At 40.3% G+C, this 204858-nt stretch overlaps 10 protein-coding genes across 19 annotated transcripts; 6 read left to right on the forward strand and 4 right to left on the reverse strand.

The window, feature by feature from the left end:
- Positions 1 to 23202: 23202 nt before the first annotated feature.
- nptx2b (neuronal pentraxin IIb) lies at positions 23203 to 33869 on the forward strand. Its single transcript, XM_064322901.1, has 5 exons — positions 23203 to 24170; positions 27206 to 27425; positions 27802 to 28046; positions 29444 to 29623; positions 30057 to 33869. The coding sequence occupies exons 1-5, from the start codon at positions 23727 to 23729 to the stop codon at positions 30282 to 30284; spliced, it is 1317 nt and encodes a 438-aa protein (XP_064178971.1). The 5' UTR covers positions 23203 to 23726; the 3' UTR covers positions 30285 to 33869.
- Positions 33870 to 54384: 20515 nt separating this feature from the next.
- On the reverse strand, positions 54385 to 60968 carry tmem130 (transmembrane protein 130). The gene is made up of 8 exons (XM_064322902.1): positions 60894 to 60968; positions 60544 to 60629; positions 60282 to 60453; positions 58617 to 58759; positions 57654 to 57738; positions 57115 to 57317; positions 56096 to 56211; positions 54385 to 55571 (listed from the first exon to the last, which is right to left on the reverse strand). The coding sequence occupies exons 1-8, from the start codon at positions 60905 to 60907 to the stop codon at positions 55401 to 55403; spliced, it is 990 nt and encodes a 329-aa protein (XP_064178972.1). The 5' UTR covers positions 60908 to 60968; the 3' UTR covers positions 54385 to 55400.
- Positions 60969 to 63467: 2499 nt separating this feature from the next.
- baiap2l1a (BAR/IMD domain containing adaptor protein 2 like 1a) lies at positions 63468 to 97876 on the forward strand. Of its 3 annotated transcripts, none has more exons than XM_064322905.1 (14): positions 63468 to 63788; positions 69623 to 69698; positions 70753 to 70839; positions 80728 to 80789; positions 84416 to 84487; positions 84946 to 85080; positions 87707 to 87859; positions 88208 to 88363; positions 88590 to 88707; positions 88918 to 89125; positions 92384 to 92443; positions 93045 to 93189; positions 96142 to 96185; positions 96290 to 97876. In XM_064322905.1, exons 1-14 carry the CDS (start codon positions 63738 to 63740, stop codon positions 96360 to 96362), a joined length of 1440 nt encoding a protein of 479 aa, XP_064178975.1. In that variant the 5' UTR covers positions 63468 to 63737; the 3' UTR covers positions 96363 to 97876. The 3 variants fall into 3 exon arrangements, with proteins under 3 accessions (XP_064178975.1, XP_064178973.1, XP_064178974.1); XM_064322903.1 differs by having other exon boundaries at positions 63470 to 63788; positions 88587 to 88707; XM_064322904.1 differs by having other exon boundaries at positions 63472 to 63788; positions 88587 to 88707; positions 96145 to 96185.
- A 168-nt stretch (positions 97877 to 98044) lies between these two features.
- Positions 98045 to 105148, reverse strand: LOC135248364 (membrane protein BRI3-like). Its single transcript, XM_064322906.1, has 3 exons — positions 104428 to 105148; positions 102806 to 102920; positions 98045 to 99449 (listed from the first exon to the last, which is right to left on the reverse strand). The coding sequence occupies exons 1-3, from the start codon at positions 104591 to 104593 to the stop codon at positions 99317 to 99319; spliced, it is 414 nt and encodes a 137-aa protein (XP_064178976.1). The 5' UTR covers positions 104594 to 105148; the 3' UTR covers positions 98045 to 99316.
- A 6644-nt stretch (positions 105149 to 111792) lies between these two features.
- Positions 111793 to 130474, forward strand: tecpr1a (tectonin beta-propeller repeat containing 1a). 5 transcript variants are annotated; one of them, XM_064322909.1, is made up of 26 exons: positions 111793 to 111943; positions 113766 to 113998; positions 114498 to 114680; positions 115008 to 115130; positions 115444 to 115566; positions 116933 to 117107; positions 117687 to 117787; positions 118066 to 118167; positions 120587 to 120735; positions 121406 to 121944; positions 122390 to 122535; positions 122682 to 122837; positions 123189 to 123338; positions 123849 to 124006; positions 124200 to 124327; positions 124424 to 124526; positions 124625 to 124721; positions 124977 to 125056; positions 125243 to 125299; positions 125411 to 125585; positions 126068 to 126203; positions 126795 to 126887; positions 127326 to 127432; positions 127793 to 127912; positions 128111 to 128312; positions 128433 to 130474. In XM_064322909.1, the coding sequence occupies exons 2-25, from the start codon at positions 113774 to 113776 to the stop codon at positions 128264 to 128266; spliced, it is 3582 nt and encodes a 1193-aa protein (XP_064178979.1). In that variant the 5' UTR covers positions 111793 to 111943; positions 113766 to 113773; the 3' UTR covers positions 128267 to 128312; positions 128433 to 130474. The 5 variants fall into 5 exon arrangements, with proteins under 5 accessions (XP_064178979.1, XP_064178980.1, XP_064178977.1 ...); XM_064322910.1 differs by adding an exon at positions 115685 to 115718 and having other exon boundaries at positions 115444 to 115532; positions 128111 to 130474; XM_064322907.1 differs by having other exon boundaries at positions 128111 to 130474.
- Positions 130475 to 131403: 929 nt separating this feature from the next.
- On the reverse strand, positions 131404 to 134591 carry bhlha15 (basic helix-loop-helix family, member a15). 2 transcript variants are annotated; one of them, XM_064322914.1, is made up of 2 exons: positions 133963 to 134591; positions 131404 to 133069 (listed from the first exon to the last, which is right to left on the reverse strand). In XM_064322914.1, the coding sequence occupies exon 2, from the start codon at positions 132956 to 132958 to the stop codon at positions 132413 to 132415; it is 546 nt and encodes a 181-aa protein (XP_064178984.1). In that variant the 5' UTR covers positions 132959 to 133069; positions 133963 to 134591; the 3' UTR covers positions 131404 to 132412. The 2 variants fall into 2 exon arrangements, with proteins under 2 accessions (XP_064178984.1, XP_064178983.1); XM_064322913.1 differs by having other exon boundaries at positions 131404 to 132988; positions 133963 to 134587.
- A 1472-nt stretch (positions 134592 to 136063) lies between these two features.
- Positions 136064 to 181240, reverse strand: LOC135248367 (serine/threonine-protein kinase LMTK2-like). 2 transcript variants are annotated; one of them, XM_064322915.1, is made up of 14 exons: positions 180580 to 181240; positions 168596 to 168714; positions 167895 to 168045; positions 165148 to 165224; positions 164026 to 164144; positions 163416 to 163503; positions 155791 to 155915; positions 150694 to 150778; positions 149868 to 149989; positions 148863 to 149012; positions 144637 to 147745; positions 144080 to 144212; positions 143680 to 143931; positions 136064 to 139111 (listed from the first exon to the last, which is right to left on the reverse strand). In XM_064322915.1, the coding sequence occupies exons 1-14, from the start codon at positions 180671 to 180673 to the stop codon at positions 139083 to 139085; spliced, it is 4653 nt and encodes a 1550-aa protein (XP_064178985.1). In that variant the 5' UTR covers positions 180674 to 181240; the 3' UTR covers positions 136064 to 139082. The 2 variants fall into 2 exon arrangements, with proteins under 2 accessions (XP_064178985.1, XP_064178986.1); XM_064322916.1 differs by having other exon boundaries at positions 136064 to 139107; positions 143676 to 143931.
- A 1316-nt stretch (positions 181241 to 182556) lies between these two features.
- Positions 182557 to 184753, forward strand: LOC135248368 (parvalbumin, thymic-like). The gene is made up of 4 exons (XM_064322917.1): positions 182557 to 182693; positions 183416 to 183548; positions 184119 to 184228; positions 184436 to 184753. The coding sequence occupies exons 1-4, from the start codon at positions 182633 to 182635 to the stop codon at positions 184462 to 184464; spliced, it is 333 nt and encodes a 110-aa protein (XP_064178987.1). The 5' UTR covers positions 182557 to 182632; the 3' UTR covers positions 184465 to 184753.
- A 3771-nt stretch (positions 184754 to 188524) lies between these two features.
- Positions 188525 to 190772, forward strand: LOC135248369 (parvalbumin alpha-like). Its single transcript, XM_064322919.1, has 5 exons — positions 188525 to 188682; positions 189347 to 189413; positions 189828 to 189960; positions 190202 to 190311; positions 190481 to 190772. The coding sequence occupies exons 2-5, from the start codon at positions 189353 to 189355 to the stop codon at positions 190504 to 190506; spliced, it is 330 nt and encodes a 109-aa protein (XP_064178989.1). The 5' UTR covers positions 188525 to 188682; positions 189347 to 189352; the 3' UTR covers positions 190507 to 190772.
- A 6248-nt stretch (positions 190773 to 197020) lies between these two features.
- pvalb9 (parvalbumin 9) lies at positions 197021 to 200094 on the forward strand. 2 transcript variants are annotated; one of them, XM_064322920.1, is made up of 5 exons: positions 197021 to 197266; positions 197801 to 197868; positions 198539 to 198671; positions 199205 to 199314; positions 199901 to 200094. In XM_064322920.1, exons 2-5 carry the CDS (start codon positions 197808 to 197810, stop codon positions 199924 to 199926), a joined length of 330 nt encoding a protein of 109 aa, XP_064178990.1. In that variant the 5' UTR covers positions 197021 to 197266; positions 197801 to 197807; the 3' UTR covers positions 199927 to 200094. The 2 variants fall into 2 exon arrangements, with proteins under 2 accessions (XP_064178990.1, XP_064178991.1); XM_064322921.1 differs by lacking the exon at positions 197021 to 197266 and adding an exon at positions 197519 to 197651.
- Positions 200095 to 204858: the final 4764 nt, after the last annotated feature.

Below are 204858 nucleotides of genomic sequence, written 5' to 3' on the forward strand. Positions count from 1 at the left end.
TCTTCCTCTGTTCATGATTCTAAATTAAGAAATTTAAATTAATATTATAGTATCAGATATTTTAAAGATTCAACAACAATAAACTCTAGAAGAATCACATACAATGTATGTTTACTTAATACAATTGTGCATTTTATTTAATTTTTTAAAAGTGCATGATTGCCACAGCCCAGTTGAAGAATATGAATTTGATAATGGTGAAATGGTTCACTTGAACTTCTGCACTATAAATTCAGACAAATATAACAAAATAGCGTAGTCTGCTTTTTGTCCAAGAATCTGCTGTTATGCAGTATCATTTGTAATGTTAGAATTCAAATGCTTGGATCGATCCAAGGAGCAGTAAAAAAAAATTCACCCTTGTATTTTATTTTTAAAAATACAAACTCACACACATTAAAAACATGCAAATGCTGTATATAGGCCTACATCTATAGTATGTATCATTAAACATCTTGATGTGACCAAAAATAGTGGGACCAAATGTAGCCATATTGCATTTAGTGTGGAGTTACTGAGGAGGCCACATTTATCTGTCCTTGCATGATTTTAGTCAAAGGTTATACTGATGCAGAGAGGACTGGATATTGTGTCCAGGTTGTATTATCTTATTCAGAAGTTTAATTAATTTAAATACATCAAAGGCTGAGCTATAAATATATATCTACATTGTGTGAATAGCAATTTATATATTTTGACATATCAGATAAATGAAAATTATACATAGTCTAGCTGTAAGTTCAAGCCTGCAAGCATCACAAAACCCAAAGAGCCTTAGCCAATGTCTTCAATATTGAGTGTGTGAACACTTAAAATGCAAACTAAATGCAAACAGGAGAACTTTAATCTTACATTAATTGAATGTAAAATGGGGTATTACCTTCCACTGGGATGATGGGACTTAAGGAATTAAGACAGCGATTTAAAATACTGCGTAACCAGGGCAAGTACTTTCACAAAGGAAAAATACATATCCATAATCTTGTGCAGGAACTTCGCAACAACAAGAAAAGCCAAAGTAGGAAAATAATACCATCAACACATTGCTTTATGCTTATTCATGATTTATTTATTTTAATACACTGCTTGTGGATTAGGCGTAAAAATTTTTTTGGGAATATTACAGCTGTGCTCTGGTTTTTCGTTATTCTTATTATTATTATTATTATTATTATTATTTCTTTTTAATTTAGCGAGGACAAGATCAAAGAAACTGCAATCATGGTGGAAAATCAGGCTGGCCAATCAAGTAAAAATGTTATATTTATGCAAATATTTTTTAAAGTCAAAACCCTGAATTTAATTTTACTTGGTAATTTAGCTTATTTTTGCTTTTGCGTTAAAAAATAATAGAGAATAAAACTGTTAGACTGGAACAACATGACTAGATTTAAAAAAATATATAGAGCCATCAAATAATTCTGAAAATACCATGGATGGTTAGAGCAATTTAGATCCAACTACAGGGAATAGGTCAAGAAAGGGATTATGTGGGAACATACAGCAATATTGAAATATTTTACACTTAATACAATTTTAAAAACCACACAGTTTGAAAGTCCATTCCAGTGTTGATATGTATGCACAGAAAGAACATGAAAAGTTCAATCAGCTTACTGTCTACATACATAAGCTTTGTAGTGAGTATATAACTGATAAAACTGATAGATATTGACATGCTACAAGCAGCCAACTCTCCTAATGCCACTGCATACTGAAAAAACATCACAATAATTTGTAATAATTATTTTCTGTACCATTAGATGGTGGTCAATAAGCAAATTTCCTGTGTGTATGCTGTATACTGAAACTATCTCTCATTACCTGTTACCCGCTACTGGTAATCTGCAAACTAATTCTCCTGTAAATCCTGTATGCATGTTTGAAATTATTTGTCATACCATTAGATGGCAGTCTGTGAACAAAGTGTCCCAAAGGAACCGCATTCAGAGCAAACCTTTTGCAATAATTTCTTGTACCACTAGATGGGAGTCTGTGCAAAGTATATCTTTTCAGGCAAGCGCTGCTTGCAAGGTAAAGGTAGATGGCGAGTTAGGCTTAGGCTACTGTAAGAAAATAAAAAATAGTTAATTTTCTGTGAATTATATTGAATGTGATGTTGAATTGTGCATTTGCTTGCAATACTGCATAAAATACTGCATGTTTATTAGCTCTAAATCAGTTTTCAGTGTACACAGTTTCTATGTGTTTTCATGTCATGCTGTCCTTACGACAAACTTGTGAAAACTTGCGCCCTGACAATAATCCCTATAACTCTCCTGTTTCAGCTTCAAATAAACCAATTTTTTATCACAGTGGAATTAATGTAACTCTCTGGTTTCACCTATGTTTAAGTTTAAATTGTCATAAACCTTGGCTCTGGTAACCTTGAGCGCAGTGGGCCCAATAGCAGGGCTTTGGCCTGAAGAGCTGAAAACAGTTTGAGGAGTCTGAATGCTACTGTACCAGGAGTTTTTGATATTGTTTAAGTTTTAGTGTATATTCTATTAGCCCAAACCGTTTTTATTTGTGGGGAATGATATTTTAGGAACTAACAGATGTTTTGTAGGACCTGCAGGCTGTTTAATGGCTGTGTTGGGGCATTTGTGAATTTGTAGTGTTTACAGCAAAAATACACTTCAAGTAACTCCAAAGTAGCTTGTACAAAGACGTTATGTTACCAGAGGCTTTACATTTGAATACAATATTGCTTTGCATGTTAAATTTTATTTTGCATTTATACCCAATTATAAATATAAATATGTTTGATTTCATACTGTTACTTTACATGTGTGCAGTGGTCTCTGGTGTCCATAGAAAATAGTACCAACCGAAAATTGAGATTAAATTTAATTATTTGAAAAATAATCAGGTTATATACCTCTGGAGGCACAATGTCACTGTACAGGCTGCCATGGAGCTACTCATAATGATCACTTTACTATGCATGGACATGTTTCTAAGAGTTCATAGAGGACATCATTGAACTCAGAAAATGAAAGAGAATACTTACTATGAAAGCGGATGGGGTTTTGTTCAGTGCTGTAGACTATCCAACAAAGCTCTTTCTTCAGAAACATGACTATTTTTTAAAGAAATCCTATCTCTGGGTCTGTGATTCTGAAAGCACTGGGTTTCTGATTACTGAAACCCTGAAATGGCCCTGGGGCCTGGGCTTGTAATCTCCAATTTACCCACCCCTGTTCGGGAATGACAGCAGAATCCCAGCAAATCACTTAAGCAACAGGCTTGGCCACACTGTTTTGTTTCAATCTACTTTCTACTTTGCGTTTGCCCATTCTCAGATGTAATTTGCAAAAATGTGTGAAATGCCTGTTTACAGAAAACCTGTTAGCTCCTTAGTGATATGCAAAATGTATTTTTTCATCCTATAGGGGGTTCAAGTATGAGTGCTGCAGTGATATGTATTTTTTTTCAACTTCTCATGAAGTAAACACACAAGATAACAGTAGTAATGGATGAAATTTGAAAATTGTGGGCAGTCCCAGCGCAGTTTCATGGTATGTATTGGATGGATTATATGATAATTGATGAAAATTGGGATTTTAATCACATTTTATAGCAGCTGCCTCCTTAACTTTCCCCAGTTTTATTAAATTTTACTATTTGTGTCTAGCTGTGCCACTGCATATCTGGACCTGGGATATATCCGTTCTTCTCCAGTGTAACACCCCTTGAGCTTGTGATTAATTTCCTCTCTTCAGTTACTCTGGGTTGATTTTCTGTACCGCTATATACACAAATGCTAAGGGGCTCTTTATTAGAACACTGAAAATTGTTTTACCATGGATGCACATGCAGTTTGAAGCTGTTTAGCTGATAGTTTAATTAAAATAGTCAGATATTACAAATTATTGGGCAGATTAAATAATTAGGTGCAGTAGTTGACCCCAAACAGATGAGATCTCATTGTGCAACCCTGATCTAATACCACAGTAAACTGAAGAAACCATGACTTAAACCCACCCTATCCATGGAAGGATGGAGCCAGGTATGTTCTCCCACAGCAGACTGGTACAATGCTGTAGGTCCCAGCCAGTGCTCACAGCAAGCTTCTTACATCCAAACAGTCACATGGGAGCTCACCGCATGCTCAGTTTTTGATTGATGATCAAATGCTTGGGTTGGACTTTTTGAAAATATTAAGATTTGAAAAAAAAAATTTTGACAAAGAAAAATAATGATGTTCAAATGCACTCCTGCTGCCTGCATGAGTCATAGAACGCTTTGCTCACAGGAAATACATTTATTGGAATAACCTTAGCCATATTTGATTTCCAATCATCTATTTTTAAAAAAATACTAATTTAAAGATCTGATATAGATTTGTCAGTCGAAAAGACCTCACCATCAACAGGCAAATATTTCAAGTGCAAATATTCCTTCATTCATAGTTGTCACATTTCAATTGTGGTCCAAATGGTGCAAGCATGGTTGGGAATATATGCAAATTTGATCAGAATAAATTAAAATGATGGACACCAAAAGCAATTTAATATACCTCATTTTTAATTACAAGATAAGATTGAGAATTCTAGAAATTTTTGAAGTCTAACTGAAGCACTGTTTTTACTTGGAAGATTCACAACATGTTTTTAAACCATGAGGTTTTTGAAATATGTCTTGCTTGCAACAATTGTGACACCAATTATATTGGAACCTGTTGGAATTTTTTATTAGTATAAATAGAACTGTGCAATTACAAAAATGTTCTTGTCATGCAAGGCCATGAGAAACATGACATGCATGTGTGCAGACCGTGCATTCAGCTCTGTGCAATCTGGTAATGTGGCAGGATAGCCTGAATGGAGGGCAGAGTACAAGAGAAGGCAAATACAAGGAGTCCAAAATTATGAGGACACAAAATGACATACAAAATGAGGAATTTCTATATCTTTCCTTCCCCTCATAATGAAGTGTTATCCTGATGTCTTAAGGTTTTTTACTATACCCTTTATGAATGGAAATGGGGGTGTGATTTTCAATTCCATTTAAGGGTTCTTTCTAAAATGCAATCATTTCTTAATTCCACAGTCAATCTAATAGTGAATGCTTCTCTAAGATGTAGCCTACTATAAGAGGTCATTTTATCAGTGGTAGTATTGAGGTTATCGCTGAGAAGACGATGTTATACAGAAGCTTATCACTTCTGATTAAAACAGTAAATGTCATAGGCATGAGCAGGTAAAGAAAATGAAATATGGGATTTGGATTTGATGTGTACACCTCTATCTAATCTTCTGTTAATGGCTGGATTCATTTATTTTTACAGTATGATGTAATATACCAGCCATTATGAGGTTAACGGACTAAAAATAGAATATGTTGCAGGTGCTGGATTATAAAACATTGCAAAATGTTGAAGTAAAATCAAAAGAATTTTACATGAAAATGAAAAATTGGGTGCAATACCAGGATATTGTATGACATTGTAAAATATTGCTTAATCTGGTGTTCAAGTCTGTTTCAGGGGCATTTTCTTCACTTAATCCCTAACACCAGCTACCAACAATCTGTGGCGATTTCCTGATTTTAATTCTGAAAATGGACACTATAATCATAGGGTAACTTGTTCACAAAGCTTAACGTTAATTAACATTTTTTGAAGAAATGTAATCTGGAAATCTTTACTTACTTAATCTGTGATTTCTAACATATTGGTCTATACATTACATTACAGGCATTTAGCAGACGCTCTTATCCAGAGCGACTTACACAACTTTTACATAGCATTTTTACATTGTATCCATTTTATACAGCTGGATATATACTGAAGCAATTTCGGTTAAGTACCTTGCTCAAGGGTACAACGGCAGTGTCCTACCCGGGAATCGAACCTGTGACCTTTCGGTTACAAGCCCAGTTCCTTACCCACTGTGCTACCCTCCGTCTCCATCTACACTCTGTGCTATACTCTAGTGCAAACCTTTGAACAAGAAAGTAAGGTTCTTGAGAAAAAGTATTTGCCAATTTCCTGCAATTCTGAGGTACGAACAGTTCAGGCTTTCTAAATGAACTGAGCTTAAATAAATGTTAAATGTCCTTATACTGTAGTTGATTGATGATTACACTAGAGATCCTTTTTATGTTTCCACATGAGCAGCTTCATAAAGGCAAATCAGTCCTTTCCAACCAGCATTACCGACTAAAAGCAGCCAGATAAAACACGTCGTCCTTAGACGGGCATTGTATTCTCTCTGTTCCCTACAGCTCTCAGCTGCACATAATCACTATCTGCAAAAAGAACAGGAAAAAAAGATGAAAGTAGTGTTCAGAGTAATTTCAGGGCATGACTTGACCACAATTTATGATGAAATGTGTACAATTTCTTACGTGCAAGGAATAAGGGATTTTTCAGCATAAGGGACAGGGAATGAGTTCAGAATTCTTACAGTGTGCAGGACTCAGGGAATTATTTCAACGTGTTTGTCATTTGCTTCTCTTTAGTCAAATTCATCAATAACACGCATATGATGTGTTCATATGCGGAGCACTATTCAAATATCTCGACAGAATCCAGGGACCATTGCTGTTGTAACGTTGAGAAATATACTTGACAGTAAATACAGCTGTACTTTCAGCAGCCTTCCCATCCTATTCTCTTACCTGATGCCTGAGGCTAAGCAGGGCTCACCAGGGTTTGGTGATTCCTGGGAACACAAGCTTCTCTAGGAAGTGGTTTTCGTGGCCAGTAGGGGGCAGTATTTTCTCTGGACCAGACGGGAAAATGCACCAGTGCAATGGCTTACTGTTTTTGGCTGGACCGCAACAGCAGGGCCAGCCCTACAAATGCGAATGTCTGTGACTGACTGACTGACTGACTGACTAAATGACTGACTAACTGACTGAGTGAGTTGTAAAGTTACACCGCCTAGGTCTGTGACGTCGGCCGGTTCGGTCCAGCCATATACTAGGTTTTGACCTGGTCTTGTTTTTTTTCCATATGAAAGTAAAATGAGGTCCTGACTCATTGTTTTTATTAAGGGTCCTATGTCATTTATGGAAAACAGTAGGGAGTTGCCCAGTGTCCTGGTATAGAGGCAGTGTTTAATGGTTGATTTTGAAACTTGGTGATCTCAACATGCTGCTAATCTCAGCTGTTCTCGAACTGTGATTTTTAGGTTCTTTGTCTCCCTCAATATTTTCCTCACTGTGTGCGGACAACATATACTTGCATCCTCTCCCTTGCAGGTTTGTAACTGTTCCAAACTGTCAGATTATTGCCCTAATATTGCTTTAACCACTAACATATTTTTGTACAAAGCATTACTTGATTTGTGTTTGTCCTCCGTTTCTTGTTTTGACAGTTCAGTGGCTTTACCCATGGATTTTTCATGCGTGTCACCTCATTTTTATATCCTAATGGAACAGGAAGTTAAGGATGGGGACAACACAGTTCCTTAAGGCTGGGATTCACTTAAAAAAGAGAATCTGGTTTCAAATTAAATTCTGATTGCCTTTTTTCAAACGATACAAAAAATCAATATTAAAAAATCAACAATTTTGAGACATATGTTTCTATAAAAAATGTTTTTCAATAAAGCAATTTAAAAATGATATTCAAATAAAAGTGTCTTCCATATGTTTAAGCATAAAATATAACGAATTATCATGTTGCTTATTTTATACAACCTTTTCCTTGTTTTTCTCAAGGTTCCCAATAATTTTGGACCTAACTGTATCTCCACTTCGTCTATTCAGTAACTGAAGGAATGATTTTATATTAGTAATGTTATTTCTGAATTATTATTCACTGAAAAGTAAAAACTTTGTGTATGTTGTGACATGTAAATGTTTATGAATGTGATTTTTTATAAAATAAATGTAAATATGACTTAAGGCTCTAATTATAGAACTATGTGTGTTTATGTGTGAATGTAATACCAGCTAATGACAAAATATTTTTTTAAATATTGTCATAATGTTGTGTTTAGATATACACATGGTGTTTTAAACAACATAAAAATATATTAATGGCATTAATTCATTATGCTTTTACCGCACAACCTATAAACCTTCTTTTTCAAACAAGCCAAAGGAAGCACAAGGCCACCAGGAAAAAAATTAAGTTCTCAGAGCTTTTAAAGAGACGCATAATGCAACAAATCTTGAAGTCAAGCTTACTGCCAAGCATGGATTTTAAAGCATGGTATTAGGCTTACTGCAATTGCTGACCTAGTTAGAAATACTTGGCAGGAAGCCGTTTGGTAAAAAGAGAGGAAACAGACAATATGAGAAGACAGGCACTACCATCTATGACGGAACTCTTTATAAATAAATAATGCAGGGCATATGCCAGCTCTCGCTCAAAGGGTGAAAAGGCTTTGTGTGAGGGGTGTGAGGAGGGATTCATTCTGCACTCACACAGGTGTGGGACGGCTTTTAGCTCTTCATTGTAGTGGAGGAGCATTGGCAAGGCAGCCGGCTACGTGCAAGTACATTAATCATTATGAGAGGGTTTTGGGGAGAGCACTGCAATAGGTCCCTTTTTTTTAGAGACACAGTAGCAGTAGTAACGCAGCTGTAGTCCACAGCCTGGGTCACAACACCCTTCACGTTGATCACCATTTTCACCTTTTTCACAATAAGCATATATAGGCAATATAGTCTTCTATTATTGTACTTTACTTATGCACAGGTTACTGATGTACCCTGTGGCTGTGATCAAATCCATACAGTGCCAATCCTGACTACAGTTGAGAGTTTTAATGTTTAAATTTTAAATTTGTACATCAGCCACACAAAAAAAATTAATAATGGAATTTAGCAATATAGTTATCAAAAAACAGCATCATCATGACATAATCAAATAGCAAAAATAGAACACTGCAAAACAATGATGAATGTAAAGAATTACAAATTTTAAAACACATCAAGATTTCTTTCAATTTCAATTCATTCAATGACAAATTTAAACCTAGACAACACCAGTCTAAGAAATCATGTTAAAAAGTATGTTTTGAGTTCTGATTTAAAAAATCAAGTCAAAGGCATAGATTAGCATGTTGCTACAAATTATTGGGATTCTGCACAAGAATAATTTGTCACCTCTTTTTAGACATCCTAGGGACTACATCCTAAGAATGTCCTTCTTTCCATTGGCTGTACATTACAAAAATCATTGGACACAATTTTTGACAGCCTAAATCTGAATTAAATATGCTTCTCACAAATCACAGTATTTGGGAAAGTAAGTCAGCGAAAAGGTAATAGGGTTATATGAAAATGCACGGCTAGCTGCATTCCCCTTTTTTATTGAATTATTTTCAATGCAGAGTCTCATGACAAGTCGAGATGGTTATTCAGGGTGCTATTGGAAGAAAACCAGGCATAACTTTAGGAGAGAAAACACAGAAGCTTGAGCACATTTATATGCAATGTTACTCTTACATAGAAAAGGAAAATCACTATATGGCAAATTAATTAAATGTTGTATCTCTGTATTTTGCTCTTGGGGTGCCTTCCCAGCATGCTACTAGCTAAGCTACATAATAATGTGTTTTTCAAATGAAACATACAAATTTTACTCTGTTACTTATGACAGCCTGATGTGGAGTCATAGAGAGAACTATACAAAATAATGCTTAAAAAAACAGTAGTAATAGTTGCTCTGAGTTTCATGAACTTATGCCCGTTTTGCATATCCTATTGAACCGATGGCTCACTATGAATCAGTGATGGCTGGTCTGTTTTTGAGGGCCAAACTTTAATAGACACAATGGATGGCCTCATATCACGTTTCCAGAAGATGAATACATTAAGAAGAGAGTGCCCTTTCCAGGCAGTCTGAATCCAGTTGATAAGAATTGGTTACTCTGCACTACCAGAGTCCTTCAGGGACATAAAGTTTGCTTCGTGTTCGTGTTCCGCACGACAATGGAACAGGAAATTGGTTTTCCCCCTTTCCACCAAAATAAAAAACATGTTTCATTAGAAAACCCCATACATTTAAGAAGTGATATTGCCGAAGTGCTTTGCAGCATGACATATCTGTATTTGCACCATGCTTTCAGATTTTCAGGGTTATTTTTTATCTGAAGGATATGGGTGTAGCAGAGTGCACTCAAGGGCCACGGCGTACATCTACATCTGTCCACATGAGAGACACTCCACCTCGGCAGCAGGAAAAGGTTGCATTAGCATTTCAATCCCCAGATATGTGGCATATAACGTTTTAAAACCAGTTTCCCAAACACAAAACCACTCCACTGAGGTGGCTTCTGGCCACAGTCTGAAGTAGGGGCCCTGACAACAAAGACTAATCAGACTGAGTACGCTGAGCAGCTGGGGTGAAAGAGGCAAGAGCAATGAAAGGACGGAGAGAGGACCCCAGGTTCATTACCGTTAGTTCCAAAGCTTGCCACCTACAAGGCCCTCAACAATCTAGCTCCCCCCTACCTCGCCTACCTCCTCCACCATCATGTCCCTTCCTGATCCCTCAGGTCCAGTGATGCCAACCTCCTGCAAACCCCCAGAACCAAGCGCCGAACCTGGGGTGATAGGGCCTTTTCAGTTGCTGTCCCCTCCCTGTGGAACAGACTTCCTAACCAAATCAAAGATGCCCCCACCCTCCCATCCTTCAAAACAGCCCTCAAAACCCATCTCTTCAGACTTGCTTTCCCCAGCTAACCACCCACCCCCCTGTGTTATTTTTACTGTTTTTATTTTTAAAAACTTTTTCATACAATTTCTTTTATCTTTCAATATAATAAAGTTTTTTTAAATTTCTCTTTCTTTTTTTTCTTCCCCATGTAAAGCGACTTTGAGTACTTAGAAAAGCGCTATATAAATCGGAGGTATTATTAAATGGACTGCATTTATATAGCGCTTTTATCCAAAGCGCTTTACAATTGATGCCTCTCATTCGCCAGAGCAGTTAGAGGTTAGGGGTTAGGTGTCTTGCTCAAGGACACTTCGACATGCCCAGGGCGGGGTTTGAACCGGCAACCCCCCGACTGCCAGACAATCGGTCTTACCTCCTGAGCTATATCGCCCCTGATAATATCGCCCCTGATAATAATTATTATTATTATCATTATTATTATTATTATTATTATTATTATTATTAATAATGCAGGTGACATTGCATTGTCGTTATATAGCATGTTCGATTTTATTTTGATACTATGTGGTTTGACTGAAGTTGATTCTATCAGAACTCAGATACAAATCTACTGTAAAAGGGCTACATGTATGTGAAACAAAGAAACAGAGAGGCATATGTGTGGCAAACCGGTCCAGAGTAAGACTCAGAGAACTCCTGGCAAGAGGAAAGTAAATTTGATCAAACTCTCATTACACAGGAAGACATAAACTACCATAAAATCAATCCTCCTAAAAAGGTTGTATTTCATAAGACTCGAAACACCATGGTGTATGTTATAAGGCAGTCAAGCAGAAAGCGCGCTTAGACAAAAGATCACAACTCCTTTTTATGCATTAAGCAACTGGGTCATATCACATAGAGGGAGGATAGAGATGTCTCAGGGTGACAGATTATTGAGACACTTCTAAAACTTCTAAAACTAACCACAGGTCTACTACAATAAATATATAATGTATGTATAACTAAAGAGTATAACATAGAGTATTTCAGCTCAATCACAGTGTAATTGTTAATCAAGTAATCACTTAGGTGACTAAGAAATATAATTAATGATGAACTAATCAGCAATTAACACTATTTCTGATTTCTTCTATTATTTTCCACTTCACCATATGCAGATTTAATGAAGACAGTTGTGAACTCTACGAAGAACAGTCCTAGTCATTTTGTTAAGTACACTCCAAACAATGTGTCACCTTCACATTTAACACTGACTCTCTCTCTCTACTTTAAGAAAGCAATGGATGGTTATGTACTTTGATCACGTCTAGTGATCCAAGTATATCTGCATAGTGTAGCACAGAGACTAAGATGTGGTTCTGTACTTGCAGTTAATTCAGTGAGAAAATGAAGAAGCAGTCTCTGCTGACAAGAATATCACGAATCATTTCACATTTTCCTTTCCCTTTGAAATGCAGGGAAATCATATTTAAACATCAAACCTGATTGTGTGCTTCTCCATCATCAGGTCTTTCTTTCTCATTATGATGTGTCTTATTCCCAGAGCTCAGAACCAAAAAATAGTAACATGTAGCCTATAACTAGCTAATGAGGAGTCAGAGGGATACTTTTTTTAATGGCTGTAGATATAGTTCAATTTTTTGGTAGAAATGAGACTATAAAAAGATAGACCATAGCATTATTATTCAGTGCTCACAATAAAAATCAATCCCACAGGATATATAATGTTCTATACTTAATGTGACATATAATAATTTGAAATATATAATGAATGAATATAATGATAGCCAAAGCCTGTCTCTATGAAGTAACATATTCAGCAATGGATTTTGTCTAATCCACCTTGTCGCCTTGTTTTTCCACAGAAGGTCTACTTGAAAATGTGATTATGAGAAGTCTTCCCTTCCAAGTATCCTAAGCAGGCTGAACACATTTATAAACTCCACTTCCACTGAAGCCCGTTGCAAAGTGCAATCAGTGTCTGTTTCTCTGGCTGGCACCATGACGTAGAATGAAAAAAAACACAATTACCAGATCTTAGAATGACAACCAAATGCATATGGACAGAGTTCCCTTAAACTTTACTGACTGTATAATAAAATAAAATATGCCAGCATTTGACATTAGTGTCCGTCCTTGTATTTTATAAAAACACACCAAAACATCACATATGTATCCGCTCTGTAACTAGTTATTTTGCCTGAGTCCGAGGGGAGATTTGAACCCAGGCTACAGCCAGACATGTTTCCAGTTACACAGTCAAAGTGAAACTGCCCCGGGCTGTGGGCAATGTTGTTACTTTGAATTTGAGGTTTGTGTCACCAGAGAGTATTGCCACAGTAACCTGCTACAAGGCCTTCGCTTTACCACACCTCACTGTTCTTCACTCGCAAACTAGCCGACCTACACCCACCATCAGTAAGGGCCATCAGTTTAGAAATGAGAGTATACATTTATCTTCACAGCAAAAGAAAATCATGTTCTCTAAGTAAGAACAACTATAGATTTTTCTTGAGCCTTTGGCAATACCACACTCTTCACAATGCAAGTATGTTTGCCTAAGTTAGACAGACAGTCTGGAAATGCATTGACAGAATGGCCTAATTTGATGTTTTATCCTTTAAAAAATTTGAGATGTTTACATTCAAAAAATTTTTTGTCAGAGAAAACTAAGATTTATCCTGACATAAATGGATATATCATCTGGCCTCAATTCAGGTTTATCTTTATCTGGCAAGCACAGTAGTACGTAAGGTATAAGAGAGTGCATGACACATGACATGCTTTTAATATAACACCACTGCTCTTAGGATATATTTATGGGTAATATTCTTACCTCTCATTGTTAAACGCTACCCATTTACAAAGGAGACTATATTTACTGAAACGAGTCCAGACTCAAAGTTAAAAGAAGTGCACAACTCGCTTTGAGAGAACATCTAAACAAAGACCTGTGCCACTGCCTAGATTAGAATATTCTATCAAATGTGCTGGTCCTGACTTTTTTTTAAAATCTCAATCAAACAACATTTTAAAAGTTATCCTGTTCAGGAAACATTATCTAAATGGACATGTGCTGTTTGTGAATAGCTTGTCTCTAACATACAAATGGCTGTAACCATATATCTGAGGCCACCCTCATATTGGGGTTCTGCAGGAGGAGATTGCACGAAATGGTCTTGTAACTGTATTCGGCAGTTTATAAACTGGACCTTTTTTGCTTCTTGTGAGAAACCCTTAAGAGGCCAATTTAACTGGATTAATGAATTTCTATTTTTGTCTAATTCTCACCGAACAGCTCTACATGTGAATCTGTGTTCCCTCGCACATCATTGTAAAAACCTTTCAGCTTTATAGAACACATTGAGGAAAGCAGAAAGCAGGGACAGGAATGAGTTTAATTTATTAACATATTCTTTGACAAGGGCAATCTCCAATTTTCATTATGGGTGTTAGTGTATCCTGTGTATTGCATATATGTACGGTTACTGCAGATGTGAATTTTTATCGACCGTCCTTAGGAAGGTCTGATCAATACTTCTAGAAATGTAGCCTGTTGTTCTCAGAGAGAACATGTTTTTACCACATTATTTCTCTGGCTGAGGCTGTTTTAATACTCCCATCATAATGGCGTTTCTATGGGGTGAGCGAGGGCTTATCCCAATATCACAAATGGACTTTTGTTCTGGCTCCAGTCGATGTACATCTTTGGCTGGCGAGCACAAAGCCGAACGTGGTCCCTACGAGAGTGTATGACACATGTAGTGCTTTTAGATAGCGTCACAGCTCTCAGGATGTTCCCCAGAAAGGAAATGGGTCTTGTTCTCATTGTAACTCAATGGCAGTCTCATTAGCTGATTTTTTGAAGGCCCGAGTGGATTATTCAATAGCTTTCAATTTTTGTAAAAATGCTTTTCCTTCATACCTTATGCAAGTTTCCTTTTTGTGCAATATTTTCTATAGTGGTGACTCCTCCAAAATATCATGTTTTAAGAGTAGCGTGGTATTACTTTGCCCTTCTTTGATCATGTTTATAATGCAAACCACATGTAATACATTAGATATTAACATATAGCTTTATTTAATACAAGTCTGCTTAAATTAAGGACATGATATTTAATTCATATTGTCAGCAGTTTACAGTAAACTCTTATGGAAAAGTAATATATTAAAATATACGGCGGGAAATTCTAAATCCATTTTAATATATTGTGTAATACATGCATGAGATACAAAATTAACAACATGTATTTAAATATATTTTTAAATGTATACATTTTTAGATGTATTATAAGTAAGCACATATATGTAATGTCATGACTATGCAAATGTCTATTTTAAGTCAATTTTAAGGTACACTGACTGTGTACCAGAGCAAATTCTGTCCCATTCTTGCATTTTTGCTATAATTAAATGAAATAATTATTGAATCAGTCATTGAATCATAAATGTATTCAGTCAGACAATAATCCTTAGCAACGGGATTGCCACAGAGCACAGTGAAAAGCGCAATGCTAAACTTTCTGTTATGAATTTAAGGTAATTGCAGTCACACCAGTTTGCAAAGCCAAGAGCAAAAAACTTGTTTGGTAAATATACAGCTTGCATTATGCATGATTGTCTGTACCAGTAGCCTTCCCTTTCCACTTCAGTTTTCAGCCAGACTTTCCAAAACAGAGCCATAATGCATGCAAGCATATTCCATTCAAAAATTATTTCAACATTTGATTTAGGAACAGAATTCAAGAAGCCCATTAGCAAATCAATACAGAAGACATTAGTACCAAATATCAGGGCTTCAACAGATAAACACTAATTGATTTTATTCCAAAGGGAATAATATGGAATTCCCAGATTTCGATGACTAAATCTTATAACTGCTCCTCCTTTTCTTTTTCTCATATTGCAAAGAGAATATATTTCACATTTTGGTAAATGCAATAAACATAATCTTTACCAAGCTATTCACCAATGGAATCTATTGTTTTTGTAGCTCAGTCAATCCCATCAAATTTGTCCTCAAATTTTACTGAAGGAAACAATGATCAAGCTCAAAGGGAATGACAACACAACTTCTAAGCCCCATAGTTGATGAGAAGGAAAAATGTTCTGCTATCACAACCCTTCCATAGAAATTGACACCTTCTTTTTCCTTTCCTAAAGCCTTCACTGGGGTTTTTCTTGGTATTAGGTATTGGGAAAAACCTTGGTACCGGTCTTTTCTTTGGTGGGCCTCCAGACTGCTGTTGTACCTAGCCTAAAGCCTACAGACCTATTGGATGCAGAGATGCTTTAATTCACTGCTTGCCATTATACCTGTGGTCTGTTAGGAAACTTTTTTTTCCTGGTGTTGCCATTGGTGACAAGCTGACTAACTGAGTTCCTCTTCCATCCATGTCTCTGAGCTCTCCTTATTATATTAATAACACTCTGTCGCTCTGTCACTGCTATGTCAAGTACATGACGAAAACCCAGAGGAGCATTAGACAGCAGCTGCATGGGCATTCAGCCATGAGCCAGTCTATCCAGACTTGGGAGGACCAGTTGCAGCCTTGCAAGCTTAACATGACATTGTGACACCTCATTACAAATTTGTGGAGATGTTGGTGGTGTTCTGTCTTATATCCCAGGTAAGGGTCAAGATGATCACACACTCCTTATGTGTAATTTTCTCTTCATCATGGCTCTTCGCTGTTATCACAAAAAGTGGCTGAGAAATTGAATTCTATTTATTACCTCAATAGCCTCTTTGTCTTGGAGGCTGAGCACCAGCAGGTACTTTGGCTACATCTCCATGCATGATGTCACAAGGGTTATGTAGGGTGGCTGAGCCATCCAAAGCAATGCAACATTATCGCAACACGAAGGCAAATTAGAAAACGCATTAACAAATAATAAAATACAAATACAAATATGATAACACAACCACAAAAAACAAACACAAATACAAAACCATAAAACAATACATCTCTGAAGCACAATGACGAGAAAAGAACACTTTTCAATGCAACTACAAATTATGAAGCCCCTACAAATAGAAAACACAACATTATGGAGGAGTGTTGCATTTCAGAAAAACAACAACACAAGAGTTAACTTATGACCAAAATACACTTGGCGCTGGACCATGTACCAGACCAACTGGTCAAATCAGAGTAGATCTACAGACCAGAAGGTACAATTCATCCAGAGGTAATCGTTACAGAAGTAACATTGCTGTTAATCAAACTTACTTGGGAAATTTTTATGAATAAAAGAACTCACCTAGTTAAATCCAGTTCAGGATACTCTCTACTTTCTATCCAATTTTGGCTGGTGGACATCCTGTATTTTGCTCGTAAGCGAACCATCGTTCTTTTTGTGATGTTGTTGTGGTTTTCGATTTACAGTTGTTCCATAATTTGCAGTTGTATTGCAGTTCGTTGTTGTGTTTTTTTTCTTGTCATTGTGCTTCAGATTTATTTTCTTGTTTTGCACTTTTGTATTTGTGTTTGTTTTTTTAGTTTTTGTTGTTGTGTTCTCATATTTGTATTTGTGTTTTGTTATTTGTTAATGTGTTTTCTGATATGTATTTGTGTTGTGATAATGTTGCATTGCTTTGGATGTCTGGGCCACCATGGTTATGTTATGGGTGAGCTATGTTGACTGTATGTATGTTGAGGTGATAGTATCTCAAGGGAATCTCTCTCCAAAGCATGTTGTGCTCCTCCAGTGCTGTCTGAGTGGTGGTGTACAAATACTGATTAGCTGACACTTCATGGATTGTACCTGTCTGAACATATGGTTTCAACACAGCTCCAGATGGGCTCCTCCACCAGAACACACACACACATGCAAACACATGCACAGACACACACAAACCCACCCACCCACACACACACACACACACACACACCAGGAAAAGGTTCAATTCAAAGGAATGATTTGTATTCCAAATGGGCTCATTGTTCTGTGCTGAAGAAAGAAAAACAAAACATGGCAAGGTCAAATCAGATGAAACTAAATGTGGAAAGGTTTATATTCATTAAGCATAAGGCTTTATTATTGTACACTTCATTTTTATTTCTAAATTGATTTTTTTTATACTGATATTCAAATTGTCAGAATATCCTCCTAAGACCCAGCAATTCATTTTGTCCCCAATAGAGGACATGAGTTCCATCCATTAATTTTATAAACCGCTTATTTCTTGTCAGGGTCGTGGGGGGATAGGGAGCTGCAGCCAATCCCAGCATGCAGGGGGAAGGGGTAGCAATAGACCCTAGATAGTTTGCCAATCTAGGGCCCACACACCATTCACTCACAGATTCATACTGTACCTACGAGGAATTTAGAGTCTCCAGTTAGCCTACCACAGGGATGTTCAGACTTATCCAAAAGGGGCAGGGGAGGGTGCCGACATTTGTTCAGGCCAAACACTAAGACGCCTGGTTCTGCTTATCAAGGACTTGATTGAAGACTGTGATTAGTTAATTAGTTATTTCAGGAGTCATAGTGTTGTGAAATGTTTTCCATATGCAGTATCAAGTACTATGACCAATTTTAAAGAATATTATGGCGTAAAATAAGATTCACAAAATGATTAAAAGCATTAGAAGCACTCAAGGAAAGAGAAGAGTTTTGTTATTTAAAAAAATATGTTAGAGAAGTCTGAGTAAAATTATTCACAAACTGCATATGAGTAATGAATTCACTCCCGCACTTTTCTGGCATTTATAGGGAATGTATGCTTGGTTTTCGTGTCAGTATCTATGACTGTGACATGCAGGTTTCTCCCTAAAGAATAGCACAAAGGCTTCATGTCATCATGTCATGTATTTATGGCTATTCAACAATATGAAAAGGAATCCATTCTTCATTGTCCAGTACACAGCGGAAGCAGTCACTGTCTCATTTCACAGTACAAATCCTAGCAACGCATTTTACTACTAAGACACATGAAGTTACATTCAAACATACAATTGTCATGCTTTGTCACTAACATTCGGGATAATAATGAATGTACCTTACACCAGCATTCAGTGTGGCTAAAGCATATGTCATTTTTGTCTAACAAAAATCTTGTGATTTGATTCTGCAGCAGGAAAACTGTTAGTATCTGGTAAATCACTGAAGTGGCTCTGTACGCAACTCAACATGATCCTGAAGAATCCAGACTACTAACTCAAGCATTGTCTTTCCAGCAAACACAAAATGTTCTCATAATGTTGCTGCCATGTAGTGTCAATGTTATATCAGTGACAAACCATTCCATTAACATTGTGAGAACAGTTTGTGTTTGCTGGGTTATAGCACTGGGGTGCAAATGTATATCACCAGTCATGAGAGTCTATTGGCCAGATAGTTCCATCAGGCTAGTGATGCTGCCCCACGAGGGAGCCACAGTGAGTGGCTAGGATAGTAGTGTCCCCACAGGGGAAAGATTCTGGAGACCATGCAATGGCAGTGAGCAGTAAGCTGAAAGCAAGTGATTCTGTGGAAAAAGCTCGCTGTGTGGATCTGTGATGACATTTAGATCTGTGAGTGAGAAATTCCCCAGAGATTGTTTGAGCCGAGACTGTACTGTTGAACAGCAGTCTCAAGAGACTGAAACCTGGCCAATAGCAAAATGCCATTATTATCCAGCTTTATTCACATCTTGTCTTTATGTTTCACTAGTTGTTTTAATTATGTATTAGTATTTTAAAATGACATGCTTTTTGGAGGTGGGTTGGACGGGGCGTTGCCTGTCCAATTTTAAATTACTTTAGCTGTTCCTGCTGGAAATACTATTCTGCCATGCAATTTCAGCATCCCAGAGATAATTTGGGCAAATTGTCCTTGATGATCTTTGTCTCAAACATTATGGAGTACCTATCCTTACTATTGTATATTCTGTTAATAGTACTACCTCTCAAAGATAGGCTAGAATTCAAATTTGTTATTTTGGATTTGAGATCAGAAGATTAATATGGGACAAAAGTACAGACAATCAGCTTTTATTTAGTGGTATTTTCCTGCGTATATGTTTTACCATTTTACAGAAATACCTGCTTTTGAGTTGAGTCTCCCATTTTCAGCCACGCAGGAGTTAAAGGATGACTGACAGTAGTTATCTGTTGCTCTGGTGTTTGTTTGCATTGATTGTTTGCAAATAAAAGAGCAGTGACTAGTCTGGGTTCCAGCCTTTGTTTTCATTTGTGGAGGTTGCATTTGAAGTCAGAGGCATACACTGTCATGAAGACACAAGGACTAACAATGACTGGAACACAATTCATCTGTAAGCTGACAGGACAGAAGAATTCATTAAGACAGATAGGACATTGACCGGGTATATCAAGGACAGCTGTTTGGAAAGTCTTGAAAAAGAAAACCACTGGTGGACTCAGAAATAAACACTGTAAGCATCAGCCAGGGAAGGAACTGTTTTGTTTGAATGGCTCTCTGTCCATGACTTCTGTATAAAATAATGGTAGACTTTTGCTTTTTCATTATTTTAAAAAGTACATGATCAATTTTTTGTCACTGAAAGCTTTTGTTTCATGACTGTCAAATCGAATAGCTGTTGAGATCAAATAAATGGTTTGCAGTGACATAGCAGCAATGAAAATAGACCAGTGTGATTCAGCATCACATGAGCTGGTAGCAGCCTCGTTAATGGATTTGTACACTCCAGCAAGAAGCAACAGGCCCATGTAAGCATGCAGGTATGTTTCATCTAGCTCCATTCCACTATTGCAAAACACCCATTGTCTTTCCACATTTGTCATCTCAAGCACAATTTTCTCATTAGGCTGAGTGAAAAGCTGAAAAGCATACATTATGTCTTGGACATGAAACACTGGATGTCTGGTGGGGCCTGGGGTCATTCTCATTATGTTCTCAGTTTTTACTCTGCCTTGCCTCTAAGGGGTGGAGGACCAGGATATAGTGTTGTTTTCTGACATGAAGATGTCTGGCTTTGTGCTTCTGTCCACACCAGAGCTCTCTTCATCATGGTCAGGGTCATACTCAACATCATCCTCCATCTCATACACTGCCGCCTCAGTTTCAGACTGCTATCTCTCCTCCAGACTCCAAGTAGAATCTTGCTTGGGTCAAAACTGATCAACAGAACTACCCATAACTCTTTAATGCTGCATGGCATACTGTCAACAACCAATATTCGTTGCTGGGTCAAATGTGAAGCATAACACCACAGATGTAACAAAATTTTATATATCCAGTAAAATAAAATAAAAACTGTATGCTATTTCTGATATATCTCAACTTGAAAACGGGTCAGAAGCGACCCTAACACAATAGGGAGGTTAAGTCGAAAACACGGAACCCAAGGATGAGCTCCCTGTCAGAAACTCAGCTCTGCTCTCTATTCCCAGGCGGCGAGTGTCCTTTCCGCGGGCCGGACCTTTGGCTGCGCGATGGCAGCGCGCACCGCGCCCCCTGCAGCGTCTGTCAGGGTAACAGAGCGCCCATTCCTCCGGCGTTGACCCCGTTAGCCCCGCGCCACGCCGGGCAGATGGAGCTGTCCTCCTCTCGCAGGTCTCCCAGGGCAACAGCAGCCGCCACGGCTCCACTCGTTCAGAGCTGGACGTGCGGTCGCCGGAGGAGAGACATGGTTTTCCTGTGCTCGGGCATGGCGTACAGCTCTCAGAACAGCAGAGCCAGCTGAGCTGGGCTCCTTCTCCCAACGCAGACCTTGACAGGCTTCAGCACGTCTGTGAAAGCAAATTGAAATATTACAGCCTTGTTGTAAAAAATGTTTTTGTTTTTTTTAAACTCTGGCAGCATGACTGTTTCACTGATTATCAATTGAATAAGACCACAAATTTAATTAATCAATCAATTAGACTGTTTAGTACAGGAATTTTCAGAGTGGCTATTGGGACATTGACTTCACAGTGTGTACCAGTGACAGATATAAACAAGCAGTTGTAATTTAATTAAAATACTACTATTGATTTGTGGTCTACGAATGCCTTCCCAGGGACATTTTTATGATCGCAGGGCATGCCGTGGTGCCTGTGAAGCTATGTCCATTTCTGTGCCCACATCCCAAAATAAAATATTTTAACAATCATTTGCTCTTGTTAGACCTCCATTTATGTGTCTACCAAATAAACATGATTACTATATCAGTTGTTTACATCTTTGCACAGCAACTGCTTGTCAACTTGATGTATTCTTTGACTAAATGTCATTCGCCTGTGCCACAATGCAGGCATTAAACAGGCAGTATTTGGCATCTTTAAGGATTTCATGGTATGCTTTCAAACATATCCAAAAAGAAGGCAGTCACATTGTTGGAATCTACATCAAAGTCCAACAGACATGTATTGGTGCATCTGCAACTGAACAGCAACAAGGTAGACCAGTAGTCAGTGAGGACTATTTTCAGATCTGATGTCATTGATTTCCTTTCAAAAACAATTATAATATGCAAAACATAATTATCATCTGTGAATGCATCTGTGACCACAGACATGCTGTCAGCTGTCATTGCCCCATCACTGCTTACATGCTTTCTGAGAAATGTACATTATTTGTGGTTAAATTTTTTCTAGTGGACTGTTTGCACTAAATGTATTGGTTAAATTGTGGATGACATCTCTCCACCACTCACAGCTCTTTTGTGGTCCACTGTCCAATTATTCACATTTGTTGCTCTGCAGCAACAAGTGTTTTTGAATCAACTTCAAACTGTGCAGAATATATTGAATATAATATATTGATTGTTAAATCCAGCGGCACACAAACTCTCAAAGCCTTGTTTTACATTCCATTCATGTTCACTTTCACCTCTCTTTAACTCTCTAAGGAATAATAATTGCTTTTACAACAACAACAAAAAAACACAATTAACCACTAATTGCATTATTATTTGGGTGATTGTGCTAATACAGTGTCTATGGGAACTCCATGATGATATTGATAGTCAGGCAAGTTAAAATTTCTATGGGTAATATGATTTAGAAAAAATAGTGACTCTAGCCATCAGGCAAGCAAAGACCATAGAGTGCTATGATATTTGATTGTATTTTAAATGCAATAACCTTTACCTTTTGAACATTAAGCTGAAAGACAATGACATCCTTTATTATTAATATCCTACTACAATTATATCCTTTATTATTTTTGTTCTTGATATGCGTTCATATTTTATGTCATGATGTCAATATAAGTTGGTTATGTACCAATAGACACTGATATAATGAATATGAAATGAATTTCTTTAAAGAACAAAGACATAAGGTCGATATAAATTACAACATTTTAATTTTTTAAACGGTGCATTTGGAGTTATGTTATTCGAATCCGTTGAAAAGGGAGAACATATAACAGCCAGCCAGGGAAACTATTTATTTATTTAGCCTTAATAAGGGCACAAGTACAAACACAAAGAATAAAGGTATAGCTGATTATCGTAATTCATCACGGCACCTGCAAGTAAAGGGAACTTAACTGAGCTCGAGCAAAAATGTACCCATCTTTTCAGTTACTCGCTCCAGATAAATGGGCTATTTCTAAAGCGATTGTGCCTGAGCGATACAGGGAACTTGTGACGTGCTAGGAGCCACAGCCAATCAAATCGCATGCGCATGAATTCATTGTCGCTTTCTTTTCAGAACCACAAAGTAAGTAACATATTGGAACGGTAGCTGCAACTGGGTATACTACCACTTTACCACGTCTCACTTCAGCCTGGGCCATTAAATTATTATGAAACTCTTTTCTTGCAATTTCGAAATATTTTATTTGAGGAAGAACTTTTTATTATGTGAAGCAAAACCCCGGAGACATTCTTTTTCAACATGAATGCGCGCTCGTCATTAGCCGGCTTAAAATATTTAGCTTAATGGTCTACTTACCACTTTGTGTAATTCTTTGTAAAGGCCGACTTCTTTTCGTTTTATCATCATATCATATATATCAAAGTCATTTTGATGCGTTTTTGTGTATAGACTGGAGTCCATGGCAAACTAGCAACATATTTTTTTTTTGTTTGTTTTCATTTAAAGACTAAATATCCTTCAAACATTTCTGAATTTGAGTTTTACGACATTACGACGGAATCTAAGACTGAATCCCATTTGTATTCGTGAGCCTTAAATCTTTTTTCTATACCCTGTTTAGTGTATTATTTCTCATTGGATTCAGGATGTTCGCCTTCTTAGCAGCTCTGTTATGCTTTTACGCGTTGGGTAATGGAAGGATTGTGCACGGTCAGGGTGCCAAAGAGACCCGCTATATTTGTACCGCAATACCTGCAGGTAGCAACCCAAGTTGTCCACTACCCCCAATGCCCATGCAGACCACGGGCGCGGAGGAAGAAGAATTAAAGAACACAGTCTTGCAACTGCGCGAGACAATCCTACAACAAAAGGAGACTATTGTTAATCACCTCGGTACAATAAAGGAGCTGACTTCCAAACTCTCGCGCTGCGAGTCTGACATGCTACCGGACGGGAAATATAGAGGTCAAGGATCCTGGAGAAAAGACAATAAGAACACTATGGGGGATCTCCCTCGAGACCCTAGTGATTCGATTGATCACCTTGGAAAGACCATGCAAAGTCTCAAAGATCGGCTGGAAAACTTGGAGGTAAGATACCAAAGGGCAATATTTTAAAAGAGGCTATGCATCTTGCTTGACCATAGCCATATGATTTTGCATGCAGTAGCCTATGGGTACACTCTGAAATTATATGTACCTCCATAACTACTGTACTTTCAGAGTGCATTAAGAACAAATAAAGAACAAAGTGTACTCCGAAAGTACAATAGTGCTGTATTTGAGTCCTAATAAGTACCTTCAACAAGCAAACAATGTACAAATGAATTATGTATGCTGGCTAGGGGTACAATTATATGCGCTTATAGGATAGCACACCAGAGACAAGCGTTTGCCTTAATAGGCACTTTGTGCATACCTTTTTCTGAGAGTGTGGGTAGAGAGCCAGTGGGAAATCACCAACCTTGGAGTCAGTGTGCGTAATTTACAAATAAAATTTGCATGACAATACAATTTTAATTATCTTCATGGTAATAACTATATATCTAACCTACGGCAAAAATAGAGTACATGTCGGATTGTTGCATTAATTATTGTAACAGACATTACGTTGGTAGAAACCATATCAGATCTTGTCAAGAATCTGCATGGAAATATGTATTTGTGCGATTCTATGCATTTAGTCAAATTAATATCATTCCACCCTTCATAGACCTGTTGGTTTTTCTTTTTTATTAGTATTGCTTAGGCTATATATAGATTTATATCCTGGGGTCTCTGATGTATTAACTAGGAGCTGATGAACGTGGTCTCTTAATGGCGAAAAAGAGGACTGTGGTCAAATAGTGGGCCGTATTTATTATATTTCCAGTACACGATTTGTTCAACGCAGCTGTAAAGTCAATTTTTACTCTGAGGAATTTTTGTGTTGTTAAGCACGTGCGTACTACCACATCAAGGCGTTCTGCCCAATACCTGTTCCTCGTGAGCTGTAAATATGTGAATCAAAGATAGCCATTTTATTTATTTATTTAGTTGTTCATTTATTTATTTGTGTATTATAGTAGTGTGCGTTAATGTCAGCCTCCTGTAACTCATAACACAGAATTCAGAATGTTGTGGTGTGCGTGTGTGCGTGTGTGCGAGCGCGCGCGCGTGTGTCTATTTTTGTATTCATTTTGAGGTGTCTAGGATTTAGCGGATTACCCCTATAAATAGGACACCTACGTATTTCCCTCACCCCAAATGGACTGGCGTATTATACCGTAAGATGTACATCGAATAAAGAGAGAGAGAGAGTCCAGAAACAAATAAGTCAAAATATGTAGCTGCACAATGTTTGTAGTATGCTTAATTAATATCTGTACATGAAAGAACGTTACATTTCAATACAATTAATTATCTCTTCAAAATGCCAGTGTTTTGCCTTTTTAACTTGAGGCTGTAGGCTACGTTCTTAGTAGTCATTGGTTGTATTGTGCCTTATGGTATGTAATGCTTAGAATACAACGCAAGATGTTTCATACTATTTAGATTATAAACAGGCCTATTTGATCAGTACAAATAATCAGTGTTTTAGGCATGTCATCAGTTGGCATTTTGTCATATCTCATCTACGAATGTCCACAAAAGGCCAGCATAATCCTTCTTACACATACATATGAGTTTATTTAATTGTAAAGTTTTCAGATGTATTTAAAATCTGACTGTAATTACTTTTATCTTGATAACATTTCCAGTTCTTATATATGTTGTGCATCACTAAGGAATATATTTTTTCTCTCTCTAGAAAACTATGTGTTACAAGCTCTTTGAACCTTTATACAAACTCTGTTTTATAGTATCCACAATTTCCAGTTATCTGCTGCAGTTTTCCAATTCTTTTGTCTTGTTAGCTGGCCAGCCTTGATAAAATCTGGTTTTCTCATGCATTGTAGGTGTAGATGCAGTGTAAATCCAGGTTATCTAACCCAGGAGATCTAATATCAGACAGCACTCTCAGAGAAGCTGAGTCAAATAAAAAAATTCAAATGTAGCTAATCCTTACAAACAATAAGATAACTGATGCTTGGTACCTGTCCTAGGGCACACTCTGCTCATCCCATCTACTGTATCTCTACAGCCAGAAACATATGAGTCAGAAATATATTTTCTGGACATTTGATTATTCAAAATCACGCAGCTCAACTTACTTCTAAAGTTCAATATTGCATATACAGAACAGCCGGGCATGACAATGAACTTTGCCCAATTCGGGTTTCACCACTAGTTTTTGTCATGAACTTTCTGTTAAAATATGAATTATGCATAAATTTTAGATGGCATTGTTAAAGGTGTATTTGTATGATACTACCACAGTCCTCTATGTGATGCCCTGTGGTGCCACCTTGATCAAGAGAGGCGTCTCAGTGGATGAGTAATGTCCGGTTTAATAGGGATTTGTGGGGACTTTGCTGATGTACTGCAGGTAAGACAGGGTTAGAGTGCCTCAAGTTCATAATGCTTCTTAGATGCTTTACAGAACATCTAGATCCATAGGATTGAGAGTGAATCACAAGAACCATGCCTCTTATAGGCTTATTTTAAAAGGAATGTATTCAGTACTAAAAAAATTTAAAAAACACCTAAAAGAAAGCAGGATTTTTCTACTCCTTTGGTTCAGTTGATGTGAGCGTTCATGAAAAACCTTATTATGTACTGTTGAATCAAACTAAACTAGTAATCTGTCATTCTATTGGACCTTATAGTTGTTTCATTTTTATTCATTAAAATATTCCCATTCTTATGTATGTTTAATCCTTGATGGGAGTACAGAAGCTTTTTCAAGTTGTTTTTATGAGCATTGAAATGCTGCAGTTAAGTTGAAAGCCTTTATGAGATTTTAGCTTCAATTAGACTGGTGCTGAAATTAATATATTTAGCTGCACTGGAGTAATGATGGCAATTCACTGTAATCCAGTCAGGTTTGAGCTTTGCATTTGGTTACAACATCTGTCTCTAGAATTTTGTATACTCAGACAGCGCTATGGTACATCCTGAACCGTAATGCACAAGGATCAAAGTCATATGTCATGTTTTTATTTCTTTTTGGTGAATGTAATAACCCTTTATTGGTTTTTCCATAGCAACAGCACATGAGAGCCAATATGTCCGGCGCGTCGTTTCCCAACGAGCTTCGCGACTTGCTCCAGCGTAGGCTGGGAGATTTAGAGACTCAGCTTCTGAGTAAAGTGGCTGAGCTGGAGGAGGAGAAGTCCCAGCTGTACAATGAGACGGCTGCCCACCGCCATCGCACTGAGAGCACCCTCAACTCCCTCCTGGAGAGAATCAGCGAGCTGGAGAAAGGTTTGCTCCTCTGGCCTTCCACACATATGCTGCAGTAACTGCACATAATGAATAAGAACTTACTCAACATCTGCATTCAACATCACTGATTTTCCTATGTACATAATCTTTTGTCTTTTTTGGGGGACTATAGGGACTATGGGGACCATATGCACTCTGTAAGAATTGATTTAGCATTAAACATCATCCTGCATGTGCTTTTTTAAGTTAACATTTTGAATTAGTCTCATGTTTGTTGAATGGAACTGAGTGGAGGGAGACTTAAGCTTTAGCTGCGAGGTTGACAGGTTTGGCTTCTTTGTCCTTTGGGTTCTGGTACTGTGATTTTCACAGGTTTTTTGTCATTTGTCGTTTGTTTTTTTATGGTTGACTGCAGGTAACAGTGGATTCAAATCCCCTGAGGATTTCAAAGTTTCCCTCCCTCTGCGCACAAACTACCTGTATGGGCGCATTAAAAAGAGTCTGCCAGAGATGTACGCCTTCACCGTCTGCATGTGGCTCAAGTCCAGTGCCAGCCCTGGTATAGGCGCTCCATTTTCCTATGGTGTTCCAGGACAAGCTAATGAAATTGTACTGATCGAATGGGGAAACAATCCCATAGAGCTCCTGGTCAATGATAAGGTGGGTGATGTTTCAATGATACTGATCTGGACAGTCCCTTCCGTTAACTCTCTGCTTTTGTTTCACATGTTGGTACTTCTGATAGTCTTTGCACGTGACGCTAGTTTATAAATGCTAGGTTCTTGAGTGAGTTTACATCGGTCAGTTTTCCCTGACATACTAGGTAACCCCAAACTTTCAATGACAATGGCACACTTGCTTGTGTGGGCCTGTGTTGTACGGTGGCAAATTTGAGTTGCAACTCTGATGGGGTGAAAAAGAAAAGTTGGGATTTGTTCAAAAAAGTACTTTCTGTCTCTCACAGAATGTTTTCCCGTCCTGTTTAAAGGGTGTATCGAGTCTTTTGTGCTTACAGTAAATGGCAGGGTTATTTATACATTTTGAGAAAGGATTGCAGTCCACTGCAGTGCCTTTGTGAATAGAAACAGGTAGGGGAAAGGTAGATGGTTTATTATTTTATCGATTCTCTGCCAGAACAAAAAAAAGAGACAATTCTGACAACTATCTGCCAACCTTGCATCTCTGTGGTGCTTTGCTTCAGAGCTAGTTTTTATTTTCAATGCTAGTAAAATAAATGCCATCAGCTTCCTGGCTTGCCGTCTCATGAAAGAAGTGACAACATGATATGTTTACTATACAAATATCAGTTAAATGTTGCTAATGTAGTTTCTGTGTGTGTGTGTGTGTGTGTGCGCGTGTGCGTGTGTGTGTATGTGTGCGTGTGTGTGTGTGTGGTCATAGTTTCTAAATTTGTGCAGAATGTTAGCTGTGTGTGAGTATATCTTTCAAGATAAGTGCACAGGACCATAATAGGTTAATCTTTTAAATACACATAAAGTACACAAGCACATTTAGAATTATTTATGTTCATAGTTTGTACATAAAAATGTGCAGCGTTAATTCAGCTGTAACAGAGTTCATATAAGTTATATGATGTACTCAGAGTACAATGTGCTTTATCAAAGTTAAATTAAATCTGTATGAAAAACAATAGCAGGCAATTTCCATACTGATGTATGTTCTTTTTTCAGACACTAACTTTATTCTTCCTAGATGAATACATTATGTTCACCAAGATCATAACAAATGATTAGCATTGTTGTCAAAGTCCATATTGTAATAATTGCTAATATTCTGTAGCAAACTAGGCAGAATCGAAAAGGAATAATGCCTGTCGAAGTGTGTACATGATTCTATCAGACGACCTTAAAATGACAACTGGTGTAGATATAAGCTGTTAAAATGATTCATGGGTTGTGATGGTGCTGGTATTCACTAGAGGAATTTTTGCTTTATTAAAAATGTTATGCTGTATTCCATCATCTATTATTTTTCTGGAGGGCTTCCCTGATGTCATCCCACCTCAGTGTGCCTCCTGTCTGCTCCCATCTGTGCAGGTGGCACAGCTGCCCCTGTCAGTCAGCGATGGCCGATGGCACCACATCTGCATCACCTGGACAACCAGAGATGGACTCTGGGAGGCCTATCAGGATGGAGAGAAGCTGGGATCAGGAGACAATCTGGCCCCATGGCATCCCATTAAGCCTGGAGGGGTCATCATTCTGGGTCAGGAACAGGTGCGTGCATGCGGACCCTCGCCCTTTCCTGCTGTGCTTAGTGTCCCTGAGCTACAGAAAGGGTGTGTGTATGTGTGTATGTGTGCATGTGTGTGTGCAGCTCCATTGTCACACTATTCCTGTGCTGTCTTTGAAATTCATAACAGTGCAATGGAGAACTTGTGTGACATAGCATAACTAGTTGCTCCACAGTCACATTTTTGTTTAATCTGAGGCTGAAAACAAGCAGAATGTCATCAGTTACTGGTAAAGGCAGATGGGTCTCTTTGTCTTCTGGAATTGGTGGGGCAAAGTCATAATCTGCATTTAACTTTGGATCATATTACGTCATATTCGTCATATTACGAGTAATGCGAAAAAATGGAAGGAACAAAGCATAATGGCAATAATTGACCAAAGACTTAATATTGCCTGTCGTTTTTGGCCCTGACAGGACACTGTAGGTGGGCGGTTTGATGCTACGCAGGCCTTTGTGGGAGAGCTAAGCCAGTTCAACTTGTGGGATCGTGTGTTACGGCCCGTGGATATAATGAACATGGCTAACTGTTCTTCTTACATGCCGGGCAACGTCATACCTTGGATCGACACCAACGTGGAAGTCTTCGGTGGAGCTACCAAGTGGGCACTGGAGATATGTGAAGATAGGTTTTTTGACTCCTAAGGGGTGCTCTGTTTTTGGATCGAACCTCTGCCAGGCATCCCCCAATGCACACTGCATTCCCTTCGCTGCTTCAGAGAGGCTGTGCTCAAGATGGCCCATCTGGAGTTTTGGGTGAGTGTCTGGGGGGAGCTGGTAAGGTGAAGGGTGTTCACTGTGCATTTATATACATGCATACATTATGTCAGTCATTGTTTTCCTGTGTTTTGGGACTTCATTGCTTTATGCTCACAGGTGCATTCATGGGAAGAAGTATGGTAAATTTGTATTTTAAAAAATACATTTGAATTGTATATTTATTTAAATGTTAAACATTATAATTTCTTATTGTTTCCTTCCCCATGAAAAGGAACATATCTGAGTGGCTCAGCATAAACTTGTAATTTCAAAAAATATATTTGTATCATAGAAGTGAAGTACTGCATTATAGTCCATTATTATCCCCATCTAACTTTATACTTTATTCAATGGACAATAATAGCAAAAAAATCGGAAACATTCGTGAACAGAAGCACCTCTTGTATCTGTAAAATACAAGGTGCCTTACAATTGAAAGAAACCAGAAAGAAAGGGAGCATAATTCAGCTATAATACTGCACCAGCAGTATCGGCATGTTTACAGGTGCGCGTACACACACACACACACACACACATATCCACTCAGAGGATTTGACTCGTAAAACGTGTTTGCGTGTCTCGTGGGTCAAAAGCATAGAGATTAGTGTACAGAACACTCTCATTCTTGCCAATCTACCCTAATACCTCTCCAGAGCTGCCGTCCAGAGCAGATTTGTGACTTGGGCCCGCTTAGGTGAAGAGTAAAGTCACGGTGGACCAACTGGAACTCACAGCCATGCTTTCTAACATTCCAGAAGTGCACTGTTTTAATGGGCTGTGCTGTGAATAATAAACAACCTAAGGCCGCATTCATTAGTAATATGTGGAGTGTCAGACAAAATGTCATTACATGTAATATTAATGTAATCTGCTCAACTGAAATTGTTTAAATCCAATCTGTCATGCTGCATTGGCATGTTTGAATTATTACCACACGCCATGATGTCTGACGTTTTTTTACACCTTTCCTTCACGTCTATTCCAGCTTGATTGATTTATTTAGCTGTTGCTCCTTAGAGTTCATATATCAGCATTTTTTTCTATTTTCAAATATATTTTTAGGAGCAGAAAGGAGGGACATTTCATGAAGTTTTCCTGAAATTCATGAGATGTCTTTATCCCATTTATTTACACCTATTGTTTTGTGAAATGGCTCAATGCTTCATTCTTTATGAAATATTATCAAATTACACGATTACATATTGATTAATGTGTCTTTAGTCATCAATGACAGAAAATATTCCTTTATCTCAGACTGACTAGTGGCATCGTATGTAGGAACTCATTCTACCATGATCAGTGTGGGAATTCCCTTTATGGGTAGGACTGCCTACAGTATTTGGTGGGCATTTATGATGTGCAATCATATAAAGTTTTTTATGACCTGACATTTGAATTTTGATGGGGAATGTAATCAGAAGTGTTGAAGGAGTGTCAGCTGGTGAAATCCTTCATGAATTATTATCAGGACATTGTGGAAATATTCTACAAGTATATACTACTCTATATGGAAGCTTAGGCCCAAAGCTAAGTCTGTGACTCACCAAGACAGTAGCTGCTTGAAATATTGAAACATTGCACCATAAAACACCACAACATACAGAAAAGTAAAATATTTAAATATATGGCAGGAAATTCTATATCTATCTAAATTTATTTTTAAATATATTTAGAAAATGCACATATGTCTCTCAACATTATATTTAAATATATGTAAACACATTTTGCATAAATATGCAAAAACTGCCAAATTTGAATATTTAAATATATTTTCACAATATATCTGAAATATACCTTAATATATGATGTAAAATACATGTGTAATAAATACATTTCAAATATAAGTATATATACTAAAATACATAGTTCCCATATATTTCCACGTATCTTTTTTCTGTGTGGCAGTGAAGTCATTTCTTCATAATATATTTTTTCTGAAATCTATTTTTGCATTTAAAAACATTATGACATGAAATGCAGCATTGCAGACTCATTTAACATGTCACCTACCACGTGCATCTGATCTAAAATGCCTGCAAAATTAACCCATAAGAGAATATCATGACATAATTGCAAAATAAACATAAGTTTTGCTTTGGTGAATCACAGTTTTTTTATGATGCCTAAATTCTGGGTATGTATCTGCCCTCCTTAAATTTAGAGAATACATATCTGTTCTAGTTTCGGTGTATTTACAAGGACTACAATCATGCACTATCCAGTCAGTTAGTTGGAGAGGTATTTCTTTAATGCCAGCACTGAAGATGAAGGTGAAGGTAACATAATTGACAGATCACCTCACACATGAATGAAAGATCATACATTGGGACAAGTAGTCATTTAAATGTACACTTTTCCACTGAATGCACCCCTTGAGTTGCAATTGCAAAGAATCAAAATATGTCTGCTTTAGAAATAGCTAGACTGGCGTTTTGTTAATAAATGGACTCCTGAATTGAAATGTCATGAGTTCAGCATAAAGTGCCATTTAAAAAAAAAGATTGACCATGTCCACATGTCGCAACTAATTCCCCTTAACCAAATATTAAATAAATCCATGAGTGTGAATTGGGCAGTCAGAAAAAGCTCACCTCAACTATTGAAGCCTCACGGTATTCTTTCAATGGGTGTTTCACAACAAGATTTTTAAAAACATTTCATGATCAATTCACATAATTGCATTTTTAGCAGAGTAATTGTACCTTTGCCTTGCTTATCAAAGGTAGCAGAATCGAATGTGGATTTCACACCATTAGTCTTCAGGCCTAGTGCTCTGCATGCTAGCTTATCCCATTATATTTATATTAACTATGAGCATCGTTTTGTAAAGTTATACAGAACATGTTTTCATACCTTTTTTTTTTTTGCTTGACACCGTGACCAAAGCTTCATATATTATCAGTCAGAAACCTTACAAGCAGAAAATAATTAACATCCAATCTGTCACCAAAATGTTTGGAAAGCAGTTAGGCAGATATACACCTTTCTGGGGAGGTGGAACCATCTGTTCAAAAAACTATATTGTCATTATAGCACAAATGATATTATATGTATAAAATATTACCAGAAGAAAAATTCCTTTTATATCTGTTTGACTACAGTATGTCTATGATGTTTTTTCTACATTTTGTATGTGTATTATTTTTTCAGAACATAACTGAAAATAATTTAACTTGTGTTCAGTTGCATTGTAACTATTCAAAGATTTTATTTATAACATGAATGGCCTTCTATGGAGCACTAAGTGCCAAATGTCCTCTCAAGGTTGATGACAATTGTTGTAAACATAAAAAAGAAAGGGCAAGTACAAATCATCCTGCTTTCACTTAGGTTATTTGTTTCTCTCCATTCATTGTGCACGTTAATGGCTCATAATCTGTATTGTAACACTCTTTTGCACCCAGTGAATTGACCCAAAACAGACCTGCTATGTTTCTGCATCCATCAATAAAAGCAAGAACTAAAAATGTCTTTCCAGTTTCCCATTTAATGCTGAAATGTGAATATTACAAAAGTATTACAAAACATGATGCTGTTGTCACATGGCTGAGTTTCTGCAGACATGGTAAAGCACATGAAATAGCATGTTCTCAAGAAGAAAATATCTAAACAGGACTACTGACAAGCCAAGATGAGAGCAACATCAACATATGGAAGTGGCCAAGTGGATGACTAGCCTGTGTAAAATTTTCATTAGAGGGTGCACCTGAAAATAAATAACAAACAAAAAGAAACAGGCACAGAGCAGTTGATGGAGATATGAACGGGGCCTTTGAAGCCTATCTGGGGAACAACCAAAACTTGACAACCGAAGCTACAGCGCAGACAAAGGGAAGCAGCTGTGTGGAATTCTCTGCTAAAGGCATTTGCAAAAAGTGATGTTTTTACTGTTACAAAAACAGTTGGCAGAAGACACTATATGCACATGGGAGGAAAATTTTTAAATTTAGTGAAGACCAGCCACAGAATAAGAAAAAAAATACCCTGAGAATAGGCAGTTTTACACAGAAAGCTCAACAAAGTGACAGGGTACTAATAATTGGTTGTTTGAGAATTCAACATAATATTTTACAAAAAAGGAACACTTGAGATAAAGTAAATAATGTATTAATTAGAAGCACCCAACCAGGTAACAGGGAACATGGAAAATATATCTTATAATATTGTCCTTAGCCAATCTGAATTCCAGCTCTCACTGTCATTTCCTAGACATGGTGAAAAATAATTCTTACCAAGTACTAGGGCATGTTCAGAATAAGACTGCCTAGGGAACAAAGTAGAATTGGCAGGCATAACACCTCTGACTAGTAAAGCCCTTTAGTGCAGACTAGAAAGGTTTAATAAACAGGTGGCCTCCACAGAATTAACCATGCTTAAGGGATGAGTGCAGCTCAATGTTATGATGAGGTTTGCAGGCTGGAGTTCAGTTCAGTACCATTCAGCACAACAAGAACACATCCCTCTGTCAGGAAAATAGGATCAGCATAATCATCAGGAAGGGACAAAAACCCACCCACGCTTCCCTCCTGCTGACTGAATCACATGTAAGAATAACGAGTCACACAGTGGATTAAGACGTAATGACTCATCAGTGTGCTCAACAGTTTTAGTTTTATGTACTTGACTTGGTCTACATCTGATCTGTATACTTAATTTATGAGAGTGCTGGTATGAGGATGGCAGATATAAATCATTTTACTTATATAAATGTAGAAGTAGAACTTTCTTAATCTTCTCAGTAGTAAAAAACTGTGTGCTAGCAGTGGACATGTGCTTAATTTGGTACAATATTCCCAGGATATGATAGTATAAATGTATTGCTTGCGCGCAATAGAATATTTTTGAATAATTTTTGAAAAATCTGATCTCAAAAACAAATTAGGTTAAAAAAAGACAAAAAAAAGTAAAAGTAAATTTATTTCTTAAATTGAACCCTTAGGTTAATATAGGCAGTTATCACTTTTGTGGGATGAGTCGACTATGCAGAGAAGTCAAATTAAACTAAAATTGGTTCACTAGATTATTTTATAACACAGCCCTTGTATATTTACTATATAAGTTATAGGAAGTTATAGGAAGTCTTAGAGAGATCCAGTATTACAAAGTATGAGAGCTGCAGTCACAGTCACATACGCCAGGAAACTACTATGAACAATATAATTAAATTACAGTGTTGGATAGCAAATATTTGAGCAATACTTTTGGTTCTTTGATTTTTAATGTGTGAGGGATGGTCATCAATGATAGATCTGGTTTGTTCAGAGGTAAGGATGAACTATAGAATGACCTAAATGATGAGGAACATGGTCCAGTACTAAGGATATAATTTGACACATGTAATTAGGGCACATTTGGGGAGAAAACAGGTAAGAAAATATATATATATAGATATGAAAACTGCATTTCTGTATAACATTCAAAGCTGTGTTAACATTTGGAACAGCTGAGATTGGTATTTTCCTCTGTAGATTTTGATAGTCCATGCTTATGAGTGTGTGCCTGGGTTTTGGGGAATCGTATTATTCAGAATACTTATTTAATGTGTTTCACTAATGTGGTTAATTGATACTTTTGATATATTGGAAATGAGAGACCATGTGTCAGAGTTCTCCACAAAGGAAGAGAATTTCAATTGATCACGTTTTCCAAAATCAGGAGTGAATGGATCCCTTCTTGCCAGCAATCAAATGAGAAATTAAAAATTGGATAAAGTGGATTATAAACAGCTTTAAAATGCAGGCCATAGTCAGAGTAGTTTTTTGTATTGCTTAAAACTACCATTGTTAAAAATGACTGCTAATATAATTACAAGCTCTCATTGGGTGACACCAGATTAGAGAATAACAGTAGGATTAGACCAATTGATCTATATTTAAGAAAAATTCACACAGTTAATATAATATTGGCTCGTCCTGATTTTGTCATGATATGTACTGAACGGGAATTTTTATGCCTATAGTGTTGTTTTTATTTATTAATAAAACCCATAAATTGACGATCTTGGCTAATTGTGAGTCTTTGTGTGAAGGATGCACTGGGGCATGTGCATATTGATATGAAATGCATTTTTAACCATGATTGTGGGGAACGCATGCCCTGTGTTTAGCTCTGGAAAGCAGTGTATATCCACATGCAAACCTTTAATTAAAGTCAAGCACTTCTACTGAGGCTGTACTTTGGTGGTAAGACTGCCATTGTTTGCAGAAAGGGTTCAATTAGCCCGTCACTGCATCCATTATTCTTCCTGACAATGTAACTGTATTTTGGAAAACATTACCGAATTTAAATAATAGTATTATATATCTTTGTGGCTGGTGATGGATTTGTTTTACATTCTAAACACCCCTAGGATATGCTAATCAAGTGCTAAAGGACATGATATTCATACCGATCCCTAGACTCCCTTAGGCAAGTAGGAGTGGTCTGTGATATGATTTAATGGATAAAAGACAGAAACATAAGGGTTTGAAAACACGGTCATCTGCTACCTCGTTATTATTTCTGCTCACTCATCTGCATGTCCACAGTTATTGGCAATGATTATGCGCATGAGAAAGACCACCGCATTAGTTTAGGATATTCTAAACCAAGCTTTACAAATGCAATTCTGACAGATATGTACTCACTGTTGATCATTTAATGTAGATTCTCATTGATGTAGTTTAAAAGGTGTCCAAAGTACAGTAGCTGACAAGTTGTCAATCAAGTCTTGTACTTGCTGTCTCTCTCGGGCTTATACTTTTCCCCTCTAGGGAATTACTGCACCCTGGTGTCTGATCTTTGCTCTTGTCTTTGCAATGCAAGTCCATCTGGATAAGAGTGCCGACTCTATTCCAAAAAAGCAGAAGTACACATCGGAACAAATTTCACTCCTTCCTGATACACGGAAGGCAAGAAATGAGAATCAATAGCATGACATTTTCATAGCACTTCAAACTCTCCCGTACAAGGAGAGGAAGGATTATTTCAGATATTCTATTTCAAAAGATTTCTGTATAAGTGCACCTCCATGAAGTTTAATTGGTAACTGTGCCACTGTTACGATCAATAATAAATCAAAAACATTACTATTTAGAATTACGTGGTAAACACACACAAGGGTATTACTACAGTAAATCTGTCACTTTTTGCACCCTTAAAAGCTCATTGCTGATTTTTATTTCAGAGAACCCTTGCAAATGTGGCTGTTTTTTTTTCATTTTCTGATGCTTTTTATATCGCTGCAGACATATCTCATCATAACTTTGTGCACTTTTGCATTACCATGTTGTTTTGAAGTTTTGCTGTTGCTAAATTGAGTGGAATTATATGTACTCTGAAACTATATTACTGACCAGTTATGTGTTTTTAGGAACAGTTCGTTATATGAAGCAGCCACCTCTCAAGCTCCCAGAAGCTTGTTCTCAAAGCTGTACTATAAAAACTATTTCAGAAACAAAGAAGAATTGTCCGGCCCTCTTGTTGTCAGCGCACCCCCTGGCTATTTACAGCTCCTCTGTGCCTGTGGTGATTGAATCCACACCTCTGTTCTGAGTCAGCTTAATCATGTACTAACTGTTCATCATTTCTTTACAGGCTTGGTATTTCTCATGGTTTTTCAACAAGATAGTGCTGACAACCCAAAGTCTGGTAGATTCTAATCTGTCATAGAGTTCTTAAGTTGTCACAGCAGACCATTATGTGCCTTCTGACAGTAGGAGTGATCAAAATCTAGTCTGTCGCTCAGATGTGATCCGTTAGGCTGCAGCTTGCTTCTATACTCTTGCAGTATACTGGAGTAGCACCAACTGTTTTGAATGGGCCATATTTGTACACTTTATTCCCTAGAATTGCTTCTCTGTTCAGTGATTTTTATTGCCTACAGGAAAATAAAGAGGTGGCCTGCAGAAGCTCAGATGCACTTAACTAATGTCTGTTTGGACTGATATGCCTATGCCTGGAGTATAATAAAGTGATGCACAAGTAATTTTTTTTAAATGATTGATTGCATATATTTCCATAGCATTGTTTTTCTCTGCATAAAAATGGTATATGCTACATATTTTATGGTTGCATGCAATTTTCACATTTGCATATTGATATGAGACAGAGTGGCACTGAAGTGTACAATATAATTAAGGTAATATATTTTATGCCAAACGAGTCATAATTCAATAATGTGATGTGATGGTTTTTTTACTCTTGTTTTTTGGGGATGGCGGGGGGGGGAGGGAGGGGCAGGGGGGTTGGGGAGAGTTGGTTTCTCCTGCCCATACCCAGTTCAGAATCCTCAGTTGCAATTATAGGCCTATCCCATTGCTGCAATATCCTGGGCGTACATGTTCTGAAATGCATGAAGTCTGCCTACTGAACCATGCAAGCTTCCAGCTTAGCCATAGGACCACAGGCATTCAAGCTGCTTTAAGTGACATCAAATGTTGAGCTGGGGATCCATTCATACTATTAAATTACACTGATCACTGCAATATAATGCTCAGTGATCATTAACTTGATTTGTGATAAATATAAATCTGATGTGGATTGCAGGGCTGTGTTGTTTTGAGTTGTTGAGATGCTGACATATTTTGCCTTTTTCTAACAGGCCCACAGTAAAGATCAGACTGCTACCCTGTCTGATGCAGCTGTGCATGTGGATTACCACAGCATCCTCAGTTTAGCATCTGCTCCCATTTCCCTGCTTCGTGCACACAGTCCCACAGAGATTATGCACTTCAGGGGTCAAACACTGCTCCCTGTGGATTTAAGCTGCAGTGCACGGACATTTACAGATGATTTCATTTCCAGCATAACATTTTTTAACTGTTTCCAGCAAAGCCTTTTAAACCTTTATCTTAACAGTTGCTCAAAGATAAACAAATAAGGCAAGAGTGACTTGGCAATGTGATTAAATTTAATATGAGGTTTGGTTTCATCATTCGTCACAGTGAATAGGTCAAGCTGAATATTACTTTGAGCTGTGTGCCGGCACATGAAGGCCCAGTGGTACTGGTGCTTTGACCTGCCCCAATCTGCCCTGATCGGCTGCTAAATTCATTACTATCCGGGCCACATTGTTTCATCCTTTCAGCTTTTTTCCAGTTCAAAAGAGAACAGTCAAACTATCATAAAAATAAGGGATTCATATGGTTTGGAACATAATTAGGTTGGGTTATTAATAATGGAACAAAAATCAACTCTTTTAAATTGTTGTTGTTGATGTTAGGGAACCAAGAATATACACGAAATAATTTCACAAATATTATAATTACGTGGCACTTGTGAGACTTGTTGTTATTCATTTTCCTCAGTGCAGCTGTCATTACTCATGGCAGCCATTTTGTGCTTGGCTCAGGCTATTGAACATTTCAATCACAGTTCATTGAATTAGCTGCACTGCTAATCCAAAGGGGACCACTGAAATAAAAGAATCTAATCTAAAAAGGGTTTCGTTTTTCTTTATTCAAAGCAACACAGCATTAACCTACTGTACAGACATCAGCTGACCTCAACAACTGCAAGTCAACATTCACCAAGCCTACTTTCAGGGTGATATGGGATTTTCAACTCATCAGAGAATTTTTAAGCAGTTGAATGCTAACTCATCATTTCATATTGACCAGTATTATTGTTTCATTCATATTCTGAGTTATGCTCGTATTTGTAATTTCTGTGGTTAAACAGCACCTATAAAACTGGTAATTGTTGCTCTATGTGAGATATTTTGATCTTCAAATTGTGAGTACTTGAAAAATCATTTCAGTATGCAATTAAAATGGTCTTGATCACTGGCTATACCAAATATGTAGACATTTATACATTTTTGAGTGATACGTAATATGCAGTCTTTATCATACTAACATCAAGCCTATATGAGAACTAAATTGTACACATGTGAAAGAAATAACATATTAAATAAATTCTAAGTTTATGAATTAGCTACAGTGCATCAGTGTCAGAAAAATATTTTCTCAATTGCATCGACAATTATGAACCTTTCTTTTTAGTATTATATTTCAAACACACATTTTGAAATATGTGTTATTAAACAACATCAACTGCCTTCTATAACATATGGGCTCTACAGACCAAAACAATATAAGATAAATGACTTTAATTGTCTCATTTTAAATAATTAAAGTATATAAATTGAAATTAAGTTAATTGGTACTATAAAATTAGACGCTACTCATTAAATACAAATCATAATCAGTCAAGACTCTATGAAATGACTTATAGGTTCGCCAGAATAATTATGCAGACTAATTAAAGAGCAAATGATGGCAGAATAATTGCAGGAATAATAAATGAAAATAACTGACAGAGAATTTATTTCTAAAGGTCCAATAAATTTCTAATTCAAATTGTGGTTATATTTCCCAGAAGTGATAATTGATTGTTTTCTTAATATTTCTTTCAAGCTTTTAACCCAAATTTAACCATTAAAATGTAATAAACACTATTAGATTATTGTGACCTGTTAAGAAGATAAGTACATGGTGGGCGTGTATCCACCGCTTATTAATATTCATATCCATAAGACATGTAAACCATTCCGCGTTGCTAGGTTAGAGCAGGTTGTCCTGTTGTGTAACATTAGACTACCAGACAACACGAAAGAAAGCAACATAAGCTAGGCTTTACCTTCATGAAGTTAAACCTGCAGATAATACAATGTGTGATAACACTGAGCTATGTATACTAACATTAGACTCTACATCGGTCTCAAACCAGACATTACACCTGGATAAAGAAAGGCTTTCATTCCACATATCTAAGCTTGAAAGCTATTTAATTATCGCTAGTTAATCCTTACTCACCAATCCATCATCACATGTCTGTTCTGAGACAACCGGTCGCTAGCAGCAACACTTAGGAGGGAGGTGAAGAGAGGGAAGGCACAACACCATGCACGCTAGGTTTTTAGCAAAGCCAAATTGGTTTTGTAGATAGTTGGTGAAGTCCTCCTCGTGAAAAATGGGAACTACATATATTAACTGTTGGGTCATTGCAATATTGCAGTGCCAGTGGGCCTCCAGAAATGAATCCCATTTCTTGTGGGTCTTTTCATTTTTTTGGAAAAGAAAAAAGCATATTGGTTTGTCTGCATCGAAAGTGCAATGCTTAAGATTGTCGTGTTTTAATGGCATGCACTGTACCCAGCTAACCCACCCACAGAAAAACCTGCCAATCAGCCAAGGGGGAAAGCAAATCAATTGTGTCACAGGCTTTTCTATATTTTATTGCAAGAATTCTATATCCTGGGCCAATTTTGAAGGCAAAAAAGTATTAAAACAACACATCAGCAAAGAATTCACTGATTTCAGTTTGCTCAACCTTTTATTGACTAATGTTTGGCTCTTTGACTCACCACAAGGATTTTGCTACCACATCCGCCTTCAATTTCAAGGAAATTCTCAAAACTCATAAAAAGCATAAAAAGCTCACTCAAGAATTCTCACCCATCAAATGTAATAAAAATCTAAATGCATTAAATTGTGTTTAGTAAGGTCCTCATTCTTGAAACTCAATGAAATGAATTCTTCCATTGTATTGTTGTGCATGAAAATTTCAGTTTAAGAATGTTTCTAGACCAATGCAACCAATTATCCATTGATTGAGGATTGAGGCACTGAGGACCAGATTGCTCATCCACCAGAATTTGTGAAGTTCACTGATCACTTTTTAGCACTGTAAGTCACCACTAGGCCAGCCTCAGCTACTGCAATGACGCACTACATAGTTGGCCCAGTCATCCAAATGACAAATGGAACTGCTAATGTGCCATGAGCCAAGTGATATTGTCCCAACCAAAATGTTCCCTCACTCGCTGAGACTATTGCCCACTAAGTATCAACAGCCATTGTCAGCATTTGTATGGCCTGTGCATCACTGCTCAATGTACATGTGCCTTAACAGGATGGCCACTCAGCAGTCCACCAAATAATTACTGAAAATCATAACCTGTACTATGAGACTTCCCATCATAAAGACACAGCTACGACTGAAAAAACAGGTATTACCACCAAACCAGGACATGGCTATGATGAATACTTATTCCAAATACTAATACTTCTTTCCTATCTTGCTTAGATTGTTTTCCATGATAATGTGTGCTGATCATTGCTGATGTGTGTGATGATAAAGATCTCGGGGGGATGGAATAAATCAGAACTTGGGTCCTCACTGCTGTTCAGTACTTCGACTGCCATGGCTCCTTTTTCTTCTTCCACATCTAATGTGCAACTTTGTCTTGCCTCGGTCTAACAAGAAACAAGTTCACTGAAATTCATGTTGGCAGCTAGCATATTACTTTCCTGAATTGTAATTTTTCATTTGGCGCTGGTAGTCCATCTTTAAGCTCTGCTCTTCAGCTTATATAGTTCACCTATGGCAAATGTATAATTGTCAAGGATTTATTCACACATTGTAGTTCAACAGTCATTATCATTGATCAATAATCAGGCAGAGTATGGGAAGTACAGCATTAAATAATCATAACTCAGCTAGCTCCGACAACTGTGATCAAAGCAAAAATATATTGTGTGTTCATGGTCATGTGGTCATTGTAAAAGACCGTAGCAGATGAGATCATTATGAAAGAAATGAGCACAGCGGGATGCTGCATGACTAAACACTGCCTGACCTGCTGAGATCATTTATTCTGTATTATAAATTCTGAATGTACTCTGAACAAGAATTTGGTTTTGTTCAGAACATGACATGACACAAAATTTGTAGTTGTGGTTAAGTATGTATACTTAAGAGGAGACGTGGTGGCATGAGTTGTTTCCATAATTTCAAAACGAAAAAGATATTATCTGATTTTTTTGTTTGTTTATTTAGATTTTTCCAGTTTTTCACCCAATTTGCTGGCCAATTGTACCAAAGTGCTATTCAATTTCTTGTGTACTGCTGACAATTCGCTGCTACGCAACCCAGACGGCCGGCAGCAGGAAGGAGGTCACCAGGTCTTCTCTGAGGCATGACTCCTTGAGCCCCTGACTGTGATTCGCTACACGAGGCCGCTTTTGCGCACGTCAGTTCTCCCCGCAGAGTCCTTCCCACCCTCCCCTGGAGCAGCCACCAAAGCGGTCAAAGCATTAGCTTTGGAGTCAATGAAGCTACACACCCAGGACCTGGGTCCGAGCCAATGCTTTGATCGCTGTGCCACCTCAGCGTCCCCCATTATCAGATATTTTAACAACAACAGATCCAACCCTCTAACCCCAATATACAAACAAAATGAGTGCAGCGTATTGCTTCGCCCAAGGTCTTAACTGCGCCAGATCCCACATTAACTGCCTTCGGGCCAGTCACCATAGCCTTGACCTCTGCTTAGCCATGTTCCTCAGCCTGAACATGAAAGAAATCTTGCCACTATAGTGTTGTACTAATATCTACTACACACTGTTTTATGGCAGTATATGGCTGATTATGTGTTCAGCCATTATGTGTTGCCTTTTGTTGTCTTATTTGTCATCATTTTGTGTAGTACAGTTAAAATTTCCACCATACTCTTTGGAATGCTTTTCACATTCAGTCAGTCAGTGTGCAAGTTTGCACTAACATCTTGGGGAAACAGTGTGTGAGTACCAATTAAATCACAGTTTTCTATCTACCATGCTCCTGTGACAAATTTGGATCTTCATATAATGATTTATTCATAACTGCTTTTCAAGTCAGGATCTATTTTCAACGTCTGTAATTGTGTTATGACTACCAATTTTTAGAAGCAAATCTGTCCCAGGCAGCACAAGGATGATAAAGCACTTATTTGTTTTAATTTTATGTTATTACATATATGTACTAGATTTTAACAAATATTCATTAGGAGCATAAATCAGGGAAACTGTTTGATGTTTTCAGTACACAGTTTATGAGCCTAAGGGGTCTGTTTGTCAGCTCAGATGGTAGAGCAGCAACACTTCCCAACAAACTGATTTAATGGTACTTTCTCATTTCAAATAAAACATCTTTTTAGCAATAATACCTTGCTAAGTCAGACTGTGAAATGGCTTCAGCCAATTTAGTGAATGCTTATAATTTCCATAATTATCAGTAAATAATACCCAAACGGGATGCGCTATATAAACAAATAAACATGGAAATCATTTAAAATAGCAATGCCTGGTAAATTAGCTTCAGTGTCTTTAATCAGTAATAAATACAACCATATAAGAACTAGCCAAAATAGTCACAGATTTGTATACAATGGGTTAACATGAAAATTAAAGGTGAACACAGACATACTACTCAAGCAATTAAGATGTGCATAATGTGAAATTTTTTGGATCTGTGAGGAATACAAAGTACATATATTTCATTTTAAAAGTTATATTTGATTATTATTATACTTTCCTCCTGTGTTTTAGTTTTCAAATTTTTTAATTCAAAGATTAAATGTTAAAGTTCTAGGATTAAATGTTGTTAGATGGAACCTGGGAAATTAAGTAAGAAAATTAATGATATGTGAAATCTAATGATGGCCAGTATTACACTTTTTTGATGTGTACTATAACAAAGAAACCAAAAACAGAACGTTTGAAAAATCCTTGCAGCTAATTCAAATAATGGTGAATGATTTGGCATTTACCTCCTCTAATCTGAGTGATCCCAATCTGTGAACAGATTATAGTCTTGGTTGGAGGGGGTGGGAAGGATAATCCGATCTGCACATGTGCGGAAGGGAGAGGAGACGTGCGCAGATCATACTGACATCAAATTCATACAGTCCTAGGGATAAGCCATTTTTAACACACACACAGGCTCATGGCTGCCAGACCATTAAGTAGGATGTCACTGGTCATATCACCTACCTAGAGATAAAGAGATAAAGCTGAAGCCCAATATTTTGAGATCAGGTACTGAGCTTTTCTGTGGTTGAGGATTCCATATTTAATCGTTTTCAGGATTCATGTTGCTTCTGGATATCAGTCACTGAAAAAATATAAATATAAAATTCCAATAGTGTTAACGTTTGTGTTGAAAAGTAATGCTTCGTTATTGATTCAAGTTGAGCTGCCAATGATTGGATTTTATGACACATGGAATACTTTGCTACAGATTCAATGTAAAACAGACAAGTTAATCTCTCAAATGTTTAAATGGGTTTATTGCCCCATATTGCCTGTGAAACAAAATTGAAAGTAAGATGCATTCATTACCACGGCATGGCAGTGCACACCAGATGCTGCCTTTGCTGAAAGAATGCAAGAGACATGCTCCTAATGCCTGCTAGTTCAAGGTCACTGTCATCAGTTATGTAGTCCTCTGGAGTACACTTTAACCAAAGAAGGGTGTTTGGTACAGATGGTTAATGCTTCTTTATCACATTCATCATGGAGCTAATGACAGAGACCATTGATCATCATGGAAGCCCCATATACAAATCCCCGACTGTTTTTGTGGGGATTTGTAGTATGTTCTTTTTTGTTGCTTCACTCAACAGTGAAAGTGTCTGAGACACATTTAAAAGAAAAGGCTTGCATCACATGCACACATACCCACTCCCCAACCACCCCCCCCTGCCCTCCAAACACAAACACAAACACACACACACAGAAACACATACACACACACACCTTTCAAATCTTAAAATGAATTCACTTGTTTTTGTAAAAACTATAAAGAGCATTTCTAATAACACATGATTCTGTGAGAGCCTCTGCTTCTCTTTAGGATCTCCAGCCTGGCCTTCTCTCAGCAGGACCCAGCTCTCTGAAGCAGGGCTCCTTTAAGCACAGGAGCTAGGACTGAGCAGCAATTAATAACAACTCGTCAGAATATAACACTGGGCAACAGATAACCCTGGAGATGAAAGGGAAAGGGAGAGTATTTTGTGAATCACAATTTCCCCTTTGTTCATGTATTTGCAAAGGTTTTCAATGGAAACTGTCAATTAGTTACAAAACTTAGCCAATTTGTAAAGTAATTATTTGCTGGAGCGGTACTGAACCCTCTCTAATAGCAACACATTTTCTTTTCTGCTGTCCAGGATTAAACTGTGTGAATAATTAAGTCTGAAATAGAGCCAGTTTTCCTGTTCGCAGTATGTAGATGGGTATGGAAAACTGTATGCCGTCCTCATCCATAGGCCACACCCTTTATGGCAGCAATGCAAATGTGTTTATCACTAATAAATACCGTTCGACATGCAGCTAATCAGTTACTCATCTCTCATTTTGGATGCTTCTCATGCCTGGTCAGCTCTGATTCATTATCCATTCACGTGTAGTTGCCTAGTCCCCATTTTATTATTGTGAGGGTGGTGCTTACTGTACAAAATGAAAGGATGCATCTAACTGTGCTCCTTCACACCACTTCAGACATTTTTATTGCTCTCAAGGTTAATGTAGCTTTAGAAAGAAATAAGCAAGAAAATAATATTTTGTAGCGAGGTGGATTACTAGATGTAAAAATGCATTTTCCAGTTTTCATTATAAAATTTTATTTTTTACTGGAAAGTAATTTAACGCTAATGAAGCCCGAGAGGACAAAGGGGAAAGGAAATGCATTTCCGAAATCAGTGGCTCTCAATACAATCTACAAGTTAAACAAGTTATAATCCAAAGCACTTAGACTGACCTTGGCCTTTCAGCAGCCTAGTCATGTGCTACACTCTACACTATAAATCCAATCATAATGAGAGGCCTTCAGGCTGAATGGCTGACAATGCAAGAACGTTTCACTCTTCAAAACAAATTAACATTCCTCATACTTGCTTTGTCATTTTTCTGTCAAATTCAGAGTGCATAAATACCATTTCCTACAGTTCACCAAAACATATTCTTGACCTACATCCCAATGGAAAACCTGACAATGTTAAATGAAAACACAGAAATTACATTTTCCAATGCTTGTATAAAATATTGAAAGAAAACGCAAGCTCAGTCTGATATATACATACTATTTGCATAAACCAGATTTTATTTATTGTGATGCACAAATCCAGCTCCAGAGGCACTGATATGCTTTTTAAAATGCACTCCAGAGGATTAATTGTGGTTTGTTGAAAGAAGTGCATACGTTTGTGCTCCTGATATTGACAGTGACTGTATTTTTTTTGTATCTGCAGGGTTTCTTAAGGCACAGGTGGTACATTGTGTATTATATAACGATTTCCAATGCATGCACAGTAAATAGAAATATATATATATAATTGTATAAAATATAATGTCACATAATGGAGCTGCAAGCTTAGGGTATCACTGTGTTACATGGCTTCCTTCACCATGGACTTCTTGGGCTCCTTTTCTACTTATAAAGTTAAAAGAAGCACACAGATTATCTGAATAATGGGTGCATGTACTGGTGTTATTGCAGCAAGAAGTAATAGCTGTCTTATATAACCTTTCATCCAATAAAGGGTACAGTGGGGGAAAGCTGTCTTTAAGTTAAAACGCATTCTAATGGAAAAGGAACCTCAAAAGGCAATTCATTTGTGATGCACTTTGAAGCCAGAATGATGTCACAGAAAAGTAACTTCATTATGATGCATGACTACAAGCAAGTTAGCTGGCTTGTTCATTGAAAACTCGCCAGGGCTTAAAAACGTTAAATATGTTATTCCAGTGTATTAAATAATAAAAATTTATTTTAAAAATATAACTACAACAAATTATCGAGTTTACTGTATACACTTTCTTGTAAACAAGCTCGGCCGTTGTAACTACCAGGACAGTTGAGCTCCACAGACTTTGTTTCTGGCTCAGATTTCATTTGTACATATCGATCACTTTATTGGATAACCTCATTAGTTACCTTCATATCTATTAAAGCTACAGCAAGGAAACTAAGCACAGTTCTGTACTACTATATGAATTGAACTGAATTTAATATGGCTTTATCATCTAGCTAGCTAACTATGAAGGTAGCTAATAACGCTCTGTAGTTGGCTTTATTGTCTAGCAAGCTAGCTAGCTGCTGACTTGCCAGATGATAAAGCCAGCTGCAGAGCCCTGTTAGCTACCTTCACAGCTAAGAAAGCTACAATCGAGGGTACCAAGTTAACTAATGTACCAGTAAATTGTACGTATGCATGCGCAAAAAAATGTGCTGAAGTACACAATCATGTGATAGCCAATAAGGGGTCAATACATCCAAATGACACCTGAACCAGAAACAAAGTGACGGAGTTTGTGCTCATCAACCGTCCTGGTGATTACACCTACCCCGCCACTGTTTAATAAGACTGAGGTAATCACAAAGACCGATTGGATATTTTATCTGGCAGAGGATACATCTGATGTTGCCTTCAGAATTGTCTGTCTGAAGGTACCTTAGCAGGCATCATTGTTCATCAAGTTGCATCAAGTTTCGTCCTTAGACGGCCTTCCTGCCTTAGAATACTGCCTGTGAAGACCACATTTTTGCAGCCAACACCCCTTCTAATTAGTAGTTTCACCTATTTCAGCCACACACAATGCTAACAGATGCATAAAATCAAGCATACAGCCATGTAATCTCCAGAAATCTCCATAGACAAACATTGGCAGTAGAATGGGTCATACTGAAGACTGTCATAGGATGCCACCTTTCCAACAAGTCAGTTCATTATATTTCTGCCCGGCTAGAGCTGCCCCAGTCAACTGTAAGTGCTGTTATTGTGTAGTGGAAATATATAGGAGCAACAACAGCTCAGCCGCAAAGCAGTAGACCACACAAGCTCACAGAACAGGACTGCTGAGTGCTGAAGCATAAAAATCATCTGTCCTTGGTTGCAAGACTCACTACAGAGTTCCAAACTAGCCTACCGTTGGAAACAACGTCAGCACAAGAACTGTTCGTCAAGAGCTTCATGAAATGGGTTTCTATAGCCGAACAGCCATATACAAGTCCAAGATCACATGCCAACGCCACGCATCGGCTGGAGTGGTGTTAAGCACACCACCATTGGACTCTGGAGCAGTGTAAATGCATTTTCTCGAGTGATGAATTACACTTCAATATATGGCAGTCTGACAGATGAATCTGGGTTTGGTATGAATTGGGACAAATTGGAATGCCGACTGTGAGCCAGGCCTTACACCCATCAGTGCCCAAATTCACTGATGCTCTAGTGGCTGAATGGAAGTGAATCCCCACGGCCGTGATCCAAAATCTAGTGGAAAGCCATCCAAGAGTGGAAGCTGTTACATCAGCAAAGGGGGGTCCAACTCTGTATTAATGCCCATGATTTTGGAATGAGATGTTACAAGTACATTTGGGTGTGATGCTCAGGTGTCCACATACAATGTAATGATTATTTAGAGCACTGTTGCCTCACAGCAAGAAGGTTATAGGTTTTAAACCCAGCCAGGGGCATCTGCATGCTCTCCCCATGTCCACGTAGGTTTTCTCTGGGTATTCTGGTTTCCTCCCACAGTCCAAACACATGGAGGATCAAGTGGAGAGCCTAAAATGCCCTTAGGTATGAGTGTGAGTGTATGGTGTGTGTGTGCCCCACGATAGATTGGTGGCCTGTTCAAGGTAGTATTCCTGCCTATTGTCCAATGCATGCTGGGATAGGCTCAAGCGGGATGGAGGGACGTTAAGTCCTCCATAACACAGGGTATGGACAAGCCTGAGTGTTATGGCCAGTTGATCGTCGAGTGCATAGACGTAGGCTACATCAGTGGGCAGGACAATTTGATTGACACATGGTGATACTGTGAAACTGCCTTTGAATTGATAAATGTGGTATTGAAAGCTGCACTGAATTGATAAACATGGTAGTGAAAGCAGCAGTGAAGTGATTAAAAAAACAGTGGCAATTGGAACTGCAGTGCATCAAATTGATTAAACTGCAATGTCAACAAATACATTATTTGATAATTCAAAATGATTTATCACGTATTTAATAACTTTTTAACACTTCAACATTTATTACCATCTTATTTGATGCATTATTTATTTTCAGTGCAATTTAATCAATTCTGCATTCATTTTGTAATTATTGTTACTTGCACCCGTCATGCCAGTGCAACAAGAATCAGCACACTTAAAAATTTCATGTTTATTTCAATAACCTTGACATACAATACAAATGTGATAAAGTGGATAAAAGCAGCTGCATTCTCCATAAGCAAAAATCATTCACACTGATCTGGCCACTGCATGACTGAACATGCCTTACTGTGATAGTAAATTAATATTACATTACAGATTACAATATTGTAGTTTACACTATTACACCTATTTAACAATAACCATCATGTTTCTTCAACATAGAATACATGAACACAACGCATAGACTTATTATACCTCTATACAAAACTGGTCTGAGTGATAAACATTCTCACTAGTTGGACAAAGATTGTCATATGATCGTTCAATTTCCAGTATCACTTAATGCAACTGCTGACTTCTAAACAATTTATGATGCAAGTATTTTCAGTGTACTTCAAAGCCATGCGTTTGTAATGCATGTTCAGAGCTTCATAGCAAGACTGTATAAGATTGTACGGAAATGTTCCATGCATCTGCTTGAACTTGTTTTGACAGATGAAATTAATGTAAAGCTAATCTTTGCAATTTTGTAACCTTTGGCCTAGTTTTTATGTTAGTCATGTGTTAGTGGATTCATGTCATGTCAGTTTTGTTTTGTATGTCAGAAAAATGAACAAAAATACCAACATTTGAATTCATGTGAAAAGTTGGTAAGCACTGAAAAGATTCTGTTGCGCAAGTGGTAGACAGTTGAAAAAGGAAAAGCAGCTTTTTCTGATCTAAAATGAGTACCTAAGTTTCTCATTTGTCATATATATCTACATATATTCCAAGGTAACCATAGAGTACATTTTGTGCTGTTTTAAAGTCCAAAGGAGATTTCTTCTATACTATAAAAATATTTCACACCAAACTACAGGGTTGCAATCTCCAAAATGGGCGTAACTCAGTTGCCACACATTCAAGATTTTCAAAGGCTTTTCAACAGTTCAGACACATTAGTATTAGGAGCTCTGTATCCATAAACCAAATATCCCCCTTTCTGCAGCTTGTCCTCCGTCTACTCCCGCCTCTTCTTAAGTGCTTTGATCTAATCTCTTTGAGCGAGTTATCTCTCTGGAGATTACGATGGCAGTTTTGACAGAGCTGGGAAGAGTCTGGGTTATTGCTGTGAGAGGAGGAACAAAGGGCAGCCCAGGCACTGAGGATGGTATCGGGGTTGAGAGAGATCGGCAGTAAGACAGGAGCAGACAGGCCTTTGAATCGTGTGACGGCTGATGCGGGAATCTGACACCACAGAGCTGAGCACAATACAATACCACAGCAAGGCTGCAGAATTCATTTACTGGCTCCACAGACAATTAGTAAAGCATGCATCACTTGAGTTATTTCTATATATAAATTAACTGTCTTTTTCAGAGAGATTGTGTGTGTGTGTGTGTGTGAGAGAGAGAGAGAGAGAGAGAGAAATGGGGGCAGGAGAGGGAGAGAGAAAAGGAGAGGGACAGAGAGGGAGAGAGAAAGCCTTCTGTTTCTCAGCCCCAGTATATTGCTGAGCACTATCTACCACAATCTGGTCTGTAACCTCTCACTGTTTTACCATTTATATCTGGACTTAAAGCACCTATAAGCAGCTGCCTGCAATAATGGTTTGAATGTATTGTAAATTTTATCATACTGACCAATAACCAGAGATGGCTAATCCCAGGTCATGCCCTTTGTGGCCATGAACAGGGCTGAAAACCAGACAACCCCATCATTAATACCTGTTAAGACCTGTTGCTTTAAATACATTTTATATAAGGAGACTGAGACGAGGGTCATTCTGAATGGCAAAAGGCACTATGAAGTCAGCAATCCATCCAATGGCATCTTTGTTAGGTCTCTGGCTCTCAAATTCATTTCTACATAACAATGAAAAGTAATTTTTGATTTTGCTATTGGACGTGAACAACAGAAAGTGATTATTTTCCCGGCTGAACAACAGCCTCTTCATTTGAGGACACTTGGCAGAAGGCCTTGGGACTCATTTCATGTCTGTATGCTGTGAGTGAGCGCAACCAAATGTAGCCTTACACTCTACCCTTTGTCTACAGATCTCTGTGGCTGGCTGATAGCAGTTTAAAAGTTTTTGAACATGGCAAATGACCCTCTCGTTTGTATACCCATCCAACAAGTTATTTTGCAACACACCAGATGATGCGCTGCAAAGAAATTATCAGTTGTCCACTGATTAAGCAACCAGTCAGTCTCTGTTCTGTATGTGTTGTCCCTGATCTGATGGTTGAGGATGGGTGTTCTACTGATATGAGCCTAATGGAGAAAAGGTAACAACATCTGAAGCTGAGCTCTGGGACAGCGCTGGTGATGAATGTTTCCTTTTAGCCGCACAATAAAAATGTCTGCAGCCGGCAATTAAGCATTGTAATTACAAAGGGATTCTTAAATATGCAGACACTGTGCACACATCCCAAACACCAGGCAATTGTTAATTATTGCTAATGTTGGCTATTGGGGTAAAGTGTTAGAAGGGAAAGGCAGGATTATAGTGTACATCATTGCAGTTTCTGTATCCTGCACATCACTGCACTCAGCCCACCACAACTTCTGCCTGATTCCAGAAAGTTCTTTTAGTCAAATTCTGTACACACAGGTAAGTTCACTCCTGTACATAAACCTGTACATGGCATATATCCAATGATGAATTCTGTCTTCATAAAATATCACAACAGATTACAAGCTTTGTAACAATTCATTTGCTCCATGTCCCTGTTCTTTCACACAATTACTGTATTTAATTTGAATTAGTATTGTCTACTTGCTCTCCTCGAAAGGACTGAAAAAACCCAGTGTTTTGGGTACATAGTCCATCTGATAATCTCTTGATTACATTTTATTTAGTTACGGTTATAGTGTCTATTCCTTTGGTTCAGTGGCTGGCAAAAAGGCCAAGAAAAGGCTGAGAACCGCCCCCCAACAATGCATTAAAATCATATAACCGCACATCTTATTGAGGAATGTGGCGTGTGTAGGCCTAGACCAAGGTCACTTGTGAAAAAATGAATACAAGGCATTCACTCATTTTCATTAGACATTTTGCATTCACAATTACATGTTATTAGCCGTTTGCCTGGAAATACATGAGGGTCAGGCTATTATCTGGAAAACAACCTCTGGCATCCCGTAATAAACATTATTTTACAAAGCAATGGGAGCGTTACTTCATGATTCCAGCAAACAGCTCAAACCGTAGATATTATCTAGCCAGCAGACACTCATTCCAGTCTTTCTCGTTTTAGTCAAGTAACAGCAAGCTAGCGTTATGCTAGGTTTGCTGTCACAGACATAATTTAGGATTAAAATTCAATTTTATGTTGGGTTAAAATGGTCTCACAGTATGTTGCAGCTATAGCGAAACCATAGTGAATTCTTCATTCAATTGAGCACCTATGTGAGGACAAATTTAATAATTATGGCACATATTTACACCAAATTGGCAAGCTATCTCAGCGCTGATGTATCCAAGATATTCAACGTAGCCTAAAGCGAGTGTTGTTACATGTTCCCTACATGCCGTCTGAGCCTAAAGATGGTCTACGACTATTGCTCGTCTAGAATTCCTGACATTATGCTGCAATTGGTTTGACACGCCATTTTCATTGTTTATTTCCATTGCTTTCCCGAAATTTAATTGCACAATCATTGATTTATTTAAACTACTTCAAGCTGCTGAAGCGATCATATGTTCTTGAATATTTTACTTTATTACAGGCTGCTATGTGTTCATTGTGTTAATTAGTAAACATTTTGATAGAATTTTTTTATATAGGGTGTAATGGGTTATGGCATATTATATGATTTCAACTTTTTACTGCAGTCAAACAAGAAACAAATGAATAAAAAATAGCAATATATCACAATATCAAATCTCAATACTTAAGTGTATTGAAAAAACACAAAGAATCACAATAGCATCGTATTGTGACGAAAGTACTGGGATAATATTGAGGTCCCTGGTGATTCCCACCCCTTTTTTCAGCTTCAGACATTTTGCATAATTGAATGAAATCAACTTCCTTGCTTTTTATGTTCACGGTTATACATTAAAATCATGTCAGACATAACTTTCAAGCCATTCTACCCCTCAAAGCACTTTTTATACAGAGCAAAAATATTCAGTTGTACAAACTGTAAAATTATTTCGTATATATACTGAACAGAACACCCATTGCAATTACAGGCACCAAATTATAAAATTTACATATTCCACACCATTCCACTATTTCAGCATAAACCAACAAAATCACGTGGCACAAGAAAGAATTTCAAATTCTATATATAGCTTCAAGAGACTGCCATCACCATTTCCAAAGAAAATTATTCTCACAAGATATTACAGTAGAACCTCAAAGATACAAATGCACTGAGAATGGAGCTTGTATAGAACTCAGCAATATCATAATAAACCAAGAATATTTTTAATCCTTTATTGATTGAAATGGTTATTACTGTAGGTTATTACTTATCGATATTACTCTTGCAGATTTTTCAAAATAGCCTACCCTCATCCTGTAGCAGTAATATGGATCTCACTGGAACCATATCTTTTTGGCTTTATGAATGACACTTTACTTTTCTAGTGATATTTTGGCTTCTTTTGCAAACTGATTGATTTAGTTCTGGCCCTTCTTTACATTTAACACTTTGCCCACATACTAAAGCACTCCTTAGCAATAGTGCTCCTTTGTCTAATTTTGATCAAATTATTTTGTGTAATTCATATTTAGTGTGACTCCAATTCATACTTAGAGTGTTTTGTATTAATGATAGCAAGAATATTAAAAAGGTGTATTTTACTTACAGTTTCAGACCACTTCCATTGACCGGTTAGTCTGTACCTCTAGAGTTCATACTGTAAGTACCAGAGTATATCAGCTGATAATTTGATCAACTTGCATAATGAGGTCATGGTGTTGACAGCAGCAGTGCTGGAAGCAACAATCCAACAGAATATCACTGGCTCCAGACCTCGTGACAGTACTATGAAATTCACTGGCACCGTGACGAATGCTGCCTCTGATTGAACCTCGGAGAGGATTACAGCTGTGAAAAGCAGGTCGAGGAGGACTCCCTGGAGTGAATGAGCAAAGGTTGAATTTCGCTCTTCTTCTGTGAAGACGGGATGGAATTAAAATTTGGGGAGCAACCCAAGCTCTTATACTTCGTTTCCATTTTTGGGGCCTCTGGGGAGAAATTGAAGTTTGCCACCTGAAGAAATACAAAGAGACGTGCTCAGCCGAAGGAAGGTTCAAATACGAAACCTAACAAAAAATGAATTCTTTTTTGTGAGAACTATCACATGCCTGAAGGAAAAGAGAAAAAAACTCATCACTATAGGAAATGCGAAAAAAGTTCTGGTCCCTGTATTCGCTCATAGAGACCTGTCCGTTTCAATTCAGTTAGAAACACCAAGATATGGACAACCTCTTTCATTCACCTCTCATAAAACACAGTACCAGTTCAACATGGCCTCTTCTATATCATATATATCATGGCCTGTTCCCATATTGACATAATCTGTCATGGGATTTCTAGAGCCATACTGATCTTTTAGCCTTGAGCACCCCCTGGTGGAAACCAGCACACATACCAAATTTGAAATAATATTGCAATATGGCAGTACATTTTTTTTCATTTCCATTGTCCTTAGCTTTGCCTAGATTGACTGAATTTGGAATTTTTCAAAAACAGATTTATTACTTAAATAATTACAATACGATACAGACACACACCTCCACCGTGTTCCTCTTGGCTTTACGTTTTGAACGACATGCAGTCGCAATGATGAGGGCAAACGTGGACAAGATAAGTGTGGCGCAAGGAAAGATGAAGAGCAGGTTACTGGTCGCTGTGAAAAAAATCAGAAGCCAAATACAAACATATATAAATATTCTATGACAAATTAGCTACATAAAACTCTATCACTTAAATCTTCTGTTTCTGATATTCAATGCAAATGTTTTAGACAGCACTTCTGTATTTTAACAGGAAGAACTCTCCTACTTTCTAAGTATTGTACCAAGATAACTTTCAGCTAATTATAGCTTTTCTTAGTTTATCAGAATTTCTGTTTTATTTTTCAACAGAGCACCCAAACTTGTCATTACAACATACAACAGTACTTACTAATTTTATACCAATCATGGGTAACCATGTACTGAAGATGCACTCTAGATCACCCTAACAGAATACATTCACATTTTGTCAAATGTGGTGTGTCTGAAAAAACAGATGCATCCATGTGACCTTTAACGTGAGCAAGATTAAACAAGCTTCACAATGTGGCAAGTTCTTAACATTTGCCTGGAACAAACTATCTATCTATAAAGCAGTCATACATTTTATAATTTGGCGGAGTTGAGTTCAATGATGCGCACAAGTCACAAGACACTACTTCTATCAGTTACAACAAATCAATTTGGCATACATGTGGTTGGAGCCACCATTACATTGAGCTCTTTGCGAATTTGCTGAAATGATTAGCACCACCTCGAACGTGCATAATCCTCACCAATAGTAGTGTTCCTCTTTCTGACAGCCATGTTTTCACCAGATTCAGAACAACTAAATGAAGGAGCTCAATTCAAAGATGCACTCCTAATATTATAATATGCATCAGTACCATGTGGTGTCCTGTCCCTCATTTTCTGGAATAATGAGGTCAAAGAAATCATGTTCCATAGAACTTCATCATGACTCAGCAAAATCTCTTGGATACGAGTATACCCATGAACCCAGTGGTCAGACTTACGATCTCTCCACGCTATAATGTCATAGGAGGTCTGGAGCGTGCTGATGTCATTCCTGACTGTCAAGTTCAGACAGTATTTGCCCACAGATGTGAAGGTGTAGTTCAGGTTAAATATGTTTCCATACAACTTCACCCAGTGGCAGGACACTGGAGAAACAGCCACGCAGTTGGGCACCATTGACCAACATATCCACATAGGAGGACTGGTCACCAAAATAAGAAAAATCACAAAAAAACAGGGAAAGGGACGCTAAATTAGAAAAGGTTTGTCCACACAAGCCAAAAGTACATTTTAAATGTTACTGTCAAATGTTATGATAAATATGAAAAACAAATAATTTTATAACAATTTTACATACAGGTACTACAAATGTTCTTTCTATGCCAATAATTTATCATACAAATTACCATGTGTATCATAGCACAAATTCCCACACAACTGCAGTACATAATATTTTTCTTTGTGTGATGATTTTAAACAAGCTATATATAAAGGAAGTGTACGGGAAATGAGCTTAGATTTACAAAATTACACTAACCTCCCACCAACAAACACGGACAGGCTAGTACTTTGGGAGACCTTATAATCTGAGGGTCCCATCAGCTCAATAGTCCTTATGGCATCTGGAAAATATTAATGACCCCAGATGAAGAAGGGTCATTTTCAGTCTCTTCTAATAGCAAAGGTTTCACAAATGGAACCTGAAACGTTCATGCTTGTACTTTAGCATCAATCCAAAGCCAACAGCTGCTATAAAGCTCCGCAGAAAAACATTAAACTGCAATGATTTATTCATTATACTATGCCACAGTGTTCATACTTCAGTTGAATGACTTAAAAACTAAGATAAATTCATAAGAAAAAATATAGTATTTAACAATGTGTTTCTGACCATTTGAACTGACATTTTTTCTCTTTTCAAAGGTAAGCTAATGTTAATGCACATATATGAAATATTATATGCAATAACATTCAATAGTATTAATATTTAATAGCTGAATTAATTATTATTTTGGCATTCATTAAATAAATGTCCCTTCCCTGAGTCATGCAGCTTCCTACATGCAATGAGTCCACAAGAGACCTTTCTCCAGGTTCAAAATAAAACTTGAATAATTATGTTATGCATATAGCAAAAACAGCATGTTAATCACATAAGATACAGATGAGCTTGTGTTTAAAATGCCTGTGAACTGTTAAGCAACTAATATTAGAATGGTAAATGCGCTGCCTTCAAAGCAACATACGAATCACATCATAAGAGTGAAAATGCCATTCTGATGTACACAGTTGGCATGAGCATCTCCAATTAAATGAACCCCTCCAAGACAACAGATCGCTGTAATTATGACCCCTATGACAAATGCAGATAAAATAACTATTTCTGTGTTTGCAAGATGTGTTTACAGATAAAAAAATAGTAATACAAATAATAATAATAGTAATACAAATAATAAACACTGTACAATATGTAACGTTTATAAAACAATATAAAACATACCCAATACTTTTAAGTCTGTGGAGTAGAATCCTGTTAGTCGTGTGTGTCTGGCCCAGTAGGCACCCAAGGTCAGTCTTACAGTGTAGTTTCCCGAAGAGTTGTAATTGTATCGCACAAAAGGCTCCTTTCCCACTATAACTTCTCTGTAAATAAGTGATAGAGGAAATAAGTGAATTGAAGAATGGATATACTGAGAAACAAATCAACTGAACTGTATAAAATGGCTCCTGCATTTCAGTAGCACATTAAGAGTTGCCATAAATGTAAGTTTTCTGATGTTGCTTATTTACTCTGAAAATATTTAATTTAGGACTATGAATTTTTATTTCAAACAGCTGTCACATGTCAGAAGACACTAACCGTTTCAATCATATTCATGACTTAATTGAGTCGGATGCAAAGTACCAAAGCACACACAGTCTGATGTTACATTCATACCACCCAGTCAGTATATGATGGTGCAGAATAATTGTCATTAAAAATTAAAACGCCCTATTTCCAATCGTAACATGAGACAGCTACATCCTCAGATTATGAAAAATGGGGTGTACACATTGATGCACAAGCAACTCTGTAATTTATTGTGAAGTCAGTTGTGGTACCACCCAAATCGATGAGGAAAGCTGCCTTTGTTTGTTGGCTGGACTGCAACTGCGGGGCCAGCCCTACAAACGCGAATGTCTGTGACTGAGTGATGAAGTTACACTATTGATCGGCCGAGTTATGAAGTTACACCATTAGGTCCACCCATATACTAGGTTCTGACCTGGTCTTGTTTCTTAACACACAGGTGAGCTTCTACAAAGTAAATAACATGCCATACAGACCAATCTGGTGTGTGCGGATTACAAATGCTTGTGACAAGGTGGCTGTTTCTTTTCCATTAATCACTTATGGTTTCCAAAAGATTAGACTTCTGGGTGTCAAGATTAGGCTTCTGGACGTCAACGCAGCAAGCAAAGTAGTTTAACAGATTTAATATTAAACACTGAACTAGCTAAACAGTCCTCAACATTGATGAGTAAAATACATTTATTTGATAAATATTAAACACAATTTAAAATGCCTGTCTCCCCAAAATTACAGTACATGTAGTTTTCCACACCATCAGTGGCCCTAATTTCCTAATCTGAAGCCCTCTCCATGACATCACTGGGTACCAACCCTCTCGTTTTCTTTTTATATGGCTGTAAACATTTGACAGCAAAAAAGCTAGTTGTTATGGCAACTCAGAGACGACATAACTAACAGCTGTCACATCATGTATTTTTGGTCACATTGTATCCAATTCCCGCCAGAATACACCCCAAAAGCCATACTAATTTTTCGAGTACAGATAACGTTTTAAAATTATGTATGAGTTAATTTCTTGTAAATAAAAATAAAGCCTTATACGAAAATTACTTCTGGAACAGTTTTTGTTTTACTTAGCTCACTCAAAAACACTTTTTTGGAAATATTTCCCTCAAAGATTGTCGCATTGCTCCGTTCCTTTGGGAGGTGGTATAGGATTGAATTGCACATGTACAACCCTGAAAATTGCAGTAGCCGCACTGTACATTAAGTCTTTGATCGTGTTACATTTATCAAGCGTTACATTTATGGCGACTATATTGCACTAGGTTAACTTAGCAATTTAAATGAAGAAAAAAACCTCAGGCCTACCCGTTCCCCAGGTCCCACGTATACGTGAACTTCACATAGCGAAACACGTGTCGTGGGTCAAAAAGCTCGAAAGAAGCTTCTGTTGGTATGTCAGCAGCTAGTTCCAAGGTGCTCCGTAAGTAAGTTTCATTTCCCTCCATCTGACGAAAAGTAAGTTTTCCCGAGGCCATTTCTACATAGAGAAATAATTCATATTTATGTGTAAAGATTCCACTTTTCCGTCAAAAGTGTTGAAATGACGCTCATTGTGGAACTGGCCTACCTGATAAATTGATTGTGTCATCGGTGTAGACGGCTTGCCGTACCAGAGAGATCGAAAAGTAGACAAAGACCGCAACGCATTTCATCCTGCCAGCAGAAAATTGAAAAGTGATTCTGAACTGTACCCCACCAGTAGGCCTATGATCTGTTCGAACAGGCTACCCACTCAAAAGCATTTTTAAAATATGAGCTGTAAATTAATAATTTATATATAGGCTATTTTATTTTCAATATCTACATGAAAAATACAATGCCATATAGGCCAATTTACGAAAACAAGTAAACAAACCTTTCGACAAATATTGTATTTAAACTTAAAAGTAGTTAAAAGAAGAATAATAGCCTAATTACCGACACATATGCATGTAGACACATCCAGTTCTCACTTGCAGCACGAACGGAGGCGACAGAATGGCTGCTGGAGTAACCGACTACAGCTTCTAACTGGAACACTGTCCAGACACACTAATTAAACTACAGTTGACGCCTTGTTGCCTCTAAACCGCTCGAGATGGCCGTGTTGTTTCAATCCAGAACAAAGCGTTAAATCATTGCCACGTGTATCATGGTCTTATAAACATTAGATAAACATTATAGATAACACAACAAAAGACCAAAATAACCCCAAAATGCGATATTTAATTAAAATGCAGTTTATTGGATGTAGATGTATGCCCTATCCGTACATATCCTTTATATTTTGCATATTTTTTCACAGCTACTGCTGGAAATGCACTGAAACAATCCTGGGGGTCAACAGTAACATTAACAGATTTGAGTTTTGGGTTAAAACTAGGCTAACCAACATAAAACGGCTATTTTATTAAAATGACCCATTTAAGTAATTACACGTTCCAATTATGCAATTAAGATCTAATAATTCCACTGTCGTGTTTTTACGTGATATGCTGTATAATGCAGAACAATGCTGGACACAGGACTGGGACATCCCTGTTCAGGGAAGGAAGGCATTCCTCAAAGTTTAACAGTTTGTAGCTTTATATTAGACTACATATTTTATTATTTTACTTCCTAAACTGCCTAGTCACACTGTGTCTAATGGTGGTGTTGATCCAATATTTGCTTCCCTGAAAAACAAATGTCTTAAATGTCATCTGGCTGTATGTTGCAATGTGAAATGTGCCGGGCGGCTTGGTTGTAACGCACATGTGACTGATTGGCCTTGTTTTCATCTCTGCATCCACATTCCACATTGGCCATGTTAGGTTTAATCTGTTCACGGTTGTCAGTGTTGTTTTCCGGGGAATATGTCAGTGCTTTGTTGCTGTTGTCACTGAGCGGTGTTATTCTTATTTTGAAGTTGCTGAAACAGCAGGGTATTGGCTGGTATTAGCTTGCATCAGTTTGTATGTGTATTGTTTTTGTCCTCCTACTACCCACCCCTGTAAAATACTTGTTCATGTGAATGTGCCTGTTAAGGATAGCAAATTTAAAAAGGTCAATGCAAGAGGGGGCCATGTTGAGAGTATTTATTTATTTGCTGTCTGTAAAATGAACTTCAGCTAACAGCTAATCCAACTTTCACTATTACTTCAATCATTTTTATGCTGAGAAATGTACATGTTTTGGATTACAATTATGTTGCACATCTGAAGGTCTGACTTCCACTTCAATATCAAAAGAATCAACACACTGTATAGGAAAATTGTCCAAATTATTACTGTACTTCTTCCCCATGACCAAAACACAATGGTTCCTTTGGGGTGGTGTGTGCAATGCACAGAACCAACTTTAGACAAGAAAAGATTCTTGCTGTATATTGAGGAATTACTGGCTGTCAAAAGGAAAGTCAAAAAGGTGGCCACCATAATTGGGGATTAGGCCAAATTAGGCTATGTATAGCTTTCCATGTTGGATGGAGGATTAAATAAACCATGGAATTGGAAGAGTCTCAGGAGGAAATGTTTTAGAGATTGCATAAAAATGCTTTACAACAATGAAGTTGGGAATGAAATACCATGGTTGTAGGTTATAATCACAGGTGTACCCCTGAACAAAATGCCCTTACAAAATATCCACTGGTAAAGGTAATGTATGAATTTTATAATTCTAAGTAAATAAAAACCTCAGCTGAGGAAATTAATATTGTTTATGTCTTAAGTCTAGTCCAGATATGCCAGCAACGAAAAATACACAACAGAGAGCTCAGGAAAACTGCGTATATAAGCCACCAGGAAAGTGTTTGAGAAACTATAATATAGTACAATCGAATGTCTTTGTAATTTTCCGTATTATCAGGCGAATAACACGATTGTGATTGTCTATGGTATTTCATTGCAGTGCGCGGTGGAGACATACGGTAGAAACAACAGCTCGTATTTAAACTACAATATGTGAATGTTATAACAAGAAAGCCAACACCGCATGCTTAACGTTATATGTGCGAATACCGTTATGCAAACGAATTGATAACATTCAAGAATTACGTCAGAACGAGGTTTCCGGAAGTGGTTTTGGAACGTCCCTCAACAGTAGTTTAACTGCCGCATTGATAACATTTACACAATTCCGGCGTCTTGTTACCTGGTTTCAAAATGTATTTTAGATGCAATAGCTAGGCATGCAGGTATTGTTGGAAGTGATCAACGATGGGAAGCGATGCTGTTATCCCAACACCTATAAAACAGGAACACGTATTTCGTATAATTAATTGTTGCAGTTATGTTTACAGATTGCTTCATGTTATGTGTGCATGCCACACCCATTTGCTGCTCACACAGTGCAAGAAAAACAACAACAATAAACAAATAAACAAGACACTATGGTGATGCAGTACGACGGACTGTAGAAAATTTGTATTGCGGCCTCAGGGGAGCGCCAGTCACCGGTATTCCGCCAGGTCCATTATGGCCCTCTTTGCACAGCACGGAGTGCATTGGGAAGGTGTGACGTCGCGGATCCCACCTTCTCTGCCTCCGCACAATCACACACGCAATAAGTTTGACAGTAAGCAGCATTGCCGCGAGCGCACGGTTGCGCTTTGTCCCAGCCACTTGTCGAGTGAAATTTTTTTAATTTTAATAGGCCAAGTAGTTGCAGGGAAGCAGTTAGTGTCCTTCGAAAGAACATACTTGGAATGTTCAGCAGTTTGGTGCTATATCGATTTTCTTGTTTTGCGCGGAGTAATATAAAATAGATTATTTTTGTAGTGAAAATAAGCAGAGGAATACAAATATGTCCAGGGACCCCGAAGAAGTGAACAAGCTGACCGAAAGTACATACAAGGTAAGATGTTAAACCATGACTTAACATTCAACCGATTGCATTGTGATGAGCGGTTCGCAGAGTATAGCATCACGCTAATTCTAGTCATAGTGGTTCATTTCATGTTTTGAAGCTTTTAGAGTTAGTGAAGATTTGTTTTGACGTCGATTTATATGTTTATCCATGGTCAAGTGTGAATTCTGACTTCCTTTACTGGTCGACTTGGTCTTGTTTATCTCCATGCGTGTTAGTGCTTGCCCAATTTCATGAAACATCCACACGCCCGCATGTGCATTCGCAATATCCTAAAATATAGAAGCATTTATTTATTGTTTTGTCAGTCGTGATTTATAGCGAATATGAGGATTTTCCTTTTCAACGACAAACTATGCGTTTTCAATGAAATAACTTTAAACTTTGATTTCCTTTAAAACGTTATTGTTCAAATATTCATTTTCTGAAGTTATTATATTAGTACAAGTAAATAAAACATGGAAGACTACGACACTGATTTCTGAAGTACGTCTGAAAAAGTATTGTTTACCACAGGTTTTTCCAAAGAAAGTCTTTCCTGCCAAACCTGGTTGGCGTCAATGGCACACCCAGATAAGAGGGATAAGGAGAAATGCATTAATAACTTGTCATGCTAACTTAGTCATTGTAATCTGAGTGCGCGCGCGCACACACCTGTATCGCTGATAGTGGGGCTACGTTAACAGTAAATCCACGAAAGTAAATCGTTGAACAAAAGCGGAACGCTTCAGTGATACACCTGTCCTTTCCCGAAGAATTAGATTGATTTGCATATTTGCAAATATTAGTTGGGGCCATTGCACAGCATTTGGACGTTTATACTGATAATATTTTTTTAAACCTATCAAACCGTGCTCAGAAGAAACAGAATGTGATGAATGTGATAGATCAAATACAAGCCCTTACTAATCGGCAACAACTGCAGGTACTTTGAAATTTGGGTGAAGAAACCTGTTTCTTTTTTTTCCTGCTTCTTTCTTTTGGTCAAAGGGCTGCATACCTGGCTGGTCATTGTTTGAGAGAGGGTGTGCCTTGGGAATTGAAAGAGGAACTGCTGAACATTTTATTGTGGGCATTTCACCTGGGTTTAGTTTCCTTGAAAATACTGAAGGACTTTGCTCCTACATAGCAGCTAGCTTGGTGAAAAGGAACAGGTTAATCATTAAACTTTTTATTATATGCCTTCACTAACATTTGCGCTATTTTAGTTGGTTACAGTTAAAGTTTCATTTTAGCATTATCACATTTCTGTTCAACGTGCATGGTTCACAATGTCAGAATAGAAGATCCCAGTAATATTTGAACAACAAATTATTATTTCATTGTATATTGTTCTGGATGCATTTTAGTGTTTCAGTGGTCACAGTCATATGTATTTTTATCATTTGTTTACATACACACACACGCACACACACAGAGGGTTATAGTGATTATTTTCATTTGAGATTCCTGTTTAACCCCCCACATTTTACCTCTTGGAATCAGCAATGCTTTTTGGTTGCCAGTTTGCCACTCATAGATTCACAGACAACTAGGGAACTCATCCAATACACTCAGTCCAATGACAAGCTCAGACTCAAACTAGACTGTGCCTAAGCCACAGAGTTGTGCTTTTGGTGAATGTTTCAACTATTTGAACCACTTTGGGAGTCCTAACTTTGGTTATGTTGCTACTGTTGGGCTTATGTTCATAGGGGCTGGACATTAACTATACCTTTTCAAGTCAGTAGTTTTCAGAATGTAATAGATCAGTTGTATTATTTATAATAGCTTTAAAATGGGTACATTGTCGTAATGTACAGTAATTGGCAGTATGCTTAATTTGCACATATCCTTTTTATGAAATGTGAAATAAATAATTTAAATATAGTAATTATTTGGAAAAACATTATGGAACTAATAGTCTGTACCTACAATGCTAGTAAATATGGCTTCTCAAGTAATGTACTTGCAGTATGAACACATTTTGAGAATTGTAGTGCAACTTACTGGAAAACAATTGTCTGCTTTTTAGAAGACAGCAAATTCAGACAGAACTCTTGGATTTAGGTTACATTATAATGCTTGTAGTTAAGGCCCTGTGTGATTGTGCGCTGGTGATGTGTATCTGACCTACACAGATTAGATTCTTTGGCCTCAAATTTAGGATTCTCTTATCTTCTCCGCAAGTATTCATTACTTATAAAGGTGACAGGTATTGTTTGTCTGCGCTGGGTCTTGAATGCAAGTAGTTTTCCAAAAGTTGGGTGCAAGCATTCTTCCATGGGATTTCCAGTGGTAATTAGTGATAGTCGGATTTAACCTGCTTAATTTAAGTTTAACAAAGGTTTATACTGTGATGCAGAAAGAATCCATTTCCTATTAATGATGCATTTTATTTTGTATGTGTACATAAAACAGGATCTAGACAATTTTAGTGCACTTTTACATTTAGCAAGAAATTTCAAGCTCCTTGATGGATTATAAAGGTTTATTAATTATTAATTGCTTGGTCTCATATCTGATAAAAGCAATACATTTTGTAAACATAAGTAACCCTGATACAGTTTCATTCAATGTAATTAAAATATATTATTCTGGCTATTATAAATAGGGGAAAAAAACATATTTGGCTATTATAAATAAGATTGCTTATTTCAGCCATTTGCTTTCAAAGTTTTTAGTTAAGATGAGGCTAAAAGGTTCACAAAGATTTGGATGTTGTATGTACTCTGTATTATGTAGCTACTTGGGTGTTTAATCTGACCATTGATAGTTTTTTAGCATTATTCTGCTGATGATGCAGTATGTCAAATTAATTTGCTAGCTACAACATTTTCTAGCTACATTATCACATTAGTTTACAAGAAATATGAGAATATTTACTAGCTACTCAAAAGTATGGTAATAATATGCTCCCACTGACTACCTTAAAGTGCTTCCTTATTTTACTGTTATTTTCCAGCATTATTAGCAATGACAGCAGCAATAGCATCCCTTGAAGTGGCCATGCTTTTTCAAGCACGAGAATGCCCCTTGCCTTTTGGAATGCCTGTGGGAATTGCCCTCTGGCCATCTTCCTGTTTTTCAAACCCTCTGACTGCAAAGCAGGTCAGAGGTTGCCACTTCATCATGGAAATGTTAGCAGATTTTTTTTCTGTGTTTGTCCATTAGTCTGCATGCCCGGCTGAGCTGTTTTCAAACTGGAGCAAGTGAGTGTGCACCAAGAGCAAAAATATCTCCAGCATTAGCTAAATCAATGCTAAAGTGTGCTTTATTGTGAATAATGTTTGTTAAATTTGACATTAAGTTGTACACTACCTTTTCAATGGTCAAGGGTTGATACAGCACATGAAAGTGAAAATAGGTGCCATACTTTAGGCCTGACATGACTTTACTACTATATATTAGCATGCTACTTGGTTGCTTGAAGTTAAAGAATGAGAATGGCACTGATGTTTAATGTCATTAAAAAGATACAGAAAAGCCTGTGCACTCTAAATAACAAAATGGACTGAAAAGTGGTATGTGGACAGGTTCCAGTAGACACTTCCAGTACTTCCAAGCACACAGTGGATGAACCACAGCTTGGTTCAGGCTGCCCATCTTGCAAATTTTCTAACCTGCATGGACTATGGATTAAAGGCCTAAGTGCCTTCAAAAGAATGTGATCGTGCCGATGTTGGCATACATATAGCTATGTTTACGTCAATAACTAGATATACATTTTTCTGTGACAGATGTGATTGTAGCACCCCAAAAAAGAAAGCATGGTACCTTTTATAGAAATATATTTTTCAATGTATCACTTTGCTGTCTAAACTCTGTGAAAATTATTAACTTTTCACCAAATTTTCATTTGGGAATTTCTGTACTGCTAAAATAGAGGCAGTTGTTCCCTGTGGAAAGTGCTTGCTGATGAAAAACACATATTTTTAAAAAGGCCTGTGCTGTGGATCCCTGTAAATCTACTTGATTACTTTTGCCACAGCCGGTTTGCTGAGGTGAGCAGTATATGTGACTCTCGCATCTCTGTCTCTGGGGCCTGAACACATGTTCATGGTTGATTCTCTGCCCCAGGCTGAGTACTACTCAGTTATTAAAATGGGTATAGTCCAGCTTAAAATACATACCACTGCAAATTTCTAAATAGTGCAGGTGTCTTATTATCTGGCAGTCCATAGTCCATTGCAATCTTTCTCATTCCATCAAAATCAATAGTAGTTTATGGCTGAAAATATTGGGGTCATTTTTGTCTCTCAGTATAGATATGATTCATTTTTGCTCATATAGTGTAGTATACTTCTAATGGTTCAGTTTTGAAACTAACCCTAGCTGCTGAACTGAAGACAGAAGTGCTTGTTGTATGCTAAAAATAAGTGGATGAGCACAGGCATCAACTTACGAGGGAAAATATTATGATTTTTATCAGCATAAGAAAATTATTCAGCTTGCTTATTAAGCAGAGTCTAGAGCCTCTGTACAAATTATGTCTGTTAACTAGGCTGATAAGAAACAATATGTTCAAAATGAATAAAAGAGGTTAAGATGACTATGATTTGACTACTTTTGTGCATTACATTTTCACTTTATTTACCTTATCAGTGACGCATCATATGTGTTGCTTATCTGGCGCATGTAGCCTATTTTGCATCACCATATAAGCCTGCCATATCTTTGTTTATTGGCAGATGCTGATAAGTGTGTTTTAAGCTATTACCAGATGATAGGCTACCGCTACAGAATATTAGTATGTATCCCTTTCCTTAATAGTGTTGTTACATTGCATTGGCACAGAAGTCCAAGGAAACCAGCTATTTTGCACCAGATATTAGAAGTATGATGTAGGACTCCACTGGAATTACTATTTCAAAGAAGAAATGTTAAATTTGTCTAATTTATTTTGTAAGTCCCTTTTTGTATGGTTTCCTAGAAAAAGTACATGAGTCAAATATGAACATTATATAAACCATTTGATTGTTTGTAAAATATTTATGTGGTTAGCTAGTGAACAAAACTGTGAAAGTTACAACTCTTCATGTCAGTATGGGTATTTCCGGTGCTACACAAAAGTAGGAAAGTAGAAAGTTGAAGGCAACAAATGAATGTAAGCTTAATACTGACAAGGTGTTGTGAAAGGTATTCACGGTAGAAATAATTTTCTTTTGCAAATTAAAAAATTGTGTTCAATATATGATCAAGAATTGGCAGTACTATTTTGGTAACGTGGTACATATCTTTTCTTCTGTAACTACAAATATATTTGTTGGACTTTTAACATCTGTTTGATACAGATATAATGTGGTAGATACGATTTATCAAAAATAAAATTGGTCAACATAATGAATCAAGTATACAGCAGGTTATTCCTGCACTGTAAACAAGTGTGTCTGTGAAGGTGTGTGGTGACTTGTACATAGTGAGAAATGAAATGAAATTGCCGCATATTAATGAAAGTTATGTGAGATAATATTACTGCAATGCAGCCATCGTAATGTGGAGGAAAATTGATCTCATGTTCATAAAGGAATTAAATCTGTGATTTACAGTCAGCATCCTGCCATTTGGTGTACTGTAGATTGATGACAGTTTAAGCACTTTGTACTTGAGGCTAAAATGGCTGTCCAAATGGAGAATCTACTGTGTAATTTATGTCCAGTGTCCATTAGTGTTAGAATTAATGTCACATAAGGGGTGTCAATACATTTTCACATTTTACCAGGAACTCTGTGTTCTTGGTACCTTGATTATTGATATGGCATAAGATAATGGAAATTCTGAGGTGGTAGGCCTGTTTCATGGCTCTCTGTTCACCTTTTCTTCTCCACTTCTGCCCTCTCCAGAATGTAATGGAACAGTTTAACCCAGGGCTGCGCAACCTGGTCAACCTTGGGAAGAGCTATGAGAAGTCAGTGGCTGGTAAGCATTTAATTTGTATTACCATGAAATAAACCATCAGTTTGACTTGCTTATGATGTTTTTTAAATTAATATGATTACAGTTCACAAGAAGTAGGGAAGGGATTCATATGGCTGAGCTGACGAAAATGACAAAACATTTGGTTTGATATACAAAACAAGGTTTACAAAATATACAAATACATATATATATACATACATATAATACATACATATACATGGTTTATAAGAATGGTGCTATGATGTGACTTCACAAAGTGACATGCAATAAGTAACTTCAAGAATAAAGCTATTCTTTACTTACGGTTTAGCTAATAAAACAAATAGAAAAGCAATGAAATCAGTCTGACAGTGGATAAATCATTCCACAATTTGTGTGCTCCCTTACATCAAGGAGTGACATCACACCTCTATAGGTCATGGGTGATGATTTGGTACTTGATTCATAATTTCCTCAGGATTAATTTATTTGAGAATTCAAATAATGAATCCTGAAGTTATTAAATTTTTATTTAAATCTTGATAGTTGTTTTCATAAAATCCAAATGTGCCACATCATTTTGTTCCTGTCTGCCTCCAGTTGAAGCTTGCCATACTTCTTCACCCTGTCATCAAATGGAAAGCACATGAAGATAGATTCCTGTACCACACCATTTACGATGTATCTTAGCATACAGAGAGTAGATTATATCTACAGCTTACAAAGGATTTGGAATCAGTGCTTATGCGTTTGAGTGACCAAGGATGGAGTGGATTTTAACAAATGAGGAACAACTTCACGTGCAAGTGTAATCTGTTACGGTCCCCTGAAAGAACAGGGTGGATCGATCTATGCCGAGCTTTTCTGCAAGTGTTTGCAAACCTAACATAGATTACAAAACCAAGTAAGAGTTTCAGATTAATTTGCTTTAGTCATTAAGAGGAATACATTATTTTTCCTTTTTTTCTCCAAGTCAGTTGCAGTAAAGAGAAGGGACAACATATTCAGTTGGTTTGAAAGTTACCCATTAATCCCGCTTTAAGATGTTGAAGACCATTTGTTTGTCTTCTTGCAGCAATGACCCTGGCAGGGAAGCTGTACTTTGATGCCGTTTCAAAAATAGGGGAAAATGCAGCAGTGTCACCAGTATCCAGGGAATTAGGTAAGTTTTATCAGTCATCTGTGATCCAGCAGGTCGTATTTAATGTGTGACCCGCATGGTCATGTATTTTCAAACTAGTAACATTTTTTAATTTTGGTCTTTGTGAGCCTGAAAACGCAGAAAGTCGACGATAGCATTATGAATTCTTTTTAAATTTCATTTTGGAACCCCCTCCGTTCTCATTTTTACTTCCTTTGGTGATAAATTGCAGACTTCCTGAAAACTGAGATAAAACTGCAGATCAGGGTTTATGGCATAAGTCTGAGCATGCCCAAAGTGTGATTCATTTCTGGCTGTCTGAAATCCAGTTGATCAACAAGAGCTGTAAGATTTGCATCTGGTTCTTTCTATATGGCTATCTATCAATCTCTCTCTCTCCTTCTGTCACTACATAAAATAGAAGCACTCACTTTTAGTATTTGTGGCTGTCTTTATGCGGGTCTACTTTGATTTACTTGCTTGCTGACAGTGACTCAGCACACATTGCCGCATAATTGTATCCTTACATGCAGAACCCTGAATAAGTAAAACTGTAGTGTTGGGCTTGTATAGGGAACCTCTGTAACAAGGTTTGCTCATAACTATCATTGGGGTTGACAGGCCATCTGTGGTTCCTGGTGCAATATATTTATTCATTGTACTTTGCCAATGATATTAACGTGCATTACAGTTGGAGGTCAAGATTGTAGGCAATTGTGTGAGAAGAGGTATTAGGGTATGGACAACATTTGCTATTTGATTTCAATTATGTGCAAAGATGGAAAGTGGCTTGCCTTATATTGCAGTATTCAAAACTGTAATAGAAACAAGGATGAACATATTTAACTAGAAATGAAATGACTGACCATGACAGTCATTGCAGGCATATGGGGTGTTTTTGTTGAGCACCAGCAACAGTCTGACCCGTCTCACTAAATATTTTCTGGAGACTGCCATTGCCATCCAGGCAAAGTTGGCATGTTACATGTACCTTCATTCCAGCACTTATTGTACTTTGTATCATCGTCCTGATGTTGTAGCTTGTACTGCCCCCTATTTTAACTTAGCATAGGTTAGGTCAGAGTAATGTTCACTGTGTGAACTGGACTATTTTGTCTTGGCTATGAATAACTGTACAAAATGAGTATTGTACCTTATCGGACCTCTGTTTTGTAGTTGTTCCAGTGACCTTTGGTATGTACTTTTGTACATCACTTTGGATAAAAGTGTCTGCCAAGTAAATGTAATGTAATGAAGGAAATGGATGATTTAGCCAATCTTGTCTTCAGAGGTTGCAGTCAGGACGCCCTCGTGTCTCAGTGCTGCCTCCCCTCTTATTCCTCTTCCTTGCTGCTGGACCCCAGGGCAGATTCCCAGCCCTGCTTCCAGCCCTGGCCTGTCCTCCTTCTCTCAGGGCCCAGTAGGCTTGCAAAGATGGCTACGAGACGGTGTGAATTCTCTCACACACCGCACAGCGGACCGTGGCAAACACATTGTGCAAACAGCCAGATAGAAATATTCCTCCGGCCATCTGTGGCCACGGTGTGCCCTGAATCACTGCTGCTGTTGTCCTCCAGTTGCCCAGGTCTCCCCTTTTTTGTGGATGGATACACTCTGCCCTTATCTTCCACGCATCTATGAGTAATCTACATTCTATAGTGTTGAAGTTGAAGTCGTTGATGACAAAAACATGACATGTTGCAGTGAAAATATTTTCAAAACTATTATTCATTTTAGCTTAGTTAATTTCCCTTGTAGTATAGGTTTCGGCATAGAATAATATTTGATTGTTGAGATTAACATCAGAGACTCATGTCCCCTACAGGAGACAAAAATGAATAGCTGGGTCTTAGAAGGCTATTCCAGGAGATTATACATAAGAAAATCTTGACATTTATTCAGATATCTTCCTCAGACCTGCCCCAATATTCCTTGTAAAACAGAAATAGCAAGATCAATTTTGCCGAACCTTATCAGCTGTTTGACATTCATTGTTAAAAAGTATGTTGCTAAGAATTTTTCTTTTTGGTGGTTTTATTTGGGATAGAACACAATTTGTTCGCAATGTTTTCAGTTGGCAGCAAGTCAAACATTCCTCAATTAATGCCAAATGTATATTGCCTGTTCTGCTTTATACTGACATAACATATACCAGTAGAATGTTAACCTCTCCCTGAAATACATTTATGATGTCATGCTTTCATTTTATTGCGGGTCAGTTGGCTCCTTATGCAGTGAAACATGAGAGTAGATATGGCAAGAATTATAAATACCCTGTTTTACAAGCCTTTATTGCAATCATAAAAGATATTTATAAGCTGTTTAATATGCATTTAGATTAAAAAGATACCTTTCTTGACATCTATTTGGCCCAAAAAATGTAATTGCTTCAGTTGAATATATGTATATATATTTATCTCTATATAAAAATAAGATGCAATATTCAGGAGAGATAGTTATAGCAGTTAGCAGTTTTTTAACAGGCATGCAACAGAATTTAGATGATACAAACATAAACAATAGTAAATTAAGATCAAAACATTACAGCCCCCCCCCCTTCCCAGAACAAGTACTTGACCTTTCTTCTATGACTCTGTGTGATTCTGCCACACCCTATTACACAGATTAACACCTGACTGAGCTCCAAACCAAAGAAACATCCGGACCATTCTTGGACACATCAAGAACTGGTTTATTGAGGCAAAATTCTGCATTTTCCTACTCTGTGCTGGAATATACCACGGCCACCATATCCAGTGGTCAGCTGGACTGCTGGCAGTCAGCATTTCTGATCTTTTTTTTAATCAAGCTTTCTGAACCAATTCTGTCTGTGTACTTGCAGCTGCCTATGTATAGTCACTGTATATTCCAGGATGTTGCCCTTTTCCAAACCTTGTGTGGGTACGCATTGTTTCATCCCCTGCAGGTCCCATGGGGACTCCACAGTCATTCTGCCCTGTATGTGTCCATGCAGATAAAGGTGAAATGAGACGGGCCACCCCGTCCATTGTGTTTGTCTACAATGCCAAATCACGGGTCTAATTATAGGCTATACCTTGCAATGCTTTCAGACCATTAGCATTGTGGCACACTCATTTGACCTGCTCTTGTAAGGGGCAGTGTTCAGAAATGCAAATATTGTTGCAAGCACAATGGCATCCTTGTCGGTCAGTGATAAGGCACCTTCGAGTAAAGCGCCCAGTTCTGTGCAGATAACCTCTAAATAAGGTTTGAGGACACGTCTGTTTCTTTCATCAAATACAATTGTTGAGGGGGAGACTCGTTCTTTATTCTACATCTGGCAGGCAGTGTCTGGCAAACAGACCACCTTTGTTCAAATGTCACTAATAACTGCAATTTAATTCCTAACAGCACAACCATTCCTGACATTTTCATCATCGACATAGTTTTATATATATATATATATATATATATATATATATATAAAACTATCAGTTATATATTCAGTTCTTGCTCAGGAGAACCAGGCAGAAGGGCTTGGCTTTCCAAATGAGAGTGAGTGAGAAGTGGCTGGTGGCAGTCCAGACTACCCGTCTCCTTCCTGTCATTGAGTGTCATGGAAGGCCCCATTGTGACTTTACAGTGCATACGTCCCTCATCACTGGCACCGCAGTGAAGGGATATTGATGTCACACGGCTGCCACAGGATTAACAATCATGGTGTGTAAAATCATATTTCAGCTGCTATAACCCACTTGCATCCTGCCGTTCTCCGATGGACAATCTGAGTTCCTCCTCAGCTTTGCAAAGTCAGTGTAATTCATGAAGTTGTGATTTGAAATGATTTAAGCAACCTGCGGAATGACTATTGCCCTTCTTTGAATGGCATATAAGGCATTAAACAATGCAGCCCTTGAATATGTTTCAGAGTTTCTGACTCTGTATGTTCTCAGCAGATGGCTCAGATTCTTTATTCGAGGTGCACTACTCGAAGCTTGTCTAAAAACAAAGGGCGACCTCACTTGGTGACTTGGGATTTGGTATATTTTTAAGAGGCAGCAAAATTCTCTTTGTAACATAGCAAAACATCTTTAGACGAACTGAACAGAAATTAAGTGTACAATAGAACTGGAACTTGAGTCTGGACCCCCCACCCTTCCTGCTTTTCTTAAAGCTGTTTGCAGTCACCCATTCAGTGAACTAAACATTTAATTCTAAATCTGAAGAATAATTATGAACAATGAGGTCAGAGATTTTTGTTTTTGAAAACAGATGAATGCAGAGGGGAGAACAGCATTGGCTGTGCCTGAACCCGTTCTGAGTCATGATTCATGCGGCACGTAGGTGTCTGGAGCTTGTTGAAAGTCTGACCTCAGAGGGCCTGTCTGGGAGTCGGTGTTTGATCTGCCGAATGGAAATATCCCGCAGTCATCCTGAGCGTGTAGGAGACGATTCATCAGTCTCGCTGTGCCTGGTGCCAGGGATGAGAGGGGCGATCCCTGAGCAAACACACAAGAACAGCCATCTCCATTCCCCCCACTCTCACCCACTCTGAAAGCACGCATGACTGCGGAGCTGAGTCCTGCAGCACACTTACACATCACATGCCTGCCGTTTCTAAACAACAGCATCCTACACTGACCTCAGGTCACCCTCGCACCCATGATTGTTTAACCACTAACTCCCCTCTTTAACGCTTTCATGTGAGAACTCATGAATGCGACTGTCCCTTTTCTTCTGAAGCCCTTTCAGTTTGCAGCCCTGTTTGTCATGTAATGTCTCCACAATTCCTGTTCCTGAGAAACCTTATTAGTACAGAGTTTAAGTGTAGTTCATAAATTAGGCTTTGTTTACTGAATGAATTCAGTTCAATGCAAAGTTTGAAAATAAATCAATTTATTGAGCATTTCTTCTGCTCCACTTAAAGTTTGTTTGCAGTTCATTGCCAGCTAAGCATTCGAGAAAGCATGTATGTATTGTATAAATAGCAGGTAGTTCACCTTGGACTAAACTAAGGCTTCAAATCACATGATGAGTCTGCTGAACATTTCTGACTAGCCACTGTATTGTGTTATTTTACCTTGTGAATTTTCCTGACTCACTCTGCCCATAACTGTCATACAGTTATACTGAATATTCCCATACTGTGTCTCTGCCCCCCCCCCCATCTTTCATCACTTCCTGGGTGTGTACTGAGGTCGGTCCTCTTCCCAGCAGTTAATGCCGTATTTACACTCCCGTTATGATTGTGTCATCTCCATTTTGACTTTTTACTTTAAGAGCCCTGATTAACTGTTTTTTTAAATGGCCGAACAGATATGGAATATGGGAATGTCTACTGTGCCACACCAATGAATACCTTGTTGGAAACATTGTGAGGGTGGTTGCACTTAGTTGCTACTGCTAAAATGTCGTCAGGCATTCATTTTACACTCAGCTACAGTGAGTAGCTGCTAGGTCTGGATTCAGGCTGGAATCCCTGTTTGCTCTGTGGGGTTTGGCTTCCGGCAGTGTATCAGGACATTGGTTTTGTGACTCACAGCAATGTCATATCGTTCAGTGAAAAAGATAGTTATTAATCCATAGCAACCCAACAACAGAAACGTTCCCTACCCTCTCCCTGGAATGTGTGGTTTCGACAGTAGGACACAGTCTGACGTGATTTCATGGGTGGAACCTCGTCGGTGTGGGGTGTGTTTCTTTAGATACGCCTGCTGTGCAAATGCCCAAACCAATAAACAGCCTTTTCAAACAAGGAGTAGGCCCCACCGAATGGATATCTACTATCAGGTTAGATTAACCTTGGATGCTTTTAACAGCAGACTATTGCATATACCTGTAACCATTTATTTTGCCTGTTAAAATTAGTAAAACTATCTGGAGGTAGGAGTTGCAGTCAAAAAAAGAAGTGAAATGTAGTGTTCATTTATAATTAAACAACCAGTGGAAGCCAGTGTTCACACAAAAACAACGATCAAAACAAGTGGAAAAAAACTGTGTGTTCTTACTATAATCAAGACAAGTGGTGAAACGCAGTGTTCACACTAAATTAATTTAACTGTCTCCCACATTGATTGAGGGTTCAGAGAGGCAGTCAAACAAACGCTCCTCTGTCCCTACAGGAGGAACTGTACCCTGTGGGTTGTTCTGGTTACATGGTTTCTTCTTTTATTGAGTGATTGTTTATTTTAACTACTGCGTTCTCTTTACTTATTAGCACCTATGATGCTGTTGGGCTGGGTCAGATAGACCCAGGACTTTATTGTGATTTTAAGGCAATACAGAAATAAAATCGATGCAGAAATATTCAATTCATCTCAAAATGTTTTTTTTTTTTATTATCAGAAACCATATGCTGTGTATGGTTCATGGTTGCCATTTACCTCTGCTAGATAACCTTTAACAAAGTGTCAGTGTCATTCGTTTTTTGTGAAGATTTTGTGATTTACAGTATATCAAATTGTACTATAATGAAGGCATGGGGGCATAAATCATGTTTATCTATGAAAAATGTAATTGAAACGTGGTATTCATGCAGTAAATTATTGATGTTTATTGCTTGAACTGGCATTGCCAATTATTTTTCATATTTATCTCATTCTATTCAATGAAACCATCTTGGCAAGACAACATAAAGCGACTAATACAGATGATGAACAACACACAAAAACGAAAAGCAAGAACCAAATTTACACCGGTTTTGTCACTGGTTATGCAATGCATCTCTCAAAAGTATCATTCCGCTTCTGCTAAATGATGAGATGTTTAAATTTGACCCAGGCAGAACACAAGAGTTAAACACGTCTGCAGTTCTCGGCAGGGATTCTTGATGTTAGCTCAAAAATTCAGTTTCACTGCCTTCCACTGTGTTTGATCTTGTTCTCCTTCTGCAGACTATAACAGCTTCAAACAGGGACAGGTCATGCCAACAGTGTTGAAGGGGAAAATGCTAATTAGGCTGGTAGATTTAACCATTGTATGGAGTCAGTCAAACGAGGGACTTAAAGTAGGCTCACCCCCAGCAGGTCAAAGGAACTTGTGTAGTTGCTGTCTTAGGAGATTGAATTACCGTAGGACAGGAAGTGTCTATGTGCGATTATTTCCAGTGAGTCACATCAGTCCACATCATCAGTGTGTGCCCAAGTCTGTGCCTTTCCCTCAGTTTGTCTCCAATGGCTACCCTTTGAAACCATTACCCTGCATTAGTTTTCATACACTGTTGCATGGTAAATATGTGTTTTTAAGAAACTGTGATAATAATTATCCCAGTAGTTATCAAATTTGGGTCTTTTCCAATAAACTATACTGTTAAAAAATCTACTTGGAGAAAGTGAATAGTAAATATAGTAATCTTTTATCCCTTAGCCTTATCTATGATATTTTGGTGCAATTGTTTTTTGGAGTATATTCGTTCATCTAATGGAAAAGTAATAAAAAGTAATTTGGCAGTTTACAGTATTAATCTGAACTGGGTGGACGGACAGTCCTTATTTTATCTCCCTGTTTAATTACACTGCTATAGAGGACACAGAGATTTCAAAAGTGTGGCCACTGCGATTATGTTACAATGTCATTTTTTATGAATCTCTCAGAGACATGTATCAGGTGTCAATGTTCAAACATTAGTGTGTTTGAACTGAATGGATGGTCATTTCTAAAAAAGAAAGCAGCTGGGCCTTTCAGGCTTGGAGCAGGCGCACTGTAACCTTTGTGAATATCTGCACCCTCCAAATTGTTTTTGGTGCTATGAAAACACCCTGCATGTGAGCCCTGCTCCCCATCTATACAAAGGCAGCATTTACCAGGATGTTCTGTTGACCTTTAGATAGCAATGTTGTAACTGCAGTTCGTGAATTGCCCGTAGGGCATGATATGCACTATTTTTTTTTGTTTACTTTTGCTAAGTTCATATGGTGAGCCACAGGTTGGAGTTTAACCACCTGAAATAACAGCTGTAGAGGGAATATTGAAATGAATATAGGTGCTTCCTATACTTTCATAGACAGCTGTTCAATGGGAGACAAAATCAAATTAAGTCAAATTGTGATGTGAGGTCTACTTTTGTAAACTGAAAAAGTTTTTCATGCATCTATGTATTTTTCTTTTTAATGCCATTAGACCAGTTTTCTACTGGAGTGGGAAAATGTGGTCCGTTCTGTGTTGTCCTATCTGGAAATATAGAGACACTCTGTAGTCACATGTGTCCCACACCAGTTACGGTAGAAAACCTGCCTTTTTCAATCACTGGAATATTCCCTTCTGTGCTTGTTTTTGTTGATGCCATTGTTTTCAGTGATAGCACAGAAACCCTGGGCATATGCCCTATTGTGGCATTAAATGTAAATTGTTGAGCTTTACTGTACTGTGTGAGCACTGATTATACTGTATTCCTGCCCTCTGTTGCTTTTCCAACAGTCGGTGAATGTAGTGTTGTCCTTTGGTTTTATTTTATTCTCATTATATTTGTATTGTACAGGACGGGGAATTATGAAATAAAAATGCATTAGACCAGATTAAGGAACCCAGAGCACACGCAATAAGAGTGTAATGCGTTAATCTCCGGGGATGCAGGTGATGGAAATCTTTTAAAGCGCAGCGCTGCTCATTAAGACATGCCCCATGGCTTCTCTTCGGAATGTTTCTGCAGTAAGGGGGCGTGTTATAACTCCAAAGGTCAGCACTTGGCTTTATCCCAGCACGTTCTAAATCGTGCCATTTTTCATTAGCAAGATGCAAACGGTTTGCCGAGTATTCGAAGGAAAGACACAGGTCTGAAAACATGGCCGAAATTATGGGCAGGCTCTTTCCATCCCATCTGTCGTCAGTTCGGCACTTCTCATTACCAGATGAAAGGTCAAAATGTCTCTCAAGGCTTGTCCATATCAAGTGTGGTTTGGCGATAACGGATTGACTGGAAAGTGCAACTGTTTGGACGTGTGAGGCGCGAGAGCCTAGGGCAGTGGGCCAGATTCAGCTAATTTAGTGTTAATCAACACCCACTGAGAGAACACAGGTTTTCCATCTGGCTGTACAGGCGTTCTGGCACAGCATGTGTGTGTATAAACACAGTGCTTTAACACAGTACATAGTGCTTTGTTAGTCTGCGCTATTTATGCAAGTCTTTAATTTAAAGGGTTTGTAAACTGAAGCCATATTTCTCAAAGTTCCACACTTAACTTTTTCCTATGAAGATGAGGGTAAATATTTTAAAGTCTGTTTGCAGCTTTATAATATTGGTAATATTCAGCTGAAGTTATACATAACTTGGAAATGAAAAGTATGCATCAGATCCTGTTTTAATGACGGCTATTTGAAAATTCTTATCTTGGCATTAAATCCAAAAATAACTGCAGCGATTATACAAATGTATCAACAGCTGTGTTTCTGAAAACAGAATAAATTCAATGGTAGAGCTTAGTGTGTGGAAAGCACAGCAGTAACTTAACCTGTTTCATTCAATGCTTTATTAAGGCCTTGGCAAACAGGCATTAATGCCTGTGTCCACATAGTTGATTTTAACAGAGTCCAGTGAGGTTTATACCTGCTTACGTCTTTTGATAAGTGAGTGCTACATTTTACACTTAATGTGTGCTCAGAAAATTATACTAATCTTAATTACATTTTTGGGGGGTTAGCACCACAGTGTCCTTCTTTCGGCTCAGCGTTTCTAGCTGTGTTGGTTTGCTTCATTGCTGTAATTAAAATGCACTGATTTGCCAGTGATGTAGAGTATTATCTTTACAGATGAGCTTATCGTGCTGTCGAAATGTTACATAAACGCATGTTTTACAAATACAAGAAAGCACATTTTCATGTTTAACTTTTTACCCTTCTCCTTGAAAAGCACACTTTCTCCCTTTTCAAGAAACTGAAATCATGCCACCTGTTGCGATAACGTGTAGGCTCCTCTCGTCCCGTTACATGATTCGCGATGCCTTGTCTTCACAGGGGTTGTGCTGATGGAGATTTCAGAAGTGCACAAGAAAATTCATCTGGAGCTGGAAGAGAGTGTAAGTGCCATTCTGTCATTTGTGCCTGTGGTGTTTCAGTTCTGTCTCTCTGTATCTATATCTAGCTCTGTTTTTCTCTATCGATCTATCTATCTGTCTCGCTTTCTCTCTTTCTCTCTTTTATCTTTTATCTCTTTCTATCTACCTATCTAGTTCCTGTTGTTTCTGCCATGTCTCTATGTTGAGTTAAGGTTGTTGATTGAATCATGTCTTTGTTCCCTTGGGAGGAACATTGAAAGTGTTCATGGAAACAAAAACAGTAAAGTGGAGCAGGTGCTCAGTTATTTTGTATCTGTTATGAGCGGTACAGTGTCTGAACATGCCCTGCACAGTGGCACCAAGGTGATTGTGACGACAGCACACCCTGCAACTGTACATACAAGTGCTCTCCAAAGTCATGAGAGCGCATGCAACATAGGTGAAATTATGTGCTGCTTTATCATTGGTGATACCAGGATGATTGGTGATACCACTGTAACAGGGGCTTGTTGTGTGATTCCTGGAAAATGCTGTGTTGCTTTGATTTGTAACAAATGATTTTTATCAATTAACAATAGAAGGTACATTCATTGTTGCATAGTGAGCTCCATAATGTTTGGGACAAAGACATTTTTTGGTCTTTATTTGACTCTGTATTCAAGAGAAAAAAATGTCTTTGTCTCAAACATTATGGAGATAAACTGTAAAAATGTATGACCTCTTTGCAAATGGCTGGTCCCAATTGAAACCTCATGCAGAACATACCACCTGGAATCATAATGCAGTCTGGGCATTGTCTGCATTGTTGCTTTGTGTGCGGGTAGGTAGCATGCCTGTGTAAGATGAGATGTAAAATCTACACCTTCTATGGAAGGGCATATTGAATACATGTTAGTTGAAGATAAACTGATATAGTAATGCACAAAAAAGCGAACAAAAAAGAGGAACTTTTTTAAGTCACTGTAGTCACATAGTGTTGGGCCACCATTGTTTTTAATTGATCTGGCTAGTCTCAGCATGTGTGAAATTTGTGGCCAACAGGTCAGTTGCTTGCTTGTTTTACTTTGCTCTTTAAATTAATGCACGGAAAGGGGTATTTGTTTCCACCACCTCTTGCCCTTTGTTAGTGATGTATTTCCCTTGTAGTTACATGCTAAAATCACCATAGACATCATGGTTCATGAAACATCAACAAGTTGAGCTGGCATGGTCACTGAGTCTCCTGCCAAATGTGCCCAAAAAATCACCCCTATTTCAAAATCAGAGCTCTCGTCTTTAGCCATAATTGTAGGCAAACAAGCACGTCAAGCATTTTTATCCATGACCCTATGTATGCTGGGATATTATTTGCTTAATTAATGAAGTAAGCCACACCTTTGTAGTAGCTGTACTGCATATACTTGTTTACAGTTATTTTGCATGAGGTTATTATGGTATGTATTAAGCATGTGCAAACATCAGTTGCATTGCAATATTGACTATTATCAATCTAAACATTTACATCTATTCCTATGTGGGGATTAAATGGGTTGAGTTCAATTTATTACTCTCATTATTAATCTCAGAGCTATTGGGTCCAGGCCCTTCATTATGTCCGCATTATCGATAGAGATTTGTAATAGCTGTAATTATTTTACTGTTTTTCTGCTCTTAATACCTCTACCACCCTTATCCCTCTCCCAGTCTCTCTCCTCCTCCAACCTGCTCTTTTTCCCACCTTCTCCATCCCTTCATGGTAGTGCAGCCTAGCTGGCTGGCTAGCTAGGCTAGTTGTATTACACCTAGAGCAATGGAGCGATGGAGTTTTTGTTTCGTTATCATCATTTCATTCTGTTTCATTATAAAGCCTCCGTTTACATTGCAAACATGCCAGAATTACCCCATGTATTTTCCCTTCCTGGATACACTAACAGCGGATAAGGTCGAGGGTAACGTTATGGTGTCATTTTTTCAGTTTCATAAGAATGCTGCCATGGCTACACAACCTGTGAAAGCATCCGCTTGTGCAGTGACCATTTCACAAAACTGAACGGCTGTCAAAATTATAACCAGAGACTTCTTAGCTTGGCAAAATTCATGAAACTTGTTGCTGGAGCCGTTCCCGGTTCAGCTGGTTGAGGCTTCTTTTCTGGCTCTTAAATACACAGCCGTGTTTGCCTGACTCTCCTCGCAGCCGGGAAGTCCTCTGCCGTTCTTGATAGATGGATTTAGCCATGTTTGCCTTGTGTGTTTGTTTACTTGTGGGTGGTACGTTTTTGGGAAGAGCTGAGGGGGGAGTTTTTATGTCTGATAGTTATTGACATCACTTTGAATAGATATTTGGTGGATATGTAGTGGATACATCCCTCTGTGATAATGAATGGTTATTTGTACTATTTTCAGCCCCTTTACAGTCACTTTAATTTGAATATGCTTCATATTACTATCCTCTGTGGTGTACCACATATTGGTGTGATGTAACTGTTCTTTCAGGTGTTTTTAATGCTCTTGCTGTGATAAATCCAAAACTGCAATAAAACGTGAACCTTATATCTGGGATAATCTTAGAGATACAGCGGCACCTTTTCATGTGGCAAGTGCGCTTCACATAAGCTCTGTTTAATGACACATCTACTGTAAGCAATTTAACTGAATCCTCCTGTCCAGCTGTCGCTGTATTAGTCAGTAAGATTGAAGCACAGAATCTAGAGTGATGTACAAAAGCATATAATTCCTCACCAGTCAGCTGCAAAGACTATATGTATTCCTTGCCATACAGTACTAGATTATCTGATGTAATTCTGGATGGTTTTGTTTTGATGTAAACATGCACATTCTGGTTCATTTTGTGAGTTTGTGAGTGCAAATTGAAAAAAAAACTCTTCTAAACTACTGTTTGACTTCAAAATAACAAAACAGAAATATAAAGAAAGAGGTGCAGGAGAAGGAAATTAAATCATCTTCTCGGATTGTGAGAATCGCTTTTATTCCATGGGGTATTGTGAGCTGTTAGGACGTCTGTATGTGAGGAACAGAGACATTCTAGCGTATTCTGGTCTATAGTGAAATCTCAGTGATGCTTTTTTTAAATCTGTGGTGTATGGAGATATGTCTGTCCACCTGTAGGTATATGCAAGTCTTTACTTACCTTTAGGGTGCAGAAAATATTGGCTGTGTTGTTTGGGTGTTGCAGTGGCTCTGTGAGAGTGTAGCGATCTCTCTGCTCTTTTGAGGTGATGCAGCGTTATGGACAGCACAGCGGTGGGCGCCGATAACCACCGATAATAAGGCCTGGGGATGATGATGATGTAACTGCTCTGTCTATCACTGAGGAGAATGATTCAGATATAACAAAGGTTTATCTGTGGGCATCCCTTCCTTACAGCACTGAGTCACTCTGTGTTTTTCACCAGTTCTCAACCTACCATGCTTCTTTGAAGGCCACAGAAATAATCTGAGATTCTGTCTTTCTTCCATTCTCAAATTGTTGTGAATGGCTGTTGGGGGAAGTATATGAACAATAAAAGCATCTATAGTATAGTTTTCAATGTTCTCGAAATAATGTACCATTTTCCACAATATAAACACCCATTATCTCCTCAGGAGGCTATCATTTATTGTTTTTTGTTTTGATTTTTAACATTTTTAAACTTTCATCTTATTTTCAGTTTAAAAGATTTCACAAAGAAATCATCGGTGAATTGGAACGGAAAACTGAAATGGATGTGAAATACATGACTGTGAGTACTGTTTTATTATACCATGTCCAGTGCTGAATACCTGACTGAATTTTGCTTCATCTCACCCTGTCAAATGTGCAGTATATGACTGTGAGTCATTTCCATACACTGTGTAATATGAAATGACAGAGCACTGCTTTGTTTTAAATCCTGTGCTGCACACCTTATGTAATGGTAAATGCATGACTGTCAGTAAGGCTTCTTTGCACAATACTGTTTCATTACACCCTTTGTAATGTGAAATGCATGACAGTGAGTTATGTGTACAGCCTTCCCATTCATGTAAATGATCCTCCCGTGGTATTACTGATACTATCAGTTTCTTTGGAAAGACAGCACAATTCTTGCTATGCCTTTATCAGCCCAAGCTCTTCTCCTCCTGACTGCCCTTATCTCAGTGCATGTCCAGTGTTTAAAAGGCATCTGTCTGACCAGACACAATGGCCTGTTTCCCAAAGGCAACATTCAAGAGATACCAGACAGAACACAAACTGAAGCAGGACTCGCTGGAGCGATCGCAGTCAGACCTGAAGAAGCTGCGCAGGAAAAGCCAAGGCAAGAATTCCATCAAATATGAGAGCAAGGAAAACGAGGTGAGCCAGAGTAGCAGGTCAGCAGCGATGCTAACGCTACTGCCATTTTAAACACTGTCCTTCTCCTTGTTCAATGAGGAGATGTTTATATTTACAGTTTATACTTAAATCGAATGAAAGACTCTTGCTGAAATGATTGATGAGTGGATGATAACCTGATAGACTGATAGACCATTGTAGTTCTGTGTTACAAACGCCTCCGTGGAAGCAGTGCCTGCATATGAAATCTCTGACAGCTGATCCAGCTGCACTGTGTATCACAGAGGAGCTTTAATTAAGTGGCAGAGGTGAAAGGAGAACTAAACTGGAGCCACGCCTGTGGCCGTTGGCACAGGCTTTGTAATGAGAATGAATATGCCCAGATGAATATGCGTGCATTGTTCTGCCTCCTCTCGGTTCTGGTAGCCTGACAACAGCTGTCAGCGCTCCGTAGATTCTGTCTTTTTTAAACAGGCTTTTAACAGGCTGCAGCCCGCGCTCACAGTGAAAGAGCTCCTCCAGCCTCCACTGTGGGGCTGTGGTGAGCGCTGGGAGGGTGTAGAGGTCTGTCCAGAGGGGGGCCTGCGTTCACCATGGGGAAAAGAAACAGAGATTCTCCTTTCCCCAACCAGCTGCCTGTGCAATGATTTGTCAGGAGAGGAAGTGACATCTGCTTCCAGAGAGGTGTACCGACGGGAGTAAAGTCAGGGTTGCCAAAGCATGCCGTAAAGGGCTACAGTTTCTTGGTTCAGCGTGTGCCGTTGGCTGAGTGAAAGGGTGTTTTCGCAGCAGGTACTGTAGCACACGCAATCTGCTGCCGGTGACTTGGGTTTGCGCCATAAAAAGGGCAGCTCACAAATCATTTCAAGGTCTTCGGTCGGCGGCGGTGTTTAAACGGGGACGATATCTCTGCTGCTGAATGCTGATCAGCTGGAGTAAGCCTGCATTAGCGGGGGAGCTGATAAAGAAACCAGACCCAATGAGGAGATCACAAGTGAGGGCACAGGTTGGGTTTTTACCCTCTGTTGCCTGTACCGACTGTTTGCAGAGTCAACAAACATTTACAAAACACAGGGCCTGGCTGTAGGGGAAAAATCCCTTTGAACTTGTGCACTGTTTTGCATGTTGTATTCAAATGAGCTTTAAGTCTGAGCCTGCGTTTCCTCCGTTTTTCAAGGACTGCTGTAGAAATCAAGATTTCACCCGAGGTTTTTGTTTTCACATTCCATTATAACAGCCAACACCCCTTTGCGTCTGATCGTGTTTCTCAATTGATTGAACTACCATTTGCATCAGCTGTTCAGTGTGTAGGGGGATCTATTTTGTAACCGCCTCATGAATATTCACACTGTGGAACATGAAAGTTATAGAGCCAGTTGCTGCTGTGTAAGGTGGTGCGCTGGATCTTGTTTTGGGTCTGAGTGAGTCAGTGCGCAGAACAGTCGTGGGCACACCTGTCTGGCGAGTGAAGAGCCAGACGGCAGAGAAAGGGCCGCGAGAGTGCTCTGAAACCGAAACCTTGGAGACAAATGGCTTTCACGGTTACCATGGAAACGCTGCAGGAAAAAGATAAGGGGAAGGGAGCGATTTAAAAGAAAGCAGGCGCTCTGAGCTTTGTGTCTTATGTCAGGTGTCCTGCTCTGCTTCGCCTGGACTGTTCATTCCCGTAGCCACGGGGCTGTATCTGTGTCAGGATGAATGAATCCTTAGAGGACCCTGTCCTGCCCTGCATTTAGGCCTGAAGTTGTCCATTGGGGAACACTATTACTGGTAAAAGCTTTAATTACAGGTACACTCAACAACATTTCCTTTTCCACAAACAGGCACTAGTACCTCTGCTTTATCAATATGTGGAGCTCTTCTTATTTTAGGTAACAGAGAGGACTATCCTAATAGTTCTTTAATAGACATTTTATTTTATCAAAATGAAGAACGCACAAGCCACTAGGAACACATTTATTTAGTCACCCTGGAAACAATTCTGAAAAACATTTTATGACTGACATTTTGTGCTCTCTTGTGTCAGTCATTCTAATACATGCTTTGCATTATTTTCTGCAACACAGCCAACAATTCTGCATCAAGGAATCCAGAGACTGATAGGGTGAACATGTATATCAGTATGATCAGAGTACAAATAATGTCCGCTTCCCATGACCCAGAACTGCAATTTGAGAAGGTAGCTAGTCTGTGGGCATATTCAAGGACATGTATTCAATCAAACTATGTGATTTCTCAGTTTCCTGCCTGAATTTGTATTTAAATTGCATCTAGTTTATGAATTTGTCTGTCCAAATTATTGCTTTTCAGGGGTGAAAGAACCACCCCAACTGTACTGCATAACTTCCCTCATCACCACGTGTCAGCATTAATTGCAACCATAAACATGCTATTTATGCAATAATTTGTTGGCATTGTCAGTGTAATAACAATTTTCTTTATGGTGCACTTACATAGGGTAAAGTGTGGCATTACAAAGATAAGCAAAGTTTTTTATGGAACTTAGCTTTTGAGTTTTGTGGAAATTTATACAACCTATCCTAGCCTGTAAGGAACGGGTCTTGCCATAATCATAGGCACTTACATCATTATAAATGTCATTTGGGATGGTGGGTCTAATCTGAGCCTCTATGATTGGCCCCCTCAGTGCATGGAGACGATAACCTCCCGTCAGATAGACATTCAGAAGTTCATCGCAGATGGCTGCAGGGAGGCCCTGCTGGAGGAGAAGAGGAGGTTCTGCTTCTTGGTGGACAAGCACTGCACATTATCCTACCAGATATCCGCCTTCCATGACAAGGTGATGTACATGTGGTCTTACTGAGACATGGAATTCACAGACTAACAGAATAATTTAATGATATTTGCATTATATATATATATATATATATATATATATGTATTTGGACAAGTTTTTGTTACTGATAAACAAAAATATGCTGAAACTCTCAGTCACCATGTTACACTTTTAATAGTTGAGCAATCAAACATATTTCCATATATTAATCCTAAGGATGTTTATGAATAGAATAGCGACTATAATATGACTGTGTGCTTTTTTAAATTGACATTAAAGATAGGTGGGCTTGTTACTGGTGTTCAATTCGGGTTGGAATACTCAGTAACCTTTTTTTGCCTCCGGAAACAGGCAAAAGAGATTCTGGCCGTAAAGTTGCCCAGCTGGCAGGACAAGTGCTGTGATGCCACCAAGGTGCCGGACAGCGTGATATCTATGATCGAAGGGATGCGGACCCCTGTGTCCATGACCCCCCAACCCTCACCCCTCATGGAGAGGTACAATCGGGTGAGTCCAGCCATTTCCCTGCAGCGCCAACCACAGATGGACCTGGAAAAACTCAGCAGGGACACTTCAGCTGTTGCAATTCAGGCAGTTTAAGTTCCAATTTAAAACTGAATATTTCCATGTAACATTCAGGTAGCTTCACAATAGCATTTTTTTACCTTCCATGTTAGTATCCTCGATGCAGCTGCTTTAAAACCATTTCCCTTTTTTATGTTTTGTTCAGAAGAACATGGACATGGTGGTTCCACCTCCAGCTCCACCGCTTAAGGCACAAACCAGCCCTCTGGCAAACATGTTCACCCAGGACACACCCAAGACTGCCATCATGGCTGAACGGATCTCAGGTATTTCCCAACAGCCACTCTGTCTAACTGGAGTTATTGTATGTCTGTGGAATAGTACCAGGACTGCAGGCTTTGATGCTATGATATTATTAATATGTTTGTGTTGTTGAATAAAAACGAATCCCTCTTGCTATTTGCTTATAGTAGTGACTTAAGTGAAGTTACTTATTGTCTCCTGTGGTTGAAATGACTGCTTTTCCATCTTGGCAGATCACAGTGAGGAGAACAACTTACCCAGGTCCGTGTCTGTGTCCACGGGCCTCAACATGGTCAAAAGACCCAAGGTCGAAACCATCTTCCCTCACACAGCGGGGAACAACGAGACCTTGCTCAGCTTCGACGAGGGTGACATAATCACACTGCTCATACCCGAGGAGAAGGACGGCTGGTTGTATGGGCAGCTGGAGAAGTCAAGGCAGTAAGTCGCACAGAAAGTATTTTCTCTTATGTCCTGTCTTCCATCTTGCAGAATTAACATCTGTAGTATAAGGGTGCCATTTTGTTTGGATGGTGATGTAACATTGATGCTGCAAAAGATTCCACTGGGCATGTAAGAGCAACCAAGTTGGGACCCGCCTGTGTTGACGCTCAAAGCAAAGAAACAGCCAGGCTTGGACTACATGACAAAGGCTGGGATCCTAAAAGCTGCGGGGTGTATTCTCGCTCTGCTGGAGGTGTGAGATTGCAGTCTGTCATCAGCCTGCTCTGCGCAGTCTTCTTCCTTGGCCTTTTCAGAAAGAAGGAATCTGCTGTTAGCTGTCCTGTTATTTATTTGTATACAATCAACATGGACATTTTTAAGCTGCTGAGGTAGATATTCTGTGCATGTTTTAGTTTCTGTGTGTTTAGCTGATAATGTTTTCAAGATGTGTTGGGCTTATTTGAAATGCCAAATACGGCATGCCTTCTTAGCCCTCTCACAGCTGCTCAAGGGGGAGTCTTAATTACAAACACAGTCGCAGGCAGGAACCATGACCAGGACCTGCCAAATGCAAAGCCACACCTGCTATGGCACAGGTGGCAAATTCTTTCATTGTTTTTTGGTTCTCTCTTGCTTATCAGTGAAGGGTTATTTACATTTCCAGGCACCTTTTCATGATTTATTGTCTCAGATCATTCAGTTGATAGTGCTGCAGCACGTTGTATTCTAATGTGAGTAATGCATGACGTCAGGTTAATGTTAGCATAAGGACAAAGGTAGTTACCATGTGCATTGTGCCTTTTTCTTAGATTGAATTTGGAATATGGAAATGTTCTGGGACTGTTTGGTGATTAGTGTCAGGTTTGGCCAAAATCCAGGTTTTCACAAACACTGGCGATAGTTCCCGTAAAGTACAGGATTAACAATTTAGCACTACATATAGAATGTACAATGCTTCAAGTACTACTTAGGTATGGGATATACCTCACCAACCTGCAGCTTGACACCTACCTGTCATACAAAATTGTAGCACAGTAGTTTGCTAATTAATACTTTATGGAGAATACCCAAACTGTACTATGTGTAAATTAGCAGTGGTAAGGATATATTTGAATAAAGTACAACTGTTGCATTATGGCAGTAAGTAAGCTTCAGTGACAAAGCATTAATCATATTATATCTGTCCCTGTTGTTTGTTCCTTGATCGCATTTATAATTTAATCAAAGGTCAAGCAGGAAGTGAGGCGTGGTAGTCCGATTTAGTCTGTGAATAGCAGACATCAGTGTTCAGGTTTTAGTGTATTAACATAGACGATAAGGATTCTTCTCAAGTCACCAGAGCCATAATAACTTTAATCCTCTACCCCTGTTGGCTTGAGACAGTTCCATTTCTGACTTCATACAGTGTCTTCCATTTTCATTACTTTTTATGGTCGAGAAAGTACATAGTGTTAAATTAGAAAAAATAAGATGGACCTTAAAATAATAATTATTGTAAATGTATTAAGACAATTTTGTCTGTATTATTTTTTCAAGCAAATGTACTGAAAGATGGGCTTCTGTTATTAGTCAGATAAAAAACAAGTCCTCCACAATGAAAATCCATTTACAAAATTTTTCACAAAAGGAACAACAGACACAATTGCGATCGGGAGGGAGCATGGAAAAAAGCCTGTTAAAACAGGAGTGCCAGACTACACATTACAAATACAAACCTGAACATTTTGGTGGAGGAGTAAGAGATAACCATAGCTCAATCTCTTTGATTCTACAGTAATTTACCATTTTATATGGAGTTGCTGAAGCATTTGTTAGGCAAGCCTGACTGAGTAGACCAAACAAACCAGGTCATTACGGCTTCTCTTTTTTTGCCCAAACTTCTCTTTTTTTTGTTAATGTACACCAAGTATTGGGAAAGTGACACAGTTGTTCTTGACTTCAGGCAGGCATCATACGCAAAGGATTTGCAAACAAGTACTAAATATGATGACTATTTAAGATGTTAATTTGTACCATTACGTTTGCTCCCGTAAAATGGGGGACTTTGTATTTAAATGGCTGTAATTCCTACACTGATCACCCGATATGGATGTAAATACCATCAAATTAAAGCTGGTATTAAAGATGTCCTCATATTCAGTTTAAACCCATTGTGTTGGAGTACAGAGCCAAAACAATCACTGTCCCAATGCTGTTGCATTTAACTGTATGTAATAAAATGCATACACTGCATTGATTTCCTATTAAAACACAAATCTTTAGTTTGTTGCCATTTCTTTAAAAGGCTTTCCCCTGAAAGTTCTTTTCCATGTCAGTACACTACTACATAACCTCTGCAGAGAGTGGAGGTTGCTCTGCCAGGGAAACCTGGCCTTTAAAAGCTTGAATGGGCATCAATGCCTGTAATTTATGATGAGTCTTAACCTGGATCATTACCTCTCTCCTATATGCTGTACTGTGGAAATTCACATGTGTTTATTTAATTTACCATTTACAGTGCCATACTCTGAAATTTAATATATTTTAAAATTCTGGATCTTTGAAACATGTAAATCTGTCTGTTGATTTAGCCTTATGGCAGTTGATCGAGAAAAAAATATTGCGAAGTATTACCAAAGTGATGTTATATTTACATAATTAACATAATTAGCAGTGTTATCTAACTGAATCCCAGCACCAATGATTGGAGGCGGTATTGTTTGATAACAGTCCTAAATTTATGAGCAAAGAATACACTCTTAAGAAGCAGTGCTGAATTAATCTTAAAAGCTATTTGCATACCATTTTCCAACAGGAGTTGATATATATGAGTGGCATTTGATAATAGTGCTCAATAAACAGTGAAAGTAATCAGATTTAGGTGGCATTTTCTCAGAAAAGGAAAGCTTATTTGTTTTACTTAATGCATGGAAATGTGTTCTCTCTGTGCTGTGAATTTAATTACTTGGCTCTACTGCTTGGCTGGGGGTTGGCGGTTTTAATTAAACTTGCACTAGTTCACAGTCCTCTTTGGGTGCCTTGATTGCTCTTAATTTTTAAAAGGGAAGTAATGTATGAAGAAAAAATATGCGTTAATTCAGTCTCATTAGTTTTAGTCACCACCTTTATCTCCCCATAACATATCAATGTAAATCAGAAGAGCCTCAGTCAAATACCATCTTCATGCCCATGGAATCTAATAACAGTGGGTTTAACCTTTCTTTTCCAGCATATTCTTTGCTTAGAAGACATCTTAACAAAGTTATCTTTTTGCAGGAGGGGTTGGTTTCCCTCTTCCTATTGCCGTCCTTATACAGAGCCTGTGGTCAAAAGCAGGTAAGATGTCCTCAGCTCTACCCAGTTTGAGTGCCTGCTCGGTTCAAACGTAGTTCATTCTAGTTTGAGGATATGGTTCAGATATACAGTATGAAATGTGCTGATTTTATGTTGCACGGTTCATCGATTCCATTTTCAAACAGCAGCTAGGCAGATATAATTCAAAATTCTATAGCATTGATTTTAAGTAGGCAACACATCTTCCTGTGGACTCAGGTAGCCTAAAAGGTATTTCCAGATTAATATTACTCTAACTTAGTAGGTCCTTTTCCCAGGAAAATTTGGCAAACTACAGGTTTTGCATGATTTAATAATTAGCATTTAACGAATTGACACAGCTTTATACAGAACTGTATGTACAGAAGCACTTTGCTTGTTGGTATAATGGCAGTGTCTTAACTTGGAATAGAAGTTTTTAACTATGAAACACTGCCACCTAGATGCAAATATACAATCTGTCACAAACATTTATTTATGTGGTAAATACAGTACTTTAAATACCTTCCACAGTATTCTTTCATCTTCATTATTATTAAACCGTATGTTTCTCTTGTTAAATAGCCATCACCCTGCGACTGACTATGTCTGTGTCCACCCACAGTGTCTCCACACCGGTTCGCAGTTTAAGCGTCGCCAACCTTGCAGATCAAGAGCAGGCAGCCGTGGTGCTGCCCCCCCCAGACTACAGCGACATGTCCAGCATGAGCTCCTCCAGCAAGTCATCGACACCCTCGCCTGAAAACACGGTCAGTGCCACTCCTCCAGGCTCAGCCCTCCCGTCTTTCCTGAGAAGCAGGAATAAACCACAAGGGCACACAAGTACAGGCCTGTGTGTTCAGGCACTGCTTCTTAGTGCGGTGGTGTTGATGTTGAAAACTAATCTGGGCCATGCCAGTGCTGACTGGCGGGGCTTGTGGTGTGGGTGTGTGTTTGTGTGTACGTGTTTATGCATGTTTTTGTGTGTGTGTGTTTGTGTGTATGTATATCAGTTGTCACATCCAAGGCTATTAACATCACATTGAGTTTGTATTCAGCTGCTGCTGATGGTTGACACAGCTCGTTTTGTAAATGCACACAAATAATAGCAGTGGTGGTGAAAGGCACTATCCACATAGGGTGTAGGCCCAGGCCTGAGGTAAACAAATACAAATGGGAACATTCCCCACAAAAAACCCCTGTAATTCTCACTTAAACAACTGCAGCACACTCTTCAGATTCCGTGTGCAACTCAGGAGTCAGCTGCTTGAAAAGCATTTCCAGCAGACCACAACCATTCCCGTCAGCTGGGTGGAGCCAAGTTCCCTGATTTGATATATGATCCGTGAGTTCCTTTTAGCTTAATTAGCTGTATCTGATGTATTGTCTCTGTTATATGCAGTTCATTTCACATTTCAGCAAAAAAATAAACAAAAAAACAGACTGCATGGTTGTTGTTGTGTACTTCGCAATGAAAAGCAGTATGTTTATAGATCAATAGTAAGTAATTACAGCTTTGATTTTTTTAAACTTCTGAATTGGTCAGAAGTCAGTGAATGGAAAGCCTTGCAAGGAGATACTTCTCATCTTGGCTGAGTCTCTCTAGAACAGTGTGAAATATTCATGAGCCCAAGGTCCTCCTGTCCTGGCCAGAGGCCTGCCTGTCGTTTGGCTGAAACAAAAGAGGCCAACTCGTCACAGGACATCCGGGGTCAGGCTCCTTCTTCTGATAGAATTTCACACGGGGTGTACCTGAAACCCATACCCTCACCTCGGCTGTGTGGCTGGAGTCAGGGTAAATAGGGGTCATTCAAGGAACAGCTTCTTTCGTATGAATTTTTTCACAGGCACATGGCTCAGTGTGCACAATCTGGGGACACGTAACAAGCGTAGCAACAAGTATTATAAATGGGTTCTTGTCACCAGCAACGATAAGAAAGATGGCAGAGGGCTTCATTATAAAGTAGAAAGTCAAAGCGTGTGGGTGACGGTGTATTACAACCCTGCAGTGGTATGTAACATGGCTGTATTGTTGTCGATGTAAATGCTGCTGGTGAACGGGGTTGAGTGTCGAGTTCTTCCAGGAAGTGAGCAGCAGGACTGTGTCCAATGTGTCCGCTGTAGAGCTCAGTGTGTACTAAGAAAATGCATGAATAAACAAGAGCACGATTTACCTGACTGCCTCTCAGTCATGTCCCAGCACATTCCCAAAAGGCGCAGACACATACCTTACATTTTTTATATGAATTTTATTTTGGTCTAGTAAGAATAGAATACCATTTAATTCTAGACACATCTATTAATTCCAATGATCTCATCTGCGACAGAAAAATAATTCAGTCATCCGGAAGTAAAAAGATATTTCAAAAAAATGTCCTGTGCCTGGCCTGGCTCCTGCGCTGGGAGGGAGGGCTCATGATGAGGTGTTCAGGCAGTTCCTGTTTATGTATGACACCAATTAGTCCTGTCCCATGTCAGCTGATTTTGAGAATGAGGCGCCCAGCCTCTGAGGCAGAACTTCTACACTGATTAAATGTCCCTTTGGCTGTAATTGCTGTCTAAGGGTTTTAAAAGAAATATGGCGCTGCTCAGAGAGGTGCCGGGCACAGCAGAGCGGAAACATGCGGTCATGTGACTCAGGAGAGGTGACTTTGCTTCTCAGGCTGCTGTGGCTGCCAGGCACAGACTCGCTGACACCCTTCCAAAGTTCACAAGCCCCACACTCCCCACTCTCTCTCTCTGTCACACGCTGCCCCCTAGTGATACGCTTTGTGTTTTATAGCAGTGGTTCTCAACCTCGGTCCTGGGTATGCTGCTTTTCCTTCCAACCACAACTGCAATCCAAGAATTTTAACAAGCTGTTCATTTTTCTTAAGTGCTTTTCAGAGGGAATTATTTACCATCTTAAGCCACATTCAGAAAGTCAGAAATGTATATGCATACCATGAAGAATAGAAGTCCCATATTCACATTGTGCTATATTGCATAAAGACAGCTAAAGATGTTTTATCATATTACCGACTGAGATAAATCAATGTGCTCCTAATTGGTGAAAGTATGGACAGATGGCCACAAAAACTAACAATTTGGTAGATAATAAAGAATTCAAAGACAAAGCACATGATAATGAGCTAAACCTGCATTGTGTTAAGTTTAAGGAAAAAATAGAAAGAACTTAAGCACTTTACCTAATTAGGAGCCCATTGATACACTGCAGTCTTTAATTTGATCAGTTAGGGAAACAGTTACCTCTTTTTATTTATTTTATTTGTAGTATAACACAATAAGCTCAGTGTGACCATGGGGCATGTATTCTTCATGGCAAGCATATCTATTTCTGACACAATTTGAGATGGTAAATAAACTCTCTAGATATGAAAAGCCCCTAATTAAGAAAAAGTAACAACTTGTTAAAGCTCTAGGATTGCAGTTGTGGTTGACACCAAAATCAGCATACACAGAGGGGGTCCCCAGGACTGAGGTTGGGGACTGTTTTATACAAAGTGAATTACTGTAAATAATAGCTCTACTTATATATAGAAATGACTCTTGGATGGATTGGGGTTGGCTTTTAGGACTAGATAGTTATGTCATAGTGTTACATGCTGAAGAGTGACATGGCATCCTGATTTTCTTGAGAGCACTGATCATTTGAGAAGGTAAGTGCAGAAAATAAATGGCATGCTGGATGTGCTTGGACTGATTTTTCTTTCTCTTTTCAGCAGAAAACTCAACCGAATGGTATATCCAAGCCTCCTTTCCTAGGGTGAGTAGCAGTTTTCATCAGTAAAATTCCTGCCTTCTCAGCAGTATCTCTGGAGTTGATGATGTCACCCTGGCTTTAGGTAACGAGCTGTCTCTTCTTCACAGGGGAGGGAATCCCTTTGCTACCGTCAAACTGCGGCCTACAGTTACCAATGACAGATCCGCTCCAGTCATCTGATGAGCGGCGGTCAGGTCCTGCAGTCCAACCATGGGATTGATTTTGGATTACAGGCCTGTAAGCTCCACCCCATGGTCTTAATCCAATCACATCTCCTTTGACACCCCCCACCGACCCGCACCAAATGTCATCATGCTCATATTTGTAGTGGAAATCCCTAAACAGGAATTTATAGTGGTGAAGTGCAGGATGGATTGAAGATTGAAATGGTTGTGCGGGAGAGTATCTTCTACAGATGCCATGTTTATTTCATTAATGATGTCGAAAGCTACTGCTGCCCACACTCACATTGAGGTAGAGAAACAATTTATTTATATATGTTTAAGACAAATTCAGATATATTTTAAGAAAATTTTATTGTGAATAATTGAACATAAGCAATGCCTCATTCTATATGAACAAATGTGTACAAAGTATTGATTCAAACCTTTTTCCCCGTTTTAGAAGAAAAATGTATGTATTATCATGTGTATTAGATGGAAGATTTTATTTTGACTGCTTGTTGAAACATTTCAGTTTAAAGACTTTCATTTGCCATTGGATGCAAAATGAAGTGTTCTGAATGGGATATGTATGGGTCATTTAGCATTCCACAATTGTAAACATTATATTGTTAGTACGGTGAGGGTACAGATGTATCTTTGGCCTTTAATTGAAAACGATGTAGTGTGTAGGTCTGTAGTAATTCCTTACTGGTAAGCATACAGTAGCCATGCACATATTTGTAATGTAAGAATTTACAGGCTTTACCTTAACATCATTTATGTATAAATGTATGCCGTATGTAACAGATTGCATTCCATCTCAAGATATGGCATCATATATATATGCATGATTTGAACAAATTGAGTATGATAATTTAAATGCTCTAAGTCCCAAGCCCTTTTCAGATACTGATGTGCATTTTCCGTTCAAAACTCATATTCTGAATAAGAACATCCACATTTTACATTTTTACTCTTTTTGACCAAGTGCATCATCTGACTATTGAAACCCTTCAAAGGAGGGGAAAATAGTTGCCTTAACTACAGTTTATTTCTTTTGCCTGTCAGTGCATTTTTCTACTAAATTCCTCAAATTTAAAGACATAATCTTAAATGGTTTTCACACAATTCAGTTGCTTATACATGCAAACTGCACTTGTTCTACATTTCTTAATATATCTAATCAGATTATTTGGTTTGTTAGGGTTTTTTTTTTTTACATATTGTAAGCTTGTTTTGAACCACATCTGCTACCCCTTACTTTGCATTTAGCTTTGAGAAGTTGCTTGAAATAAAACAATTTTCTTTGTGTAGGTGCGATAGAGTCTGTAAAATCAGCACCCTTCATGTGAGTTTTTTTTTTCTATGAATAACTTGCCAATTTTAAAATGCATAGGAAATTTTCTTTTCTTGAGTTCCTTTGAGGTGTCATGAAAGAAAAATTCTGGATTTTCAAGAACTTAAATATCGCTGATAAGACTGACATGTGAATAACAACATAACGGAATAAAACTGATTCTACCATTTTGATCTGTTCTGGCAGGTGTCAGATCTGTAACATCCATGGCATCAGTGAAACAAGTGTTAAAAAAGGAGACCATTGCATTGTATCTTGAAATGCAAGACCCCAGTTTTACAACTGACTGTCATATGCACAAGCTAATGTCAAGCGTGATGAAATTATACCAAACAAAACTCCTCTGTTCATATCATTTTTATTTACAATTCTCTTGCAGTATATAAAAGTGTGGCCTTAAATTCTAACAGCAATTGTGGTGTGGTTAAAGAGCATTATACCATTGAAACTACTTGAAATAATTACATCTTTAACATTTCTAATTTGCCATTCAATACAAGGATGCAGCATACACAGAAACACACTTGATTGTCTTTCATTAAAAGGGAAGCAATTCAGGTGTCTGGGGAAAGGAGGGTCGCATGTTCCAGAGGTTAAAGAATGCCAGTTCAAAATGCATAATCACAGAAGACTTCCCTTGATCGAGAGAATATGTACGTTTCCTGAATTTGTAACATCTGCAGAAACATTTTTGTGTCACCATTATGTTTTGTGATGCTGAAGATCTGCAGATGCCTAAAATCGTTAATAATTGTAACCTTCACCAAAGATCAGTACAGTTAACACATGGCCCCCATCCTGGAGAACAGCTATTCAATGCTGGCTTGATTTACAAAAAAGTAATGCATAACATGTTCGGAATATAAAGCATCTCATTCATTAAAAAACATTTTGCTTTAAGAGCTAAATGTATAATTGAATGCATTCATTCAGCTGTGCCTGCCTTGTAATTATGTCTCTTCTGTACTATGCTCACAGAACTAATAGTGGGAAATTGTGGACAGGGTTTGGTCTTTTGAACGATGAAAACTATGCATATATTTATTGTGAAAGAAGACTGGAAGAAAATAAAATAAATCAATAACATTGCTCTTACAGAAGCAAACCGTCAGGGAATCATTCAATCCGAAGCACAGGATGAAAGAACCATGTATTTTTTAATTAAGCTATCAAGACCCAGCTCTGGGGCTACAGAAGCTGGGGTAATGCAGTGCTGTGGAAAATATATGAATGAAAACGATGCCCTTGTAACTGATTCATATTACACCAGACTACCTGCTTCTAGCATATGAATCAAAGCAGCAATTCCACAAGCATCACAATTGTATAATACATTCATACAATGTATTATACTTCTTAATTGATTTGTTCTTTTTCCATTTTCCCCCCAAAGGCACCAATCACTAATCGATTACTAATCAATGAAAGCGAAAGGCAGTTCATGCATGTGAATGAAAATGTGAATGTCATTTCTTTTCAGCTGCTTTACAAAGTACCTTCATGTCACTAGGTGGCATGTGCATGGCATCACCAGTGTACAAATGCAAAAAAAAATACCATCTGAATATTTGAGTGACAAGCATTAGGATCCAGTGAGTTACAGCGTGGTCCCTCTAACCGAAGGTGGCCCCACAGTTGGGACATCTCCTCTGGCGTAGTGCAAGGCAGAAGAGGATTCCAATGGGGAAGAAGACAATGGCACAGAGAATCCCCAGGCAGGTGAAGTCATCTTCCAGCACCCCAACCCTAGGGAGCAGATGCATCATGTTTAGGGAACAGAGAAATTCCTGCCTTTGTTTGTAGTCTGTAAGTTACATAACATAGCATAACATAATGATGAGAACAGGCCATTCAGCCCAACAAAGCTCGCTTGACTAAATTAGTGCTCCGATTACCTACAGACTAGATAATATCTAGATAGTTACCTCCTCAGTGCTAACAGCAACAGATGTTGCTACAGTATAATCTCTTCTCAAGCCTCTCGTTCAACAATCATCCCATTTTGGAACACTAATCATTTCAAATTAATAACCTGATTACCACAAGTAATACTTCTAAGCATGTTTATTAACTTCAAAGTAAATGTGTCAATCACTTACTGTACTGCTAAAACGTAGGGACAGGCAATTTAGCAAATTAAAACTGAGAGGAAAAATAATGCATTTTCAGTTGAAATGCTGCTTTGAGAAATGAATAACTGAAAGGATTGTATTTTCTTCTCAGCCTGATTGGTTGATATGAAGTGGGTTATTTCTTTTTTTTGGGGGGAGGGGGACAACTTCAGTTTTTATGCATAAACTGTTTATTACTCTGATTGTTGTCTTTGTTCTATCGACTGGTATTTTTAAATTCAATAAAATGTAAATGAATTCATTTGGAGAACATCTGTGTAACAATGTGACTTCAACTGGAGAGTGCATTCATTAGAAGTTCAGCGCAAGATGACTGAGGTAAGCTTAAGATTTAAACATATTATTGAGAAACATGGATCTGATTAGTGGAAGTTAATGCTCTCAACTTGGCACCAAGAAAACTGAATTGTGAAGGTTGGCTTCTGGACACGTACTATTTTCCAGTTATAGAAAAGTATACAACAACAGTTATACATCAAAGAGGAAATGAATTGGGCATCATTGCACGATTATGTTTTCAAAAAGGCATTGTCTATATTTTCAAGTTTAATCGTGGATTAAGGATGAAAGGTGACTTTAAAAATGTGGTTTGTTATTGATTGTGCCTAGAAAATTAGTGCTGAGAAATGCCTCTCATATCTTAAACCGCAATATGCCTGCTCTCTCTCTCTCATTTGCCTTTGTTTTCTAGACAAAAGATGCAACCACAGTTAATCTCTCCAGTTTCAGTTCAGATTTTTTTAGATTTAAAATCTTTGCCTATTGTTTCGGTGTGGTCTCACAATAAACTGCATGTTGTGCAACCAAATTGTATCAATTGTTGAGCAGAAAAGCAGGGGGCCATTGTGAAACTATAAATTGTTGCAAGTGCTCTTGAGATTTTCTGTTAACTGTCATAACAGTGACTAGTGCTGGGACGCTTTTTCTCATTCATCCTTAGTAGTACTTAGCAGTAGGCTGCAGTTTATCTAATAATTTATAAGCTTTGCATGTGATAGCTGCCAGTGTCATGCATCTTTGGTTGAAGTGCGCATTGGACTCTCTTTAATAAATCGGGGCTGATGTAGACCTACAGTTCTCATGGCTGCTTTTCTTGAAGTATGACAAGTTTGTTACATGACTGCAAAAACAAAGACAGTCCCTTTTTGTGGAGCAATTTATTTAATATTGGAATCATTATTGCAGCCATTTTGTTTTTCCTTCAAACAGTGGCTTTTTTAAAAACATTCGCTGCAGGTCAAGTTTGTGAAATCATAGGAGATGGAGAAAGTTTAATTAATAGTTGGAACCTTTAGTCCCAACAAAAAACTTGTTGCTGTAATTTTAAATGAAGGAGTTTTCCTGCATAAATTCATAAATTAATTATGCCAACCCAATGATGAGCTTGGCCACTGACTGCCAACCAGCACAGAACAGAAATATGCATCCTACTGTACTCAAAAGGTTACTCGTTCTAATGGGTCAGTTTACCAAAAAAAAACCCATGACATACAGGTTGTGTCCAAAAGGGCGAAACATCAGTATGAAGTTACTTAATAGGGCATTGGGCCACAACGTACTGCCAACACAGCTTGTATCCTCCGTGATATAGAATCTACCAGCACCTAGAATTCTTCCAGAGTTGTTCACAAAAGCTCAACTGGGTTCATATCTTGTGATTAAGAAGGCCATGGAATATCTTCGCTGCCATGGTCATCAAACCACAGCGTGAGCATACATGCTTTGGACAGGGGCATTGTAATTCTGGAAGACACTCCTGGCAGGAAAGGAATGCTGCAACGTGGGATGGTGATAAATCATTAAGCAAAAATTAGTATTGATCTTGCCTTCTAAGAGGAAAAGTACATCCAAGCCACACCAGGAAATATGCACCCCTCACCATTACAGCACCCTAGAAACCATTCACTGCTGGAACCAATCACGCAGGCCTGTAGGTTTCTTTTCTTTTTAAGTGTTTACTACGCGTACGTTTCCATTAATCAAGAACATGCTGAATATGATTCATCTGACCATATCATATTTATCCACAGCTTGACAGTCCATTGCCTGTGCTCCTTGCACTGACGGACTTGCAAATATGCATTGCCAGGCGTAATAAAGGGTTTGTGCACTGCAATCCAATTATGGTCTCACCTGCTTCACAGATTTCTTAACAGAATGTTCTTGATGAAACAACCCACTCATTCCTGTTATTGAAATTTGTAGTCTGTTCTGTTTTGAGTTGCTTACCTGTGCTTAGCCTTGCACCTCAAAGTAAAGCATAGGCATCATGGCCCAGGAGTATCCACATCCAATCACAGCTGCCTTTGTTGATAATGTCTTTCCCTCAAATTTCCATGTCAATAACACTTTAGACACTGTTCCTTGTGAAACATCAGCAAGCTGAGCTGTCACCATCACTGAGGCTCCTGCCAAACCTGCCCAGCTAACATCCATAGCCATGTCTAGCCGTGTTAGACATAAGTATAGGCCTGCCCAGCATTTCTGTACATGGCCATGAGCACTATTGAAATGTTAATTGCTTTACTAGCTCAAACTACACCTGTATGGAAGAACCTGTGTTGAATTTAAGTTGTAACCCTTATTAACCCAAAATTTTTCCAACTTTTGGTCACTACCTGTATGTATGTGAAAAAAAAAATAATAATCATTAGAAACATCATAAAACTTGACCTTCTCTTCATCATTGCAGGAATTCATGGCATGTGTTTGTCCTAAACATAAGCAATTTACATTGTAATGACAGTCAGGTTATTGCGGGCAGGAGAGAAAAAATGCAGTAGCAGGAGACTGTAGTGTTAGTAATCTGAACAGGAGGTTGCAGCAAAAGATTTCCTTTTGTTACTCTTTCTTAAGGAAAAAGTTATAAAACATTACATATGTACTACACATTTACCCCCCAACACAGCATCATACTAGAACCCTACAGCCACAGACTGAGTCAGTCCTGATGAGCAAGTGTCCTCTTACCTGCAAGCTGGGCAGCCTCCTACCACAACCACTGAGGGCTGAATTATGGTGTATGTGCCTCCGTAGTTTGGCTGCTGAGAAACAGGGGGCGGCTGGACAGAGGTCTGTGGGTATCCTGGGTGAGAGAATGAGAGAGCGAAATCTCAGACAAAGGACTTGCAACACCTTTACCTGGAAATGTATTGTTAAACATTGGTTAAAGGTCCAGGTCCACTGGATTCAAACTGTTACATATTAAATTATATTGTTATATTTCCCAGAATATGACAGCTATATAATTGTCGCTAGCTAATGGTAGGCCTTCTCACCGATCCACTTTCTATTGCTATTGCTATCTATTGCTTTCTCCACATCCAGAGAAGGGGCCATGCTTAGGCTTTTTCAGCTTAGCTTGCCTCATCCTTACAAAAGTTGAATGAAAACCTGGTGTTTGGCCATGGGCGAAAGCAAGCCAACTTCGACACGGGTTTTATATAGTTTTTTTTTTTTTTTTTTTGCAAGAATCATAAAATATTTCTTGGCAAAAAATTTAAAAAAGCAACAACAACAAAAAAGTAATAAAACAACACATCGGCAAATAATTCAGATTTCAATTTCCAGGACCTTCACAGCTCTTTGTAGTTTTTTTTTTTTTTTTTTTTAATTCATACAAGTTCTATAAAATGTTCAATATTAGAGTACAGCAGATTTTCAACAGTAAAGATTTATGTGCCAAAGTGGTAGAGACAAATTTGATTTTTTAAGTGTGACAGACATTATAAAACTGTAAATTCTTCTTTTTTTCCAATTCATACAACATAACACCTGCCCCTGCATAAAAAACTTGCTTATTACCATTTGGGTCAGGTAACATCTTCACCATGATTCCCTGTAGCAGTGTGAACTCTAAAGCTAACAGCTCAGCTGAATCGGCTTAGGTGTGCTGCTTTGTTAGTCACACTCTGCTTTGTTATTAGTCAGGGATTGTTTTAAATGACTTCAGTAGCATTAATGCCCTTTCAAGGTTGCTGCTTTAACTTCGCAAAAGAAGGCACTCCTGTTCCTAAACAAATTTGTACCAAACACTGACATATTTAAATGCACAAGCTACAACCTGTGAACATTTTGGGGGGGGGGGGAGACATTAGACATTTTTATGTTTCTGTCAAGATTGTGGGTTCTTTTTTTCTGTAGCTTCAATTGTACACTCGCTTCTTGATCATCCTCCTGTGCATGTGATGTGTGCGTGCATGTGATGTGTGCGCACATGTGTTGTGGTTGCACGTGTGTGTGCGCGCGCTGTACGTAGAGGCAATTTTAAATATAATCATGTAATCTTAAAAAAGTATCGAATCAGATATTCGTATGTCAAGTATTCCGTTATTATACAACACGGAATAAATGACAGAATATGAAACGAATAATGGGTTATAATACAAGAGAAACTCAGACGTTTCAAACGGGAGATTCGGGTGATGAGCTTCGCTCTAATGTTTCAAGACAAGTATAAAAATGTATTCCTAGCGTATGAGCAAGCGTTTTGTACCGTCATTTAGTTATATTAAGAACATTACTATAGCGAACATTTTTTCCAAACAACACAGCGAACTGCAAAATACTACAAGTAATAATAAATCACTTGCCTTGTCCATCAGGATACTGATATGGTGGGGGCGGTTGTTGGAAGTGTGGTGGCGGGGGAGCAGGCGGCGGTATAGCTCCATAATTGTGTTGTTGCCCGTATTCGTATGGCCCAGGCACAACATTGTAGGCAGGGGGTTTGTCTTGCAACAAAGGCTTGCTATCCATGTCCGACGCGTTCCTTCTTTGGCTAGGTTAGTTTGCTAATTTATGTTATATTTTTGTTCTGTCTACCCTGGACTTTTCACAGTGCAGACAACACAACTTTTATTAGTTTGCCTGGGGTTCCTCAAGGCCACCTAGAGCGCTAGAAAGCGAGAAGCGGCTGACTATGTTACCCATTAAAAAGGCAAGAACGCAACTAAGGAAAACAAATACCCCTTCGCAAGCTCACCACATTCACTCCAAGTTCATATAGATGTTGATGGTAGCTGACTAGCTAACTAGCTAGCTAGCTAGTTTAGCAAGTCTGCTAGCGACTCAATCTCTCGCTCTGTTCACTCTAAATCTTAGGAAGAACAAGGTGGCAGCCCAGCAGGAATCCAGTAACAACTAGAGTACTTCTTTCTCAGCGTTGCTCCGTTTTTTGTTTATTCCTTTTCCTAAAACAATAAATAAATAATTAAATAAAATCTCAGATAACCGAGACCCTCGAAACTCTCCTGTAAACTTAGACAAATGCTTTCCTGCAGGCAGTCTGGTAAGTCACAAGACAAGAATCTTCTTCTTCTTCTTCTTCCGTGTTGTTTAACGGCAGCTTGCATCCTTGAAAGTTGCATTACTGCCACCTTTCGGAGTAAGTTAACTCCTACAGCTTATTGCCTGTCACACTTTTATTATCAGTCCCGTTCCCCGAAGGTAGTTGATAAAACATCTCCTCCCCTGCCCACTAGCACCACACTCCAGTACATCCCTCAATCCTGCTCCTGTTATCCCCAATCTTCCCATTTCCTCCATCATATCCTTCCTTTCCGACCTATATTTACTGCAGTTAATGATAATGTGTTCTGAGGTTTCTGGTACCCGACAGATTTCACAAAGACCGGTTGGATGTTTACCTATAAGATGAAGCGTGCTGCGTAAATTGCTGTGTCCTATTCTTAATCTTGATATTACAACCTCCTCTCTTCTGTTTCCTCCCCTCTTTCTTACACTGCCTACTCTATTTTGTATCCGATGTAAATGTCTCCCCCTTTCTCTCCTGATCCCAGTGCTGCTGCCATTCTTTATTGATATTTCCCCACACAACGCCCTTTCCCTCTGACTTTGATAACTTAATATTAATTTCAACACTTCCCTTTTTGACTGCTTCTTTTGCCAACATATCTGCTCTCTCGTTTCCCGGGATATCTGAATGTGCTGGGACCCACATGAATGTAACATTTTTCCCTTGCCTAACCACTCTTGAATTGGCGAACAAGATTTCATACAGCAGATCCTGGTGATTTCTGGCTGTACCCGTCTTAATACTCGCAATGGCCGACACAGAATCACTACATATTACTATTTTGTTAACCCTACCCCGTTCAGCCCATTCTAATGCCATCAATATGGCAAACAATTCAACAGCATACACACTTAAACAATCCGATGTTCTCTTGCTAATTCCCACTTGACAACTAGGCACAGCAACTGCAGCCCCTGTCGCATCTGTCTGCGGATCCTTTGATCCATCTGTAAAAATCTGAACACTGCCTTTATACTTACAGTCCCTATAGTTATAATATTCACTAACTAAGTCAGCATTCTTATTACTATGCTTAATCTTAAGTAATTCTAGATCTACCCCCACACTTTCTAATTCCCAGACAGGTCTAACAGGCCACACCACAGTTTCGCCAAATTCTTTATCATATACTCCCATATCTCTTGCCACTTGATCTCCTGCCCATCCAAAACTTGATTTTTCCATCCTGTCCTTCTCCCAGCTTGTCTGCAGTACCCTTTTTGTTGGATGACTATCTCCATGCCCCCTTAGATTAACCCAGTAGTTAGCCATCAGCTGCTTCCGACGCAACCACAGTGGCATTTCACCTGCTTCCACTTGGAGTGCACACACTGGGGAAGTTTTAACCGCTCCTAAACACACTCGTAAGGCCCGAGCTTGTATAACATCTAGGTCCGCCAGCACAGATTTTGCTGCTGATCCATATACAATACTTCCATAGTCTAATCTTGATCTAATTAAGGCTACATAAATATATTTCAGAGATGCTATATCAGCTCCCCACTCCAATCCTGCAAGACACCTCATGACATTTATCACTTTCTTACATCTACTAACAACATATCTAATATGCTCCTCCATGTTAACCTCATATCAAAATATACTCCCAAAAACGAAAACTCACAACTTTCTCTAAATTATTCCCATACAATTTCAAATTGCATTCCCTGAGTTTCTTTCTTGTAAAGAGCATAGATTTTGTTTTTTCAACCGAAAATTTAACTCCCCACTTTGTTCCCCACTTTTCAACTTGATTAATTCCATCTTGCACTTTCTTCACTATGTGTTCAACATTTCTCCCTCTTTTCCACAAAGCCCCATCATCTGCAAACAATGACTTCCCATATCCATAGGGATATTCATAAATATGTCGTTTATCATGATGGAAAATAAAGTTGGACTTACTACACTTCCCTGAGGTGTCCCGTTTTCCACAACATATTTGGTTGATAAATCTGACCCTATCTTCACCTGAATAGTCCTTCCATCTAAAAAGTCCATTACCCAATTAAACATTTTCCCTCCGACTCCCATTACGTGCAGTTTGATTAGAAGTCCCTCTCTCCATAGCATATCATACGCTTTCTCAACATCAAAAACACTGCAGCCACTGTCTCTTTATTTACTTGCGCTTTCCTTATTTCATTCTCCAGACACAACATTGGATCCATAGTATTCCTTCCTCTCCTGAACCCACTTTGATAGGACGCCACCATACCTCCTTTTTCCAAAAATACATTAACCTCTCATTTATCATACGTTCCATTAACTTACAAATGTGAGATGTCAAGGCAATTGGTCTATAGTTTCCAGGCCTGCTGGCATCTTTTCCAGGTTTCCTTATTGGAATAATTATCGCCTCCTTCCAGCTCCTTGGCATTCTCCCTCTTCCCACACTTTATTATACAGAGACAACAATTTCCCCAGACTTCCTACACTCAGATGTCTTAACATGCTATAACATATCTCATCTTTACCCGGTGCTGTCTTTCCCGTTTTATCTAGTGCCCTTTTTAATTCTCCCATATTGAAAGGTACATTCTGTCCATCATCATTACTATCCTTTCTGCATAAAGCCTCCATATTTTCAGACTTTGTTTTCTCTTTGCCTCTTCTTCCTTCTACTGATAAATTATTGGAGCTATGTACCCTAACAAACGTATTTGCCAATAACTCTGCCTTTTCCTTATTTGTTACTGCAGTCCCATCTCCATCGGTCAGAGCCGGATAACTCCACTCCCTCCTGTCCCCTCCCATCTTTTTATCATCCCCCATACTTCTCCCACCTGAGTTGTGTTTCCAATTGTACCACAGTACTTTCTCCAATGGGTCCTTTTTGTCTGTCTTATTATCCTCCTTACTACTGCCTGGGCCTGCTTGTACTGAATCATATGTTGAAAATTATGAGTTCTTTTGACTAGTTTAAACGCCTTATTTCTATTTCTCACTGCTTCCTTACACTTATCACCCCACCATGGTACCACTTTCTTCTTCATACTACCTTTACTTTTAGGAATGGATTCGACTGCAGCTGTCATTATGCCTTGCTTTATTTTGCTGTCAAGTGACTCTATGTCCATTCTATCATTAACTTGACTTAAATATCTATCACTTCCTTCCAGAAATTTCTCCCAATCAGCTTTCCCAAGGATCCATTTCCACCTGTGTTCTCTATGGTCAATGAGACAGCAATATTTATCTTACACCAGACTGGGTAATGATCACTCCCTATAGTACCTTCTTGGTACACTGTCCAATCACACACTGTTGCTATGTTGTTTGACACAAGTGTAAGATCAAGCACAGACTTCTCCCTGAATTAACATCTATTCTTGTACTACTGCCATCATTTAAACATACTAAGTTATTTTCATCTAACAACTCTTCTATCACCTGACCATTAGCATCTGTTCTGTCACTCCCCCATAATGTGTTATGTCCATTAAAATCACCACACCAAACCGTGCTACTACCATTCTGCCCTTCTATCTCTTCAAGCTTACTTAACTCTAGCCTTTTGCATGGATTATAGTAATTCACAATCACCAACTCTTTCCTTTCTGCCCACACTTTTACTACCACATACTCTTGCTCATTACCTATACCTATTACTCTGTAAGGGATACCTTGCTTTACAAAAGTGACACATCCTCCTCCTCCCCCCTCTGTCCTATCTCGCCTCACTGCCACATAACCATATAAAACAAAATCCAAATTAGACTTTAACCAGGACTCTTGAATACACACAATGTCTGGTTTTTCTCTCCTACTGGCTACAAACTGCTTGAAATCTTGCCCATTAGCAACCAGGCTTCTCGCATTCCACTGAAGAATTAACATTATTAGTACAATCAACCCACACATGCCGTTTCTTGACTTGACTGTACACTGAGTTCATCCCTTACTTCTTCCCATTTTAAACCTATCATATCCAAGTGGTGTACTGCTGCTTTGACGATAACCTGAATCCTTTCTGTTTTAGATTTTATCTCAGCCGTTGCATTTATCACTCCTGCTATGAAAGTCACCAATTTCTTTTTCTCTATCCATGCAGTCTTCTTATCTTGCTTTTCTTTTGCTACCGCTTGTTCTTTGCTACATCCTCCCTCCTTATTCTGTTTTTCCTGTCCTGCCATCTTAACTGCCTCAGCAAATGAGACTTTTTCCTTCCTCCTTATCTCCTGCACCTCCACCTCTCTTCTCAACACTTCACAACCCCAATAAGCCACACTATGATTCCCCCACAGTTACAACATTTTGGTCTCACTCCCTCTCCACACTTCCCATACTCATGTTCCCCACCACATCTAGCACACCTTCTCTTCCCTTTGCACACCTTAGCCACATGCCCAAATTCCTGGCAGTTAAAACACCTCATTGGCTTTGGCATGAACTCTCTAACCCTGTATCTCACAAATCCAAAGTATAATTCCTTTGGGAGATCCTTTGTTTCAAACTCAATCAAACGGTCTCAGTCTCTTCTTTCTCCACCCCCCTTGTCATTCTTTTCGCACTTTTAACTAACCTATTCCGCACCCTTAAGTTCTCTACCAGTTGCTTCATGCTAACTACAAGAGGTAATCCAGAAATTACCCCCCTGCACCCACCACCCCTGTGCTCCCCCACTCTTACTACTTTGGCTACTTTAGCTTTTCCAACACTACTCATTTTCTTTGCCTTCTCCACCTGACCTTCATTGTCGCATCCTATAAGCAAATTTCCATCTCCCAAAACTCTTGCATACTTCACTTCTCCAATTTGTCCTCTAATAGTTTTAGTTAGCTTCAGCGGATCAACTTTCTTTACTCCCCCCTCTCCCTCAAATCTCACCACTATATTTATCACTCGTGCCTTCGGGTCCTCCTCCCTCTCGCTCCCCTCACTATCCGTTCCACCTGAGCTAGCTCCGTCCTCTTTTCTCTCTCTTTTACTTCTACTTCCCTTCATGCCTCTATTCCCTCTCACCACCTGCCACTCACTCGCCCCCCTTTCACCTTCTTCCATGCTGTCCCCATCCGTCTCCCTCCCCGCCATTTTGTCAAGGATTGTAAGGAGGAGCAGTGCAGGAATACCGTTCCGGACCTATGCAGGCCGTCGGTCGATATTCCTACAAAAGCTCTCCCCGACACCCAAACCTATTGCTACCACGTTCCGACGTCCGCAAAACAAAGTCAATATCGTTTAATCACTCAAAATAAAGCCAAACTACGTAAAAAAAAACAAACAAAACAAAAAAAACAAAAAAACAAAAACAAACAAAACAAAACCAGCGTAACACAATTCACCCTTCCAGAGACAAGTTTTATTTTAAACTGTTGCCCGTCGACTCCGCATTAACGTTGACTTGCAGCTATCCAGCTAAAAGAAATCACTGGCGCTTTCCCTATTTTAAACCTTTTAAAGTATTTCTACACGGCTAACCCCGGCCGGAAATCCCAAGCCGGGATGCGCTCGTGCTTCTCTAAATCCTAATCTTTTCCGAAGTGTCCCCGCCTAACAGTCAAAAGAAAACAAAACAGAAGCCTTAAACTGTTTGAACTTTGCTCCACCAAAACACCACACCGCTCAACAGATCACAGCAACGAGTACCGGAAGTCCTTTCGGTTCTCAACTCCAAGACAAGAATCACGTGATACACCGTGGGCTCTTCAACTGAGATGTACCACGTGATTGAACCCAGGCGCTGATATCATGGTGCTAGAAAGACCGTTGTGTCATAATTCTAAACGCGCATTTCTTTGGCTGGTTCGTTTACGTTTGTCTGATGTCAGCGCTAGACTGAGATTAATATTGTTTTGGGTTTTTTGCCTCAATGTTGAGAAGCAGCTCAGTTAGAGTGTTTTGTTGCTACACAAGTTGCAATACACAATTAAGTTATTTTTGTGCGTTGAATATTGAACCAACATAAATTATTTTAATATTTATTCTGTTGCCTAATTATTTTATGAGTTGATACGCCTAATGATAAGAAAATAAGATAATAATAATCATCATTATCATCATCATCATCATAACCATCAAAACTATTTCCACCATCATTACTCTGGTTCACTTCCCCACTTGACCCACTAATTCTACGGTCTTTTAATTCTCCCCAGCTACTAACAACCATTCAATTATATCTTCCCCAGCTGCTAATTTCTCGTTGATAAATGACATCTCTCTTATGGTGACGTGGAGCGCACATCTAAATTGTCCGTGTACATTTTTTGTTACATCTATTCACGTTAAGCGAATGAATAAAATGTACTTTCTCCAATGTCTTATACGTTTTCCGTTATATAAAAAATTCGCATGTAGTTTTACATTTTTGTTGGACTTTTTGTGAACATTGTAATCAAATGCAAATTATCTCTTATTCTGCGGCATGCTTTTAAATGCTATTATCTGAATTTCTAAAGTAGCCTAGTTATGTATCAGTATTGTTGATTCTAATAGTTTAGCCATAGGTCCACTGATGATAGTGTTAACGATAATCACATTGTTAAAACTGTTTTCATAAAGGAAAGTGGTATTTTATTACTGCGGTAATGTTTCCCTGGAAAATAATAAATACTGAAGCCGGCTTAGAAATGAACGATGACACTTACTTTGTCCAATCAGAGAGGGAGCATCGATTACTTTAGTTCACTGTAGCCAATCCGAGTGAAAGTATCTCGACTTCCGGTCGTGATATAGGAAGAAGTCCCAATGTAAATAGTGAATGTGTTTGACGTAAAGTGTGGGGAAGTAAATAGCCGACTGCACTATTACTTTAATCACTCTTAAACGTGTATGAAAGGGAATCAACGGTAAGTATTTGGCTCGCAGTAGCGGTAATATGATACGGTGTTTTCATCTGATCATGCGTTAATGTTCTTTTAGCTCGAGGATGAGAACAAGCCAGCTGATGCTTGGTCTTCGAAGCTAGTTAGCCAGCTAGCACCTGCCGGGCTGACGGGCTAAGTCGTACAGTAACCTATGTTTTATGATAGATTTTAAATGTATGTTTTTTTTTAATTGTATTATGTCAATCTGATCATGCTGACGTTTTCTTCAGGGCTTATTTTGAATATGTATTTCCCACTTGCGTGCGTCGTTGGGTATTAGCATCTCCTAGAAAACTAGGATAGAGCCTACGAGGCTATTGCCTCGTCAGTCAGCAAGCTAATTGAATAGTTTCAAGTTGCGTGTAACATAGCTGTCTATTTCAGTCATAATCGGACATCTCATGTGAGGGATATAAATGTATCAAAACGTTTTGATCATGTTTTTTTTAATCTTACGGATGCAATATGTGACCTACAATGCAGTGTTTCATTTGAGAGAGTTAGCTACATTTTTGGAATATATACAGCAACACCGTTAATGAAATCGTATTATTAATTTAAAGCGAATTCCGTTCTGATCAGAGAAGTCTGGCAAGAGAAGTCTGTAACTCGATTGTGGGTTTTCGCACTGTTGTGAAGACTCCGGCCAGTATGTTGCTATTAGTATTAGTCTGCTCGATTTCAAGTGGTAAATGGTAACCTTACGCTTCGAAAATGGTGTACATTACATTACATGGTCTTGTTTAAAACCGTTGTTATTGAAGATAGCAATATAATTTACTTTATAATTTACCAATCTACTTATCGATCTAGAGCGATAAACTGATAGATGAATGGCTCGATATCTAAAATCAACTACATACTGTATCAGCTAGGCCTAATTTATTTTATGCAGTCAACTCAATATTGCATTAAGCACAGATTCTTATTGAATTCGTGCGTGCCATTGCATAAAAATTAAATTACTTTTAGAAATGTGCCAATAGGTTAGGCTTGTAAATAAGGAGTATGCTAAATGGTTCATATGATGAATCATATGAGGTTATGTCATAAGAGAAACAGTGGATACTGGGTAATGTATCTTTTTAAATCATGTTACCAATTCTTTGGACATTTAAAATTGGTGTCTGTAATAATATCTGATGACTGTAAAGCAACACTTAAAATAACATTGGTTCCCTAAGGGGTGTATGATACAATTTCTGCCATTTCTTTACAACATCATTTTTGGACAAGCCTTAATATTCTTGTGGGAACTCCATTTTTATTTGTTTTTAGGCACTAATTTTGCAGAACTGTTGCAAGGCATTTATGCTGCTACCATCATAGTGTGTTTGCAACATAAGCGGTTTGTTTGGAGTTAAGGACACTGCTATGTTTACTGTGCCAGAAAAAATGACATTTGTGAGTAAGTTGTGGTGCCAATATTTTAGAAAGCACATCTCTGTATGGAAGAATGATGGTTTGGTTTACTGTCATTGATTCTCAACAGGAGGTTATTTAGGAAGACCACCACATTGAATCAGCAGTTATGTTGCCTGAGCAGAAGTGAAAGGAAATTTGGCATCAGGTTTTGCAGTCCCCTTAGGGTCTGCATTTACAAACAGGTCTGGCTTCTTTTCTGACGCTAATGTATTTTCAATAAGAACACCATCCCCGGAACAATATCAACTTCAGATTCAGGTTGGGGTAGTCGTCCAGAAAATGTTTATTTAATGAGTGTGAGGGGTATGATTCGGGCAGAGCTGGCAGGGTGGTGGGTGAGGGCGGAGGGTTCCTGATGCCCGTGCCCTCTCCGCCGCAGGGCACACCATGCCTAGCTCCCTCCTGTGGGCAGTGGACGTGTACGGGAGGGTGTACAGCCTGTCAACCGCGGGTCAGCAGTGGGAGCAGTGCAAGGATGCACATCTGGAGTTCAAGCGCGTCACGGCCGTGCAGCAGTGCTGCTGGGGCATTGCCTGCGACCACCAGATCTACCTGAACGTCCACGCCAGCGACGTGCCCATTCGCTACCAGGAGGAGACCTACGAGAACCAGGTACTCAAGGCCACAAGTGTCCATGCATGTGCACTGTGTGCCATGTGTTGTGTCATTGAATGTTGTGTCAAGGCATCGTGACTACACACACTGTAGTATGTGAAGAAAGAAGCCGTGGAATATTAACACCTGATGTGCAGGTGTTAATATTCAATGTTAGATATTTGAGTAGCCTACCTGCAGTGAAAACCACTCTATTATATTTAAATTTGCTGACCAATGTTGTGTACATGTATGAACAATTTTGTCATGAATGCCACTTGAATCTGGTTATTCCAAATTTTGCTAACTATATTTTTTGTAAAACTATACACATATTAGGATTTTCATTTACCAACCTGATAAACTCAAAGGTTTTCTTATTTGGTAATAAACAAATAACAAAATTGTGTGTTTGAAATGTATGTCTATGTCTCTATTAATTGCCATGTTGCATTGAACAAGTTTATTGTTCTTGTGTGTATGTGTTGGCTGCTCTTCACCATCATGTGTCCTACAGCGCTGGAACCCTGTGGATGGATTCTCCGACCGACTGTTGCCGAGCGACCGCTGGCAGTGGAGTGACATGACGGGACTGAAGCACCAGGCCTTTGACAGCTTCCTTTTGCCCTCGGAGAACTGGGAGTGGGAGGCAGACTGGTATGTGGATGAGAACTTTGGAGGAGACCCCACTGAGAAAGGGGTGAGTGTGAACCGGGAGCACGCCCCTGATCGTTTCCATACCGACCGTCTGTCAGAGCTTTTACATCAAGCACATATTTCTGCCATACCGTTTCCTGGGGGAGTGTAAAAACTTAATGTTTAATAGCTTTATGAAGCTATCACTGTTTTTTTGTTTTGTTTTTTGCATTCTATTACTTCTGAAACGGCAAATAATGAGCAGTATTGACGCCACTTTAGATCACGTGTACAGCTTTATTTCCAATGTAGCAACTTGAGGAACTTGATTGAAATGGTCACTGTAACGTAGCTGCAGTTACCTGCCTCATGTAGATGATGATGTGTTCAGGGCTGGACATATGCAATCGACTTCCCTGCCTATTACACCAAAGACAAGAAGTGGAACTCCTGTGTCCGTCGCAGGCGATGGATTCGGTACAGGAGGTACAAGGCACGGGACTCCTGGGCCAAGGTTTGTGTGCACATGACAGAGAACCAGTGCCCAAATACAGTGTGATCTGGACCTCATCTGTAACCATGAGTAGCATGACTCCACATTGAAATTCAGGACAAGGCCTGTCTAGAGTATATAATAGATTATACTTACAGTTAGTGTATTTGAACTTTTAATTTATTGCCACTTCCTGCAACAAGTAGCTCAGTCTTAATGTCTGTGTGTTTGTGTGCGCGTGTGTGCGTGTGCGTGCATGCATGCGTGTGTGTGTGTGTGTGTGTGCGTGCGTGCATGTGGGTGTGCATGTGTGTGTGTGTGTGTGTGATCTCAGATCCCCTCAGAGGAAGCCAGAACACTGCCAGATCCCTTCAATGACATCAGCTGTGGAGGCTGGGAGATCAGTGATGAGCCGCAGGGCAGGCTGTCCCTATGGGCTGTGTCACTGCAGGGGAAGGTAGGCTGTCCTTATGGGCTGTGTCTCTGCAGGGGAAGGTAGGCTGTCCCTATGGGCTGTGTCTCTGCAGGGGAAGGTAGGCTGTCCTTATGGGCTGTGTCTCTGCAGGGGAAGGTAGGCTGTCCTTATGGGCTGTGTCTCTGCAGGGGAAGGTAGGCTGTCCCTATGGGCTGTGTCTCTGCAGGAGAAGGTAGGCTGTCTCTATGGGCTGTGTCTCTGCAGGGGAAGGTAGGCTGTCCTTATGGGCTGTGTCTCTGCAGGGGAAGGTAGGCCCTCAGTGTGCACCAGGGCTGCTGCTGTACTGCACTGCCTCTCATCTGGCATAGCCTGAACAGGAAATCCTTTTATTAAATACAATATAAATGCCATGGTAACATTGTAATTTTACTTAAGAAGAGTGTTTAGAGATCTTATTTAATCATTCGTGCAATATCAGCATTTGGCCACTAGAGTTCAGTGTAACTTCATAGTGGTTCATTGCAGAAATTTCTCTGGTATTCACTCTCTTCAATTTACATTTAACAATTATTTTTCTGGGCACTTTAACGTAATATTGAAAAAAAGGATAAGTAATTTAATCCAGTGACTTCAGAAAGGAACACTGGGTGCCATGAACAAAAATAACTAAAATGTGGGAAATGGTAAATTAAGATTATCTGTCAGTTGTTCTCTCAAATATACTTAACTATTTGGTCATTTTCAGATAAAAAGGCTGAGCCCTTTGTTAATAAACAGAGTGGAGCAATGCACTATGGGACTGCTGGTCCTCTTTTGGAATGGACATTAACTCATGTTGGTATCCAAGGATGTGGTTTTTGTGTTTTTTTAAATTAATTTTTTGGAATTTCACTCAGTTCTTACTCAAAACTAATCAGTCTTTAAAATGACAGCCCATTAGTAATTCTGAAGCTGTAGCCAAAGAGAGTGAGATTATTAGTTTGTCATTCTCGGCATTTATAATTCATGCTTTGTCCAGTGGTTTAGTTTAAGCTGCTAGGCCAACATCTACAGTGAGGTTTATTCATTGTAAAAGTTAAATGTGTCACATGAGAGCTGAAAAAACATTTTCCTCTTACCAAAACTGTAAATGAGAAGTGAAATTTACCCAGGAATGAACAGATTTATTGGTTACCTTCTCATCACATCTTAAAGAAACCTACTTAAGTTTTAACCAGTGTGGTGTAGCACTGTCTGATTGAGTCTTCTTGTCCAGTCTGATTGTTTATTTTTTTTAAAAGGAATAATCATGCAGTCCCAACACACTAACTTGTTACTCTGCTTAGTTTCCCTTTAAGTCACTTGTGAACACAGTTGCTCTTGACCAGTTGTGCAGTTGCAGAGCAGGCTGTTGTGTGTTTTGCCCCAGGTGTGGTTCAGAGACGGTATTCACCACCAGAACCCGGAGGGCTTGGGCTGGGAGGAGGTGCAGGTCCCGGGGGAGGTGGTGCAGATCAGCTGTGGGCCCGGGGATCTGGTGTGGGCTGTGCTCTGGGAGGGGCAGCTGCTGGTCAGGGAGGGCATCGGCAGGGACTGCCCCAAAGGTCAGAGTCAGCCCCTTTACCCATTTCACACGCAGCACAAGCTGTTGCCCAGGAAACCACAGCTGTACATTTCCTGTGTGAGGACTGTAAGTGTCCCTCTCTACTTGGGGTTGCCAGGCTAATTTCAAAATCCTCACTACACTGTGACATCTTATGTCTGAAAAATAATCAAATGCAGCACCATGACACAGCCCTTTTAAAAGCCAATGTATGTTTCCTTAAAAATGCTCACAAAACGTTAAATGGCCAGCTAGCTTTCCAAGGCTAAATGAGCGGGCGAAACCAGACAGTTCAGTCAATTTGTGTGGGGAAAAAACCTTGCTCACTGCTTTGCTCCCTGGTTTGGCTACAGCAGCATATTTCAATACGCATTTCTCTCGGGTAGCTCTGAAATGTTAATGCTAGCAGCACTCACCACACATTATTTCCATGAGATGAACATGTTTTATTCAGACCTAGGTTGAGCGACGCTTTCCGTTTTGTCATTTTGATTTGGCACGCAGTGTCAAGTGGGAGAGCAGCGCTCTTTTTAGTGCTCGTAGCAGAGTGCGGTGTGTGACAGTAGCCCTGTGACCGCAGGGTCCTCCTGGGTGGTGGTGGAGTCTCCGAGCTCTGAGGTCGGTGCCATCCATGTGGCTGTGGGCATCAACGTGGTGTGGGCGGTCACCAAGGACCACAAAGTGAGAAACCATTCATGACCATTTCCATTTATATCACGGATTCCTGCATCCCCGCTCATGCACTCTTCATTGTCCGTTATTCATGCAACTTGAAGTGAAGGACATCTCAGAGTTAGTGTGCACCAACATGTCGGCCATGTTATATTCTTCTTGTGCAGTAACATGATCATTTTTTCTGCGGGAGCTAGATTAAATATTTAAGGAAAGGTGATTAATTCTTTGAAAAGGCTTTCAAACCAAATGATGGTGCTGATGGTGTCTTCCTCTGTGCATTCTAGGTGTGGTTCAGGCGGGGCATAAACTCCCATAATCCTTGTGGCTCCGGCTGGATTGGCATGGTGGGGGAGATGGTCATGATCAACGTGGGGCTCAACGATCAGGTGAGAGACCGGGGATTTGTGCACCTTCCTCTCGTGCCGCCGGCGTAGCGGCACTGCACCCAGCAGCACTGGCCTCCCGTTTCCTGGGTTGGGCTGCCAGGATTCCGTGCGTTTTCATTGTGTTTTGTGCTGATAGTGAACAACACTTAGGGTAGCACCATATGCACAGGCAAGTGCAGCGATTTCTTCAGGCTAAAAGTTAGTTTGTATAAAGTTAGTACACTGTGCAGTGAAGAGACTCAGACACTGCTGGGTCTGATTAGCCCAGCCCACACCAGGCTACTGATACTACTGATATCAGTATTTTTGGGCGGTGCATATAGTCATCCGTTGTGTAGTGTTATGCAGATAGAACTGACATAAAGAGAAATCAGCTGTGTACCAGAGAATATGCTGACAGTTTGCACATCGTCACACAGCTCATCCCAGTGCTGTGATGCATGCAGGGTGTCCTTGCCCTGGATGGGTTCAGTAATCTCTCATGTAAAAGAAGCCTTGAGAAGAACCCTCTCTGATTGGTAGAATAACCCTAATGGGCTGCAGCACCTGGCTCCTAGTGCTGTAGTAAACTCAGAGTGTAAAAGTTGCTTTAAAATGTGTTTCTGCGGTTGAGAAGCCGCTTTGGAATGGATGCAGTCAGGAGCCGGTGTCGCGGGGAGTGCCGCTAGCGCTTGCGGCTTTTGGAGGCGTGCCTGGTTAGACTCCCAGTGCCTGGCAGCAGCCAGCTCCTTCCGCTCTCTGGCTCCATGTCTGTGCCGTTCTAATCTGCTCCTCCTGGCACACGCACCCCTGGCAGAGTCACATTACCCGGGGTGAGTATTTCTGAGGGGCTCCGGTGCTGAGTCTCAGGCTGGAGTTGCAAGCGCTGCAAACCAACCCGCCCCCCCCCCCACCCCCCCCAGCTCTGCCCCTGCTGAAACACGAGCCCCTGCCGCGGTGACCGCCAGTCAGCAGCCCCGCTCGCTCTCCCAGCCTAATATATACCAGCGCCCTGGGCTCCCCAATACCATATAGGACCCTGCAACCCGACTCTGCCCAGTGTGAGTCACCCTCAGGCGGCTCTCACAGTCAGCGCCGTGCTTCGCTGGAGGTCCGTCTAGCCCCCGCTCCTTCAACAATAGCTTTACAGTGCAGTGTGTGCACTGTGCTGCACAACCACAGAATGTGACAAACTGAGATTTTAAATGGTCATAGAAGGCTGCATGCTGAATGGTCATATGTTGCTCTGATACAAGAAGCAAAGTAATAAATCAGTTAAGTGATAAGGCCTTTGAACAGTGGAAAAGAGAGGTGTGTGTTTCAAATGAATTTCCATGGGAAAAAATGAACAGAGTGATAGAAGCTGCACTGTGCAGGTAAACCAGTTCAGTTAGTCCCTGTAGGGACAGTGATCCCCTGTTGATGTCAGGTACAGTTTATGAGTGCTGCAGCGGTGCAGTGCAGGCAAGTTGTGGAAGCACGCTGAAGATGGAAGCTGTGAGCTAATGCAGCTACAGCAGCTAAAGCAGGCTCCATGTGTCCCAGTGACAACATGTACAGCAGCAGGCTGGAGCTGGGTCACTGTACACTACAAGAGAGAAACGAGGGAGGATGACATTGGGAATGGTTCCAAGACTATGGGGATAACAATAATAATATTGATAAAAGTAATAACAGAGAACTATTTTACACAAATAAGTATAATAGAGGACATCTTTGTGATGGATTGGCAGGCTCTCTGTTTGACTGCCCAGATGCAGACAGTAAACACAAGCTACTTCTGTGTAAGTTGTTAATACAGATGTATGTTGCTCCAGCCTTACATACAGCACTAACAAATCAAATTTGAATATACCAGACAAATGTGGTACAGCAGTGGGTACTTTATTTCACTGTCTATGGGAATGTCCTGTTGTTCAGGGATTCTGGAAAGACGTGATAGGTGTGATAGATTGGCAATCTCAGGCAATGAGGAGACAGCTGTGTTTAAACCTCATGCTTTGTGTTCCTGGAATGTGTGAACTACTGTTTCTAATGACCAGAAAAATAGAGTTACTTTCAGTTTACTCAAGGAAAAACTCACCTTACTCTGGAAACATACTGGCAGGCCCAGTCCTGAACTATGAATTACAGAATTATCCAGCTCTCTGTCTATTGGAAAAGTACATTGTTAAGACCTGCAACCTTTTATGAGTGAATGAGTTCACACCTGATGAAGCTCATTCAAAGTGAAGTACTGTACTCATCTTGTGTCTGATATGAATTTAAAATTAATCTAGAAGGTAGGAGAGAAATGTTTATCTCTGTATTAAATTTCCAGCTATGTCGCAGTGTCAGCTTTGGGGTTAATGAGCGTAATTTGTGGAGTGGGACTGAAGTAAATGCACTGTGGATTAGCAGTGCCGTAGACCCGGGCTCAAGTGCTGCTCCTGTGCCTCAGGTCTGGGGGATCAGCCGCGAGGATCGGGCGGTGTATTTCCGGCAGGGCGTGACGGCCAGCGAGCTGAGCGGGAAGGCCTGGAGGGCGGTGTCCGTGCCCCGAGACGGAGACCGCTCCCATTCCAGCGCCAGCACCAGCAGCCTGCCCAGGTTAGCCTCCAGGGGGATGAGGGTAATGGAAAAATAGCACAGCGGCGTGCCTTATCATCAGCACCAAATTGAGATCTGCATCTGAACTCCTGACCTGCTAAAAATCACAGCCTCATTTCTAGCAGATGGCAGTGCAAACGGGTTTTGTTTATATGCCTACGTACATTCTTTAATGGTTTCTGCTATTATCAAAGTGCTGCCATTTCATATGTTTCTATTTCTGGTTTCACTCACAGTGCTGGTGTTTCATGCGTTTCTCTTTCCTGTCTCACTCGCAGTGCTGGTGTTTCATGTGTTTCTCTTTCCTGTCTCACAGTGCTGGTGTTTCATGTGTTTCTCTTTCCTGTCTCACTCGCAGTGCTGGTGTCTCATGCGTTTCTCTTTCCTGTCTCACTCGCAGTGCTGGTGTCTCATGCGTTTCTCTTTCCTGTCTCACTCACAGTGCTGGTGTCTCATGTGTTTCTCTTTCCTGTCTCACAGTGCTGGTGTCTCATGTGTTTCTCTTTCCTGTCTCACAGTGCTGGTGTCTCATGTGTTTCTCTTTCCTGTCTCACAGTGCTGGTGTCTCATGTGTTTCTCTTTCCTGTCTCACAGTGCTGGTGTCTCATGTGTTTCTCTTTCCTGTCTCCCAGTACTGGTGTCTCATGTGTTTCTCTTTCCTGTCTCACAGTGCTGGCTGTTTCTTCAGCGGGGAGGTGAAAGTGCAGTCTCAGGGCTCAGTGCTGAGTGACGGGGACCCGGAAGCAGAGAAGGCGGTGGACGGCGGTCCCACCTCCCCCAAGCCGGAGGATCTCCCCAAACCGCGCATCCCCAAGGTGACCAGCGACAGTTTCATTTCCGAGCTGGTGTCCGACCGCGAGAGCCAGCTGGGCAGGCGCGATGGAGCCGCCACCGTGGCCTCCATCCAGGAGGAGGAGCAGGGAGGGGAGCAGGAGGGCACAGCTCCCCCGGCCCTGGTGCTGTCGCCCAGCCAGCCTGGCGCCCAGGGCCCCCAGTGGAGCAACGTGGACCTGGAGGAGGCGCAGACCCACCTGGCCGTGGGCCCGGCCTCCGACACGGCCGAGACCGCCAGCCTGTCCTCTGTGGCCACCTACAACCTGGGGCTGGAGGACCCGTACGGCTCGGACGAGCACCCGCTCTGGGCCTGGGTCAGCGGCGGCGGCTGCACCGTGGACTCCCACTCACAGCTCAACTGGTTCATCACCGCAGGTGAGCTTCAGGCCTCCAATGACTCACTACACAGAGATATGGGTCTGTCCTTATTTAAGCCACTGACAGTTACTCGCTGCAAAACACCAGCTGGTAAGCTAAACATTATATAATTCAGTAGTATTAAGCAGGGTGTGTTCTGACTGCTTGTGGTTACTTACATCAATTCCTATGTACCAATGCTATATACCAGCACTTCCAAAATTGTGGGTCCTAGGAGAATTGAGAATTGAGAAAAAATATAACTTACTACGCTTTCCATTGACATTGGCACTTGTAAAATTGAGCAGTATTTACAGTAAAGTTGTTTTGATATGTGATAACAGTTGTTATTACGTATCTCGCATTTTAACAAAGTGTGATTCACTCAAAATAGCACAGGTTTGGAAGTGACTGTGCCTCATCATTAGATAGTGCTGAAGCTCTTTCCGTGTCTGTTCCATAGGTATTTCCTCGTCTGTGCAGTCCATGTCTCTGTCCATCACTCCTGCGCAGACAGCCGCCTGGCGCAAGCAGATATTCGAGCAGCTCAGCGAGAGGTCTAAGAGGGAGATGGAGAACTTCAGGCACTATGAGCAAGCCATCGAGCAGGTAGCTAGCAGCGCTAACAGACTGGTCATCAGCGAGGTTGCATTGTTGATGCTGTTGCTGATATGGGATCAGTGTGTGGGTGCTGCAGCTGGTGCAGTTGTTCGCAGGGTGCATTGACGGTTTGTGCCCGCCTCTGTTCTCCACAGTCGGTGTGGGTAAAGAAGGGCACCATGCAGTGGTGGAGAGACTGGAAACCGCACAAGTGGGTGGACGTTCGCTTTGCGCTGGAGCAGTTCTCTGGCACCGATGGCAACAAAGATGGCATCCTCTTCATCTACTACACTTTCAATGAGGAGAAGAAGGTGATAGTGTGACTCTGTACAGAGTCGTTATCACTTTGTTGTACCTGCGCAACTGTTAGAAAACATTTCTCATGTCTGGATTTACGGTTTGGTTTTGTGGGGGGTAGAGGGTCATTCTTGGTGTGCATCTTCCTTCATGACTGGTATAAGCTGGAAGTTGAAATTATGCTCTTTGACATTTAACTACTGTCTAAATAGACCTGATGTGTTTTGTTTGGAAGACAAACATCTTTAGGTGTTTGTGTGACACATAAATAGTCTTCAATGGGTCAGTCTCATTAAATGAAGGCTCTGTTTCACCCTTGTTTGTGCCTCTCTCTCTCTCTCTCTCTCCTTGCTGTCTTCTGACAGTACCTCCATGCGTTTGTCAATGAGGTGACCATCCTGGTTCCAGTGCTCAATGACACTAAGCACACCTTCGCCATCTATACCGCCGAGAGGACTAAGCAGAGGTGGCCAATCCGCCTGGCAGCTCCGACAGAGCTGGAGATGCACGACTGGGTCAGTCTGCTGTCACATTCTTCAGAGCTACATTGTCTTTGGCTGCAGTAATATGCATGCCTATTGTATGTTGGTACTGTTAAAAAAAGAGAAGTATTTTTGTGCACAAACAACTGTGGCAGCTCTGTCTAGAAATGTTATTTTTGAAAGACTATATGTGAAGGTGAACCACCAATATTCAACTAAAGAAACAAGAAAGGTGCTGTCCACAGACTAGTGTGCAACTACCTGGCTCTACACAGCTATAATGAGAATGGTTTACCTCTTTCTACATTTTTTTCTGTAATTTTGGCCTCATGGTTAAAGCCATGACAGTTGAGCTGTCTGAATCAGAAGCAGGCTGCAGAGTAACGGGATGTTTTGCAGTGGCAGGAGGGTTTGTAGTGAAAGTGTAACAGGATGGTTTGCAGTGGAAGTGTAATGGAGGGTGGTTAGCGCAGTGAGTGCTTTGTCTGTAATGGTGATTCTGTAACGCGCCGCTGTGCTCTTGGCGCTCTCTGCTCCCTGCAGCTGGCCCTGCTCAGCGTGTCCTGCTGTGACTCCAGAGGGATTCAGGGCCCCCCCTCCAAACAGGCCATCTGGTCTGTCACCTGCAAAGGGGACATCTTCGTCAGCGAGCCCTCGCCCAGCCTGGAGGCCTCGCCGTACCCCATGCCCTGCGACCAGATGTAAGCGTGCCCCAGCCCGCGCCCTGACACGCTAGCGCTAGCCCCGGCCCGCGCCCTGACGCGCTAGCCCCAGCCCGTGCTCACCACCGAGGGCCGCCGCATTTCGTCTTGTTTCACTCTGTTTCACCGCATTTCAGTAGACGTGTTTCCTTACCTTTCTCTCGTCTCGCTCCTGTCCCGCTCTGTGGCTCAGGTTCTGGCGGCAGATCGGGGGCCACCTGCGCACCGTGGAGTGTAACAGCCTGGGCGTGGTGTGGGGGATCGGGTACGACCACACGGCATGGGCCTACACCGGGGGCTACGGAGGAGGCTTCTTCCAGGGTAAACCCCTTTAATTCTGTATGCTTGCCTTGTGCCCATTCTACAAGACCAGAGCTACCAGAGCTTAAACCATACATAAAAACCTCTTGTGTGCAGGGCTGGCCAGCAGCACAGACAACATCTACACACAGACCGATGTGAAGAGCGTCTATATCTATGAGAATCAGCGCTGGAATCCAGTCACAGGATACACCAACAGGTACTGGCCTAGCAGACACCGTTTCCCAGCGTTTAGCAGTGTGAGCCCAGCCCCCTGATTGACAGTTAGACTGACTGCTGCCTCTCTGCTCCCTGCAGAGGCCTGCCCACTGACCGCTACATGTGGAGCGATGCCTCGGGCCTGCAGGAGTGCACTAAAACCAACACCAAGCCACCCTCGCCACACTGGACCTGGGTCAGTATCTCCACACTGAAGCCTGCAGAGAAAGCAGAGTCATTCCATGTGAACTGAGGGTCTGGGGTTTTTTTATGTCTCAGACATGTGGAACATGCATGGTTTTGATAGAGTAGAAAGTGGATTTTTTTACCAGTTGCGTATTTGTTATTCAGTGGAGGCTTTTGTGAATGATCCCACTTGCTCTAAGATAGGAATTCTCAAAGACAGTGGGTCGCTGTCTAAGCTCCGCCCCCTCGCTGTTCTCCTCGACAGGTGTCGGACTGGACTATTGACTACAGTGTCTCTGGAGGGACAGACAGAGAAGGCTGGCAGTATGCTGGTGACTTCCCAGCGTACGTCTAACCTTGACTAAATATCTATTGTCCCTTTGATTAACTAGGGTAGTACAGTGGCATCATGTCTGCTAAATAATAGCTCCTTCAGGTACACTGGGTCAATGTAATGATTGTGTTTTTATTTACGTTTTACTTGGCTGCGGTAATAATTTGAGTTTTGTTTCTTGCACACTTGTCCTGCAGGACTTATCACGGCAATAAGACCTTGAAGGACTTTGTGCGACGCAGGCGCTGGGCCAGGTACTGAGATGAATGCTTATTGGTTCCCTGTCCTGTCCGTTTCACTAGACTCACACTGCTGCTAAAGCCCATTGGTCCTGTTTCTGCCTCTGGCTTCTTTCCGCCCTCCAGGAAATGTAAACTCACAACAACGGGCCCATGGCAGGAAGTCCCACCCATCCCGCTTTCTGATGTCACTCTCCTGCCCTGTATGGCTCAGGCCGAGCTGGAGTACGTACCACTCTGGGCCATCAGCAACAAGGGGGACGTCCTGTGTCGCCTCGAAGTCACCACGAAGACCCCAGCCGTGAGAACACCCTCCGCCTCGCACCTCCTCTGTCTCGACCACGCTTAAGCTAGTAACATACCTGAATTTTATTGCACTGCTTATACGCGAAGTGGTGAGAGTGACAGTGTTTATGTACTCATCTAATTGCTTTTTGTCTGACGGGAGGTTTAAAAGGTATATCCACTAGGGGGCAGATCAGGGCCGGAATACGTTGACAGCTTTACTTCCATTTCTGAACAACAGCAAAAAACATGGCAGCGGTGGAGGGTGTATACTGCCCCTGTGGCTTCCGCGGGTACTACTCTTTGCAGACGTGTAGCGTTAATTTTTGAAGACGTGCACAAAGAACGCCCTGAACGACCGCAGGATGCGTGTGCTTTCGCGTAATTTAACTCAAATGTGTTTCCAGCCTTAGCCATCACCGATGTGATGTCAGTGCAGTCATGTGACCTGGGGGCTCCTGCCCTGCTGAGGTGGTCTGGCGGTGTTTGCGCTTGCAGGGGACGTCCTGGCTGCACGTGGGCACGGACCAGCCCTTTAAATCCATCTCCATCGGGGGCGCTCACCAGGTGTGGGCCATCGCCAGGGACGGCTCTGCCTTCTACCGGGGATCGGTGTCCGCCCAGAACCCGGCAGGTGAGCGGGGTCCCACCGCGCAGAGAGGAGCAAACCGCCAAGCCTTACGCAGCCTCAGGGCTTCTCCTGTGAGCACAGGTCCCCGGGCACAGGGGAGCCCAGCTTAATCCAGCTGGGCTAGGACCAGCCTTTAAAAGACTCCATGCAGTGCGTCCAGCTAAGGCCAAATCCTGATCATTCCAGTGCAAACTCATAATGCCACAGTTGACCATCATGTCTCCCAGGGAGGGAGGGTTGCAGTGAGCAGGGTAGGAGGAAGTTATGCAGTCCTTTTGGAAGATTCAAATGCTTCTGAGAACAAGCACTATTGTATGTGTTCCTGAAAAGACAGAAGGATGTTTTCACCATCGGAGTACAGTGCTACAGTGACCGTTTAATAATGGGGGTACAGGAGTTACAGTGAACTTTCTGCTCAGCCATGTCATTTCTAAAGGAGCCTGAGAAAGTTGCATGGAATTCGCTGGCGTGTCAGGCCAGTCATATGTCCTGTGTAAGGAGGCCATGATTCACAGGAGCTCACCTTGGTGTTTGCAGCTTTCAGCAGCAGCCCCTGTTTCCACCTGATTAATGATGTCACATCCTGTCTTCCAGGCGACTGCTGGTATCACATCCCCTCACCACCCGGCCAGAAGCTCAAACAGGTCTCTGTGGGAAGGACGTCTGTTTACACAGTGGATGAAAACGGTACCCTCAGATATCAGCTAAATTATTCATTTAACCATTACTGGTTCCCTCAGTCAGGATTCCTGCTTTCTTTAGTCACAGCATGTTTTCATGTGTCTTCAGGGGCCAATATATCAAAGGTATCAAGGTGCGTTGTTTTAAAAATCTAGTTTTCTGAAGACTCGAGAATATTGCATATGCTGCTTCTTCTTCTAGACTGATTATTTAATGTGGAATGATGGCATGGACGATACGAGCTCCCAACCAGACCAGAACATTACCTTACATTGCATTTAATTAGCAGACACTTTTATCCAAAGCGACATACAATAAATGTATACCAAAGCTCATTGGATCAAAACACATAGGTGGTGTACCTACATGACCACTTCCTCTCTCTTTCTGAGCGTGTGTTCTTATGCACTCTCACCCTCTCTCTCTCACTCTCTCTGTGTTCAGGTAACCTGTGGTACAGACAGGGCCTCACACCCAGCTACCCACAGGGCTCTACGTGGGACCACATCTCCAACAACGTGCGCAAAGTATCTGCTGGGCCCCTGGACCAGGTCTGGAGCACTTTACCCACTTCACCAAATCACATGGATAACATAGTGGTGATAGGAGAGTGTCATTCATGAATCCCATGAGCGCTTGAGCTACTGTGAGCTGGCACGCATTTCTTTGAACCAATCAAATTATTTTCATCATTAGAACGAAAGGATTGGTTCAAGTCATTGTGCTACTGATAGTATATGATAGCCCCACCCATTTTGGGTTTCATGGAGCCTCATTATTCCATGACCAAAATAAAGTATTTTACTGTAAAAAAAAAAATATATATATATACAATTAATTTAAATTGTGTTGGAGCTTCTGGCTGCCTGTTAGAACTCACTAGTACTGCCTGACCCTGGTGTTTTTCCCAGGTGTGGATCATAGCAGATAAGGTGCAGGGCAGTCACAGCCTGAGCTGTGGGACAGTGTGTCACCGCCTCGGAGTGCAGCCCATGGAACCCAAGGGCCAGTCCTGGGACTACGGCATTGGGGTACGTTGCCTCACTTCTGAGGTCCGGCCTGAAAATCACTCATTAAATAAACTGCTATCACATTGTTAAAGATGCATGCATTTCTGCTATTCAGTTGTGGCCCGTGTTATAAAGAGCTAGTGAAAACTGGCTGTGTTCGTGTGCATGTGCGTGCATGTGTGTGTGTGCTCATCTGTACATGTGTTTCTCCGGTTGCAGGGAGGCTGGGACCACATCACTGTGAGGGGGAACTCTCTGGAGCCCACACGCTTCAGCATGGCCGCCCTGGCCGAGAGCTCCGCCCCCCGCCCCGCCCCCCGCAGCCCGCTCACCGTCAGGAACCTGGAGATGAATGGAAACGCTGTGCGGTGTTAGATCCCCCCATTCTCTCCACTGTAGCTCACCCCCCAGCCTTTTCAAGGTAACCCCCCTTCCTGTTCATGACATCACTACGTCCCTCAATTCCTGCTGACTCACTGTTGCCCTTGATTCTGTATCCTTGTTTTTCTCATTTCCTTTTTTCTCTCCATTGTCTCTTCAGTCCAGTCAGTTTTCTACTTTCCCTTCATCATCTCTCCCCATCTGTTTTGAGACACTTCGAAATCTTCTGTTTTCATGGTTGTAGTTTTTTTTGTATTCCCTGATAGATTACTAGAGTTACTTTTAAAATGTTGTGTTGTTCCATATTTTGATGTTGTGAAGTCACTTTTTATGTTTGGTCTTACATTTTCTGTTAATTTATTGACTTTTGTGTGTGGTTACTGCTGTCATTTATTAATGTTAATGTTAATTAATGTTTCTTTTTTTTCTTTGAGTCGTGAGGTATTTTAATGCAATACAAATTATTGCAACACCTCAAATCTCTATAAGAACATAAATCTAGAGCCGGCTACCCAAACACTATGAACATCTCCCTGAGCATCACACATGACCAGCGTATGATCATCGCTCTGTTTCGCGAGCTCACTTCCTTTGTGACCTCAAACGCATTATTTAGAGTCATGTCCACATACCAGTTTGCTGATGACTGTTTGGGGATGCAGAGTGTGTTCTGTGTGACGTGGAGCTTCTCTAACGCAGTGTTTAAATGAAGTGAGAAAGCACAGCAGGAGTGTTGCTCAGTGCCGTGGATGCACACCAAGCCCTGAGTTACTGCGCGAGGCGAGAGTAGCCAGGCCTGGCCTTGGAGTGCCACTGATTTTTTCCCCCAGATCTTTGCTCCAGCAGAACCCATAACTACATATTAATCATTGGGTTTGATGCAGGGCCGTGATTCAGCGCTGGGGGTATCTGTGTCTCGCCATTCAGAATCAGAATGTTCAAGCTCAGATTTTGAATGATCAATCAAACTGTGCAATCAAGCTCAAAATCATAAAGATCTGTGGCGCTGCAGGACCAGGCCTGCCTACCCTTGATATAAAGAATGTAAAGCACGGCCTTCATTCCTGCCTGAAGGTTTACTGTGAGAGCCGTGAATGCCAGTTGCTGGCGACGGGTATCTTTTTTTTTTTTGTACTAGGCCTGCTAAAGTTGGAGGGAACCTATTATAGTGGATAATGAAAACTGCAATGCATCAAAACCATTTGTGTGCAGCAATGGAGAATCTTTTGTTAGGAGTGGAATATATTTTGCTGAACTTTCCTTTGCTGGTTTGTACTTGATGAATTAGCCACCATAAGCACATGGACGTTTTCTCTGTCGGTGGTCACATTCATAGATTTATCAAACTCTAATGTGACTGTCAAAGCCATTTATTGTTTTGACAGGTGATATGCACAGTATAAGGTGGAGAAGAATTGGTGGTGGAAAGGTTAGATTTTTTCAATGGTTGTTCTAGTGAAGCTTAAATGCAAATCGGTTTCTTTCTCAGGAAAACATAACACCCCAAATCTCTCTGTCTGCATGTCACTGTACTGTATTTGTTATTTTAACATAACTGAAAAGGCTCTAAAGGTGTTGTGTTATTAAAAAGGAAATCTGTATGTTTGGCAGTTAAAATATGTATATAATATTGTTTACCCATTCCTGAAATGAAAGAAAAATATTGATTTTTTTAAAGCACTTTGAGGTTTTCACTGATGGTGAGTGATGGTGTGGAGCAGAACTGTGTACTTTAGACATGATATCATGATAAAAGATTATTACCCGTACTCTTCCTGTTCCAAACTTCTGGGTCAGTTTAAGTTTGCTTATGTTCCAGAACGTTCCAGAAAGTTGTCTCGTTTTTGTATAAATAGCACCATGCTACTGATACCACCAATACAAGCATTTTGTATTTAATGCAAAAAGCTCCCTATAGGCTGAAATATCTCTGCCCACGTTTAAATGAGATTTATTGTTCTCACGTCATTATACTGTATACCTATAGGCATTCCAGTCTGAAATGTTTGTTTTAAGATGGTCTTTTAAATATTAAAATCTTTTAAAGATTGTTTAACTTATTTTATTGACCATATATGTATTAGACAGTGAAAACCTGGCATACTGGTACTGTACACCAGACTATTAGAATGTGTTGTGTATATTTCTTCCCAGTGTTTGCATGGTCGGTGTCTTCTCAATAAATGTGTTTTATTGATATTCTTTTATTGTTTCTATGTTATATGTATGTCGGTATGTCTGTGCTTTCAGTGTACTACCCGTGTGTCAAAATGACTTGCATCAGATGCAACTCTTCTTTCTGAATTACGTAAAAGCTAAAAAATAAAAATAAAAAAAACCTTACTGCAGGTATATTGAACACAGCAACTTTTTTCAACAGTTTTTCAGTGAAGCTGTTGGCGTCCCACACAATGTGTGTGGTTCGGATTGCTATGGAGTGCTTAATTAGATTAGAAACTGAAAGGGCTTGAAACGTAGACATACCTAGCAGAAATATTTTAGAGCAATAGTCACATGTCAAGAAACAACATTATATACAGTTAAATGCTAGAAATACTAGATAGATATTTCTTATGTAATCAATTTTAGTGAATAATATTGTACTTATTACCTATTACTCAAGGTAGAAATTCACAAATACACCAGTGTAGTGTGGAAATAAAGCAAAATGCTGTGGACCTACATGGTACTGTAAGCATCCCAAATCTTTCTTAACAGCTGAAATAACTTTTGAAAGTACTAACTATCCTTTATAATTCCTTGAACACTGCGTGTAGTTGTAATCTCACGAGAAAGAGATTTCTATGAAAGTCAGTTTCAACATTTATTTTGTAGTTTTACGTGGTGTCAGGATTTAAAAACATATATAGAACTTATGAATTGTTTCTATTTTCTGCCAGATTTCTGTTTCATTGCTGCTTGTACAAGAGCGTTGGTGCACTAACAGTGCATGATGTTTTGGCCCTTCAGAATCTTGATTTTCTCATGTCAACAGCCAAACAACAATGGCATGTTAATGGCATGTCTGAATGTTCTAATTAGGGATGTGCAACTCAACTGCTATTTTATTGTTGCATTTCAAATCATTAGTTACTCACCGGTCACAAAAAAAGCAATGACTGCACCAAAAATCTGTTTCTTGGATTTATTTTTTCTTTTGGTACGAAAAAAAAGCTTTCAAGAACTTCAGGTTGAATAATATTTTTTGAGGCCTGTTAATTGGGTACCCATGGGATTGCAAATGGAAATTAGAAAAAGTATCATACTATTTTCAGAGTGGGACACAGTATAGAGAAACATATTTGGTCTCTGGGCCTCAAATTAAAACTTTTGTTCCAGGTGAACAATACTGTTGCAGATATGTACAGCACTCATTTTCAAAAATCACCTTCTCAAGTCAACAACTGCCTTGGAGCCTTTCACATAAACCAGGGGATTAAGAATACAGGCCTTTATTCTGTCAACATTTGTCCTTAATGTTGACTTACAAGTAAACACAGGCGTTACGCCTTTTTTTTTTTTTGTTTTTTTTTTTACAGTGATCACTGAACTCACCAAACTGTTTGTGAATAAAAAATAAATACTGAATAAATGAATAAGAATAAATCCTCACTTTTAATCATTAGGCGAAGTTAAGGACAAATGTTGATTGAATCCCAGCCAGAGTGTGTTCAGAATAATATAAATATATTGGCAATAAGAATAATTCTTTCTTTATACAAGCAATTTAAAAGAAATGTAAATCACAAAATTTGAATTAAAATTTAGTATGAACAAGGGATGGGTTTGTTCAAGCATACTATCTCTTCATCAGCCTCTCAATCAGCCTTGCCTTGGTGAAATAATCCTGCAAATAATAATTTTATGGCAGGAACCAAGCAAAAAAAAAAAAAAAGAACTCCTGTAGTTGATTTTGGCTGTTGATTTCAGTCTGTTTGTCCCAGAAGTTCCTTCAACACTGCTGCTGAAATACCCAAACGCCCCAGAAAATTCACCTGAGGTCCAGCTGGGGGTTCGAATGTACAGTCCAGTTGCAGACAAGTCGTGATGTGTTGTATTCAGTCTGTTCTGACATGAAGCTGCTGTGCTTCTCTTCCACGCTGACGTGCACTCGTGTGGCAGTGTGAAGGTTCCCTCAGGCTAACTGCCCTGGCTGAAGTTGTGGATCTGAGTCAGGTACTTGGACAAGCTCTCCTCACCTTCCTCCTCTAGGTGCTGCTGGTAGCACTGCAGCAGCCTGGAGGCGCTAGCCTGAGCTTGGCTCTCTGAATGGGGCAGGCAACTGCCTGACATGCCCAGGATGATGGTGGTCAGGGCTTTGATGTAGTTCTTGGCGAGGGTGAGGGTCTCGATCTTGGAGAGCTTCTTGTCAGTCTTGACGTGAGGGATGGCCTCACGCAGGGCCTGGAAGGCGTTATTGAGTTTGTGCATCCTCTGTCGCTCCCGCTCGTTGCTCTCCAGCCGGCGCACGTTGTGCTCCTTGGTGCTGCTGTGCAGCCGTCTGCGCCTGGACGCCGTCTTAGCTCCGCGCTCCGCCCTCGATCCCCGCCACCTCCCTCCGAGCTGCACGGAAACCTCGGAGCCCTCCTGCTCGCTGGACCCTGGCTCTGTCTCCAGCTGGAAGTCTGCCTCTGGTTCAGTCCAGGGCTGCCGAGTATGCTTGGCCCCCTTCCCTTTCGACTTCATCCTCCAACCGCCGTCACGGCCTCTTTGGCCCTGTAGTCACAGCACAGCAACAGCGGGGTGACGTACACTGTAGACACAGGACGGTGCTACACCCTGGATACATCCTTCAGCCTAAATTGCAACAGTAATTAATGATCATTTTTAAAATGGATTATTCATTTGTATTACCATTTTAATAATGCCATTTACTGCAGAACAAATCTATCTAATCATACGAAGTGCAAGGAAGCTTTAATGTAGGGCTTTTAACATTAACTGCTTATCTGGATGTTTGCGATACGTTCAAGGTTACAGTCTGAAACAGTAATTAGATACCGAACTGCAGGGTATAAACCTTAGGGCGATATCTGTTTTTTAATTTTTTTCCCCTTATGACATTTGTTGCTCTTTTATTGTGCTGGTACGTGGTGTCCAATGGGATTACACGGTGGAATGTTTATCTAAATGCTTAATTCAGACCAGACCACACAATTCAAGCATCGCTTATCATATTTAAACATGAATGGTGAGTTTTGTGTGGACCCCCGCATCCTGTTGAAAAGTAATTAGCATAAGTAAAATAATTTTATCCGTCTCACGTGATTGTGTATTTAGGCTACTCTGGTAACTAGTAGAACTGGTAAGTTGTTTATTCCTCACAATACTGTCACAAACAATATATAGTAGTCTAGCCTACAACGGAGCGTGAGATATGTTTCATATTACCATTGCTCTATACAGGATCGTATTTAATACATTATCAGGCTAGGACACTTAATTCAAATAACTGTCGATTCACCTGAAACCTTCAACTTGAAAATGTCTTAAACGGGCAAGACATCGTGTAGGCAAGATATTTATCATTTAAGTATTTAATAAAACGATATAAAATGAAAGCATATACAACCGTTTTACTGAACAATCAACGATCTTTTAAAAATTCGGTAGGATGCATCCTCGTGATATTTGCTTTTTTCTGTTTGATTCCAAGTCTTTTACAAATTGTAAATTCATGCTTTTCTTACCTGGAATATGAAAAAGATTGGTCCAGATAGTTGAGGCTTTGAGGAAACAAATGTTTTCCGAAATTGTAATTATGAGTCCTTATAAAGTAGATGACTGTATCCAGAGGTGAGTATAATTAAGTCGCGCTCCAGAGAGAGATTGCTAAAAACTGACACAAGTCCAGTTAGGCTACCTGTTGCACTGAAGGTACACGTAGCTTTTGTTTGGCCAATAGGATGATTTCCCTTTAGCGCAGCTGCGCATTTACATTTGCAAAACGAAGAAAATTCATTTTCGTCTTTTAAGCATGCTGCAGTTAATCGTAGAACGTCTGCATTCTGTCTTATTACGTTTGAACAACGGTCCAGAACCTTTATTGGTGTTTCATAAATCTGCCATCATTATGATGCTCGTACTGGGTAAGGATACCCTTTTGATCAAACCTGCTGACGTCTGAGGATTTTATTGATGAAATAGCCTATCCTAAAATGAATGAATGAATGAATGAATCAAACATGCGCATCAACCAAATCCGTCTCCCCAAAATATTAGTCAGGGGTTGTACATTATGATCATCACGACGACGTGTAATCCCTTGGTAGGCTACGCCTTGCCGCTGTGAGAAGGGACTCTGAAAACAAAATAACTTGTACAAATACGTTGCATGTGTACAGCAGACTATGAGTCATTATGCTTAAGTGCAAGTTTCCTCTTTCAAACAGGGTCCTGGCCTTGCAGTGATCCGCATTCGCTTCACCCGTTTCAACATATGATGAACAAGGCTGAAAAAACTTCAGTATTAGTGAGCTAGGATATGTTTAGCCAGCACTGTTGACCATGGTCTCTCAGAGATATTGTATACAAGCAGTTTGTTCTGCATACAGGAAAACATCAGGGGCTATATTAGTCTCTGAATATGTTTGGTAAGAGGAAAAGTGTTCATTGATGTCCATACTTATTATGTTTAATATACTAGCAGACAGTGTGTAATGTATTGCAGCATATACCCATCTGTTTCAGCCACCCTAACAATTTGCATGGTTAAACTCATTTTAATAGCCGCTCATCCAGTTAAACTTTTCCAAATATTTGCATTGGGAATTTGCATTCCTACAGGGTGTTCCCCTTCTGTGGAAGCCTTGGCTTTTCTGAAGCTGCTTACTGGGTAGAAATGTTAATATTTGGTTAAGTCCTTTACAGTGTCCAAAATGGTTTCTGCACTGCCTCTCTTACTGGATGTTGTTGCACACAGAGGATGTAGAAACTGGATTAAGGTTTGCAAAAACAAACAAAACCTGCATATTCTATATGAACATATTTTTACCATGCGGAAAAAAATGTCAGCACTCTAAATTGTGCGGCATTCATTTCCATAACACATTTCAGTATGCTTCTTTGTACAGCATGTCAGTCCAATGCACAATTAGCAAAAGCCAAGCTACACTAGTAGGCTCTACCAGTAAAAAGAGCTAAGTTAAAGATAATACCGACTGAAAAAAATGCAGTTAATAAAATATTAATTTCAAACAAATAAGGCAGAACAACAGCAAAATGAGATATGTGGACGCTCTGTGCTAGATGTAACAGTATAGTGACACAGCTTGGATTGTATTTATACGTTATCTGGAGAATTAACTTAAGCTGATAAAGGTATATTCTTTCAGAATGTACAATCGTGCCCATTCAGTTTATGAAGTGCTAAAATATGAAATCAATGTCCTACTTTAATCATAGCTGTCAGTTAAATACTAATCAATACAGTAAATCACCCCTCCTTGAGCCAATCAGACAACAGGAGAGTGAAACTTGTGGATCATTTAAGCATCCGTGCAAGCAAATACTGACATTAAAAACATAGTCAAGCCAATATTCATTACCCAAAGATAATGGAAGCAAACTAAGTATTTAAGGAACTTCCAAGGTTTATACATAGATTTACAAAGGGAAACATGAACAGGTTGTTGGTCTCATTTTTGAGTGAGTATAAGCACCCGAGTGTCTTGTAAACAAAACAAAAAACAGATCATTTGGAAGAATTGTCTGTGGTGGCCAGTCACCTAGACAGCTGTGTAAAGGGATTTGGTAAACATATCAGAACAAATAAAACAAGGGCTACAAGTATTCAAGGGAAAGAAAATATAGAAGCAATTTTCATTTATTCTCAGTATTAAATAAACAGTGTAATTATAAACAGTTCATTGAATTACACTATGCATGATCATCAATATGAAGTAAAAATATTACAACTTTAAAAATTTACATATTTTAAGGACAAGATGACATTTTTCTGTTCTTGTTCTAGTTTACTTAATTCTGTTGTAGCATGTATGCTAAACCATTATATGTTGCCTTTATGAAGCAATTAAATAATAAATTGAAACTCAGATCTAGGACTTGATTACACCATTCCCCATTTACAGACGTTAAACATTTATATTAAACACGTATATACATCAGTACCATTCAACATTGTTACACTTCTTAAATGTGCAAGATGAAGCAAAATGTATACAGAATAAAACAGAATTTTCTTAAATAAAATTTCAAGTTCAACTGTAGCACAGGCTGCTGGTATTACAAATATTTACCGGTACCTCTCAAAATACACTAACTGCTACACTCAAACAAAAAGGGCAAGTATCCACAACACATCTGAGACAATTGGTAATATGTGTTGTTCACTTACAAAACTTACAAAACAATCTTTGGGATTCCTCTATAAATTAGCCAAATGAAGGCTTATGCCATCCTAAACTATGGGCTCTGTGTCAAACCACCTGGAGGATTGGAAGAACTGCCTGCACTGTCTTCAGAAGTGTATTAACGTGTGTGTGTGTACGCACCTATGTCTAAATATATGCATGTATGTTTGTACGTATGTGCATACACACACTAATCTAATCTTGTATACATACATACAATCATACAAACAGAACATATCAATCAACTGTCTTCTCAAAGTCTGTACAGAAACAAACAAGGACATACAAAGAGAAAGCTCATCTTGCTGATCCTGCAATATTTTAGCTCAATGGTAAACACTGTGTATTTGTGCATATTTTGCTACACTGGTACAGCAGGCAACAGGTGATGAAGTCAAACACTTCCAACTGCCTTACTACACCTCTATGCTATGGCCGTCATGTACTGGAGAAATCTTAAACTCACCAAAACTCAGCCAGTAAATATAAACCTACTGAGAAAAATTAAATAAACTTCCATGAGCCAATTTACAATCTAAATGGATGCAATTTGGCACCTAAAAGCTGCTGGTCTCTGGGTTTTGTGGGAGTTCAAAAATATGTTTTTATTCTGTAGGTGAACGGCAAGCATAGGGCCTGCTTTTCACTAGTGTCCAAAGCTGAAGTGCTGGCATTCTGATGCAGATCAAATGAAACATAGAGATAATAATCTGTGTTTCACCCTTGAATAATAAACTACATACAAAGATGGAGAGAAAGCAAATGATTGGTGGGTTTATGCCCATTTTAGACATACATCAATTCAATAACAGAGTATGGGCTAATGAACACGACTTTACAAACCTCTCTACAAGCCCTTACAGAGTTAGCTAACTACAGGTTAAAGTGTAGATGACTGCGTTCACACAGGACTTTCCAAACACAAATAGTTAAATAGTGTCAAAAATAAAAATACACTTTCATTGCACTTCTGCTTCCTGAACATCAATGCCAATTATTTTTACATTCTGGCATTTACCAAAAAAAATAAAAAATAAAACTGCCTCCTATGATTTATAAAGTGACAGCGAATAGAAAATAAACAAGCAGAAATGGGCAACCTCTCAAATAGAAAGAGCCATTAGTTTTTTCTCTCCATGCAATCTTCAACAGAGCACATAAATATCAATCTGATTAAGCATTTTAATGGAGTCCAATCAAAAAAATTTATACAATGCAATAATCTTTTTCTTATCAATTTACTAAATGCATCCGGCAGTACCTATACCATGCTTGTCTCCCCTGTAGACTTCTCTCGAACATATTGACTGCTTTGGGAATCGTCTTTCAATTTCATATACAAGTACCACGGAAATGTATGAATTACAGATTGTGAACTCGCTTCTCCTTCAAATGACCTATAATCTGCATGGTTTGCTTTCTTCTTTTGGGGGATATGTGACAGCAGCAAAATCAACAGTGCCAATCTCTGTGATCCTACCGGCACCTTGATACAACCCATAAATAATATAAAGCAACTGTAAGCCAAAGCCTCATTGGTTGGTTCCAAATCTGCAGTCGAAGTGTTACAAAGTTACATATAAAATACATAAAAGAAACACTCGCTAATTTTCATGAGCTGGGACACAGGCAAATGTCTCTCAACCTTTATCACTCTTTACACACGGATCAGACCATTCACAGCAGGCTCCATTTGTTTTAAACAAATGTTGCTTCAGCTACCCAATTAAATAGAAGTCGTTTAGCCCCCAGTGCTATACCGTAATGCCCTGCTGGCTCTTTCAGTCATTCAGACAGAAAGCTTCGATCTCCTCAATACGTGATAATATGGAGACCGCCCCCCCCCCCAAGCTGAGGCTTCAGGGGGGTGTTGAAGTTACTCATTGCCAGAGAACTCTAAACCAAACAAATCGCAATTCCTAATACACGTTATACATGGGGGGAAAGTAAGGAGTAATTATCTTGTTATTAACAAAGTGTATCAGACATCAGACAAAAGCTGCCCTTTTAACTGGCTCTCATTTCTTCAAAGATTTTTGAACCTACAGGGAATTTTGTACTGGCTGACATGACAATTCCTTCAGGAAAGGAGTGGATTACAAACAGAAGGCAAGAAAGATGCTTAGAATGCAACTGACAAATATTTGAAAGCCAACGTGAAGCAAGACCGTCATTTGTACTAAATCTAACGGAAAATAACAAGTTATATAAATCATGATAGTTCTGCAGCTTGGCTTGGCCCAGTCAGCCCATTATCAGACCACGCAGGGAGGCCTTAGCCAGCCTCTCTCTGTTTCCATAAGTCATCACTCTCCCCCCTGAACCAGGCGTCCATGACTGCCACACTCCGATATGTCCATCTAGCTTTCATTTCAACGGATTTAGTTCTTTAAAAAATGTCTTTTACTCCTTGAGTGAAAGTCCTCATTCGTCAGCAGCTAATCTTTCTCCCCATCTTCGCTGCTTCCTGGAAATAAAAAGCAAAAGAAAACAATCAGATGAGCGTGCCCACAGGGATATACTACATGCAACGACAACAAAGACACCAAGGAAAGGTAATACTGTTTGTATCTGATATCATCATTACCATTTCAATTCATTTGTAACACTCATTCAGTGCCCTGATTAAATGGGACTAATAAAAAATAAAAAAGACACCAAAAATACAGTTGAGTGCCTTTAGGGCATACAGTTCTAATGCTGGTAGGTACAGAGTCTGCTCATAACGCAGAAGATCATTAGTAACTGCAGTCATGAAACTCTGCTATGTAAAAGTTCAAAACCTGCAAAACAGGAAAGTGAATGTGGAAGACCCAGAACATATTCTAGAGGGAAAATGGCAGCCCCAAAAAGCTGCATTGGGAGGATGTTGGTGTTGAGGTTTGTGCTGATGCTGGGGAAACGTGCGGACCGCACAGCTGCTCAGCTCCCAGGGAGGGCAGTGGGGGGACTGTGACCCCCACCCTGCACTGATGTCCTTGGAGTACTGTAAATGGACCGGCCCGGCCCCCTGCTGTCTATCTAATCAGCCGGCACCAAAGCCGCAGGGCTGTGGAAACTTTCCTCTTCTCACTGCGCTCCGGCTTCGTAAGGCCTCTCCACCTTCTGGCATGTCAGGGCTGCTTAATCACAGAGCCCGATAACTGTGTGTGGAGCTCCCCCTCAGACTGTACCACGAGACACACGCACATACATACATACATATATACGTACATACTTACACACACATATCCATTCCCATATCCTATGATTAGACAGGGATCAGACTGCTGAGAGTCCTTGAGTAGTATATTGACCGTAATAATTAAATATTTAATTTTCTCCCATTAAGATAACTTAAGATAAGTTCTACATTGTTTTCCTTTTGTCTATTTTTGGCTGCGTACATAATCCTGCCAATGTATACTGCAAACCAAGCTAGCGATAAAAGTCTGCTTCTCCTGCATCAGCAGCAGGAGCAATGGATGCCATGAGGGGCACTCTTTCCCTTGCCAAGCTCTTAGCCATGCAGTCAGTGTCTCTCCTGAGCTGTAACTGAAACGGTACACAGATTCTCCTGTCTAAGATTCTGCTCCACAAAAAAGGAAAACAAATCAACTGATCTAACTATCCACTAGGCCTGGTGTTCCTAAAACCAGTATGCTGGTTTTTTCTTTCCATTCCTGATGCACATTGAATTGTTAATTGCTTTAATTAGACACCTTTGATATTTAATTAGGGATTTATTTTTACCATCCTAATGCTACGTTATGTCAGAAACAGATATTCAGGTGACAAAGAATTAATATTACATAGTAATTTAAGGACTTGATCAGCACATAGACTTAGACAACTAATGCTTTATTCTTCTGTAATGCACTGTGGAAAATTATTCTTTTGATGGTTACATTTTAAAAGTCAATTAATTCCTTCAATATGTGCACACCATGCTTCAGAGCAAAGCTATTTGTAGAGTTCAAGGATGAGGCAAAATAATGTCAAAGAGCTAATTCTGCATTGTGTAAAAATCTATTTAAGCAAGTTTAAGAAGTTAAACACGTGTTCAACAAGCTTAATTAATCAATAGATGTGTTAGATGGGGGGTTACCTCAGGACCCAGTTTGCACTACCAAGCCATGGAAGAAAACTGACAAATAATTTCCATTCTTGCTATATCAGCATTTAAAATCTTTCATTTTTTAAATCCTTTAAATCCTTTCATTTACTTAACTTATTAAATTTGCATATAACTACCAGTCACTCATTGCAGACACCTGACAGAATGCCCATTGTTACCTAGATGGGATGCATCACCTAAAAAACAGGTTTAGTTGCCTCTGCGGGCCTTATCGTACTGGACTGGAGGTATCTGTAACTGCCATTCAGATCAATGTCGCAGCACGGCTGAAGCCTATCACCTTTGGCAAATATGCATATTTGACAGTCACGTGAGAAACCTGCTCCAGCTCCCCGAGCCTGCGTGAGAACTGGAGACGTGTCTGAATAATATACGAGCTCACACTGCACGCTTCGAGCCACGGCAGTCGCTCCAACAACTGCATCACCGTCTCTTCCTCTCGACTCCTATTTAAACAGAACAATCAGCCAGCTAGCACTGCTAGCACTGTCTTCCTTACAAGAGAGTAGTGGGCGGAGTAAGCAAACCGTGCAAACTACATCGCTGTCTTTAGTGCTAAAAACTGAGGAGAGGTACAGGGTCTGGAGGAAAGGGTACACCTCCATCGCTGGTCACGGACAAACGGACTCTGTCTGCGATCCGAAAAAGTTTCTGTGGACGCAGATGTGCTAATCCAGACAGATGACAGCATTCGACATGACTGCTGTGACATATCTATTTGCAAGCAGTGCATTGGAAAGGTAATCCTCCTGGGCCATGTCCGCCGGCTTTGGATCTGGCTCTTGCTAGCCTAGCTGTAACTGTGCACTGTGCAGTGGGAAAGGTGTGCCAGTGTCCCTCGATTACAGGCTCAAGGCTGTAATGTATCTGCACCTGCTCATGTTCAGGATTACAGTCCTCCGCCATGTTGGCTCTAATACCCTCTCCCCTACTGCAGCTGGCATCAAGGTCACACCTTAAAATCACTGAACAAACACTTCTCCAATTAACACGCCCCCAGCACCTGTTACAGGCTGTCCCATTTCTGAACAGCACCCAATGTCCAAAAGACAGGACGCATGGGGCAGAAAAATCCCACTTCCATTTATATCTCATATCTCATTCTTCATTTCATTTAACCAAATGCATTTCGAAGAAAGTGCAATGAGTGTTTTTGTTTTTTTTTTGCTAGTTCTACGTGCAGCTATCAGTACATTCAAACACACTTTACACTGTTCTCACATTAACACTGCTACGAAACAGGAATATGACGATATCCACAAGACACCGTTTGAAGCTGTGATCCACTTCCTCGCCACACAAATCTCCCCACGCTGATCAAGAGCCCACTCAGACGGCGAGGCCAGTGATCCGTGAACGGGCTAACGGCACCCGGAGCGCACCTGCTCCAGGCGCGCTGACGTCACGGCGCACTCACACACCGCCTGGAGAGGCCCGGCAGATGGAAAAAGGAAAAAAAAAAAAAAGAAAAACCCCAGCACAGTCCGCAGAGCAGGCCATTAAAGACTGACTCATGAAATCATAAAAAGGGATGGAATAACTCACTCTTTCCATGAGCCCAAGGCTCGCGGATTAGGAGCAAAACAAGCGTGGCCTCTTGTGTCATCATGACAACAGAGCTGGCCCCTGACAGCGGGCGGGGCGCTTCGGGAGAGAGCCGCCCGGCTCAAGGCTCCCCCGCCACACTCACCCCGCCTCCCCCAAAGGAACAGAGGATTATAAAAAGAACAAATGTCAACTACTCCTATGGCAGTTAAGCCCTGCCTGACTTCCTTATCAATGAACTACCTGTGTGTGCGTGTGTGTGTGTGCGTGTGAGTGTGTCTATGAAAAGTGACTTCTTTATTAAAACTCCAGTCCAGTACATGGCTTTAGAATGACAATCTATTTAAAGCCAGTTACAACTGAAACTGAGTGTTCCTGATGTTAAATTCATATCAATCTGTTGGTAAAGAACACTAAATCATTAAAGGCTGATACCCATCTGAAGCAGACTTCTGCTCTGCAGAAGACAGATTCATGGTGAATTCATGACTGCACTTGGATTCTTACCATCAGTCATAAACAATTACTGTAGAACTCTTCTGCTCTATTCTTTGTGTGTTAGCAATATGCTAGTTCACGAACACACAAGGACTCAACGGTATCAAAGTAGTTTTCAGCCAATTAAATCAACCTCTTCCTCGGCAGAAAGAAACACTGAACTCTGCTCTCCCCTCCGCTGGTGAATAATCAGGCTCATATTCACAGTGTTCCTGTCTTTTTCAAGGCCTCACAACAGAACAAAGTACTTTTTACAGCCGTTTCCATTCAATGTTAGGCCCGATGCAATGCAATGTGATCCAACATCTCCCAGAATGCACTGCACTGTTTAGCACCCCAGGTTAGGTTAATTAAAGGCTGTTTTCAGAAGTGATGTTAGCCCCTTTTACCCTTTTTTTCAGAATACCCATTTTTGCAGCAGCTTGCATGCTTTTGCCCTACTGCAATGCCCCCAACACAGCTGACGAGTGAGTGTGGACTCCTCCTGCACACTTGCCCACAAGCCAGACTCATTTCCGCATAAAAAGCCACAGTGTACTACAGGAGACCTAGCAAAGACTTGGGGAAGCATTTCTGTGAACACTGGGGACCTGAGGAGACCTGCTATCCAGCTGCAGCAGCCGTCTGTTCATATTCGGCTAATGACAGGCCATTCATTCTTATTTCTGCTCACATTCATACGTATGCGTATGCGCCAATTAGCTATTTATAACTGACATGACGACAGAGGAAACAGCGCAAACTAAAAGCAGAGATATGGATCTCAGTTGACAAACGGGATGGCCACTGACACAGGCGCGTGTATCGTGGGCGTGTGCGTGTGTGTGTGCGTGTGCGCGAGCACAGTTGCGCACGTCTGTGTGTGTGTCACTTGCCTCCTTGCTCTATGTCGGAGTCGGTGAGGTGCGTGAGGGAGAAGCTGGCCAGGCTGGCGGGGGAGATGGAGAAGCGGGAGTAGCTGGAGGTGCTGTTCCAGCTCTGCTCCAGCGTGCGGCCGGGAGGGGGCGGGGAGAAGTAATGCGAGGCCGCCGAAGGAGGCGTCTTGGACGCCATGAGGTGACCGGCTGCCTTGGTGACGAAGGAGGGATCCGGAGAGGAGAAGTCGTCGTCCCACTCGAACCCCCCACCTGCGGAGCAGAACAAACATCAGGCCTGCCCGCTTCCGCTCTGTGGACACGGCGGGCCGCTAGTGGCGCTAACCCTGCCTAAACCCCGTCTGAGAGCGCAGGCAGACGGACAGACAGAGCAGTGGCTGGAAAAACACCAGGGCCTCACCCTCCTCGTCCGTGGAGCTCTCGGAGTTTGTGAATCTGTTAAGGTAGCTGGAGGAGGGCGCCGGGCTGCTGAACTCCGACACGTTGCTGTTGGCGTTGGACGAGTGGTCTCCCAGGTCCTTAGTGGGCGTCTCCTGAGGAGGGACACCAAGAATCATGCATCCCTGAATCAGAAACCTTTACATCTCTATTTATCTCTTCACACATTAAAAAGATGGACATCCACTGAAAAAGAGAACTTGAAAGGAATTACAATGAAACTATAGAATGGCACTTCCGATGCAGGCGTTTTCTTATTGAAATATACCTTGTGTCTAAAACTAGAGTCACTGTTCAAACAAGGAGGACCAGGCCTTGCTGCTATGAAGATTCTACATAAAAAACACCATCTCCAGTGCGCCCCCCGCACAAAAAAATGCTTTTTCCTAACATCTTATGAGGCATTAAGTACGTATTTTGCATTTCCTTTGACATTACACTCACTTTAGCTTTAGGCTACTGGGCTTGGTAAATGACTTTTACATTCGTGAAATACGTCATTTATAAAAGAAAACGTACCTGATCAAAGAGGTAAACAGTGACGTCGTCGAAGAAGGACACAGCCTTCCTCTGGGGTTCAGTGTTGTCGCCACCCGGTGGAGAGCAGTCAGAAGTGCGGGGGTTGCCAGCCTTCAGCAGGCTTTTGAGGTTGGAGGCATCGTCGTTGTCTGTGATGATGACGGGCACTGGGTGCACGACGTCATCGTCACTGTCGGAGCTGGAGCTGTGCAGGCGGTACGCGCGGACGTCGTCCTCCGAGTCGTCGCTGTTCTCGTCCTCCTCGTCAGCCTCCGTGCCGTCCTCCAGCCCGCCCACCATGGCCATGCTGTCCAGCTTGCCCAGGTACTTCCCCTCGACGTCCGGCTCCTTCAGCTTCGGCCCCTCCCCTGGAGCGCACCTCGCCAGCTTCTCGTGAACCGTGCTTTCTGCGGTGGCCTTCTCCGGCAGCTCCTGTTCAGGAGTTGATGGGGCCCCTGCAGGGGGCTCAGCGATGGCGGCGCACCCAGCCGAGCTGTCTTGAGAGCCAGGGACGGCCTCTGAGAAATCGTCTTCTTTGATGTCGTCAATGGACACGGGAACTTCCTTTTCCCAGTCCTCCTCTGTGGTGAGGACCAGCTCCGGCACACCCCTGCCCCTGAAGAGTGGGGGGCTGGTGTCCCGCAGGTCTTCTGTGGGAGAAGGACTATCAGGCTGAGCACCATTGTGCTCCTCCTCCACAGCCCCATTAGGAACGGAGGCCCCAGTGATGTCACAGCTGACATCAGTACCAGGAGAACCGCTGGGCTGAGGGCCAGCCTCGCTGGAGGTTCCTCCATTAAGGTCCTCCAGCTTTTTATCCAGCTCTGACTCATTGTCTGAAAAGTAGGCTGAATCCCGGTAGTTCTGACTGCCGCCAGAGAAGAGCTCAACAGCGGGTGGTGAGGGAGCTCTCTGGTGAGTGGCTGTGGTCTCCTCCTGCACAGAATCCAGCACACCCTCCACCTCAGAAACAATGATCTCCGGGGGGCCAGAAACCGCCGCGACCCGCTCCTCTGCGACGACCGGCTCGCTGTCCTCAGGGGAGGCGTCTTTGACAACAGACTGGGAGTTCCACTCGGGAGACTCCAAGTTCTCCGTTTCATAGCCGCTGTCGGCAGTTTTGTAAGGGGGCTGAAGCTTCTGGAAGGAACCCGTGCCAATCGCCTCCACCGGACTCACCAGACCGTGCATGTTCAAAGAATCTAAGGAATCGGGAGTCTCGGCCGAATGCTCGATGGTCAGCAGAGAGGCTGACACGCTGTCATCAAGCAAACTGTCCTGACTGATCTGGTCCAGGAAAGGAGCAGAGACCAGGACTGAAGACAGGTCCTGAGATGCATCGTTTTCCTCAAGACCCGTCAAGGGCTCATCCGGGCTGCACTCATTCACTGATGGCGTGTCAGGGGGCATCATGGGTAGGCTACTGCCTTCAACAGTATTTCCCACTGAGCTGTCACTGCTGAGCTCTACTAAAAGATCACTACCCAGAGTATCTTTGCAGACCTGTGCAGGAGGAAGAACAAGGCTATGCTCCGAAGAGTCTGTGAATCCTAAAGAGAGCACATCTCCCTGTGAAACTCCAAAACTTTCTACAAGGCTAGGGTTTTTGGCAACAGTGCACAGAATGTCTTTATTGGCACTTTCACTGGGCAAAGGGGATTGGTGGCTATTTGCAAGACTGAAATCAATGTCTGCACTTTCAGAGGTAGAGTCAAATGTAAAATCAACCCCAGATTCAGAGGAATGTAGCTTAACACATTCTTCATTGGAAGAGCTATTTAGTAACTGTAGCTGGCCACTACAGCTTTCTCCAGCAACCAGTGTACTTGAAGGCACCAGAGTTTCACCTGTCACTATAGGCTGCAAGGTATCCTTAAACTGTGGGATTAGTAAGTTCAAAAAGTCTTCTGGAGAAACTGATTCCTCTGAAAATGTCCCCTGGTTTTCACCTGTTTCGCCTTTGCCTGACAGCATATCATCAATCTCCCTGGAGGTTATTTTTACATTTGAATCTGGAATGGAGCTCAAATCAGCTTCTAAAACTCTCTGCTCCAGATCCTCAAGACTCCCTGAAGAGCACAGGTCCTCTTTCATCAGGCTTTGATCCCTCAGGAACCGGAAGTTGTCCGTCAGCTTCTTTGTGTTTAGAAGCTGCATCACACTGGGCTCCTCCTCTGTGTTCTCCATATAAACAGCCCCCTGATCCTTACCTAAAAAAGACCCAACCACATTTTTCTGTGTGCCCTGGGTGATCTCCTCTAAAGATGCTTCCTTCTGGAAGCTATGGAGCTCCGGCAGTTCCAGGAAGCTCCTGCCCCAGGAACTGGAGTCGTTCAGCTTAGAGTTGCTGTCGCAAAAAATGTTGGTGTGGCAGGGGCTCTCCACATCACTAGACGACCACGCATGGCTGTCAATTAAGTTCGATTCCTTGGAGTCTATGCTGCGGTGAAAGAAATCAACGTCTGTGCTGGACTCGTCCAGGCGTATGTCTCGCAGGACCACATACTGCTGCTTGTCGCGGTCCAGCCCGCTATCAGGGCCGCCTCGAACATCCACCGGACCGCAGTTCTCATCCCCCTCCAGGGCGCTCTCCCCCTGATCCTCCAGCTGGATGTAGTACTCATTCCCAGTGGCTGGTTTGTGAGCCTCGAACACAGGCAGGACCCCAGGGACCCCAGCACTGAACCCGTGACTGCCCTTGTACTCTCCCGACTCTGGGTACAGGGGCTTGTCGAGAGGCGGCACGGGGAAGAACATGCTGTGGTAGTTGAGCGTGGTGTCAGTGGCCGACCGGCTGTGGCTGTCATAGTGGTCGTGTTTAGCCGCCTCCCACACGTACTCGAAGCTGAGGCCGCGGCTGGTCTCGGTCACGGTCAGCACCTCGTCCACCTCGCGGCTCAGCCCCTCGTCGGCGAACTGCTCCAGGATGGGGAAGGAGGTGAGGCTGACCGTCTGCCTGGCGGAGGGCTTGAGCGAGTTCCAGCGCTGCTCGAAGTCGTCCTCGGACTCCTTCTGGCCTTGCATGCGGAGGTAGGTGAGCAGGCGGTGCACCTCCTCGGCTGTGGCCCTCTTGTCAGAGGGAAGCCAGCAGAACTGGAGGACCTCATACCTGCAGGGGCAAACCACACACCGTCAATGCGCACTTCCATAGAGAAGGGCTGCTTACTCTCATGGCCTGATATACAGCTCATCAAACATCACGCTTTCAAGAGGCATCACGGTTTGAAGGGGCATACTTTGCACGTGGTTGGCTCATCCAGGTGTGAACTAATCCCAGCTTTATTTAATAGATTACATGAGTAACATTCACTGACAGGATCTGAATTCAAGTTTCAGCTGGACACATGTATTTGGAGATCATTAAATGGTATACTGGTAAATGGTATATTTTATCAAATGAAAGCTGCATTTAAAAAAGGTAGGCATGTATGAGGCCTAAACAATAAAACATGAGATACTGTTATAGCTATACAGACTTCCTTTCCCTATATTGGTTTCATACAGCTAAGGCGCATATCTTTAAAGTACGTATATTCTGAAAATGTCATTTGTTGTCACATTTATGCAATTTGGCAGGTATTTCACCCTTGAACTAATGTCAACTGGAAACATATCCCTTAATTAATCACAGTGTGAAATTTAACAGCACATACTGCAGACTGCTGACCTAAGCATCCTGTAAAAACAGGATGTGTTAAAATTATTACTAAGCCCCTCTTCCAAGAACCGCTGAGAATTCACGCAATCATTCTAGACTTTGCCTATTATTTTCTCTATCCCTCTCACTGCCCGCCTGAATAAATATTGGTACCGTACACCAGCATGTACGCATTAGGAAACATTTTCTCCTCTTCTGTCACCAGGCAACCTTCAAAGGGGTGACTCAGAGGAAAGGACGGGAGATGACTCACTGTATGCTGTGACAAAAACAGAGCCAGACCACACACACACACACGCGCACATGAACACGCATGTACACATGAATATGCACGTAACACACGCATGCAGGCGCGCACACACACGCAAGCATGCACACAAAGAAACACACACACACACACACACAGATGGCCCAGGTATTGGATGTACACTCAAGGGACCTCAACACCAAGACAAAACGATGTCCTCAGAAGGCTGGAAATAAAGTGTGTAGAATGCTACAGACCGTTTCCTACGAGCACCACAACACACTTACAGACAGTAAATGGATTCAGTGGGGACAGGCTTACCATCTGTCCGAATACGGCAGCTCCACCCGCGGCATGGAGAGTTTAATCTGCTGCTCCTTTATGACGTGGATTAGCACCTCTCTGTCCGACAGGTGTGGGTAGGGCTGGCTGGCATTCTCAAAAAGCTCCCACAGTGTGACTCCTAATGCCCTGCATACACAAGAACCACAAGCCCTTTCCTTTAAACACCATGTCTACCGGTGTCAGACAGCACAGAGCAGACACAAGTTGAGCAGTGCAATAATAACACCAATTTAATACAGTAATAATGAATGTAGAGTAAAGAGTAATACTGGCAGGGTTTGCAAATGTTAAGCACATCGGTATATCTGATTAAATCTGTTGTTAGTCAATCCTGGTGAAGTTCTTTGATGATTACTAAAAAAGGTGTAAATTGACATTGTACAATGCTTTCTTTTTTGAAAGCTCTGTAAAATATCCATTAAGAAAAAAATGCAAAAAACAAATTAAACTAACCGCACAAGCCATTAGTCATATAAGGCCCTGTAAACCACTATGACAGACACACACATACAAACACACACACACATATATTAGGCCTATGTTGTTTTAAGTGGGGGAATAACTAGGAGCCCTGAAACCAAACATCTATGCCAATACATGGTAGAAAATCTTTGAAAAAATAACTGGTACTATGCTTGTGACAAAATGCAAAAAGGGCAAAATGACTGGAGCATGGCAAGGATCCAGGCAGACATCTGGTTAATGGCAAGTGCACAGATGCAGATATGTCAGGGCACAGTAGGAATTAGCACAGTGCCTCAGGATAGTGAAGTCTGAAACTCTCATGGCTACCTTCAGGACTAAGAGCTGTGGACGATGTGTGACGACGTGCGACATCTGCTACGCTACGCTATACGTCCAACAAAACTTCACTTTCACAGGGCACGGCATTGGCTGAGACTGGCAGAGGGGTCTGAAGAGCAGACGTTAATGAAGCACTCCCACTAACTCCCTCTAACAGCCTGAGGAACAGGAACCTACCACACATTGCCTGGCTTGGTTTGCTCCCCCGTGATGATGCTACCGTGCAGCTCACCAATCAGCTCCGGGGCCATCCAGCGCAGGGGCACGGCTGACTCCTCCCCCGTGGTGATGTAATCGTCCTAAGAGACATCGTGCCATCTCAGTCAAGGGGAGAATGAAACACTCCAAGCTGCACACATCTCTCCTTCAACACCACAAAAATGCTGTTTAATGACCCCTTATACACAATAAGGCTAAGGTGACTTTATTTAACAGCAGGAATAAGACTGACAGAATGGCCAAGAGACACTTAAATCAGTAGAAAAGGAGGTAGTGAGTGACCCTGAATTACATTTAACAGATTCACGCAGTAAATGGATGAATGTTTCCCTCAGAAATGTGCAGTGAGAGACACTGGACATCTGCAGCTGTGAGAGGAGCACTATCTGCAATAGCACAGTCACCATGACCACCACAGAACATCCCTGTTGTGATAACAGCATATGCTCTGCATCGGATTACACGTCCGCTCAGTTTTAATATGCACTGGGGGTCAATCAGCAATAGCTGAACGTCACACGTTGCACAGAAGGATCTTGTTTACAGCACACCATCAAGGAAAGAGTACAACGGATTTTTCTGAGCGACAGATGTGCCCTAAGTGTAGATTGATTATATTACGTTGTCTGGTTTTGCTTCACAACAGAGAGACCTGCGAAACTCGATGACCAAAAGAGATAAACTCCACAAACACGTCATTGACAGCAAGGTTGTCAGAGTGAAATGCTAACGTCAGCCCCTGCACGTCATCAGCAAACCCAGAGGACAGAGAGGAACCACGTACCTTCCACCTTGAGGGCCCCGTTCCATAGTCTCCCACTTTCGCCGTCATGTCCGTGGTGAGAAAGCAGTTCCGCAGCGCCAGGTCACTGGAGGAGACGGAGAAAGACAAAGAGAAAGACAGAAGGCCTGAGCGGAAGGCAGTGGAAGGGCGGAGCGCACACACACAGCCGCAGAGAAGTGAACAGAGAAGTGAAGGCGCAAAGCGATCGATAACTGTAACGTATCCCGCAGGAGTCCTGAGTGGTGTGGCACTGCGCAGGGGCGGCACAGCTCAGACACAGGCTCTGCACCGGGCCTGCTCTCACAGGAGGGAGCTGGGACTGAGCTCCAGGATCTCCTGAATGCCCTGTGTGTCCTCACTGTCCACCATGGTTTCATCAGCAAACCTGTGCTGCTTGATGACAGACTGAGTCTCACACACTGCTGTTAGAGCTCACAACTGCTAGTTGTGTTTAGTGGTTCATTGATATAGGCCTTTAATAAATCACTGACATGCAGGCATGACAGAAAGTCAGTCAGTTCACAAAAGCTGACAACCATGCCCCCATGTGGTGAAATGAGAACATAGCAGTCATACGTGGCATGTAAGATGGTCATTTCATAAACACTTCACTGTACTAATTATGTTGTGTAAGGCATATAAAAATACAGCCTTACTCCATTAACAGGTTTAGAGGATGCTATCCTGGTTTTAATTTAGTAAATGTTTCACTGATTTCTCCCTTTAAAAAAAAACCAAAGCCATGATGATCACAAACCTAAAGCAGTCTGTCCTTTAAAATGCTTCTATCGAACCCTTCATACTTCAAGGAATTTTAAATTGGGCAGAATCTGTAGCATACATCAATGACAGCATTAAAAAAGACTGGACTGTTTAAATAGTGACCATTGTGGCCAGGTCATCTGAAGACTCTTCGGGCTTAATGAACATCAATACCACCCAGAGCCGACTGGGCGCTTTCCAGCAGACGCTTCAGGCGGCTCTCAGAAAGCTGATTAAATGCGATTGTGCTGGGGTAAGCACGGCTGCTGGCACTAGCGCCCGTCCGAGCTGCCGCTAGCTCGGCCGCGCACCGCGCTCATTAATCTGGCTGTGTCGGGTTCCACGTCCCTTTGACCCGTGTCAGCACCCCGCCGTAACAGGGGAGCTCTGTTGCTATCCCGAGCCAGGAAGGGCTAAGAGTCAGAGGGGCCCTCCAGTCGCTTCCTTTCTCCCCCCTCGCAACAAAATCACTGATGCTGGAGCTTTTGCCATCTCACTCAGACAGCATCAGGATGTTGTTCCCAGGGAGGGACATGCTCGTCACCAGAGGGGGCCGCTCCACTGGGGCTGGAAGAGGAAGGAGGGAGAGGCAGACGGAGCAGAGAGGGAGAGGGAGAGGGAGAGGGAGGGAGGACAGATGGTGCTTCATTCAGACAGAGGGGTAAGGTTGAAGAGGGGATCTTGGGTTTCTCCTTGGCCCTGCAACATTCTGTGGTGCAGATTCAGAACTCCCTCTCTCCTTCGCGCCAGACAGGGAGCTGACACTAGTCATCCTGCTCGCACACCCAGGAGCTACTGTCAGGCCCCTAAAAGTGCCCAAGATAAATGGACAGATATTTTAAACTCCTCTTCCACTGCACTTGGCAGCAGTACGAACACCGCGAGAGCCAAACTCTTTCCCCTACAAGGTAAAAAAAGAGCTTGACTGCATCCATACTGCACAGCCTTTTTTAGATAATGCATATAATCTGGAGGTTAGTAGCTTCATACATGTTAAATGTGAGCAACAATGTTCAGGCGTATCTCTCATTTGAAATTTTCCACCATTTTGCCAGTCACATTAAAACTGGACCTTTCCTCTACAAACCGATACCGCTACTAAGCCACATATCCTCGTTCAGTAGCTGGATAATGGTGGGCAGGGAGGAGAAGGCCATTCACGGATGAAACAAATGGCTATTAGAAGTAACAATTAGAATGCATAATTAAAGCTGCAGCTGTGAAACCAGTTGGGTATCATTACCATCAAATTTAAAAGCAATTGCATACAAGGATGAGAGTTTCTTAGCCCCACCCACACCCTCAGTGTATATAAACCCATACATATCAAAGAAATCATTTACCATTAAACAGAGTGGTCAAACCAGTCTTAACCATTGTACTCAAAATGGGGTAGTGGACCGGTCTGGTCATAGTGGGGGAAAAACCACTGTGCTTTTTGCTTGAACTGCAGCCAGAACAAAAACTGCAGCAAAACACTGCACGCGTCTCCTCCGCTGCCCTACATGCTATTTTTCACTGAGTAACGGAAGCGCTGTTCACACTGACCACGCCCCTCTCTCTTTATCTCCATTAAGTCCACCGCAGTAAAAAAAATAAAAAAAACGCAGGATGGGACCCGACTGCGATGTTGGCCACAGCTCGGGGCGTGCCACGCCCATCCCAGAAGGCATTGCTGCAGCAGGGTCTTCGGGCCCGCGCGCCGTGGCAGCGGGGCCAGCCGGAGGGTACGGGACGGTGAACCGGCGGTAAGAGCAGGGGAGCCGCGGCGACGGCGCTGCCTTTTGGGCCGTAACGGCTGAAAAGAACGCCGATGCGAAACTATCCTTTTACACGAGAAGAGCGGAATCATCATATCCCCCCCGGCAGACGGCAAGTGACACCCAGCAATCCGTGGGAGCTGTGTAATTCAACACCTTTGAGCTTATTCTCAGCATGCAGAACAGAGACGGGGAGCAGCGCGGCGGGGGTCACTCGACACCGCCCGGCCCCGCTCGCACACACTCATCACTCCCGGGGTAAAAATTACAACGAAAAGGTGCCTTCGGCCTCCCTCTCCTTTTTTGGCAAAACTGGAAGTCTTCATCTCTCACAAGAAAAAAGAGAGTTAAAACGGGCTAACAGAAGCCCCGGGGTGCTAACAGGCAGGCTTCCACAGCTCAAACACAGAGGGTCTTGCTTATGCGTTTTAAGAGCACAGTGAGGACAGTAACAAATAAAGATGACATTTGCTGACAAAGAAAAGACACAGGCACTCTCACACAGATAAGCCTCAGATTAAAGTACAACTCCAAGTGAACACAACTGCAGCAGTTCTCTACCAGAACCCTGCACCGCATTTGTACGGCCAGTGGTGTGATTAATTTGTTTGGCAATGTACCAAAAAAATCAGTCCAATACTGTGACTAATTTTGACTGTACTGATACAAAAATATGGCATTTATGCAATTACCTGACTAATGATCCAAGAATAAAAATCTATTTTATAACTTATTAATATTAACATTCTAAGGGCTAGATTTATTAAGGGGGAAAAAATTGCTATATCATGGCTGTGTTGCAGTCACGCATACCAACACATTAACAAATGATTTATTGATCTTAAGACTGGTCATAATTAAGCAGTCAAAGCCCGGAAGCCCCTTCACCAGCAGGGTCCAAAACAATATGGCATGCTGACACATCCAGACTGCACGAGCAACCCGGCACAAGCAGCAAGCCAGACACAAGAAAAATAACTCTAATTTACAAATTAGGAGAGGGAAGAAAACAGCATTTTATTCTATTTCCTTTTATTGTCGTTTTAATATAGTCTCTTTCGGCACTGTATATTTTTCCTTACTTCTGCGGTTACTTTTATCGTTTTGCCATGTCTTTATTTGTACCTTCCACAACACTTTTAACTGTATTTTCTGCTGTTCTGCTCCTGGAAAGAGCTTCCAATGCACTGCATTAAGAGTGCTGTATGAAAGTCATTATTAAAGTCGTTATTTGAGGAAACGGTCAATGAGGTAAAGTTCCGTATAGCAGCACAGTGATACAACTCCAACGGACAGGGGAAAAAAGTAGAGTGACATCACAAAATTGAATTCATTGCGCGTAACAGAAGGAGCAGAACAGGACTCAAAGATGTATGCATGATGTTAAGCCGCAAACAAGAGAAAAACTTTCCTACAGTTTTATGTGGGCGAAAGGCAGAGGCAGTGGTCTAACTGAGCTGAGGATATTTCCACTGATAGAACAGCAGGGGGACAGTGCCTCAAAATGAGCACGCTGTGGGGTGGAAGCAAGAGACACCGCTGAACCCAGAATGAGCAGGCCACAGAGCGTATGAATGTAAGACTGTGTTCATGATTCATTCTACACACACAGTTATTGTGTGGCTGTGAAACACTTATTCTGTTTTGCCTTTGCCCTCTCTGTCTTCCTCTGCCTCTAATGGCCACGGCCATGTTTGGGAGAGATGGCTCCTAATGAATATACTCAGGGGTGCTGTACCGGGGGGAGTTAGGATGATTCCGAGGGGCCTGGCTGAAAAGAGCTCTGACAACATTGTCCTGTGATTGTGCAGGGACGGGGTGGCCTGGGGTGGGGGGCTGGGGGGGGGGTGTAACCTGAGATCTTTTCAAGGAGCCCAAAATCCCTAGTGGCACCCTGAATGTAGCTCAGCAAATTATCACCTGCTTTCAGAAGTTCTTAAAATGCACGTGCACAGAGAACTGTCACTATTAAGGCATGTTTTAGTCATACTTACCTAAATTACAAAAGACCCAACCTGTTTTAGCAAGTTCACCCCAGGTATTCACACTGTATATTGAACACATTTAACCATGGAAAGTTCAGAGACATAATCCTCACAAATCACAAAATAACAGAAATTTTGAACCACTGCAAATATTTAGTAAATCAAACATGGATACTGCAGCCTTGTAGTGGCAGCATTTGTGATAAAAATGCAGTCATGGCCCTTTAGTAAATCAGGCCCTAAACATGCTTCCATCTACATCTATGTGCACTGGGTCTTGAACAAGACTTAGTCGGCCAAAAGGTCTCACTACGAACGAGAGCATTTGAATAAAAGCTGTCATGTCAACACAGGATTACTTTCATTTCCTTCCAGAACATAGAGAGGTACTGTGTGAGTGTTACCTGTGCAGGAAGTTGTGTTTGTGAGTGTTATCTTTGCAGAAAGTTGTGTTTGTGAGTGTTATCTTTGCAGGAAGTTGTGTTTGTGAGTGTTATCTGTGCAGGAAGTTGTGTTTGTGAGTGTTATCTTTGCAGGAAGTTGTGTTTGTGAGTGTTACCTGTGCAGGAAGCTGTGTTTGTGAGTGTTACCTGTGCAGGAAGTTGTGTTTGTGGAGGTGAGTGACGCCCGCAGCGATCTCACAGGCCATCTTCTGCAGCAGCTCGGTGTTCCTCAGCACCCAGTCCTGATTGGCCAGGTAGCCCCTCAGGTCCCCCTGTCACACAGCACAGCACACAGGGCATTAGCGGCTGCGCCCGCTCTGAGCTCCACCGGGGCATTTACTAACACGCCAGCACGAGTCAGGACAGCACTGCCCTCCTCATGCATCCACTCTAGGGAATTACAGATAGAGCTGGGGTCACAGCACAGGAAACGCTGTGCGGAGAACTGACCTCCCAGTCACACAACACACAGAAGTGCCGAATGTCTGCAACGCAGAGGAGAACCCCGAGTCAACACGCTCTCTCAAATAAAATCACCAAAGAAACTGATTATTAATTACAGATTAATTACAACGAATACAAAAACACTGACGGCCCTAACAAAAACAGTGTTTCTGTTCCTAACAGAAACACTAGCTTACTTGCTTATTATTATTGCTGTGTTTATCCACAGGGGTTAACCTCACAAGCCTTGATCAAGTCATCACTGGCGCTAAAGCTTTTACTTGCAGATAACTGCTGATTTTTAATGCCCAGACTATCTGACACCACAACATGCAGAGCTGATCACTGATCACTTAAACAGCAGCCTGCATGCATTTTCATCAGCCAAGCCTGCGTTCACAGGTGTCATGCATGAAAACAGCCACATGGGGGAAGCAGAGGCTCTCTCACAGACTCCTGTGAGCTGGTAGTGGCAGCTTTATGGCACACTGGATTTAGACTGCTTTATGGGCAAGGAGTCAGAGCACATTATACTGAACGTTGTGTCGCAGACGTTTAAAAATTAAAAGGCACTGTGAGTTCAGAGGGATGCAATCATGCCGTTACAGGTAGTCAGACTCCTCAAACCAACACATCCAAATAATACACAGAGGAAGGTGAGCTTCTTAGCCAATCAGGATCATGCCAGGCTGGAAAAACATGCCATGTTATACCTCGTAAAAACCTTAGTTTATGAATTCCCTTCAAAACTAGGTATGCAGAGGTTAATGATTTCTTGATGAAACACTTTGTGCTTAAAAATACCCCCAAAAAAACACCAAGAACACAAATGCAAACCTGTACGCACGCACGCACACGCACGCACGCACGCACACACACACGATATAACTTGAAGGTGGGTATGAGACAATGCGTGTGAGGGAAATCAACAAAAGAAGATTCCACCATCAGTAAGACACGGAGCTGCACTCTGTCTACCCAAACAGTAACAGCCACTCATGCAGTCTGTGGAGACGGTCTACATTTAGCCTAATATCTTACTCCAGAATTTTCATACATCTTTTTTCAGTACACTCACTTGGAAAAACAAGTAAAGGAAACCACAGCTTCACAAATGTGACTAAGCATACTATCTGTCTTGATAAAGTTCATCATGGATTCTGGAGTATTGCTTGCATGCAGAATACACAAATGTGGCATAACATTCAAAGAACTGGTGTGTTCATTATTAAAAAAAAAAATATGGTGGGTGGTTGTTTTATCATTAAAAAATGAAGCAAGATAATATTCTGTACCTTCTGTACTTAAAGCTGACAGGGTTTCCTCTATTTAAGAAATGTGTAGAAAAGCTTCGGTGTGTGTGACTGTTGAGGAAGACTGCATCAAATCATTTGCAGGTCATGTGCTCACTATCCATCATGGCGCATGACCTGTGTGTGAGAGAGGCCTTGCCTAGGCCCTACAATCAGGGAAGAGGCTGCTCCCTCCTGACCTTCCACTGCCACTCATTTGTTTATTCAAAGCAGTCACAGTCAGCCCAGCGTAGCGATTTCTCCCCTGGCCAGCCTCAGCGCAGTCACAGTCAGCCCAGCGTAGCGATTTCTCCCCTGGTCAGCCTCAGCGCAGTCACAGTCAGCCCAGCGTAGCGCTTTCTCCCCTGGCCAGCCTCAGCGCAGTCACAGTCAGCCCAGCGTAGTGATTTCTCCCCTGGTCAGCCTCAGCGCAGTCACAGTCAGCCCAGCGTAGCGCTTTCTCCCCTGGTCAGCCTCAGCGCAGTCACAGTCAGCCCAGCGTAGCGCTTTCTCCCCTGGCCAGCCTCAGCGCAGTCACAGTCAGCCCAGCGTAGCGCTTTCTCCCCTGGCCAGCCTCAGCGCAGTCACAGTCAGCCCAGCGTAGCGCTTTCTCCCCTGGCCAGCCTCAGCGCAGTCACAGTCAGCCCAGCGTAGCGCTTTCTCCCCTGGTCAGCCTCAGCGCAGTCACAGTCAGCCCAGCGTAGCGCTTTCTCCCCTGGTCAGCCTCAGCACAGTCACAGTCAGCCCAGCGTAGCGCTTTCTCCCCTGGCCAGCCTCAGCGCAGTCACAGTCAGCCCAGCGTAGCGCTTTCTCCCCTGGCCAGCCTCAGCGCACTCCCCAGGTCAGCCTTTAAAGGGACAGTTCACTCGCTATGCTTCTGCATGACATTATTTCTGCTTTAGTGTCTGCTTGGTAAATGTCGGTTGTGCGCCTTTCTGATGATCTGCCAGCTTTTGACGATCTGCTGATGGCAGGTATAGGGTCATCTCAGTTTTGTGGTCTAAAGCAAGACAATTCACTTCAGAACAACGCCATGTGACACCAGATTAGCTTGTTCAGTAACACTCTGCTTCCAGAGGTTGTACATACATACATTACTCTTCCAAAAATTATGTCTCTATTATTTTCGGGTGGAACTATTTCCTGTGGCAAATGCAACCAGAAACCAGTGCATTCAAGGAAAGCGGCACTGGCACTGGCACAATATAAAAGTTATATTTATTTTAATCATTGTCAATGAAAGCTAAAAAATTGAATTCATATGTACAGCCTCTGGAAACATAACAGCAATGTACAAGCTAATTTCAAGTTACTTGAAGTGCATTTTATTGGTTCAGAGCACAAACCCTTGAACGCCCATAATTAAGCTGGCAGGTCATCAGAAACGTCTCTAAATATTCAAAATATCTTTCATGGCAAACAAAAATTGCCTGGGCCAATCAAAAACACATTAAACCAGAAACAAAATCGCAAATCCCAGGATGTGAACTGCCCCTTCATCCACAGCTGCCCCGGACATCAAATACGCCCTTTCCAAAGCTGGAGTCAGGCCTGCTTAGCGATGCTCATGAGCGGCTCTCCATTAGCATTTAGATGTATATTCCAGACCCGCGCCAGCTCGGCCCGCTAGCATTACCGCCACTGGCCTTCCTGCAGGAGAGCTGTGGGCGTGACGCAACGAGATTCTCCCTGCTAGCCCTGCATGCAGATCATGCAATAACAGGACAATAATACCGTAACAGGCCAGTCTGCCTCCAGCTCTACAGCGGGAGCGTGAGGTGGACAAACGCTTATCCCTGTAGGAGCTCTACTCCAAAGAAGAACAGCAATCTGGCCAAATTTAGAAACGACCACAAATTTTCCACAGCCTGTATTACTGAGAAAGAATGAGAATGAATAAAGGCTAAATAAAAAAAAACTATGAAACACTTCACAGCCCCAAACCTTTATTTAGAGAGACAAAAGTGTCTCAAGTCTCTACATTAGTCATGACTTCCAGACCTAAAATTAGTCTAATTTCTTGTCTTTGAGATTCCTCCTCCTATAAATAATGGGCATTTTCTAATTTTATAATGTGTGTCTGCCTTAATTTCACCCAAGAATATGGTGTGCCTTTTTGTGGTTTCTGGAACAAATTTCTACATCCTGACAGTTGAATCAACAACAACCCCATGTCTTTCCCACACTGAGTAAACTAGCCTTCTGTGCCCCCACCCCATCTGCGTAAAATTATTCAGTTGCTTATTACCATAAGTGAAGAACCTCACACGTGATAGCATTTTTTGCATTAGCGAGTCGTCTGAAATATTTTGTATGTCATTCAAATCTAAGTGGCTGTCAGTAAAAGCATTTCCGATGGACCTAAACAGCCCAGCCAAGTCTAACCCTGGGCTGTATGATTAGCCAGCAGGGACTTGGCTCCGGTTACCGCAGCGTTAGCTCTCCCACACGCCACACCAGGTGTCCACAGGCCCTTGCCTGTCACTGAGGAGACGCACCTCTCCCCCCACCAGCTCTCCAGCAGCACTGCGCTCGTGGGTAACGCAGTCCAGACTGGAGACCGGCAATTCCAAACTGGAAAACGAAAGGACAAAAACTGTTTGAAAAAATTGACAATTTTTTTTTTCACTTTGCACTTGGTAAAAAAGCGCAGTAATCTGCATGCTAAAACCTTCAATCTCTGCTCCTGGTGGGAAGCTCAGTGTTCTGCTGTTTTCTGTTGTAGTCTGTGTGTTTATTACTATATGCTAAATTTCATACCCGTAAAACAGAGACCCTTTCCTTCCTCTCCCAGACAAGCACCCCCACCCCAGTGGCCTCGGTAAGGCAGAAGCACATTACCGAGGCAATTCAACTCTCTGCTTGCTTCTGGTGCCAGAGTCTTCTCAAAGGGCTGAGACTATATTCACAGACTGCAATTACCTGACCACCGTCTTCTTGACATTTAACACTTCAGAATGCAAATGACAAAAATGGCCGAGAATTTCTGAGTGTGCCTGGCCAGTGGCTGAAATGATAATACACAGGATTAGTGGAGGCCTAAGGGGAGGACCTCCCTGCGGGTGCTCGCGGCTAAAGTGCTTTCACTGGATGGTTCCAGCGCGGTCCCAGCTGTGTAACTGGTGCATGATGTGTGTAAGCAGCTTTACGAAAGAAAGCGACAGCCCGGCGATCGACCCGCTATGTTTACAAACGGCTTTGTGTGCTTTACTGAGCTGTTTGACTTGAGGCAGGCCATTTCATGATGGGTTATATAATCTCCATTTCTAATTCACATTCCATTCTGGGCACATCAGATGCTGCAGCTTCGTGTCCAGAGGGATTCATTCTGAAGATGGCTGACATGAACGCAAGCCATCACCACAGTCTGGCTGTTCCGCCACACAGAATCATGGGACATAGAGACAGACCGGTAAAAATGAGCAAATTATATGATGGCGCAATGATGTAATAATGCCTTGTGATTGTACTATAAATAAAATGGTATTTTCATTTTGAATAAACTAACAGATCAAATCAAATCAAGGCGTCAATATCACGGCACATGGTCAAATTAAGGCAAAATCTCAAGCTGAGCACCATGAAATACACAAGCCAAATAAATGCCCCGCACATGCCAAGCAGCACACACGCAAGCTTGAAGGAGTGCCAGAAGAGTGACGTATCACCCGACCCCCCCCCCCCAGACAAAGCAGAACAGCCACGCAGACCTCCTGGTGCCCTGGCCTCGGGGGTGGGGGGGTCTGGCCCAGCCAAAAGAAAGAATTTCACCCAGGCTCACTCACAGGCAAATAAAAATAGTTTGTGCAACCACAGCACAACTATCAAATGAAGGAGGGCACAGAGACCGTCCTCCTGAAAAGCAGGACAGGCTTTTTTTGACTGAAGTCTTATAAAACCGTGTGAAACGGCTGGGGGGGTAGGGGAGGCAGGGGGATGGGCGTGGCGTCTGGGAGCCCCGCCTTGCGGCTCCGGCTCCGGCTCCGGCCGCCATCCCATCTATGGGCCTGGGACAGCCCCGAAGGCGACCTGTCACTCACTCCGTTCCCGGCTCTGCTCCGGTTGCACGGGGCAGCGGTTTTCATTTCCAACCGCAGCGATACAGGGTTGCCGTTGGTTACCGCTTAAACACGGGGGAAACAAGGGAATCGGGGTGTCTGGTGTGCTCATGCAAATTTGATCCGCAGTGCTGAAACCAAACTTGGGCTCACCCGCAGTCACTGACATTCAGTCATCAGAAAGTTCACTGAGATTCACGCCAATGAGGTAAACGCTTTGATGCTATTACATTTCCATTTGATGAGTCACCTGGTCTTCCTTGACAGGAAATTTAAATATGGAAATTTTGTAAATGCATGAATATTCATAACGCAACATTAATTATTTAACAAGATGTTACTCAGATATCCACTTGCCACGGTTTGATGCAAGATAACCATACATGTCATGTAAGGCTCTAAAGCCTCGATTGGTAATGTGCTACAATGTCCATAGCTCAGCTATAATACACACAGGATTCAGGCTTAGTAACACGACATTTCTTTCAGCTCCAATTACCTAATTGCTCAGGCCTAAGGACAGACTCAGCTAAGAATTAGTGAGAGCGGTGGAACATCCAGTCTCCAGGGCTGGATGTCCTGCTCAGTGCAGCCCCAGCAGCTGAGCCTGCCGCTCTGCCCACTTCACCACTCTTACCCAGCAGGAGCTCTTTCTGGACCCCGCCACGACACATAAAAAACCGTCCGCTGCTCCGCCCCTCACCCGCAGTAACCCATTAAACACCTGCTGATGGGGGGGGGGGGGGGGGGAGAAATCAAACCCACGTGGTGAGATGTCCAGCTTGGGGGAAAGTGTGCTAGCGATAGCCAGCACACGCAACGCATGACGCAACGCCTGCAGCCCAGTGAGGTCATCGCCATGGAGCCCAGCCTGTAGGACTCTGCCATTGGTCTCTCCAGACCTGGCCAAATATCACACCCGACGGGTCATTTGGTGCCCTGTTTTGCACCGTATATATTTATTTGTTTATTTATTTGTTTGTTTGCCCCTGTTGGTAATGAAGTAAGTAGAACAGCATGCACTAGCTCAGCTTGAGCTTGTTCCCAGCAGTACACAAGCCAAGTACACAGTCCACTCTGAATCAGTGATTGGTTTAAGGTTTCCTCCAACAACAACAAAAACAACAGCAACTGGCTTCCCTGACAGACGGACACACGCATGCACACATTCGCTCGCACAAAGCAAACAAACAAACACACACACACACACACACACACACACACACACAGAAAATGGAGTCTATCTCAACCTGAATCAGAGCATAGCGCCTCCATCTGCGTCACAGTCTGCCAGCCAGAAATAGACTCCAGTGTAAGTGATCCAAGGGGAAATGGAGAGAAAACATTTTCTGGAGATATGCGAGAGAAGGTGGCTCCCCTGCTCAAAACCACCCGAGCCCTTGAGCGGGGAAACGGATTCCTTTTGTGCAGCGGGCAGGCCACAATAAATAAGCGCACCTTTCACCAGGTCAGCGGCCCGGAGACAGAAAGCACCCGCACGGCAACACGGCCACGGGGAGGTAAGAGGAGCCCGCCCCTCAGCCGGGGCACGGGAGAATCTGAGAGCTCCCAGCTGGACCAGCCATGCAGCTCCAGGCCCCGGCAAGGACAGGCCAGCCCACCAAAAATAGACAAAGGACTAATTACAGTGTGTGTTCATTAAAACAAAGAGCCCGCACGGCCTTTGATGGGAGACGTGAAACTTACCCATCACTTCCTGCCTGCCGCACGCACTTATGCAGCTATAAAAGCTACCAAGCACCGCACCCCCAGGACTCTCATTACACTCAGAGCACAGAAATCAGTCTAATGCAGCGCTCCCAGCCTATGTCAAAACCCTTTCAGAACAGTCTCCTCAATGCTCCGCACACACACTGTAATGTCTTTTCCATGACTATGTGTATTTACAATGAACAGGGGAAGATTGTGTCCGATAACATGGGGGGGGGGGGGGTGTTTGGTTCAGCGGGACACTCACCAGTTCACAATGCTCAAAGACCAGCAGGAAGGGGATGACCTCCACGCACTGGCCCAGACACAGCAGGATGTTGGGATGCTGCAGAACCCTGTAAAAGCAGCAGCGGCGCTGGGGTTAAAGAGGGCCGGTGTGGGTGAGTCACACGTTTAACAGGACACTGCCCTGGGCCTGGGGTTGAAGGCTGCTAGTGAGCAGGAGCCCTGGGCTACACAGCTCTGCTGAGGCTGGGAAAACTGTGTCCACTGATTTACAATCACGCTCTGCTAAGTCACAAATGACTCAACGCTGCGAGTGTTTTCTCCTACATCTGTTTGCCTGGTCTTAAGTAAACAGAATGTATTTACCATTTTGGCAGTATGCACATTCTAATGCTTAAAGTGCATTACAGCCTTACAGAGGGTAAAACTAGCACATCAATGATACACAAGCACAGACGGCTTATTTGCCCTGACGTGTTGTTTTCAGCAAATACTGATTTCATGTAAACTAATGGAGATAACGGTGAATGTGCATTTTTCAGCTGAACGAGCTCTCACCTCCCCCGGCCGGCAGAAGGAGTGTTTACCCAGCAATACGAGCGGGCTGTAGGGGTGCCTTTTCGGCCACTCACCGGTAAGGGTCCCCCTGCTGAAGGAAGTCATTCTGCTCCTTGGCGCTGGCGTTGGACTTGAGCTCCTTCACCACCACCCTGGCCGCGCTCGGGTCCGTGTAGACCTCACCAAGCAGGACCTGCCATGGGGGTGGAAAAGAGCATTAAAAAAAACAGAAGGCAGGGACAGCGTGTGTCTCTTATAAGGCCAGCCTCCGCCCCCGCCTCCCCTCCCCAGCACTCCATCACACAGGAAGCCTGGCTTTCCTGCAAACAAGGCCCGGAGCGTGGAAGGCCACAAGGCCACGGGCCCAGGCGGCCGGGGAGGATGTTTTTGTCATTCCTCGGGCCCCGGGGCCACAGCGCAGAGAGGAGCCAGGCATGCGAGGGCCTCCATCCTGAGGAAAGAGGCGCAGGAAGCGGGGCCCCCGTCACCGCGGCTCTCTGCGGGCGGGCACGTGTGCAGCGCCGGGCAGCGGGCCCGGGCACTCCAGCAAACGCACCAGCGCCACGCTACGCGCGTCTGCAAGACCTGACATTTCAGCCATTTCTTTTTATGTACGGAAAAAAGCGAAAAGGTACTACAGCGTCACTCTTCCCTGGGATCTCTGGTCTTTGCCAAGGACCAGACTACTGCGGCTGCTAAAGAAGGCAATCTTACGATGCAAAGAGAAACACACTAACCGCAGTGCTTCATTTTCAGTCATAGAATGTCTTACTGCAAGTTAATTTACGCTATAGAACATACAGCAAGGAGAAGCACGTGAAAGAGGGAGACGGGATTAGCTCACGCTGCATGTCCACTGCACGCAGGCAGGGTTTAAAAATAACTGTACTGCAGTTAGAATTAAAGCGTACACAATGTTTTCTCTGAATGCACTTCATTTCTGTGTTCGCTATGAAAAAACGCAGAGAGACAGCTGTATTTCATGGGAAAAAATAAGCTAAAGATTTATCCAGTAGTCATGTCACATTATTGATATGATATACATGTTGAATTTATCATAAGACATTCCAAACTCATATTCTAAATTATACGGCAAACCAACATTCTGTTATTATTTTGTTTTTTTAAGAGGATATGAGTATGATAAGGCGGTGCCAAACCCAAGCAGAGCTCAGAGCCGGACAGGAAACGCGTACCTTGCCAAACCAGCCATTTCCCATTTCCTGGATGTAGCTGAGGCTGTGGCGGGCCACCTGTGAAGCAGCGGATCCCTCTGTGAGGGCCAAGCACAGAGACTCAGTTAAGTGTGAAGAGGCCTGGACACAGAGACTCACAGTGCACACAGCAGAGCATCACAACTGACAGTCACAAACACAAACAACTTTAGCACAGTATGACTCCCCTGTTCTCACTGTCATGTAAGCACAGTAAGATTCTGTTGCTGGAAGGAAGCAAATTTACGTCACACCTGTGGTGGATTTCCTGTGTACGTACTTACTGTTGAAGTTGACAGATATAGTAACTGCACATTAATTATATTTTAGTAACTGCAAATGAAGACTGACATAAAGAATTTCAAGGTTAATCCCCAATCACTCTTCTTGAAAAATGACTGAAAGCTACTTCCATAGAATGTAAGAGTGGAGGCTGATCACTGGCGTTCTGCTACCTCTCCTTGAATATCACCGTCAAGTACATGTAAAAGAGGGACAGGCGGCTTTGCCAATTCCATGTACGGGAAACTGAACTTTGCACTATACAAGTAACAGGCCACTAATATCCATCACTAAGAATGCAAGGATTTTGCCTCAGTACAGCAAATCCCTTTGAATATTCAACTAAACAGGCTAGGTCACAGGTTTCCCGAGTGCAGCTCAACCACAGGAGACAGGCACATCTACATATCAAATCCCCTTTACCGAACCCTTCTGAGCCCGATAACCTGCACTGCGTCTCAACTTACCGCCAAGGTGACTCACTGGCCAACCTGTGGCTGGCTATCTGATGGAATGGTAACAGAGCCCAGCCTGAACAACCACGGGACAGGGTACATAACACCGACAAATCTGTTATAGCATCATCTGGTTTCTGCTAAAATCAAGACTGCAGTTGAGCACAATGTTCTCGGGGTTCCCCAGCCACTGGTTATACTGGCATTTATATGGTATCTTAAAGTGAAGGCACACTTTAAGATAGATCAGTAGCACAATCACCACTCCACTTCCAGTGCAACACAGGCACAAGTTGACAATAACTTTTTACTTTTTGTTGTAAGATTGCCATATCAATATAATTCCACTTGATAATGCAATGTGAGAAGCTTTAAATGCTATGACCCTTTGTGATCATAGTCACAGAACTGAACAGTCAGAAACTGTTTCAGCTCTACAAGTCGAATATTGTACATATTACTGCATAACATTGGCTACAAGCGCACACAGCAATAGCATAGTACAAGCCCAACAGACTGATGTAATCACAGTCAAACAGAATTAACAATTTACTTCACCATTAGCTATGAACTGGTGAATCCATTCATAATTTGGTTACCATGAAGGGTAACAAAAACGGTTTCAGCTTTTTTCAAATTCCTCGTTTCGGATATATTCAATATTTTGTCGTCAATTTTACATGGAAGATAAATCATAACAAGCCTACTACATCGAGCAGAGTTTTATACTCCGATATGAAAAAAACAGCACTGTAGAGAAAGGGGGAAAATATCACTAGACTTCCTTGGTAATGTGTGTTACTGTAACACATGACTTGCTTAACTTTTCTACCGAAAAAGTATAATTTCAAGGTGTTTCATTGAAGTAAATCCAATCTTTACATTCATGGTCCAACAGAGACTGCTGGTCTTAAATGTGAGAAAATTTCTGAGCATTCCGTTGCGTTGCACACAAGATATTAACAAAAATTGCTTTCAATTTTGGAGGGGTGATTGAGCGACAGATCTTAGGAACTTACTGGATTTATTTCGTATTGTGATCAACCTACTATTCGGGGAAAAAAAGACAAGGCTACTTCTCCAAATGAGTTCATTTAAAGGAGACTTCAGTAACTGAGGTCACTGACTGGGCCTTCCAATGTAACCATTGCCTAGTGATTGTGAGCTACAGTGCCACAGACAGGAAACCCCAAAAGTGACAGCCAGGCAAAACAGGATGTTTACAGGGAAAGTGCGCCTAAGGCGCTCGCTGAAGGATTTCACATCCCCGCAAGGAAGCACACGGACGCAAAAAGATGCTGCAAACGGAAGAATCAAACATCTGGCCAAACTCAATGCACACAGTTTATCATTCATATGGCCACCAGCCAGCACACTACACCCACAAGAAAGAAACACAAACAGAGAATGTGTCCACTGGACTACAAAAAAACGAATAGAAACATAGTGATGGGTGCTTGTGGGGTGTTTTTATATACCATTTTACTATGCACTTTCCCTACTCCCCATCAGTGATTCCAGCTCATTTGTGTTTCTTCACGGATGATCATCAGTGTGCAAACCACCTATTCACTCTACATTTGTACAGCAATGAGTACGTAACCTCTCAGGGAAAACCGCAGTTCACTTCTGAAAAAGTTAGACCAATGTAAAATGAACATCACGAAAGAAGACCTAAATGGCATCTATACAGGGAAGTTTCAGAGTTTCAGGGCTGACTGCAAAGCTTGGTTGTTAAAAGTTTGGTCAAACCTCTGCAAGCTAGCTTGATTTGCGATAAAACTAAACCTCTTTTCTTCTAGATATTACTCTCCTATATTTCCAATGGCAGCCTTTGGCTTATGATTATACCTACACACATGACTGGCCAACAGACAATTATCACAAGGCTCCACACTGAATAATGAGGAATTATCTACATATAATGGTATTCAGTCATACTCTAAAATACTCAATGGAGCATGACTTCAGACAGTGTGGCTGTATGCTCACCTGAAATCCTGGGTGGCTGTAGTATTGGGGGGGCAGGAAGGGCCAGGGGGGGCACAGCCAGAGTGTAGACCTCTGCAGGGGACTGCATGGATGGGGTGTCTTCAGCGGGCGGGGTGAAGTCCAGCTCATCATCAAAGTTGTCTTCAAACTCCTGAAAGATAAGTAACATTCAACCACCAAATTCAAAAATTCAATAACACTTAGGCTAAACCCCTCACCAATCCAGGATCTTAAGCTAATAGCAATGGATGCCTTTGGCTTAATGCCAAAATAATCAACAGTAAACAATTACCAATCAACTAAAAACATTTGGCATGCCAAAAAAATATGCAATATAGATTCAAATGTAACAATACTCCCACAATATTTTCAGTTTGATAGTTTGGCAAGTGTGCATTAGTCAAACCTTGCAACAGTAGGCCCACAAAGTACGATGGAAGAATATATATTTGTTTAAAGGTCATACACAGTACTTCCACACAACAGTAGTAGTAGCTTATGCCATTATATTGAATAAAGCAATTAGTTTCATAAATTAGTTTAATATGTTTTTATTCATATGTTTCATATGTACAAAAGAGCACAGCTTGTCTAATTAAAGAAGACTTTTTGCCTGTGAGCAGTGGGGCATCGAATTTGTGGAATCAAAAGCATGTTTTCATAAAACTGATGAGAACAAGGGTTACATTGTTGATTCTCACCTTGAAGTTGATCTCGCGCTCTTTGCAGCAGGTAATGCAGTTGACCAAGAGAACCACCAAGGCGACCAGTGCAGACACTGACACAGCCAGAGAGAGGTACACCACACCCGCCGTCTCCCCTGCCAGGACACACAACACCCGGTTAACAGCTATCTCCACAGGCTCATTTTTACTAAACGTTGTCACACAACACACTGCATTTGTCATTGTAACGCGTGAAGCCTGAGATAAGGCCGATGAATGGCTAACACAGACTGAGTGGCTGGGCCTAATCGAATGCCATCAGCAGCAGAGCACGGGGCAGCCTCTTCCACACTGATCTTGTAAAATCTCTGACCTTATCTCTGCCAGCACTCCAGCAGTGTCGCAGCGTTTGTGGACGGACAAAACATCTCCATAGCCGAGGGCCGCGAAGCCTCCACCTGTGATTGTACCATTTCACATCTCTGTCGGCCAGTTTAAACAGACCGTTCCTCGACTATTCCTCAAAAATTCAGTTATGGCACAAAAACAGAGTCACCGGAGTAAAACCCTGCAGACTGAGAGCATTTCACACATTGTCAATACGGCCTCGCCCTCCTGTCCTCTCCCGTCTGCATGAACGGAAGGGTCACAGGCCTGTGCGATATGCACACGTGCTGATTGGCTCATTCAGAACAGTAGAGGGCTGGTCAGCCACAGAGATTCATCACCCCAGCTAAAAAAACCTGGCGCATATCAGTGCTGTAGCCCTTCCCGCTAGGCGACGCGCTAATGAATTCTTACTGTCAGACAGGGGGGGTTCCCCTGCATTACACAGCCAGCCTGTGGAGCACTGAGCACGCTAATGGTAATGCGCTAAGCTCAATAACACCATTCACTCCCGCTGCATCCAGGGAAACTCCACAGAACAAATCACTTCTGCCACAGTGTTCATTTAATCAATTTGTTCATTTATTTGAGCGTATTTCCTGAAAAATAATACCCAAAATGTTGCGCATTTAAAAAATGTAGCTAGTTTCTATCACTTTATCATGATGATTATCAGACACAATCACTTCCATTTTTTCCTCCTTTATACTTCAAATGACTGTTTTTTCGACAAATCCAGCATAAGCCGAATGAGGAACAGACGGTTAACTGCTACTTTTCAGGTATGACTATAAAACAGCTAAAGCCAATTTGACTCTTCCTGGTACTAAAGTACTGTGACCTCAACTACACTGAAGCAAGTTATCCCAGGCAATTTCCCCACGGGCCTCCTTAAGGCTTTCCATCTACGTACAGTACAGGACATTCTGGTGCTACAGGTTTTGCAATAGCACTTTTTCAGTAACACTGAGAAATTATATTTCTGTTTTTATAATTTGTGTTCCTGAACTTCTCAACAACTAGACACATAATGGTTTTAACAAAAGCATCCAACATAGGCTGTTAAAATAGCATGTTTTCGACAAATGGACTGACAACGGAGAAAAGGCTCGGTAGAAACCACAACAGAGATTTAGTAAAACACAATAGCTTTCCAAATTTTCTCTTGAAGGCTCACAAGTTCATTTCAACAACTGACTGGTTTTACCATGATACTGGTTCTGGACTCATTGGATGCTGAATCACTGTATCCATGGACAGAGTGAAAAAAGTATAGGGATAGGGATAAAAGTTATAAAAAATATTAAACATCAGGCATCTTCAAAACCATGTTAGCGGCCACAAGGGCTCTTTATCATTGGCGCATGGAGCACAATGTCTCAATGAAAATAAGGTTCCAGTAATGACAATTGAAAACTTGGCTATACTTGAGGCTAAACTGTAATACAAATATGCCTGAATGCAACATGTTCTTCTCTGCACTACCTGCACTGTGGATTACGTAATTGCAATACATATTATTATTATTATTATTAGTAACTGGTTGCTTAGCTCAGATCAGCTAGGGTTTGTACAATGCTGGCATTCATACACTTAAGCCCACTTCATAAATAAAACTAGAAGAGTGCAGTCAGTAGAGTGCAGATCTCCACCAGGCGTGTTAGCTTTGCTGATGCAACAATAGCGGCTACACAATCAATGCAACCAGACAAATACAATATTACAAGTTTTTACCATGTGCCACTGAAAATCCCAAAAACGCCGATTCTGTGAAGTAACGCTAAAGGTGGTGACATGTTAGCTAATGTCATTCACATCAGCCACGGTGTTAGAACGTTGACGTTATAGTCTGGCACTTTCGTTTCAAATCTGGACATGAACAAACTGGATGGGAACAATTCCTAAAGTCCAGCGATGTAAAATATCAATTTCAACATGAAAATGGCAACAAAATAATTGCCACAGATTCAAACATTAACGTACGGCGTTAGTTGGCGGATTATTTTGTTGGCATTTTAACGTTGAAATGGACATTTTACATCGCTGGTCTTTCATTCCAAACGGAAGCAGTTGTTGATCACTTGCGGCCCCTACCGGCCGGTTAGGAGGAGTGAGGAGTTAGAACTCAATGTATTTCAATGGACAATGATGGAAATGAATTCAAATAAAATACTTGTCGTTGACCGATTAGCAAAATATTCGAGAATTCAGGTCCTTGGCCTGCTGCCAGCGTGCACAACATGTATTAGGCTGATCGGCCCAGTAGTATGCGAGATTAGCTGCGGACAGTTACACAAACACACACACAAACACACGAGACCAAACGCATAATCCCCTCCAGGCTCTCGCCTGGTGGAGATAATAATAAATACAGAAAGCAGATTCCTTAAGATACCATGTGAGCAGTGGAGTCTGCAGGTTTTCATTCAGAGCAGCTCCCACAGTCACGTCTGTACTTCGTGTTTGGCTAAGCAGCTGTAAACAGAATAAGCATTTTCTCTTCTGATAAACTGTATGTAGGTCAATTTATATTTGTGCTGAGCCCTGCCGAGGTGCAGCAAGAGCTAAATTTGCCATAACGTGTTATGCAGAGATACAATGAATCACACGGTTGGATGATGATGTGAAATAAAGTGCTTTAAAGGCAGCACAGCTCTCAGCGCATTCCTGCTTATTGGTCTTCTGCTCAAATTAGAACATTTCCTCACACACTTTCCCAAAATGGGCGTCAACTGGGAGAAAAAGACCACACGTTCCAGAAGCAAACACAAACAAGTGACAAATTCAGGACTGCGCGTTTATGGAAAGATTGGTCCAGGTGAGGAGTGTGGAAAAAATTATTGAAATTCTTGCAATTTGTCAAACAGTTCAGCCCAGGTTAGTCCATGTACTCAATGGAATACAATATCAAAATTGAAATGTGTACAATATCATCTTCTTTTGGTTTAACAGTTTTGGGTAACTGGTCACTTTGGTAATCACAAATGAGATAACCAGCCCTGAGGCTGGGTAAACACCACAGATGATGATTAACAAATGAGACTACATCAGAACATCAACTCAAATCATTTCAACTAATCTACAGTCCCCTGCCTACCCTCACCAACAGCCCAGTGAGAGCCCAGCCTCCTGCCACTAGCTATACCATCTAGGCCCAACTCAACAAAGCGCCCACCAGCCCATTTCACTACTGCCCTCAAACCCCAGCCTGGCGTGAGAGCCAGGAGCCATGAGAAAGAGGCATCTGATATAGTGCAATGAAGACAGCACAAGGTAATGCAAGCCACAAAGGTAAAACATTACACTGAAAAAGAGGTTATCATAATAATTGATGTCCATTGCACAACTGATATAAAAATGACTGAATTTTATGACAAGAATGATTGTCAACTGCCAATGACACTTTCAAACCACATGATTTAGTTTGAATATTCATGGGCCCAGCTGAAGCCAACACTGGGAAACTTGTTTGCCTGAGACTATTCACGCCCCGTATATAGCAAGCAGTTTGTACTGCTGTGCAGTATCATGTGCTTCTCCCACATTTAATTTAGCGAATGGCCTGGTGTGCACTCATCATAATGACAACGCTAACAGCGTCTTGGCTCGGCATGCCACATGAAACTAAAATATTTGAGAAACAAATAAGATGTGAAACTACTCATGGCAAAGAAGCCAAAAGCCAAAAATTATAAAGTTGAATCTACAGTCTTGTTTGTAATGACAAAAGGCCAAATTATGAAGCATAAAAAAATTAAGTGAAAAAATATTTTTTTATAGAACTAATGGTAGAACCTCCTCTCGTTTTATTTGGCTACCCCTTGAAGCCATCAGAAAGCAACAACTGTTCTGAAAAACTGATGCTGTTAAGCCCATGGTGCCCAATGTGATAGCCATAGATGAACAAGCACCCAGCAAACATGAGAAAACAAACCATGCTGGCCAGATAAGGATTTGGTTTTGAATTTTGGTTTATGTCATTCAATGCGAGTGAGGGGAAGAGAGAAATCAGTGTTTTGCAGGAAGGACAGAACTCACACAGCCCAGACCTCTCACACAGTTCCTCATAAGCTTACGCAGTGGACAAACCCATTTTATAACTAATTCCCACTTAAATCTCCACTTAAAACATCAAAAATGATAGGCCCTTATCAATACACAACTCAATAGCACAAGTTACACTCCAGTTTTTTTGTGGAAAACAGTTCCCACGAACAAACGACACATATAAACTGCACATTTAACAAGCGTTCATCTTCAACCTGGTCACACGGTGATCAGCGATCACAGAGAAAACAGCGTTGCCAGGAGACAGCAAGCCTTCTGTGCCTCCACACTCTGCAAGAGACATCACCAATGCAAAATGACTGTTATCAGCACTTCATAACCAGTGTCATGTGCGTTCCATACGGGCTGCAACACAAGAACTAAAACTGACTATATTAAATCAGTTTCCCCAAAACCCTTTGATTGCCCAGGTGACTGTTCATTCATTTTGGTGTTATAAAAATCAGCAAACTTTATGAAGGAATCAAAAGACCTACATGGTGAGATATGGTCACGTACTGTCACTGGACTCTGTCACAACTGCAGCCATTAAAAGCTCTGCAACACAGTCGTGTTTGATAGGTGACTTAGCTTCCACACTTGGAAGAGATCGGTATTCACTCAAAAAGTCTTTTCTGCCTAGGCTAGGCTGCTCACCTCTTGCCAAGCATTTTGTACAAAGCATTGTGGACAACAGAAGGCTTACAATGGCTGAAAAATACCAAAAAGCTGTAGTAATAGTAACCAAGAAGACAGAACAGCTCAGTAAGATATTTTTATTATCCAAGGCAATGTGATGTCACAGGCGACAGCCCAAATTAGTCACCATCAGTGTTGCATAACCACCTTCAGTCTCCCCAGTTTCTGCTATAAGTACACAAATAATTCATCTATTTCACGTTTCAAAACACTCAGTGAATGTTCCTAGCGCCCAGTAGCAATGAGCTATCAGCAAGCATGTAGCCAATATGTGCGGCAAGGCCCAGCCTTAACCACATATAGATTCTATGCATATGCAAACGTGTGTAAAGAATCATGTCCTCGGTCAGTAACGCATTTGCTGGCCTCAGCTCAGTCATGGGTTCATATTATGACTCGGCAAGCCTAGCAGATTATTCAATTGGTTCCCAGGTCACTAGACAAGGGCCTGCAGTCTCGTGCTTCTCTGCTGCATACTTCGCTGATGTGCTAGCGCAGGGGTAGGGTGTGCCCAGTCTTCAGCACAGCCGGCCGATGACACATTCAACCGTGCCAGCAAGGAAGTAATGTTGGGCTGCCATTGCCTGAAAAACTGATCTACAGAGGATGGTTAAAAAAAACAAGGTGGAAAACCTTTCATCGAGCTGTAAAAACACTGCGGTTGGGTGGAGACGTCAGGGCAGGCTTGTACGTGTGTGTTCATCTTGAACACAGGGGATAACCGTTTTCCCACCACAATACACAGGTAACACGTCAGTAAGCATTTCCTCTCCTGGTGCCAGCAGCAGCAGCAGCACCCAACATTGTCTGGCCTGTTACCCTTCCCTGAGCATAGACTACATGAAGCTTAAACCTTTGAGAGGCATCCCTGGAAATCAGTGATACACTCAACTCAAATATTCTGAATCAAGTACCAGTTCAACATGGGGGGGTGCCGAAAATAACAGCACTAAACCTGAAGCAGATTTAAAAAGAATTACAGGTCAGAAATCTACAATGGCAAATTCTACACAAAGACTTACAAATGGTATTTTTACTACACATAAACTATCCTACAGAACTTTGAGAGTACCTCTAGACCGAAAGTGACCATATTAGCAAGCTCAGTGCCATAAAGCTATATTGTTTAACATTAAACAGGTTGGGATATTTGTTCTACAGCAGAATAAGAGAGAAAACAAAAAGATAAAACAACTAGGTGTGACCGTAGCCTTCAAGGCATTGTTTAATGGAGAAAGTTTTCAAATACGCGATCAATGTTTCATTGTTATGCAGTGTGGCATGTCTTCAATTAGTCTAATTACGGGAGCTCACGCCCATGTGTTTATGCACAAAAAGTTATCTAATCATGGAAGCAATTCCTATATTGCTTATAAAAAATAATTATTTTTTTACTGTAAACCGTGGTGCTGGCAGTATAGGGGAGTAGCAGAATTAGCCTACATGTATTGGAGCTGCTTGCTAAAAAGCATACTATTCTGAATTTTTACCGTGAAAATATAATAATCGTTCTCAGTCATATCTATGATGCACTGGCAATCTCTGTCTGCAGATAAATTTACCAAATGCATGCTCTTCAGGCCTGTATCATTTCTTCTGAGAAACGGGTGTGGCTACAGAGCCTGTGAGGTAAGATCAGGTTTCAGCAGAGTGTTTGTAGCTAGCAAGATACTGCAATGGAAAGCACAAGTACAGAGAAGCAAAACAACAAGCCAACAGAGCTCATTAAAAAACCAGACAACTTTGGAACTGACTTTCCTCAATTGCAACAGATTTTGAAAAACAAAGATACTGTAAAAAATAAAAAAGGTATAAAAACAGATACAAAAACAGAGGTGACTGGGCGGGATTGAGAATAGAGGAGTCCTCTTTGATTGTAAAAACAGGACCACGGCAAGGCTAAAAATCCTGCCGTGTTCCTTTAACTACAAAGCTACATTTTTCCCCAAGTGAAACTGTGGAAGCAAGATCAGCTTTTTAAAATTAATTTAAACTTTAAAAAATTTAAGAATAAGCATACAGGGCCAAGCAAATATCTCCAGCTGGCATGTAGAATGGTCTGCGCTCTCTGGCCACTTGCCATGAAAGTGAGGCCCAGTAAAATCAATTGCTCTGGATTCTTTACCCTCAGCAGTACTCTCTGGTCCTTAAGCCACCATATTTAAATACCCGGTAGCCGCAAATTAGTTTATGGCAGAAATAATTGAATTTTGGACAACCCTATCAAATGAAACTACCAATACCAGAGATTTAGGACAATACCATTTATTAAGGGAAGGTTAGACAATGTAAAACAAGTAATTTTTTGTCACTTTCTCTCAAATTCTCTTTGCCACCGTTCTCAAGGTTTGACGGAAACAGAAACCAGAACACATCCCAGGAACTACTGAGATTCTCAATAGTTCCGAGTATGGATGGTTCTGCAACTGTTTTGTGCAATGGAAAAGTACCATTAGAGCTACTGTGAAGAAACTGCTGACTTTGTTGGGAAGTGTACAGTTCTACCAGAGAGCCAGCTAATCCCAACCAGCACTAGACCCAAGAAACCCTGCTATCCTTTTCAAAAGCTGAATGGCAAAAGTTGTGAGAAAACAAGAGTCAGCATCAGTCTGGATTTTGAAGAAAGCCAACATTAGCTGTCAAGCTATTGTTCTATCATAGCTAACATTTGTCTACATGCATATCGAACATCAGAGACGGCTAGCTCACATAAGATAAATCTGTGTACTACTACATAAGCCAGCTTCCCATCACATTATGCTCAACGCTGCACCAACACTGTGCACAAAGACGCAGGTATTGTTCTTCCTTTTGGACTCAAGGCCCATAGGTGACCTAATTTATGTTTTTTCATGAAGTAGCTTAAAGGTAATGAACTACCTTTTAAAAGCAATTTTAATTTAGTTTACTACTTCTCTCTTACTTGTAGCTGCGCTGTAACTTAACTACTTCCAGCAGCTTAGTTAACTACATTTTCAGAGTAGTTTCCCCATCAAGGAGAGCTGGTGCTATTGACGAGAAAATAACTGTCAGTTTGTTTATAGCCTGTCCAGCTTTTAAAGAAGGCTTACTCTCACTTTAGTTTTTCATTTGAACACAAAAATTATTCCTGTACACATGCAGCACATACAAGAAACAATAAAAAACTGTATGCTAAGTAAGCAAACATAGGTATGATGGTAACTATGGTGACCAGTGAACCATGATACTAAAAGTGAGAAAATAATTAAGGCATACTGTTATTTTTAAGGTTTACTTATCTATCTGTTTTACACATACAATCTAATAATATCTTTTAATAAACTGTACACTGAAATTCTGAAGCACCTGTACTGTAAATTATTTTAAATGGTTAGGGCACAGCATTTTTTGTGGAACATAATTCAGCTGCTGCAGTTAATATCTAACAACTAAACCAGGTCTGGTACAACACTGAAAAAATGTAGCCTATATGCATTGAATGCTGTCTGCTTTGAATTTAACTGTTTTAATGTTGCAGTGTTAACATCTAAGTAATCTATAACCATTCAATTCACCTTGACTGAATATCCTATTTTTCCATCTTAAGCCAGCTTTGTTCTGCTTCTGCATTTTCAAAGCTGTGAGCCTAAATATTCTCACCTTTCTGTATTAGTTATTTTAAACATAGCCTAGACGTCACAATGGAATATTAAATTCAGGCTCACAGCAACTATAATGCTAAGTTGGGACCTACAGCACTCGACCTAGTCTGAAGCATAGTTAGCATGAATTCCCTTTAAATTAAGAAAGTAGCTTAATTTACAGCTGTTATTTCAACTTGGTGGTCAAACTCCACATACTACAAATTCATTGAAAAGAATTTGAATTTTGAATCATTCGGGATGGACACAACCACACATCTATACAACAATCAAATAGGCATTTCAAAATTGTAATAATAGTTCTTTATAACTGGTTCATGGTTGCGGTAGTGCAGCAAAATGGGCGAAAGTGTAGCCAAGGTTGTAAGTTTCATTCCCAGGTGGTCACTGCCATTATACCTTTGACAAGCAAACTAAATTGCTTTTGTAAATATCCTAGGGTACAAATTATTGTGAGTTGCAAGTCACCCTGGATAATGCCTGAAATGTATAATATATACATCATTGCTGCGTCATGCATTCCCTGAACAGCTCAGGAATGTGACAATGCTGTCATTATTAGGTCAAAAGACATTTGTCCACGTAAGAGAATGAATGAAAGTGATCCAACCATTTGCAACCCCGAACCATTATACAGGACGAACATCATTAAAGCAAACAATAAAGATTAACAGAATGAGTATAATTCCCATGAGGTGGCTTCAGAGGTGACTGCAACAAAACACGCTGACAAAACAAAAAATAAACAGGCCAGCTCTCCAGCAATGGACTAGTGTGCATTTCTTCAGTTCCTAACCTAACTCACTATTTATGCAGGACGATCAGACAGAGTTTTTGTCAAAGAATAGGCTGAGAGAAAAGCAAAACTGGAATCTTTGCAGTGCCCACTTCTCACCATTGTTAAAAGCCCACAGTGCACAGGAAGTTAACCAAGGACACACACAACAAAAGCACATCCGCCAAATGTAATGTGAATTTTGTTTAAAATGCAGACTTTTATGTAAACGGACATAGTGATACCACAATCAACAAAGAATGGTCACACATTTGTTATGGTTTCAGTCAGGTGATCACTTGCTGCCGGCCCAAGGGGCCGCTTGTGGTGAAATCGCATGCTAATTTTCAGAACTCTCGAATGTAAGAGTGCTCATAAAACCTATTATTACCGAATAATTTACAGTGATCAACACAAGAAAATAAATCAAATATATCCCATTTTATAGTCAAATCCTAGAGATTTTTACTACTACAACTAGATATTTTAGACAAAATCCAACTAAATTTGGCTTATATCTAGTCAATACTATTAAATCCTATTTTACTAAGTAAAAGAAATTTAAATTTAACTAAAGTCAACTGATTAAGATTATCACCTCGCCCTATATTTGAGTTTTACTGCTATTATATCAACTAATGTCCTTAATTGCCATATTATTTCATAATCATAGTAGGTTACAGGAAAGGCCTAATACGACATTGCACTGCTTATATTTATATATAATTAATGGCAAACTTAGCACAAATTCAACATAATGCCCAAGTGTACTGTATTTTCTTCCTATATCCTATAAGCAAACACCTGCACTAAACCAGAGCCGATAAGGACAGAAAACCTTCCACATTAAGGAAAACCACATGGTGAAATTCCTTTGCCTTTCCTTTCTTAAGCAGGACATAGCTGCAGCTCTAACGGCTGTGAAACCTTGAGTAGAACGGCAGCTAAAACCGCATCGATCACCTGCTCCCCAGCCTGAGATGGACTGTTCCCCATGTGACAGCGATTACACTAAAACAGAGCACTCTGAATGAAATACATCAGCAGCACAGCAGAGACATTGTGGGGGTGTTTTACAGTAAATAAAATGACATCTCACTGAAATTAGACACGGTCTCGCTCATTTGTTTTCAATACAGTCCTAACCCACATTACTCAATGACCTCTCATCAGAGTGTTTAATATGAAAACAATTTCAGCACTTCCGAGTAGTAAACTTGTCACCAGCTCTGTTCTAGAGATACTGACAAATAGATCAAGATTGCGCTGCCATTTCCTTCTGAAATGCAAGCCAACTTCTCATTTCAGCTGGCTGTGTAAAGCCTAAATATTGACAATAAAAATGTATAAACATTATTGTACTGACTTTTCAGTCACAAGAAAGGTTAGGAAAGAGCAACACGTTCAATAAAGTAATAAAAATTACACTAATTAAAGGGGACTGATTGATCCCAAAGAAATGTTGCAACCTTAAAAAAGACAATGCTTCAATCTAAAAATGGCATAACCAAGTAATCTACAAAAATATATTTGGTAAACATGCCATGTGAACTTGGTAGACATTGGTAATTCAATTACCACAGTACAATTTAGGTTTACCTGTCACTATTAAAAAGTGCTGCCTAGAAGCATCCAAGAGGGGACTGATAATAACACAAATACACACCTAGTAAGATAAACATGACCAGTCCTGATGAATATCCTCACGAGACAAACTTTATTGCAGGGTACAATAAACTTGTCATTGGGAGCAAGGAATATATATGTTTCCATTATTTTGTCGATGATTTAGGTTGATGTTAACTTCTTTGAAAGATTAACATATTTAGCATTACAAATAACATTATACCACTCCAATTTAGTCATTCAGCATACAGTATTGATACGTTTAGGGTCATGGTATAATAGTGCAATATGGGTCTGTATAATATTACATAAATTATATTCTGATCGTGGTTTTGTTCCAATTTAATTAGTAAATTTTGTTCAAGAAAAATTCAAACCCGTGTAATCATAATATTTTGTCTGCGTGCTTCTTAATATTGACAGAGAATAAATTTTGAATTAAGCAATAAATATTTATTTTTAAGTGACGTTGACTAGCAAAGCATCAATTCCCTGGCCTCCTCTTACAAGGTACCAAGATGCTTGACAATCGGAAAAATTGACTTAGCAAGCGAATTTCCGTGACAAAAAATATTTGTTCATAATTTAGTTAGGCAGGTTATCGACATTTCTATACGTTTCCCTGACAACAACCGTACTTGTCAACTTAACCTAGTGTTAACATTAGCCAGCTAACCTGCAATAGATAGCCTAACGTTAGAAAGCCAAGTTAGATAATGACACCGGTTTCCTCGGCGCTACTGGAAAAAATAGCTAACTAGCTGATTTGGCCAACAGTAAATGAAACCTAGTCTAGCTACTGCTAACTAAGCCTTCACGTTAGCTAGTTAGGCTAGGGTGTCTCACGTAAACAGCCAACATACCTGAATCTGGATACGGAAGTGGTGCGCCGTCAACCGGTAACAACGGTGGTATCCCAGCTGCCAGCATGAAAAAAAATCCAAAACCGTTCTCCATTGTTTTTAGCCAAGTTAGCTAGCTAGCTTTCCAGCTAGTTAGCATCAGCTACACCAATTCGTTGCCTGAAAACATAGACCCAAGCATATGCTCGTCTATTCTGATCAAATGTGTCGCTAGATAACTAGCTGTGTAGTGCTAATGCTACTACCTATCAAATGGATAAAGCTGACCGCATTCTTTGCATTTCTCTTTAACGTCTGCTGGTATCGGTATAACAAGCTAGCTACAAAAAGCTAAGCGGTGTGCTGTGTTACCCTAGCCAACCCTATTGCCAACTAGCTACCTAACCAAACAGCCAGGCTTGCTTCTTGGTTAGCTAACCAAAATACATTGCTAGCCAAGTTAGCTATCGGTCTCACTCACTGCCGTGATTCATCGCCAGTACAAAAAAAGAAAGGCTAGTCGACTAGCTGCCTTTCGTGGACTACCATGTTTATACTGATATGCTTTACAGGCATTGTCTGATGCGTAAAACCTTACAATTAATCAGGGATTTAATTTAGCTAGCTAGCTAACAAGTTTAAGACAATCAAATACCACCATTCCCTGACAGCGCCATGTTGTGACTACGTCATTTGAAAAGGAGGGACAAAGTTCTTTGTGGTGAGGTGTGACCACATCACGGCGACAGGAACAAGAGCTAATGAGGTGCCACTGTCTTGTCAAGTGACACCATTAGGTCCAATCACCAAGCGGAATTGTCTTTTTCTTCCGCACGATACACACCCTTTCAGACCAATCTAGTAGGATATGTACACCAATTAGATGATAGTATGTATCTTGTGCGGAGAGAAAAGCAACACAAACGTTCATTTTTGACCCTGATGCACGTGTTAATACGCTCAGATATACGCATTGATCTTATCAAGAGAGATACTATTAAACCCTTGTGTTTTCCATGTCATCAATGTCAGTGCGCTTTTATGGATGCAATCTTTCTGGTTTTTCAAGACTACAGGTTTCAGCTCCATGAAATTGAGCTGAATGTCCCCTAGTACTGGAATAAACTTCAAGCGGTACTGTAACTAAAAGAGAAGGACAATTTAAAGGTTTTGTGCAGTTTCACGTTCTTGACACTGCACAAATTTAGGATTTTAGTGCCAATAGTAATCCTGAAAATATATCAGATTTATTGATCTCAATTGTTTCTATCTGTGTGAAATATAATGTGTGTGCTTCTTTTGCAGTATGTATCACTCCTTGTTTAACTAGCTAAGCCTTGAAGGACTAATTTCAATCTCAGTGAATCTTCTAGTTTGAAACAAAGTTCAGTATTTGAACTGGGTGTTATGGTGAAATTACACCAAAATCCAGCTTTTTAGATATACATGCCAGTGGTGGATTTGCTGTCGGAAGAATGATACTTATTTTGAAATGTCACATCTATGGTGAAATATGGTGGTGAATTTTTTGATGTTATGGGTTGTTTAACATATACTGGTCCTGGAACTTTTATCAAGGTCATTGGAATCATACACTCCAGCAACAACCCAAGACATTTTGTTCACCAATCTTACTTGTTTTTAAAATGCCTTTTCCTTTCAGCAATACTATGAGTCTAAAATAAGATAATTTGCTTCACTTTTGCTCATTAAATGTGAGGGGAAAGCTACTTTTAGCAAATGCCACACTCAGAAAGATTAATATGAAGTCAAACTGGCTTTATATTACTCTTTTTAAGATTTCATTTTTAAACAAGAGCCTAAGAGCCACAGAGCCTAAGAGCCACAGGAGCCTAAGAGACTTTTGGGATCAAATAAGGGAATACAAATCAGTGCACAGAAGGTACTGTTTAATTGCAAGTCAAGTGGGCAGAATAAACAGCTGTGCTTGACAGGAATACACTTGTAGTTTTTGAAACTGGGGAAGGAGGTCACGCTCAACAGCAGATTTCTCTTCGCCTCCAGCCAGAACACAACCCTGATTCTGCTCAGGATTCCCTTCAGTTTCCTTAAAATGGCCATGACTGACCTGCTCACGATGTCTGACATAACCTCTGCTATCACTGCTTGCCAAGGTAACTCATAGACCTGAGTGAACTCTTCAGGAAATATTGTTGTTATTGTCTATGTGATTTGTCTACATGTGTCCAAAAATGATGCCATCATCTGATGTTTTTTTATGGTACACGGTTAAAAGACAGGGTTTAGTAATGACATGTGAATACATTACTGATATGAAGCAACAAAGTCTTGAGGATCAGTGGGCACACTTTCTAAAAAATAATAATAATAATTACTAATGAATAAATATTAAGTGTAAATTAAAATTATTATTATTTTTCTTCCACCAAAATGGCTAAAAAGTCTGTATAGTTTAAAGTTACCAAATTTGCAGGCCTTCAGAGAACTTTAACAGTATCTCAGGCACACAACATGACATTGATTGAGGTTACTGGTTGCACTATACTAGCAGTGTTTTTTGTTTGTTTGTTTATTTTGTTGTTGTTGTTGTTGTTGTTAATTATTGCTTTCTAAAATCATGTCATACAATGTAGTGATGTAAATATGCAGATATTTTCTTATTCTTCTTGTATGTGTCTTTATGGAATGAAAATATGTAATATGTTCTACTGCATGATCGTAACAGATCATTAAGAAGAAAGATAATAAAATAAAAAGGATGCACAGATGTTATACTGTAACTTATGCACATATACATCTCCTCATGTTGAATAAATTGTAATGAGTGTTCCAGTGCATTATTGATATTACCTTGGTACCTCAATCTTGCTTTCAGATGCTGATTCTTTCAACCTCAAGGCCTTTTTCAGAGATGTGGGTTTGTCTAAGAAGTCACCATTGGATATTGAGAAAGTCTTTAAAATCCTGGACCAGGACAAGAGTGGCTTTATTGAGCACGATGAGCTTCAGTTGAGTGGCTGCAGAAGTGCAGGCAACATAAATCAAGCCATCCATGGTCTTGGTTTGATTTCTGATGAGCAGATCTATAAATGTAAAACATATGTATTCCAGACAAGTTTCTTATTTGTCATACTGTAACGCACAAACTCATGGATCAAGAGTTAATATGATGATGGTTTGATTCAAAAGTTTTTTTATAAATCACAATTCTTTTAAAATCTCAACCACTTTTTTCAATCATTGGACAGTTCATTATTAAATGTGTTGCAGGAAACCTTACCATATGCCCTGTCTATCAGTCTCACAGTTTTAAGTTTCTGTTACTGTAACTGTGCATTGAATTACTGACATGCTACCGGGAGTGGAGTGACCATTTTTGATATTGTTAGTTTTACTGCCCTCCATTTGCTTGGTAAATACAATGGCTGTAGAGAATGAAGCTCTGCTTGGGTTTGTTCATGAGTTTGGTCTCCTCACAGGAAGTTTGTGTTAATGGCTCTGCATATTTGCTGGTTCATGTTTTATAGGATAAAGGTTGCGTGAGTCTCACCACAGCATTGATATTGCTTTACCTGTAGGCTGTTCCTTCAGAACTTCTCTAAGGGAGCACGGTCTCTGACAGCTGCAGAGACCAAGGCATTCCTCCAGGCAGGGGACATGGATGGGGATGGCAAGATCGGACTGGAAGGTTGGTAACTAGACAGCAATGATGCAGCTTCCAAGAGAGGGAAAATTCCAATCATAAAAGATTGAAATTCAAAATGTAATGAATGAGGTTCTACCAGCTTACATAAAATATGCCGTCTACCAGCAACCTTCAGACAGAATTCCCTGTCATTAAAATATATTCATTCGATATGTGCAAAGGTACTGAAACCTGTATTTTCCTTTTCAGAGTTCTCAGCCCTTGTCAAGGCATCATGAAGCCAAGATAATCCTAATCTCATTGTGCATTTTCTAACTGCCTTACTACATCTTTATTTAGTTATGGATGTGCTGCACTACATTCCACACATATGTTTTAGACCTTGGTATGTCATGGCTTATATGGATATTGATTTGTGATTTGGAGTTTGCTTCTAATGTTTAAAACAATAAAACGTTGTCATCTGTGTTTCATATATTAACAATCTGTTGACAATTCCCAACGTAGATTTATTGTTTAACGAGTGTACATTTATTAAAAGGCTAATAAACAAAATGTAGAAATGCATTGCCTAGTTTCCTTGTTTCACTCAATTTGTTTATTGCATTCATTTGTGAAATATAAGTTTAACAAAGTTTTATAATACATGAGTAAAAAACAAGAGATAACACAGAAATTCATCATCATAACAGTCAAATGAATATTTTGTTAGACAGGGCATCAGCTGAGAATCGAACCGTTTGGGTCCAGCCCAGTTAAAAGTCCAGTTCCTTAACTACTATGCTCCACTCCTGCCCCATTTGTGTATATCATTACTGTAAACATATAATACATTCAAACTTATGTGAAAATGTATAAACGCTTTAACTTTGAGAAACAACTATTAGGAATTAGCACATACATACCTTCTATTAATAAAAACTATTTTTCATTGATATCAGTGACAGCCAAACATCAGTTGATATGGAACAAAATGCACTACTTGTTTATGTTTACTCACATTTACGAGCAAAAACCATGTGGTTTGGTTTTAATGCCCTCAATAATGTGCATGCTAATTATTTATATAGGATGTAAAAAGCAATTCATTCAAAATGTCTTGGGTAAGAGCTTGATGTTGCAGCAGTTTCTTACAGCAGATTTGGATCCCCCAACTGCTTTCATCACAATCCCAGTTCCATTACCAGTAAGACCAACTTCACCCCTAAGACCCTTTTTTTTACAAAAAAGAAAAGTCACATAAAAAAGTGGTGCTGCCTAGATCCAGGAAATACTTATAGGTAGAACCACGTCTTTGATCAGCTTCTGATAACAAGCAAAACCAATTCTTCACGCAGTTGAAATCAACAACGACCATTTCCTTGACTGGTTCTATAGGTTTTAGTGAAAAACATCCTATCATAACATTTTGTAGTTCTGTCACACAAGAATATTTCAGCAAACAGTAACTGATAAATACTACCACAGATTGCTTTGTTGAGCTCTGTAATATAATAGTTCAGTTATTTTATTTCAATATTATAATTATTATTATTAATATTCAATATGGTTCATATTATGTCTTTGTTCAAGCCTTTTCTTAAATATTGATTAAGTCAGTTAAAATGAGCTCATATATATGTACATACTTGTAGAGAGAGAGAGAGAGAGAGAGATTTGTTAATTACAGTTACAGTTTACACAGTCAGCTACAATCTGCTGACTGGCAAGACTCAACTCATTTAAATGTTATATCCGTTATATTTTAGCCCTTCTTTCTCCAAGTTTCTGTGTGTTCGTGCTAAAAGCTTCATTGTCCTCAATTTAGGAAAGCGTGGACAAACCTGTGCCCTCCTCAGTTCCAACGTCCCAACAATCTGCTATTTTTTTTGTGAGCAGATTAAGTTGCCCCACTCATGGGGTTCACAGCATAGTTTCCTCAAGCAATCTGAGTGCACTTAACAATTCATTTTTTATTTTTACAGTACATCTTCTTTCAAACCATCCAGTTTTGATGAAGGGCTGTATTATATTATGTGCAGCCAAGGAAGAGGTGAATGACAGTGCTGCTATCTGCTGGCCAACTGTAATATTACCTTTGCCAAATTTTACATTGTGGAGAGGGCTTGAATAAAGTACTCTAAACTGAACATGTGTTATTGAGTAAAATACTTATATACTCCTCATTAAGGACATACATAATACACTATCTGATGTGTAGTATGAATGTATCTTTTTCTGAGACTAGGGATTGGATTTTTTAACAGAGTACAGTTTTTCAAGCCATTTTTCCTTTAATTTATAATTCCTGAATTAGATGTCATCTTAGTAAAATTACATCCAGTAATGTAGATCTGCCAGACATGGGTGTACACTATATGACCAAAAGTATCTGGACAATCCTTGGTCTGGTGCTGTTTTTCATGGTTTGGGCTAGGTTCCAGTTCTAGGTTCTGTGCTTTCCCAACAGTTTGGGGAGCCTCTTCGCTGTTTCAGCATGACTATGCCCCTGGGCACACAGCGAGGTCCATATAGCAATGTTTTTGGTTGAGTACAGTATGATAGAACATCACTGGCCTGCACAGAGCCCTGGCCTCAACCTCATCCAACTGCAAGCCAGGCCTGATTGCCCAATCAGTGCATGACATCACTAATGCTCTTCTGGCTGAATGAAAGAAAATCTATGTAGTGATGCTCCAACATCTAGTTTAAAGCCTTTCCAGAAGAGTGAAGGTTGTTATAGAAGCAGAGGGTGGGCCAACTCCATATTAATACCAAAACCTTTGGATAAGATGCTGGATGTCAGGTTTCCACATACTTTTGGCCATTTAGAGCATGTAGTATCCAATGTGTCTGTAAGTTAACCTTGCTCCAGATTTATTTTTTCAAATGCTATCAGGGCAATTGAAAAAAATGATTTGCACTAAATATATTATGACTGACACATGAGCTTGAACCAAACCACTGACCCTCCTGTTGGGAAGCCAATGATTGCCTTCAGCCCTGCTTTTCCCCCTCCCTCAATGTGGTTTGTATTTCAATCATTTGTTGATGCACCATCCTGTCAAGGGGATATGCTGTCTAACAGTGTTTACTTTTCTACAGGAATGGTCTTGTGCTAGTATGCCTTTGCACCATTTTTTTAAATTAGCATTTCTTTGTGTGTTTGACCCTGACAACTTTTATAAAGGGCAAAGATTTTTAATGTGAAGGATCAACACCATACTATTGGAAAATGAGAATAATTGCAAAGGGAGACTTCTGGTTTACCTTTGCATTGTGATAGTCAATTTAATTTCACATGCATGAATACTGCTGAAACTTTCTTTTATGTACAATCATGGCAAGATTAATATTTGAAAACAGTGAGAACAAACTGTCAGAATTTTATCAGAATGGATAACCAAAAATAACAGATCCTAGTCAGATCCTAATGTGAATATTTCATATCCTAATGTGTAGTAATTTAATTCTGAAATGTTGAAATTATTATGATCATTAAGTTATATTTTTTAAGGTGCACCCCTCTACACGGTAAAACACATAAAGTATAAAAACATTCTGAACAAGCTATCTGATTCCTTAATCATATATTTCAATAGATAAAATTAGTATCACATGAATATAGATTTTTTTTTACTTCACACAGGATACAGGGTGCCTAGTTGGCAACAAAAAAAAAATTAAAATAAAAAAAAAAACTTCAATAGCAAAATTATTTGGCTTGAACTACCATAAGTTAAGATACAGAAGTGTAAATAATTATGTTACAGTAAAAATGGCTTTGACACAGAAATCTTGCTTTACTTATGGCATACAGTAGCACTGCCTTTAGATTGTTGGTGAAAGTTCCATGGAAACCACTTTTCAGTTAGATTGACTTGCCCCCTCTGCTGTTCAGCGTGTATTTAAAAGAAAAAATGTTCGAGCGCAAAAAAAATTAAAAAATTAAAAAATCCAGGCTTCTTAAAAATCTCCGGGTGAAGAAAATATGAAGGAGAGAGAATATTGATTACTAATGTAGTCGTACAATTAATCAAGATTCGTACAATGAATCAACGATAAAAAGATTCAGTGGGAAAATGAACGAAACGAACGAAAGGTCGAGGCTATGTGATGGCTTCGTGTTCGGTTCCTGAATGCACTGTCAATGCAAATGACCTTACAGCCAACACAGGCTATGTGAGACTGCGTTATGTAGGGTCAAAATCTGTATTGCCAGCAACTGGTGTTTCATCTATATCAGCAGCATATATTATTAGCATTGCATTGCAGAATATTAAGGCCTTTTGCAAACACGCACATTTTAAGTATCTTCATTTATGTAGATAAAAATAGAACGGTCTGACTACTGGACACATTTTTTTTCAACCAGCCGCTTCGCATCTGGTGTCTGTTACATTATGCCTCATATTTCGGGAGAGTGACAGTATATAAGGTTGAGAGCTCTAGCTGGCAGATCACTGCAGTAGCTCGATTCATCGCACCGAAACCTCTCTAGCCCAAACCCAGCTGAGGTGAGTCTCATTTTAGAGAGGATAAGCCCCGAAACAAGTGGGCACTCTTCTGTTTTTGCTGTGATTGTACCTTCACTTTTTCCTTTTCAACGTTGATATGGACGGCAAGACAGCGGGTGAACTAAGTATCTACACGAATTGCAAACGACTTCTTATTGTTCATATTGAAATTTGGTTTTGGAACTCGAAGAGAATGGATGGACATGTACAAACTTTGCAACGCCTACAAAGGAATCAAATGAACAAGTTTTGCACCAAGTCTGGAATTTATCACAATTGCCAGTCTTTTCAAGAGACGCGGACAAATGATTACTATTGATGTGAATAAGAATTATGTTTACAAAATTAAGATTTGACTGGTAAAACAGCAGTGTATTTTAGCTGGTGTAAAGTGGTTGTGGTAATGCATTTTTAAAAACTGATGTCGTATCACTAAAATTGTTATTAGGCTATGATGTTATAATCTGCACCGTTTAAGTGAGATCATACATCTTTGGAAAGATAAGGCAACGATTAGGCTTTACATTACACGAACTGGACTACTAAATAACAATGCTAAAAGCTTAATCAAAGACAATATACAGCGTTCTAAAAAAAGGGTACTATGTAATGCATTACTTTTTAATCGGTACAATTCAAACATTTACATTTTTCTCTCCTTTAGCTAAAAATGGCATTCGCCGGTGTTCTGAATGATGCTGACATCACTGCAGCCCTGCAGGCATGCCAAGGTAACTTGACCCGCTTATGATCCGTGCATGCAGTTCAGACAAGCTAGCACTGTGGACATTTTTGGACAAGGCTACGCCTTCTTTTGTCAATATAATTATTAACGAACAGAACAGAAATAAGAAATAATTTTAAATTAAGTCATTGTGCTTCATTGCTATGGATGTACAATAATTTGCACAACTACAATGATCATTGAAAAAAATGTATTTATTTATATGCAAACAATACATTTTTCTGAGTTACAAAATAATCAGAGTTCTAAAAGTGTTATTATAATGATAATAATAATAATTATTATTATGGTGACGATTATTGATAATAATATCAACAAAATTATTATTATTATTATTATTATTATTATTAATAATAATAATAATAATAATAATAATAATAATATATCTTTTGTTTCATAGCTGCTGACAGTTTCAACTACAAGAGCTTCTTTGCCAAGGTCGGCATTTCAGGCAAATCTGCCGATATTGTCAAGAAGGTTTTTGCCATCCTTGACCAGGACAAGAGTGGCTTCATTGAGGAGGATGAGCTTAAGTAAGAATTATCTCTGCATTTCAAGTTTATCAATCAACACCCCAACGCATAGTCACAGTACAAAGAAAGACAACGTAATTCACATAATTTGAAATTCAAATATATTAGAAATTTGTATCAGGTAGTTATTGCAGCCCAGTTATTAACCTTTCCTGTTTTGTTTTACAAAAATATGCACTTTGCTTAAAAGGGAAAAGTAGTTTGTTTGTCTCTAATAAGTGTTTTCTTATCCTATTTACAGACTGTTCCTGCAGAACTTCTCTGGTAGTGCCAGAGCACTGACTGATGCTGAAACCTCAGCCTTCCTTAAAGCTGGGGACACTGATGGTGACGGCAAGATTGGAATTGATGGTGAGAGAAATTTATATATAAAATAAATAGCATTCAAAATGGAAACTGATCAAAATGGTTATTGTAAAAAATGTCTCCTAGAATATAATAGTGTTGGATAAATGAACATAAAAAATGTCTTTGTTTGCCCAGCTAAAAATATTTTTTTTTCTTTTCTTCACTGTTGCAGAGTTTTCTGCTCTGGTTAAGGCATAAATATCAGCTGACCAACATCTCTTGCCTTAATGGAACAACATTGCCCAAGACCTCCCCTTTTCATCTGAATATAAATAATTTTTATACATTTGCCTGTGACATGCCTGCAGAATGTTTCCTCTCTTGCAGCACTCTGTCCAAAGTGATGATTGTAAATGTAGTGCAGTTGTGTTTCATGTCTTGAATATGAATTTTGCTTACTGTAAAATCTGATGCACTTTTCAGGAACAAAAAGGAAAAGAATAAATATTCTTTTGCAATAGAAAGTCTTTTTTATTATCTTCCTTTCTTTTGTGTTGGAATGGTAGCCTTTGGCATACACAACTAAGATTTTTAACTGTTCAGCCTAAACAGCTTTCTGTGAGCTGCCAGACAGAATGTTTCACATTCTTGTTAACAAACACAGTATTCCAGGTTAGATTGACAAAAATCACAATTTATGAATCCCAAGAGAATTGTTTTGACAAAATATTATATTGAATATGAATGTTCAATGATTTCTCAGATTCTTTAATTATTTTGAATGTATAATAAATAAAAAACTTTGTCATTGTAAAAAGGTGCATCAGGTACAGCATCTCCAGAAAAGCAACAGTTTTGAGAATTACAGTTGAAATGCAATAAAATTAATGTTCATTTACTGTGCTCATGTATATTAACAAGGCCAAAGTAAATCCGAGATAAATGCAGAGCACACAAATACAAATACTGCCATTTGATAATTGATAGTGTTCCTGTTAGTGGTTTGTGTATTTTCAGTAGTACCTGACAAATGATTGGCCAAAAATTATGCAGGCTGTTGTAGCATTAAAACACCACTAGATGGGCATTTGAATCAAACAATCTGTAATGTGCAGAAATATGCTCAAATGGTGAAACTAAATGATCACAATTGTTAAACAATCCTGAATCGGTCAAGAAACCTTTTGTAATTCTTTGTCAATTTGAAAAGTCATTTAGATGGGAGCCATTTATAAAGACTCCAGTGCATGAGTTTTTCAACAGCCTTAATTCACAGCAGATCACAAACAAGAAGACCTACAGCTTGGCGGAACTACAGTACCGGAAAAGGCAGAGGTAATAAAGAATAAAGAAGGTACTCTATGTCAGTGCATTTACAAAACCTGAGGCTTCTAAAAGATTAACTGCAATGTAGTTCATGTGAATTCACTTTCATTATTCATTGGTTATTCATATGAAAAATGTACACTACATGGCCAAAAGTATTTGGACACATGACATCCAACAACTTATCAAAAATTATGGGCATTAATGTTGAGTTGGTCCACGCTTTGTTTCTATAACAACGTCCACTCGTCTGGGAAGGGTTTATACTAGATGCTGGAGCATTGCTGCAGGGATTTGCTTTCATTCAGCCAGAAGAGCATTAGTGAGGTCGTGCATTGATTTGGTGATTAGGTTTGTCTCGCAGTTGGCTTTCCAATTGAACCCAAAGAAGTTGGATTGGGTTGAGGTCAGAGCTCTGTGCAGGCCAATCAAGTTCTTCCACATTGTTCTTGGCAAAACCATTTCTATGTGGAACTTGCTGTGTGCCTGGAGGCATTGTCATGCTGAAACAGGGAAGGGCCTTCCCCAAAATGTTGGGGAAGCACAGAATTTCCTTGAATGTCATTTTATGCTGTAGCTTTAAGATTTGACTTTACTGGAACCTAGGAGCCCAGCCAAAACCATGAAAAACAGCCCCAGGCCAAGGGTTGTCCAGATACCTTTGGTCATATAGTGTATATTTAAGTCACATGGACTAGTGGTTAGATAAATACAAGATGAGATATGTCGACATGCAAGGATTTGCAGGTAATACAGAGCTATGATGGTGTGCATACATGGACCAAGACACAGTCAGTTGTAAAGAGCAGGCTTGTGACTCCACTCATAATCAATTGGTTTGCACAAAAAGCCTGAAATATTGCCTCGCCAACACAGGAATTCTAATAGTTCTAATGGTGATAAATTGAGACAAAATCCAATGTACGTTTCTTGAGTGTGTTTTAATGATATGAAAACAGATGGAATTTTATTGTCTGAATGATGACCTGAAATATGCTGATGAGCTTTCAGCCCATGAGTTTCATGAACACAAATTATGGTCAATTATACGCAGTAGATAAAACAGCTTAGTACTTACATGTAACTATGGTACTCATGTAACTCAATCGTATCCGCAAAGATACAAGAAAGCTACATAACCAGTAGTCTCTGAGCGACATTTTCAGTGTGTCTATTGATCCAGAAAATCTGCCTTTGCATGGCCCTGCAAGTGTACACTCACTGTTTTCAGCTGTTTCACTGTCCACTGAAGACCACATGACAGGTACGCCTACATTAAGTCTTATATTTGTTCAACCTTTCTGTGACATGCAAATTAATTATTTATTTCACAGCAACAGTATCGGACATGAAGAATCAGTATGGTCAGTGACATGAACTTCACTGAGCAAGCTGTACCTTTGGATATGTGTCCACCCATCTCTCTTATGCTAACGCTTGGCCTTGCCTTTTACTGGGTTTCTCTCTTAAAGCACATCTTATCCATCAGTTTCCACATGCTGGAGTGGGAGTGAAGAGCTTCTGCCCAATGGAATTACGTATATGAAATATCTGAGGGCATTTGTCAACTTAAATTATATATATATATCTATATATCTTTCAGAGATTATTCGAATGAGCTGATTCCTAAGCATTCATAGCCATGTGATATAGTGAAAAAGACATGAAAAAACCTGAGGGACTTTATATGAAAATATATTTAATTATCCTGACGGAATCAGAGACACCACTTAAAAAGTACATATCATTAGCAATATTTTCCTAGTTTACTGGTGGCATATGCAGTTATAAGCTTCAATACAGGACATGCATTGTTCCAGTTGATTTGATTTGAGTTAATCTTGGGATTACTTGTTGAATTACAGAGTGTAATAAACAGAAGCTAGAGCAATACAAGGCTTATGAGAGTGGAGAACTTTTCTAACCTGGCCCAGAATGATGAACGTTATACAGGGCGCAAGCCAATTCATCTGTCAGGGATTATTTCCTACTGAGAGTATCCAGCACTGCATCAAGCATGCACCTGAACACCCATAGGCCTCTACTGTATTACTTGCCAGCTGCTGTATGCACTAAAACTCCCTGTGTAAAACAACTTCCTTATATCAGTGTGGGACTTGTCTCTACCTATGCCCTCTTGTTTTCCTGACAGGACTTAACCAGAATATTATTGAGTAGTTCATACTGTTAATCCCTTCAATGAATTTAGAAACCTCTACCCCCAAGCCCCCCCTTCCCTGCCCCCTTCCCTCCTATTGATGAAGTATTTTCTTCTTCATCTAAGCTTTTCAATTTGTTACAAAGTACCTGTTCAGTCCTCTGAACTATACTCTAAATGAGGTCTTTTTTTCACATTTTTCTCCCCAATTTAGTTATTATACCAATTCCCCATGTGAATCATGGTCCTGGTTGATGTGCTATGCTCTGTTGGTCTGGGGAGGGTGTAAACTACCACATGCCTCCTCCGATACATGTACCCTATAGTCGCCAGACGCTTCTTTTCACCTGACAGCGAGGAGTTTCACTGGGAGAGCGAGTTTCACAGGCGCCCCGACCAACCAGTAGGAGTCGATCACACAACGATCAGGACTCACCGGCTTCCCACCCGCGAACATTGCCAATAGTGTTCGTAGGAACGTCTGACCAAGCCGGAAGTACCGCTGCCAGGGATTGAACCAGCTTATACCTCTACACTACCCAGACGGCCCCACTCTAAATGAGGTCTTACTAAAGTATTGTATGACAACAATATAGAATCTGTTGATTCTGTATTTTCTGGATATACCACCATACTTTGGCCCATCTACTGTTAGAGCACAATGTGCAAATCTTGAGAGGCTTCGGGCAAACACTAATCCCAAATCTTTTTCCAACTGAGCAGCTCCCATAAAAAACCTTGTTTTATTTATTTTGCATGTGCATAACTTAAATTGAGCTATGTTAAACTTAAGTTGCCTGGTTTCTGCCAACGTCTGGATCCTGTTTAAATCCTAGTGTATTATATTAGTGGAATTTGGGTTACCAGATTTTACAGAGCTTATCAATTTTCACATTGATGTTCACAAAATGTGTAGACATAGACCGCAATAATTAGTTAGCTAATAGCTGTTGTTTATTTTAGCCACCCACTCTAAATGAAACAGGCACAGCTCCAAATTTAAATGTTATAGAGAATCATCTTGTTTGCATAAAAACAGCTTCAATATTTTGTGCAGTATATTTTAAAAATGTAAATGAACATATCAAGCAAGCTTGTATTAATTCTTATAAGTTGTAAAAAGTAATATCACTTCTAAGAATAGTCAAAATCAAAGTTATTTTGGCTGTGCTATTTTGAAAGTTGCTAACAGAATGGAGATTTACGGTTCACATGTTTTACCCTAATCGCAGGCCTTCCCCACATGGTCTCTCTGCGACAAACGCATAGCTCGAGTTTTAGACTGCTATAGAGTCTAATGTTAGTGTACAATAGCTCAATGTTACAATGTTATTACTACACATTGAATGATCTTCAAGTTTGACTATACAATGGTAGAGCCTAGTTTATGTTGCTTTTTTAAAAATTTTGTCTGGTAGTGCAAGGTTACTGCACGGGATAATCGGCTCTAACCGGCTCTAACCTAGCTAGCAATGATGAATGGTTTACATATGACGTCTTATGGATATGAATGGTAATGAGCGCAGGATACACACCCACCCTGTCCTTGTCTGCTAAACAGGTTACAATAATCAAATAATATTTATTACAACTTAATGGTAATAACTGGATGAAAAACTTAAAATAAATATTAAGAACACAATCAATTGTCACTTCTGGATAATATAACCACAATTTGAATCCAGTTTTCTGGACCTTGAATTTCACCATTTTCTATTAACTTCTTGTTTGCATATTCTGCAAAACATACAGAACATGTAATACACGCCTGTTTCTTTAAATTCTGTTCACCAGTGTAGGCAGAATAGTGAGGAAGCCACAATTAGGGCGGAGCGTAGCACAGTGGGTGAGGAACTGGGCTTGTAACCGAAAGGTCGCAGGTTCGATTCCCGGGTAGGACACTGCCGTTGTACCCTTGAGCAAGGTACTTAACCTACATTGCTTCAGTATATATCCAGCTGTATAAATGGATACAATGTAAAATGCTATGTAAAAGTTGTGTAAGTCGCTCTGGATAAGAGCGTCTGCTAAATGCCTGTAATGTAATGTAATGTAATGTAATTACTCAGTATGGATTTATAACAACACTGCTGTTGTGTACATGTGGACCTAAAGCAGGAAAACTGTGTGGATAGTTTTGTATCACTTTAAAGGGTAGGTGTAGCACAAACCTACCTCTTGTGTATGTGTGTGCCACAGATTTATTGTATTGCCAAGATTTGGAGGAGCTCTCATATCTTTCCAGAACATTCCTGTGGAATTACAAAACCTGTAATGAGAAAAATAACATTGACCTGATCTTGCCATTTAAACCATGTACTCGCTTTTTATTTATATTTATTTTATCAACTTGAAGGACCCGGAACAACTTGAAACTACTCTACCCCAGAGGGACAAAACCAAGTATGACCCACTACTCCCGACTCCTACAGTCAGCTAATGATATAGATCAGATTCAGACACGCAACTCTAAGCTATGGGGCTCTCCCTGAACTCAGAGTTAGAGTATTTGCCAACTGAGCCACTCGGGAGGCCAATTTTAAACATTAATTATTGCATGTAATTTGCTTTATTTTAGGATACTCATTAATATTGGTTCCTGGTTTCCTCTTTGTGAAATTCGTGCGTCAGCACTGGCGTGTCCAGAGCAGGTTCCGCCAAGAGTGCTTCTCATTCTTCAGTGAAGTAATTGGACACTGTTCATTCTTAAATCTTTTGGTGCACCACATAATGCTGGTTTTCAGGCCTTTCAGAAAACAGCTATTTTCACTGCAAGCCTCCCATCATGTTTTGCACTGTCCAGGTGCAAAATCTTCATAATTTCATTTAAAGAGAAAATCATGCAATGTGCAATGCTGTGGTCTGTGGTGTTTCCTTGGGTCAATATGTGGTAATGTTTTGTCTTGAATTAATACAGCCATGACTGTTGCGTTAGATGAGTTCAGAGACGATATGTAGAGATGTGGACAATCACAGTCCATCTCTTATGAGTTGATTCCGAAAGAGAATTACTACTCAGAAAAGTACTTCACGGACACCATCTGCTTACGTATATATATATATATATATATATATATATATATATATATATATATATATGTTTATAATTAAACTTCCTAAAACACTGATTTCTTGAAATAAAATAAAATAGTCCAAAAATGTGTGTGTGTGTGAGAGAGAGAGAGACAGAGAGAGAGAGAGAGACAGAGAGAGAGAGAGAGAGAGAGAGAGAGAGAGAGAGAGAGAGAGAATACAGAAAAAGTATTTGTTAATTTACCATCTTCAAGGGCGGTGCAGATGCCCATAGGCTTCTGCTTTCAGCTGGGGGTGGATATAAATAGTAAAGGTTAATTAGTTAGGCAAGAAATTTGAGAAGGGGGTGGCAGTAAGAATTTGATATACAGACAGGTAATTCAAGCGTTGCTCATTGTCAGAGCAATCAGACCATATATAAATCCGCCTTTTCAGGCCGGAGGTATCACACAGCCTTACTACTTATCTGTGGAGCCCCACCTGGGTGAAAGTTTATAAGCGGTAAGTACACTGCTGTGTGGGGATACGTATATAGCGTTGCAATTTCTAAATTACCTGGAATACAGTGATGGTTTTAGGGATGCGCTTATCGGGAAGTAGGCTACTTTTTTGTGATTTGTAGCTGTAACACTTGGATGCGTATTAAAGTCAGCATGAATGGAGCCGTAGTGTGTAATTGTATACACTGTAACTTTTTACGCATTTTAAAAACCGTTTTTTTTTTCTTTTTAAAGATTGATGTTTCGCAGGTGTTACTCATGAATTTTGTAGTCTCATTGCTGCGGCCGGTGGGTAATTAGCTACTGTGCAACACTACACTTGTCGAGAGGTTTATGAGAAAATCTGCAGGAGATAAAGTTATCCATGAGTTATTATTCGCCTGAAGGTACAGCAAATGTCCAAGCGTTTCACCGGATTTGTTTATTTATTTTAATTATTTTATCGTCTCATCTGATTTGATTGCGTCGGTCTTTTACGGGTTGTAAACGTTTTATTTATAATTTAATGTTTGTTGTTTCTGCATTATTTTGACAGGGTTACTATGTCACTCACTTCAATCCTTGCCGCTGATGCCATCGAGAATGCTATCAAGGATTGCCAAGGTAGCCTTTCACGTAACTGCTGTGTTTCATCAAAATAGATTTTCGCTGAAGAAAGCGAGACAGAGCTGGCCTACTGAAAAGCGTAGGCAACCTTAGACGAAATAAATCACGCATTTTCCTTCGAGTCAGTACACTAATATAACAAAGTTATTTTATACGTATTGCAATTTCATTTGTGGTAATTGGTGATTGATTTGTAATGTAGCTGTACTTTAATTCGTTCACAGAGAATGTCCAGTGTTAATTCAACTCTAAGAGACTACATACTGCATGAATCAAATAGGAATCATAAGTATTCTGTAAGTCGTTGATTTAACACTGAGCATTTTACTGTGTTGTTCAAAGTTCAAATTAAGGTAAAGTTTTGGGTTATTTTTCTCACCCCAGAAAATATTTTACTTCGTCAATAACATATGGAATTGGCTACTTTCACAGCCTGCATAATAACATGAAGGCTGGGCAAATTATGTTCATAAATCATGTATGACTTAATTCTAACAAGAAGCCCAATGTTTGGTGACCAGATAAAATGAGATTAATTTTGACATGCTACGTTTGACATTTCCTGGGTGGAATATGATGGTCATGCTATACATGTGTTATACTTCTTGGCATTTAATCATTCCTCAGATGGAAAAACTCATTTGTGCATTGTCTTCTTGTCCATAAGCTCCAGACTCCTTCAATTCCAAAAAGTTTTTCCAGTTGAGTGGCCTTACCAAAAAGAGTCCTCAAGAAGTGAAGGATGTCTTCTGTATCCTGGATAACGATGGTAGTGGCTTCATTGAAGAAGAAGAGCTAAAGTTAGTTCTTCATTTATGCCCATCTCCATCACTATACACAATAAAATGCCCTGTGTTAATTCAACTCTAACAGAGGACATATGAGTCTAATAGGAGCATTTGCCCATGTATCTGTTATTGTCATCATCAGTAGTTTGGTCTTTTGCTATTTTGGTCAAATCTGTATATCATTCTTGGAAATCTGACTGAATTTGAATCTGACTGAGTTTTTTCAAGCAGTCTGTGTGGCAGTTTATAACGTTTTATTCCAACAACAAATACATGATAAACTATGCACACTGGTGAAGATCGGAAAGCAAAACCTATGGTTTCAAAAATGTCTTTTAAAATCCATCCTTGCCAATTCAAATCATTAAACACAATGTAATGGCATTCACAACAATTAAGATTTTTTAAATAATCTTTGGTTCAGAAATACTATGAGTGCAGGGTGCAGCATCTTGTACCATGTCTATCAGTTCCAGCAGATCACACAGAAAGTGAGCCAAAGTTAAAAGAGTGTGTGTGTGTGTGTGTGTGTGTGTGTGTGTTAGATTCTTCCTGCAGCGGTTCTCCCCAGGGGCTCGGTTGTTGACTGATAAGGAGACAAAGTCATTCCTCTCAGATGCTGATGATGACAGTGATGGCAAAATTGGAGCAGAAGGTGACATTTGCATACTTGTTTACAAAAATAAAAGTGCTGTTACTTCATTGAAGTTTTTTTAAAGTACTCACAATTATGCAAATAATTAAAACAACCAAAATAATTCTGGGGGGCTGAAATAATTTCATTGATTGATGTAACATTACATTTTAACAACTACCCAATTTATTATATAATGTTAAATAATGTACGTCCTTTAAATAAGATTTAGCATTATGATTAATTATGAGTTTAATTTTAATTCAGCCTTCTATTCAGTCCACCCAGAATGGTGCCTGGGTAAGATCGAAATATTAGGAGTATTCTGGCCCATTGTTCAAAGTATAGAATATTTCTCACCACTTCAAAATAAAATTGTACAGTAAAATTAGACATAACTTTAAAACAGTGTTTCTTTGCAATTCACAAAAATGTCTGTTATGAAATTCACAAGGCAGGCATTAGACTTGCTCAATTTTTAGTAATATGTTACACAAGACAGTGTAGTAAATACTGAATATATTCAGATCAGAATGTATATCAGCTGTGTCTGTGCCTCAGTTTCAAGTCAACTTTGAGGTAATTGTGTTGTCTTTCTCTCCCTTAGAGTTCCAGGCCATGGTTCTATCTTGAAAACTCCCAGAAAGATAAAGGAGGCCTCTTCCCCATTCCGCCCCAGTTCCAGAAATTTTATTTGGTTTTCTCTTTATTTGCCTTTTCAATACAGGTCCCATTGTGCACTAGTGTAATCCAAATGTCCCAATCATCACATTGCTAAACAAATAAATAAGTGCATTTTAACTCTGACTTCTGGTGTTGCTTTGAATTTGAAAAATCTTCCCATTAGTAAATTATGATATTTTGATCTTCTGCATTTGAAGATGATACTTTCTAAGAAAATGTTAAATACAGTCAAATAAACCTTTTGTCGGACCTGAATGTGTTGTATCACATGGTCACTTATATATTATGAAATAATTGTGAAACTTATTTAAAATGTCCTCAATCCAGTATTCATTTCAGCAAAGCACTCAATTGGTGTTGAATTTGAACATATACAATCAAGGCAAAAAGGCAGTGTGACTTTTTGAAACCTGTGTATCTACACAATATACACCACATGGCCAAAAGTATGTGGATGCCTGATATCCAACATCTCATCCCAAATCATGGGCATTAACCCTGGAAGATCCAGACATTGATGTAACAAACAAACTACAAGATCAGGGCTTATTCAATTATAGTATGATACTTTCATTAAGTGGAACTTTTCCTGAAAATGCAAGGATCTTTGCTGTAATGAGAGCAAGTAGCAGAGAAGGCCATGACCTTGTCTGACACCTGACTAGTACATTGCATAAGCTGCTAGCGTCATTAGAACACTGTACACACCACAACTGATGTATCATTAGTCTCAGCACCTATTTTACTCAGACTGTCTGAAGTCTCCCAAGCACTCTTTCTAAAAAAAAAAAAAAACAGCTTCCAAAGGGTGTACCAAATTTGTGCCATTCATACGTTCTCAACCAAAGCAGTAAAAAAAAGGCAACTTTCTCTTTGCAGTCTGAGTATAGACACTTAAAACACTTCAAACAAATCAAATAACAAATTTATGCTTAATGTATGCATACTGAGAAGAAGAAAAAAAAAACATATATTTCACTTGCAATAATATACTGCAGTGCATCAATGCCAGAATGTAATTTTTGGGGAGTTATTGCCAATTTACATCATCTGAACATATTTGAATATTTTGTGGACCAAACAGGGACAATTTTCTTTGCTGGCTAATCATTGCGTGCCACTTGGACTTCAGGACCAGATAAGGGTCCCCCCTTTCCCCTACTGTGAACTCTCTGATTCCAATTTCCACAACATGGCAGGGCACAAAAACTGCACTTCCGCAGCTTCAAAGTGCTTTTCACTAGTTCAGAGAAAGTCAATGGGTGACATCACCGTCACTTTGTCAATATTTTTTTACAGTCTATGTTTCAAACTGACGAAATCTTTGCAAAAATTGCTTATTTGTAAATATATACCATGTGAGTGAAAAAATTTTTTTGGACCAGACAGTCTTGTCACTGTCACAGTTTGTATGTCACCCCAGTTTGAGGTATTTCCTGATGTGTGATTGATGCCATAGGGGACTAAGTATGAGTCTGAGATGTCCAAGTTTTTGAATGGGAAGCCATTAATCATTGAAAAAATATGCTATTATGTCAAGCCAGTATTCAGGTAATACAATGCACACCCTTGTTTATCACTGACACATAATCCTAACATTAAACAGCATTACTAACCAAATAAGCAGACAGCAAACTATAATCCTAAAATGACTGACATGAAAATCAATAATTCAATAATGGACTAAGCATTGCAAAATCAGAAATAGGTTTGAGAATAAACAGCGTTAAAGATTTAAAGCAAACAGGGGCGGCACAAAGGCAAGGGACAGAGAGTGCAGGTTAAAGTTACAATGCAATGGGTCACTCAATGCCTGGGGGCAAGCATTCCTGCTCAGGTTTCCATTGAGTCCATTAGAGTGATGGGACTGAGACCACAGGCTTAATGCTTGTTTCCCAACTCCCATCTCTGCACCTGTCTCACTTGTTGAACATCTGCACATGCAATACCACCATCCCTCTCCATATATTAATTTAAATTGCTGCAGTATGGCTATTGCAGACATAACACATCTTTGCTTAATGGAATCGTAAGATGTGTAGCAACAGGGATGAAGGCATAAGAGGGTAATAAAAAAATGTACAAAATAAAAATAAAAATAAAAAACAAGATACTCAGCACCAGGGCTTTTGTTTTTTCAGATAAAGTAGAGGCAAAAAACATACTCCTTTGATCAGCTCATTGTGACTGAAACTACATGCTCTGGTGTAATTTGGTTTATTTAAAAAACAACATGATGTTGTATACAACAGTAACCAAAAGTCATACTACCATCAGTAAGGTCACACTAAAAAGTGCAGATGAATTGATAAGGCATACATTTTGTGACCCCAAATCTTAACCATCAGTCAGATATTCAAGATGTTATCTCTGCAATAAATCAATTTACTAAATATTAAGTAGCAAACAATTCATACATTCAGATTAACGTAACATCTAGGTTCAGTACCTATGTTGTATTTCCTTCAATTTTTGTTTTTTGCTGATTATTCATGTAATTATTTTAATTTCCCATATATAATAATAATAATAATAACAATAATAATAATAATAATAATAATAATAATTAATAAAACAATTTCACTAAAGTAATGTGTGTGTGTGTGTGTGTGTGTGTGTGTGTGTGTGTGTGTGTGTGTGTGTGAAAACAACACAGGCTTTCCAAATACAGTCAACAGGAACTTGAAAATGATCTTCTCCTGTAGAATGGCCAAACCTTCTAAAAATTCATTATGTATAATTATCCACTGCTATACAGCACTATTAAATTTAAGTGACAAAAAATACTATTGCAATGTTGTATGCAACATTAACATACATGAGTTAAAATTCAAATAAATTAAGTTACGTTAAAATAATTAAAATAAATTATTGAAAAAAATATTATGTTATGCAGTTCTAACAGAAGTAGTGAAGTAGTGAAGTAGTGAACAGACTGCATGCTTTCCCCCCATTCAAATGTGTTGACCTGGCCAGGCCTCTGCTGTCTTATAAATTAATTAGATTACAAAGCCAGGGATAAACCTACATGAGTCGTGCTTTTAATTGATAACAGAAATTAGAAATGGCTACATTTAAATAATCCAGAAATTGTTAATCAGGGATTAAACTAGGCTTTATTATCAAAAATGTTTCCAAAACATTTAGAAGATGAATTGCCTACATTCCACCGTCCCTCTTTATCAATAAAATAATTGCGAGTGGAAAGCCTACTATTTCTATATAAAGTTCAGTGGATATTTCGCTGTGTAGGAACCATGTTATCAGAATATGTTGATCCTACACGACTATTTCCTCTTGCGGAACACAGCCAACTGTCATAAGAACAGGAAGGATGTGTTTTTTGTGACTTGACTTGTTAGCTATCGTTACTTATTTTTAAAAGACGCCAGCTATCCGGTTTGATTACTTGATATGCGTTAAAAGGTAAGTTTCTTTATTGTAATGTACCCAGCTTTAAAAGTCGTATTGGAACATCTACGTTTTGAGAAAACATTACCGTACTACTACTAGTACTAATGCTAGTGGGGAAATGGTACAGTTTGCTAATGAGGCTAATCTGGCTAGCAGAATCGATTACCTATTTCGTTTAGCTCTTTCGCTACCCAATGACACTGTAACTAACTAATGAGTTCAATTTAAATGAGTCATTTTTGCTTTTTTGATATACAGTTGCAACCAGATTAAATGCGTTGAAAACATATAATTTCGACTTGCATGCTTTGTATTGCCATCACATTATGCTCCTCAATGCTAGCTACTGAAACAAATTACTTCCGGCTTAAGCCTTCCTAGCGATTTTTCGTTAGCTATTTTACTACGTTCGCTAAATGCAGAGGTGTACAGCGTAACCGGCCAGTTTATGTACTTAACAGTACTGTGTGTTGACAATAGCTTTGGCAGTTTTGCTGATTTATTGGTTTTGACTAACGCTAGTGTTGAATTATAATAATGTTAGCTTTATCATCACACACAAAATAGTTCGTGAGGGAAACATTCGCAGCGTGATTCCGAACTAGAGTATCCGCTTCAGCTAACATGAAAGTAGACTACACAAATCCAGTTGGTTTACTTGCCAGCTAATTTGGTTGCTAAATTCCGTCTTAATTCGTGCACACTGGATTTTGTTACTAGTCTAGAAATAATAATGATCGCTAATAACACTGAGTGTATTACTACACCATAATTTGGGTAACTGCCACACTGTCCCACAAACAACCATCCAATTGATGCCAGTAACGCTCTGTACAGTGGATATCACGAAACAACGAGCTCTCTTGATAACGCTCCCTTTTTAGCGGCGTGCTAAAAATGAATTGCATGTTTTCATATTGCTCAACCTTTGTTTCTTTACTGATATGGCTATATCTCACTCTTTATTAAATGAATACAAAACAAAATTTGTATGCCATTTAAATAGACGATAATATGAAATGCGAAACAGTAGCCAAATGAAAGTATAAACTGTGCATGGTCACAGTATTCCACTTGGAATACTGCCTTGGTCAACTAAGGCTGTTCCGTGAAGAATATCAGCTAATATAGCATGTATACCTGAGTGGCCGGTGACTGGCGGTGACTGATCAAAATCTGTTTTCGTGGGTGATTCACAGATGGTATCATAAATACATAGGCTAGTATGTGGTTATTCATCTGCTAATTTAAATATTCACTGAATGTCCCAAGCTTTCTATAAATGTGTCCCACTGTATGCGCACATCTTTCTGTTATCCAGGGCTTGGGGTCAGTTCCTTTAATTCAGTTGGAATGTGCAAATTACTTACCTCCCGCTTAAAATACAATCAACTGTCTTGCTTGTACAGTGGAATAAAAAAAGTAAAATTTGTCATTGTCTTATTTACTACAAACAATAACACTGTG

This window comes from Anguilla rostrata, chromosome 2 (genome assembly GCF_018555375.3).
Source record: "Anguilla rostrata isolate EN2019 chromosome 2, ASM1855537v3, whole genome shotgun sequence".
Classification (NCBI taxonomy): Eukaryota; Metazoa; Chordata; class Actinopteri; order Anguilliformes; family Anguillidae; genus Anguilla; species Anguilla rostrata.

Coding starts and splice junctions, on each gene's coding strand:
- nptx2b (XM_064322901.1), top strand. CDS start 23,727: ATGTTCGCCTTCTTAGCAGCTCTGTTATGCTTTTACGCGTTGGGTAAT. Junction 27,426..27,801: donor AATCAGCGAGCTGGAGAAAG/GTTTGCTCCTCT, acceptor GGTTGACTGCAG/GTAACAGTGGATTCAAATCC. Junction 29,624..30,056: donor TCATTCTGGGTCAGGAACAG/GTGCGTGCATGC, acceptor TGGCCCTGACAG/GACACTGTAGGTGGGCGGTT.
- tmem130 (XM_064322902.1), bottom strand. Junction 60,454..60,543: donor TGACACAATCAATTTATCAG/GTAGGCCAGTTC, acceptor TTCTCTATGTAG/AAATGGCCTCGGGAAAACTT. Junction 55,572..56,095: donor CCAAGAGGAACACGGTGGAG/GTGTGTGTCTGT, acceptor GTATTTCTTCAG/GTGGCAAACTTCAATTTCTC.
- baiap2l1a (XM_064322903.1), top strand. CDS start 63,738: ATGTCCAGGGACCCCGAAGAAGTGAACAAGCTGACCGAAAGTACATAC. Junction 92,444..93,044: donor GAGCCTGTGGTCAAAAGCAG/GTAAGATGTCCT, acceptor GTCCACCCACAG/TGTCTCCACACCGGTTCGCA. Junction 93,190..96,141: donor CACCCTCGCCTGAAAACACG/GTCAGTGCCACT, acceptor TTCTCTTTTCAG/CAGAAAACTCAACCGAATGG.
- LOC135248364 (XM_064322906.1), bottom strand. CDS start 104,593: ATGGATAGCAAGCCTTTGTTGCAAGACAAACCCCCTGCCTACAATGTT. Junction 102,921..104,427: donor TCAGTATCCTGATGGACAAG/GCAAGTGATTTA, acceptor TCTCTCACCCAG/GATACCCACAGACCTCTGTC. Junction 99,450..102,805: donor GGAGGCTGCCCAGCTTGCAG/GTAAGAGGACAC, acceptor TCTGCTCCCTAG/GGTTGGGGTGCTGGAAGATG.
- tecpr1a (XM_064322907.1), top strand. CDS start 113,774: ATGCCTAGCTCCCTCCTGTGGGCAGTGGACGTGTACGGGAGGGTGTAC. Junction 114,681..115,007: donor GAGACCCCACTGAGAAAGGG/GTGAGTGTGAAC, acceptor TGATGTGTTCAG/GGCTGGACATATGCAATCGA. Junction 127,433..127,792: donor CTGCTGGGCCCCTGGACCAG/GTCTGGAGCACT, acceptor TGTTTTTCCCAG/GTGTGGATCATAGCAGATAA.
- bhlha15 (XM_064322914.1), bottom strand. CDS start 132,958: ATGAAGTCGAAAGGGAAGGGGGCCAAGCATACTCGGCAGCCCTGGACT.
- LOC135248367 (XM_064322915.1), bottom strand. CDS start 180,673: ATGGAGAACGGTTTTGGATTTTTTTTCATGCTGGCAGCTGGGATACCA. Junction 168,046..168,595: donor AGCGCGAGATCAACTTCAAG/GTGAGAATCAAC, acceptor CTTATCTTTCAG/GAGTTTGAAGACAACTTTGA. Junction 147,746..148,862: donor CTGCCGTATTCGGACAGATG/GTAAGCCTGTCC, acceptor TTGCCCCTGCAG/GTATGAGGTCCTCCAGTTCT.
- LOC135248368 (XM_064322917.1), top strand. CDS start 182,633: ATGGCCATGACTGACCTGCTCACGATGTCTGACATAACCTCTGCTATC. Junction 182,694..183,415: donor TGCTATCACTGCTTGCCAAG/GTAACTCATAGA, acceptor TCTTGCTTTCAG/ATGCTGATTCTTTCAACCTC. Junction 184,229..184,435: donor TGGCAAGATCGGACTGGAAG/GTTGGTAACTAG, acceptor TTTCCTTTTCAG/AGTTCTCAGCCCTTGTCAAG.
- LOC135248369 (XM_064322919.1), top strand. CDS start 189,353: ATGGCATTCGCCGGTGTTCTGAATGATGCTGACATCACTGCAGCCCTG. Junction 189,414..189,827: donor AGCCCTGCAGGCATGCCAAG/GTAACTTGACCC, acceptor TTTGTTTCATAG/CTGCTGACAGTTTCAACTAC. Junction 189,961..190,201: donor ATTGAGGAGGATGAGCTTAA/GTAAGAATTATC, acceptor TCCTATTTACAG/ACTGTTCCTGCAGAACTTCT.
- pvalb9 (XM_064322920.1), top strand. CDS start 197,808: ATGTCACTCACTTCAATCCTTGCCGCTGATGCCATCGAGAATGCTATC. Junction 198,672..199,204: donor ATTGAAGAAGAAGAGCTAAA/GTTAGTTCTTCA, acceptor TGTGTGTGTTAG/ATTCTTCCTGCAGCGGTTCT. Junction 199,315..199,900: donor TGGCAAAATTGGAGCAGAAG/GTGACATTTGCA, acceptor TCTCTCCCTTAG/AGTTCCAGGCCATGGTTCTA.